Source organism: Rhineura floridana, chromosome 3 (assembly GCF_030035675.1).
Source record: "Rhineura floridana isolate rRhiFlo1 chromosome 3, rRhiFlo1.hap2, whole genome shotgun sequence".
Taxonomy (NCBI): domain Eukaryota; kingdom Metazoa; phylum Chordata; class Lepidosauria; order Squamata; family Rhineuridae; genus Rhineura; species Rhineura floridana.
Genome location: NC_084482.1, coordinates 94790243 through 95077105, shown reverse-complemented (window position 1 = coordinate 95077105; position 286863 = coordinate 94790243). Strand labels below are relative to the sequence as shown.

Genomic DNA, 286863 nt, shown 5'->3' with positions numbered 1-286863 from the left:
AAAAGTATAAAATGTATAAAAAATTATATATATGCCCCTATGTGGTGGCTCAGTTTTCAGACTCTTTTGCTTACTAAAAAAGAGAATGATAAAGTTTAAAGCCTTTTGGCTAGGGCCAGAGAAAAGATTGTTTGTGCAACTAAGAAGGGGCTGTTTGTACAAATACAAAATAAAGTTGTTTGCATGAAAGCTGTTTTTGGTATCAGGCTGTGATTTGATAAATGCTTAAAGGCAACGTATATTTGCCAACCACACTAAGGTGTGTAATCACCTCACAAATATAAGCCTCATAATTATAAGCACTAACTAATTAGTGAATTTGTTAAAGTCAGCCAAGTGCTACTTTAACCATTAATTTACAAGAGAAAGCCGTCGGTATGCCTATTATTCTATTCTATTATTATGTTATGAGATCAACTTGTTAGTGCCAGCTGTGTAACGCCTTAACCATTTTATTACAAGCGGACTCCAGCAACGTGTCGCTTTCACCCATATGTTATAACGCCAGCTACGAGCCACCTTGATTATTATGTTTAAGATACAATATGCTTGCTTAATCATCATAACACTAGCTATATGCCTGTAAGAATTGTATATCCTGGCTACGGCCAGCAATACATCTCTATTCAAAGTTAAGTTACTGGCTAAGGCCAAACTCATTCCATACTTATGTATACACAATTTCTGTAATGGCTGAGGCCATCTACCGGTATGTCTAGTACATCTAGACCTTAGTATAGAAATAAAGAAAATACTTGTATTTTCTGCTATGGAACTCTATTTTTATTTATCCTGATACATCCTTAGTCCCAAGAAGTGTCTTGGGCAGGATTTCTTTTTCTAAGTTTACCTAGCCAGCTGTCTGCTGTCAATAACAGGACTCACTTAGGTGAGAACGAAGTTTGACATATAAGTCTGTGGAGAGACATGAACTGGGAGAGAATGTGGAGAACCCTCATCTTTGTGCACCCATGGGAAAAGGGTCTAACCAATAACAGTATGCTCCAAGCAACTATGGTTGATGCTCAACGAGTCATGCTTAATGACATCACTAGGGCCTGCCCCTAAAATCTCAGGTTTTGGGATGCTTCTGACCTGGCAACCCTATTCTGGTGGTACCTTTGCTCCCAGGCCACTGGGGACATCAACCACCTGGAATGCACAACCTATGCTGTTTCTCCCGTAATCATCTATGTCTCATCCAATTCAAACAAGCAGAAAAAAGTGCACAACACAGTCCTTCCAAGCCTTTCCAGACCTGTGTTGCTTACTGTGGGCATCTGCAGAGCATCTTAATCCTGATGACTAGTCCCCCACCTCATTCACTTTTCAGAAGTGGGAGATGGAAAGGACACTCCCTTCCCAAGCCCACCTCTCTTAATATTTACAACCTAGTAGCTATTTTTTGAACTAACTGTGGTTCGTAAAGCTGTCTACAAAGGTAGCTTCACATACAATGCATCACAGCAGTCTGCCCTGGAGATGACCTAGTTAGATTCTTAGAGTGACATTAGAAAGGAAGAACAGGACAATACTAAGCATTTAAATGACATTCAAAACACTTCAAATACATTATTTCAGGAATTCTTGTAATTATCTAATATTATTATTCCCCTTTTACAGATGGGAACTGAGCCTGGGATGGTGCTGAGTTGCTGAAAACCAGCTAGTCAGCTTGTGGTTGAACTGAGACTTCTTGGCATATGGCTCAGAGCCACCAGCTTTGCATTAAAAAAACCTGTACCATGAAATATATAGGTTGACATGGAATGAAGGGGAAACTCTCCTCCATTCCTAGTCAAGTGCAAGCAATGAATCAAGTCAGCAATGTCAGGAATAGTTGGGGCTGGAGTAGTTTTGCTCTTTGGTCCCAGATGGCTACCTTATTTGCATGACAAGGCCGTGTAGTGGGGATAGTTTAACTGCATTCTTCAGGTGAAGGGCTATAACTCAATTACAAAGCATCTGTTTGGCATGCGGAAGGTCACAGTTTCACCCCCCCAACATCTCTAGGTAGGGCTGGGAGACACACTTGCCTGAAACCCTGAACAGCCACTGCCAGTCAGTGTAGACAATACTGAGCTAGATACTGATTCAGTATAAGGCAGCCTCCTATGTTCCTCAAAAGGAACAGAAAAGCAGTAGCTAGTGGCATTCTTTGGATTTGCATAGAGGAGTTAATCCAAAAGAAAGGGAGATTTTCAGTAGAGCGAATCATGCATCTGTGGTTGTGAAAAAAAGAGACAAAAGGGGGAAACTAAAAGGCCCAGAAATTACTTTTTGGGCTCCAGGACTATAGGGCTAGCTAGGCAGAGCAGTGGAGGCTGGTCCATTAGGGCAAATAGGGCACTGCCCCACCAACCTTAGTATGCCTTCAGCCAGTCCCCATCTGTTTGCCTTCTTACATCCAATCCAGGGGATGGACATTGCCCACTATTTTCTTCCTCCTTAGTCTCAGTTTTGCCCTAGTAGAACTTGGCAGACAGGCAGGCAGGCAGGCAGATGGGGACAAAAGTATAACTAGTTGGCTCCATCTGCCATTTGCTCTGGCTCATCTACTGTTGGCCCTCCCTGTCTTCCACCCTACCAGGCCCAATGGGCACCAACCACCACTAAAGCAGGGGTTGCCTGTGATTCTCTGCTATCTTGAAGACAGACGTGGATCTGAGCCACCCCGTGCTCTTTCTCAGCATTTTCAGCAGCAAACTGCAAGAGGGGGTGATAGGGAAGAAGGGTCTGTAAAAAATGAGCAGCCAGTATAATGCTGAGCTGCCTGCTGATCCTTAATTGTCGAGTACAATGCCAGTCATCTGAATGGAGGAGGCAGAGAGCTGAGCCTTTATGGAAATGGCTGGACCTCCATAAAAGCACATTTGTCAACAATCTCAAGTATCTGGCACAAATCAAGTGGATGGTAAGATATTCCAACTTCAATCATTTTCATTTGAAAGACCCATCTGTTGCCTCCCTCCCCTCTGTCAAGCCAATCCCCTCTGTTACTTGAGAGCTATTTTTGGAAGGAAGGAAGGAAGGGATGCCATGACTGAGTCAAAGGCAAATCATATGCTCTAACCCAAGCATGGGAACCTCCAGCCCATGGGCCAAATTAGGACCCAGGCATGAGTCCTAGCATGGCCCATGAAGACATTTTCCCCAAGCCACACCTACCTGCCCCACACCTGGCGTCATGTGGGGTTGGTAAAGGCATGGTGGCAGAGCAACAATTTGGAGCCTTAAAGGGCTCTCCTAATTTTTCCTTAGCAAAAGCAGGGCTTGCAATCAGCAAATATCAGCTGATGGGCATTGACTGCAAGCCTTGCTGTCATAGGCTGTACTCGAGAGTGCAGCCAATCCCTGCTGAAAGTCAGGCTTTCTAGGGATCAGAATTGCTCTGGGGCTCAGCTGTAGGCCTTCAGCTAAGGTGTAAGCTTTGGCAATTGCTTGATGAAGAGCTGGAGCTAGCCCTAACTGGAACTTCAGACTATTACTGTCAAAACTGTGTTATCACCCTTTTCCTCATGGAAAAACAAAGCAAGGTATGTGTGTGTGAGGAGACTTACTCTGAACCTTGAATGCATATTTGTTTATTTTAAAAAAAGTTTTGCCACTGTAGGAGAAAGAGAAAGCAGCACCATGACCCAGGCTCCTTTGAACATTTTTAAGTAAGGGCATCTCTGACTGGAGGAGGAGGGGGAGGAGATGGGTACATTTCATAGACCTGGAATACAGGTCTCCTCTTCATTTCTCGGGCCATTTGACAGACTGCAAAAGGCCAGCAGCAATGAACTGCCATCCAGTCTTCACATAGAGTTCCCTGGAGAGAGAGAAAAGAGAGGAAAAACACCTCCACATTAGGATAACACCTCCATGTCACTAAGCACTGATCTCATTAGACTCTGTACATCAGCTCTTCACCCAGACACTTTCTTTTTATTAAAAACAAGAGAAATCATGGGTTGCTTCCATACTAGCCAGTTAAATTCTGACCAGACATCTTCCATTCACTCTATTTACACATAAAATAAATATATTTATATATATTTATTTATATTATATAGCGGCCCGTACACTTCGTTCGACATCTAAGGCCCTCCTCCGAGTACCGTCTCACCGAGAGGCTTGGAGGGTAATGACAAGATCCAGGGCCTTTTCGGTGGTGGACCCCGAATTGTGGAACAGTCTCCCCGAGGAGGTACGCCTGGCGCCTACGCTGCTATCCTTTCGGCACCAGGCTAAAACCTTCCTATTCTCCCAGGCATTTTAATATATTTCTATGTATTTTACTGTTTTAATGTTTTAGCTATGCTAATATCATTTAGTGTTATTATGAATTTGTATTTTTATCTGTGATTTTGTTCATTTATTGTATTATTGTATGTTGTACACCGCCCAGGGAGCCATTGGCTATGGGCGGTTTATAAATGAAAATAAATAAATAAATAAAATCCAGAAGACAATGCTGCCAAACCATTGCATTCCTATGTTGTGTGGCAATTAAAGACAATAACACGAAAATTAAATAGCAGAGTCATCCTTTCAGTGTGGACAAGCAAAGTGCTGCTGAAGCTTCCCAGAGCTACGGGACTTTTCACGTCAACTAGTTGCTCCCTCACCACTTGAGAGGCAATGGGACATCTAAATCAGCCAGTAATTAGCCAGTTCCTGTTCCTGTAGGGCAGGACTTTCATTCCTTGTTTTCTGTTTGCAGCCAGAAGATTGTTCATTCATTTCCCCCCATTTTTTTTTGGTTGTGGTTGTGTGATCTTCCATTGCAATGATGCCTTGTTCCATTTTGTTCTTTATTTTCCTTTTCTTCTTTACTTAGGATCAAGGCTTTGCTCATATTTTCCAGCACTGAAATGATCACCACACCTGTCTTTTTTCAAAGGTAGTAAACAAACCATTTCCCTACTTCCAGGCACCCTGGCAGCACAGGTTTCCCAGCTGTAGGAGCCGGTGTCTTTAATTCAGTCTTTAATCCAAATCTTCAGTCTATAATTCAGAACTAATATCCCATTGTGGTCAGTGGGGTTGATTCTCAGCAACAGAACTGTAGCCCTAGTTTCCCAGTATTTGTTTATAAACATATTTGTATACCGCTATTCATTTTTTTAAAAAAAATCAACGCGTTTTACATCAATCACACACCTAAACAATAAAAACCATGTAAAAAAATTAAAATCAGAAATGACTAACTATTAGAGAAAGCTATTTGCTTAATTGACTGCATAAGTTGGCAGCATAGAAAAGTTTTCAGCAGATGTTTAAAAGTTAAAATAGAAGGTGCCTGCTGAATCACTAGAACTGGGCTGATGACACTAAAGGCTCAATTTCTTGTTGCTTTCAAATGAGCTTTGCCAACTTGGGAGATGACCAATGATGCTCCTGCAGATGACCTCAGTGATTGGGTTGGGATATAAGGGCAGAGACAATACCTATGGCGTTCCTCCTCCTCAGCGACACAGAAGTTGAACTAGTTCTCCCCACCCACCCTAACCCAGGACAGCTTGATAGGTGTGACTTTCAGCCTCTAGCTGCTGGAGGAAAAGGCATGAGAGAATGTATCTTCTAAACGCAGGGATCAAACAGCTGAGGTCAGTATGGTATACATACACCAAGGGTTGCCACAGCTTTTAGGGGCTGTGGACACACTTGGAAACTAGAGAAACTGTTATGGGCACCATAACACACACACACACACCACAACCAAGCACACCCCATAAGCTATACCACTGGCCACAACAGAATGCTTCTTTCAAACCTTCTTTCAAATTACCCCTTAGAGCACACACCCCCACACACAAGAATCCTGGGAATTATAGTTAATTAACAAATTGCAGGTATGGTGTGTACACAGTCCTAATTTCCAAGGGGGATGTGGACAATGGACAGGCTTTTGTGAACTCCTGACATATTGGATATATATATTATTGAGGATTCTTTATCAATATGAAATCATGACCAGATTTCTAGAAAAGCAAGGAGATGGGAATGTTTGCTCTCTTAGTTGCCATTTACTGATGGTAACAGTGGGGCTTTTTGTGTGTGACAGTACTCACCGGCACAGAGCACCGGCACCTCTGTTTCTGGTGCCCATGGCAGCCATGTCAGTTTCATCGAGATATGAGTACTGGCACCTCATTTTTACCAAAACACCAAAACAAACCCACTCCACTGGGTAATAGGCTAGAGGGAAAAAAAGGTTATGGAGGCAGTTCCACTCCCAAATTTCCCAAGGAGACACATTCTGTCCATGCTTCTTTTCTGTCTTTGCTCCCCAACCCCAATCTTCTGAAATGTGGATGGATATAGAATGGGAAAAGAATTATTTCAATAAAAAAATCCCTTGAAAATATTCACAGTGGCATTATCAAGCCCATGATATAATGCTGTAGTGAGTGTTGGTATTTGTACCTCATTCTCAGATGTGCAGCCTTCTGTTTGCCACATACTTGCTGTTTAGGAGGACTGAAGGTACAGATCCATGTGCATTTTGCTTTTAATGGAGATGTGCTGCTCATTCATATGGTGCATGTTATACCTACATTACACATGCGCTCAGTTCTGTCACTCCACCCTTTAGTTCAGCCTAAGATATGGTGCCAATGAAGTGCTCATACGTCTCTGAGAGGAAATAGTCTTCTGAACTCCCAGTTTACTTCATCAAAGAATAGTGAATTTCCCTTACAAACACAACCTAATTAAAGAATCCATTTTGACTGCATTCACTTCCAGAACTTCATTCGTTCCCAGAACTGCTATCTTTTCTGCCTTACAATGCATTCATTGGAGGCTGGTCTGTTAGGACGAAAAGGGCCTTGCTCCGCTAGCCTCAGGCTGCATACACACTAACCTGTTTGTAGCACAAAAATGTAGTTTTTCTTAATCCAGAATCATTTACGCTTGTCCTCAACATGCTGCTTTCAATTTTAGATCCTGCGGTCCACAAGGATCAATGTGGTTACTTGATATGCATTTGAAAACTCTCCCCTTGATTATGTTATTCATGCCTTTTCTGTCCTGCACATGCCCCATGTGGATGAAGAAGGGAGTGGAGATTGTGATCTTGGTATACCAATCCCCACACAACATCATTGGGCAGGTGTGGATACACCACCCATTGCTGGGGCCATCTGTTTTCAAATGGACACACTGTGGGGTAATGCAGACTCAATCTGCAATGAGCTTTTATTTTCAGAATGAAACCAGTTTCTCAAGAAGCACTTTTCAGGGGTTAGATCATGCAATAGATCTAGATTGTATGTGGACTACGTAGAAAAAACAAATACTCAGTCTTCATTGATTCTAGAATAAAAGGTCGTGTGTACATGTCTTCAGGCTGACCTCTGCCATTCCCCACCTGCCTGTCATCTTATTTATCACCAGTCAGGAGATGTCTGTCTGTCATTGGCTCTGGCTCCATCTACTGCTGATCTCCCTTCCTTCTACCCCACCAGTCCCAGTGGGCAACAGCCACCGCTGAACACACTCCTGCAATGTGTCAAAGCTAAAATGACTAAATTTGTCCTTGTGCTGCAATTCTGCTTACGAGGATTAATGCTATGTGAGAAAATACCTCATGTTCTGTTAATTTCTGCCAACATCTTAAGGAGACTCTGTAACTCTGAAGGTCATACATTTAAAGTACATTTCAACCCAGAATCTACCATTACTGTATCTTTTGTCCTCCATTTTCCTGGTTATGTGGCAAACATATATATTGCCCCCTCAAAATGATCTTCTAAATTAGACTATGCAATTTTGCAGCCACAGCAAAGAAAAACAGATCTGCTCTTTTCTATTACTTTTTAAAGGTGGACATTGGCTTAGGGTGTTGACATGCCATTGTCAAATAAGTGCCTTAAAATAGAGGCTGTTCCAAAGGTTTAATGCATTTGCTGTGGTTGAAGGAGACATCATGCTGACAGAATAAGATATCTTTGCCCCCTAAGGAACAGAGCTGTGGGGTTTTTTTTGAAAGGTGGAGAGAATGGTAGGAATGTGTACTGAGAAGCCCCAAGTTTTTATGCTGCGCTTCAACTGAACTTTTCACCCTTGAAAAGATTTCAAGGCATCACTGCTCATTAGCACTCTAAAGTGCATACTGCCAAGTCAACAGATTTTAAGCTACAGCAGGAACGAGTCAGGAACAGAGGGAGAAGATCCAATGCCTATATTTTATTTTTAGCACTTTGTCTATCTAGCTCAGTATTGTCAACACTGACTGGCAGCAATTCTCAAAGGTTTCAGACCGGAGACATTCCTATCCCTTACCTGGAGATACCAGGAACTGAACCAGGGACTTTTTGCATGCAAAGGAGATGCTCTACCATTGGTCCTTCCCCCTAAATGAGCAGTCACAATAAACCAGTCTAAAAGAAGCTAACTACAATCAAATACAGTTTAGGACACAACCAAACCCACAAAACAAAAACCCAGCAGCAGCAAATGTAGTTATACCTTTCAGTGAAAAGCCAGAGAAAACAGAGGTTTTCAGAATTGTCTTAAAAACCATGACTGTATATCTCTCAGGAGGGAATTCTACAGGGTAGGAACCACACCACTCCTATCCATTGCGTTATGGGAGCAGGATAGAACACTTACTTGGACTTACACGTATTTTGTGTCTCTCTCTGGTGCCGACTCTTAAGGCTAAGGTGGAACCCATCAACAGAGGGAAGCAAAAGCACTCCCCAAAGCGGCTTGCAAGACTGCATTCCAGACACGGGCTGCACAGTGAACCACACACACCTGTCATTAAGCACAACGACAGGAAGGCTGGGATCACATGATGAAAGCTGCATATGTTCATAGAACTATCAAGCTAGAAGGGATTAGGACAAGAAAAGCAGTACCAGGCACATCTCTAATCATGAGATGATGCTCATTATGGCTGCAATGAATTTATCAATGCTTTGGGGTAACTAACTACCACTCCCCCTTCTGCCTCTGGACAAGTTAGCTTTCTACATGCACAAAGATTTTTGCATGGAGAAAAGTTTAAACTTGTGACCGCAGTCTGCAATCTGAAGTGGTACAATCCAGCTGGTTTCATTAGGATTTATTCAGGCTGCATTCTCACATTGATTTTCTTCATTTGGTAAAGGCACTGGAATATATATTACACCCGACATTTCCATGTGGTAAACATGGGCTGTGTACATGCTCCCCACATGCATATGATCTGAGATTTCACATAAAGTGGGGCAGAAGGTAGACTGTAGTTTACATTTATTTTAATCTTCTCTCTCTTTCAAAATCAAAACATACATACACAGGCAAAAGTAAAGTGTTTGATCTAGCCTACTACAAAGGTAAAGGAAGAATGACAAAGCTGAAGATAACCAATAGTGTTTGTGGCATTATTTGATTTAGTAGGATTAAGGTTGCAATCCTATACCTACACTTACCAGGGAGTAAGCTCCATTGAACTCAACAGGACTTACCTCTGAGTAGACAGTATAGTGAAAATCATGTTTAATATTAATATAGCGGTCACTTGATAAAAGAGCAAGTAAACTGCTTTCTGAAGGGTATTTTATTATGAAGTGTAGTAGATGAGGACATAGATGGACCTGTGTCAAGGATTCAAGGCCAGCCCTCTACTCTTTTTTTCCCTACAGCATCTCAATTTCATTAGCTCAACAGCAACTTTTATGGGGTGAAGCTCTTCAATCACCAGTCTTGTAATAAGTTTATATAAAAACACACACACACTTCATTTCTCCCATACGCACCTGGGATGCAACTTTGAAAGAAGATTTAAAAGGAACAATTGAAAGTCTTACAAACTCTCATGTCGCTGCAGACATCAAACAGACCAGTGGACCAGTTGCCTCCAGTACGCATGATGGTTGTGATGCTGGTTGTAACACCCCTAGTGGGAGCTGGTTGAGTAGTCACAGGCTCTGTTGAGGTTTTGCTCCTAATTTTAAAAGTGAAAAATAAAATAGATATATACACACACACAAACAATAGGGAAGCTGGACATTAGGGGCAAGGGAGTTCATAAACCAAGCAATTGTTAGCCTGAAGGAGGTGGGAAGAAAGATTCATTATTTTAGCGCCACCCATTTTGCTTTGTTTTGTAGCAATCATCCCCTGTTACAAACTTATTTCTCCTTGCTTGTGTCACTGCTGTTTCCCAGCCTTCCACTTATTACAAAAGTCCCCCAAAATGCCTGATTGTCAGTGACCTTTAGTTTTCAATGAAGAAATAATCAGCAATCAAAGCACTTCAAGTAAAAATATATAAAATATGTATCGGTTCCCTCATCCACCTGTCTAATGGTAATTTTCCTCTTCCATTTTAAAAACCAGACAACCGTTCAGAGTATAGATCTTCTGTCACCACAATTAATGCTCTAAATGATGTTACAGTTTTAAAAGGCAGGTGAATCTGAATTGCCCATGTTGATTTTCGTTCAGAGTTGCATTTTTACCCTTCTTATCTTAATGGTATCATTCTCTAACTTTCAAGAAATGCATATTAATTAGGCTTGGGGACTTAATTGTGTTTTGGAGGACGTGTGCAAGCACACATTGATGTGGCTTGTCATATTGGCTTTTGTTGTGATGCTCGGGTTTTGCTCCTTAAAAGGGCCTGTGCATCAGAGAAGGGGTTTAGGATGCTGACCATATCCAAAGTGGAATACCCTTTTTTTTGGGGGGGGTCCTAAACAGTAGTCCATATCACACAATGAATCTATTTTGAAACGTAGGAGTGTATAAAAAGCCATTTGTGATATGTCATGTAGCTTTCCTGTTAAAATTGACTTGCTATTGTTGAGGTGTCCTGGGAATTTACTTGAATGGTGAGATAAAACATTTATATAAAATATGCATATATTCTATTCTTGAAAGATTGGGGAGTTGAACAGGAGAGGGTCCATGGGGCCAGAATGACTGCAAATGTTATTTAATCATTGCTCTGGAGATTATTAATAGCTGGAGATGATTCATCATTAATCTTCTCTCCAGCCAGAAAGAGGGGACTAGCTAGGTGTGAGTAGAAATGACAGAAGCAGAAAGAAACATTGAGAGAGAGTTGAATTGTAAGTTCTAGAACATTTTGAAGTGCTGGTTGCCTCTCTGGTAATCTGATGTGAGAGCAGTGGACTTTGGCTGTCTATTGGAGTGATTAAGCTGTGTGCCTCCACCTGTGCTCAACCTGTATAATTGTCAATAAATGTAAATACTACAAAACACCAATAAACCTCTAGTGACCTCCTTCCAAAGGAAATCAGACCTGGGTAAGTACTGTGCCCCTGGAATTTCTCATCCCTTTGAGAAGTAGGATGAGAGGCTGAGAGTTTTTATTATTTTGTTGTTGTTATGTGCCTTCAAGTCAATTACGACTTATGGCAACCCTATGAATCAGTGACCTCCAAGAGCATATGTCATGAACCACCCTGTTCAGATCTTGTAAGTTCAGGTCTGTGGCTTCCTTTACAGAATCAATCCATCTCTTGTTTGGCCTTCCTCTTTTTCTGCTTCCTTCTGTTTTTCCCAGCATTATTGTCTTTTCTAATGAATCATGTCTTCTCATTATGTGTCCAAAGTATGATAACCCCAGTTTCATCATTTTAGCTTCTGGTTTAATTTGTTCTAACACCCAATTATTGGTCTTTTTCACAGTCCATGGTATGTGCAAAGCTCTCCTCCAACACCACATTTCAAATGAATTGATTTTTCTCTTATCTGCTTTTTACACTGTCCAACTTTCACATCCATACACAGAGATTGGGAATACCATGGTCTGAATGATCCTGACTTTAGTGTTCAGTGATACATCTTTGCAGTTGAGGACCTTTTCTAATTCTCTCATAGCTGCCCTCCCCAGTCCTAGCCTTCTTCTGATTTCATAGAATAGTACAGTTGGAAGGGGACTATAAGGCCATCAAGTCCACCCCCCTGCTCAATGCAGGAATCCAAATCAAAGCATTCCCGACAGATGGCTGCCCAGCTGCCTCTTGAATGCTTCCAGTGTCGGCGAGCTCACTACCTCTCTAGGTAATTGGTTCCATTGCCGTATAGCTCTAACAGTTAGGAAGTTTTTCCTGATGTCCAGTCGAAATCTGGCTTCCTGCAACTTGAGGCCATAATTCCGTGTCCTGCACTCTGAGACAATCGAGAAGAGATACCGGCCCTTCTCTATATGACAACCTTTCATGTACTTGAAGAGTGTTATCATATCCCCCCTCAGTCTTCTCTTCTCCAGGCTAAACATGCCCAGTTCTTTCAGTCTCTTCTCACAGGGCTTTGTTTCCAGTCCCCTGATCATCCTTGTTGCCCGCCTCTGAACCTGTTCCAGTTTGTCTGCATCCTTCTTGAAGTGCGGAGACCAGAATCTTTCTTGATTGTCTCCATTTTGGTTAATGACTGTGCCAAGGTATTGATAATCCTTGACAAGTTCAATGTCCTCGTTGTCAACTTTAAAGTTACATAAATCTTCTGCTGTCATTACTTAGTCTTTTTGATGTTCAGCTGTAGCCCTGCTTTTCTGATTTCCTCTTTCACTTTCATCAGCATTCGTTTCAAATCATTACTGGTTTCTGCTAGTAGTATGGCATTGTCTGCATATCTTAAGTTATTGATATTTCTCCCTCCAGTTTTCACACCTCCTTCATCTTGGTCCAATCACACTTTCCATATGATATGTTCTGCGCATAGATAAAACGAATAGGGTGATAAATACCCCCCTGTCTCACACCCTTTCCGATGGGGAACCAATTGGTTTCTCCATATTCTGTCCTTACAGTAGCCTTTTGTCTAGAGTATAGGTTGCGCATCAGGACAATCAGATGCTGTAGCACCCCCATTTCTTTTAAAGCATTCCATAGTTTTTCATAATCTACGCAATCAAAGGCTTTTCTGTAATCTAGAAAGCACAGGGTGATTTCCTTCTGAAATTCCTTGGTCCATTCCATTATTCAACGTATGTTTGCAGTATGATCTCTGGTGCCTCTTCTGTTTTGAAATCCAGTTTGGACATCTGGCATTTCTTGCTCATATATGGTAAGAGCCTTTGTTGTAGAATCTTGAGCTTTACTTTACTTGCATGGGATATTAAGGCAATAGTTCGCTAATTACTGCATTCCCTGGGATCCCCTTTCTTTGGAATTGGAATATGTACTGAACAATTCCAGTCTGTGGGCCATTGTTTAGTTTTCCATATTTGTTGACAATTTTTTGTCAAAATTTGGACAGATTCAGTCTCAGTAGCTTGTAGCAACTCTATTGGTATGCCATCTATTCCTGGTGATTTGTTTCTTCCAAGTATTTTAAGAGCAGCTTTCACATCACATTCTAAAATTTCTGGTTCTTCATCATACGGTTCCTCCATGAATGAATCTGTCTTCCTTGCATCTCTTTTATAGAGTTCTTCAGTGTATTGCTTCCATCTACTTTTTATTTCATCTCGGTCAGTCAGTATGTTCCCCTGTTGATTGTTTAATATCCCTACTCGTGGTTTAAATTTTCCTTTCATTTCTCTAATCTTTTGGAATAGGGCTCTTGTTCTTCCCTTTTTGTTGTCCTCTTCTATTTCTGTATAGTAACTATTGTAATAGTTCTCTTTGTCCCTACGTACTAGTCGCTGTATTGTTGCATTTAGGGTTCTGACCGTGTTTCTATCTCCTCTTGCTTTTGCTTTCCTTCTCTCTTTAACTATTTTAAGAGTTTCTTCAGTCATCCATTGAGGTCTTTCTCTCTTTTTAACAAGAGGTATTGTCTGTTTGCATTCTTCCCTGATTATGTCTCTGACGTGACTCCATAGTTCTTCTGGTTCTCTGTCAACTAAGTTTAAAGCCTCAGATCTGTTCCTTATTTGATCTTTACATTCTTCTGGCATGTTATTTAATTGCTTTGTTCTTCTTTAGCTTTATTCTGATTTTCGATACGACCTGTTCATGATCTGTACCGCAGTCTGTTCCTGGTCTTGTTTTCACAGAAAGTATGGAACTTCTCCATCTTCTGCTACTAATTATATAATCAATTTGATTCCTGTATTGACCATTTAGTGATGTCCACATGGACAGTCGTCTTTTTGGCTGCTCAAAAAATGTGTTTGCAAGAAACAAATTATTGGCTTCACAGAATTCATTAAGTCTTTCTTCTGTTTCATTTCTTTCTCCTAGGCCCCATTTCTCCACAATTCCTAGTTCTTCTCTCTTCCCTACTATTACATTCCAGTCCCCCATGATTATCAGCACATCTTGTCTTGGTGTGATCAATTTCTTTCCATACTTCTGCGTAAAATCTCTCCCCTTCTTCATCTGTGTTTGTCGTTGCAGCATAGACTTGGATGATGGTTATGTTAATAGGTTTCCCGTTAAATCTCATTGATATCACTCGCTCAGACCTTGCGTTATAGCTCCTAATTGTTTTTGTTACATCACTTCTCACTCTTAAAGCAACCCATTTCTTCTTAATTTCTCATTTCCTGCATAAAGTATTTTGTCATTGCTTGATTGAAAAGGTCCCATTCCCGTCCATTTTAATTCACTCATGACACATATTGTAATGCTGATACATTCCACTTCTTGCTTGACAATTTCTAACTTTCCCTGGTTCATGCTTCTCACATTCCATGTTCCTATTGTGTGCGTCGTACAACTCTGGACTCTCAGCCTCTGGGCTTCCTTTCAGCTTTGACCCAGCTGCACTGTTAGTCACAGTGCTACTCGTACTTGTCCTTTGTTCTTCCCCAGTAGCTCAGTGAGTGCCTTCTGACCTGGGAGTCTTGTCTTCCAGCACTATCTCATGTTGCATTTTGGATACTCTATTCATTGGGTTTTCGTGGTAAGAAGTATTCAGAGGTACTTTACCATTGCCTTCCTCTGAGTTTGGATGCATCTTAGTCTGGTGTCCCAGCTTCGACCATTCCGCCTTGGGTGACACTGCTAGGAGTTTAGCCTCTTGCTCTAGACTCCTGACAGCATTGCTCTCAACTTATTCAACCCTCTCAAACCCCCTCACCATGTTAAGGTGCGCATCCTAGAGGGGGATTGGGACATAGTAAGAAGAAATATTTATATAAGCATGACTGTCAAAGATGTTTATTATTTATACAGCATGTCAAGATATTGTGCAATCCTATGCATGTTTACTCAGAAGCAAGTCCCAATGTATTAAAGGGGGCTTACTCAAACAGGGAAGCCAGCACAGGACTGCAGTCTCAAGTGATAAGGGAAGTCACTAACCCAACTCAAAATTAAGAATCATACCACTTTAAGCTGTTTTGCCACTGTTTTATGCTTGTTTTATGCTTATTGGATTTTAAATGGATTAATTTCTTGTTGTGAGCTGCTTTGGCTTCCAAGTGGCCACCCTACCTCACAGGGATGTTGGAAAGACTCCATATATACACACACTGGAGATGTAAAAATACATACACCCCATATAATAGTTTATTGTCAAAAACAATTGGTCATTACAGAACATTTTTTAAAAATAATTAAATATTAGTTTACCTAACAAAAGCAGTGACACCTACGTAAACCCTGCCTAATTGCTTTAAAAATAGGATTGGAGGGGAAGAGAAAGATTTACAACACAAAAACAATCCATTGCTATGTTCACTCAGAAGTCCCACTGATTTACAGCATGATCCTAACCATGTCTACTCAAAAGTAAGTCCTACTGAATTCAATGGGGTTTACTCCTAGTATGTGGGATTAGCATTACAGTTTTACTCCCAGAAAAGCAAGTACAGGATTAAAGGTTCATATTAGGAAGGTTTTCAAACAGGCTATGAATTAGACAAATAAACTGTCTCCAACCATCCAGGGAAATTTAAAATTGTTTGACTCCTCATAATTAGAAAAGTATAACACATTTTAATGGCATCATAAGATGCATGTAGACTTTTAAATTTCTGTTCAAAAATTATTTGAAAGATACAATGTATAATTTAAAAAACCCTGCATGTACACTTCTATTATAATCATAACTGAAATTGTTTACAGTAAATAATTGCCTACCATGATCCTGCTGTGATTTTTTTTGTTCTACATCTCCTGCACACACAGAGAAAGGAAGTTTTACTACTGCTGAAAGCTATAAAATTACTCAATTTTTGAGATTTTGAAACAAGCAGAAAAAGACAACAGTTTTCTGAACTTGCAATGGGTTCCAGCTATTGTCTGGAGGTCAACAAATCCCTTGTCAATCACAACCCTGACTTCACTTATTCACTACCAACCTGAAAGGGTGGGGTTACAGCAGCCAGCTATGAACTCATTTAACAAAAGTTGCAGGGGGTGGCTGATGTTTTGGTGTATATCTCTTGAACTTGACCACCTAGAAAAAAATTTTTTTAATGAAAGCTGAAATTCCAGAGATTGAGGTGACTCACCTGGAGAGGACCCTCAAAATCTGGTGTCTCTGGGCAAAAACCAGAAACCTGGCAACCCTATGGTTTTTATTTTTCTATACTGAAATTCTGACTGTAACTCTGAAATTCTTTTATATTATTGGTTGTAACAGCAATTCGTTCTCTGTGTACTTTTACATACCTTTGTATGTTTTTATATTTTTAATGACTTTTAATGTATTTGTTATGGCTTTTGGCTAGTACAATAAATTGAACTGCTGCTGCAGTAACAAATTGAAAAAATTGATGAAATGTATTTTATATGTATCAAACAGACAAATTTAATGGGGATGTCCAGATTTTCTAAACTTTTGGAGGTAGAAAACTGCAAGACCCTTGCATCTTCCACTAAACAATTTTATTGTACGCTTAAAAGTGTGTGCTGACACTACTTCTATTTATTTCTGCTTGTAGCAATAATTCTGATTGCTTCTTACTGAGGGGGAAAAATAGGAACTGCCCTCCATCATGATAATAGCAATTTTTATGGTGGTGGAGCGGAAGCAGGAAGGAGAGAGGCTCTTTCCTCCTTTTTGCTTCTTGCCCTCTTTGTCCTTTGCATGCCTCTGCAAGGCCATTTCACCCAGTGATTGCTACCATATCAGGTCAGAACACCCCCCCTCCAGCTGGTTGACAGTGCCAAAGATGCCTAACTGAGCAAACACACATAATCTGGGGACCTTGCAGTGTTCCATTTTTCAGGTTGCTGTTGCTTTGTCACACACTAGATGATCAGGAAATAAAGTCTAGGGATGCTATGCAGATGAAGAAGTAGGCCCAATTCTCCATGGTTCTGTGAAGTTCCGGTTTATTTATTTATTTGTATTTGTATACCACCCCATAGCCGAAGCTCTCTGGGCAGTTTACAACAATTAAAAACATTAAAAACAAATATACAAATTTAAAAACATTTTTTTTAAAAAGCAATTTAAAAACACATGCTAAAATGCCTGGGAGAAGAGGAAAGTCTTGCCCTGGCACTGAAAAGATAACAGTGTTGGCGCTAGGCGCACCTCCTCAGGGAGATCGTTCCATAATTTGGGGGCCACCACTGAGAAGGACCTCACCCTTGTTGCCAGACTCCCAGCTTCCCTTGGAGTAGGCACACAGAGGAGGGCCTTGGATGTTGAACGTAGTGTGCAGGTGGGTTTGTGTCAGGAGAGGCGTTCCATCAGGTATTGTGGTCCTAAGCCGTGTATTTTTTGGGCTTTTTCAGTGTATTCTTCACCATATCATTGACACAATAACAGTACATTAGTGGATTTATTCTAGACTGTCCACGCATCATGCCATTTCCCTAATTTTGTTGCATTACCACCATCTGGAAGAGCACTCTTGCACGATAGGGCAACAAAAGTGGGACAAAAAACTCTGGACATTTATGCTGTAAAAAGTTACAGGATTTCAGCAGAAAGCTTTCGGACATGCACTGAGTGGAAATGAAACAGTGAGACCAGACCACCCCAAAACATTCACAGGTACTAACAGTATTGAAAGCAGGATTGCATATAACCGCCTTATAATACCATAATGAGCACAAATCATCCATGAATGTACAATAAAAAGGACATCTGATGGGGCCCTAAGACAGATTTCCTGACACATTGGTTCACCAGCATCTGGAGCTAGAGAGGACAAAAGCTGCCCCTCTCCTCTATGTTCCTGTTTGGAAGCTGCTCTGTCCCATGTAATACAATGGCTGTCATTAATTTAACAAAATCAAGATTGCAGATGGTGAAACTGCTCTCTGCCCCAGATCAGTTGGGATCAGTTGATACTACCCTTGCAAATTTTGAGTTGCAAAATTTTCCTTGCCAGTACCATGGATGTGCTGAAACTGCAAGAAGCTTAATAATAATAATAAAAGATTGAACTCCTCTGACATTTCTGTAAAATGATCTCCCTCTCTCGCGTTTGCTCCTCCTGAATGGTCTTTTCTGGCCCTTTCGTACAACTGCAGGATCTCTGTAAATCACAATGGTTAAACTGACACAACAGTGCCCTACAGAGACGATTTCCCCCACCCTCCCATCGCAGTGGAAGAACATAGTCATCCCAAAGTAACCCTAAATCAAGGTAGCTGCCTTATATGCCAATACCAATAGGTTTGGGTCTTAAACTATAATACTCTGGAGGGAAGTCCTGTACACAGACCTTCGTGTTTCTGAGCATCAGCTTTGTGCGAAATGCTGCAGACTGATAATGGTTTGAATTATATTTTGGCCACCTGTGATGAAATGTGTATGTGCTAAGATAAGCAGAGGAGTCTACTGGAAAATGGACTTTAAAAGAAAAGATAGCTGGAAAAGTTACACAGAGGGCCACATGATGCCAGCACAGGTAGCAGTGTATATACGGGAAATGTTATATAGAATTTGTTAGAATTCCAGGATTACTCATTTTCATATTTTTAAGAAAATGTAGCCCTATTTCAGGCATCATCGTGAATAAGGAAAGTAAACATGAGTAGAATGCGCCTCCAATGACCCTGCCATGAACCAGCCACCCTGACATTGAGTGAGAGGTATGAACTAGGTTTATAAGCACATTCGACTTATCAGGGTTCCCAATCACACAAAAGCTTCTAAGCGCATTCAGTTGAATATGCTTAACATGGGAAGGTTTGGGGGTAGGGTGTGTGGGGACTGGGATGATGTGGCACTTCCACATGGATCTATGCCTTCCCTTATTAAATAAACCTATGTTTATTTAATTCCATTTTAAATTGCTTAAACTGAATATCATGTTTATTAATTATTGCTGTTTTAATGTTTTAATGTAAGCCGCCCTGAGTTCCTCGGAAAAAGGGCGGGGTATAAATATTTTAAATAAATTAAATAAATAATAAATTGTGTAAGACAATCTCTCTCCCCCAGGGAGGAGCCTATATCCTCAAAAATCTGTGGTAGGGGGCCCATAACACAACCTACCTTGAAACAACCGGATCCTTGCTGGGGGATGACATTTTCCCCACCCCAATCTTTCCTGGTCTTTTTTTCCATGCTCACTCACCATCCCAAAATGGTATGCCCTTGCAGGAGAATCATTATAGCTAACAACATTCTGAAATTTGGCAGGCTTAATCCTTTCAGAAGGGGTAACCATGCCTACAGATTGCATCCAGTTCTGGCAGAAAATGAAAAAATTAAAGATGTCCTACACAAAAATACCTGAATATATCTGCCTACTATTTGGCAGACTTATTCCGGGGCACAGGGGGAACAGTTGTGCCTCCAAATTTCATCCACGTCTGTGAAAAGGAAAGAAGTTACACCCATTTTCAGAGTCTCTAATTCAGTCCCAAATACTGAGTCACATTGGAAAGACACAGAGCGGCTCCAAAACAGATTGGGCTGCTTCCCGAAGTTACATATACAAGTTGAATCTTGTGGCCAGTGCACACTACTAACGGTTACTTATGTCCCACATGCGCCCACCTATGCATTCAGGTAATACATACGATTGTGCTCTGGGTTCTCCCCACCTTTAGAAGTGGGATGGGGGCATGAAAGATGAGGTCTTCTCATTTGTGAGACCATAATTGTGGAATTCATTCCTGAAGACAATGATACTCAGCTACCTGAAAATCTAAATACTGGGCACCACCAGACATAGCTGTAATGTGGGATTATTTATTTATTTATTTATTACTGATGGGGACACTGGTTCATTATGGTTTTGATACTGCTTTATATTATTTTTAAGCAGTCTTTTGTAAGCTGCCTTGGAATTTCTTTCTGGAACCAACAGTGCAGCATACAAAATATAAGTAAATAAATAAGTACATGGCCTGCCCTGTATTGTGCAGACCCAACCTTACTCCCCAAACAAAGAAATACCTAATTGATTTCTTACCTCATTGTAGACAAATATTCATTCCAGTCTTCATATGCTGGCAGAGAAAGGGCCAATGGGGGTGATATAATCTCAGACAATGGATTTCTCTCAGTTGTAGTAAAGCAGCAGCGTATAAGCTTGTCCATTGGGAATAAGGAAGTAGACAGAAGATCCAGCTTTAACTGAACAGTGAAATGAAGGTTTCTAGAATGTTGCTGACATCACAACATTCTCCATTTTAGTGTCACAATTTAAAAAACCCAACTTTTTAATAGACTAGTGCTGTGAACTGCCAACCCCCCAGTGGCACCCATCTTACTCTGTCCATTGTTCTGCTGATCTAAAGACAGAAAGACCATCTTTAGAACATTTTAGTAGAACATACTTGGGAAATGAACTGTTGGGTTAAGCCACTCTGTTTGGACACAATCTGCTACAGCAGATTATGAACTGGGGAGAAATGTAGTTTGGTTCACATCTGAATGTGAACCTATCTAATTCGCAGTTCTCAAATTGACAATATGCGAATAAAAATGCAGCTATCCTTCAAAATTCTCCAGATTTTGCAATGTACTTCCCCAAGCAAATTATGTCCACAAAAACATAACTAAGAGAAAGCTTGCATAAAAATAACATATAAAATGCATTACTGAAATTTGCTTTCAAATATGTGTACATTAGTAAAAATTTACACCAAGACGCTGATGAATTTTATGAGGACTTTTTAAAAAACAGATTCAAATACTGATGCAGAAACATGGAAAACTGAATTCAAGATAGAAAAAAATGAGACTACTACTGTGATGCATTAAAGTTCATGTAAAAACAGTCTGGAAACTTCAACTGCTTCAAAATAGTGCAGTGAGCTCTTTTGGATTGGCCAATATGATCATGTTATGCCAGTGCTTCAGCATTTACACTGACGACCAGTTCATTTTCAGGCCCAACTGAAAGAGCTGGAATTCACCTTTAGAGCTCTATGGCCTCCTCCTGCAGTGCATACTTACTTGTCTTGGGCTCTAAGATCATCTTCCAAAGCCCTTCTCTGGATCACCACCACCAAATGTAGTCTCTAGTAGCTAGAGGCTTAGGGTTACCAGGTGTCCAGTTTTCAGCCGGAGTTTCTGGTCTTTGGGGGTCCCCTCTGGGTCTCCGGCTAACTCACCTTAATCTCCGGACTCTCAGCTTCAATTAAAGTTTCTAGGTGGTCTGGTTTCCAAGATATACACCAAAATGTCAGCAGCCCCCCATGACTGTTAAATCTGTTTAACAGATCTGTATAGCAGCTCCCAGCTCTAACCCCGCCCTTTCAGGATTGTAGCCAATAAATGAAGCCAGGGTTGTGATTTGTTGACCCAGGCAGTGCCTAGACTTCATTGCAATGTCAGGAAATGGTGGCTTTGAGATCTTCAGTTTGAGTAAGTAAGAATATGGCTTAAAGTTTTTTTTCCTCTTGTGTGCAAGAGTCAGACCCTGGGCTGTTGGAGACAGCAGTGCTTTGAAAACCTTGGCAATTCGAAAGTATTTAATCCAATACTTGCTTTCCTGGGAGTAAAGCAATGCTAATCCCATGTACCTGGAGTAAACCCCACTGAATTCATTAGGACTTACATTTTAGTAGACATGGTTAGGATTGTGTTGTAAATTAATGGGACTTTTGAGTAAACATAGCAAAGAATTGTGTTTGTGTTGTAAATCTTTCCTTCTCTCTCCAATCCTATTTTTAAAGCAATTAGGCAGGGTTTACCTAGGTATCACATTTTTTATTATGTAGGAAACTAATACTGATTTTAAAAAAAATGTTCTGCAATGACCAACTGGTTTGACAATAAACTATTATATGGGGTGTATTTTTACAAGAGTGTGTGTGTGTGTGTATGGAGTCTTTCCAACAACCCTGTGAGGTAGGGTTGGTGATTGGAAACCAAGGCAGCTCACAATAAGAAATAAATCCCTTTAAAAACCAATAACCATAAAACAAGTATAAACAGTTGCAAAACAGCTTAAAGTGGCATGATTCTGAATTTTGGGTTGGGTGAATGAAGTTTATTTATTTACTTTGATTTATTTGATTTATATCCCACCCTTCCTCTCAGTAGGAGCCTAGGGCAGCAAACAAAAGCACTAAAAACACTTTAAAAATCATAAAAACAGAGTTTAAATATGTTAAAACAAAACATCTTTAAAAACATTTTTAAAAGCTGTGACTCCAAAATTTATTTATGTATTTTATTTACAACAGTTACGTACTGCTTTATTGTAAAAAATCTCAAAGTGGTTTACAGAAAGAATTAAAAGAATAAAATTATTGGCAAAAACAGTTAAAGACATGTATTGAAAAACATTCAAATTAATAAAACCAACAATGGGTTAAAAACAGATTTAAAAACAAAATAGCTTCTACATGCGTGGATAGGCTTGCCTAAAGAAAAATGATTTTAGCAGGTGCTGAAAAGAGGCATCTGCCTAATGTCAATAGGCAAGGAGTTCCAAAGCGTAGGTGCTGCCACTTCATTGTTGTTATGTGCCTTCAAGTGAATTTTGACTTATGGTGACCCTATGAATCAGTGACCTCCAATAGCATCTGTCATGAACCACCCTGCTCATATCTTGTAAGTTCAGGTCTGTGGCTTCGTTTATGGAATCAATCCATCTCTTGTCTGGTCGTCTTCTTTTTCTACTCCCTTCTGTTTTTCTGTATTGTCTTTTCTAATGAATCATGTCTTCTCATTATGCGTCCAAAGTATGATATGTGTCCAAAGTCAGAGGAAGGCAATGGTAAAATACCTCTGAATACCTGTTACCACGAGAACCCTATGAACAGAGTATCCAAAATGCTGCCACTTTACAGGACTGATTTCTTACAAGAGCAAAACAAATACTATGTGGCACCCATAACATGGAAAGCACAGCTTGAACTTGGCCTGGTAGCAAATCAGCAACCAATGCAGATTTCAGAGCAGAGGTATTATGTGCTGATAGGATCTCACTCATGTCAGCAATCATGCCGCAGCATTCTGCATTAACTGAGTGGCTGCTACGCCAGGATTTTTTTAGTTTTGGTTTTCGGTTATGAATCCTGACTGGTTGTGGGATGCTGAGTTGTCTGCCTTACTCATAGGAATCTTGTTGTGGTTGGTATGGTATTGCATTTAGGAAAGCATCAGTCTTTTGTTTTTCATTTTCTGTTTGCATTTCATTTACCTTTAACCTCACTCCCTTACATCCACAGAAGCAACAGCAGTGGTTACATGCGCTCAGCTCAACCCCCTAAAACCCACTGATGATGCACCTCGTTGGTTGCATGGCAGTTTGTTTCTTGCCTAATAGTGGTAAAAGAGAATTCACATATTTGAAAGTGTGGCTGCAGTTGTTGTTCCCAAGCTGCTGCCTGTGAAGGTAGATCAAACCATGTGTGTTTTCTCTGTCCATTATTGCTCACTGGAATTGGGTTGGCTGTCAAAGTGAGTTTATAGCAGCCCACAGAGTAGACAGAAAGGGTAGAGAATCTTCTTACTCTTACTCATTTCTCAGACCTCTTTCTGAAGTGAAGGGTCAAATCTGTAAAGAAGTTTGGAGCAGCCACATTAAAAGGGCAGGGCATTCCAGGTAGGGGGCTGCCAACCCTGCTTGGATATGGATGTCTTTGCAGAGGATCCCTAGTCAAGCTTTACCACCAGCACAATCCAAACTATATCTACTCAGAAGTAAGTCCTGTTGAGTTCTATGGGGCTTAGTCCTTTAGTAAGTGTGTTTAGAATTGAAGCCTTCAGGGGCATCCATCCCGAATGCTCCCATCTAACATCTCCACAACACTAGGCTGCTTTCTTCCTACAGTGACCTTCTGGTGACTGGCCTGGCCTGAAAGCACTTAAACCCTTCTTGCCGAAAGCAAGTAGGCTAGATTAAATGTTCCCTACCCAGGCTCCATCTTTTAGCTAAGATTTCTAGCTTAATTTCCAAACAGATTTTTTTTAATTGTATGTTCCAAGCAACTGTGATTGATGCTTAATGTATCATGCTTAATGACATAACTTGGGCCCGTCCCATGACATCTCAGGCCCGCCCCGTGACATCACTCGGGCCCGCCCCTAAAGTCTCAGGTTTTGGGATGCTTCTGACCTGGCAACCCTATAGTGGCTACTAGAGAGATTCTTTTCACTGTTGCCTCTTGACTATGGAATGCCCTTCCTAAACAGTCTAACCTACCTATGTTATAATCTTTTCAGAACCAGGAAAAGACCTTTTTATTTTTCCCAAGGTTTTCAAAACTTAAATACCTTTTAGTGCTTTTTAGACCTTTTGTACTGTAATTCCCTGCTGATGATTTTATTCTATTTTAGGTTCAGTTTTCATTTGTATTTTAGTATCTTATGGTTTCAATTTTTAACTTTTGTTACTGAGTAGCATATAAATATGGGAAAAATACATAAAGCAAAAATGTAAGTGTGGTTCATGTTTAAAGGTAAAGGTACCTAAGCACTGAACACATGAGCAGTATTCAGTGCCACAACCACAATTACAGGCTACTGCAAATGAATGTTAAGTTGTTTTCCCAATATCTAAAACCTGAGTTAAAGTAAAAATTCAAAAAAATAACATGCATCCAGCAAACTTCTAAATATAAAGGTGCAAAATGTTGAAAGCCACACTTAACATTAAAATAGTGAAACTGTGGAAACACAAATGCATGAAACTACAATGTCCGATTAAATTCAAACTGAAACTTTTGAATGTGTGTCGTTTTGACCCAATTTTAGGACTTGCAGTTTGTTACAGGCCTTTCACCAATCAGAGAACTTTAGAAAAGCAACATTAGAAAACCAAATTAACAAAGCCATGAAGATAAAGCTTTATATTCAGGGGGAAGGAATTTAAAATGCAGAAATTCAGTTACGTATGCGCTAAGGAGAAATGGCAAGCCAGCCTCAAAGCTAAACAGCTAGTTCAGGTATCCCAGGAATCACTTTGTTCAACATGCATTCTGGTTTGGAGAAATCTTTCAGGTCTGAAGCTTGTTTTACATTAGTAAGACCTATGCCCCAATTGAGATGCCTTACAAAAGTTTAAAGTTCCCATAACAACATGCCCTATCCTGGCATAATTGGGATCTCTGGGAGATTGCATGGACTACTGTGAGGCGTCCTTCCCCGGCTCTCCCTGTCAGGTTCCTACCTGCGCGTGGCTACTTCCTGTCACTAGGCACCACCAGGGACTCCACCAGTCCGGACCGCTCTCTCTTATGGTTTCTCTCCCCGCTCTAGCACAGATCTCAACAGATCCCCCTGCTAGGCAACCACCAGTAACGTCCCAATACTAGTATTCCCAGAGACTCTGAATACTGGTATTGTTATTCTCTTCACCGCTGCCACCATTTGTTACAGTTCCCCTTCAGCCTTGGTCATTACCTTACCCTCCCTTCTGGTCTGTGAAACCCCAGCCAAGGATCAAGCCTTTGGTAAACCAAATTAAGTATTTATTAAAGATAACAAAGCTAACAAGATTAACAAGATTTCTTCTTAAGGCACATAAGCATATGGTTTTACTCAATACTAATCCGAACTCCACCTCCCTCCTTCTCCACTCTCTCCTGTCAAACAACTCTCTCAAACCCCACCAAGCAATCCACTCTTTCTCTTCTCCCCCCCAGATTCCACAATTCACCACCTCACATTCACCCAGATTTACCTGTCATCCTTTCATTTATACTGTCAGCCATTTTAAACATTCAGCCAATCATCTCGCATTCTACTGCCCATTCACTCCCCCTCCTCTTTCACTACTTACCATATATCTTCTAAACAACCAACACTTACCATATATACATTAATATAGGAACATCACATTCCCCCCCCCCTTAAAACAACGGCAGAGTATTATTCCTGTTCCAGGATTTATACGTCACGTTAACAAATAAAAGTCTCTATGGAGAAAAAGTCTTTCTTTGTTCCTCCGTCTGGTCACGTCACTGCAGTCCCAGCCACTTGCCTGGAAAGTCCATCGGCCAGTACATTGTCCTTGCCTTTTATGAACTGGAAGTCCACTTGATAGTCCTGTAGGGCCCAGGACCACCTCTGCAGCATAGTGTTATGGTTTTTCATAGTCTGCAACCATAACAAGGCCCGATGATCCATAGTCACTGTGAATCTTCGTCCCCACACGTATGGGCGCAACTTGTTCAGTCCCCACACGACCGCTAGGCACTCCTTCTGGACCGACGAATAGTTTTTCTCCCTCGGCGTCAGCTTGCGACTCAGGTACGCCACTGGATGTCTGGTGCCTTCTCTCTCCTGCAGCAAGACGACTCCCAGCGCCAGGTCCGACGCATCTGTAGCCACGATGAATGGTTTCTCATAGTCTGGTGCTATTAATATGGGTCCTTGGCACAAGTCTTGCTTCAGTAGATCAAAAGCCTTCTGACATTCATCCGTCCATACCACACGCTCAGAACACTTCTTCTTTGTTAATTCATGCAAGGGGGTTGCTATTTCCCCAAAATTTCTCACAAACTTCCTATAAAATCCAGCCACACCCAGAAATGCCCTTACTTGTTTTTTTGGTTAAGGGGATCGGCCACGCTTGTATTGCCTCCACCTTGCTCCATAAGGGGGTGATTTTCCCACTCCCCACCCCATGTCCTACACAGATTACTTCACTCACAACTTTCCCATTCACACAGCACAGTACAGATCTGACTGCGGCATGCTCTCCAGTATCAATGGAATGTCTGGCTATACTGGTTCGGCCAGGTTTGTTGCTAAAGAGATTCCTATAGGTTTTCAAAACTCTCAGAATCTCTTCTTTTACTTCCTCCTTCACCTCCTCTGACCATTCCACTTGATCTACCCCTCCTTTGTCTTTGCTTTCCTGTACCAAATCTGGAAGTTCAGGCCCACTTCCCTCAGGGAATAAGGTAACTTGCAACACCTGTGCATCCCTGGTATGGTAAGCCTTCAACATATTTACATGAACCACTTTGCTTTTGTTTAATTGGTCTGTGGTGATTACATACGTCACTGTGTCAAGCCTTTCTCTGATGGTATATGGTCCTTCCCAGTTAGCCTGTAATTTGTCATGTTTCCTGGGTATGAACGCCATAACCATATCTCCCACATCATACACACGTTCCCTGGCTGTTCTGTCATACCAGTAACGTTGCTTCTCCTGTGCTTGACTCAAATTCTTTTTCACCATCTCCATCATTGATGCTAATTTATTGCGGAATTCCAATACAAAATCTACTACAGAAGTTTTGTACTCTCCCAGGGTTCCTTCCCATGAATTTTTTAATAGTTCCAAAGGTCCCCTCACTTTTCTAGTGAACATGAGTTCAAAGGGTGAAAAGCCTGTTGACTCCTGAGGGACTTCTCTGTATGCAAACAAGAAGCATTCCAACCGTTCATCCCAGTCTTGTGGGTGATCTTGAACATAGCTTCTGATCATGCCCTTCAAAACGCCATTGAATCTCTCTGTTAACCCATTAGTGGCGGGATGGTAAGTAGTGGTCTTTAGATGTTTTAGACCACAACATTTCCACATACATTGCATCACTTCTCCCATGAATACACTGCCTTGATCCGTCAGCACTTCATGAGGGAAACCCAGCCTCATAAAGATTTTTAATAAAGCCTCTGCCACTACAGGGGCTTCCACGGATCTTAGTGCTTCTGCGTCTGGGTACCTGGTGGCAAAATCCACCACCACCACTAGATATTTCTTGCCATGCCTTGTGGGTTTGGAAAAAGGGCCCACCAAATCTATCCCCACTCTATAAAAGGGTTGTCCAATTATAGGAAGGGGCTTTAAGGGTGCCTTAGTCTTTACTCCACTTTTTCCCACCTTTTGGCATATTCCACAAGACAGACAATGTTGTTTTACATCTTTGGAGATGTTTGGCCAATAATAGTGTGCAGCCAATCTCCTCTTGGTCTTTTTTATTCCCAGATGTCCTGCACATGGGACATCGTGGGCTACCTCTAGCAATCTGGTTCTGTATTTGCTAGGTACTATTAATTGCTTCACTGGTTCACATTCATCCTTTCTCTCAGCAGGCATCCACAGTCTATATAAAATCCCATTCTCACACACAACTTGATTCCTCAGTTTGTCAGTGAAAGGAATCTGTTGGGTCAGAGCTTGTTCCTTTATCTGCTTCAAACTTATATCTTTATGCAGCTCTTCCCTGAATTGCTCTGCTTCTTTCTTATCAGAGACCACTTGATACAGTTTGTCTCCTTCAGCAGGCCTGCTAGTGGTTGCTATGGTGACCTGAGGCTGGTTAACAGATTCCACCCTGTTTGTTTCAGCCCCCCTTAATATGGCTTCTTTTTCTCTGCCAATTTGCTGTCTGGTCACTACATAGATGTTTCCTTGGGCGCCCATTACATCTCTTCCCAGTATTACTGGTTCTTGTTGCTGGGCATTAATGCCTACTTTATATCGGCCCTCTCGGCCTCTCCAAGTCATTTCCACCAGGGCCACAGGCAAACTTTCTGGTTGACCCCTCACTCCTTGGATAGTCACAGTTTCCTGAGGTAATATTACCTCAGATTTTATTAAATCTGGCCTCAGTAATGTCTGAGCGGCACCAGTATCAAGCAATGCCCAATAATTTGCCCCATGTACACTCACTTCCTCTCTCAGACTTGAATCAAGGTCTGTTACTTCTGTCCAGTTTATCTGGCAGAACTGAACCTTTTTCGCTGTTTCTAAAGCCTTGGGCTCTGTTTTCACTGCCCTTGTCTGAGCAGGATTACTAATGGGGTTGGCAACCTCACATTGAAAACGTAGGTGCCCCGGTCTACCACATTTGTAGCATAATTTCTCCTCACTTTTAGGGTACACAGATCCACTCTGGGGTGTCCTGTGCCCTTCAGATTTTACTGGAGGATTCACTCTCTGTGGTACCACATCCCTTCTGCCAGCATTATATGGTCTGGGTTTAAAATCTCTTGATGTTTTCCCCACCCAGCCAGTTCTGTTGGAGGCGAAGTGATCCGCCATCTCTGCGGCCTCCTGCACCGATGTAGGGGAACGGTCTTTGAGCAGGAGCCTTATTTCTGGTGGTAACTGATGGTATAATTGATCCAATATCATGAGGTTTTTCACCTCCTCCACAGACTGAGCTTTTGCACTTGTCAGCCATTTCCCAAATATGTCCATCAGTTTTGCCCCCAGCTCCACAAAAGACCTCCCTGTCTGTATCTGGCAATTTCTGAAAAGCTTTCTAAAATAACCAGGCCCCAGCCTGAATCTTTTAAACACTGCTTCTTTGAATTCAGCATAGGTGATGGGCCTGTCTGAGGGGAAATATTGGTATACCTCAGCCAATTCCCCTTTAATCAGGTTTGATAAATACTGCATGTATTTATCTTCAGGTAGCCCCCACAACTGAGCTGCTTTTTCAAAGGTGCTGAGGTAAATTTGAGGATCTTGACCAGGCTCATAGACAGCAAAGTCCTTTGGAGTAATTTTTATTTTTGCTCCATCTCTGTCCTTTCTTGTTTCATCAGAATGAAACTTCTCTCTTTCAAATTTTAACTTTTCTACTTGTAATTCGGCATCCACTGCTCGTTGCTTCTCCCTCTCCTCAAACCCCATTCTCATCTTCTCAGTTTCCAACTCCCTCTGTTTGTCTTTTTCCTCAGCCTCAAAGACCCGCTGTTTGTCTTTTTCCTCAGCCTCCATCCTCATTCTCTCAGTTTCCATCCTCAACTTCTCTCTCAAGTACTCTCTATAAGCGGGATTGCTTAAATATCCTTCTGGGGTCTCTGACAGGTTGTTTTTGCTGGACAGTTGCAAATCCTATAAGTGCTACCCTCAATTCATCTACCCCTTTACCCTCGTGAGGTAAATTGAATGTTACGCACTTCTCCACCAGCTCCTCTTTTCATTTTTATATATTCAGCCATGGTGTTTGAGTTCACTCACTTTTTGCCACACACTCTTTGCCAGTCACTCTCACAAGTAATCTTGTTTTGTTATTTCTGTTTGCCACACCACTGGTAGGGATTCTCTAGTATTCGTATCTCACTGCTACAGCCAACACCTGTGACGTAGTCTCCTTTGTTCGGATCTGGATTCTCTGTTGTTCGTATCCCACCGCTACTGCCACGACGTGTGGGGCGTCCTTCCCCGGCTCTCCCTGTCAGGTTCCTACCTGCGCGTGGCTACTGCCTGTCACTAGGCACCACCAGGGACTCCACCAGTCCGGACCGCTCTCTCTTATGGTTTCTCTCCCCGCTCTAGTACAGATCTCAACAGATCCTCCTGCTAGGCAACCACCAGTAACGTCCCAATACTAGTATTCCCAGAGACTCTGAATACTGGTATTGTTATTCTCTTCACCGCTGCCACCATTTGTTACAGTTCCCCTTCAGCCTTGGTCATTACCTTACCCTCCCTTCTGGTCTGTGAAACCCCAGCCAAGGATCAGGCCTTTGGTAAACCAAATTAAGTATTTATTACAGATAACAAAGCTAACAAGATTAACAAGATTTCTTCTTAAGGCACATAAGCATATGGTTTTACTCAATACTAATCCGAACTCCACCTCCCTCCTTCTCCACTCTCTCCTGTCAAACAACTCTCTAAACCCCACCAAGCAACCCACTCAGTTCTCTTCTCCCCCCGATTCCACTCTCACTCTTCCTTTTATACGTTCAGCCATTTTAAACACTCAGCCAATCATCTCGCATTCTACTGCCCATTCACTCCCCCTCCTCTTTCACTACTTACCATATATCTTCTAAACAACCAACACTTACCATATATACATTAATATAGGAACATCACAACCACTTATACACATTCAGCTGAACGTACAGAGATGCCCCTTTTCAGACATCACACTGAATACGTACACAACAACGGTCCTCCCTCCTTTCTTCACATATACCTTGTTTACATGAGATCCCTTCAGGCATTATAATGGCACGTTAACTGAACAAGGGAGGCTGCAGGGGCAAGCATGCTAGCTCTGCTCCCCCCTCCTAATTATCATCACCTGCTATGAATGGGAAAATAGTGGTCTGAAGGGAGTCTTCTGTGGGTTCCCTGCGCACTGTAGAACCCAGGAAAATCCAGGTTCTGAAATACATGGGGAGCTCTCATGCATACAGGAGGCTCTTCACACAGTCACCCTCCAACTCATGGCAGATGATAACAATGAGGACAGAACTAGCATGTTTGTCCCCCTCACGTGCTTAGCTAACACATGACTGTAATGCCTGAAAAGGGCTATAATTTTGAGGGTTCTTTCAAACCAGCGATATAGTATATTTCTTTACCCTGCCATCAACTGCCCCTGTATTGGCAGCTGTTGCCTGGCAACTGCCAGCAAGGAAGACTTGCCTCTGTCATGGCCTGAGTGAGTTCTAGCTGCTCAGTCCCACTCCCTTGCCTCAGCAGACATCAGTGAGAGCTGTTGCCTAGTAGGAGGTGGCCAAAGGACAACCCCAGGGAAGAACAAGGATGAGGGCAGGAAATACCTCCTGATCTATCCTGGCACCAGAGGGACACCATGACATTACCAATCCTGATACCAGATTTGAATGTGAATTTCACTGTGAAATTTTTATTGGAAGCCTCTTTGGAAACCTCTAGAGGCCATAAAATAGGATGTAACTATTCTAGACCAGGGGCGCTATGGAATGCTTTAAAAGAAATGGGTGTGCCACAGCATCTGATTGTCCTGATGCGCAACCTATACTCTGGACAAGAGGCTACTGTAAGGACAGAATATGGAAAAACCGATTGGTTCCCCATTGGAAAGGGTGTGAGACAGGGGGGTATTTTATCACCCTATTCATTTAATTTATATGCAGAACATATCATACAGAAAGCAGGATTGGACCAAGATGGTGTGAAAATTGGAGGGAGAAATATCAGTAATTTAAGATATGCAGACAATACCATACTACTAGCAGAAACCAGTAATGATTTGAAACAAATGCTGATGAAAGTGAAAGAGGAAAGCAGAAAAGCAGGACTATAGCTGAACATCAAGAAGACTAAAGTAATGACAACAGAAGAGTTATGTAACTTTGAAGCTGACAACGAGGACATTGAACTTGTCAAGGATTATCAATACCTTGGCACAGTCATTAACCAAAATGGAGACAATAGTAAAGAAATCAGAAGTAGGCTAGGACTGGGGAGGGCAGCTACGACAGAACTAAAAAAGGTCCTCAAATGCAAAGATGTATCACTGAACACTAAAGTCAGGATCATTCAGACCATGGTATTCCCGATCTCTGTGTATGGATGTGAACGTTGGACAGTGAAAAAAGCAGATAAGAGAAAAATCAACTCATTTGAAATGTGGTGTTGGAGGAGAGCTTTGAGCATACCATGGACTGCGAAAAAGACAAATAATTGGGTGTTAGAACAAATTAAACCAGAAGGATCACTAGAAGCTAAAATGATGAAACTGAGGTCATCATACTTTGGACACATAATGAGAAGACATGATTCACTAGAAAAGACAATGATGCTGGGGAAAACAGCAGGGAGTAGAAAAACAGGAAGATCATTCAAGAGATTGATTCCATGAAGGAAGCCACAGACCTGAACTTACAAGATCTGAACAGGGTGGTTCATGACATATGCTCTTGGAGGTCACTGATTCATAGGGTCGCCATAAGTCAAAATTGACTTGAAGGCACATAACATTGTTTGTTGTTGTTTAGATTTATTGACCGCCCTTCACCCTATAGTCCCAGGGCAGGTCACAACAGTTTAAAAATACATAATTAAAAACTATTAAAATCAAACTAAAATCACATCACAAAAAATAAGGTGGGTCCTAAATACATACATCTCAGTTTTCAAAGGCCAGAGCAAAGCGAATTTGTGAAAATTGACCTACCCTGATTTCTTCACATAGGCCAATAAGGTAGAGCCAATGGTTTTGTACATTTCACATGGAGACTTTTATCCCTAAAAGATCCTCCCCCCTCCCCTTTATCACTTAGTCTCAAACAGCTAAGTTGCTGCCTTACAGTGCCACCTCTTGGAAATAAAATAAAATACACAGAACAATGCATTTGGCTTCTTAGTTGCTGTTTAAAACATTTCATGAAACTGGTCTCTCTCCCCCCACCCCACCCCACCGCAAAACTGCTTGCAGAGCACAACACAGATTTCTCTTGCCAGTTTGGCTTCATAATGAAAAACAGTAAGTATCTATCCTTGGAGCTTAAGCAAAAGCTACTAATACTGTTTCCCTCCCTAACATCAATATAAAATCATCATGCTTTATTTCTGGGTGTTAATCTAAACAGAAGCTCTTAAATGACAAAGATAAAGCAGCCACCTCAGCTACTGGATGTCATCCAGTTAGACCCTGCTTATTTTCTTCATTGTTTGCAGCACCTCAAGATTTCCCCCCCCTGCTGGTTTCCAATTTTCTACTGTAAGCAAGGCCAGCATCAAACAAGGGAAAGTGCTGTTTCGTTAAGAAAGAAAAAACTTTCTACCAACCTCAACTCATAAACACGATAGCTAGAATCCAAACTCATTTGCAGAATAGGAATGTATGTTACAAATGACTGTTTATTTGTAATGACCCCAAAGTAGGATGAAGCCTTAAACCAGAGATCTGATTCATCCTTTTTGAGCAGTCAGGTATTTTGCATTGCTGCTACTGAATCTAATCTTCTCTTCTCAGTGGAGAAAGGAAAATACATTTACTCCAATAAAAGGTTGTCATGAAACAAGATTGTACCCAAATCAAGGTATTTCATCCCATGCTAAATATCATGGATCCTGGCATAGTAACATGCTCTGTGTGGAAACCTATTCAAAGCACAGAGTGAGAAGAACCCACATTATGAGCAGACCTCTACTCTCACAAAGGGACTGACCTTCCTCTCCTCCCCCCTCCAGCCACCAATTTGCCCCCAAAATCTGCTTCACAGATTTTGTGAGTGCATAGGAGAGACGTGTGTTAGCATTGCAGCTGAATATTGGCAAAAGCTTAACTGTAACAGGAATCCTGTTGGATACACTCACACTGAGACTCTGGCTTTAAGAAAACAATAAACTGGCATTTATTAAAGGAAGTACATGTTTCACAGGAAATATCTCTAGCTCTCGCTAAGGTGGAGATGAAACAAGGAATGTTTGTTCCTGCATCTCAAGAGAAGAGAAACCCACAGAGTCTCCTCTCCAAGGCAGGGTTGCCAGATCGAAATTTTAATGTAAAGCCAAGCAATACTAGAAAACAGCCAACAACTAGCCAAACAAATTTTAATATATTTTTCATACTAGTCACATCACATGAAAAGCTCCAGATCCAGGTCATTACTATCCTCCCCACTGGAATGAGTGGAACATACGGCATAAACCTTGTCCGATGTGAAGTTTTTTAGCATTTCTGGAGATGCAGTGAAGTCTTTGCAACATTTGCTTGAAAGCAATAGTTCTGCCCTGATTCTCACAATTGCATCAAGAAGATTCAGCTGGTTCTGTTTCTTGCCTTCGTTTTAACGGAGGATACAAAGAAAATATCCTCTCAACTACAGCATTGCTGACAGGAGTTATTAGGCAAGTAAGGGCAAAGGTGGCGAGCTCTTTAAATGCCTGATGCTGAAATACACCAATCCAAAACTGTTCAGTGTCTACAGGGAGTCCATCTTTCTTAAATGGAGCTTCTTCTTTCCAATCGACAAAAGGCATTTGTCTGTATTGTTCTTCAATTTTGCTGACGTTGACGTTGTTTCCTGCATGGTGTACAAAGGGTAACTCGGAAAACATAGGCCTTGAAATTTGATTTAAAATTATCACAGGGCTCAATTTTGATAAACTTTCAAATGTATCTCTCGCCGACATAAGTCTACACGTAAGTTGCCTGAGAGCTTCTTCTAGCATAGACATACATCTTTCTTTGACATTTTTTATTTCTAGATGAGCCTCAGCACTGTTGTTCTGCTGTAGGAACTTATTACATGCTGTTAAGAATTTGACACCAAAATCAACTTGATGGATATTTTTTTCTGTCTTTTGGCATCATACAGTCTGTTCTGAAGACTCTTCTGATGTAAGAATATTTGTTGGTACAGTTCATGAGGATCAGCTTTGGTTTGCTGAAAAAGGCTGTTCAGTCTTTCAAATTCCTGCACAACAGGTGTTGCAAACTCAAAGAACAAGTAGTTTTTGTAATCTGACATTTCCTTTAGAAGTCTTGCTTTGAATTTTGTAGTAAACTGTGATTGGGCTAGTTCAGCAGAAGTGAAATAAGCCTTTAGCTCTTCCCAGTTCATCAAAATATTAAACATAACCTTTCCACGCACAAGCCACCGCGTAAATGAAAGTTTTTCAAAGGGAAGGGGGGCAGTTTGGGTTGGCTCAAATTCTGTAGCTGTGTTCATCACTCTAAACAATTCTTTGTATGCTTCTCATCTTAATTCACTATGGCGAAACCAATTGGGTATTTCTGACAGTAAAAATCCAATATTTGATGGTAGCTTGGATACTGCATATTGAATGCACAATGCCAGTGAATGACAGATACATTTGAGTTGCACACATAAAGGAGATACAGCTTTTAGTCTAGACCACACAGAGTTGTTGCACCCAACCATGTTTGCATCCGTTGCAAAACCAATGCAATTCGCAAGACTCTGGCTACATCTTTTTATTTCTTCGTCAATCAAATTGAATATCTTTTCTCCTGTAGCCTCTTGCACCAGAATTAAACCTATAAATCCAGTTACAATTTCCTTTCTCCTATCACTTAAAAATTGAACTAACATACACAAGTGTTTTTGTGTTGAAATGTCAGTAGATTCATCTATAATGATGGCATATTTCTTGTTCTGAAAGTCATCAATGAGATCAGTTTTCAGTGCAGGCGAAATGATGTTTTTGATTAAGCATGCACATTTACTTCTATGTAACTTTATGTGCTCCAGTGTACTCCCATGCCCATGTGCTATCATGATTTCAATCAGGTGGTAAACTGTACGTATCGCACAATGGCAGGTCATGCTTACAGCAATTTGCAGCTCTACTGCCTTAACTTTATCCTTATCTTGCCTAGGAGTATTTCTTACATTAAGTTGCGTCTGTCCTTGTAATGGAGTTCTCCGCTTGTGTTTCTCCGATTTTTCATGATTTGAGAGGTTGCTAAGTCTTGGTAAAATGTTGCAGTGGCACAACTTACAATAAGCTGCCTCCGATCCATCAGCAGCCTTTTGGACCCATACAAATGTTTCTTCCCCATTTGCTTTTGTACTTACGATTGCTATCGTAAGAAGGTTTCCATTTATTTGACAACATGGCCATGGCTGTTGATAATAAATGATTTATAAAAACAGCCGAAGGTGTCACAGTTTCACCACAAAACGTTATTACATATATAAAGTACACTTCACGGCGTCTCTTTCTCTTCCTCTCACTCACACAAGCGCGCAGCCGAGTGGAGACACACCGGGCGGGCGTCTCCCTGGCAACTGCAGGCCTATCGTGCGCACAGCCGCCGACTTAGAAAAAGGATGGTATGTAATTTTCGTGCAGATAATTTTAGCATGTAAAAAAGCCAGGAAAAAGCCAAAAAGCCAAATGAATTTTCTGACGCCAACCACATGAAAAAAACAAAGAGATTTCTGGAATTTGGCTTTAAAAAAGCCAATCTGGCAACCCTGCGGAGTCCAAGGTAGAAGAGAGAGAGGATGTAGGAAGTGAGGTCAGCAACCCTAAGAGTAGCACTGGAAGGAAGATCAACACAGGCTAGAAGGGAAAGGACAGTCTAGCATAGAGGTTCCTCTGTCTGTCTGCTCTTTCCTGTGTAGACACATCAGGTTTCAGCACAAACCTTGAGTGCAATACAGAAAAAGTCCTGTTCCACATGCAGATTTCTGTTGCACCAGCAGGTGACCATCACTGAATGTTGCCTGCTGGTTTTAGCCTTTAAAACTCTAAATGGTTTGAGCCTGGATACAAGAAGGAGCATCTCTGCCACACACTCCGTGCTTCAGAGAAGGTGCTGCTGCTTATTGTGCCTCCATCGGAGGTGCAGCTGGTGGGCACAAGGGACAGCTCTCTAGTGCTACCCAAAGTATACAACATGCCTTGTAGCTTCAATGTTATTGGTCATTGCTTTTGTTTTTATTTCTTACTGGATTTATTATTGTTTATAATTCGAAATTGCTTTCTCTAATTCTATTAGCTGACAGAGACTTTGCTAAAGTGTAGAAAGTTGGGGTCGAAACCAGCGGTAGGGAACCTTTTTCAGACCGAGGACCGCATTCCATTCTGGCCAATCTTCCTGGAGGGGTCACATGCCAGTGGTGGGCGGGGCCAGAAAAGACAGTGAGCAAAACAAGGAATGTAAATTTTACTTTTGTACAGCAGGCTAGTTTCTATACACACTCACATAGCCTCTCTCTGTTCTACATCCAGGCAACGAAGAGGCATTATCAAGAGTACAAGGACAGATTTGAGCTACTTAAGGAGGGCATGAAGTCATGTTGGTGAGGAGTGTGACCTGGAGAGATTCCCAAGGGCTAGACAGAGTGCCAGAGGATTGCATTTGGCTCCTGAGCCTGGGGTTCCCCACCCCAATACAGACATTCAAATTTTTAAGAAGTCGCCAAAGCCAATAATTATTATATTCTACATGCTATGGAAAACAAGAAAGCCATTGTTTGTGATAAATATATTGTTTAGATGACTATTCCCTCTGGCAACTATGCACTATGGCTCCACGACAGAAATGTAAACCTCCCAGAGAGCTTCAGCTATGGGGCGGTATAAAAATACAATCAATCAATCAATCAATCAGTCAATCAATCAATCAATCAATGCTGTTTGCCCTATGACCTGTTACTGACCGCAGAGCAGCTCTTGAACTGACCTGGTCTCAAGGAACTGGGAACAAGAGAACCATGAGTAACCCAGGTTGACAAGGAATACTAATGCAAACTGAGAGGGACTGACACAGTTCTAACAAGGCCAAATTTCAACGTATCAGAAGGTGAAGCTGGGCAGCGGGGAAAGGCGGGGGGGGGAGAGAGAGAGACTATCCAGTTATTGAATTAGAGGCTGCAATTCAATTTGCCAGTCTGAGACCAGCCACATTTAGAATCTGCTGATTGTGGGAACAGGCTGGTAGAGAGCAGAGGTGTACAGCACAGAATGCAGTTTAGTCAACAGCATAATCTAGATGTTCCAAAGGCAGAGCGCTGCATTCCACTCATGCAAAAGTCACAACCTCTCAATCCAGGCAAGAAGTAGTATCACAGCTCAAGGACACGTTTCAGCCAGTCAAGAAGAACCACCACCACCCTGGGGCAGGTGAGGACTGTGGCCTGGTGAACATTCCAAGGGCTGGATAGAGAGTCTTGGTCCAGGCCTGAAGTTTCCTACCCAATGAGAGTTGGAAGGGGCCTAGATCATCTAGTCAAACCTCCTGTTCAGTGAAGATTATGCAACGTAGGATGCAACTGCAAGAACAGATGGCTGTCCGCATTGGAGTTTGGAATGTATTGCAGCAGAGTGTAGAAACGTGTAGTCTGGTTAGACTGATGGTTGAAAGAACAAACAAACATAAGGTTTATTACTGCTGGGAAATAAAACCATTCTGTGTACAGGCATACATATGGCCATTATAGAATCATGAGGCTAGTACTCTCTCACTGTCTAACTATATGAAGGAGGAAGTAAATCCTGAAAAAAAAAACAATTATCAACAAGTGTTTTTTAAAGAAAGAATCAGCGAGAGGAAAATAAATGGCCTTTCTGTCTATTCATCCTCTCCCCCCCCCCCGGTTCAGGTTACTTGTTGCAGGTGTTGGTGTTTTCCAACCTCTACTTTAATGCCCATGTACAGGGCTGGTGCCAGATTTCATGCGGCCCTCGATATAGTACCACCAATAGCACCCCTTCCAATCAGAGTGGGGCTCCTGCCTCGCTCACAGCCATATGCGGCAGTGGCAACACCACCACTCCTACTCATTCCTGTGTCCTCACTCACTACTCTCACCATGGGACCCCTTCAGTGGTTTCAGCACTGGGCAGGCAGCGTTGTTGCTTTTGAATGGGAACCCAACTTGGCTCTCATCCACACTAGTGACCTGCCATGTTTAATTACACAAAATGTTCAAGAAGAGTGGTTTTAAGGCAGGTGGGGACCCTTCTGAATCCCTGTGGCCCTTGGCCGGTGCCCAGCCTGGCTGATGGCTGGTGTTGGGCCTGCATCTAAATCAATGATGAGGAACGTTTTTCAGCCCAAAGGCATCATTCCCTTCTGGACAACCTTACGGGGCCACATGCCAGTGGAGGCTGAGATCAGAAGCTACAGTAGCAGCAATTAATGTAAATTTTAGCTTTGTACAGTTGGCTAGTTTCCACACACACACCTACCTACCTACCTACCCTTCATCCAGGCAAGCAAGAGGCATTATCACAGTTCAAGAACATATTCTTGTTTTAAAGCAGGGCATACAGAGAAAAAAGAATGTGAGAGAGAAAACTAGGGATATACTTATTGTCAAACATAAGGTATGAGTGTGGGAAATTAAAAAAAAGTATAGAGAAGGGGAATATAGGAACACTATTGTATGTATAGTAAATACCTATGGATACAAGATAGTTAGCACATTTACATCCTTCCCTGCTCTTTTAAAGTATCCCCCCCACACACACACACCTTATAGAGAACATCATGCTGTTCCCTTAGCTGGGTTGGAAAGCTGCGCTGCCTTTCTCTAGGCTCCCTGTGCCAACAGGGGATCTGGGCTAAGGCTGCCTCAATTTCTGCCAGCTCTTCCAGCCATAATGCACAGTTAGCCTTCTGCCCTGGCTGTAATTTGTTCTTCCTACACAGTTTGGGTTCCTCTTGCCGCAGATAGCATAATTGCAGAGTTAGAACAGCTCATTTTCGTACTGGCATATTATATGGTGGAGAGATGCTAGGAGGCAGCCTGGCTGGCTGCAGAGACCATGATCAAAGTGTTGAAAAGAGGAGAAAAGGGAGAGAAGAGGGGATGTATCCTTTTACCCCATGTCTCCTTTTGCCATACTAGGGGGAAAAGAACCTGGTTAATAAGTAATTTAGATGCCAGCTACACTTTCGAGGATGGAAGATCAATGACTCAACATATCCACTGCAGAAAAGAGCGGGTTGCCTTACAACAAGAAAAAAATCCTTCAGACATGAAGCAAAGAATTCTACAACCACCTTTTCCCTTGTTACTGTACTATATTGACTCCCAAGTAGCTGACAGTAAAATCTTGCTTTGCCCTTTTCTGATACAGTATTAGAAAGTCTCTCTTTCTCATTCTCTCTCTTCTCCCTGCCCATCTTACTCAAAAAAACTACAGGAAGACCAAAACAGGAGGATGAGTTTCTGAATATCCACCTTAGTGAAAGCTACCGTTGAAGCAATTTTTGGAAGAACTTTCCCATTCCAAGATGTCTGTGAGCAGCATTTTAAAAGGACATAGGCATTTTGGTTTAGGATCTTCTCAGTTTGTTATGTGCCAGTATAGATCCTTGATGTTAACTGCCATGTTTCTTAAAGTCATTCTTTAGAATGACTTCTAAGCTGTAGGGAAAAAGTTCCAACTTTTGTTTTCAAAACACCACAGCTTCCGAAGCTGCAACAGGTCAGTGCACTGTGTTAAGAGTAAAAAACTACCACTTTTTTACTCCATCATAATATACTATGTCTGGTTGATGTGTTTATATACATGCCCCTGATGAAACAAACTCTTGCCTACAAAAGCACATGCCACAATACATAAAGGCAGAGGTGGGAAAACTACAGTCCAAAGGCAGCATCCGTTTAGTTTCATGCAGATGCCAAGGACAAGAAAAACAAATGGGGTGGGAGACAGAGGTGGCGGAAAGGGATGACCCACTTTTGGCAAAGGCCCCATCCACCACCAGCATGCATACCAAAGGAATGTAGACAGAAAAAGCTCCCCCCACTTCTTTAAGGTTCCACAGGACTCTGATGTCCTACAAGAGGCTATACAGTGGAATACTGTAGGGAAGGAGCATGGCTCAGTGGTAGAACATTTGCTATGCAGGTTCCATCTCCAGCACATACATGTCTGAAATCCTGAATAGGCACTGGCAGTCAGTGTAGACAATACTGAGCTAGATGGATCAATGGTTTGACTCAGGATAAGGCAACTTCCTATGTACCTAAAACAAACCTGCCCAGCCTGAGATCTTGGTACTCATGCCTTATAAGGTGATTCAGATGGTGCCTAGGGAGACCCTTTTCCAGTAATAGCAACCCAAAACAGATCTGGGAGGTGCTTTCATTAGCAGTATGTTAACTGCCAGTCTAAAAATTGTGCTCCTGTTTTAGTGTTTTAAAGTCTTACTTGCTTTCATCAGTTCTTGCTGTTGCTTTTACTATTTTACTTGTGCACCTTGATAAAATTTTGTTACATTTATACCCCACCTTTCCTCCAAGCTCAAGGTGGTAGTGCAAACATGGTTCTCCCCCTCCTGCTTTTACTCTCCCAACAACTCTGTGAGGTAGGTTAGGCTGAGAGACAAGTGACTTGGCCAATGTCAGCCAGTGAGCTTCACAGCTGAGTGCCGATTTGAACTCTGGTTTCCCAAGTCTCAGTCCGAAACTGTAACCCCTATACCAGCACCCTACATTTAACACACACACACTCTAAGTGTCCACTTAATGAAGCGGCAAACAGATCTCCCATCCTCTTCATTACTTCTCTTCCATAACACACCAGGATCACCCTGTCCCACCATAGCCTGGAACCGGATGATCAGTTGTACAGGGCTCAGGTCTGCACTTCAGACAACTGCAGGCAGAAAGTGATGGAGACCATGCCCTGCAAGATCCACCTGTCGACAGAGGGATACATCAGGCTAGTCAGACACAGCTTCCTATCCTCAGCTATGCAGTTGGGAAGAGTGGTAAGTAGGTAGGGTGAAGGGTTTTATGGTGCAGTGCAGTGATGGGGAACTGCCAGCACATGGAGCCAATCAGACCCATGGTGCCTTTCCATCTGGTCTGTGGCTTCTCTTTGGCCCCACCTCCTCCTTAGCTTGGCAAGTTTCCTCTTCTGGGACAACTGTGCAAGCCTCACTCAGTCACCAAGAATGGCACATTCTTGCATCTCTGGGACCCTACCCCTTCTTCCGCCTCCCACCCCCAAAAAGCCAAGTAAAAAAAGGCTCCCAAAAGAAATAGATCCTAATGCTACTGATGCAAGGACAGGGTGATGGCATCAAGGGGTAAAAAGGCAACAAAAAACAGTGAAATAGTTCCTCAAAAAGTGCTCTGGAGGGAGTGAAGGATAGTCCTCTGTTGCCTCTCCAGAAAATTCCATGATCTATCTCTTTTTTTAAAAATAGAGGACAGTTTGCCAAGATGCAGTTAGACATGTGAGAGAGGGAGAGGTGAGCAGGAAGGGAGCAGATGGAGAGGAGGGATGGGCAAGACACGTGGAGGGTGTGTGTATCAGAGAGGTGAGCATGGAGGGAGGGAAATGAAAAAAAGAGAACAGCTTCTCCCTCTTGGAATCACCACTCTCCATCTCCCTTCTTTGTTTGTCTCTCCGGATCACCAGCTTCAGCCCTCTAATGTGTTACATTAACGTAGGCAATGCCCACCTCATCACAGTGAAGTCTGCTGGAACATGGCTCTGCTTTCTGCCCTCCTCTGCCCATGATCTGCCTATAGCAGGAAACCTTTGCACCATGCATTGTGCAAATTGTGTAATACACTTAGGTGTTAGCAAGGGTTTCAGGCACTATTCCATGAAAACTGTCCTAACACTTCCTCTGACTCCTCAGTTTTTCATGCGAGTTACAGCTGCTGGGGCTAACTTTCCTGAGAGGGAAAAACAATCCTAAGTAGAGGGCACTATAGCTCCTCGGTCTCTCAGCTGTGAATATTTCATCAGAAGTCCAACATGAACAAAAGATGTTCGTGCTGCGCTCTCTCTTGTATGTGTTACCTTTAAAAAATATGCAGGAAATAAATTTTCTGATCTGTGTCTTGATTTGAGTCAGGGCGATTTTCAAGGAAAGTCACAGGGAATGGAAAATATATTTATTATACCACATTTAAAAATTAAGGAGCTTGATCTCCATGCAAGTTTAAGTCCCTCCCCCCCCCAAAAAAAACCCCAAGAAATTAAGTTTGCTGTGATCCACTAGATAGCTTGAAAGTCATTCATGTTATTTAAACATTTATCAATGATTAATCCAATTCTGTGCAAAAACTAATTAACTATATAGACTAGTGTATCCCCAATATCTGTTGTTTGCCCATTCTCAGTGAGACGAACCCGCTTTTCAGCAAGGTCGATGTGAAAGACAGCTTGGTCTACAATGGGAGACTTCTCCGCATCTTCTTTTCCGAGCACAGGAACACGGCGTGGGCCCAGGAGAGGGTCATCAAATCGCATTAATCTCACTTTGGAAATATCTGAAGGGGGGGAAACAGCATACCTGTAAGACATGTACATTTTCATACGAGTATGCAAATCACAGGAAGACTCATGCAAGCTATCTAGCAAAGAGAGATGGCTTCAACAGCACTGGCTAATGCTACCTGCCCAAATTGCTTCACTAGTTGCTATGCAGGCCAGTGGCCTGAAAGGCTACAGAAACCCTTAATAACGAAGGCTTAATTAAAAGGAAAGGAGGGGTCAAGAACATCCAGCAAAAATGCACTAAGGTGTGTCTCAGCACGAAAAGTGAGCTACCTAGAGATGCAAACCTCCACCTACAGAGAGATGCATAAAGACCTCTGGTTCTGTGAGTGTTTCTATTAGTCTTGCAACAATAGGACAGAGACATCTAAAGTAGTGCTCACGCACTGAGGGAGAAACATAACCCAGCCAGGCCACTGCCCCTCCCCTTAGGTGGACTGACGATCTAAAACTGACCTACTGGTAAGCCACATATTTGTACACTGTGCTGAGAAATATATGTTTACATGCACACATACATATTCACGTGTATGTATAATCTATGTTTTAATAGGATGTTGAATAAATTTGCTATGTAAAATTTGCATTTTAATTCAGTACAATGCAAAACAGCTTACAGAAATATAGAACGCACAAACAACTTTTACATATTTTTTCTTCATGCCAAGTAGGATGCATTAGAAACATTAATCACTTCCTTATCATTGTGTCCCCTCTCTGTTGATAATGCAGAGACTTGAGACTGTTCACTGAGGCAAGCAGGAAATAGATTGGCTCCAGAAAAAAGTAGGAAGTGCCTCCAAATTCAACCCTGACCAAGTGTTCCTTCTAGTAGAGAACCTCTCTCGTGGGGCACAGAGTGAAGAATACCCCCGTGTTCTGGAACACCAAATGGCGCCAAGTAGGCTGCATTGGTGGTTTTAGTGCATATTTTAATGGATATTTCTATGGATTGATTTTAGTAGCTATTGTAAGCCACTTTGGGAGTCAGGTTGGCTGAGCTGGGTAACAGTATTATAAGCCTATACACTATAAAATGTAGCCATGGATAGTCAAGAGTTTTGGTTATGTACTATATATTGAATGAGGGCCTGAACAAAGGACCTAGTGTAACAAGTACACAAGTAATTATTTCCAGGTTGTACTCATAGTTAAGAGGCTGGCAGCAGTTTGCAGAAATGTGTGCTCCCTTTCATCTCCCCATCCCCTGCCCCATGTGACTTTTCTCTGATTGCCACAGTCAATGCTAAAGGTTACAGTCTGTGCTAGCTTTAACTGTGGTTAACATTAATCATGTTCCCCCTTAACAACAGAGTGCAAACAGTTTCAAAATCTGATTATGATAGGCATCCTGATGAATATACCAAGAATATACAGTAGGGCCCCACTCATATGGCAGGTTACATTCCAGGCGCCCGCCGAAAAGTGAAAACCGCAGGAAAGTGGGGCCCTACTGTATTCCAGCTGCCGCGCTCCACCTGACAGCGATCAGCTGTAGCGTGCAATCAGCTGGAGTGCGGGGAGCTTCAGCTGCAGCGCTCCAGCTGACTGTGATCAGCTGGAGCGCACAATTAGCTGGAACGGAGGAGCTCGTGCGCTCCAGCTGATTGCTGTCAGCTGGAGTGCGGTGGCTGGAGCTCCCGTGCTCTAGCTGATCGCCCCCCTGGCGCCACCGTATTAGCGGAACACCGAAAAGCAGGGCCCTACTGTATGGTATGTTAAAGCACTTATTAACAAGCAAAGAAGTTGTATTCACGTATATGTAGAGTTGCCTCTGGATAAAAACAACTGGCAGTGAACACACATTAAGAGCAACTGGCAGCAGTTCTATTTCTCCACAACATTCGAACAAGAGATGCTATGAATGCCCTCGATCAGTGTCCGAATGCTGTAGTAATAAAACTTTATTGCAAACTTAGCCATAAGCCATGTGCAAAATACAAACAAACATTTTAAAAAGACATATCATGGGTCAGAACATCTTGTGTTGATTTTGTCCTGGCTGTCATCGCTGTAGTGGACAGGATGGTAGTGGACAGGATGAGGGCCAATAAACTGTGCTTGAATCTTGGGAAGGTGGAGGTTCTTTGGGAAGGTGGTTCCCGTGTCTGAGAGATAGGCAGGTTTATCTGTTTCGGATGGGGTCATGCTCCCTCTGAAGGAGCATGTTTTTAATAATGTTTTTTTTAACCTTTTTTAAAAGTTTTTAAAATGTTTTTAAAAGTTTTTAAAGTTTTTAAAATGTTTTTAATGCTGTTTTGTCTTAATGTATTTTAAGATTTGTTTTTATGATGTTTTTAGTGCCTTGTTTGCCGCCCTGGGCTCCTGCTGGGAGGAAGGGCAGGATACAAATTAAGTAAATAAATAAATAAATAAATAAGGAGCAGGTCCGTAGCTTAGGGGTACTCCAGGATTCACATTTGTCACTAGAGGCCCAAGTGTTCTCTGTGCCTAGGAGTGCCTGGTTTGTCAGCTATGGCCGTTCCTGGACAGGGATAGCCTGACCTCTGTAGTCCATGCAATGGTAACGTTGAAGCTGGATTACTGCAATGCACTCTATGTGGAGCTACCCTTGGCCCTGGTTTGGAAGCTTCAGCTGGTGCAAAACGCAGCACATGGCCGACAACATGCGACACCACTCTTATAACATCTGCACTGGCTGCCCATCCACAAGCAAGCCATGTTCAAGGTCCTTGTATTAATTTACAAAGCCCTGAACAGCTTAGGTCCAGAGTATCTTAGGGACCACCTGAACCCTTATATCCTAGCTCAATCACTGAGATCATCTGCAGGCGGTTTTGGTTGTCCCCCGTGCTGGCAAGGCTCATTTAACATCAACACAAAATTGAACCTTCAGCATCATTAGTCCAGTTCTCTGGAATGCTCTGCCAAAAGAAATTCAGCAGGTGCCTTTAGTTTTAAACACCTTCTGAAAACCTTTTTGTTCTGCCAAGCTTTTGTTCTGCAATTAAGAAGATGTCTTTTTGCAATAGCTGACCTCTGTTTTTCCTCTATTTTTAATTGTTTTCACTGTATTGTTTTTTTTCTAACTTGTAAACCACTTTCATGTTTGTAAATGAAATAGTAGTATACAAATATATTTATGAACAACAAAATAAATGACATAAAATCAGCTATGCAGCCCATCCTCAATATAATTTCTCTACTGGAATCAGTTCTGGTGCCAGGGGTTGAGCATGCTGGGCACTGCCCATAGGTCCCCAGGGCTCAGAAGGGCACCACACTAGCCCAACCGGCTACCCACTCATTCACCACTGGACTGCAGTAACAGTGTGGACCCTGTTTGGAAGCCAACTTCGGCTTCCATCTGGAGGATGCAGCAGTGGGGACATCAGTGGGCAGGGAGTCCTTCGGCTGGACAGGTAACAACCCTGACTGCATTCTTAGGTTATTTGCCATCACAAGTTGCTTCTTCTTCAAGCATTATTAACATGCAGGTGCCATAACCTTAGGGTGTGGAAGTATAAAAAGTCCTCCTGATAGCAGGGTGTGGCAAGAGGAATAACTTCAAAATGTATGGATGTTTCCCTGGAGGACTAAAGCTCTCAGTTTCAGTAAACGACTCTCCATCTCATATCTCACTTCCTCCCCACCATCCCTTCTCTCTCTCATCTCTCTTTTATGTCAGAAATATTTAATATAAAAGGAAGAGAGAGGAAGCAAGCAAGCGAAGAATGGATATACAAGCGACATCGCCTTCATAGTACTGTGAGAGAAAGGGGGGGTATGGGAGGTTGGTTTTGTTCTTTTCATAAAACTAACAAGTGTTTCAATACAAGCAGCAGAGTTGTCTCAGTTTTGTCATTATAAAAACAGTTGCATATAAAGTCCTTTTAAAAAGTTCAAATGATTTGTCAGGAAGAACTGCTAAGCAGAATTTTCTTCACGAGCCAACTATTTTAGCCTGTTTAAGTTGCTGCTCTTTCACCACTGGCTTTTATCAGACAGTCTTTTCAAGTGCCTGCCTAACAGTGACATCTTCTGGAAACAACAATTTAAAAGAATTACTTTTCATTCACAATTGCTTTTCAAACAATCAGGTTGTGGATCTCTAGTAATTGCCTGCTCAAGCCTGAAATGTGTTGTATTTAGTTTTTGCTTTGCAAGACAAGTTATATATGCCTTCCTCTGAGCTCCTGTCTGAAAACACAACTTTACACTGTAATATAAAAATAGTCTCTTTTCCTAGGATCACAACACACAAGTGTTAAAGTGATGAGGAAATAAACTATATTTTCCTATGTGAAAAGTTTGGACCAAGACTTAATTATCTCATTTCGCTCACAATTGCAGGAATCAGCAAAGCTACCAAACAGGAAATTATCTCAATTTTTTCAAAGGAATTCTGTATGTTCAGCATAGCAACCTGCAATTCAGCCTTGATGCCTTGCTTACTTTAAATGGGTTAACTAGAAGGGTGGAATGCTTGCAAAATAAAGCTGTTAGCAACTGATTAAAAGCAAAGAACTCAAAATATTCTAATTGGAGAATCGGCTTAAAAATGTAAATGGAAAAGGATGTCACCTCAAAAGAGCTTCTTAAAAAGCAGTTCACTCCTGGTTAGCAACTAGCTTTGCTAGAAGACCACTTAGAATAGGGGGTATGGCAGGGGTAGATGGGAATATACAAGGATTGCTCATCCACACCTCTTTTTCTTCTCTAGGGCTGGAAATCTGAAGGGGGGCAGATCTCATCTTTCAGGGGCTAACTTTGGCCCTGGGCCCCCAGTTGCCAATCCCTATAAAAAATAATCCCCACCCCATCCCACTGCAAACAAAGACAATCCATGGGCCACTGAATTCCTTTCCCCTTGGGGGTTTGCCAAAGCATGAACATATTTCAGAAAGAACACATAATAATTTTATTTGGATCAGTGGCATTTGATAGCCAAAGTGAAGCCAGCATGGCGGTTTTCTGTGAGCATATTTTTAGATCTGACACTTAACATTTTCAAATTGCATTTAAAAAATAGAGTCACCAAATCTAACATATAGAATTAGGGAAGGGCTGCAATGAAAATATGTAATGGTAATAAAGCAATCTCCAGACTCAAGAATCTTATGAAAAACTTTAGCGCAAACTATAGTTTAAAAAAAAAAAAAAAAGCTAGTTTTACTAGTCTAAAATAACAAATTTTATTTCAGCCTTTGCTGACAAAGAAATGATTTCTTAAAGCTAACAACTTCCATATTGTGAGATAGAAATGGATACTTTTTCACAGCAGCTGTGGATATCGAATCTGGCTCTTGAGTGAGAAAGTGCATTTGCTTTAATGCCTTTATGCTGCAAGTCATTACTGCCAGTGAACCCTAAGTGCTTTCAGAGAGATGGAGCTAATACTTACCACCTCTAACACTGTATAGTCTGAAATTTAAGACTTGAAAATAATGCGGTTCATGCATTAGGAAGTGTGAGTTGAGTGGGAGTAGGTGGCCCAGGGGACTTCAGATGGATTAATGCATCTTTTACATTTAAGTTGCAGGATCAAGTCTGGCATAAGCGAATATTAACTAGTGGTGGTCATGTATTTCAGAACCGGGGGGAGGGTGCACATGTTGGAAATCCCAAGATGAGCACTGCTGTCTTATGACGTTCAAATTCAGCTGAAAATGGGCTTGGCCCTTGCTCCAACCAGAGATTCTGGGGTACTGCTGCAGAGGCGTTCTAGAACACAATAGGGGCTCTGGTGCCAGACACATATACCTGCCCCAGCATGAAGCTCCTCGTGCTGCCATGGACATTTTAGGGGAGGTGATGCTTATGGTAGGACTATACTAGGGTCACACTGTGATCCAGATGAGGTCACTGACAGCATGACAGGGCCAGAGTCCTAGAACATACTAAAAAATCATACATGTTCCAATTTATTAGAAAATTGGTGAGCTCATTCTGAATCAAAATCTTCACTAGAAGTAATAGATAATTACTACAAACAAGCATCAGTTCAGCCAACTCTATGAGAAATGAATGATGGGCTCTGCTCTAGATTCTTAACAAAACAGTAGCATCATTTTTTAAATGAAAATATAAACAGCGACATCTAATGAGGCTTCTTCACTGAATCTCATTTTGTAATCCTCCCAGTTTTCAGGTCTTCTCCTGTAAGCTATTAAGCTCTTGAATGTTTTCCATTTTGATTTTTTATGTTTCTTGAGTACTTAGAGAAGAGTTGGGGAACCTATGGCCCTCTAGATGATGTTGGGACTGCCTTTTGCCTGAGCGAGCATGGTCAATGGTCACTACAGAAGCTGTGGTCCAATAACATCAGGACTACAACTCCTTTACAGACAAGAAAATACATATGAAAAAAGTCTACCTTGCCAAGATATTATAACTACCAAGATCTTAGCTGGACTTGAACCTACAGCCTATGAGGCTGCCTTGTTCCCTATATCCTGCTGCTGTCTCTAAGATTAGTTAATCATTCCTTCTAGACTCCAGAATTCACACATCTATTTAGTTACAATGAGGGCATGAGGACAGCTTGTACCACTAGATGTCATTACTTTCCCCAAGAAATGTGCCTAAGTTCACATATACAGTACGCATACAGAATATTTTTAAAAGACCCATGCTTTATATGCAATGCCAATGGAACCAAGGAGTTGCATATGCAAGTAGAAAATACGTCTGCCTAGATACTGGAGGGGTTGACAAGTTGTGTGGGTTTTCCTTTCCTTTCACTATTTTATCCCAATCTTCAGGAGAGGGCAAGGCAACTACAGCAGGAAGAGGTGTGCAGAAAAGGCATGGTGGATGCATGATGGATTATACTGTGCATAATTATTGGGATTGTAATCACTGTCATCTGGATTAAGACTCTGGAGCAGAGAGGAGAAAGACAATTCTAATCTCTATATACTAGATTAGTAAGAATATACTCTGCAGACAAAAGTCCTTTCTATGAAGACGAGCCAAGCATAAAGAGGTTTTTTTTGCAGTTGACATCGTATTGAGAAGAAAGGCAATGTGGTTTAACAAAAAGAGAATCTGGATCAGGGAAACACAGGTTCAAATCCCTGCTATATTATGAAGCTCAACTGGTGACCTTGGACCTACTACCTTGTTTGGTGCCCTGGGTCCTACTGGGAGGAATGACGGGATATAAACAAACAAACAAACATCTCTCTGCCTGATATACTTCTCATTAATTTTTTAAGGATAAAATGAGGAGGGAGCCACTTGCATGATCCTGGAATCCCTTGAGGAAGGACAAAAATAAAATGTAACGAATGAGTTCTCATCTGTTTTAATAGACAGCACCCATATAGCCTAATTTCATGTATTTAAGCAGTAAAGAGTGTGCTGAGTGCAGTGCAAGTGGAGCCAACATAGGACATTTCCCTGATGCAGCACTATGGGTCAGTGCAGATGGGGTTGGAAAGCACAGATATGATTGGAAAATGGTGTGACAAGAGTAAGATTGGGCAATCTCATTTATGCATTATAGTTAAGGCATTTGGCTATTATGGAATTCATGAAGGAGCCAGAAACCTACCCTCTGACTGCTGGACAACTCCTAGAAGAAGCAATGAGCCACAGATGATCCAAGTCAATTCCACAACCTTCCCCCTTTCCTATCCCATGATGATGCAGCTAATAAAATGGTCATTGCTCAAAATCTAAAGTCCCCTGGGCCCTTCCTGTATGTCCTTGTCACTTTGCCCACCCATCTCCGCCTTCATTCCTGCAAGGAAAGCCATTACAGTTTAGGGGCCCACTTTATTCCCATGCCCAGTTCAGTACTGGAAAATAAAAACAACCCCAGCTAAAACGAAAAGAAGACGAGGATGAAATTTTCAGGATACTAACCACCCTCGAATGGGTGAATCCTGCCAAATTACAGGCAAATTTCTTGTGCTGGACACCTTTAAAATTGATTTTGTGGGGTGGGAATAACTAAAATGTTTTGCTTTCTCGGTAAAAATGTCCCCTCCAATTACAAGATAAATCTGTCTGTCACAAGTAAGCTCTTTATGCCCTCTTACCACTCTTGGTGTTTGCTCTCTTTTCCCCTCAACTCACCCTGGTGAAATTATAAAAATGATTTTAATTCTGCTTTCAGTAGACTCTTGTCTGTAGCATTTTTTGACATCTGTATGACTGAGGCACCACAAAGCACTTCAGGAGTACCCACATCAACTTTGAGGTTTTGACAAATTCCTTTGAAGTACCCATCTTTGGCTCAAAATTCATCCAAATCCAATGCACAATCCTATGTAAAACCAGGCTGTTCTCTTACCTTTCCTAGATATAAATAAAATTATTGCAGTATTAACCATGCTGATATCACAATAACAAAATCCATCTCAAGAAAACCTCCTGTGGGAATCACTGTAACAAACATTTTTTGATAGCATCTGACCACTTAAATTGACGAAGATCGTAAGGTGTGTTGCGCACAAACAGCGTTATAGAAAACCAATACAAATAGTAAACACCAAACAGGGGCCTGCTTTTTTGTGTGTTGCCTAATAATTAGAATCACCTGAGGAGATACCAAGTAAGAAAATGAATTTTTGACAACCAGCACTTACTAGACAGCTGGCTGACATACAATACTGTATCTGACCCGAATTTTACCTTTGATTCCTCTGTCCATCTTCATCAAGCGTCTGATTATTGCATCTCGACTGTCTCCTTGTCTGACCTCAATTTTTGTAGAAAAGTGGCCATTTGCTGGTTGAGGATTTACCAGAAAGACAGACACACCAGGCTGTAAGAAAGTAAGGAGGTAGAAGAAAACTGAGCAAAAAGTAAAATATCCAACCTGATTGCAGAGACTCTGAATTTATTACCATATAACTTTTTCTCAACTTGACAGTAGGACTTACTTTCATCTGCACAAAATGATATAGCTGCAGTTGATACTCTCATACTTATATTTATTTCATTTTTATCCCACTTTTCCTCCAAGAAACTCATGGTGGCATTCAAGGATCTCCACCACTCATTTTATCCTCATGACAAGTTTGTGAAACAGGTTAGGCAAAGAGATACTGACTGGCCCCAAACTGCCTCAGTGAAGCTTTTTGGCTGAGTGGAGATTTAAACCTGCTACACCTGTTCCTAGTCCAATTGGGGAAGGCTGTAGCTCTGTGGTAGAGCATCTGCGTGGCATGCAGAAGGTCAATCCCTGGCATTTCCAGGTCAAGCTGATTTCCATCTGAAATCCTGGAAAGTTGCTGCCAGTTATTGTCAACAATACTGAACTTGACTGACTCAATATAACCCATCTTCCCAAACCACTATAGAGGGCCCTGATATTTTTCTTTTAGTCCATGGTGGACCAAACTGCAAATCCCAGCACTAACGTATGTTGCTTTTTTCCTGGTTTGAATCTCAGTAATTCCCTTTGCTCATCTGACTGAAGCAACTACTGTTCTTTATAAAAGGAACCAATTGCTGAATCCAAACTACAAGTAAGGTATGCCTAGCAATCTGACAGCAAGTATATAAAGCAGCATTTGGCCAAAGTTGTCACAAAACAATTAGAAATATACCCCAAAGCATATCCCTTCCAACCGTAGGACAAGATTATCCCATTTCTGAAATATGAGAGGCCCCACCTGGGCTCCTGCCAGGATATAAATAAAATAAATAAATAAATATTGGCACTCAGCCAGCTCTTGAACACACACCTATTTAGACAAGCACTCCCCTGGTCTTGAACTTCCTGATCCAACTGTTTTAATTGCTCTTTTAACTGTTTCAATTGTTATGCTTTTCAAGTGGCTTGTTTTATTGTATATATTAAATATACAAATACAAATGACTCTTGCAGGGCACAATGTAGCTTAGGGACTAAGTTTCAGAAAGCAATGAAAGCAGCAGACTTACAAACTTACTTCTACTCGAAATGTGCAGAATGGTTTTCCAGGACAGCAGTCTTCTTTAATTTTCTCGTCTCCTTCAGAAGCAAACTTCAGTTCTATATGTTCCAGCTTTGGAAGAAGAGGAGAAGGGAAAACCTCAAAACATTAGCGGTTCAGAGATAGAAGTACAACAGTTGATAAGGATATGCCAAGCAAACCTTTAATTCTTTTGAAGCAAATTTATGCCTCTCGTAGCTCTGAAGATTCTAATGAAAGATATGGCAGACAGTAGGCTGTGCTCAAGACAGGCCCAAAACTGGCACTTTTCCCATTACTGAAAAATATTTCCAAGCAACTAGCTGGTCTGGCTTACAACTCATTACTTTAATATACAATATATATCCTAAAAGGTGGGCTACAAATCCATTAAATGACAATGATGATGTTTGGAGGGCAAATCCTGAATAAACTTTCCACTAAAATGGTTGAGAATTTCCAAAAAATCTTGTTACCTTGGGAGACTAGCAAACTAAATGGGGACAATAATGTATTATGTACTTCAGAGTAGTAAGATAATAAAAGAGCAAAAGAAATCTGGCCACATTTGATAAATGATCTCTCTTCTGTGGAAAGTCAATGATACTGACTACAGAAATCCAAATTTGGCCCATCTTTTTTCTCTGAAACCTGGAGTCTCCTGGCACCTTAAAGATGAAAAAATGTATTATGGCATAAGTCTATGAAAGCTTACGCCATAATAAATTCATTATTTTTAAGATGCCACAAGATTTTAAGTTCTTTTTACTGACTATTTTCAACATTCAGAATACCAAGCAAGATTGGACTCGCATATGAAAAGTGATTACCAACTTATCTTTCTCTTAAGAATCTCCCTATTCCACACTACTTGTAGATAATCGACTGATCAATAGCATCTGGAAGCTTAACACTGCTTAAAGGTACATGAGCAACGTTCAGCCAGGAAAAGTATATACAGACATTCAGGCAACACTGCCTTCAAGCTCTTTTCAGTGAGTTGAGCCGTTAAGCGTTCCTTGACAAATGCTCACCTCTAAGGAATTTGTCAGGTAGACTATGTTCTCCATGAGTACAGCCCATTCGTCAAACTCCAGCTCCAGATCAAGAACACGTGGCCCTTTCTTCTCCAGATTTTCCTGTCATGACAAAAATATGGAAAGCATGTATTTTAAATTGGGTCATCACTGTGAAAACTGAATAGCATAGCTGAGCAAGCCAAAGCAGAACAGAACTCTTCCAACAAGAGTTCACTACTTGCAGCAAATGTGTCCCACGCTTCTAGAAGAGACATTACAGTTCACGGAATGATATCTCTGAATCGGAAAGAAACTAATGCTTTTTAAAAAGTGAGTGTCATTTAAATGTTAAAGTGCACTATACTTGGAAGCAACATACCATATTCCAGTCTTCTTGAGTAGCCAGACTGTGTCTATTTAGCAAGCTGCCACATAGTCCTTTACACAAATATGTCCAATGGGACTGAGCTTGAGGGTCAAACCACATACCATGGAATCTTTGTCTCCTGTGCAGACTCAGTGCATGCAATGTAAGCCATTTGTGTGATGTGGTTGCCACAAATAGTAAATATCACCAACATGTGGCTCATGAGATACATGAGAATGAGTAGCCAGTGACAATCATCAGCACAGTATCAATATCCAGAAAATGCTTGGACAATAATGGCATGTACCTTTATGATCGAACTGCTGTTGCTTTAAATGTATCAGCTAAGCCCTACTAACATTTATATTGTACTATGACTAACTGATATTGGAGAGATTTTAAATTTGGCCAATATCAAGACAGTCATACTTGAATAATTTCCTCCAGCTATTAAACATTTTGCTCCATCCCAGTAATCTCTCTGTGTCTCTCATATACATCACTATGTTTTGTCATGATCCCAAGCTATAGAGAGAATGGAACTCTTTGCTTTAACCATAAGGATAGGATGGCAAATTCCAAGCTTAACTGGTAATAGTTTTCAATTCTAGCAACCTAAATAAATAAAGTAAGTCGCATCCAACTATGTCCCTCTGCTCAGGGAATGATCTTTGTTCCAGGGGAGGCTTCCACGAATAGAGGGAGGGAGAGGGTTTTTTTTCTAACAAGTTCTTTCCTTTGCAGACTCTTGTAGTCCTCATGCTCAAAACCTGCTCCAGAGGGTTGGGGGACCATTGGATCAACGTGGGAGGTAGTGAGGCAGGGATGCAAGAGACGGGGGAATTTGCTAAAACTGCCTTCCTTTTCCATTCACTGAAGCTCCTGCTGGAACAAAGAGCCTTCTGTGAGTGGAGACGTACAATCAGATGCAACCCAATGCAATCACCAATTTCCTCTCCCTCTCTGGTTTAAATTCTCAAGGTTTGACTGTTAGGGTTTACATGACTGACTGAGTAGGAATTATTAACTGGGCCTAGTGCTTGTTTGAATTTAAAGCACATTCCTATTAAAAGTAACAGTTAGAAGGTTCAACTAGGACATGTGTTAAAAATTAAGCAATAATGAGGGTTTAATGGAGTAAACTGACCTATTACCAGAAACTGTCTTATGCTCATAAAAACAGAACTGCATGAATGCTCTTATGCGTGACTTGTTGTAGTCTTATTCCCCAGCGATGAAAGTGTTTTGATGAAGTTACCAGAGCTGGCAGAATGATCATAAAAGCTCCAAGTTGCAGTAACCCAGAGAACTTAACTTCAAAGGACCCCTGAATCCTGCATTTGCCACATTCCTAGATTTTCCTGGCACACAAAAAAAATAAATATCACCTTCCCTCCAATTCTTTTCATGTATTGATTTTTTCCCCACTTCTGTGCACCAATTTAAGAACATCTGTATAATCTCTAGGGGTTCTTTCATGCATTAGAAGCACACTTAAAAGTTCATAAGTTTTATATAGATTTTCTAACAAATCAGTAACAAGGTGTAAAAAGGCTGACCTTAATCATAGCAACAAAAGGCATAACCCTTTTCATGTATTTCTTCAGTTCTGGCAAGGAGTTGAGTTCACTGGCAATTATTTTATTGTCTGGTAGCTGTCCTCCATTGTTCTACAACAAAAACACATAAAAGATCCAATTAAATCATTGCACAACATTTCTAGTTTCAGCAGTGAGCACACGTATCCCTCAGTTTAGTTTCTCCCAAATGACATTCAATTTGGTTTTGTAATTCTCTGCCTAAAACTTTGCCTCCTTACACGCTCTTCATGCTGTTGTACATTTTTGTTGTTCTGTTTTTCGCTCCAGAATTCTTCTAAATTCCCTGTTAAAAGCTGTTTTTTAGAAAGCTATTCTAACCAACAGAGAAAACCACACAGCCTCAATTTTTTATTCTGCAAGTCCTTGTTATGTGAGGCTTTACCCTCAGTATCGTGCTTGGCCCTAAATCATCAGGTATCAGCTCAGTCCGTCACTAGTTATGATCCATCAAGCTGAACACAGCTCAGCAATCAAGGAGCTGTATAAGTTGCCTGTTTGTACTGGCTTCCTGCACCTATAAAAACAGAATGGAGAAAGAAGCAGGTTTATCATGCAACTGATAGCCCATAATACATAACAGTTGGACTGCTTTTGGCTTCGTGGGTCCGAAGGCATGCCAGGATCCACACTTGGAAACATCACAGCTTCCCCCTGCAGGGAAAAGAAATTCCCATTCCAGACATTTTTCTCTCACACTTTTCCTGCCACTACTTTAACACCACTGCATTCATCTGTCCTCCCTTTTCACCTGCCAGATGTGAAGAACTACAGCATTGTGTCATGGTTAAGAGTGTTGGATTAGGACCAGGGAAACCGTGAGCAAATCTCCACTCAACCAGGAAGCTGCTGGGTGGCCTTAGGCTGGTTTCTCTGAGCCTAACCTACTTCACAGGGTCGTTGAGAGAATAAAAAGGGGGTGTGGGGACAGAAACCATGCATACCACTCTGAGCAACTTGGAGAAAGGGTGGGATTATAAATGTAAACATAAATCAATAAAAAAAACTAAAGAGATGCCTTAGAAGTACTAGAGTCCAATCTTGGTTTCGGCTTTGGTAAACTCAAGATAGAAACTATCCTCCTGGTTAGAATCATGGATTTTATGCGTCATCAGCTTGTAGTGCCTCAACTTCCCCACAAAAAGTATGAAGGGAAGTTGAGGCACTACTGGGTGATAGCACGTAAATTTAACTTCCATTTAATGTGCTTCAACAAGAGCCCCAAAGTAAAGGGAAAACTACAGTTCATTCTTTCTTGTTAGTAAAATCTATGTACTTTCTGTCCAATATGGATTGATGGCAATGGGCACCAAGTTACAAAGACACACTTGTTTCTAATTAAATGGAAATTAATTCACTAATAGGCAAAAAACCCCTGTGGTTTAAGAACGTACCTATAGCCAACATATATTTCTATCAAACTTTAAAAAGCAGGGAAATTGGGCAGCTATAGTGAATGCACCAGGGGAACAGGAGACCTGACCTCTCTGAGATATTGTAGTGCCCTACAAATTTGTAGAGGCACATGTTACCAAATTCTTCCAAGCTACACAGGAAGTGGATTGGACTGTGAAAGACCAACCCAAATTGTGTTTGCATTTTTAAAAATTTGTATCTCTGACTGTTTTGTGTATCGCTATGAAAATGTAGAGGGTTGTTAAGCAAGCTTTTCTGAGTTCAGGACTGTTAAGTTTTGTAAGGTTTTGTTTTGAAATGAGCTTATGGGAAGCATCAGAATGGCATGGGGGGTATTTTCAATTTAACATTGCAGAATGTGAAAACTCCATGCTGACTATAGTATACAGCCACTCTTGTGACTGTATAATTTAACCACAATTCTGCAGTTAGAAAAGACACAGTGAGTCCACAAATCAACCTGGATACTTAGCTGTTCCACTTGTACAGTGCTATTTTTCTTGTGCCACGAGAGTTAAAGGATCAGTTCCAGCAGCTCAAGAATTCAGGGACTGCAGCTTTTCAAGCCAGATTTCTTTGCATTGTGTTAGTTATAAGACAGAAGAATTTATTGTGCTCCAGTATATTCCTTACAAAGTCAAAGAATTACCATACTCACCAAAGACTAGAGTGGAATTTAAAGCTCTATGCCTAAGAAGGAAGTTGCACTAGTCTGACAATAGCCAGTATTGCTTCAGCAGAACTGGGGCTGAAATAAACAGCTCACTAAAGCTTGGCATGTGCAAAAGAATAAGGACAATAAAAGCTGCACCCATTTCCAAATGAACTCCAGGAATGAGGTCTTACAGCAAATTTAGCCATGCACCCGAAAAGGACATGACTACCCAAACAGTGCAATGCCTGCACTGTTCCATTAAAGAATGGGAACACACATATTTCCCCTCTTGGATTCAAAAAACTTGATGCCAAGTTAGTTTAATTTTCAAGAGAGATAAGCAAGTGATCAGAGAAACAAATAAAGTAAAGTGGGGAGACAGGGACAGTTAGTGTTGCTGTGTAACTTGTATTATCCTGCTGGTTCTAAAATACTTTTTATTTGAATCTAAGCCACCTTGCAGGCCATTTTATGGAATGGTAGACTATGAAAATGTTGAACAAATAAGCAAACAAATAAACAAGCAAAGAGAGTATTTAATAAAATAGACCGGTTTGTTGTGATCTGCCCTGGGACCTGCTGTTAAAGGAGGGTAATGAATTTAATAATAAATAAATAAGTCACCTGATAATGCTTGCGCAAAACAGACAATGTAGTGTGCTGCCATGGGGGGTAGTTCTTGGCCACATAAATAGTACAGTGGGATGGCTTCTGGGATGCTGCTTTATTGCCTTTCTAGAAAACATAAAGGAAGATCTTTCGTATCAGAGTGCATGACTCTTTAAAACCATTCACTGTAGGAAAAAGGGGACAGACATTTACCTTTCCTTTAGCTGGTGCCATGTAGTTTTTCAGGCGCAGACGGAGATCATGGGCTACTTCTGTGAGGTACTGGGAAGAGCGAATCAGAACTTCATCCACAGGGCCAGGCACTGGCCAGGAAGCTTTCATGATGGAGTCAGTCTTTAAATTTGAGTTAACAATAGACACTGGGATTAGGAGACTAAGGATAGCTACTATCTTCCTTGTTCCAAGTTAATGGCAACGTATAATACGGCTGTGCAGAGGTTAGGGATGTGTTTGGTCTGTAGAACTGCTATATTTAGCTGAGATACAATCAAAGAGAAAGCATGAGGACTGCAAAGGGGTTGTGAAGGGAGAGGGAGGAGGAGACGGAGATTAAATTTGTGGAAAGAGACAGAAGCTCTACCAGCAGCCATAGCAAGGTTTACTATAGGATTCATTTGCTTCTTGCTCACATTAAGCCACAGCTTATTTTAGCTTTGGTTTAATATGATGTGTGAACCAGACCACAGAGTCTAGAAAACCAAACATAGGCTTTACAGAATAGAGACGTGGAATGCTCTGAGTCCCACTAATAACTATCCATTCTACACAGCATACATCTGTACTTTTGTTTATCTCATAATTGCAAAAACATGCTAATGCCAAATGATGTTCGTGTTTTCACAATTAGATAATAAAATTTACTGATCTGAAATCTACAACATGAGTTACCCTTCACACACATTGTCATTGGTGGCACACAAGAGAGAACAAGTTTTACATTCTTATCTGATTTACTTTTCAGTGTTAATCCAAAATGTATTATTGTGCAGTGCAATATAGACAAGTAAAAGTCTGCAGGGTTGTTCCACAAACCTTCCTTCCCACTTCCTAGAATCCCACTGTCAATGCATCCCTACTCTTGGAGACCCCAGCTCCACCAACAAGGACCACACACAAATAAACTCTCTCTGCGTGCAGAGTACATGCAATGCAAGATACACACACACCCTCCATAAACACAGACATTTCACGAGTGATAAATAGCAGTACCTTGCCCAGCAATGCCCAAATATGTTCGCATACATGAGGGCAGACTGGAGCTAACAGGAGAGTCTGCGATTCGATAAACTGCAGTAGCAAGTCCCTGTGCATTCCTTCTATAGCTAGTTCACGGTATTTGTCTTTTGCTGCCTGAAAGAGAGCCAGCACAAGCACCGTAAAAACAGCGCAACTGTCATGGAAAAGCATCACATAAAAACCAATTTTCTTGCTTTAATACGTCCTTAAAATATAACTACTTATAATCCTATAATGGTTTATTAAAAGGACTATATAGTTTATTTTTTTATAAAAAACTATTGGGATTAGAACCAAATGAAATTCTGCCAGTGGGACATTATATAGCTTTACATTATCATGGCTCTTAACAGAGACATCTATCGGCACAGACATAAAAGTCAAGGATAACTGTAACTGTATATTAGGCACTATCATTCTGAATGGCCCACATAAAAAGCTACCATTAAGTAGTTAGGAAAAAAAGAGACAATAAATATGATAGATTATTATGCACATAATTCAGCCAGCCAAACCATACTCCTGAAAGTCAGTTGCGTAAAAGAGTCAGAGCAATTCATTATTAAGCAAAGCAATATGCTACTGCAGATATTTTGAAGTCACTGACATCTTATGGACTATTACGAAAAACATTCCGCTTTTTAATAGCAGCATGAATACATTTTCTGATGCATCCATCCTTGATGAAAACTATGTTTGCTGGAAAAAAAAAAAAAAGGATAAAGGAAACATTTTTTTTCTTTAAATATTGGCCGTCTCTCCTTATTGCCTGCCAATGACTATAAATCTCTGGTTGTCACAATGGAAACAACATCCTGTGGAAGTATTATGCCCAACACAGACTACCGTCCACAGGGATATTAATTTATTTCTACCTTCCCATTTAATAATTAAATTAAATAATTAAATAATGCTAAATTTGTGTTCCATGATACAGCAAAAGCAGATAGGCCACTATGGGAGGGGGCCACAATTCAGTGAATTGTGTGTAAGGTCCAAGTTCAATCCCTGGCATCTCCTATTAAAGGACTGCAAGTAGCAGGGCCAAGTAAGACCATTCGTCTTCTCCTAGCAAGGGGCAAGGTTTAAAACCAGTGGATTTATTACCAGAGTAGAAAGTATTCAGCTAGATTTATGTGGATGGTTTGACCCAGCATAAGGCAGCTCCCAATCTGGATGTATATATGTGGATGTACCCACCCCTTTTATTTCCATCCAAGGCACAGGGATATAAAATTTGATGTAAAGACCTACATGGGCAAAAAAATAGTTTTGATCTACTTTTTTAATACTGGTTTGTTTCACTGCTCTCTTATTGCATAGTTTAAATGTATTGTAAGTTGCCTTGACAGTCTTTGAGCTAGAAGGCAAAACAGATTTGTTTTTTTAAATCTTGTTCTATGGAGCATAGACAACCTACCTGAAATTCAAAAAAGCCCGTTTTCAGAGCTTCCTTAAACATCGTCTTTTCATAGTTTTGATCTGTCTTCATTATGCCTGCGTTCATTTCACTGGGCAGGGTGGGGAGGAAGATGGGAAGAACACAGAAAGTTGAGATAGATCAAGATCAAGGAGAAGTACCAAAAAGCATGCATCTGTGTTTCAACATAGTTGTACAAAACTGTCCTGGGAGAATCTGAATTTCTTTCTTGCTTTCTTTTGAAAAGAAAAATAAATAAATATGTTTTTCTAAGCTAGAAAGTTGGTCTTCTTCATGGTACCTGGCAAAAACTCTGTCATTGAAGGTGGTGGCAGGCCCACTTCTTAAACTGTCCCAGTTAGCAAGCATTTCCTTCACCCACTCCACCCAGTTGTACAGACGGAGGATGCCAGCATCTGCCATGGCTTCCACAAAGTTTGCATCTTCAACAGTATCACCTGCATCAGCCAATGCCAGCCGCATGCCTAGAGGGAAATCAATATAGTTTTAGCAAATCAGCTGCCATGTATAAGGGACAGTAAAGCCTGACTCCCAGTTACTTTTCACACTAAGATCTGGAAACATCACTAAAAACATCATACAGAGCATCACTGAGCTCTAGAGGAAGCAATATGTGCATCAAAATACTTTTTCATAGAAATTACATTTCAGAAGGCAGGTAGTCAATTGGAAACATACATCAGCTTTTCCATATGGTGGAATTACTGGGTCACAACATATTAGAAGATTTTCAGTGGGCAACAACATGCTTAAACAACAGCAAAGACAAATCTTTTGAAGTCCTTCACATGACCTCCCAATATACAACCCTGAAAGGTTGATCAGTTGGAGCTCCTGTTTTCCATGGATAGCAGGGGTGGGGAAGTGCTCTGACCAGCAGCCCAGGTCTAAAGCTCCCTGACCCTCATGGGTCACTTTGACAGGTGGGTGGGAGTGACCATCAATCAATTACCTATGTCACATTTAATTTCAAAGGAAGAATCAAGCGCACCCTCCTGATTCTTCCTTTCTACTTTTGCAGTCCTGCTTGAATTCCATCTTCCTCCTGAATCACAACTCAAATCCAACTCTTAGTGCACTCCCAGTTCCTTTCCAGCTGTAATTGAGCCTCTTTTTGAATTTGGCACCTTTTTCTATAGCTGCAAGACAACAAAAAGAGGAGCCAAATTCCAAATCACTGAATGACACTAGCAGCTGGAAAGGAAGAACCAGTGCACTCCCCATTCACCCTTTTCAATTTGGCCCCCCAAGTTTACTTGTCCCACTCCTGGCATCTTATGATGTCAAGGCGTTGGGACAGGTGCGTGTGGTTTGGGCCAAATGGGGAAGCAAACCGTTTATTCTGACATATATTTATGTGCTCCATTTCAAAACATAAGACAGTTATTTTAAAAAAAATCCAAGCTAATGTGCAATTTTACCATCAGCAGAAAACTTCTCCACAGCTTCATGCAGAGTGAGAAAGTTGCCTGTAGATTTAGACATCTGTGGCAAAGATAAATCAAGGAGAGGCGCATTACAGGCAATCTATACACTGTCAAGTGAGCAAAGTTATGCGATGGCCTATTCATAACAACCATAACAATACTCAACTCCCCTAAAACAAACACACACACATACACACTTTGATAAGTATATCATTTAGTGGAAATAAAGACTTCTGCCTGATTTACAAAACTGGCAAAAACATTGTGGCTCGATTCTATATGGGAAACATCTAATATACCAAGTAGTGAAGAGGAGCAAACTTCTGTGTCTGCTGATGTTTATTTTCAAATAGACTTAAGTATATCATCTCTGGGTCCTTCCTAAACTACCAAGGCAAAATATTTTTATGGTTAAGTTCTAAAACTTAGGTCTAGTAGATCACGTAGAAACTTAGGGCCTTTCCTGTACAAAGTTCAGAAAAATGTCAGTTAATGAATTTTCTGTCCATCAATGTACCATCCAGATATTTCTATTAATCACACAAAGACAGACAAAACTGTTTCGAATAAACAAAGACTCTGAAATTCATTTTCCCACAATTTATTAAACACTGAGAATATTTAGAATTGATGGAGAAATAGGAAAGGTGGATATCTGAATAAATATTCTAAAAACAATGTGCACTAGGAAGTCTAACAGCAAGATTTTTGAAATAGGAACAGGACTTATGTCAGTCCTGATCACCACAAACTTATAAATAAAACAATGTACCTTCTCTGAATTTAGGAGGAGATGCCCATTTGCTCTCACAGACACTGGCCATTTTTCTCTGCATTATAAGACAAACACACAAAAAAGTTTCTTTATTAGTTTACCTTGAAAGGCTTGCCCACAAAAGGAGCCACAGAGATGGCTACATCCATGCACAGAACAAGTGCTTTGTCTTTGCAAAAATGCAAAGCATGTGTTAAGGCACAAAAACCAATTACAGCTTATGTCCATGTCAATGAAATACTATGCCAACAGAACCAATGGAACATAAGAACCAGATGCTCTCTACAAAGTCACAGGCTCTTGCCTATCCCAGCTGAATACAAGTGGGGCTGAAACCTGTGGTTGTCTGGAAACCTCCAGCACACCATCCAGAGAAGCTGCTCAAATTTAGAAGAAAATTTTGCTGTGGTTTGTACGATACTTGACCTTGGAACTTTTATCACAAATATGTGTTCAGTTCACAACAAACATATCCTGCATCACACTCACAGCATCATGGAGCCCTTCAAAAAGCTCCATTATTCCAACAGCACTTGAGTAAATGTTTCTAGTGGACGGTGTCTTCAGCTTCTAAAATCCTCTGAAATGTTCAGAATAACTGTTTGCAGGTTGGAGCGATCTTGCCTCCAGTCCTTTCAAAATAATAAAGCACGAGGCAGAGTGAATCAGACAATGGTACATTGTTAATCTAATCAATGGGGAAGGAGCAGTGATGTGCATATATAAATGGAAATGTCTAACTTTTTTTTAAAAAAAGTATTAAAGCAGTTCTCCCTCCCCTCCAATGCACTTTCCAACAACTATGGCATCCTGCTCTCACCCTAACACGCTTCAGTAGTGCAAGTTTAGACAGCTGCCAAATTGGGATTTATTTATTTTATTTCTTTGGCCAACACAGCGATTGACCAGGATGTTCCTTTTCCAAACTACTCCATACTCCTGGAGTTGCCGAGCTTTGGCCTGGCAAAGTAATTTGGCTAAATAGGCTCTATCACAACAAACAGACTCAGTAGAAGTTGAGAAATGAAAGAATAGGGTAAAATGGTGAGCATCCCAAGGCATCAGTGCAGTGAAGTGAGGCTTACCAAAATAAATTTTCCAAGACTCACTGGCTGGACAGCCCAAGGAGAACAAGATTTATTGCAGTCTGGCAGTCTCATGACCTCCAAGACATACAAGCCTGTGGACAGAACACTGTGACAGGGCCCTTCTCAGTATATGTTTAAGGCTGTGGGCAATGAACAGTTCAGTGCAGTACACACTACTGTTCTTGGGCTCTGAGCCAGAGTGACATCATATAAGTCAAGAAGGCAGTAGGAGACAGTAGCTTCCAAAGCCTTATTGAAGTGTCACTTGATCTGCATTGGGGGATTAGAAGGGAGAACAATCAAGGAGGGGTTCAGATGCATATCAGCTTTTTAATAAAGTTCTGGCCTTAGTTTAATCCCACACAGATCTCACATGTGTCTATTCCAGTGAACAGAAACAATTCATTTCCAGGCTTCTGCCAAACTTAAAATAAGATTGCAATAGAAGACTTGTGATTATTAAATTGCAGCTGAAGAGGCATATTTCTATAGACGCAACATGACTTGAAACCAACCTTTGATCTGGCCACATGGCGACGTGATTATAAAGGAAGTATGACAAATGATTAGGAACAAGATCCTTGCCGGAAGCACGTAGATCCACTGGATACCAAAATTCAAACTCCTGCTTCAGTTTATCCAAAGTTTCCTTTGGGATTTTTGTTGCAGGGAATGGTGCTGTCTTGAAGAAGATATAGTCCCACACTTCTTTGGACATCTGATCTGCCCTACGTAAATTAGAAAAAAAGTTACATGAAGGAGAAAATAGTTAGTTATCCTTAAGCATCTATTATGCTGCTACTTAAGTATATACAGGTCAGCCTCTGTTCATTTGATTAGGTTACTCAGCTACTCACAGTGTCCCATAAGCTTCTTATATACATGGACTACCACAAGGGTGGGGAAGCTGTGGCTATGCAAATGTTGCTGGACCCACCATCCTTGACCATTGGCCATGATGGTTGGAGCTGAGAGAAGTTAGAGTCTGCAACACCTGGAGGCCCACAGGTTCTGCATTCTTGCGCTACTATGACAATACATTTTCTCTGTCCTTGCTCCTTAAACCATAGGTGCTTTCATTCTTTAAAAAAATAGTGGGAGGCCGAAAGCAAGTTAAAGGTTGTAATCGATACACTGTCATGACGTCAGTGTGATGGTGGGGCGAGCCAGCAAGCAGTGGCCACGGCCTGGGCAGGAGGCCGAGCAGGCAGCGAGGAAAACTTTGGTGATCTGTGGGAGGCTAGTAGCAGTGGTGGTGATGGCAGCAGTGGGTAGGCCAGGCAGCAACTGTGGCAATCCGAAGCAAGCAGGGGAGGAGCCCCTAGTCTAAAAAAAAGGCCGTTCTAGCAATTCTCATGAGTTTCGAATGAACCAACTATAGCAATGATAACTGATGTGTTTAAAAGACAGCAATAAGACAGATGACGCAAAAGGACGCTTATTGGAGGGCAGACATTATCAAGGTAGAGTATGGACCAGAACTGTGACACAGGGAGATTATCCCCTCGACTCCTCAAGCTAGAAATGCTGGATGAACATTTCAACTAGTAATAAATCTCATTAATATGCCATCAACACAGTGCATATTGTGTTGAAGATAGAAAGTACAACCTGCAAACCAAGGCCGCCGTTTCATTTTGAATCTGATCTATAGCCACACTAGACCTGATGCTAATATCTGCCATTAGAGCAGAATTCTCACAAATGGGAATACTCAGTTATCACCCCAGGTTTGTACTTCATTATTTGCACAAGTTCTTGGTTTTATTTACTTTATTAAAGCCATATTTGAAAATGGCTTTTCAGTCTCTGATATGAAAACACCTACAAATTGCAGGTATTGTGTAAATGGGAAACAAGTACAACTATAAATTTCATTGCATCAAAAATTAAAATTCACATACTAATTGAGCGATGACTCATTACAATATCTTTCTTTACTTGAGCTGTACAAGCTGTCTCTGAAAATGTTACTTGAGAAGTTGCTTGGATTAACCTTAACTCAATTTTCTATTTCCATTTAGACAGTCTATACTGAATACAAACTACAATCCTTCATCTTCTAAGCCACAGAAAACTAACCTTAAGTTTGGGAGTGGCAATAGTGCTGGAAGGCCATATATGGCCACCTATTAATGTGAAAATAACTTGAAGATAGAGTTTTCATCCTAGAGCAAGGATGGGGAACCTGTGGCCCTCCAGATATTGTTGGACTCCAAATACCATCATCCCCAGCCAGTGTGACCAATAGTCAGGGATGATGGGAACTGTGGTCCAGCAGCACCTGGAAGACCGGGTTCCCCATCCCTGTTCTAGAGGTTATATAATAGCTTTTATATCTGAAGGTATATAAATAGCAACTGAAAGTATAGTGGAGACTACATAAGTGGTTAGGAGGACAGTTAATCTTGACTATTTATGATGGTACACAGATTGCTAGGAAGGAAAATATTAGCCACTTGGTTCTCTTTTCAATCATTTTTTTCATTTCCTGGAAAAACAAAGCTAACATTAAAAAAACAAGGGTGAGCTCTGATGACCAATTTTTCCAACCATGAGCCAGTTGACAGTAAATTCTGAAAAGGATCCAGCTCACACCAGGCTCCTTACCTGCTACAAGGTGAATCAATATAAAGAGGCTATATTATTGACTACGGGTTTCGCTTGGCAACCCCGCCTACCTTCCCCACTCACCAAACCCTTTCCACCCCTCACCAACCCACACTTCCTCCATGGTAACCCCTTGGACCTTCCTTTTTCACCTTCTGCATCTGCTAAGGTCTCCTAAACCATCCCATCCGGGCACTCTCAAACCATTCTCCCCCTTCCTCCCAGGCACTCTCAAGCAACCATTCCAAGCATCCTCTCCAGTTAGCCTGCTTATCTGTCTGCCGTCCAGGCCAGTGCTGCCGCTGCCACACAGTGCACTTAGGTCACATCCCCACTTAGCCCGCTTATCTGCCTTCCATTTAGGTCAGTGTTGGAGCTGCCATTTGTCTCCCGTTCGCTTGCCTACTTGCTCCACAGTTCTCCCCACCCGTTTGCTTTGCTCATCTGCCCTACAGCTGTGTCTCTTGCTTGTCCACCCAGCCGCTTCCCTTGCTTGTCTGCCCCTTACTCGTCCGCCCCACAGCCGCTTCCCTTGCTCGTCCACTTGACAGCTGCGTCCCTCACTCATCCACCCCTTACTCATCCACCCCATAGCCAATTCTCTCGCTTGTCCACCTCTCACTCATCTGCTCCTTGATAATCCACCCCACAGCCGTTCGTCTCACCTGTGCAACTCATAGCCACCCGGATGCCTCACTCCTATGCCAGCTATCTTTGTTTGCTTGACACCTCGCTTGCTGCCCTGCTCTGCCATGCCCACGTCATGCTGTGTCATGTCATTACGCTGCAACAGCTTTATGTCTTACATTTTTATTATATGGGAAGACGTGAATTTACCTTTAATTTCATCTTACAAGTCTGGCTACTTTCAAGAAAACATGCACACCACACCTTAACATCCTTTCCTTCTCACCTGATCCCTAATGGAGATTGTTCTTGTCCATGGAGATTACCCTGCTGTAGAAAATGAGCAACCGTATAGAAGGCCATGTAGATAGTGGAATCGGAGAGAGATTCAATCAGCCACTGTTCATCCCAAGGCAAACGTGTACCTATAACATAGCAAGATACATTAATTACAAAGTACAAAAGAGCAGTCCAAAAACTAATATATTTGGGGTTTAGCTGGCTAGCATGTTTCTTAGTTGTCAACAAAAAACATTCATGTATCTTTTTGTAAATGAAGCCCTGGGTTTGACCAAACTAAAGTGGCTCTGCCATGAGGAATTGTGGGAACCATTTTGTGTGGGAATGCTGGATAAAACCATTGCTGGGAAACAGACCACTCTCACTAGCAAGACAGGAGCTCATTAAGAACTGACTGGAAAACTACCTGCGTTATCTTGTCTCAGCTTGGCATTAAAGGTCACTAACCTGAGCTAACTTTGGGAGCACACATAGGCCGATGCGCCAAGAGCGTCCTGGAATATGCCATCATCAGGAAGCCCTCTGAATGGTCATCTAGCCTTTTGGCGGTTATAACTTTTTTCTATAAAAGTAGAATTTCTCCTTTTGTTAGTTGCCCCCTCCTGCCCCAATGTTATATTGTGGTGATGTGTTTTTCTGTGGAGTCGGGTATCCTGCTATCCTAACTATGTTCTATTGTTAGGAGTACCTAGCTTTGCAATTTTTCCCGTGACCTACATTCTCAACTATTCTGCATAGGTTAAGTATTTTACTTAACCCTTGTAAGCGTGTGGGTTTAAGGAATTGTTATGCTACTCTCTTTTATGCACTTATTTTTAATAAAGCTACCTCAGATTTAAATGTGTGTGTCCCCTCCACAAGAGCTTGGTACTGAATCCAGCATTCCGCCCCAAGGCTACTGAATAGTTCTTTTGACTTGAGGCTCCAGTAGCAGAGAGCATGGCTTCTGAGCTCTTGCTTCTTGGAACCTGTCCTGTTCTCATCAGGCTCCTTAAGGTGGTGAGAGACTCCCCATGTGAGGGCAGCCCAAGCGCATTATCCAGGGTCAGTCTGAAGTCAAGAGCCCAGAGTTTGCCTCAAAACCAAGGGGGTCAGGAAGAATCAGGGTCAGAGCAATCCGGGATCAGAAGCCAAGCAGTCTGTAAACAACGCAGGTAAGGGGCAAGGCAAGAGACAGGTCCAGGGACCACAGACAATCTTGAAATGGGTCAGGTACAGAGCTGGAGTATAGACATTGTTCCAGCAGTCCTTTCAGCCTAGCACTGGGTTTTTTATGCTGGAGTTGCTAAACCACACCCCAAATTCAGCTGACTCCCATTGATCACCTGCAGCCAGGCCTTTACTCCCAATGAGATCTTTACTCCCATGGACTTCAGGCCTGTACTCAGGCACTCCTCTGGATGCACTGGGTCTCCATCTGGCATCAGAGGCAACACGTCTCCCTTGGGCTCAGAAGCTGTTCAGCCTCGACGTCAAGAGACCGAACTTGCCCAGGTGTGGACAGCCCATCCTGGATCTCATCATAAGACCCTGGCCCCTCACCCTCAGGTGGAGCCTGAGCCAGGGCTGGGTCCAAGACCAGAGCCTCCTGGTTTTCATCCAATGAGAACTCCTCTGATGAGGACTCTCCTGGCAGGGACCTGACAGAATCCCAGGCAGGTCCTTTTACCTGGCAGCTTTGGTCTCCCCTTGGCCTAAGCTGTGGGACTGGGGATAAGCGTGAGGGTGGCAGCACGAACACCTTGCAGGGTTAGTGTTCTGCCCTTTTTGTCAGCCCTAGTAAGGATGGCACTGAGGGTGCTTTCCTGGAGCCTGGCTCTCATGTGATTTAGGATCCAGGCAGTCTTAACACTTTTTACATTTCATACTAAGATAACCTGATAAATGTCAAGTTACCTCCATTTGCAGCCATTAGCACAGTAAAGTATGAATCACCATCTTAGGAGCTACAGTGATCTGAAAGGAACATGCTTGAACTCTTCAGGAAGTTACACTTGGAAAACCAATCCTAAACTAATTGTGAACCAGTACTCCTCATTGAAATTATATGAATCTCTGGAACGTGTTTCTACTTAGAAAATTGAGCAGTGCCCCAATTTTATTTATTATTTATTTTATTTGTTAATTTTTTTATACCGCCCCACTAGCATAGCTCTCTGGGCGGTGTACAACAGAAAGTATATACAATAAAATCACATAAATCAGTACAAAAACATATATATAAAAATCCACAAATCTAAAACCAAATTGAACATATTAAACTAAAATGCCTGAGCAAAGAGAAAGGTTTTAACTTGGCTCCGAAAAGATAGCAATGTTGGCGCCAAGCGCACCTCAACGGGAAGACTATTCCACAATTCAGGGGCCACCACTGAGAAGGCCCTGGTTCTTGTAACCATCCTCCGAGCCTCTCTATGAGTCGGAACTCGGAGGAGGGCCTTCGATGTTGAACGTAGTGTACGGGCAGGTTCATATCGGGAGAGGCGTTCCAGGAGGTATTGTGGTCCCGCACTGTATAAGGCTTTATAGGTTAAAACCAGCACTTTGAATCTGGCCCGGAAACATATAGGTAGCCAGTGCAAGCGGGCCAGAACAGGTGTGATATGTTCGGACCGCCTGGTCCTCGTTATCAGCCTGGCCGCTGCGTTTTGCACAAGCTGTAGTTTCCGAACCGTCGTAAGCAATGTTAATTCTTCTGCATGCATTGCCCCATTATATGGGAATCAACTATTGCAGATATGTTTCTAAAACCTTTATAAGATTAAAAGACTCATATAACCAAGTGTTCTCAATTAAATAGAGATAAATATATACTTTTATCCTACCTAATCCATACGTTCTAGAACAGGCATGTGCCTGCAACCAATCCAGAGTAGCTTCAAAATTTCTTCTTGTTTCTTCACAAAATCTGGAAAGCACAGAACATTAATATTTGCTGTGACTTCTGGGTTTATCTGTCAGTCCACATCTTCCTTGCCCCTATTCTCCACAACTTACGTCTCAAGGTTTTTCAAACATTCGTATGTTTGCTGCTTCCAGTTTTCTTCACCATAGTCCAAGTACCTAAAAATGAGACAAAAACATTTATAACCGGGGTGGGGTGGGGGAAGTACAACTAACGTGGCTGTGTCTTCACTTCCAACTCACCACTGGTCACAAAGAGCCACCACACATTCATCTGCAGATCTAGAGATGACTTGTTTCTCTGGCTCCATATAAATAAGTGCTTCACCCTGAATAAAGAAAAGAGTGGAATTACAATGCTGGGACAAAAAATTGAAATATTTATAAAATAAGGAAGTTGTTTTAGCCATGCAACCATCCTGAATTCCATTTAGAATTCCTATTAGAGTCCAAACCAATGCTATAAAGTTCTGTTGGAACAGCAGATAGGGCCAGGATAATAGAACTCAAATTCAACACAAGAGTAAGGCCAATACCCACACTAATGAAGCATCTAATGAAGGCCTTGAAGTACCAACACCTGATGAAGGGCTGAAGGCCATGAAAAATTATGCCATAATGCATTGTTAGCCTTTAAGATGTCACAAGGCTCTTGGTGGTATTTACAACAGTCTGACAGTTATCCTCGGGAAACTGACACACTTGTCCTTGCTGCCTACCTTGCTGAATTGATGACGTGCTATACATGGAAACTGCAATACAATGACAGTCCCATAATGCAGCATCTTAATGGATCATATTAAAGTGTCCTATTAGGAACACAGGAAGCTGCCTTATACAGTGTCAGACCAATTGTCCATCTAGCTTAGTATTGTCTACACTGACTGGCAGCATCTTTGCAGAATTTCAGATAGGGGATATTCCCAGTCCTAACTGAAGATGCTGGAGATTGAACCTGGGACCTTCTGCATGCCCATCACATGCTCTACAGCCCTTCCCCTTATCATTAAAATCTCTTTTAATAAAGGAGTTCATCAAAGACAACCGAGATGAGCTATTGGCTCTGCCCCATTTCCCAAGCTTAGGTTGTTGATTTAACTGCTGTGGCACAAAAGTTGGACTCAGCAACACTTAAAGCAGTTAATAGGAGGCAGAACCTAACTACTGTAATCCAGCCCTCCCTTGTGCATGGCTTTCAACCCAGGCCTGAGTTTTCCTATTCTATGGATATATTATGGAGCTTATTTTCTACAACCCGGATTGTCTAGAGGCAATGTTTAACTGACACAATTAAAAAATTCCACAATGAGGAGAATCTTAAAAGATGTACAATATCAAGCAATCAAAATAGAAGTCATGATTCTCAGTACTTCAGCTGCCCTCTTGTGAAAGAACTGTGTAAATACACTAGATTAGCTATCATACAGAATGATAGGAAGAATTCCCCAACTTGGCAGCAATGGGGCATGACAGAGCAGTGGAGCCACCACAACGTGCATAGCCCCACTGCTTGCGTCAGATGGGGCAAAAGGTCAGCAAAAGCTTTTTCCAGGCTAGCTGGCATAGTGACTGGACCCAGATCAGGCCTGATGCAGTGGGGCTGGCTCAACCCTTCCCCACAACACCATTGTGGGGCTTTCTGCCTGTCTGCAATTTTGGTGGGCAGAATGAGCAACTCTGTGCTGGCACAATGATCCTAGTATCACTCTGTGGATGGATCTGTTCTGGGTCGGGCAGATGAAGACCTCCACAATCCCCACCCCACCCAAGCATAGTGCATTGGGGTCTGGATTGCGCCCTGACAATACAATGGAAGTAACAATGATTTTTCCTTTTCAAAACTTTATAGACTGAAATCTTACCATGCTCATCTCTTTTCCAATATGCCTAAACGGGTACTTTCAAGGCCACACATCTTGTCTTTAGAAAATAGATTATCATTTATTTACATAGAGTGATCAGTTGCACATGGCACTCTAAGGAAAACAGCACAAGCTGTGCAGTATTCAAAGCATCATCCAACGTACAATTCTAAAGAAAGGAATTATTTCTATTTGACAGGTCAAGTGTAATCACTTCTCTTTTACAACAAAACCAAAGCACTTGATGTAGTGCTGCTTAGTTTCACATGGCTATGATTCTACTCCAAACGGTGCTTTGTAGAAATAAGATAGCAAAAACTGTGTTATGGAAGTCAACATATAATCTCAAAACACAATAAAAACCACCACATACATTATCTACCATCTTCTTCTGAATCAGCTTCTTGACATCCTGGACCTTCTGCCCTTGGAATCCCTCTACAAGCATGATCTGAAAAGGAAAGGCATTGCAGAGATTACAGATTGTTTTATTTATTTATTTATTATCCCGCCCTTCCTCCCAGCAGGGGTCCAGGGTGGCAAACAAGGCACTAAAAACACTTTAAAACATCATAAAACAAATCTTAAAATACATTAAGACAAAACAGCGTTAAAAATTTTTAAAAAAACTTTTTAAAAAGGGTTAAAAACATTATTTAAAAACATATTAAGCAATTCTGACACAGACACAGACTGGGATAGCTCTCAACTTAAAAGGCTTGTTGAGAAAGAAAAGTCTTCAAAAGGTGCCAAAAAGAGAGCAGAGGTGGTGCCTGCCTAATATTCAAAGGGAGGGAATTCCACAGGGTAGCTGCCGCCACACTAAAGGTCCGTTTCCTATTTTAGAAGTTTAGTATATATATATTGTTATGAAGGGCCCTTGAACTTCCTCATGAGCAGAGCTCACTAGAAATCCAAGTTCCCCTATCAAGCGAGAGCAGCAGGGTCTTTTGCTGGAGTTACCCGCACGTCATCCCCAGAGCATGTATAAATTTACCCTTAACCCAATGACACACACTGAAAGTAAAAATAAAGAGTGGTTTTATTAAAAGAAACAAGGAAAAATATTGCAGTTTACAATTACAGTTAACAATGAGCAGCTTTCTAACTATTATTCATTCATTCCGCAACACTGGATAGACTAAAGCAAAGAGACTAACCCTATGAACACTTTCACATTAAGCTCACCCACACAGACAGAAAAAGGAAAGAAAAAGGCCCAGATAGTTGCATATACCTTTCCTGGAGAGTTGCTGCAAGCCTAAGGCTGAGAGAGAGACTTTCGTATCTAACCCAATGAGCAAAAAGCTCTGCCTTTGTGTAACCAGCGCTAGATTTTAAAGTTCTCACTCAAATCCTTAGCTCTGAAATTGTCCCAAAGATGCTAGCATGCGTTGGTCACAAAACCTGCTGTTGGAGCCCTCCAGAAGAAGAACTGAACTCCCCTTCTCACTCCTCATGTTTTATACCTTTTCCTAACTAAACTGACCCCAAAGTAAACCCAATGTAAAATGTCTTCAGGAGGATGTGGACGTGATAAATAAGAACAATTAAAAAATTTAGGATAATCCGTCAGGGAATGTGTTGTTTCTCCAGAAACCATTCTGAGGGATTCCCAGATAAAGACTGCAATCCTGTCTCCTCGAAAGGCTTAGAAATGCATACAGTAGGGCCCCGCTTCCTGGCGCTCCACTTCCCGGCGTTCCGCTAATGCGGCGACTTTCCTCCCCTCTTTAAAAGCCGATTTTGCGGCATTTTCGTGCAATACGCCCCATTAAAGTCAATGCGGCCTTACGGCGATTTCCGCTTTACGGCGGGAGTCCGGAACGGAACCCACCATATAAGCAGGGCCCTACTGTAACACCTCCCAGTTTGAAATGAGCTATTCTGTTTCCTCCTGAAGGCCTAGATTATCATAAACATTTCCTTTGTTTGAAAGGAGCGCCTATTCTTACTGGGTGACAAATCCCAAATTTCCATAGGAGTCAGGAAGTCTATACCTACAGGGTTGCAAGGTATGTACTCAGAGGTCACAGAGGGGCTGTCTCCCAGGAATCCTTGCTGTTGCCGGCTTTCCAAACTCTGGTTCACTGAGATGAATCAAAGATTAAAAATCCTCAATGTTTGATTCCTCATTACAATATATATGGCATTGCTACCTTTTCCTGCCTGCCTGTCTTCCGCCAGAAACCCACATAAATCCACTAATTGTAAATGGATCAGAGGTTTAAATTCTGGTAATTTTACCTCTTGATCTCAGAAGTTCTAGAATTCTTCATAAACAGCATACATCGGGAGAACAGGGCCTTCAGGGCAAAATGGTAACCAGATTTTATTTATTTATATAGCACCACTGATGTGCATGGTGCTTCATAAAGATCAGATACCAAGCACCAAGGGGCTTGCAATCTAAATCAGACACAGGGAAACAACAGAGGAGGGGGGAATGGAGGTGTGGGTAGGCAAGGGAAGAATATGTAATTTCAATTACATATACTTTGACTAAGTTACAATGCAGCATAGGGCCTGGGGGGAATGATCCATAGGCTTCCACGTAGAGGTGTGTTTTGAGGAAATAAGGGAGTTGGATGCATGGAGGTATTCTGGGAAATATCACCCGGCGGCAAATGTGTTGAACAATTTCAGAGAGCAAGAGACTTTCGGACAGCGAAGGTTGGTAGAGCTGGACTGAAGGTCACAGGAAGGAGCATGTCAAAAAATAAGTGCTGAGAGATAAAGAGGGGCCAGGCTAGGAAGGCTTTGAAGGTGAGGAAAACATGTAGAAGCCAAGTACAGACCCCCAAGGACCCCAACAGAGGGAGAGGAAAATACAGGTCTTGACTTCAGTACATTCTTGCCTTCGGATGCTAGATGGTGCTATAACCTACGTGATGGCATGCTACCTGGGGAAAAGCCAAGTACAGAGACCCCAAGACCCCAACAGAGGGAGGGAAAATAGAGGTGGCGTCCTCCCGTATGGAAATGCTGAAACAGAGATTAAACAGGTAGGAAGAGAACCAGCTAAGGAAAGGTTTCTGTCTTACAATAAAATAAAGAGTAACTACTGGCTCAGCAGAGAATGGCGAGAAACTGGGTAACAGGAAGTAGAAATATAAGGAGGATACTGTGACCTGATAATTTGAAAACTGGGAATATGTACAGTAACAGGGCAATAATGAAAAAAAAGCAGGCGAAGGGAAGAGGATCAGAGTACCTAGGTGAATAACTGGGAAATTTCAGTTTATTTTTAGTATATCTATGTGATTTTTTTAAAAGCACCACTACCACAAACTTTGAATAAATTATCCCATGAGTAAATCAAAGTGCAGCTATACATTCTTAAATGTGAATGAACTAAGCCATTCCAAGAACAGGCTCTGAGGTGTAAGGGAATGTCTAAACTAAGATGATATTGTTTGCATTATTGTGGCCAATGCTTTCTGTGGTCGATATGGGGGTGGTGGTTGTTTTATTATTTTGTTTTATACTAAGATGTATTTATTTTGGTTTTTAACAATGTTTTACGTCATTAAGAGACCTTTGGGTAAGAAGCTGCTATGATGATGATGATGTCTGGTGAAAGCAAGCTATTACTCTTTGAGAAGATACATCGGTTTTAGATTAAAACCACCTGAGAAAATCAAGACTAGAGATTAACTGGCAAGTCTCTTCTTTATTATGGAACGGTAGAAGGAGCTCAGCCATATTTCAGTGCAAGCACTTATGCCTTGCAAGTATAAGATGTTTGGGCTCCAGTGTTAGCATCCCTAACTAGAAAGTAACAGGTATCTTGTCTAGGAAAGATCTGTAACTGAAAGGTACAGTGCTAGATTCAAAGGCGGCCTTCCTCACGTGAAAGGAACCTTTCACTCACATAAGAGTGTTTGTTATTGCACGTAACTCAGAACATTGTGACTAATGTTAAACTAAATGCAAAGTTGTACTTACACTTCTTCAAGCATGAGAATTGTTATTAGAAATTCTGGACGTTAAGCGGTATTTAAACACCTGACGTAAATCAATCTTATCTGTATAGCACTCCATGAACCTTTTGCTAGCACTTGTGTTTTCATAACACCACCAGCTGTTGCTTACAGTTGTTGTAACACCACCAGTTGTTGCTTACAGTTTTCTGTTGAGTCCAACAGAAGGCAACTCCTTACTACATTTTTTTTAAAGTATGCCATCTGGATTTTATTTTTCTAGATACCTATTAGAGATTAGTTATATATCCACAGTAACACAGAGAGACCAGAATAGAACAAGAACGAGGCTTGCGTTGTGTAAAACAAGCCACATAGTAAGTGAGCTTTCCAGATGCTTTGGACAACAACTCCCATTACCCCTGACCATTGGCTGGCCTTTCTGAAACAAGTTGGGAAAGGCTGTAGTAAATAATGAGGATGCTAAGTTCAAACCCCTAGAGTCACCAAACAATCTGAGTTTGAAGGAATTCCTTTTCACCATTACATAAACAAGTAAAACAGGTCACAAACATACATCTCCTCAAGGGTGGGGGGGGAACTTCTTAGCTTCTGTAACATACACATGACACAAGCACATTGTGAAAATCTTAGCTTTTACTTACTCCTTCATAAAATCCTTTCAGGTATAATCTCTCCTTGGCTTCTGCAAGTTTTTCTCTGTCATTTTGACTCTGGATTTTCAGTTCATCACAGATCAATGGAGCAGATAGGTTGCCATAGCCAGGGATCTCAAGGATGGGCACCTGAGAATATAACATAGCATTGTGACGTAGTTGTTTTCAATCATGCAAGTAAATCAAAGAGTTTTGGAAGGAATCACTTCTGAATCCTAAAGCCTTCAAAGAAAAGGGATAGTTATTCTATGGTTTATCAACAAATGTGTCTCGCTTACTGTCGGATGGGAATGGAACGTAAAGTATGGGGGGGGGGAAATAAAGCCAAGCCTATTCAGTTCCATCCTTATTAAAGAATCTCAGACCTGCAGGACACAGGGACAGAATACGGACATTTGATGTTCCAAAGTTGGGGTTTGTTTTGGTTGCTTCTTAACCATATTTTTCTTCACTAAAGAAAGATTGATGGAACTTGTTGGGGCAATCAATATTGTGTACCCTGGCCACAAATACAGTTTCAAAAGTTACCCAACAGGCACCCAGTTTTCAACTATGCATCGAAAGTATCATTGCCTGGCCTGTGCCTGCAACATGCATGTAACAATGAAAGACAGAATGAAAGCAAAGCCCAAGATGAGGTAGACAGATCTGACTTTAAAATGGAGTTGCACAGCTGTACTTTAAATAATTAACAGGGCTGACTTGCTTCTCAGTTCTCTTGATGGTCTGACAGGTAAGACTATGGGATTCATAACGATTCTCAAAGGACTCCTGGCTGTGCTATACTCAGCTGGGCTAGAATTATTACTTGCTTAACAGAAAAAGCAAACCAAGACTTCAATGGGGCAAAAATCTCTATGAAAGCAACTTTCCCTTGCATATATGGTACAACTCTAAAGTTGCCCTCTCAGGAGCTCTGAAGAAAATATTCCACCCAATAATCAATGAACTTTACTTTTACAATACACTATGTTAAGCAGACCACACACCAGGTTGATGGGATATGATTTTAAAATTAATAAAGTATCAATGTCAAATTCAAGCCAGACTATTTCCTTCAGCTCTTGTTGCTCAGCCCTTAGGAACTGCTCAGGAAGTAAAACTTGAAACAGAGGGTGGAACTACACTTTATGTCAGCAAACACAGATTCTCATCCCCATGTTTGCTGAATACCACAGGAAGGGCGAGGTGGGAGGGAAGTGTCCCTTCCAATTTAGATCTGCAACAATAACTGCCAACACTTCCTGACATACAAGCTCACCACTAGCTGTCCTCCAATTCTTCTGAAAATGCCTACATAAAATAAGATTTAGCATTTTCAGGATTTGAGGATTTTGAACACCACATAGAAGGTATTTAACACCAATGCATAAATCGCCTAGAAATAACTTAAGTGACTACCATGGACACCCAATTAGGGGTAGGAGATTTTCACACTTCCCAAAACAATAAAACAAACCGAAATGCTATCCTTCCAAATTTGCACTTCTCCAAATTTTGTGATTCAGTTCTCTTACCAAATAATGTGTAACGTGTATTTTAGGGGGAAATATGGACAAAAATTCATATATTACTTAACATACACAAATGCATTATATTGTGGAAAATTGCTGCAATAATGTGTATATAAGAAGTGCACACTATAAGGCTTCTCATCAGGACTTTTAAAAAAAATATCACCAATTGATGCAGAAATGCGTACAACTGATCTTAAGGTTGGAAAAATAAGAAACTAAGAATCCAAACTCGACAGATTCATTGATTCATGCATCCAACACAATCCTCCTTTTCTGCACTTACTGGTTCAAATGGCAGAACCATTTCATCTTTGATGCCATACTTCCCTCGAAATGCCTATGAAAAAAGTAGAAACAAAATATGAAAATCAAATCTACAACCTGACAAAAATGTTTTTGCTCTTGATACAACATTTAATTAATTCACCAGTTGGATGCTTTAACCAATTAAACTTTTGATCAACTAAAAAGTTGTCCTGATGATCTGGAGAACACATAATGTTACTTTAAATATATGTACTTATAAAAAAAACTGCAGTTCATCAGCACCATCTTAGGCATTTCTCCTCTTCAGTATGATGCCTGCCCCAACACAGGCGTGCGTCATAAAGGGGACATATACTTTTGTGCCTCAGAACTTTTCTTTTTAATTCTCATGCAAATATATGCAAAGTTAGTAATTAATCTCTCAATAAACAAAACCTGTACAACGAATCAACTAAGATTTCTTTAAACAAGTAACAGCCCTTGTTTTTGCCCAGTTTCACTGCTTTCCAATACCCAAACTGACCTTCTCCAACCTGGTGCCCTCCAGAGATTATTAGACTCTAACTCCCATCGGATCCGGCATGCCAATGGTCAGGGATGATGCAAGTTGCAATCTAGCAACATCTGGAGGGCACCAATAAATCTCTCATGTTTGCATTTCAATACGCATATCAGATGAGACCCCCTCTAGGATGCACACCTTAACATGGTGAGGGGGTTTGAGAGTGTCGAAGAAGCTGACAGCAATGCCGTCAGGAGTCTAGACCAAGAAGCTAGACTCCTAGCAGAGTCACCCAAGGAGGAATGGTGAAAGTTGAGACACCAGACTAAGGGGAACAGCTGCAGCATTAGAGGGACAGAAGAAAAACTGCCCTGGGAGTGAATCTGAGCATGTGGACATGGTGCTTACTGCTTGCTCCTCTGGGTTGCTGTCTTTTGAGTCAGCTGACATCCCTGGTAAGCGCTGCAAGGACTGGGACCCCCTGCCTGACCCTGGCTCCAGAGAGAGGCTGCAGTTAATCTTGCAGCCTCTTGCATCAGCTCCTGGCTGGGTCAGGAAGCATAAAAGCTCAGCTGCCTTTGGGTGGCAAGTCTGCCGTCAGCAGGGTCGCCACCAAAGGGGTCACCCCTTGGGGACCCCCTTAAGGAGTCCCAAGGGCAAGGGCACTACCCTCTTCTATTTCTTTCTTTCTACATAACCAATCTGGGGAAGGTTGGTAGTGGGGAGGGTATGTGGCTCATGTGTAGTTCCTGTGCAGAGTGAGAGCCTGTGCAGTGAACTGAATGATAGGAGAAAGTTGCCTTCAGAGTGAGAGTCTGTTACTGGCAGAAGGCCGACCCTCCCTAGGTGTGAGACAGAAGGGGAGTAGATATGCCCTGTGTGATAAATACTGAGTGGGTCTGACTGTTCCAATTTCTCGCAGAGGCCTACTGGGATAATTGGCTCACATAGGTTTTTTGATTGGCTGTTTTTGGGTCCATATCAGGTGTTAAGGAGGAGTCTAAGTAAGGAGGAACATGGGTGATGCCACCCCAATTTCAGTGATCACAGGTAGAGGGAAATATAGAGGGGATGTAGAGGGGGAATGGTGAATTACCACAGAAGACGAGGGCAACGTTATCTACTCTTTGTCTCCCCCCTCCCACTCCTCTCATGGATGGGTTCTTCGTTGCGCATCTGCTGTGCCCACTGGCCTGTGTGTGCTGTTGTTCAATGTCAGATCGGTACACAACAAGACCATACTCATCCATGATTTGATCGTGGATGAAGGTGTTGACTTGGTGTGCATTACAGAGTCCTGGGTGGGTGAGCTTGGAGGAGTTGATCTGACCAAGCTTTTCCCATCTGGATACTTGGTGCAACACCAGCACAGGCTACAGGGACAGGGGGGAGGAGTTGCTGTAAACTACAGAACTTCCACCTCTGTCACCAAGAAACCACTCTGTCTTGAAGCTGGCTGTGAAGGCCTGCACCTGGTGTCAGGCACAGAAGACAGGAAACTAGGGTTGCTGCTAGTGTAGGTGTACAGTCTACTCTGCTGCCCGGCAGCTTCTCTGACTCAGCTGGCAGAGGCCATCTCGTCTGTGGTATTGGAGGAGCCCAGAACCGTAGTCCTGGATGATTTCAATGTCCATGCTGAGGCTGCCTCTAGTGTTCCAGCTCGGGACTTCATGGCCTCCATGACGGCCATGGGGTTGTCTCAAGTTGTCACCGGCCCAACGCATAGGGCAGGGCACACCCTCGACTTGGTCTTTGCTCCAGATGGAGGAAGGGGTGGTCTGGAGATGGGGGGATGTCTGTTGACCATTGAACCGCACTGTCACTGAGTTTGTTTTCCATCAAGTCTGAAAAACTGTAACTAGGGGGAGTTATGTCTTTGCCCAGTCTGGGAACGGACTGCCAAGGCCGTTGCTATGGTAGCCATCGCGATAAACTGGGAAAAGTTCTAGCAGCTATCTGTGTTAAGCTGTTCTTCTGTGTTTTGCCTCTGAACTGTGAGGCTTGTCTTCTGTGTAATGTCTTTGAACTGAGAACTTCTCTCCTGAGGGGGGGATCTTAAAGCCTTAAGCCATAATGTCTTAATAAAGACTCTTAATATGATCCAACGCTCTGAAGAAGTTTCTTGCTCAACTTAACTCCAACGTAATGTATGCTGTTTCACGCAACAATGCACACACGCCAACAGGGTTATGGGCCCAGATCCACAGCGCATTACACGGGAGTAAGTTGCTGGTCTGAACAGCAGACGGAGTTCCAGAGAGGGCAGCTTGATTGATTGTGCCAGACAGAGGTGAGCAGGATGGCTACCATAAAAATGTCTGGAGGCTTGCTGATGGAACGACTTAATGAAAAGAATTATGGCAGCTGGAAGCCAAGGATGCGGGCTTTGCTGATAACAGAGGATTTATGGGACATTGTTGATGGAAACCCCCCGGCGGTACCGACCGCGGCCTGGAAGCGTTGAGACCAGAGGGCGCAGGCGTTTATAATCTTGGCTCTATCGGATTCTCAACTGATGTGTGTGAGAGATGAGCCGTCGGCTAAACAGATGTGGGACGCGTTGCAGAATTTGTCCCAGGAATGGCAGCGGAGGCAGAAGGCACAAAGAGCCAAGCTGAAAGAAGAAAGCAGCAGCAGACAGGACAACAAGCAAGAGCATCAAAGGCTGAAGTCTTGTTATGCCTGTGGGGCTCGTGAACATCTCCAGCGGGATTGTCCAATCAAGCGAAACTCCAGGGACGGAGGCTTGAAGCAGGGAAGTGTGAACTTTGTTTGTAAACAGAAGTCTCAAGATTTAGGACCTATTAACTGGCTTCTTGACAGCGGTGCAAGCCATATATTAACTAAAGACAGAAGTTTGTTTTATGTTTCAGAAGAAGTGCAAGATTTTGTGCACCTGGCAGATGGATCGCGTAAGAACGTGGAAGCTTGTCAGACCCAGGATGTGACTCAGGAACCAGACCAACGGCTGTAGTTAATTCATGTTTTATTAGGGTAATGTCCAAACAAAGACTGCGTTTTCTCATGAAGCAATACAGGGATACAGGTCCTGCGGCATTGGGAGAAAGTTGACAGAGCAAGGGACTTCTTCCCGCCTGTTCTTTAAGAAGGGGCCAAACGGGCGCGCAATCTTTCGCTCCTCCTTAACTGCCCCTCAGGTACTGCCCGCCTTCCCCCCTTCTGTCTTTTCAGCTGTCTGCGTGTGCGCGGTGAGGGGGGAAGCATCACCCCCTCCTCTTCTGAAGTTTCCGATTCCAGGATGGGGGATAGGGGAGGGGCTGATGGTAAACTGCCTCCCCGCTTTTCGGCTGTGAGCAGCCCTCCCTCTTTCCCCTCTTGCTCTGAGCCTGAAAGAGGGGGAGGCGTGAGAATGTCCAGGGAGGGCTCAGGCTCCCCATTGCTAAGCGACCTTATCACTGGCAGTTCCTCTGTTTCGTCTTCGCTCCAAAGGGGGGAAGTTCCTCCCCCTTCCCTCTGCCATCCATCCGAATACTCTTCTCCCAACTCTCTGGGATCCAGCTCCCCGGGATTGGGACCCCAGCTCTGCCTTCCGACACCATCCCCCCTCCCAGGCTGTGCCCCCCTCCCCTTGTCTGGCTTGGGACAGTGGGGAAAACATTGATGGAAAAGTTTTACCAATTCTGGAGCATGCACATCAGCTGCATCTTCCCATGATCTGTCAGCCACCCCATAGCCTTTCCAGTGAATCAAGTACTGCAGCTTGTGGCGTCTGATCCTGGAATCTAAGATCTCCTCAACTTCAAACTCAAGCTGCTCATTTACCAGGAGTGGAGCTCCGGGAGGTTCCTCCGGCCATAACTCACTGGAAGGGGCGGCTTTCGTTAAGAGGGATCGATGGAACACAGGATGTATTTTAAACGTGTCAGGCAGCTTCAGTCGGTACGCCACGGGATTGATTTGAGTTTCTATTTCGAAAGGACCCACCCTCTTGTCTTGTAATTTTCTACATTTGCCCAGCATCTGGAGGAAGCGGGTGGACAGCCATACCTGGTCTCCCGGTTGAAGGGGGGGGCCCTCCTTCCTGTGCAGGTCAGCAACTCGCTTGTACTCCGTTTTGGCTTCGTTTAACTGCTGTTTCAGTGTCTGTTGCGCCGCTTGCAATTCCTTAAGGAAGTTCTCAGCTGCCGGTACCAGCATTCCTTCTGAGCTGCTTGGAAAGACTTTAGGATGGAATCCATAATTAGCGAAGAACGGGGTTTGTTGAGTGCTGGAGTGCAGAGAATTGTTGTAGGCGAACTCTGCAAAATGCAAATATGACACCCAGTCAGTCTGTTGATAGGACACATAACTTCGTAAATATCTTTCCAAAACGGCGTTCAAGCGTTCCGTCTGCCCATCTGTCTGGGGGTGATGGGCGGAGGAGAGTTTTAATTCCGTCTGCAACTGTTTCCACATTGCTCTCCAAAATTTGGCTGTGAACTGAGTTCCTCAGTCTGAGACTACGCTGTTTGGCAATCCATGCAGCCGGTAGACTTCTTTTATGAATAACTTGGCCGTTTCTTTAGCCTCTAAGGCCCCTGCACAAGGAAGAAAGTGTGCCATTTTGGTAAGTAGATCCACCACTACTAAGATGGCTGTCATTCCTTGGGACTTGGGTAGATCAGTTATAAAATCCATGGAGAGATCCTTCCAGGGTTCGTGTGGGACAGGCAACGGTTGTAACAGTCCTGCTGGTGTCCCTGTTTGTGTTTTTGTCCGCAGACAGACAGAGCAGGACTTTACATAACTCTCAATATCCCGACGCATTTTAGGCCACCAGAAGTCCTTGGCCACGTTCTGAATGGTCTTGTAAATCCCAAAGTGTCCCGCTGTGATGGAATCATGACACTGGCGTAGGATTCTGAGCCTTAATTCCCCTTCTGGCACATATCTGGCGGTTTTGAACCATAACAGTCCATTTCTCCAGTGAAAGGTTACTTCTGAGTCTTGACCTTGTCCCGTCTCCTGCTGATATTTTAGCATGTCTGCATCTTCTTGTTGTGCCTTTTTGAGTTCCTCTTCCCATGAAGGCTGGCATACTCCCAACGTTAATTTCTCTGGCGGGATTACGTACTGAGGCTGGTCCTCGGATTCACTTTCTTTGTATTGTGGCTGTCTGGATAAGGCATCCGCTCTCTGGTTTTTGGCTTGGGCACGGTAAGTAATCTGGAAGTTAAACCTAGTGAAGAACTGGGACCATCTTATCTGTCTCTGGTTCAGCTTTCTGGCGGTTTGGAGGCTTTCAAGATTCTTGTGGTCGGAGCGCACTTCAATTCGATGAGAGATCCCCTCTAGGTATTGTCTCCAGTTTTCAAAAGAGTCCTTGATGGCCAGCAGCTCCTTCTCCCAAACTGTGTAGTTCTTCTCTGCAGGCTTTAACTTCCGAGAGAAGTACGCACAGGGGTGCAGCTCCTTCCCTTCTTGGTCTAATTGTAGCAGGACCCCCCTGATGGCAAAATCTGAAGCATCTGCTTCCACTACGAAAGGGCGGTTCGGATCAGCAAAGCGCAGAATGGGCTCAGTAGCAAACCTTCTCTTCAGCTCCTCAAAGGCCTCGGTGGCGTTCTCTGTCCATTGAAACTTCTTCTTCCCCCTTAAACAGTCAGTCAGAGGAGCTGTTAATTTGGAAAACCCTGGAATGAACTTTCTGTAATAACTGGCAAACCCCAAAAACCGTTGTACATCCTTTTTGGTGACAGGTTGGCCCCAGTCCAATATGCAGCTTACTTTCCCTGGGTCCATCTCCACGCCTTCCGCTGAGATTCAATATCCAAGGAAGTCTAGAGACTTGAGGTCAAATCCACATTTCTCTAATTTAGCATACAGGTGATTTTCTCTCAGTCTCTGCAACACCGTCTTCACATGCTGGTCGTGGTCTTCCTGGTTCTTTGAGAACACCAGGATATCATCTAAGTAACAGATTACATACGTGTCCAACAAGTCTCTAAACACGTCGTTCATGAATTTTTGAAAAATTCCTGGACTTCCACAAAGCCCGAACGGCATGACCAGGTATTCATACTGTCCGTAAGCGGTCAAGAATCCTGTTTTCCATTCATCTCCCTCCTTCATTCTGATCAGATTGTATGCTCCTCTCAAATCCAACTTCGTGAAGATTTTTGCAGAGCGGTCGGTCCAGCAACTGTGAAATCAGGGGCAGCGGGTAGCTGTTGGGGATGGTGATCTGGTTCAATGCGCGACAGTTGTTACAGGGTCTGAGTTCCCCCCCTTCTTTTTCACAAACAATAGTGGCGCTCCAGCAGGGGATTGTGAGGGGCGTATGAATCCTCGCCTCAGGTTTTTATCCAGGAATTCCTTCAGGGCCTCCCTCTCATTCTCTGTGAGAGAGTAGATTCTCCCTGATGGGATGCTGGCTCCTGGCACTAGGTCAATTGCACAGTCGTAAGGGCGGTGGGGGGGTAAAGTCTCTGCCTCTTTTTCATCAAACACATCTTTGAATTCTTCATACTTTGGCGGCAGGGTCACTTCCTCGATCTCTTGCACTGCCCCCACTAAGGTGTTCTTGATTCCTTCAGGTTGACAGTTCTCCTGGCAATACTGTGAGGTGAACCACACCACCGCCTCCTTCCAACTTATTTTGGGTTCATGCTTTGCTAGCCAGGGCATTCCCAGAATCACCTCAAAGTTCGAGAGATCTGACACGTATAGCGAAATGAACTCTTCGTGCCCAGGGATTTGAAGTTTCACTTCCTCCGTGGCTTGTGTCACCCCTCCTGACTTCAGGGGTCTCCCATCGATAGTCTCCACAGCTAGGGGAGCGTCCAGTTTCCACCGGGAAATTCCATGACGCTTGACTAACTTTGCATCAATAAAATTTGTGGAGGCTCCACTGTCAATTAAGGCAGTGGAATTAAACACCACTCCTCTGGAAGTTGTAATCCGAATAGGCAAGACCAACACCCCCTTTGAGGGAGGTTGGATCGTTGGGGGGCCTTTATACACCGGCCTGCACGTGGACTGGGTGTTCTAGTTTCCCGACGGCTCGGCTTTCCCCCCTTTCAGTCCACAGTCTCTGGCCACATGGCCCGGCTTTGAACAATAAAAGCATAAACGTTCCCGACGTCGTCTTTCCTTTTCTTCTTCCGACAGTCTTGGCCTAGCCCCTCCCTGTCCCTCAGTTGCATTACCTGCCATCCCTGCAGTGGGAAGGGTCTTGTTGCGGGATGCCGAGGCTGAGTATCTCGGGACCTCCTGCTTCCTTTCCAGGCACCTTCCTTCCATCCGGTGATCTATCTGTAGGCATAGCCGGATGAGCCCTGGTAGGTCAGCGGGGGGGGGAGGTCCTGGCCAACTCATCCAGGATTTCAGCATTTAATCCACTCTGGTACATAAACATCAGGGCGGCGTCATTGTAACCAGTTTCCTGGGACAGAATTTTAAAAGCGTTAGTGTACTCGGAAACAGTCCCTTTAGCTTGCTTCAGAGCGCCTAGTTGCCGCGCTACTGTTTCAGCCCTTTGCGGGTCTTGAAACATCTCGGTCATCTCCTGTATAAATCCTCTGTACCTTCCTAAGACAGTATCCTTTCTCACGAGATACGGAGTCACCCATTTTGCAGCTTCTCCCTCCAGGAGGCTAATCACGAAAGCTACTTTAGCCCCATCGTCTGGAAATTCCGTGTGCCTGACATCCAGATATAACTCACATTGAGCCACGAAGGTTGCCAACTGATCACTTTGTCCCGCGTATTTTGGGGGCAATCCAATGGGAACCTTTACTACGGCAGTGGAGGGGCTGTTCGCATCTGGTCTATTGCGGCCTTCAAGGTCTGATTATCCGTCTTCAGCGCCTTGACTGCTGCTAGCAGGGCTTGAACATCCGTCTGCAAATTAGCTACCTTAGTCCTCAAGAGTTCCACTTCTTCCGTCTCAGAAGTGGGGTTCGTCCCCCCCGCTGCTCCCTTAGACATCTTGTCCCAGTCAAGTGAAGAGAGCGTTGAGGGTGATTTAGGTGGCTCTGTCAAGCTGTCAGGCCGTGACTCAGGAACCAGACCAACGGCTGTAGTTAATTCATGTTTTATTAGGGTAATGTCCAAACAAAGACTGCATTTTCTCATGAAGCAATACAGGGATACAGGTCCTGCGGTATTGGGAGAAAGTTGACAGAGCAAGGGACTTCTTCCCGCCTGTTCTTTAAGAAGGGGCCAAACGGGCGCGCAATCTTTCGCTCCTCCTTAACTGCCCCTCAGGTACTGCCCGCCTTCCCCCCTTCTCTCCTGTCTTTTCAGCTGTCTGCGTGTGCGCGGTGAGGGGGAAAGCATCACCCCCTCCTCTTCTGAAGTTTCCGATTCCAGGATGGGGGATAGGGGAGGGGCTGATGGTAAACTGCCTCCCCGCTTTTCGGCTGTGAGCAGCCCTCCCTCTTTCCCCTCTTGCTCTGAGCCTGAAAGAGGGGGAGGCGTGAGAATGTCCAGGGAGGGCTCAGGCTCCCCGTTGCTAAGCGACCTTATCACTGGCAGTTCCTCTGTTTCGTCTTCGCTCCAAAGGGGGGAAGTTCCTCCCCCTTCCCTCTGCCATCCATCCGAATACTCTTCTCCCAACTCTCCAGGATCCAGCTCCCCGGGATTGGGACCCCAGCTCTGCCTTCCAACAAAGCTCGAGGTCTGGTGAGATTTAATAAACTTGGGATAATGTCAGAATGTTTGTTTGTTCCAGGATTGGCTCATAATATATTGTCAGTGAGAAAACTGGTGAGTTGTGATTTTCAAGTCTTGTTTCACAAAGACCAATGTTATGTAATGAGGGGAGATCAAGTGTGTTTGCAGGGAAGCCTTAATGATTCAGTTTGTAATAAAGAGCAGTCAAGCAGGGTGTGCTGTGTTAAACGCTAAGACACAGGTACATCAGGGCTGCGTCCATGAATGGCATCAAAGGCTGGGGCATGCAAACCTTGACACGATAAAGAAAACCCCTATGCATAGTGAAGACAGGCGTTCAAGAGATTGTGGACAGTTAATGGATTGTGATTCTTGTCATAAAGCTAAAATGACTATTGCATCAATTAACCGGGAGGCTGAAAGAACCACAACAGCTCCCTACCAGCTAGTTCATGTTGATTTATCAGGGCCAATAAATGCTTCACGAGGAGGTACGAAATTCTTTATGGTACTGGTTGATGATTTTACGAAATACACTCATGTTTATTTGCTTAAGCAGAAAAGTGAAGCTGAGCAGAAGATGAAACTGTTCATTAAGAGAATCGAAACTCAACATGACATCACTGTGAAAGCGTTTCACTCAGATCAAGGGGGGGAATTCATGAGCAAAGCGTTAAGTGACTTCCTTGAGAGTAAGGGAATACGCCAGACTTTCACAGCTCCTTTTAGCCCGTTTTCCAATGGATCTGCTGAGAGAAAAAATAGGGTGCTTCAGGAAGCAATGAGAGCCATGCTGATGGATTGCAGTTTAGGGAATTCTTTCTGGGGAGAAGCAATTCTTTATGCGAATTACATTCACAACAGGGTGTTACACAGTGCACTTGGAATGTCTCCTTATGAGAAAATCACTGGCAGAAAACCGAAAATACAACACATTCAAAAATTCGGGGCAAGGTGCTGGATCCACATTCCACAGGGAAAAAGGAGGGGCAAGCTTGCGCCGAGGGCACAGCAAGGTTTTGTTTTGGGATTTCAGAATGCATGTTTCAGAGTTTGGTGTCCAGAAACACAGCAGTTAATTCTGAGCAGAAGCATTAAAGTCTCAGAAAAACCTTGGGATCAAAGGGAAACAGTTGTTCTTACAGGGTCAGATGACACACAGGAACAATCATTTAAGCCAGATCTTGACATTAAAGTGGAAGGCACACAAATACCTCTCAGAGATGCTTTGAATGAGCTCATTTGTGCAAAACGCAGATCAAAGAAACGCAAGGCTGAGGAAATGGAATCTCCTGCACAGGCTGTGCCAAACACAAGCACAGATGGGGGGGCTGAGAGAGCAGAAGCTCTGGTACCTTTAAGACGTTCTACAAGAGTAAACATAGGGAAACCACCTGAAAAATTCACAGTGGGGGTGGTATCCAGTCCTGGAATGCACAAACTGGTTGAAATGGATCCTGAAACGTTTTATGTTACTTGTGTTCAGCCAAAGTTTGGTTGAATAAAGTGTTAGCCAAAATGTACAGAGATGTTTTGAACTGTACTGAAATGTAAGCTGTATTGCAAGATGTATTGGAGAAATGTATTGTTGTTATTGTTGTAATGAGTTACAGACATGATGGGGAAAAAAAGGGGGGATTGTTGACCATTGAATCGCACTGTCACTGAGTTTGTTTTCCATCAAGTCTGAAAAACTGTAACCAGGGGGAGTTATGTCTTTGCCCAGTCTGGGAACGGACTGCCAAGGCTGTTGCTATGGTAGCCATCGCGATAAACTGGGAAAAGTTCTAGCAGCTATCTGTGTTAAGCTGTTCTTCTGTGTTTTGCCTCTGAACTGTGAGGCTTGTCTTCTGTGTAATGTCTTTGAACTGAGAACTTCTCTCCTGAGGGGGGGATCTTAAAGCCTTAAGCCATAATGTCTTAATAAAGACTCTTAATATGATCTAACGCTCTGAAGAAGTTTCTTGCTCAACTTAACTCCAACGTAATGTATGCTGTTTCACGCAACAACGCACACACGCCAACAATGTCACCCCACTGTCATGGTCAGATCACTTCCTGGTGAAGTTTAGACTTGTAGCTCCAGTCCTTCCCTGCAGGGGTGGTGGACACATTAAGATGGTCCGCCTCCAGAGACTAATGGAATCCACTGGATTTCTGAATACCCTGGGGGAGTTCCCAGTAGATAGAGCAGGTGACCCTGTTGGAGCCCTTGTCATAATGTGGAACAGTGAGGCACATCAGGCTCTTGACATGGTTGCCCCCAAGCGATCTCTCTGGCACTGTGGAGCCCAGTTTGCACCAACGGGCAATGAAACAGGCTGGATGACGGCTAGAGTGCAAGTGGCGAAAGATGTGCTGTGAGGCTGATCGGGCACGAGTAAAACATCATAACCGTGCCTACTGTGTGGCAGTGAGGGCGGTGAAGAAGGCCCACTTCTCTGCCTCCATCGCATCCTCAAGTAGCCGTCCAGTGGAGCTTTTCTGTATTGTCAGGGGTCTGCTGACATCAACTCCAAGAAATGGAGTCTTAGATGTTTCGGAGGCCCACTGTGAATTGTTTGCAGGGCACTTTGAGGGAAAAGTTGCTCGGCTCCGTAGCAGTCTTGATGCCCCATCCTCATCTACTGTAGTCCCCAATGAGGTGTCCAGTGCGATGTCTGCTGCATCTTCTTGGGAACGGTTTCAGTTGATGCAGCCTGATTATGTAGACAAGGTGCTTGCGATGATGCAGCCAGCAGCGTGTCCTCTAGACCCTTGCCCTTCTTGGATTATTAAAGCTTGCCGAGGGGGGTTGACTGAGTGGATTCAGGATGTGGTCAACGCACTATTGCAGGAGGGAGTGGTTCCAGCTGCCCTGAAAGAGGCGGTGATCGAACCACTCCTGAAAAAGCACACCCTTGACCCATTGGTCTGCGACAATTACCGACCGCTCGCAAATACCCCCTTTTTAGGGAAGGTGATTGAGAAGGTTGTGGTGCAGCAATTGCAAGTACTCTTGGATGAAACAGATTATCCTGACCCATTCCAGTCTGGGTTCAGGCCTAGTTATAGGACTGAATCAGCCTTGGTCGCCCTGATGGATGACCTTTATCGGGAGAAGAACAGGGGGAGTGTGACCCTGTTACTCTTACTTGATTTCTCAGCAGCTTTGATACCACTGACCACAGTATCCTTCTAGGCCGACTTGGTGAGATGGGTATCGGAGGCACTGTTTGGGGCGAGGTGTCAGCAGTACACTGATGATACCCAACTCTATTTCTCTGTAACATCTGAATTGGGAGAGGCTGTGCAAGCCCTGGACTGCTGCCTGGACTCGGTGGTGTGTTGGATAACAGCCAATAAACTGACTCTGAATCCTAGCGAGACGGAGGCGCTGTGGGTTGGTGGTTCCAAAGTTCAGATATTTATTTATTTATTTATTATTTAATTTATATCCCATCCTTCCTCCCACCAGGAGCCCAGGGCGGCAAACAAAAGTAGTAAAAACACTTTAAATCATCATAAAAACAGACCTTAAAATATATTAAAACAACTTTAAAAACATTCTTTAAAAAAGCTTTAAAAACATCTTGTATAAAAAGAGTTTAAAAACACATTTGTTTAGGGGGAAAAAGGTTTGAAAGAAACATATTAAAAGCAATTCCAACACAAACACAGACTAGTCAGTTGCCTGCTTTGGATGCGGTCATACTCCCTCTGAAAAAGCAGGTCCATAGCCTGGGGGTGCTCCTAAATCCATCTTGATTGCTAGAGACCCAGGTGACCTCAGTGGTTAGGAGTGCCTTTTACCAGCTTCGGCTGGTAAAACAGCTGCAGCCGTTTCTGGACTGGGATAGCCTGACCACTGTTGTCCATGCACTGGTAACCTCCAGTCTGGATTACTGTAATGCGCTCTTTGTGGGACTGCCCTTGAGGCTGGTCTGGAAGCTACAGCTGGTGCAAAATGTGGCGGTGAGACTGCTCACTTGGCCGGGTATCGCCAACATGTCACCCCACTGCTCAAAAAACTGCACTGGCTGCCCATTTGCTACTGGGCTAAGTTCAAGGTTCTAGTTTTGGTGTACAAAGCCCTATACAGCTTGGAACCAGGATACCTGAAAGACCATCTTATCTGTTATATATCCAGTCAATCACTGTGCTCTGCAGGTGAGGGCCTCCTGCAGATTCCATCTTATCAGGAGGTCCATTCTGTACAACATAGGAAACAGATCCGGATTAGATTCATCTAAGAGTTCATCCAGCCACATCATAGAGGCCCTTGAGAAAATGGAGGCTGCAGCTGAGGCCCGAATAGTATAAGTAGTAGCCTCGTGATTTTTATGTAGAGCTAAGTCTAGCTGTTGTTCGGAAGGATCCTTGAGCTACGAGTCCCCTTCTTTCGTGAGGAGAGACCTGGATACCAAGCTAGAAATCGGATTGTCTACCCCTGGAACGTTCAGGGGATTCATGAACTCCCGAGCCAAGGCGTAGTGTCTGTTGGCCAATGCTGAAAAACAACATGCATGCATCGGGTGAGCCCATTCCTCCTTGGCCAGCTTGTCGATGGGGTCTGGCACAGGAAGAAAGTGATTTGCTGATATGGGAGATCTCAGGACCCTGGCCCCCTTCACGGAGAGGTGGTAGGTTTGGTTTGAGAAGATTGGAGACCTAAAGTGTCCAGAACTCTACAAAAGAGTGGAAAATAGTTGGCAGAATCGAAAAGGCAACAGGACAAGTCCTCCTCCACTTCTGAATCACCACTCCACAAATCTCCTTCGGCCTGAAGAGAACACGAAGGATCCTCTAACCCCGTCACCTCACCTCCAATTCAGCCTCTGGAGACATCGAAGGGATTTGGTGAAGCTGGTGGAGCTTCATTGATATAGCAGTGTTGCCCAATGCAGATGTGTACCATTCGATCCCCGAGAGTCTGAGGCAGGCTGAGCCACTGGATTCACCAGCGGCAGTGACTATGCTTGAGAGACAGAACCCAACAAGGCATCCTCCAACTGGGAGACAAATTCCAGAGTCAACTGCAACCCCAGCAGAGGGGCAAGAGTGGCCATCTGAGGGTCCAAAGGAACTGGCTGCACTTGTTGAGGCAAAGGTGCAAGAGACTCATCAGACCGGCGAGATGTGTGGGCTCTAGCAGTTGACACAGATTGAGATGGACAGTCCAAAAGTGGTTGGTTAGGAAACCCTTCAAACTCCTCCTCTGATGACCCAGTGGGTGAATGAAAGAGGGCCGTCATCCCCTCTTGGCCAGCTTCCTCTAAAGCAGGAACTGACACAACTGTGGCTGGAGAAGTGTTTGGTTTTAGCCACAGCCTTGGAGTGGAGTCTGGATTGCTTGTGCTTTGAAGACTTGTGGTGTGTCAGGGTCTTGAACTGCTGTTTTGCCCCCTAGTGCATGGGCTGCATCTGGTGGCTGATCCACCATAATATACACACACAAGAGTGGGGGGGGTATCTGTCGTCAACACACACGCTAGAAGAGGGGTGCGGTGTGAATAGGGGCATTGGTACATGCCCACAGACGACGGGAGAGGTACAGCCCCAAGTGCACTGCCAACGTCAAGGTACAATGAAGTCAAAGCTCAGGTACACACACACAGTGAGAGGGGTGCGGTACGGCTTCTGTGCACTTATATATCCAGTAGCCTCTCCACCTCCTGAACTGTTTTTTTAAAAATAAAAATGTTAGTACAAATATACCCTATATATCCCCCTATCTAAATACTACGTTGACCACAGAATGCTGAAGGTTGCAATATGTGGAGGGGGGGGGACTAAAAGGCTGTAAACAACAAATGCCTTAGAAAAAAGGTGGGAAAACAGAGAGGCAAAGAAAATGGTGGTCGATTAAAAGGCAGGAAAAGTAAAAAACAAAATGGCGACCACCAAGTCTGCCACTACAAGGCCCCTCAAGGGAGCACAATGGCGGCTGTCATAGCAGTAGAGGCAGCTGTCGGGGGGGCAGTACGAAAGCAACCACTCCCAACAGTCAATGACAGGATCAGAGAGCTACTGACAAGTGCTGCTGCCTCCCCCTTCAACCAGAGCCGCAGCTGCAAGCTCCAAAAAGGGGGAAGAGGGAAGAAAAGCCACCTCGCAAGCTCCTGGCAGGCTGAGCTCCAAGCGGGCCGCAGTAGCGAGCACCGCCAATTAGAACCGCTGTGCGCTCCAGGCGGGCCTCAGTAGAGGAAGCTGCCAAACAGAAGAGCAAGGCATGGGTGGGGGGCAGCCGCCGCCACGAGGCCAAGCAGAGTGAAAATAAAAGACGACGACGCAGGATTCAGTTATGCCAGCAGGCAGAGAGGCACGCCCTCCAACCCGAGCCTGAAAGAAGCACAAGGTACGGGGTAGGGAAGCCGCTGCTGTGAGGCCAAGCGGGGTGAAAATAGAAGCCTCCAAGCAGCACCTGAAAGTGAGGGAGGGGGTGCTGCCATTGCGAGCTGCACCTGAGCAGCACTCGAGCTCTGGACGGGCTGCTGTCTCCAACGGAGAAGTCGCACGAGCAGCCTCCGCTGTCCCCCCAGAAAGAAAGAGGGACAGGCAGGGTAGGGATGAGGAGGTGAGGGGAGAAAACAACCAAAGCCGATTACCCCAACCCCAACCCCAAAACGAATGAAGGTGAAAAAGGAGGGGGGGAAAGCTGGGCAAAAACAACATCCCCCACCCCAAACACACTCTCTCACACGCAAAACTTTCACACAAAATCCTCACACTACACTCGGGCATAACTGCCTCAACCGAAAGCAAGAATGAACTGGAGTGGGAGGGGCATGGATGCCCCAGGTCTTGACTTCAGTATTCTTGCCTTCGGATGCTAGATGGCACTATAACCCACATGATGGCATGCTACCTGGAGAAAATTGCTTGACCATCCTTTGGAGTAAATGATGATTTTTGTCTTTTAAGACTATCAGGAAAGATTTTGGAGAGAATGCAGCACATCTTGGATGCTGTACAGAGTTTGCTACCCTCTGTACTTTACAGAAAGGGCATAAGAGCCACTTTTGCATGGATTCATCCCTCAGCACTCCCATAGTAATACTTAAAGGCTCAACTCAACATGGATGCAACTAATCACATAATCCTCAAGACTCTAAATTTGGATGATCAATCTCTTGGAAAAGCAGCTCCCACATCAGGGCTCCAGCACTGAGTAATTATTTCTGTGGACCATGTTAAGTATGTCAGCTCAACATTAGCCTTATATTGCATAACTGTCCAAGTAAAGAAATTCAACTGATACATGCAGACTAGAGCTGTACAGACGTCTTACTAAAAAAAAATAATTCATCTCCTTGCTTATAATATATTTCTAACAAACAGTTTGTGCTAATGTCTGTAAAAACTGTAAAAAAGACCTCACCTGTTTTTTCTTTAAGTCTCTCAGGGCTGCAATGTCATCTGGGGAATCCGACGGGACACTTGTGACCACTCCAGTGCCTTATAAGCAGGAAGGACAGATTATCCCATTTGTATTTTTATGGAAAAATTCACACTAAAAATGTGAAGTCAATTGCAAATGTTCAAAGAAGTTTCTATATATAGGTACCTTGAGTTAACAAGTGTATAAATCCAGAAGTAAATCAAAAATTATTCAGAACCTTTGACTAAAGCAGCAGGGACAGGAATATTCATATTTTTCATTCACACAGTCACATTAGTTTTTTGCAACCACAGCTCCTGCTTTTGCTTAACGCAGTTAACTTTTTCATCCAAACCAAGAAAGTGTGGCTAACATTAACTATGGTTTGTTTGAAACAAGCTAACTTAAAAATAAACAATAATTAAATATTAGCCTCATTATGTTGGTTTAGAAGAAACACTAAAGCACAGTTAAGCAAAATTGGATGCAGAAGGTTCTGAACTCTTCCAAGCAACATAGAAGGGGGGAGCATGTGAGCCCAAAGCTTGCCTAGCCTCATTCAGATCACGTTAAACTATGGTTTAGTATTGGGATGGAGATGGAGAATTTTCTTTCATCTGCATTTTAAAGCAAATTAACCCAATTTGCGCCTCTCAGATTAATATGAGAGCAATTATCCTTTCAATTTCACACTTCCCTGAATTCTGGGATACAGTTCTCAGCTTAAAACTCCCCACCAAAATGCATTATAAATAATATTTTAGGATAAAATACATTAAAATACATATATTGAAATAAAATATGTATTTAAATATGAATTCTTGTATTTATTTTGAAAAAAATAATCACCAACATGGAAATGGGACAGAATGGGCTTATGACCATAAATAGGCTGATCTGTCCATGCCTAATATAGTGTGGCATGCAAATGCAGACAATATATTTTAGTGACAGCCATAAAATACCCTCAAACAGTTTGTGCTTTCCCCAATTAAATCTGATTGCTTCTCTAGCGTTTCCCTGATGTTCCAACATAGGAACAGCAGACTTAGTTGATAAGTTGGGTGGAGTTCTGTAAGAACAACAAATAAAATAAAGGAGGGATGACATTTTGATACCTTCAAATGATTAAAAAGCAGGAAGAAGAAACATGGGTTGTATTCAAAGCAGCGCTAAGCTGAATGTTCTGTCAGTGCAAGGATTTCACCTTGAACAACAGAATGTTCTCCAACCATGTGCACCCTAAATCCGTTTTGGGGGCTCCCCCAATCATATGGAGCAGATATGGGAACAGTGCAGAGCCCACACAGGGGAGCAGAGGTGCTAGTGCTAATCCACTAACAGGCAAAAAACCTTGCGGTTTAAGAATGTACCTATAGCCCACAGATATTTCTACCAAACTTTAAAAAGCAGGGAAATTGGGCAGCTATAGTGAATGCACCAGGGGAGCAGGAGACCTGAACTCCTCTCTGAGATATTGGACTGCCCTACAAAGTTGTCAAAATGCAAACACCATTTGGGTTGGTCTTTCACAGTCCAATCCACTTGCCGTGTAGCTTGGAAGAATTTGGTAACGTGCCTCTGAGCATATGGTGAGTGGTGGCAACACCTGCCATCTCCAAAGATGGAGAATTATATTTTTGTATGTTTGTTGGTGGTGTTCTTACATTGCTTCTTTCCTGTGTTACTAATGTTTCTACAGAGAATCTAAACTAGAAAATTTTATTTCCCTCATTATTCATCCTAGAAATCTGTGTCAAATTTATTTTTATAAATTTCAAAGCCTTTTTATTGGTCAATGTCATATGATGGTGAAGATAGCCTTTTTTTGTTTCAAATTGGAGGTTATGGTCTATTTCTATTTTGGGTGCATTAACAGTTGGACCCGAAACTGCAGTTTAATGTAAAATCAGACGATTACAATATGCTGCTACTTTAGCAATGACTCTAGTTGTTGGAAAAAAGAGGATGCATGTTTTCAGCCGCTATGTTTAAACCAGGCAAGGTGTTCACAATCAATTAGAAACATAGAGCACACCTAGAATTTTGCTAGAATATATTTCACCTCCCACTGTTTTATCTTGTGCAAATTGAGACACTTCTGAGGTCCACTGCAGACTATTTTGCAGAAGTCAGTGCCATTATTCCACAATTATGTTTGGAGTTTTTTTAGTATAAATTTTGCAAAGTGTTGCTGTACTTCACATATTCATAGAAACAAAAGCAAAAGAAAATGATTTCCTATAGAAAACTTCACTAAAATTGCAAAGTAAATCAGACATATTTAAAGTGACCATCTCAACTAGATCAACTGTCTTAATAATGTTGCTTCCTCCCGGCTAAAACAAGATCAGCACAGCACATGTCTTCTTTCTATTATTTGGGCTGATTACAGGTGTTGCCACCACTCACCATATGCTCCGAGGCACGTTACCAAATTCTTCCAAGCTACACAGCAAGTGGATTGGACTGTGAAAGACCAACCCAAATGGTGTTTGCATTTTGACCAATTTGTAGGGCAGTACAATATCTCAGAGAGGAGTTCAGGTCCCCTGCTCCCCTGGTGCATTCACTATAGCTGCCCAATTTCCCTGCTTTTTAAAGTTTGGTAGAAATATCTGTGGGCTATAGGTACATTCTTAAACCGCAAGGTTTTTTGCCTATTAGTGAATTTCCCTGCTTTTTAATCCGGGAGGTAAGAAATGGGATCCTGTGCAAGTTCGCTGAGAATGGATTGATCATTTGCATGCTTATTGAGTTAAGTGGGATTTACACACACACACACAGGGCAATCATGCTTAGGATAGGTGAAACTGACCACAGGGGATGGGGAAGGGAGGAGGGAGGGGTGGAAAGGCAGAGGGGAGGACTGGGATGGGAGCAGGCAGGAGGGGGAGGGGAGAAGGAGGACAGATGTGGTCGTTTGCATGTTTATTGAGTTCAGTGGGATTTACTCCCATGCAATCATGCTTAGGATAGGTAAAACTGACTGGGGGTGGAGGGACGGAGGGCTGGAGTGGGCAGGGAAGGCGGAAGAAGGAAGAGGGGAGGAGAAAGGGCGAGGAAAGGAGAAGGAGGGAAAAGGCAGGTCTGATCATTTGTATGATTATTGAGTTGAATGGGATATACTCCTATGCAGTCATGATTAGGATAGGTAAAACTGACCAGGCTGGGCCTGGCAACCAAGACGTCTTCTGTATCTTTCACAGTTGGACAGGGGGAAGGGACAATTCTACCTTGTGGTTTTTTCCATTACAATGCTGCAAGAACACCGGCACTTGGCTGACTTTCTCTTCTCCTAAAGATACAGGATCAGTCTCAGGCCCTGAACCTGGCAACCCCACCTCCTGCCCAAATTCAAAACAAAGCTGTCCCTGGCCACATCCACACCAGGCCTCTATTACACTTTGGACAATCATTATTTATTTATCTATTTATTTAATGTATTTATATACCGCCCCATAGCCGAAGCTCTCTTACAATAACTAAAAACATTAAAAACAAATACACAAATTTAAAAACACATCTTTTAACAATTTAAAACAATTTATCATGGCTTCTCTCAAAGCCATGGCTCAAAGCCAATCATGGCTTCTCTCAAAGAATCCTGGGAAGTGTAGTTAGTGAAGGGTGCTGAGAGTTGCTAGGAGACGCCCTGTTTCTCTCACAGACCTTGAATCAGAGTGGCTGACTGTTAACCATTCTCTCAGGGGAATAGGAGTCTCCTCTCAGCACCCTTCACAAACTACACTTCCCAGGATTCTTTGAGGGAAGCCATGACTGTCTCAAGTGAAATCAAGTCTGGTGTGGGTGTGGCCCTCTGATTAGCCAAGCCCAGCAGCTGTGAGGCTTTTAGAACACTGACAGTTGGTCCTTACTGAGCATGCCCCGCATTATAATAGGCTTCCAGCCAAAATTCCTTAAATTAATTAAAAATCAACCAGGCATTTTTTAACTTTTAAACTGTAGTAGATGAAGGTCAGAGTATGGGGCAAGGTCAGTATTAGGATTACAGGTACTCTGTGAACACGGCTGATTTTTAATGAATTTCAACAGATTATGAGAACTCGCACAAAAAAGTCCAAAAGGGCTCTGAGTTTTTTTCTCTCTTTTTACACTTTGAACTCTCGATTCTCTCTGACTGTTTTGTGTATCGCCATGAAAATTGACAGGGTTGTTAAGCAAGCGTTTCTGAGTTCAGAACTGTAAGTTTTGTAAGGTTTTGTTTTGCAATGAGCTTATGGGAAGCCTCAGAATGGCATGTGGGGGTATTTTCCATTTAACATCTCAATGGCAATTTTATTAATGTTTTATAATTGTACTATATATATATATATTTTTTCCACACTTGCTCATATTTTAATTGTGATTTTATTTGTTGTACACCGCCCTGAGAGCTTTCTGCTATAGGGCGGTCTAGAAATGTAATTAAATAAATAAATAAAATAAAATAACATTGTGGAATGTGAAAAATCCCCGCTGACTATAGTATACAGCCACTCTCGTGGCTGTATAATCTTTGAATGCACACAATTATTTAGTTGAATACTGTCCCATACCTGTAAGGGGACCAGAACAGCAGCTAGTCCTGTATACACACCATACATTTAAAGCACATTATTTCCCCTGAAGAATCCTAGGAACTGTAGTTTGTTAAGCGTGCTAGCAATTGTAGCTCTGTAAGGCATAAACTACTGTTTCCAGGATTCTTTGGGGGAAATAATGCACTTTAAATGTATGGTGTGTATGCAACCCTAGAGTCTATATAATCTAGCCATCAGCCTTCTGTATCCCAGCCTATGAAATCCACAAACTACCACAAGAAAACAAGAGGCACATTGCAGAAAGATGTTGCAGAACGAATACCTTAAACATTCTTAAGAGGGGAAGTTGCTAGACCTGCAATCTGTAATGGATACAGGAGGAGGTGCAGCAGCCTTACCTTTATCTTCTTTAATAGTCAACATAGGGAGAGCATAGATGACTTTGTAGGATGTTAGAGGGGCAGAAAGTGCAGCCCCAAGGATCTCCTACACAAAAGAGAGAGATTATTAAAGATGAGGCGGCAGCAATATTGTGGTCAAAGGATCACTTACAACTGAAACACCATCATCAAACTGCCTTCTAGGATCCTGGAGTCCAAATTGCAGTATTTTACCTTTTGTGTTTAGAGAAAAGGGCAAATGCAACAGAAAAAATGCTAGGAATGGCAAACCACCCAGACCACAATGCAGTCACAACAACAAAGTAAGGTGTTAAGTGGCATATTTCTATTACACATGTTTGTATACAAAATATACATTTTGTGGTGTTATGTTTCTGTATAGAAATTTGCCCTTTAGCACAATACCATTTTAACAACATAAACACTGCTTCTGAGGGTGACTGCTAGGGTTGGGGTCCGAAGGCTGGTCCCAGGCTGCTAGCATTCTGTCCAACTGGAATGTAGCCCCAACCCATCTTTGGGTTTTTTCCACTTCAGCTTTGCCCAGTTCAAACTGATGCAGTGAAGCTGAAGTAAGAATTAGGAACAAGGTGGAAAGACAGTTAAAGGATTACTTCTATAGAGATTAACAGGGAAGCATAGATAGTGTCTCTGACTTCCAGGGGAACCTGGAGAGCCTCTCTGGACTTCCTCTTTAATCTTTTAACCCTTTAATTGCTGTGCCTGATCAATTGGGACCCTAGGACGGATGGACACACACACACACACACAGAGAGAGAGAGAGAGAGAGAGAGAGAGAGAGAGAGCGCGCACACCTGGCAGGTACATACTTCCTTTCACCAACTCAACGGACACTACAGCCTGTCGTTCTCCTGCACTCGCTCTCCCCCTCCACCCCCATTCGTGTTGTAAGTGTGTGTGATTATATTCATTGGTTGGGGGGGAGCAAAAGTTTCCATCCCCTTGAAAAAAAAAGTGTATGCAAGCAGAGTGGTGTGGTGTGTGTGTGTGAGAGAAAAAGAGTCTGCAGCCTGTTAGTTGCTTTTTTTGTTTTCTGAACTTTGTGAAAGGGAGCAGCGTGAAGAGTGGGGAGCAAATCCTGTACAGTGGGAAAGCTCCTGCGTTCGCAGCAAGGATGCTTGCTCCACAGTACAGAGCGGCTTGCGAACGATATAAAATCCGGTTATAAATCCACAGTGGGTGGAATTCTCCCCCATCTCTAGTGACTGCCCTGATTTTCCAAGATTATGTAGAGATTCCATGAGAAAAGAACTTCAGGCTTAGCACTAACAAAATACGCTAGTGAGGGGTTGGGTGGCTGAATAAACTATGGCCTTCCAGACATTTTTGGACTACAGATCCTATCATTCCTGACCACTGGTCATGCTGACTGCTGCTTATGGTAACTTGAGTCCAACAACATCTGAAGGGCTATAGGTTAGGCATCCCTGAACACTAGTGGAATAGATAAGTTCCAAGCTAAACATTCCTCAAAGTTTGCCTGCCCATATATGAGCCCAACCCCTGCTTCATGAATCGCATTAGCCACAGATCACACGATGCTCACCTCACCCATCAGCTCCTTCACAACAGGCACAACACCATTTGCTTTTGTGAAGCCTTGGTAGGACATATTCCTGGCAGCCCTCTGAGTGCAAATAAAAATATCCCCATTCAGGGTCTCAAAGCCAATGTATTTCATATCAGGGCGAATCCAACAATTAGTCTGCCCAAACATAGTCTCCGGTCTCAGAGTAGCAGCTACTAAGAAGATATTCTTTCCTTTAAGGCCACTGTAAAAAGAAAGATTGTCGAGAAAAATATCTTAGAACATGATTATCCCCAAGGGAGTCTCCTTATATTTATGCTGAAAACATTCTTCAAAGTTTTTTTAAACACATGTTTATATTAAGTAACCTTTAAAACTGTTTTTATACCCTGAATACTAATAATTAACCAGGTGACTTACCTTAATTTCATAGGAAAAGGTTCTAACACCTTCATTTTGATTAGCGTGTATTCTTGAGGTCCAACACCCTAAGAGCCAATACATGAACAATACATGAATACCACTTCCATGCCTGGCTCTTTATGAGCTATACAGAGTCTGAAATCTGTGAAATATAAAACGTTCAGTAAGCCAAAATAAATGAGTGGGGACTCGGGAGAAATCTCACAAAGAACGAAAGCGGGCAGTTACACAAACATAATGGTCAGGATCCAAAGAGCTTGCCCAAAAGCTTGTGTGCCCAGTGGAATTTTTGTTATTGTTTCTTTCTCTCTGAAAACTGATTCTACATGACACTACTTTTACAACTCCTTTCGTTTCAGTATTTGGATTCTGATACTGTATAGGTTTTGCCTAAACCCTTGAAGGGTCCCATTTGTTTAAGATAATTAAGTGAGCATTCAAATATATTGTATATCTTTTTTCCCCTCAGTTCAAATGATGTATATCTTTAGTAGTCAAATTATTAAAAAATAATTTGTTACCTCCCCTGTTTGCCTGTCATGATCCATGCATGGCTGTCCATCTTTTGGAGAATAAATAGTATATCTAAAAGACAAATGAAAGGTATTACTTAGCGGAGTGTACCATAGGTTGGGCAGGAAACAATGCCAACTTAAAACGAAACTCAGATATTCTAAATAGTTTCCACTTAATTGGTCTCTGGGCAAGATAATTCCAAGGAGGAAGCTGCTACTTGGAATGAACTACAGGGAGCATTGCTCCTGGCTTCCCATGTGGCTCTCACTTTCTGGTTAACATAGTCTTATTACTTTGTTAAATTAGAGTGCCATATATTTAAGCCAGTAAAGAAGCAAGGGTGTATCACAAGATCCATCAGTTTGCAGGAGCTATCAATTATGTGGATGCAAAAGAACAGCATCCATATCAGTATAATTATACATCTATTCGTTTACCAAATGTTCAAGAACAGCTTACATTTTTATTGTATACTTTGACCATTGCTTCTATTTATCTGATTATTTACTTTATTTCACTTGGTAAGGAAACCATTGTTTTAAGCAACTCAAGAATCTTTATTTCATAACTGGGATAATTCAGTCAAGGCTTAAAGGTGCGCTGGTATTCCCCAAAATTCCAAAGAATTATCGACAAACCCTCACACCAAGGAAGCCATTGGAAATTGTGTATGTGAGCTCAGAAAGTCTATAATCAAATAATTCTCCAAAACACATTTATGAAACATGGCAAATAGCTAAGCAAGAGAATACTTCATTCCACTATTCAGTTTTGTAAGATGGATACAAGATGGAAAAATCTTACCGTTTACCAAATTTAATTTTATTTCTTTCCCTCAGGGTTAGAAATTGCCACCGTACAAAAGAATCATAATAGGGATTGACATCAGTGGTGATGAAGGAACGTCTCCAGTCTACCTGGAAGTTCATAAAAATGAAGAGTCTCATAATGTCCCCAAAGCTTTATGATGTTCTCAGTCACCATCAAAAGTTCCCCCTTCATTCGCATGCCAAAATCCATACAGCTGTGAAACTAATTCGTGTACTCAAGAGGGAAACTAATTCTGTGTACACATGGCAAGCTATTTTGAAACCTGCTTCAAAAGCAGAAAGTGATATGCCATGGGCATTAGCAGTTCAAAGAGAAAAACTGCAAACATTTCCATTTAAATTCCAGCAATAGTAGTTGCTGTATGCAATTCCAACACTTAAAAGCTATTTATGCCCTAAATAAGGATAACCAAAATATTTGCCATAAATTGTAAGGTTGGCCACTTACTGTGAAGGGTCCTTTTCTGGCAGTTGACGCCCACACAGCCCACATTGGGGTTATCAGCCTCCTCTAGCCCAGGCAGGAAACATCTCCTGCTAATTTGAATGCTCCTCCTTCTATCCCTCTCAGCATCTCCTCGGTTTCCCTTCTGGCCCAGCCCTAAGACTCTGTGGTCCTCTGGAGTAAAACCTTAGAAAAACATTAACACAGAACTGGGCCCTGCCCGAAAAAACAGAACAGTGTTAACATGTAACTTAATAGGAAGAACCTCTGGGTTGACAGAGTGAGCGGATGAGTGCAGGGTGAGGCGCAGCTATGTGAGCTCTGCCTGCCAGAAAAAGACCCTTCACAGTAAATGACCAATGTTCCATTTTCCTGGCAGGTTCACCCACATAGCCCACATTGGGACCTACCAGAGCTTAAGTCTCTTTTGGGTGGGAACTTGCAGCTCCGCTCACTATGAAGGCAGTACTGATTGAAGGACACGGCATCCAAAGGCCACTTCAGCAGAAGCGTAAGTGTCCACTTAATAGTGTGTCTAGTGAATGTAGATGGCACTGCCCAGCTTTCTGCAGATTTCTGCAATGCTGATGTTGATGGCTAAAGCTGCAGAAGTTGCTGCTGCCTGGTGGAATGAACTGTAATGTGACCAGGAGCCCTAAGCAGTTGGGATTCATAAGCTAATGCAATACAGGCTCTGATCCATTTGGCAATGATTGCCAATTGGGCCTTTTTTCCCTGTGGTGGAGGCATGGAAACAAACAAACAGACTAGTGGTCAACTTAAATGTCTTGGTGTATTTAATGTAAATTTTAAGTGCTTGCCTCAGATCCAAATCTGTGCCATAAATTTTCAGATAAAAGTGATGGCTAGGAGAAAAGAAAGGGAGGATCAGTTCCTCAGAGCTCTGAAAGGTAGAATTGACTTTAGGGGTATAAAGACGGTATGTTCTGAATACTACTTTGTCTGTATGAAAAATGCAGAGATCACCCTGGATAGACAGAGCACTGAGTTCTGCCACTCTCCTGGCTGCAATAGCAGCCACCAAAACTGCTACTTTGAAAGGTAGTAATCGTAGTGACACAGAGGCCAGTGGTTCAAAAGGAGATTTAGTAAGGGCGTTGAGCACCTTGTTTAGGTTCCATGAAGGAAACCTGTGAATCATGGGCGGAGAAAAGTAGAGTTGCCCCTTGTAAAAAATGTTTAACATGTGGGTGGCCTGAGAGGGCCACTCATCCAGGCCTGGAACAAACTGATGACAGAGCCGTTACTTGACACTTCAAGGTATTGAGTATGTGCCTGAAGTGTCTGAGGGCAAGGGCCACTGCCCTGAGCTCCAACCAATTTATGTTGTGCCCTCTCTCTCCAGTGTTTTGTTTTGTTTTTAGTGAAGCGAAGAGAATAAAGTCTGAATAGAGGTAATAGAGAAATGCCTGAGGGTAAAAAACCAACTAAAGCCTAATAGCAAGTCAGAAACAAAAGACAGAGAAGGAGTAAAGACATCTGCATGGGCTGGCAAGAAATCGAAACTGAGGAGACGCTGAGAGGGCTAGGAGGAGGAGCATTCAAATTACCAAGAAAGATTTTCTGCCTGGGATAGAGGAGGCTGATAACCTCAATGTGGGCTATGTGGGTGAGTCTGTCAGGAAAAAGGCTGATTTCAAAGTTTGTGACTCAATATTTTATTTTTAAAAGGTCTACAGCATAATAACAAAGTCACAAGGGCATAAAGAGGGGGGGAAATCTGACCATCAACCTAAAAGAGACATTTATTTTCAATTATACTTTTTGAAGTGATAGGTACCTTCAGTCCCATGCGTTTTAAATCTTGAATGGCCAGAGGTGGGAAATAATCAAGCCAATGTTCAGCCTCTGAAAATTTCATTATTTCTTCATCAGAGAGGCCTAAAGATATCATGATTCCCCACTGATATTTTGAAGCACCAGTCTTGGCAGCAGCCTTACTCTGTAAAGAAAACAAGAAAGCAAATTAAATAGACTAAATAAGCAGATTAACTATAAGTCAGCTTTATTATGTTCATAAGTTTAGGATGAACAGGTCCATTAATTTTCTCAGGTTTCAAGATGATATATACAACTCTACACCTGTACCTCTGAGATGCAAATAATCCTACAATAGCATTATAAAGCATTTACACTTTAAATGATACCTTTTTGCCTTTAGCCTTGTCTTTGATGACCACTTCTTCCCCCTTTGGCACTTCCTCCTCCTCCTCCTCCTCTTCATCAGGGAATTCTGGTGGAGAGCCATACAGCTCCATTTCTCTTTTCAACTTATCTGCACATGCCTATGGGAAAATCCACAGTGACAGTTACTACAGATCAATTATTCATGTGCTCAAGATCTGTGATCAAATATTTGCTGCCAAAAAGAGAGACCATGTGTAAGCATGCAGATAAATATTTACTGGTATTCCAACATGTTTATATACTTATGCAGATGCTAAAGCCCCTGAAGGCAGTCTTTTGGCTGAAACACGCTGGGCTACCAATAAAGATTTATTTACCAATATTTATCAGTAGCCTGGTCTCTCTTTCTGGTGATGCATTTGATGGATGCTTCCTGTGTTTTCTGTGTGCAGTTCCAAATTTTGCACCACATTTTCTTTCAGCTGAAGCTGACAGTGTTGCAAGTGATATGTCTTATGCTATTTCCCCAATGGGCTGGTTGGTTTGTTCACCGAGAACACTCTTTAAAATGCACTCTTCATTTTGGCTTCCAAAAGAAACACTAAAAACAAATACTGAACATCAGCAACTTGAGCTAATTTAGTAGAAGCCACAGAAATAAACAAGCTGTTAATCTACCACATTGTCTCCATAATACAAGAAACATGGCACCATGAGATTCCTTTCAGAGACAACGCTAGATAAGTGTAACCTCTTCCCTCACCAGAACATTATGGTCAGGATCCAACAAACCACGTAGCTACTTCCAGGTATGCAATAAGACTTTGGGATTGTTTGTTGAACAGCTCCCCAAATTTGGGGTGGGGAGCTCTGCTGTTCATTTTTTTTTAAAAAAAAAATCCCACTAGGCATGCTCAAACCTTTCAGCACATCTATCCTAAGATCTATGGATCCCAAGAAAATTATTATCCTATATATGGAAACACCTGTCAAGCTATCCCATGAATACTGATTATTATGGCAAAGAACTAATCCACATTGCTACACTAAACCAGAAATTTTCAAATCTTTCACTACAACACACCAATTTGTACATCAGAGACCTGTTGACCCTCCCAATCTATGTCACACACACCACTTTCATTCTAAATGCAGAATGTGCTTACCATCCATAAAGAAATTATTGGCTGTTGAATAGAAAACAAAACCCTAATTTTACCTTAATGGGCATGCCAGTACAATGTAGTCCAAAAGGGAATAGGCAGCATTTTCCTTTTAGTTTCTGGTACCCAACTGAAAACTGTGGGAAACAATCACAATGGCAATAATATAGCATACACCGAATGAGTTTTGAGATTAAAAAAAAAGGGAGGGGGGCAGGAGTATGTAAAATAGGAAAAATGAGAGGGTTAAAACAGGAGTGGGTGGATTAGAAGTATTAAGAAGTGCTTGCATTTAGCGGTAAAGCTTTTAAGACACACTTTCCTTCTGCAGTTATCTGTGATGCTACAACTGTCACAACACAGAATTTGAAAGGAACAGAAAAAGCAGTCATTAATTTCAACGGACTGTATTCAGCAATGTTATCGCACTCACAGAACAACTTCTGTTCACACAAATCTCCCTTCCCTCTTCTCCTACCCTGGCACAATCCCGAATCTGCTCTGGAGGATTGGGGGAACCCCATAGCAGATTTGGTGGAAGTGTGGGGGAAGTGCATGGGAGGGAGAAGTTCCACCGTGTGAGGTAAATCACTGCAACCCAGTGTCTGCAATGCAGAGAGATTAGAAGCAGTCTAAATTCTATAATGTTTTAAATTTTGTCTGCCCCACCTCAAAGGCTCTGGACAGGAAGCGATACATTTTTAAAAGTTTCTGATTTAATGTGACTGATTAGGTTAAAACAGATAAAACTTGAACAAATGCTATAGCCTCCATTCATCACCCACTGATGATAATCCGATATAGAAACATCTCTCAGCTTTTATGAAAGCTGGGTAAGTGAATCTCTAAAGAACTTCAGCTGTGTTCCAACCATTAAGGATGCCACTCTACACGCCAAAGCTACTTGAACTGGTAATGCATAATACATAAGAGTGAATTTTTAGGTCACTCTACAGCAACCTTACAGCTGGTATAGCACAGTGGGGAGGAGAGCCTGGCTGGGAGTCCAGAGTCTGTGAGTTCAAATCCCGCTCGTGTCTCCTGGGTGTCAAGGGCCAGCTAAAGATCACCCCACAGTGAGTGGCTCAGGGGTTACGTGCCCTGCCACCTGTGCAGCCGTGGGCAAGCTGCAGAGTCCCAAGGAGCCCAGTTGCCCCCCAGCTGGCAGTTGCGGACAAGGAAAGGGCTGGTTTGTGCAGCTGTGGCAAGCTGAGCAGGCCCTAGCCAGCTGGGGAGGACTAGCCTCGGAGGGAGGCAATGGTAAACCCCCTCTGAATATAGCTTACCATGAACACCCTCTTCATAGGGTCGCCATAAGTCAGGATCAACTTGAAGGCAATCCATTTCCATTTTCACAGCAACTGTTCCCAACCTGGTGTCCTCCAGATGTTTTGGTCTCCAATTACCATCAGTCTTAGCTGGCATGGCCAATAGTTTGGGATTATGGGAGTTGCAGTCCAACAGTATCTGGGAGGAACCAGGTTGGGGAAGGCTGGTCTACATTTAATTGGCTCAAGGACTGAAGACTAAAACTTATTTTCTCTGGAGGCGCTTGTTTAAGTTACGAACAAGGGAAAATTCTTACCTCACATTTTGATAAAGAAAATGTGTGTCCTAGATGAAGCCGGCCATTCATGTATGGATATGGAAAGGTGACAAAGAACTTCCCACTGCTGAGCAGAGATTATAAAATGAAACACATATATCAAATAATCTGCAGACTCTCAACTAAAAAATTACTAAGGCCTATACTCCATTATTCAGGGTGGTGTGATATAGAAGTGTTTAAGCAAGACGTTGAATACAACCATATCAATACCTGCCAATGGGCATTTCATTTGAAACAAATGTATTGACTCCCATGTAGATATTAAAAACCTCACAAATTAGATCTGTCACCCAATTAAATCTTAAACAGCATTCCTAGATGCACTTACCTGGAGATACATTCTAATGAACTCAGTTGAACTTCTAAACAAACATGCCTAAGATTGCACTGTTGCATGAGTTTTAGTCAACTGACTGATTAAATTTGCATCCCAGCAAAAACTGTAATTCTGAAGCAAGATGACAGGTGCATATGGTAACAAGTATCATACCTAAAGAAGCTTTCTCTCCTATTTGACAGAAAAGTTCTCTGAAGAAAATATCTAGCTGCTACACCTATGACAAGTCACCACAGGAACTTCCATTAAATAAATTCCAATGGTCACCTAAAACCTTGACATTACATAGTATAAAATCAAATTCCTTTGGGATCCATAGTCAATTATCACAATATTAAAATAATACAAAAGATTAGAGAAATTAAAGGGAAATTTAAACCAAGGGTAGGGATGTTGAATAACCAACAGGGGAACACACTGACTGACAGAGATGAAATAAAAGGAAGATGGAAGCAATATACTGAAGAACTCTATAAAAGAGGTGCAAAGATGACACGATTAATTCACGGAGGAAGTGTATGATGAAGAACCAGAAATTTTAGAATGTGAGGTGAAAGCTGCTCTTAAAATACTTGGAGGAAACAAATCACCAGGAACAGATGACATACCAATAGAGTTGCTACAAGCTACTGAGACTGAATCTGTCCAAATTTTGACAAAAATTTGTCAACAAATATGGAAAACTAAACGATGGCCCACAGACTGGAAGCATTCAATATACCCCCCAATTCCAAAGAAAGCGGATCTCAGGGAATGCAGTAATTATTGAACTACTACTGCCTTAAAATCCCATGCAACTAAAGTAATGCTCAAGATTGTGCAACAAAGGTTCTTACCATATATGGAACAAGAAATGCCAGACGTCCAAGCTGGATTTAGAAAGGGAAGAGGTACCAGAGATCATATTGCAAACATACGTTGGATAATGGAACAGAGCAAGGAATTTCAGAAGAAAATCACCCTGTGCTTTATAGATTACAGCAAAGCCTTTGATTGTGTAGATCATGAAAAACTATGGAATGCTTTAAATGAAATGGGGGTGCCACAGCATCTGATTGTCCTGATGTACAAGCTATACTCTAGACAAGAGGCTACTGCAAGGACAGAATATGGAGAAACCGATTGGTTCCCCATTGGAAAGGGTGTGAGACAGGGGTGTATTTTATCACCCTACTTGTTTAATCTATATGCAGAACATATCATACAGCAAGCAGGTTTGGACCAAGATGAAGGAGGTGTGAAAATTGGAGGGAGAAATATCAGTAATTTAAGATATGCAGATGATACCGTACTCTTAACAGAAACCAGTAATGATTTGAAACTAATGGTGATTAAAGTGAAAGAGGAAAGCACAAAAGCAGGACTACAGCTGAATGTCAGTAAGTGTAAAGTAATGACAACAGAAGATTTATGTAACTTTAAAGTTGACAATGAGGACATGGAACTTGTCAAGAATTATCAAAGCTTGGCACAGTCATTAACCAAAATGGAGACATTAGTCAAGAAATCAGAAGAAGGCTAGGACTGGCGAGGGCAGTTATGAGAGAATAAGAAAAGGTGCTCAAATGCAAAGATGTATCACTGAACACTAAAGCCAGGATCATTCAGGCCATGGTATTCCCGATCTCTATGTATGGATGTGAGAGTTGGACAGTGAAAAAAGTGGTCAAGAGAAAAATCAACTCATTTGAAATATGGTGCTGGAGGAGAGCTTTGCATCCTATGGTGACTCTGCACTAGCAGAAAGCACTTCTGCTTGTGCAAAATGGGGAACAGATTTTCACAGGAACCACCCACCCATCCCCACTCCTATCATCTGTGATATATCACATGCTACTCTGGAGAGCATCCCAATCTACAGGAAAAGTTTTTAAGGTGCACAAGTCACTGAAGTAGGTATGGGGATTGGCAAAAAAATGATGCACTGTCTTATGCAAACCTCAAGCTCTTTCCACCACTGCATATAACTCAGAACATTTTTAAAAAGGAGAATCTGCCAACCAAGCATTCACTTCCAGTTTCCTTCATAAACACAAACCATCTACTTATGTCTTCTTTCAGTCACAGATTACATTTTAACCTTGTGTCATTAAAGCTGCGATCCTATGCACATTTATTTGAGCTATTGAACTCGGGCAAACTAGATGAGATGCCATTCACACAATTAACAATTGCATTAATTGGCTTTTTGGAATGTAAAGAGCAAGTGTGGAGGGCCAATCTGGATTGGGAGTGCAGCAAAGGGCTACAGCTTCCTACTACCACCACCAACACCACTACCACCGCCACACACTATGATCCCAATCGGGATCAAGGGCCCTGTGTTTGCTATTTATTTTTTAAAAGCCATTCACTTAACTGCTAATTGGACGACTGGCGTCTTACCTAGTTTGGCCTTGAGCAGCACTTCTGAATCCCACTGAAGTTGGAGCTACACAAATTCAACAAATCAGTTTTAACGCCTCCTTAAAAAATATCAAAACTGTTAACAACCTTTACTAATTTTATACAACCATACCGTATAAAGTTACAATACAATTCTCTGAAAAGACTATATGAATCTATGAGAACACAATGTCATTGTACGATATTTTCTATACTGGGAAAAAGTGACAGAATAGATATCGCTTGGAATCTCCTCAGTGGCTATATTCACATCTTATAATGGTGCCAACTGCCATGGCTATCCAAATGAGAATTCATAATAGCAAGCAAAGTCAAAGAAACAGGTATAACTGACACTCAAGACACCAGTCCCAATTCAGGCTTCTTAAAAACCAGAGAGAGTTCTGCACAGTCCCTCCAATTGCTCCCCCTGGTGCCTACAATTTGTATCTGCTACCCCTACACTTAATTTAACAAAGCCACTTTACACACAGAATGGGTTACAACAGTGACATGGAACCCCAAAGAAAATGGTAAAACTGCACAGCTATAATTTTCACTCAGATCTCATTATGAGTTCTTGATATTTATCTGTGCCCTTTTGAAAACTAAGAGGATTATACATGCTCCGTAACAGTATTTTTATGTTCCACTGCCTGAACATCATAAGAAAAATCTACGCAAGTGCCTGCAGCTTAACCCAACATTATTATTGTTCTAGCACAATGGGGCATCTATCATTTGATTCTAATGTACATTTCTGAAGAACATTCCTCTTCCAACGCGAAGAGGAAAAGGCTAGAGGGGCACAATCCACAGTACTGGTAGCTCAATATTTAGTACAATTTGCCACTATCATAGATACTTGTATGTCTGACTCTGGATTTGGCTTATCCATTGGGTTTTTTTCTGGTTAGATGTTTTCCTGAGCTGTTACGCTGGGCATGATCTTCATCTTTCCCAACCCAAGCCCCCAGTCTTTTGTGTTACCTAAATCTTATGTGGACTTGCTCCTTCTGGTGGGGTTTTGATCCTTCAAGGGAAGTTGAAGTCCTAGTGTCTAGCAAGGAAATCTACATTTTGTTTTCACAGTATACACAGTCTACTACCCTATACCCAATAAATACTGTGTGTCCCATAATACTATCTATTAGAATACTACTATGCAGATTACATCCAGAAGTTGTATTCCTAATCCAAAAGAAAGCCGACTTTCTACTGACATCAACAGTCTTTAAGTCACAGCCTTAAAATAATGGACTTACACAGTTAACACTATCCAAAATTTCAATATTCTGAACACTCAACGCCTCCACTTCTAGTTTTCTGCAAGCTCTGGAAAATGTATTCTCACCTTTTGTGGTTTGCAGCATCTGCTGCGTTAACCGCAAACGCTCCCTCATCATGCCACTTCTGTTGGATTTCTTTTTCAATTTTCTTCAAGAAGTCCACTTTAGCTGTCCCCTTCCGTTCCTTAAGAAGGAAGACAAATTATTAGAAAATGATTGGGTTAAATAATCCCCAAGCGTCAATACAGAATCGCACTAGAATATTGTAATCTACTGTGCACAAAACCTATCATATACCTTCCAAAGTATCCAACAAACATATGGTTTCAAGGTTACTGCAGGAAAAGAAAACCATAAGTATTTGCAGGAAAACACAATTTCTATCCACCTTTCCATACAAGTTTAAATTTAAGTTATTTTGTTGGGATTATTAACATTTCTTGCAGTAATTTTGGAATTACTGCAAGATGCAAGGCCTATTAGAACACGCATTTATTAATTGCTGCCACACATTAGAATCTTCCATGAACTATCAGCTTGACACATCTTGAGATCCCAATATTGGATGGATAGCCCCAAAACCAATTATCTGAACAGGAAACAAGTGAAATTGGGCATGTTTGCTCAAATGCAATAGGCTCCACTATTTGAATTTTTAGTGGGGAAAAGCGTTGAAAGAATCCACAATTTTGTAACAGGCTAAAACAAGCTTTTAAAAAAGTGAAACCCAAGTTTCATAATATTTGGATCAAGCTACTGAATTTCAGCTCAGATAGCATGTCCCATGCTACGTGATAATCAGATACATACAAATTTGTATAATCACTATCTGTAATACCTCATGTTAAGTTAGCAGTCAAATAGACGTATATGACCACGTACTTCAATGAAAGTTTGTGTATGGATGGCAAGAGCTGTCTGCAACATTCTGAATAGGAAAACTGCAAAACTTAGGCATTTATAGGAAGGATTAACTTGATTAACCATTGGCTTATATGTTGTCTCTCTCAAACAACCCCAGGAATGCACCTCAGGAATGTACAACTGAAACCATTAAGTTTGCCATTTCTTAAAAGAAAAAGAAAAAACTATTTTCAAAATCTGCATGCAATGAACAACAGAAAAGGCAACACAAAAGCTGATAACAAACATTCTGGAAGAACAGAAAATCCTTTAAAATTAGCAAAGTGTCTGACATCATGAATAGTGCGTAATATGGCAGGAGGGCCTGTTTATTAGGAGGATCTTATCAGAGTTTGAGGCATTTCTGCATACTCTTTGCACAAAGAAAGCACTGCACCCCATTATGGGACTAAGCCATCCTGTTTCAGTGCCCTCATCAGAACATGGTCTCTAGTGTAGCACTTTAATCCTACCTGTCCTCTGGAAGAATGCACTCACTTCAGCAGGAGAAAGTACAGAGGGTGCACTTATGGACACAATTACAAGGGCGGAGGAATAGGGTTAGAAGTGCAAGAAAGGTTTTAGAGCTTTCATTATCTGATTAATTAGCCTGTAATTATGTCCCTGTTTCAGATTTCATTAGGAGTTGCTTTTAAAATCAAAAAGTATAACTGAAAAGGTTCTCTTTTGAAAAAGATACCACTTAAAAATTAATGTAATGCCTAGGCACAGAAAGTGTAAAATCAAGAAACTTTTACAGTGAAGATGCTTTTGTTTGGAGTTCCGGGAGGGAGGGAGGGAGGGAGGGAGGGAGGGAGGGAGAGAGAGAGAGAGAGAGAGAGGGAGAGAGAGACAATAGGAACTGGTGACATCTAATTACAGAATGCTCATCAGTACAAAATCAGTCTGCAACATACTGACAGCACTGAGCCTAAATTAATTGTAATCTGCTGTACTCTAACTACATTTTACAGGTTGGATAATCTTAAGGCCTTTAAATAGGAGACTGGGGTGTTAACGCAAGCTCAAGTATAATCTGACAATTCTTCCCGATTAGTGAAGCAAGAACATTTTGAATTCAGCCTGTCATTTATTGGCTAGCAAAGCAAAGGGGACAGTCAGAAAAATGTCACCACCAACACATCCAATTGATCATACTTGAAGTGGGTAACAGCAGATTACATAAAAGATAAACCAGGCTCAGAAAGCATTCCAAAGTGGTCGCTGCCACTTCTGAAAAGCCTCCAAAATGCATCCTCACTCTCACTTGCTGGGGGGAAATGGAATAAGACCTCTCACTATGGACTATAATGTGCTGGCAAATTCACGCAGAAGGAGACGGTTTTGCAGATCCCAAACCATATGGGACTTTAAAAGCAATAACCAGCACTTTGAACTGGGGCCGTAAACATCCTGGAGGCCCATGCAGTTGATTAAGGGCCTGGACCCACTACATTAGCGGTTCCCATTTCCCCCCCCCCCCCACTGACCACCTGAAAACTGCTGAAGGTCTCGGCGGACCACTTAAAAGATTTTTTCTGCCTGTTGTAGCAACTGTAGCTACAACAGATATAGCTGTGCCAGATGCTGCATGATTTTTAACTGTATTTAATTGTAATTGTTTCTTTTATTTCTTCTATGGTATTTTACTGTATAATGATTTACACTCCATAAAATTCAAATTACAGCACAACAAAATACAATGTAAGTAATAAAAGAAGCAATTAAAATGCAATCAAAAATTACTGGGAATACTTAACATGGACATGCCATGGACATGCCATGGACCACCTGACTGAAGCTTGTGGACCACTGACGGTCCTTGGACCACAATTTGGGAACCCCTGCACTATATTTTATGCACTGTACAGGCCTCAAAAATATGTTCACTTTCTGTAGTGGAACAGCCACATCAACAGGGTGAAGAGGTTGTTCCACCACAAAAGGCTCAAGACCACTGGACTTTCTCAAGCAAAGGATTCTAAAGGTACTAATAAATAAAGGATCAGTAAAATAAGACAAGACTCCATAAGACCTCCATAAAAGACACCAGATTTGTTTAAACAAGCCTAACCAGATACGTAGATGTGTTTTAATGTGTTTCAGCTTATTGTTTATTTTGATTATCTTTTAAATGTTTTAAAAAGATGTGTGTTGGAAGGACTCTGTGTGGTGTTGCAGCTGTTGCCAGTTACTTATGTTGCCTTCTTTTTGTGTCTTCTGCTCCAGGTATATGAAGGGAAAGGGCTGCCTGAAGCAGCGCCTCAGCATCGCACTTGGAGTCATTTTGGGGTGTCTTGGAGAAAGAGGACAATGGAATAAATGTTTATAGTCCTACTGGTTATAGAAGATGGTGGTTAGGTGGGAAGAAGCGTAACGGAACAGTAGAGAACTTTGACACATATTTTATAACTGTTATTAGACATATTTTACAATTGTTATTCTTTTTTTGTTCTGCTTTTGATGAACTGTATATTGTCTGAGATTTATTGTTCGGTTTACAGGGCTGTGGAGTCGGTACGCCAGACCTTCGACTCCGACTCCAACTCCTCTATTTTTCTACCGTCCGACTCCAACTCCTTCATAAGTGGCAAATGTATATTAACTAGTAATAACAAGTTTACTGTAGTAAAATGGTAGCACAAGGCATTTCATCACCACCACGTGAATCCAGAGCTTGGAAAAGTTACTTTTTTGAATTACAACTCCCACAAGCCCAATCCCTGGGGCTGATGGGAGTTGTAGTTTAAAAAAGTAACTTTTCCAAGCTCTGGATTCACGTGGTGGTGATGAAATGCCTTGTGCTACCATTTTACTACAGTAAATTTGTTATTACTAGTTAATATACATTTGCCATTTATGAAGGAGTCAGAACATTTCTACCGACTCCAACTCCACCCAAAATTGCTCCTGACTCCGACTCCACAGCCCTGTCAGTTTACATTTTATAATGTGATGTATGGTTTTCTTTTATTTTTGTCTATTTTTATAATTGTTATATTTTGTTTTTGAAGATATGTATATTGCTTGCTATTTATTGTTCAGTTATGTTTATTTAAAATGTGATATATTTGTTTTCTTTTATTATCAATTGTACCAAATGTGATGGTATATTGCTTTTATGTTGTAAACTGCCCAGAGAGCTTCAGCTATGGGGCAGTATAAAAGTGTAATAAATAAATAAATAAAATTACTTGTTTTAACTGTTTTAATTAATAATTTTAATATTTTTGTAAACTGCTTAAAGACTTTATCACAAGCAAGAGGTACATATAATTTGTTAAATAAATAACTTAATACATGTCACTGATCAACCCAGCCTTTAGACAAAACTGTGGCAAAAAATTATATCTGAACACCCTAACACCACACCATCTTTTGACAAAGAGATGACACAATGGACACTTTCCCCAATCAGCTCAGGTACAGGGAAGGAAAGGGTTCTTAATCTTTAACAGTTGCAAAAAGCTGTATAATTTCAACAAGACACAGCTTATCACTGAATAAGCTGTATTTGTCATAACTCCCTCAGCTACATAACCATTAAAGGCACATGGGCAATACTCATTTGGTCACCATAGTTTTGTGGTTTCCAAAGTACTAACATTGTTTGTACATATGGTTTCCAACATACAGACTTAACTGTCTTCCATTGCACTACTGTATACTGATCAGTTTGCTTAGTTGTACAGACTATTACAAATTCTACCAGAAAAAGTTAATTCTGACCCGTAAAAGCTAATGCCACAGTAAGTGTGTGAGTCCGTTAAGGGAGAAAAAAGCTTGCTATTTGTGCATGGCTATGCCTCCGGAATACATTTCTAGGGAAATCATAGGCAAAGGTGGACAGGGCTTTCCCAGCTGTAAGAGTAGCATAGAAGATGTGCGAAACCTCTCTGTTTCACACAATTACTAAAGGTATAAGACAAAGGTACACCACAATTTCATGACTGAACAAGAACAGGAAAGGAAAGGTGCTATCATCTGCGCCTTAATGGTCCTTAGGCTGTTTAACTAGCTATAGCAAATTCTATTTCATTACCGTAGCTGGAAGCAAAGGACAACAGAGCTCCTGCTCCTTTAACAGTACAACAGGAAAAGGTAATTATAGCAGTTAAAGCTTGTCTTATACCTGCCATACAGGAACCCTTCCCTACTCCATCTCTAGTTGGCCTTAGCACCTTGTGTAGATTATTTTATTTTCTACAAAACTCATTCTTCAAATGAGATAGTGCCATGCAACAATCATATTTGTGAAGGGGGGGGGACCTGTTATGTGCCTTCAAGTCGATTATGGGTTATGGCGACCCTATGAATCAGCGACCTCCAACATCATCTGTTATAAACCATCCTGTTCAGATCTTGTAAATTCAGGTCTGTGGCTTCCTTTATGGAATCAATCCACCTTTTTCTTGGTCTTCCTCTCTTTCTACTCCCTTCTGTTTTCCCCAGCATTACTGTCTTTTCTAGTGAATCAGGTCTTCTCATGATGTGTCCAAAGTATGATAACCTCAGTTTCATTTTAGCTTCTAATGATAGTTCTGGTTTAATTTCTTCATATTTCAAATGAGTTGATTTTTCTCTTATCCGCTTTTTTCACTGGTGATGCCTGTGAAAATCTGTTCCTCATTTTGCACAAGCAGAAGTGCTTTCTGCTAGTGCAGAGTCACCATAGAATGCAAAGCTCTCCACCAGCACCATATTTCAAATGAGTTGATTTTTCTCTTAACCACTTTTTTCACTGTCCAACTTTCACATCCATACATAGAGATCGGGAATACCATGGCCTGAATGATCCTGACTTTAGTGTTCAGCGATATATCTTTGCATTTGAGCACCTTTTCTTATTCTCTCATAACTGCCCTCCCCAGTCCTAGCCTTCTTCTGATTTCTTGACTAATGTCTCCATTTTGGTTAATGACTGTGCCAAGCTTTGATAATCCTTGACAAGTTCCATGTCCTCATTGTCAACTTTAAAGTTACATAACTCTTCTGTTGTCATTATTTCAGTCTTCTTGATGTTCAGCTGTAGTCCTGCTTTTGTGCTTTCCTGTTTCACTTTCATCAGCATTCGTTTCAAATCATTACTGGTTTCTGCTAGTAGTATGGTATAGTCTGCATATCTTAAATTATTGATATTTCTCGCTCCAATTTTCACACCTCCTTCATCTTGGTCCAATTTCGCTTTCAGTATGATATGCGTATAGATTAAACAAGTAGGGTGACAAAATACACCCCTGGCTCACATACACGATGGGGAACCAATCGGTTTCTCCATATTCTGTCCTTACAATAGCCTCTTGTTCAGAGTATAGCTTGTACATCAGGACAATCAGATGCTGTGGCACCCCCATTTCCATCTTCCTTTTATTTCATCTGACAGTCAGTGTGTTCCCCTGTTGATTATTTAACATCCCTACTCTTAGTTTAAATTTCCCTTTCATTTCTCTAATCTTTTGGAATAGGGCTCTTGTTCTACCCTTTTTGTTGTCCTTTTCAATTTCTATAAAATAACCATTGTAATAGTTCTTTGTCCCTACATACTAGTCGCTGTATTGTTGAATTTAGGGTTCTGACCATGTTTCTATCACCTTTCGCTTTTGTTTCCCTTCTCTCTTTAACCATTTTAAGAGTTTCTTGAGTCATCCATTCAGGTCTTTCTTTTTAACTAGAGGGATTGTCTTTTTGCATTCTTCTCTGATAATGTCTCTGACTTCAGTCCATAGTTCTTCTGATTCTCTGTCAACTAAGTTTAAAGCCTCAAATCTGTGCCTTATTTGATCTTCACTTTGGCATTATGATTGGTTCTCCTTTAGCTTTACTCTGATTTTCGATATGACCAGTTCATAATCTGTTCCACAGTCTGCTCCTGGTTTTGTTTTCGCAGAAAGTATGGAACTTCCCCATCTTCTGTTATCAATTATATAATCAATTTGATTCCTATATTGACTGTTTGGTGATGTCCACGTGTGTTTGCAAGAAACCAATTATTGGTGTCACAGAATTCAATAAGTCTTTCTCCTGCTTCATTTTTGTCTCCTAACCCAATTTCCCCACAATTCCTAGTTCTTCTCTGTTCCCTGCTTTTGCATTCCAGTCCCCCATGATTATCAGAACATCTTGTTTTGGTGTGTGATCAATTTCTTCCTGCACTTCTGAGTAAAATCTCTCCAATTCCTCTTCTGTATTTGCTGCTGGAGCGTAGACTTGGATGATGGTTATGTTAATAGGTTTCCCGTTTACCTCTTACTATGAAAACCCTATGAACAGAGTGGGAGACCTAGCAGGAACAAACTGGAGAGCAAGGCAAGACTTGTCTCCATCATGGGCTAAGAATGTTTCAGCTGCTCAGCCCTGCTCCCTTGCCTCGGAGGACATCAATGGGAGCTGCTGCCTAGTAGGCGAGTGCCAAAGGCCAACATCATGGGAGACCAAGGATACGGCCAGGAAATGTCACCTGAATAATCCTGACATTACAAGGACACCATGTTATTTCTGTTCCTAGCATATGACTTCAGGATTTTTTTAATTGTGTGAATCTTGTGTAAGCTGCTTTAAGAGTGTCTTGAGGCTACAAACCAGGATATAAGTATCTTAAGTAAAAATAATTGGGCACCTTAGGGTAAGAGAGAAGCAAAACGTCATAGATTTTAACATTTTGTGAGCTTGGGTCAATTTAAAATGTAATATCATGTAGGGAATACTAGATCTAATTACAATTCCCACAAATAAACTATCTTATACTATGTATCTTAAATAAGTATGCATTTTGCTTGCTTAGGATGACACTTGTTTTGCAATTCAACATGGAAAGAGCAAACAAGTCCCATTGTACGCCCTGGGACCTGCCGGTGAAGGGTGGGTAATGTTTTTTTTAAGAACTCCCATTATAAATTTATTTATTTATTTATTTATTTATTTAATTACATTTCTAGACCGCCCTATAGCAGAAAGCTCTCAGGGCGGTGTACAACAAATAATGGAGGCCAAATAATGGAGGTGTCACAGTAGCAATGTATCTGGTTGTGTGTCAGAGGAATGGGGAAGTCTATTCTCTGGTCCAAACTGAACCTCAATTTCCCCCGTGCGTTTTCACCCAAAACCAACACCCCCGAAGAGATGCTCAACCCCGTTTGTATTCACCGTCATTGTTCCTTGTCACTCTTAAGTTTCTTCAGCCAACAGCTGCTCGCGCGGCTCTATCTCCTCTACTCCACGCCGCCGGTTCTCCCACAATGCCGCGAAAGTTCAGGTGGGATCCGGTTCCTTCGCAAAGCCTGTTGGGAGATAGAGTTCGCACAGCTCTAAGACACACATTGATAGACTGTTGAACTACAACTCCCGAAAGACACAGCACTGCCCGAGTAGTTCTTCATAGCTGTGCGTTCCTGGAATTGAATACTACGATTCCAGTAACACGCAGGGACTGAGACATACCAATATCCAAAAACAGGGGTGTCCAGACCTTTACTTTTCGTGGTTTGAACGCGCGGGGGGAGGGCACTAAAGCTGTCTTTGTTGTTGTCTCCTCGCCCCGCGTTCCTGTTACAACTTGGGAATACTCTTTGATTACTCTTTCACGCTAAAGAGGGCCTTTGTTTTTGTGAGTCTGTTTTGGCTGTGTAATAATATTGCAGATCTGCCCTAGCGCCCTATACGAGCTTTAGCAGGAGCACAGACAATCTATGTTCTGTGCATCTAGTTCGACGAATCTCTTCGATACTACTTTAATTTTTTTTAAGTATTTTTTCACAATACTGTAACTACAATGCGTGGTTGGTAAAGGCAGGTGTTGCCCTGCTAGTCCTAGAGAGTTGTTTGTGTGCTTAAAAGTGGATCGCCTCCCTTTGGTGAAAGCATATGCAAGCTTTGAAGGTTGCGCAGAACTTATAAGACAAAGCGTGTTATTACTGAGCAAGTAACGGGTTCCCCCAAACCCAACAAAAAACACAAAAGCAGAGATTAAGAAAGACTGGTATAAGAATAAAAATACAGATATTTCTAGAAGAATCAGGCAATTTGCTCATAATGCCACTATCCTGCATAGTTCCCCCACAAGCATTAAAAGGGGACAGTGTAAAAGCTAGAATGGAACGGAACAGGCCCTTTATGAAACAATTGATGCCAAAAATATTGGGATGTGTTTAGACCCTCGAGAACAATATTTAAGAACCAAACCCTTCTGATACTATATTTTATTTATCCTTTAACAACCAAAACGCCATACGAAATGGAATGGCTCAGAATGGCAACTTCTGAGCAAGCCAGGCCTACCAAATTTACCAGTCAGACACGACTTGATGGAAATCATGCACTAAGCAATAAAGCTTCCATGGTTCTGATAGCCATTCCAGGCTATAATACATTTTCTGAGGAACGGCAACTTCCCAGTGAGCCAGACCCACCAAATTCGCCAGTCACATATAACTATGGGATTGATGTAATAAGCCACAAAACTGCTGACACAAAATATAACTATAAAGAGTAGTTCTGAAATACTAATTTTTCATTCTCAAATATTTCATCCTTCTATATCGTTACCTATATTCCTTGGAAAAGCATGAATGCAGTAAAAACAAATACATGATAAGCACTATTGTAGTGACAAATTCTGAAGTGCATGGTCCCTTCATGATAGTTATGCCACTCGCTCTCACAGCCACACCCTCTCATATGCTTGCTCTCATCTCCAAACTCTTCCATCCTTCCCATATTAATATTCTCCCACAACAGACATCCTTAGGAGCCAATCAGCATGAAACAGGAGTGTGATAGCTACAGCCCTCTCAATGGCTGACTCACCTTCTTTGATTGGCCCCAATCAGCAGGAAAGGACAAGGAATCATGTTAGAAGAGTCTTCTCAGTGGCTAATACACTCCCCTTTCATGCTGTTTGGTTCTTCGGATGCTGGAGATATAGGGACCTGGCTGGGACCCTGCTCACAAAAAAGCAAGGGGTCTAACACTCCCCCAAGACCCTGTAGCACTACACCCGTTGGCAAGATCTAAAACAATGTATATACAAATATGTGTGTGTGTGTGTACTGTATACATTTGTGTATAAGTGTGACAATGACTATGAATAGCAGCAAGTAAGCTATTATTTTTGTAAACATTCTGCAGAATGAATAGAACACATTTTGTTTTGTGAGGTAGGTTTGCAAGACCACTTCAAGCATAGAACAGTACTTATAAGATCTTACAAGATCATGTTATAGAGGAAAACATTTCTGCCTGTGACATAGATTCTTCATTTGTCACAACGCTTGGACATTTGAATATGCCAAATGGAGCCTGATTTATCTCAAGGCAGGACAGATATTTATTTATTTGTGTCATCACAGACGTTTTATGGTTTATTGCATCAGTCTCTTGTTATATGTGACTGGTGAATTTGGTAAGTTTGGCTTGCTGGGAAGTTGCTGTTCTGGGCCATTTTCTGGGGAAATGGATTATAGCCTGGAATGGGAATTGGAACTCGGTTTTTGTGGAAGCTTTGTGGCTTACTGCATGTATCCCACCTAGTTGTGTGTGGCTAGCAGGGCCGCATTATGGCTTTCGTGGGCCCTAGGCCCTTTTGCCTTCATGGGCCCCTCCCACCATAATAATATCAATATTAAAATTTATTTTTGATATAACTTTAAATACTTCAACATTTTTTCTGTTTTAGGCAAAATTTAATAGATTTCCGTGGGCCCTAAAAATTTCATTTTTTTCTGATGTGAGAAAAAAATTAAAAGATTTTCTTCGACCCTAAACGTTCATTTTTCTTCTTCTGATTTTAAAAGACATTAAAACATTTTCATGGGCCCCTAAAAGTATTGTGGGCCCTAGGCATTGTGCCTACTGTGCCTAATGGATAAGTCGGCCCTGGTGGCTTGGGTGTTTGGTAGGCCTGGCTTGCTCGGACGTTGCCATTCCAGGCCATTCTATATGGCATTTGGTTGTTAAAGGGTTAATAAAATATAGCATTGGGAGGCTTTTGTCTTTTAATTTTGCTCTCAAGGGTTTCTAACACATCCCAGTGTTTTTGGCATCAATTTATTTTATAAAGGGCCCTTTCTGGCCCATTCCTTTCTGGCTTTTACACCATCTTTATTAAAAGCATCCTATGTTGCTATCTATCTGAACTAGGGTTGCCAGGTTCAGGGCCCGAGACTGTCCTGTATCTTTAGGAGAAGAGAAAGTCAGCCAAGTGCAGGTGTTCTTGCAACACTGTAATGGGAAAAACTACAAGGTGGAATTCTCCTTCCCCCTGCACAACTTTTAAAGATACAGAAGACCTCTTGGTTGCCAGGTCCGGCCTCCAAGAGGTCTTCTGTATCTTTAAAAGTTGTGCAGGGGGAAGGGAGAATTCCACCTTGTGGTTTTTCCCATTACAATGTTGCAAGAACATCGGCACTTGGCTGACTTTCTCTTATCCTAAAGATACAGGATCAGACCCAGGCCCTGCACCTGGCAACCCTAATCTGAACTTTGTAGAAAAACTGGAGAAACAAAAAAGGACTTCTGCAATCTGCACCATCAGTGTGGTTATAAGTACTTATCACACTAGGAAGAAAAACTGCATTTAATTCAGTAGGGTTTATTGGAGCATAAACATTATTTTAATGTTGTTATACCATGCATGAATTATACGATATACAGTGAACCAGAGTGGTAACACCACATATACTGCATTGGGAGGGACATGATCCAAGCATAAATAAGGACGTTGGTGCCATTATTTTAAACAGAGTGTTGAAGTTGCAAGTAAGGGTGAAGAGGATGGTAGACATGCAGAGCAATCTTACTCATGTCCCACTAAATTCTTTGAGGCTTATTCCTTAACAGTTGGGTTTAGTATACAAGTATTTACTTAGGAGTAAGTGTGACTGTGTTCTGAGTGGAAATGTATAATATGCAGTAAAATAAATATGCTAGAACCATGATGAGCCTTTGTCAAAATCTGCACTCAGTAATACAAAGATATGAAGATAACCTTTAACATGGTGAAGTGTTCTATGCCCCAAGATAATACATTATTTGTTTATAATTATTATTCCAGATCAATAGGAGAAAACTAGAGGTCACCAAAAAAACCCCTCAAAAATCATGCTAGAAATAAATCTTGTTTCAAATAAAAATGAAACATTTGCATTCTATACCTTTGTTCTTTAGTGAGGTAAGACAAATATACAGCAATTACAGAACATAAGCTTTAATACTTCAACTAGCAAGAGTGTTTATACTCTTGTTCTTTAGCCAGGTGAAGCTAATATACTGTACTTACAGAACACAAGCTTTACTGCTTCACATATTCAAATATTTCATTCAGTTCATTCATGAGAAGACTCATAACCATTAAGCTCACTTGGCAACCTTGGATCAGCCATGGTCTCTCAGGTTAACCTTCCTCACAGGATAGTTGTGAATATAAAACAGGGAGGGAAGAACCATGTACACCACTTTTTTCCTTGTAGGAAACATGGAATGTAAATGTAATAACAAATAAATAGTAAAAGTTCTTATTAGTTATCTGCATTAATAGAACCAATATTTTTGTTGAATCATGAAAAGTCCAAAAATATGTGATAATCAATATTCAAAACTGCAATACAGAGGAAGTAAAATATGATAAATGACATTACCGATATAATTTCCTGAAGTGTAGCCGTGTAAATCTATTCCATCAAAATCACTACGTTTTTGTGGACAACAGTCCAATTTATCAGCATCTTCACCTGATGAAGTGACATCTATGCCACAAAGTTTATGCCATAATAAAAAACGTAAGCTTTAAGGTGCCACGAGACTCTGTGTTGTTAGTACTGATATAGTAATTGTTCCTAGTGCATCATCTTATTACTAGATTGGGGGTCCCAAGCTGTGGATCACCAGTGGTCCGTGAGCTTTATTCAGGTGGTCCGCAGCATGTCTGTGGATTTGTGACGATGGGAGATGGCACATCCATCACCCTGAATATTCATTTTGATTTTTGTGTTTTCATTGCTTCTTTTATTTCTCATATTGTAGTTTATTGTATTACAATTTGAATTCTATGGAATTACAATTGCTATAACAGGAAGGAAAATCATAAAGTGGTCCACCAAGACTTCAGTAATTTTCAATTGGCCTGTGGGAAAATGTTTGGGAACCGCTGCACTAGGTAATTTCAAGATGGCTGTCATCTCTCATTAGCTGATTACATTTAACTTGGTCATTGGTCTTAAGATATATATGTATCATTGTCTATTTTTCCCCCCAAAAAAGTAAAATGATGTTTACAATCTAATGTCCTTGTGCATAATTACTTGGAATGGTACACAAATTGGGTCCATGCAGTGGTTTTCAAATGTTCTCATAATCATGGGGGACTGGAATGCAAAAGTAGGGAACAGAAAAGAACTAGGAATTGTGGGGAAATGGGGTTAGGAGACAAAAATGAAGCAGGAGAAAGACTTATTGAATTCTGTGACACAAATAATAGGTTTCTTGCAAACACATTCTTTGTGCAACCGAAAAGACGACTGTACACGTGGACATCACCAGATGGTCAATATAGGAATCAAATAGATTATATAATTGGTAACAGAAGATGGAGAAGTTCCATGAACTGGTTGCATCGAAAATCAGAGTAAAGGTAAAGAAGAACAAAGCAATCATAATGCCAAAATACAATTTAAATAATATCCCAGAAGAATATAAAGATCAAATAAGGAACAGATTTGAGGCTTTAAACTTAGTTGACAGAGAACCAGAAGAACTATGGAGTGAAGTCAGAGACATTATCAGGGAAGAATGCAAAAAGACAATCCCTCTAGTTAAAAAGAGAGAAAGACCTCAATGGATGACTCAAGAAACTCTTAAAATGGTTGAAGAGAGAAGGAAAGCAAAATCAAAAGGCGATAGAAACATGGTCAGAACCCTAAATTCAACAATACAGCGACTAGTATGTAGGGACAAAGAGAACTATTACAATAGTTACTGTATAGAAATAGAAGAGGACAACAAAAAGGGAAGAACAAGAGCCCTATTCCAAAAGATTAGAGAAATTAAAGGGAAATTAAACCACGACTAGGGATGTTGAATAATCACCAGGGAAACACACTGACTGACAGAGATGAAATAAAAGGAAGATGGAAGCAATATACTGAAGAACTCTATAAAAGAGATGCCAGGATGACAGATTCATTCACAGGGGAACCATATGAAGAACCAGACATTTTAGAATGTGAGGTAAAAGCTGCTCTTAAAATACTTGGAAGAAACAGATGGCATACCAAACAGAGTTGCTACCAGCTACTAAGACTGAATCTGTCCAAATTTTGACAAAAATTTGTCAAGAAATATGGAAAACTAAACAATGGTCCACAAACTGGAATTGTTCAGTACATATCCGAATTCCAAAGAAAGGGGATCCCAGAGAATGCAGTAATTATTGAACTATTGCCTTAATATCCCATGAAAGTAAAGTAATCATATTGCAAACATACGCTGGATAATGGAACGGAGCAAGGAATTTCAGAAGGAAATCACCCTGTACTTTATAGATTACAGCAAAGCCTTTGACTGTGTAGATCATGAAAAACTATGGAATGCTTTAAAAGAAATGGGGGTGCCACAGCATCCGATTGTCCTGATGTACAAGCTATATTCTGGACAAGAGGCTACTGTAAGGACAGAATATGGAGAAACTGATTGGTTCCCAATAGGAAAGGGTGTGAGACAGCGGGTATTTTATCACCCTATTTGTTTAATCTATACACACAACATATCACACGGAAAGTGGGACTGGACCAAGATGAAGGAGGTGTGAAAACTGGAGGGAGAAATATCAATAATTTAAGATATGCAAATGATACCATACTACTAGCAGAAACCAGTAATGATTTGAAACAAATGCTGATGAAAATTAAAGAGGAAAGCACAAAAGCAGGACTACAGCTGAACGTCAAGAAGAGAAAAGTAATGAAAACAGAAGAAATGTAACTTTAAAGTTGACAATGAGGATGTCGAACTTGTCAAGGATTATCAATACCTTGGCACAGTCATTAACCAAAATGTAGACAATAGTCAAGAAATCAGAAGAAGGCTACGACTGGGGAGGACAGCTATGACAGAACTGGAAAAGGTCCTCGAATGCAAAGATGTATCACTGAACACCAAAGCCAGGATCATTCAGACCATGGTATTTCCGATCTCTATGTATAGATGTGAAAGTTAGACAGTGAAAAAAGCGGGTAAGAGAAAAATAAACATTTGAAATGTGGTGCTGGTGGAGAGCTTTGCGCATACCATGGACTGCAAAAAAGACAAATAATTGGGTGTTAAAACAAATTAAACCAGAACTGTCACTAGAAGCTAAAATGATGAAACTGAGGTTATCATACTTTGGACACATCATGAGAAGACATGATTCACTAGAAAAGACAATAATGCTGGGGAAAACAGAAGGGAGTAGAAAAAGAGGAAAGCCAAACAAGAAATGGATTGATTCCATAAAGGAAGCCACAGACCTGAACTTACAAGATCTGAACAGGGTGGTTCATGACAGATGCTCTTGGAGGTCATTGGTTCATAGGGTCGCCATAAGTCGTCATCGACTTGAAGGCACATAACAACAACAAAGTGGTTCTCAAATGTTCTAGCCTCAGGGCCCATTTGGGAAGGGTGAACATTATTGAGGCCCACCAGTCACAAAATGGTGGCAGATAGAGACAGTTTGGCATGATCCGTTGACAATAACTGCCATCACTTTCTACTGATATCTAATCTATGTTTGGAAATTGTCAGTGTTTTCCTTGTAGCAAGGAGCTTTATAACTCAGCTTTCCACAAGCTGAGTACAGACATTTGCTCTCAAGATATCGTGACTCGGCCTCCTCATTTTAGGCAGAATTTGCTGAACTAAACATGGAAGAAGGCTTTTTCTTTTCAATTTTCCCCTTCCCATCTCCACATGCCTTTCCAACACAACTTGTACTTTATTGCCTCCCACCACCAGACTGCAGTTTCTTTCATTCCTCCTTTCCGGTCCTTTTAATTTCTTTCCTCTCTCACTGACTCCCTTTCTATTCCCAGTGTATTAATTATTATTATTATTCCCAATTTATTTCTTCTTCATCATCATAATTAGTCATAAATATTATGACTTATTATTCTTCTTCATCATCATAATTAGTCATAAATATTACCCCTTTATCTTAAATAGTCATAAATGTTACCCTTTTTTCTTTCTTTCTAATTTTTTCCATCAGCTCCTCTGGCCCTTTCCCCTCAGTCTCTCCGTCTTTACTCAGCATGCAAAGAGTTGCTGACACTGGTCTAACCAAAAGGTATGGCAGGCTAGAGTGCGGGATAGACAAGTGAGAAGGTACTGCAGTGCTGGGCAGGCTGTGGCACTGAGACCCACCTGAGAGTGGCTCAGTAGCCCAAGGCCCACTGTTTGAGAAAGACTAGATTCATATAAAATTTAAAGTTGCTGGTTCCGCCCTTCTTTTAATTATGTATTTTTGTATCTTTATTGCTGCGTGCCCAATTTTCACCATGTCTTGAGCTTTACAACAACTGTATAATGTAAGTGTAAGAAAGTCTTCCACATTTACTTTGTCATATGTCCCAGATTTCAAGGAAACTTTCATCACCTTTTCCTACCATTGACATCAATTCAACTTTATCCTGTTTGCTGCTTTTCTTTCACAGTATTTTAACAGCTCTCATTCTTCCCCCAAAAATTCCAGTAACACATTTTGTTACCATAACATATGTTATTTGTTTCAGATATCATCAGTCTTCTCAACTGGTTGTTCCTTGTTTTGTTGTGTGCCTTACAGCACAATCCTATAAATATCTACTTAGTCCCATTGAATTCAATAGGACTTCTTCCTCCCACGTATATGCTTATAAGAATGCAGCTTTGCTGAAATAGATAATGCATGCAATGTTGCACAATGCAGGTTCCCATGTTGCAAGCCTACCTCTACCAATATGCCACCGAAATACAGAATTAGACAATCTCCAACTGGGAGGAGTTCTGTGCAGCATAATCCAAACCATGTTTATTTAGAAGTCCAGATTGATAGCAGGGCTCAAATTACAATGGGGCCAAAGGGGCAGCCTCTTAGCTACATCTACGGGGGGGGGGGAGCTTGTATTTCATGTTTGCATTACTGTATATTTTACAGCTCAACTGAACGCATTCTTACTCAGAAATGTTCACGAAAATTTCACTACAGCCCAATCTTTTGTATTACTCATAAATTCAATTGGGTTCAGTAGCAATTACTTCCAAGTAAGTATATTTAGCCTTAATATCTTCCTTTCACAAGGTACCATCTTGCGGTTGCCATAACTAAAAGGAAAGTCTCATTCTATGCTTTGGGAATAAATGGCATGTAGTGCGTAGAAGACATATTCTTTATTTGGCTGTAGTTTAGTCCGTTATTAGAGTGTGATTTCTGGGGAGGGTGTGGACGCTGCACGCGCTCAGAGACAACCCTTTTCTTCATTACTACTGCACACATTCCTAAGCACCACGTTTACAATGCGCTGAGGCCTGGTTCAAAACCACAGACCGCTTATGAAAGTAAGTAACCCCTTTACTTTATTCTTCGCTTCCCCCTCACTTTACTGCGTCGACCACAAGGATTTCACGCCTGCTGTCTCGACCTAGCCTGCTCCGGCCTTTCATAAGTGACCCCCCACCCCTTACCTTCAGTACTCTCGGATTGGTTCGCTTTTCTCGGGGCCTTGTCATGCGATTGGCTCCGCCGAGAGACCGGGTCCCCGCCCCCTCTCCGGCACCCAGCATGTTCGGTTGCGTTCTCGGTTTACCTAGTTCCTGGTCTGACTCTAGGCCCTAACTCGGCGAGAGGGGACTGGGGGGAGTTGCTGCTGGCGAGTAACTGCTCACGGGGAGGGGGGGAAGGGAGCGGGACTGGCGCGGGGAGATGCTACCGGGAGTGTAGCTACTGCAGTACCGTCACCACCATGATCATAGAGAACGTGGACGCGCTCAAATCCTGGCTGGCCAAGTTATTGGAGCCAATGTGAGTGTGGGGGGAGTGTTTGGGGGGAGAGAAGAGAAAGAGGGTGAAGGGTGGGGAACGACAGCAACGACTTTCTCAAGCTGAGGAGGGAGAGGCCATTGAGTCGGGAAGAGGAGGGAAGGGGGGTGACCTGGCGGAGGAGAGTTAAGTATATATGTGGGGTCCTTGTTTAAGGTCAGTGGGATGCATAATTTGAGGAGTGGAGAGGATTTAGTGCTAATAAAATGCTTCAAGTAATGGGGTACAGGTGTGAGGGTGGGCGGGGAGAGCCACGGTGGGACTAGGGAATGTCCCTTAGTAAATAGAGTAAGGTTGTAACCCTTTGGGAAGGGGGAGGTCGCAGAGGGGCACGTGAGGAAAAGGGGGGAATGAATAGAGTCGGTGTTGAGGTTCTTGGGCTACATGGTTACAATTTCTTTATCGAGAGGGGTGTTGTTTTCTTTATTTTGCTCTCATAGTTTTTGAAAACTGTATAGTGACTAATTGTTTAATAACACGTAACTACCGTAGTATATCGTTTGATTAGGGACCTGCTCTTCAAACCTGCTGCTTGAAAATCACAGTGTTCAGTGTTAGGCCAAGTGCACCTCACTGCAGGAACTCTACATTGGAGACCAAACGTTGCACCAACCCCTTCTCTGTCCATCCCTTTGCCTTAATATCTGAAATGGTAGTGGGTGTTGAGTTGTGTACTTAGAATCATTTTAAATGTACTTTAGAGGAAAAGGGGCAATCTAGGCTTTTTTGTTTTCATTTCTAAGCTTCAGAGTTGTGACAGGAGTGATGCCAGTTTTGTGAGGTCCTCATACAGGAGCCTTGCCTGTAACCAGGATGAGCCTCTTGTACACTGGTAGAGTAATTCATAAAATCCCCTTGGACAGCACATGGGATTCTGATGCATTTTTTTTTCCGTTTTACTGGGCTCCTAAATCAGCGCGACTGGCAAGTTCCCAGTCTTGCTGTTCAACCGTTCTTACTGAATACAAGGTAGTACATTTTGCAATACAATCCTGAACATGTTTACTCAGAAGTAAGTCCCATTGAATTCAGTGGGCCTTACTCCCAGGTAAGTGTCCATAAGATTGTAGCCAAAAGCATTTTTGGATTATTTAAATTTTAAAAGGTGTCCTGTACCCTCTATCTTCATTTCCGTTTGAAAGTTTCAATGTACGGAAATAGTTTCTTGAATAACTGCGTAGTACGGTCAGGCATACATTGTGCTATGGCTGTATTATGTCACATCTTTACACTAGTATATATACCAGCGGTGAGGAACTCACCATAGGCCTACTTAGGCCCATCAGGCCTCCCCATTTGGTCTGTGGTGTGTGTAGCCCCAAGCCACCTACCCCTTACCTGGCATCATATGGCATCAGGCATGGGACCGATAAGTCCAGAAGGCCAAACTGAAAAGAAAGAATCAGGAGCACGTTCTTGCCTCTTTTTTTGTATATGTGAGTTGTTCATGCTGTGCCTGCAAAGGAAGTTTTTTTTCCCTTGAAGTCACACTTTAACAAGCTGCACCTGCAAAGGAAGAATCTGGAGTGCACTTAGAGTGTGCTTCCCATTTTTCCTTTGAGTTGGCATCATGTGATGTCTGGCAGCTGGCATACCCATCTGTCAAAGTGGCCCATTGATGTGGGAGAGTTTTGGATCTTGCCTACTGGCAGGATCCAGTTCCCCATCCCTGATACTGATAGCTGAAGATTGTTCCTTAATGATCTGATATTTTGTCAAGCTGACACTTAAGTTCTAAGTGTACATCAGAGTATCAGTGACAGGCAGGCAGAAATGCTAGACAGAAATGGTAAATTCTTGCAGTTAGTCTGTTAATTGTCTTTTTTGCCCAGGACCTTATATGTCAACTACATACACGGCTTGGGACCACAATACCTGATGGAACGCCTCTCCCAATATGAACACTACATTCAACATCTAAGGCCCTCCTCCGGGTGCCTACTCCGAGGGAAGCTCGGAGGGTGGCAACAAGGGAGAGGGCCTTCTCAGTGGTGGCCCCCAAGTTATGGAATGATTTTTCTGACGAGGTGTGCCTGGTGCCATCACTGTTATCTTTTCGGCGCCAGGTCAAGACTTTCCTCTTCTCCCAGGCATTTTAGCATGTCTTTTAAAAAATTTAAATTTTTTAAAGTGTGCTTTAAATTGTTTTTAAAAGATGTGTTTTAAACTTGTATATTTGTTTTTAATGTTTTTAGTTGCTGTAAACCTCCCAGAGAGCTTCGGTTATGGGACGGTATATAAATACAATAAATAAACTACTCTGCATTAAACTTTGCAAACAACTAGTAGCTTGAATTGATATCTCACCCTAAGAGTTTAGAATAACGAACAGTGAATTAGACTACATGCATACTTGAATATGTGAACATGAGGCAATTTCTGAGTTGAGAGTAATCTTAAACTACAGTATAATATAAATTGGCAGGCAGCTTTTCTGATTAGTTTGTGGACCCTTAACATGTATTGCTCTGCTGCGTAGAGTTGTGAAGTATTCCTTGAAGAAATTTTAAATGCTAATTATCCAGTCTTTGTGTCTTTGTTGGCTTCTGTATGCATTTCCTGTTTAACACTACAAAATTCAGATTTATTATTCAACAATATAGGAATCTATTTTGGCATTTAATCCACAATTACAGACTTGCATAACTATGACTACAAAAAAGTCCTAAGTTCTTTACAGTATATTTAGTTAAGTATAGTTGTTTCTGGACAAACCACTTTGGTTAGTCTCCTAAATGGCATATTGGGTTAATGCTGATAGTTTGGCTTTATGTTTGCAGTCACAGTTGTGCTTGGAGACAGCTGCTAAAACCTAGTTTTGATAATTATACATGTTAAGTAAGGTATCTCAACATGCAATTTTTAGATCTTGATTTCAGAACTAGAGTCACTGGTCCTTCTTACAGTGTTGTTGAGTCTGCTGTCTTGAGTGGGGTGCCATGTAGGGGTCTTATCCAGATCTGCTGCCTCAGGGTCTTTTAAATGGAGACACCAGGGATTAAACAGAGACTCTTTGCATGCCAATCATATGCTCTACCATTGAACTATGACCCAGTTTCTCATGGATCTAAACAATTTGTGGTTCAGCATCCAGGAGGAAAAAAAGTTGTTGGTTTGGCTGGGTGGGTTTAAAACCTCACAGGGAGCAGTCTGAGTCTGGAAACATGCCCCAGGAGAGGTATGGAAGATAACAGATTGAAATCCCAGTGACAAAAGAGATAATGGACTGAGAAAGAAGAACCTGAACAAAGCATAGGTGAAAAATAGGACTAGAGGAAATGGACAGAGATGGAGAATTGAGGCAAGAAGAAACTAATTAGGAAAGAAGCTTTAAAGAAGCCTCATAGCACTTAAGATGAAATGATGGGAGAAAATAGAGTACTAGTGAAGGCTGATCAAGAGACAGGGTGACTAAAAAAAAGAGGGGGGAAAGGTTCAAAACAGTGACCTGAAAAGCAAGGATGGTGGATATAGATTCAGGTGTGGGGAACTTTTGCCCCTCTAGATGTTGCTGAACTACAATTCCCATCAGGCCCAGCAAACATGGTCAGGGTGATGTGAGTTGTAGTTCAGCCACATCTGGCAAGCTGAAGTTTTCCCACACCTGATATAAATAAATGTAAATAAAGAAGAAACTCAGGAGAATTAAGAGTGGGGCAAACTTTACATGGACCCTACAGATGGGAGGAGCCTGTCTACTATGACCTGGAAGGAAGTGGGCAGACAAGGGAACCAAGAGGGATAGGATTGCTAGGTCAAGAGTCTAGAAAGTGTTACTGGATGTGGCTTCTAGTGTTACCTGCAGTAGTGTGACATGGCAACTGTGAAGGTGCAACAGTAGTCAAGAGGTTGGGGTGTCGGGCTGAATTTCACTTCTTGAGTTGAATTAACTAGCCAGTTATTTGACTGCAATTTGTTTTTAATAGAGAATTTCTAGTTGTCGTAATTTTATGTTAGACTCTCTGGAGGTCCTGATGCAAGGATGATTATTTGCTGTACAGTGAGGAAAGCACTGTTGCACTCATGTCCTGCTTGCACATTTCCCATAGGCATCTGGTTGGCCACTGTGAAAAAAGGACGCTGGACTAGATGGGCCATTGGCCTGATCCAGTTGGCCTTTTTATGTTCTCAGTTATCTCTCCCAAGAAGGTGTCAAAAGTTATACCAGGTATACTAGGTATCAGGTTTACTTGCTTGTTTATATAGCATATGATTTCTATTTTTGTATTTATTCTCCATTGATCAGTAATTACATGAAATGGAAATGGGGACATGAGCAGAAATTTAAATCACAGGACTTCATTAGATTGCAAACCTAAGTATATATCCTTGGAAGCATGTCCCACTGAAATCTGTGCAGCATGGAGCATGCCACTGAAAAGTGTAAAAAAAACATAGTGTTTAGGAATGGGGATATTAATGTTTAATTTTATATCTTCTCTGAAGATTAAGCTGTTACCACTCTTCACTGTGTGTTAGACTTGTAAAGCTGTAAACTACAGAATGATAAAAGTAATCTTTTCCTTAGATGTGATGCTGATCCATCAGCCTTGGCTAACTATGTTGTGGCATTGGTCAAAAAAGATAAACCAGAGAAAGAGCTGAAGGCTTTCTGTGCTGATCAGCTAGATGTCTTTCTGCAAAAAGGTACTTTTGTGTTTATTTTGTTAATGCCAGTGTTTGTGAATATGGTGGGAAGGATAGAAATGGAGCTGAATTGTATGATGGCAAATGAATAAATGCTTGGCCCTCTGTATAAAACAATTAAACTATACTCATAAAGGAACTCGGCTACATGTAAACTGCTTGAGAGATTTTACTTACAATTAAGCAGCATACACATATTGTCAAATAAATAGATGTATAAGAGTGTGAAAGATCAGTGTTCTGTTCAACACAAAAAGTTGACTTCTAAGCACAATTATTGGCCAATTGTCCAAAGAGTATCCATGTTAACTATTGGAAGCAATAAATAAAAATTTTCTGAAATAACTAGAGCACAACTGCTTTTATTGTGGCATAAACCAGTTAATCTCTAAGACAGCATAGCACATTTTGTTAGCTATACAATACAAATATTAATCATGAAGTGCTGCAATATAAGTTACACATCACTGGCTGCTTTTAGATACAACGCTAAACCATGGAAGAAAGTAAAACCATATGTTCTCAAAAATGGATGAACAATCTATTGGTTAATAAGTTTACGTGCAAAAAAAGATGGTATATGTGGTATAAGAACAATAGTTTAGTACTCACTGGGTGACCTTGGGCCAGTCACTGCCTCTCAGCCTCATGAAAACCCTATTCATAGGGTCGCCATAAGTCGGAATCGACTTGAAGGAAGTACATTATGAACATCATGGGAACAGCCATAAGGAGGAGATTGGAAGCTTCTGCTTTCACCTTAGATTGATTACAGTTTAGCGAGTTGTCTGAATCCTAGACTGGTTAATCTTAACTATGGTGAAAACAGACCAACTTCACAAACTATGGTTTGAAGTTTCCAGGAAGGATGCAAAGGCTAATGGACTCTGGGACTGGAGAGGAAGTAGGGTTCATCTTCACCACTCCTCTGGAACTCCAGGATTGGAAGGAAGCCTCAGGCTTCTCTTGCTTACTAGAGTTTGGTCACCCCTTGGTATGGCGAGAGGGGCAGATAAGATTGTTAAACTGTGCTTGACCTGACCAAATGGGATTACTATGTTATCTGCAGTTTATAAATATAATATATAAATAAAATAATGAATAATATTTTCTGCCCAAGATGCAATCATGCAGTGTAACTCAGGTATTTATAAAGGTAAAATATTGTTCCTTTATGTTCAAAGTAAATATGTATCCTTGATACTATATCAGATCATATATGATTTAAATTAAGGGGACTAAAATGCCATCATTTCAGTTGGACTAGTCAAATATCAAGTGAATGTTTGTAAATATTTAGAGAATGTTATCATTCAGAGCAGGGCTGTGGAATCGGTACGCCAAACCTTCGACTCCTACTCCTCTATTTTTCTACTGTCCGACTCCAACTCCTTCATAAATGGCAAGTGTATATTAACTAGTAATAACAAATTTAATGTAGTAAAATGGTAGTACAAAGCATTTCATCACCACCATGTGAATCATCAGGCTAGATTGATAGAACATAAAATATATTTATTTGATTAAAATTTCTGAACAAGAAAACTTTCCTAAATTCCTATGATTTTATTTTGAAGTCGGAGTCGGTACATTTCTTCCGACTCCACCCAAAATTGCTTCCAACTCCACGACTCCAACTCCACGACTCCAACTCCACAGCTCTGATTCAGAGAGGAAAAGAATCTAAAATTTTATTATGGCACCCATGAATTTGAAATCCTGTGCAAGGCTAGTGCTTGCTTCAAAACAGCACTTATACCGTCTCTGCACACAAAATTAATAACTAATAGATTGTTAATGCATTTTTAGTACATACGGCTTGGATCCAAAAAGCTACGTTAGGCATGCCAAAGGGCAACACAGTACAAGAGTGTAGTCCGTGTGGAATATTTTACTATTTTTCTTCGAATGGTGGCCTTCCATGTCACATGGGAAATTACTTTTGAAGCACTCCACAATTTTAAAAGAGGTTTGCAGTGTCGCATGGGAGACCTCTTGTAAATGAAAAAATGCACCCAGAGCAATTTGAGTCACAAGGGTCTACCTGTCCTGGATCAAAAGAATGTTTAATATAAAACTAAGGAGTAGGGTCTCTTATGGACTGATTTTTTTTCTTTATGTCTCTGCAAGAAACATCAGGTTTTGTTGATAAACTCTTTGAGAGCCTGTACACCAAGGATTACTTAGCTCCCAATGAACCAGCAAAGCCAGAGTCAAAGCCTACAGGTCAGAGCAAAGAAGAAATCAAAGAAGAGGTAATACTAATTTCTCTGTCTCTTGCTTGAATTCTTGGAGCAGTCCTGTACATGTTTGTTCCTGTGTGTACAGGACTGCAATTATGCAGTGAGCCTTGTATTTCTACTCAGAAGTAAGCCCCATTGAGTTCAATGTGATTTATTGACAGGTGAGTACAGGATTGCAGCTTTTATTAGAAACAAGGTGTAGTTTTTCTTTAATATCCAAAGGAAGCAAGTAAACTGGTTAGTCGTGTGTATGTGTGATATATACAAACACACATATATGCAGATATGCAGTTTTCAGTGTATTTTATAATGGAGGTCCATTGTTAATTGTTGTGCATATAATTGTAAAGAACTATGTATGGCAGTTAAGGTGAAAACTTCCTTTGTTTTCACTGCCATAGTGAAGCTATTCTTGGTGATGAATGGCTTGATAAACTTGAGCTGTCTGCAATATATTCTTAAAATTTATTTACAGCATTTATAGACACCCTGTAACAAAGTTCTTCAGGCAGCTCGCAACATAAAATAAAACAAGTTAAAATTAATTGAAAGTAAAAATAATGCAGCTTAAAACACAAGAATAGGAGAATAAATAGATTTGGAAAGTACTGGAAAAATAAAAAAGGTCTTCACGTGTTGCCAAAAATATAATATGCTCTCTGTAGTCACCTGGCAGAGACACCCAGTGCTGGTCTTCCAAACAAGATTTCAGGTTACATATTGGAAAATGCAATCCTCCAGGTCCCCTGGCCATGAAGGACCTTGAAGGTCAAGACCAGCACTTTCAATTGGGCCTGAAAATGGACTGGAAGATAGCAAAGATGATGACACTCTAGTGTAATGTTTTTATCTCTCCCAGTTAGTCAGAATATGGTTGCAAGTTTACTAATTGAAGTTTTTGGACCATTTTGAAAGACAACCCTACATATGGTACATTGCATAATCCAAACATGGTTACCATGGTGTGGATAACTGAGGCAAGCCTATCTATCCAGGAAGGGTTGCAGTTACTGTACCAATCTAAGCTAGTCAAAGATTCTCCGTGCCACAGAAGCCAAGGTTGTGTAATGGTGAAGATAAATCAATGAGCATTCCCAGTGTCCAAATCTAGTCGTTTAAGGGAGTGCAGCCAGACTTTAAAGTTGATTCTGAAGCCAGTTATCCAAACCTCTGCAACCTTTTTAATTTGAACAGATAGTTGCTCTACAAGAGTCAACAACTTCATGTACAACTGCATTCTATTACCTATCTTAACTTCTGCCAGTCTGACTTCCAACATAGTTTGCTACAACTGCAGAACCAGAGGTTGCTGTTCTAAGATTGTACATTGTATTGCACAGTCTTGTTAGAGTATACAGTGTGCAGTGGGAGAAATAAACCAGTTTTCCTTAAAGTGTAATGTGTTCGTAGCTCAGACAGGCTGACCTGATTTAAGTGGTGAACATATTACAGTAAAGAATTTTACTATACTTAGATAAGGTCAAATGAGACATGATATCCTCATACCACACAGTCACACTCCACCCCGATCTTGAATTCATGTATATCATGTAATGGTAGAAGTGTTTTTTTTTTCAAATTCTGAATTCTCTTTGCTATCAGATGAGTAGACAATTCTTTAAACATAGGCTTTTGTCCTTTCTGTAGACAGTATATTCTGTCACACTCTTGCTGTCCATCCACAGAAATTTTGAGGAAGTATAAATTGTGATGTAATGAAAACAAATGACTTTGAGACTACAAAGCTAGACTATTGCACATCTTATGTAGAATTCTTTTCATTGATTGAAGCTTTTCTGCGTATGAAAACCAAAAAACCTCAGAGGAACGCTTGGATGAGACTGGCTTTCTTTCGAGATCCATTTAAATTGGGTTTCAGGTCCAGCTTTGGCACTGAGACTGTCTTGGTTGGCCTGTATGTCAGGAGAGGGACAGGGAGAGTGCACCCATATTGATTCTCCTTAGCCTCTCTGCATGTTTTAATACCATCAACCATGGTATCCTTCTAGAGAATCTGAGTTGGTAGTAGGGTACATTGTTTTGCATTGGCTTCGCTCCTACTTGAATGGTTGTCTCCAGAAGATAGTGCTCAGAGGATGTTGTTTAGCCCCATGGAGCCGCCACCGTGCAGGGTTTGATTTTATCCCACATGCTGTTTAACAAATGCATGAAACCGCAGAGTGGAGTCATCTGGAGTTTTGGGAGTGTGTTGTCATCAGTATGCTGATGACATGCAACTCTCCCTCTCTTTTACAGCTCAAGCAGATGTGGTGGATATGCTGAGCCAATACCTGGACTCAGTAATGGGCTGGATGAGAGCCAACAAACTGAAGCTCAATCCAAATAAGACTAACATGCTGCTGCTTGGTGGTTCCGCTGTCTGGATGAGTGGAATGTATTGTGTTTTGGATAGAGTTGCACTCTCCTTGAAGGAGCAGGTATGCAGTTTGGGGGTATTCCTGGACCCAAGACTGTGACTGAAGGCACAGGTGGCATAAATGGCATGGAGTGCCTTCCACCAGCTTCAGCTGTGACCCTATCTAGATGGGGATAGCCTGGCTTCAGTTGTCTCTGATCTAGTAACCTCGACATTGGACTACTGTAATGTATTGTACATGGGGCCACCATTGAAGATGGTTCAGAAACTACAGCTCATGAAGAACGTGGCAGCTAGATTAACTGGAATAATTAGGTGTGAACATATAAGTTGGATCAGAACTGGTGTGTTTTATATATATATATATATAAAACACACACATACACACATGGGAAGGCCTGGTGGGCCAAATGGACTAGACCGGGGTGGCCACTCCGTGGTTCTCCAGATGCTGCTGAACTACAGCTCCCATCAGTCTCAGCCAACATAGCTCGTGGTCAGGGATGATGGGAACTGTAGTCCAGCAGCATCTGGAGAGCCACAGAGTGGCCACCCCGGACTAGATTCTCATCCCTGCTTTAAAGATGTAATTAGCTCAAGCACCGCTATACATTAAGGCTGAGGTGCGGAACATTTGGCCCTCCAGATGTTGCAAAACTGCAACTCCCTTCATCCCTGGCCATTGGCCATGCTTGCTTGGGCTGACGGGAGTCATAGTTCAGCAACACCTGGATGGCCAAAAGTTCCTCACCCCAGCCTTAAATCTGTCTTTCCCCATATGAACCTGAGATCATCATCTAGAGTCCTTTTCTGCATGTCTGCTCTGAAGGTCTGGTGGGCAGTGAAGAGAGAAAAGGCCTTCTCTGTAGTAGGCCCGTGTTTATGGAATGTTCTCCCCAGGGAGGCCTGCCTAGTGCCAAACTAGTTATCGTTTAAGCATCAGGTAAATGTTTTCGTTTTCCTAGGTATTCTGTTTGCATCATTGATATGTTGTACTGTTCAATCTGGTTTTAATAACTTTTTTTCTGGGTTTTATTATTGTATTTTTTATTTTGGTTGTACTTGTAAACCATTTTTCTACTTTTTTGGTGGGAAGCAATGTATAAATTTTAATAAGCCTGAAATATAAACCTAAACTTAATAGCGGAAGCACTGTATCGGTTACAGTTTTTTGTTTGTTTGGTTGTGCACGGTTGCTAGATTAGAATTAGAGTGCTAGCCTTGATTTTAAAAAAAAGGTTTACCAACAGGGGAGTAGCCTTCATCCCAGAGAAACATTGGTCTGTTACATCTGCACCAGTCCTATCTCTTAACATTTACCCACCATGCCACACCTGGACTTGTTTTAAAATGGGGAGGGGGAATTAAAGGGTAAGAAATAAAGATGTGATGTCTGTGTTTCAAGATTTTTCCAGGGCTAACTTAAGTCTTTCATAACTGAGGGCAACAACTTTCAGAAAATAACATTATGAAATAAATGCAACATGCCCACTATCTGTAGTTTTTTATTTTTGCATGAAAATAGGTATACTGTGATGATTTGAAGAATTATCTGAAGGTACCTGATATCTGAAATCAATCAGATCTGGGACTGGCCAATGCCTTCATGGTCTTGTCCCCAGAGCCCCAATTAAGGAAATAAAAAGGCAACAAATTAAATATTTAGATTAGTTGTGACCCACCCACTCATGCTGCATTTGTCTAGTAAGTCTTGAAAATTAAAGTAGTACCCCATCCGGGTTACCATCAGTGCCTCACACTTATTTAGGTTTTCAATGGCTTCCACAATTAGAGGAAAGTAGGAAGTTGCTTTATACAGAGTCAGGCCATTGTTCCATCTAGCACAGTATTGTCTACACTGACTGGCAGCAGCTCTCCAGGGTTTCAGATAGGGAGTAATTAATGTAATCCCTGCTAAACCTAACATGTAGTAGTTTCAACATATTTTTTAAAAAATGCATTAAATTTAACAGTTTTTAAATTATGGTTGCCATTTTGTAGTGGTCCCCTTCATTACATTTCACACCATGGGCAAATTTATATGTGTACACAGTGACTTGTCTCAAGCCTTGCTGTCTTTTTGGTTAATTGGGTGTTTAGCTTCTTTTGTTTGGTTCTCTCTCTCCCCTCCCCCCACACAGATGGGCTTAGAGTGAGGTAATTATTTGCTGTTTTTCTTTAGACATTTCAGGAATCTTTTGAAGAACGAGAGGGCAAAAAGAAGAAATATACTAGCCCGCAGAAAAATCGTTCAGATTCTAATGAACAAAGGTTAGCATTCTTCTTTAACACTTGCTGACCCCCTAATCAACAAAAGTCATTTGGGTGGTTCAGACATGGTAATAAATTTAGTGATAAGTTTAGTAATGTATGTGTTCTTTCCTTTTGTATTATTATTAAGGATGTCTTACAGATTCTTACCAAATCCATTAGGAGCAATATACTTGTAGAGAACTATATTGGATCTTTTGTGCCCAGGGGTACAAATAGTTGCTGTGTGGGGATTTCCCCCCCCCCCAACGATGCTAATATAAATGATTTGTTGATTTTTATGTAATGTTAGCATCCTTTAGTAATACAAAGAATTTGGAATGCATTTGCTTTAGGGCTATTACACCTGCCTGATATGCATCTATGCAATTCTAGATCTTTTTACAGTTCTGATGTTAGCCTCACTTGTACTGATTACCTTGTTTAGTTCTTCACACAAACTTTCCTCTGTCAAAGCTTTTGTTCCATTTTGATGCTATAAGCATTTCAAGCTTTTGAAAATCAAAGCCCACTCTTCATTCATATATGTTTGTGTGTGTGACTTTTTTATATAGAACTAGAGAGAGAAAAAGAGATGATGGCAAATGGAGAGACTATGATAGATATTACGACCGGAATGATATATATAGAGACAAATATGACTGGCGAAGGGGAAGAAGTAAGAGTCGCAGTAAAAGTAGAGGACTAAGCCGGAGTCGTAGCCGCAGCAGGGGTAGAAGCAAAGACCAGGATGCAAACAAAGAATGGGATGCAAACAGAAATGTTGGTGAGTCATCAAACTGCTATAGCCAAGTAATATCTAATGTTATTTTCATGGCAACTAATGAAAACTCACACTTCTTAATGAACATTTTCACCTAGATTTCTGGCAAATTTCGCAAACAAATAGAATTGTGTTACAAAATAAATGGTTGCTGACATCATTAAAGCAGACTAAAAGCTATGCTCTGAGAGTAACCTAATCAAGGGAATTTTTTTTTAATTTGTTCTCAAGTGTATTCTAGTAGAGCAGTACCTTCTGTTGTACTTTCCCTGTTGGTAGAAGCTGCTGCTTTATACTGCTAGTTTCTTTTGGAAGGGAAAAAGTGTTGGGTTCTCTTTATTTTAAAACAAATCCTTGCCCCTTTAAAAAAAATTATGTCTTCGTTGAGGTAGCCTTTTAGGAAAAAACTGATAATTGAAATTACTTGTAAAACAACAGTGTACTTTTAATTTATAAAGGAAATCAGTTTAGTTAGTATGAACATTGCAGTAGGAGCGTTCACTTAGTCTTGCAAGAACCAGCCTGAGTATGCTGTTCGGACATTGCTGCAAAGTTAAGCAGGTAGTGCTTAGACTTTCTTTTAATTGAGCAAGCATGAATTTGTTGTGGTGTTAGATTTTGTGTGTGCTGTCAGAGAATCTCAGTACTGAGGAAGAACATAGAAAGTTACCTAATTATTGTGATTTTTTTACAGATCACAGAGAGCGAGCCAAATTCAAATGTGAAAGGAGTGACATGGAGAGCTCATATAACCCAGTGTCTTTGTCTTCCGTTAACTCTACTGAACAGTATTCCTCGGGAGCACAATGTATTCCCAGTGCCGTTACTGTGATTGCACCTGCTCACCATCCTGAAAACACAACAGAAAGCTGGTCAAATTACTACAACAATCATTCTGCTCCTAATTCTTTTGGCAGAAATGCTCCACCAAAAAGGCGCTGTCGAGATTATGACGGTAAGTGCTACTCCTAGTTGCTCTATTAGATGTTACACTTTTGAATTATGTTTAGAACCATTTTGTTCTTGTTGCCAGACACACAATATAAATGAGACTTTGTAGATGACATTTGGATTTGAAGCCAAACAAATAAGGATAAACTACCATTAATAACAGTTGATTATATCTTTGTTTTACAGAGCGAGGATTTTGTGTACTTGGTGATCTCTGTCAATTTGATCATGGAAATGACCCACTGGTCGTAGATGAAGTATCTTTGCCAAGCATGATTCCTTTTCCTCCACCACCTCCAGGACTTCCTCCTCCTGGAATGCTAATGCCTCCCACGCAAGGCCCAGCTCACAGCATGAGAATGCCAGGCCCACACGTACATCCTCGGCCACCACCACCTGTTAGAATTCCTATACCAAGTAAGATTTCTGATTTAAAATGGCACTTTTAAAATAGTGCAGTTGACCCAATAACTGAGAACATTGCATAAGTGATGCTTAATTTTTCTGCAATGCAATATTACTGGAATCTAGGAGTTGGTGGACCCTCCAGAGCAAATTGGGGGTGGAGGTTGAGGTGCGGGAACTGCAGTGGGAATGCAGTGAAAAAATTTTCCCTCCCCATGGAAGCCATCCCATCAGCTGAGCAATACCATTGGAAACAAACTTAGGTATATACAGTAGAGTTGCATTTGACACGTGGGGGGGTTCTTTCTAAAGTCAGTACGCAAGACAAAAATCACGTATAGTCAAAACTACTCTTGAAAATCCCTTAAATCGGCCATAAAGTACAGTATAAAAAATACTTATCTTTAACACTAGAATCACACTCAGCGCAGCAAGATGCTCACACTATGAGAGGCACGTGGGAACTGAGACTGACTGAGGGCAGAGCAGATTCACATCTATCTCATGCTCACTCAATGGCATATGCTCATTGAATAGAATGGTGGGCAGAATCACCTGCACTATTTAATTTTTTTTCTGAGCACATATAGTTGAATTCGCTTAAGTTAAATGCGCCTATGATGTGACTTCACCATACAGAGGCTGATGGAGAACAAGCCGTGGAGGAAGTGGGAAATAGGATCTGGAGGAAGGATGACTTAGTACTTGGGAGTTCACAACACTGTAATCCCAGATCTAAACTGTTGTTCTGGAGATTAGTGGCTCTCCAATTATACAAGTTTAAGGCAGGCATGGAGAGCCAGTGTGGTGTAGCGGTTAAGGTGCTGGACTACAACCTGAGAGACCAGGGTTCAAATCCCCACACAGCCACAAAGCTCACTGAGTGACCTTGGACCAGTCACTGCCTCTCAGCCTTAGAGGAAGGCAATGGTAAACCACCTCTGAATAACGCTTACCATGAAAACCCTATTCATAGAGTCGCCATAAGTCGGAATCGTCTTGAAGGCAGTCCATTTCAAGGCAGGCATGAGGATACAAAATGTGTTATAGTATTTGAAGGTATGCCAGCTGGGCTTGAATGGCAATTCTAGAGCCATCTTAGGTAGCTGGCTTAAAAGGTGGAGATGGCTGCTTGGCACATATTCAATATAGTGTTACCAAGTTTACATGTGTCTGATCGCATGTTGCATGCAAACTCGCATTTAAACACATGCCATCATGGAAACAAGGTATTTTTAAGGGCTTGGAACCATAGTCACACAACACACCCACAGGGATTTTGCACTGCACTTCGGTTATCAAAGGCAATTGTTCATAGATCTCTTGAATCCCAGTTTGGTTAAAACAGTAATGGTTTATTGTTACAAAGCATCAAAATGGTATGGAGAGTAAAATGGCGATTTGGATAAAACTGGCAAAACCAGAAAGCAAAAAAAAGATTATTAAGAGCAAAATGTAGGCATAGACGTCATGAACACCACCCTGCTTGGACCAACTGCAAACACTTGCTTGTTTCTTTGATGGAGGGTGATGGGGAATCTTTCTGTTGCTGTATAAGGAATTGTGAAGGGTTGCGTAAGGATCCAGCAGGCTACAGTGTGGAGGCCTAGATGCAATGGGATAAACTCAAATGCAAATAGCAGGGATTTGAACCACATGAAGGCAGAAAGTACTGCACGATCTGGTACATTGAGGAGATGGAGAGAAGGGATGAAATGCTAATGGTTATCTGTTCCAAAGCGAGGAGGAGATGGATTTCAGTAAGGTTATGACACAGGTGGGGGGATAGATGGAAGGTATAATTGGCCCTTGAAACTCACATGGGACCACTTAACACTCAAGCACATGTCCTGGGTTCCTAGAATCCTCCCCAAATGGTAAAAGGTAGGGAAATGCTGTTAATTGAAAAAGGCAACTTCATGTCCCCTTAAGTTTTTGGCTGATCAGGGGGAAAAAAACCCAGCAATACAGGCAGGAAAGGGAATAAGGTTGAAGAGAGAAAGTTAGCTGGGGGTTAAGCAGCCTGCCCTGAAGTGGCTGGAGCAGACTGAACGGGCTCACTGATATGGTCTCTTAGGGATAAACACTTTCAAAACTTCTTGAGGGGAGAGGTTACATCAGACAAAAGATGAGCCTTGGCTGGCAGAGGGAGGAGTTTCCAAAACATTAGGTGGTTACCCAAAGCAACCAGAAGTCAGATAGTTCAGGTTTTCTACCACATAGTTGTTAGGGGTGGACTTAGGGAGCAAATGAGAGGCCTGTGTGAAAAATTAAATGGATATTCTCTAATAGGCAAAAAAACCTTGCAGTTTAAGGATGTACCTATAGCCCACAGCTATTTCTATCAAACTTTAAAAAGCAGGGAAATTGGGCAGCTATAGTGAATGCACCAGGGGAGCAGGAGACCTGAACTCCTCTCTGAGATATTGGACTGCCCTACAAATTGGTCAAAATGCAAACATCATTTGGGTTGGTCTTTCACAGTCCAATCCACTTGCTGTGTAGCTTGGAAGAATTTGGTAACGTGCCTCTGAGCATATGGTGAGTGGTGGCAACACCTGCCATCTCCAAAGATAGAGAATTATATTTTTATTTATTTATTTATTTATTTATTTAGTTGCATTTCTAAACCGCCCTATAGCTAGCAGCTCCCAGGGCGGTGTACAACATGATAAAACCACAATATTTAAAATACAGCAAGTGTGTATTGCGCAGACAATATAAACATTATATAAACAAAGTGAAAGAAAACTAAAAAAATAAGATTAAAAGCTTAAATACTTTAAAATGCCTGGGTGAAGAGGTGGGTTTTTACCTGGCGCCAAAAAGATGACAGAGAAGGCGCCAGGCGTATCTCATCTGGGAGGGCATTCCATTTATTTATTTATTTTTATTTATTTTATTACATTTTTAGACCGCCCTATAGCAATAAGCTCCCAGGGCGGTGTACAGCATGATAAAACAGGTTAAAATACAAAAACACAATAAAACATAATTAAAAATTTTCAATTTAAATTTAAAATTTTTAAAATGCCTGGGCGAAGAGGAAAAGGCCCTAGATCTTGTTACTGTTCTCCAGGCCTCTGTATGGGTTGGGACCCGGAGAAGGGCCTTAGACGTCAAGCGGAGTGAACGGGTAGGAACATAGCAGGAGAAGCGTTCCATCAGATATTGCGGTCCAGTGCCGTTAAGGGCTTTATAGGTAAGGACCAACACTTTGAATCTGGCCCGGAAACATATTGGAAGCCAGTGCAGTTGGGCCAGAATAGGTGTTATGTGGTCGAATTTCTTCGTCCCAGTAAGAACTCTGGCCGCAGCATTCTGCACTAGCTGAAATTTCCGAATCGTTTTCAAAGGTAACCCTACGTAGAGAGCATTACAGTAATCCAATCTAGAGGTTTTTGTATGTTTGTTAGTGTTCTTCTTACTTTGCTTTCCTGTGTTACTAATGTTTCTACAGAGAATCTAAACTAGACATTTTTATTTCCCTCATTATTCATCCTAGAAATCTGTGTCAAATCTATTTTTATTAATTTCAAAGCCTTTTTATTGGTCAGTGTCATTTGATGGTGAATACAGCAATTTTTTTGTGTTTCAAATTGGAGGTTATGTTCTGTTTCTATTTTGGGTGCATTAACAGTTGAATCTGAAACTGCAGTTTGATGTAAAATCAGACTGATTCTAATATGTTGCTACTTCAGCAATGACTCTAGCTGTTGGAAAAAAGAGGATGTATGTTTTCAGCCTGCTATGTTTAAACCACTTCATTTAAGGCAAGGTGGGCATGGTCAATTAAAAACATAGAGCACACCTAGCATTTTGCTAGAATATATTTCACCTCCCACTGTTTTGTCTTGTGCAAATTGAGACATTCCTGAGGTCCACTGGAGACTGTTCTGCAGAAGTCAGTGCCATTACTCCACAATTATGTTTGGAATTTTTTTTAGTATAAATTTTGCAAAGTGTTGCTTTTGCTTCACATATTCACAGAAATAGAAAAATAGAAAATAATTTCCTATAGGAAACTTCACTAAAATTGCAAAGGAAATCAGACATATTCAAAGTGACATCTGAACTATATCAACTGTCTTAATAATGTTGCTTCCTCCCGACTAAAACAAGATCAGCACAGCACATGTCTTCTTTCTATTATTTGGGCTGAGCGCAGGTGTTGCCACCACTCACCATATGCTCAGAGGCACATGTTACCAAATTCTTCCAAGCTACACAGGAAGTGGATTGGACTGTGAAAGACCAACCCAAATGGTGTTTGCATTTTGACCAATTTGTAGGGCAGTCCAATATCACAGAGAGGAGTTCAGGTCTCCTGCTCCCCTGGTGCATTCACTATAGCTGCCCAATTTCCCTGCTTTTTAAAGTTTGGTAGAAATATCTGTGGGCTATAGGTACGTTATTAAACCGCAAGGTTTTTTTGCTTATTAGTGAATTTCCCTGCTTTTTAATCCGGGAGGTAAGAAATGGGATCCTGTGCAAGTTTGCTGAGAATGGATGGATCATTTGCATGCTTATTGAGTTCAGTGGGATATACTCCCCTGCAATCATGCTTAGGATAGGTGAAACTGACCACAGGATGGGGAGGGGAGGAGGAGGAGGAAGGGGAGGAAAGGCAGAGGGGAGGACTGGGAGCGGAGCAGGCAGGAGGGGAAGGGGTAGAGGACAGATTTGATCGTTTGCATGTTTATTGAATTCAGTGCGATTTACTCCCGTGCAATCATGCTTAGGATAGGTAACACTGACCGGGGGGGGGGGAGAGGGAGGGAGGGAGGGCTGGAGTGGGCAGTGGAGGAGGAAGAAGGAAGAGGGGAGGGGAGGAGGAAGGAAGAGGAGAGGGGAAGGAGGGGAAAAGCAGGTCTGATCATTTGCATGCTTATTCAGGTCAATGGGATTTACTCCTATGCAATCTTGGTTAGGATAGGAAAAACTGACCATGGGGGGGGAGTGGGAAGGGGAAGGAGCGCATTGGAGGGGAGCAAAGGAAGGGGGAGGGGAGGGCAGGTTTGATCATTTGCATGCTTACAGAGTTCAATGGTATTTACTTCCGTGCAATCATGCTTAAGATAGGTAAAAGTGACCATGGGGAGGAGGAAGAGGAGGGGAAGGGGAAGGAGGGGATTGGAAGGGGATGGGGATGGGGAGGGAGGGGGAAGGGATAGAAGGGAGGAGAAGGGAGGCAGGGTTTGATCATTTGCATTCTTTTTGAGTTCAATGGGATTTATTTCTATGCAATCATATTTGAAAATGGAAATGGACTGCCTTCAAGTCGATCCCAACTTATGGCGACCCTTTGAAAACGTTTTTCATGGTAAACGGTATTCAGAGATTGTTTCACCATTGCCTTCCTCTGAGGCTGAGAGGCAGTGACTGGTCCAAGGTCACCCAGTGAGCTTCATGGCTGTGTGGGGATTCGAACCCTGGTCTCCCAGGTCATAGTCCAACACTGACCCAGGAAAGGGGCAGGGAGGGGAGGGGGAGGAGATTGGGTGGGTGAGCACTGGGCAGAAGGGAAGCCCCTTTCCTTTCCAAAAGAAAAACATTGTGAACAGTATTATTCTTTTTCAGGCTTTCCCCCACGTTTTTATTCTACATCAGGCACATGTAGCCTTCCACACAAATTTAAACCAGAGCTTTCCCTGGCCACATCCACACCAGGCCTTTATTTCACTTTGGATAGTCATGGCTTCTCTCAAAGAATCCTGGGAAATGTAGTTAGTGAAGGGTGCTGAGAGTTGCTAGGAGATGCCCTGTTCCCCTCACAGACTTTCAGTCAGAGTGGCTGACTGTTAAACCAGTCTGGCCGCTGGAGCTCACTCAGTGGGACAGGAGTCTCCTCTCAGCACCCTTCACAAACTACACTTCCCAGGATTCTCTGAGGGAAGCCATGACTGTCTCAAGTGAAATGAAAGTCTGGTGTGGGTGTGACCCCTTGATTAGGCAAGCCCAGCAGCTGCGAGTCTGACTTTTAGAATTCTGACAGTTGGATCTTACTGAGCATGTCCCTCATTAACATAGGGGTCCAGCCAGAAGTTATTAAATTAATTAAAAATCAGCCAGGCATTTTTTAAACTTTTAAACTGTAGAAGATGAAGGTCAGAGTATGGGGCAAGGTCAGTATTAGGATTACAGGTACTCTGTGAATATGGCTGATTTGTAATGAATTTCAACAGCTTATTAAAACTCTCAGAGAAAAAGTCCAGAAAGGCTCTGGTTTTTTTTCTCTCTTTTTAGACTTTGAACTCTCAATTGCACTCTTTAAGTACCTGAAGGGCTGTCACATAGAGGAGGGTACAGATTTGTTCTCTGCTGCCCCAGAGGGTAGGACTAGGTCTAATGGTTTTAAGTTGCAGGAGCGTAGATTCAGATTGGACATTAGAAGGAACTTCTTGACAGTAAGGGCAGTTCGGCAATGGAACCGACTGCCTAGGGAGGTGGTGGGATCCCCTTAGCTGGATGTCTTCAAGCAGAGGCTGGACAGCTATCTGCAGGAGATGCTGTAGCTGTGGATTTCCTGCTGTGAGCAGGGGGTTGGACTCAATGGCCTACAAGGCCCCTTCCAACTCTTTGATTCTATGATTCTCTCTGACTGTTTTGTGTATTGCCATGAAAATTGAGAGGGTTGTTAAGCAAGCATTTCTGAGTTCAGAACTATAAGTTTTGTAATGTTTTGTTTTGAAATAAGCTTATGGGAAGCATCAGAATGGCATGGGGGTATTTTCCATTTAACATTGCGGAATGTGAAAAATCCACGCTGGCTATAGTATACAGCCACTCTCGTGGCTGTATAATCCTAAGTCTAGAGAGTACTGGACCTCGAATGATTCATACAGTGGCAGGGTGCCAGTAGAGTTCAGTGTGCAAAACAGATAGAGGATTCTAACTTTAAGAGCTGCAAACAATTGTTGATTAGTTTACCGGTGAAGACAGTAAATGTTGAAGAAGTGTTTTTTCTAGCCAGGACTCATTGATGGGCAAATAGAAGTGTGTTTTTGGGTTGGCATCTGGCAGACAGGTCAGGTGCCAAGTTACACATTTGCATCATTTTAGAACTCTTGCTCCTGCCGAACCGTAAGGCCACATTTGTCTCTTAAGAATAAGAGTTAGTGGTGGACTTCCGGGAAGGGTGACTTAGCCTGTGCCTGCTTTTGAGACGGGCTCCTGCCTCAAAAGAAGCTTATTCAGATATATCAGTCAGTTTTTTCTTTTTTTTTTGACTGATTAAACTTCTCCCGGGTAGGGAGAAACGAAGAGATTAACCTCAAAGCCTATTTTTGTTGGGACGACCAGATCTCATTAATTTATGGGACGAGGTCCAGCCGACGAAGGTGGGACGGATTTTCAACAGCAAGCTCTATCTGTTAAAGCGAACGTTCATCTTATCTTCTAAGAGAGAACGCACTAACAGGCAAGCACCCTTCTTTCTATATTTTTCTTTTACTTGACTTAAATTGTTGCTGTTTAAAAGAGATTTGCCAGATTGATCAGTTTTTGACATCTCACTGGGGAGCCATAACTTCTCTCTGCTACGCACTAATTAATAGCTTATCTCTGTTTTTGTTGCAAAAAGCTGTCCTGGATTTGCATTCTAAAGATATACACAGAAGAGGGATTTCTATTCCAGATTTTTATTTTGAAAAATATTATACTGTTTTGAGACTACTCTCTTTTTGGTCTATTTTATTTTGACGAATCTGTTTCTTGACGATTGCCATTAATTGTTTCGATCCTGGGAACTGCATTTTGTTTACTTAACTATTGGAGAGATAAGGCTGTCTGCTCTGTTTATACTGTGATGTCACCAAGTTTGGAGAATTAACCCAATTGTTGCTGAAATAAGAAGTGGTTTTCCTATATTTTTCTTTTAAAATGGCAATTAAGAAAGTGGCTGAAAATCTGGAAATAACTATGTTTCAGAAAATAATGGATGAGATTGAGATAATGAAAATTGAATTGAGTAAAATGAAGCAGGAGATTAAAGATATAAGGGTCCCTGTGAGAGAGGTGACCCTGGAAGGGGTCCCTGTGAGAGAGGAGACCCCGGAGATTGGAACAGGGGTCCCTGTGAGAGAGGAGACCCTGGAGACTGGAATAGGGGTCCCTGTGAGAGAGGAGATCCCGGAGATTGGAACCAACGTGGAACAGGAACAAGATTTGGAATCTATGGACTTTAGAAATAAAATCTATTGTTTGGAACTCAATGTTATCTCTGAAGAAATGAATGAAGATTCTAGAGATAAAGTTATCAATGGCATGGATAATCTTCTGGACTGGAATGATGTGATGGAGCCCAATATAGAGAAAATCTATGGAATTAACTGCAGCCATGTGACAATGGAAAAACTTTTAAGAGATGACCCAGTGTATTTTGAAAAAAAGAACAGAGATATGATTTTACAGCAGTATTTCAGCAACCTATTCAGAATGGATGGCAAGAAAATATTTGGGATAGAGGTAATTCCCATCAGACTCTTACTATATGACTATGGCTTTGACAGCAAGATTATTATGGAATACTGATAATGGAAGATTGGATATTGAAATTACTGGACTTAACAAGACTACTGAAGATGGAAGATGGAAAATGGAACTAATAGAGATAATAGAACAATGGCTACTGAAATTATTGAACCTAACAGATTCTGATGTGATGGATTAATTGAAATGTTTATTTTGACTATGGTTATGACAATAAGATTATCATAATTAGTAATGAGATGGATTAATCGATATGCTTATCTGGAAAAAAAAATTGATAGATATATTTCTTAAAGAATTGAAACCTCTCTTTGACTTTTTGTGGAAAGAATAAAGTAATGTTTATGAGATTTGATGATTAAGTAAGATAACTACTGGAGGAAAGTGATTTTATAATATGACTTAAGAGACAGGATTGTTATATATTATAGACTTATAACTGATTTGATCTTTGACAAATGGGAAGTCAATATTTTACTCTTTATTTTTTATTTTTGTTTTTTTTTCTTTTTTTCTTTTTGTTTAACTATTTTTGATTTTGTTTTTTGTCTTTGAATGTTTTATGATTTTGTCTTGTATGTTTTATGAAAATCTGAATAAAAATTATTGAAAAAAAAAAAAGAATAAGAGTTAGTGGTATATGCCAAGGTGTGTTTCCTTTGTTGTGTTTGTTAAAATTCCCTGCCTTGCTCAGCCACACCTAGAGCAACGCTAAAGGAGGCAAGGAATTAAGGGTCATTATTTACTTCATTGTGAAATGGCAGTTAGTTTTGGGCTTGCCTCAACTAGCAGCCTTCATGAGTTTGAACTTTTTTCAGGCTTTTGGCTAATAAAACACCTTTTCTCATTTTCTCTTCAAATCGGCCAGAGATAGTAGAAAAAACTAGAATAAATTTAATTTCGGATCAAAAATAAGAGAAGATGCAACTTGCTTTTTTAAAAGGGGGCAATCCACTAATGCTATAGTTTAGTTCTTAAAAAATTATTAGAACCAGGTGGTACCTTAGTACTAATCCTCAAATAGAAAAGTTTTTAAAAAAAACTAAATTCAGGTCTTTGATTTACTGGATTGGAGTTTTTGGACAGAGGTGAAGTACAAACTCAGCATAACTGGGCAGCTAGATAAACAAAGTGTAATACTAGGAAAACGTGTGTGTGTGTGTATACCCTGATGCTTACTTTTGAGTAAAGGTGCACAGGATCAAGCTTCTAAGGCTGCAGTCCTATGCGCATCTATCATTGATCTTGGTGGGGCTTACTTCTGGGTAAATGTGCATGAGATCGTCAGCATTATGAGGTTGGGGGAGAAAAAACACAAAACTGTGATTAAGGGAAGGAAAAGGCAGAGAAATAGTTAAGTTGTCCACAAGACCCTCAGTCGTTTTCAAGTGGTTCATGGAAAAAAATTTGGGGACCACTAGTGTAAATACTAAGCTAGAGAGACCAGTGGTATGAACCAGTGTAAGGCAGCTTCCCATGTTTATTATATTATATATTAAGAGGCATAATACAATATGGAAGTTCCACTTTATCTATTATTAGAAAAATTGAGTGAGAGAAATTTGGTTGGAATTTGAAGTGTACTTGGTTTGACTCTTTCTCCCCCTGGCATTGAGAAGAATGGGATGGTTTTATGTGTGTGCTCTCACTGAAACTGTGACCAGTTAGGTATTTGTTTGGCAGCTGTGGATCCTCTGTGGACAAAAGGGTGAGAGCATTTGGAGACAGAAGAAAGGATTGCTCTTAGACTATTTATAATGGCAAAACACAGGCACACACAAACAAAATGCCACAGCAGTTTGCGATTATTTAAAAGAACAGAAAGTAACAAGTGATCATTACAAGAAAAGTATACCACAGGAACAAATTGGAGATTTATATATGGCTCATTCAAAGCCTTTGCTTAGATAGCAAAGGGTCAGCCCTCTTTTGTGGATCAGTCTGCAGGGATAATATGTTTTCTTCCCTCAGTCCTACCCTGTTTTTACAGTATTTTTATTCTTCTATTGGGGTTGATGAAATAGTAAGCAAAGATGTTGAATTGTTTTTAATGGACAGGTAAAAAAGCTTTATGAACTGGAATAGTGGAATGAGTAGATATGATTTGGTGTCAGGATGCCAAAATGACCAGTTTATGATTATGTTAGTTTTTTTATCATGCCACTTACTCTTCCTATTTCTAGTTCGCACAGAAAGTTAGTTATAATAAAAAAACTTCTCCAGCTTATTAAAAGTTAAGATTGCCCCACTTTTGCAGTTAATGGACATGCCTAACTTAGCTTCATTAATTTCAGTGAATCTACTATGAGTAGGACTTAGTTGAATACAACCCATGTTGCTAAACTTTGTCTGTAATCAAGCCTCTAGCTCTGTATGACACAGCGGTTAATGTTTCAGTTGACCTGGTCTCTTTTCTTCTTCTTTTTGAAAAACAACAAACATTTTCAATATTTTAATTTCTCTGAAACTTGGTGATTTTTTTAAAAAAATACTAGCACTTATGTGGTTCGAGCTTTTGTCAAAGTAGCAATACAGTATACAGTATTTTAAGAACTCTTCATTGTTTCATTTTAAGAGCATTTCTGTTCATCTGTAAAGTTGCTATTTTTAAAAGTTTAGCCATTTAAAAATGGTTTTAATGAAAGCTTGATGTATCATGGAATTTCAGTATATTGGAATACTGAATGAACATTACAACTATCTGAAATGTATTGATGGGGGAATGGGCAGCATTCTCTCATCACCAGCCCTCCTAGGGCTTCATGCCAGCAGGAGGTAGTACCAAAACAAAAGTAGACTAATCCAGAAGTGGCAGCAGGTAGTGCCATCCTACATGCTCTCACACACATGCATACAGACAATGTGGCTTGTGATTTGAAGGAAGAGAGGCAAATTCACACAGACGATTTGAGAGACAGTTCCATTCATAAGAGGCAAAGAGAGAAAAGAGGGTGAGGTGACATAAGAGAGAAGAACTTAGGCCAGCTAAAGCTGGCAGAGCTGAATACATGGAGGTTGTGGGCAAGGATGTATTGGGATATAACAGAGATGGGAGGCAGGGTCCTAGAGAGCTTTGAGGCTAAGGATGAGGAGCTTATGCTGCATATAGGAGCAGATAGAAAGCCAGTTGTAGGGATTTAAGGAGGGGCATCACATAGTGAGACCAACAAGGAGTGAATGAATTTGACAGCAGAGTGCTGGATAAAGATAAGGAGATCAAGGTCAGACAACATAAAGCCAGAGAGATGACCAGGTCATGAATTAGTATTAAGCGTTGGGCTCCCAAAACAAAGGGCCATATTTTGTAATGTTGTAAAGGGAGAAACAACACAACTAGGCTTATAGACTGTTTGTTTCATTCCAGGGCCGTCTCTATCACAGTCAGGTTTGATCAACAACCGTGACCAGCCAAGGACAACTACAGTGCCCAGCCTTGCACCAGTGGGAGCAAGACTTCCTCCTCCGCTACCCCAAAATCTACTATATACAGTATCAGAACGTAAGGAAATGTAGTCTTACTACTCTTGAGTTGTACCAGCACTTGTGATGTTGTTTACACTACACAACTGCAATAGTGGTGTCTTGTTTCTTTAATAAGGGTTATCTATCACTCAATAAATTGTGTTACCACATGTAACAAGTATACATGCTTTTCACTGCATGCGTTTTGCAGAATTCCTGCCACATGTACACAGCCCAGATTGGACACATTTATTTGTCAGCTGCTGTATATGTGGATTATGTGCAATAATAACATTCTCGGTCAGCAGAGGAGTGGAGCAGACAGGAATGGAATAACTGTCCTGGAGGCAGAGTCAGCACTATAACACAAAAAGTTTAGCGGTGGCCAGCCAGAAGGGGAGCAACCTTCTTCCATTCTCCAGTTTTTTAATCTGCCTTCAGCGAGCAATGGAGTCAGCCTATTCCTCCTGGGTCCCCATAAGGGATTCAGGAACAGTTTAACTATTTTCTCTGCTCTTCTCAGAGAGTTTATCATCATCAACTGCAGTCGAAGCGCACAGACTTCTGCCTCTCTTCTTTCACTTCCCACCCTCACCGAATAGCCAGATTGGAGGGAGGAAGAGAGGGATTGTTCTTTCTGAAAAGGTGGCTGGCAGTGGCGGAGGCCAGGATCTGTCTCGCACCTCCCCTTGCTGTCCCTTATCGAACACTCTTCCACAGTCCCAAGGAGAGGGAAGCTTTCAGGAGCGTTTTAAGACCTTGGAGGAGCAGGGATTGTTCCTTTGCTATCCCAGGCTTTTTGTTGATTCAGAAAACCCCTGGGGCAACGGGCCTCCACTGAGCGTGGTTGGCCTCCTTGCCGCATTGTTCTCAGGTAAAGCTGCTAAGCTTTCTTTTTCTAATGGGGGGGAGGGGGCAGCTCCAGCTCCTGCCTTTTTCCCTCTTCAGCTGGGATTTTAACTATGCCTGGGGGAAGAGACAGCCCTTCTATCGCCTCTGCAGAGGAAGATGAGTCCCTGAGTGGGGGGGAATTTACATCTCAAGTAATCCATTAGTCACCCTCACCTCAGTGGCGGGAAGCATGCTAGACTCCCTGTCTGAATAGTTTCGTTTTCTCAGCTCCCTTCTACTCAGCCAGAGGGAGGGGAAGATGCACACATGGCTCCTGCAGGAAAAAAGTGCACCAAATCTCACCATCTAGATAAGCCCTCTACCTCTTTGGCCATGCTAGCCTGGCTTAACAAGGCCATGATGAAGGAGGTAGGGGCTTCCTTAGCCAAGCGTTGGGCCCGTGCACATAGGAAAAAAGGCTCCAAGCACTCCAGGGCATGCTGCCATGATTTCTTCTCACTTTCCTCCTCTTTCTCCTCCTCCTAGGAGGCCAGCCCAGTTAGAGAAAGGGGGAAGAGTAAAAGAAGGGGCTCCTTACAGAAGCCTAAACTGCACAAAGATAAACACAAAAGATGCTCCAGCTCTACGTTCCCACCTGACCACCTTTTCCTCAGCCCAGGCTCCTGGGGGGAGGGCGCTTCCCCGTCATCTGCTGCATCAGACTCAGAAAAGGAAGAAGGGGAACTCTCAGGAGGATTTCCCTATGCCATCCCCGGTGCATAAGAGGCTGTAGATTTCTAAGGCTATGGCTTGCCTTCAGTTAGACCCTCCTAAGGAAACTCCTCAGGAGGGTGAACTACAGGAAGGGGAACAGGGATCTTCAGACGTCTTTGTGACGCCCTTCCCTGGCTCTCCCTGTCAGGTTCCTACCTGCTCGTGGTTACTGCCTGTCTCTAGGCACCACCAGGGACTCCACCAGTCCGGACTGACCTTTTTTATGGTTTCTCTCCCCACTCTAGCAGAGATCTGAACAGATCCCCCTGCTAGGCAGCACCACCAGTCACGTCCTATAGCCAGTAGTCCCAGAGACTCGGCCTGAGTCTCCCTCAATTAGGTTACCTCTGTGACTGCGTGCTTAAGCTGTCCCAATCCCTTTGATTTACTCAGACTGCTTGTGGTGTTATTCTTCCCTTCCCCGCTGCCACCATTTGTTATCCTTCAGCCTTGGTATTTACCTTACCCTCCTTTCTGGTCTGTGAAACCCCAGCCAAGGATCAGGCCTTTGGTAAACCAAAAGTATTTATTGAATAACAAAGATAACAAGATTTCTTTAAAAGGCACTTAAGCATATGGTTTCATCTATTCCTGAGGTACTGGTCTTAGTATTAATCCGAACTCCACCCTCTCCTCACATCCACCAACTCTCCACACAATCTCCTCTCAAAACCCACCAAAACAACCCACTAACATTCACCACCACCCAGATTTACCTGTCATTCTTCCTTTTATACTGTCAGCCATTTTAAACATTCAGCCAATCATCCAACATTCTACTGCCCATTCACTCCCCCTTCCTCTTTCATTCTACTTACCATGTATCTCCTATACAAACAGCACTTACCCTATTTACACTAATACAGGAACATCACAGTCTTCCCCAGGTCAGGGGATCAGAAGGTGGTCATTCCCTTTCCAAAGTTCTTCAAGGACATTGTTAAGGAATAATGGGATCATCCAGCCAAATCCAGAGCTCCACATGCTCTATCCAAGAAGCTATATGCTCTTTCTGCCATGACCATGACAACCCCTCAAGTCCCGGCCATTGACGAGCCTGTGTCTGCCCTCGGGGCCAAGGCAGCTATTCCGAAAGAAGGAACAGATACTCTTTCAGACCAAAGTGACAAGGCACGGTGAGGCTATCTTAAAATGCGCACACGAAGCATCTGCATTGGCCATGAGAGCTTCGGCAGCCAACTCCTTCCTGGCATGGGCTGCAGTAAAGTGGACTAAAGCGCTACTATCAGAAGTGCCTCCCGATGCCAGACATGTCAGGAAGGGGATGCAGAAATTGGCTAAAACAGCTGAATTCCTAGCAGATTCCTCCTTAGACAGCCTACAGTACTCAGCAAGAGCTCTTGGATATGGAGTGGTAGTAAGACGCAATATATGGCTGAAACAATGGGAAGTGGACCATCACTCCAAAGCCAGTCTTGCAGCTCTGCCCTACTCAGATGGGCAGCTTTTTGGCAAGTCTCTAGAGCGCCACCTGGTGGAGACCAAGGATAAAAAGAAGGCTCTTCCTTCCACTCCCAGGAAGGATAACAAATCCCATAAGAAGGCTTCACATTCCTTTCATCCCAAGGGCTATCCAACTACCTATAGGATTACACATCAGTTCCGGGAGTCCTGGAACTCTTCCTAGAATTTCTCCCGCCAGTGCACCCGTTCCACACCCTCCAGTGGCGGGGAAGGCAACAAACATTGTCAAAACCCCAAGCCCAGTGTCAAGCAAAGCCATGCATGATGCCAGGACAGCCCAGGTGAGGGGCAGACATTTTGCACATGCCTGGGCGGCCTCCACCTCAGACAAATGGATACTGAGTACCATCCAGTCTGGCTACTCCCTAGAGTTTGCCACCATCCCGCAGAACAGATGGAGGACAGCTCCTCCATCTCGTCAGCCAGAGAAGCTGCAGAGAACTCTGGATGCCATTTCTCACCTCCTCAAGATATGCGCCATAGAACCCGTGCCAGAGTATCAGTGGTCCTTGGGAATCCTCTCTGTCTTCTTTACAGTCCCTAAACGCAATGGCAGTTACCACTCCATCCTGAACCTCTTCCTGCGGACAAAGAAGTTCAAGATGGAGATGCTCAGGCTTATTGCGGAAGTCATTCAACCTGGGGACTTCCTGGGATCTATAGATCTCAGAGGTGTACCTGCATGTCCCATTCTCCAGCAGGACAGACGCTTCCTCCGCTTTGCGCATGGCCACCACCAGTTCAATACAGGGCCATGCCGTTCAGCCTCACCTCAGCCCCACGGGTGTTTACCAAATAATGGTAGCAGTAGTGGCACACCTTCACACTCGGGGAGTCCACATATAGCCTTACCTGGGCAACCTTCTGGTGAGGGCCTCTTCAGCGACAGTGGCGCAATGGGATCTCCAGACTACCATCCACTGTCTGGAGAACCACAGCTTCATCATCAACAGGGACAAGAGCCATTGATACCCACCCAGCGCCTTCAACATCTGGGAGTGGTCATGGACACAGCTCAAAGCAAGCTCTTCCTGTCCACCGATCGCATGGACATTCTCCTGCACCAGCTGCACACGTGCCTGCAAGGCAGCCAGGCTCCTCTGATGGAACTAGCTCGGCTTCAGGGCTCCATGATAGCAGCCATAGACTCAGTACTGTGGGCACGCTTCCACTCAAGAGCCCTGCAGTGGCTGCTGCTTCCATATCAGGACCAGATCACCTTGCACCAGAACTGGCTCATCACCCTCCCAAAGCATGTGCGGGAGTCCCTCCAGTGGTGGGGACGTTTACCTCATCTAGAGAAATGCCATCCCTCAAAGCTCCAACAGTCTCAACAGTCACCACAGACGCGAGCCTATGTGGGTGGGGAGCAACCTGTTGCTCCAGCATCGCACAGGGAAGTGGTCAATGCAGGAGCGGTGCCAGTCAATGAACTGGTTGGAGCTTAGAGCAATCCGACTAGCACTCCAGGAGTTCCTACCTCTTATTTACCAGACTCATGTGCTGGATTGCACCGACAACGTCACAGCCAAATCGCATGTCTGCAAACAAGGAGGCACAAAATCAGGCCCTCTTCAGAGGGAGACCAACCTGCTGTTCCAGTGGGCAGAAAGGCACCTGGCTTCCATTTTGGCCATACATGTACAGGGGATCCTGAACACACAAGCCGACTGGCTGAGCCAAGAACAAGTCCACCAGGGAGAGTGGGCCCTTCAGTCACTCGGAAGTGGGGGCTCCCATGCATGGACCTGTTTGCCTCATCTGTGAATGCCCAGTTCATGGCACAAGGCTGGGATCCACACGCCCAGGACATAGATGCCCTGTCAGCCCCCTTGCCTTGGGGACTCCTCTATGCCTTCCTGCCTCTGCCTCTTTTGTCCAGGCTGCTGCGCAGAATCAGAGTTCTCCAGGCCCAGGTGATAGTGGTGGTTCCACACTGGCCACGGAAACTGTGGTTTTCCGACCTAGTGGACCTCAGCTCCAGTCCTCTCACAAGGACCCATCCTTCACCCAGACCCAGAGTGGCTCCAGCTTCACTCTTGGAGGCTGAGCGGCAGTGGCTAAATGAAGAGGGGCTGTCTAAAAGGGTTGCTTCCACCATTCTGGCATCTCGCAAACAATCCACCCAGAGAATTTGACCTCGCATGGAAGGCGTTCAACAGGTAGTGTAGACCCAAACAGTTACCTGTCACGGAATGCCACATTCACATCATTCTTGACTTTCTGCAAGACGGTCTGGACTAGGGGCTAGCCCCCAACACACTCAAGAGACAGGCGGCGGCCCTAGGCAGTGTGTTTCCGACGGTGGGGAGCCATTCCATTTCCTCTCACCCTCGAGTCAAACACTTTCTCCAAGGGGCAACTCTGCTGTCATTTCCAGTGCAACACAGGTTTCCCTCCTGGGATCTTTCGTTAGTCCTTAGAGCTCTCTCACAACATCCATTTCAACCAGCACGTTCAATACCAATTAAGGACCTCACCCTCAAGACAGTTTTTCTTGTGGCAATCACCTCAGCCAGGAGGGTGGGGGAACTGGGGACCCTCTCCATCCGGGAGGAGCTGTGCATATTTCACCCAGACAAGGTGGTTCTTTGCCCTGATCCCAGTTTTCTACCCAAGGTCAATTCCTCGTTCCATAGGGGACAGGACATTTCTCTACCCAATTTCTGCCCCAACCCAGTCCATCGCAGGGAGAAGAAGTGGCACAAACTCGATGTCAGGCGGGCACTTCGGATCTACCTGGACCATACAGAACTGTTCAGGAGGTCTGAGGCCCTCTTCGAGTCTTTTAAACAAGGAGCGCAGGGATTAAAGGTGTCCAGGTCCACCATCAGCCGCTTGGTGAGGGATTGTGTAGTTGAGGCCTATCAGGCAAAAGGGAGAGCTTCCCCTCCAGGGATCACTGCACACTCAGTTAGAGGGGCTGCCACCATGGCGGTGCTCCACAAGGATGCCCCGCTGGAGGAAATCTGCAAAGCCGCCACCTGGGCTCACTCATCCACCTTCATCAAACACTACAAGGTGGATAAATTTGCTTCTGCCAAAGCTGCCTTTAGCAGTAGGGTTCTTCAGAGGGTGATGGCCTAGGTTTGCTCCCACCCAAAGATGTAAGACTGCTCAGGTACATCCCATTCCTGTCTGCTCCACTCCTCTGCTGACCGAGAACGGAAAGTTGGACTTAACGTGAAGTGTCCTTCTGGTCAGTGGAGAGTGGAGCAGACAGCCCCACCCTGCAGCAAAACCTAGGCTGTGGGATAGGGAGGGCACCTCTCTGGAAACCCTCTGGCGACCGCTGGTCACTCACCCTCTGGATAGAGTAGTAAGGGCTCCCTTCATCCCTTCCTGGCACTGTGGGCTGATTTGTTAACGCTTGTTCTTATTCTATCCTCTGTTCAAGTTTCAAGTTCATGTAGGTGGAGTGGCCGGCTGCTCAGTACTCAGCTTTTTACAGCTGTGTCACAAACTGGAGAATGGGAGAAGGTTCCTCCCCTTCCGGCTGGCCACCAGCTGAACTTTTTGTGTTATAGTGCTGACTCTGCCTCCAGGAGAGTTAACCCATTCCTGTCTGCTCCACTCTCCTCTGACCAGAACGACACTTCACAGTAAGTCCAACTTTCCGTTCCCTACACAAAAATGATACCAAAAATTTACCTTAGCTTGAACTAGAATATCAAATACAAGACTGGAAGTAAGCAGGAGAGGGACTAGATTTAGTGTGCAGAATTATGTCAATAAAGATTTAGTGTTAACTTTACGAGAATATGTAAAATGTAGTTTTTTTAAGATTGAAAGCTGACCCATCGCCACCATCCCATGTTGATGCCTGAGTTATTATACTGTTGGAGAACAAGAGTAAGACAACGTCATTCCAGTGTCTAGATAATTTTATTGGTGCAAAATAAGTTATTGGTTATAATCTGATAGAATCATAGAGTTGGAAGGGGCCTTGTAGGCCATCGAGTCGAACCCCCTGCTCACAGCAGGAAATCCACAGCTAGAGCATCTCCCGCAGATAGCTGTCCAGCCTCTGCTTGAAGACATCCAGCGAAGGGGATCCCACCACCTCCCTAGGCAGCCGGTTCCATTGCCGAACTGCCCTTACATACATCTGAGCATCCATTTAGATATGACATAGGTACTGAGAGGGGAGGCAATAGCAGCACTCAGTTTATTTGCACTAACATGCACTTTTAGAAGAAGGGAATGGGAGGAAAAGGGAAGAATGACTGAAATACTGTATTGGAGGAGGAAATAAGCAGATGGATGGTGCTGTGAAGGAAGAGCTAAGCTATCCTTTAGAAGATAGTGTGGACTGTTGACCTCCAGAACTGACTCCCTAAATTCTGTGGTGCTTGCAAATAGGTATGGCAGTGCTTCTCAAATGTTGAATCATGACATGTTCTTAAGTGGTCACATGATGGAGGGCTTTTTTTTCACTCTTTCACTTACCCGATAGCACACTATTGTGCAGCCCCTTTAAGAAGCAGCCTCCCTCCTTCTTTATGTCATGCTTAAATTCTGTTCAAATGCATACTGCTTGAATATACCTATATAAACATTGAGAATGGAAAATAAAAGACAACTTGTTAAGTGTTGTCTACTGAGAAGATATTCTGGTGTCGGACTCAAAAGGATGAGATCGTTTACAGTTTGGTCCCATTACAAAATGTCTGAAAAGCACCTTCCTGTCACTTTAAAATTGCTTTTCAATAGAGAATAAGAGGTCTGCTTTTGCATGGGGGGGAAACCTTTAATATTGACCAAGTTTGAATGTAACGCTTAATCACAATTTAGTGCTGCAAGCAGAAAAAAATCACAGCAGTCCTTGGGCTTGCACATTCTCTTCCTCCTCCCAGGCCAGGTGAAGCACTTCCACAGAATTTAGATTGACTCTCTGCAACATCTGCTTGTCATGATGTGCAAACCAGAAAGTATGGTTTTTTAAAAGGTCTATTTAGATTCTAAAGAAGCCAGTTTCAAACAATGGTTTATAAAACTAGCCTTTTTTAACCAGAGCTTGTTTAAAACCATGAGTGAGGAACCTGTTGTCCTCCGAATGATGTTGGACTCCAGTCCCATCAGCCCTAGCCAGCATGACCCATAGTCAAGAATGATGGGGACTATAATCCAAAAACATCTGGAAGGTCACAGGTTTCCCACCCCTGCTTTAAGCTACAGACTCTGGTTCATACATAATGACACGTCAAATTTTGTAGTGGGGGAAAGAAGCAGGAAAGCCCCTTGCGCAAGCAGAGTTTTGCTCAGTCTTCTTTGGATCCACCCTAACATTTTCTAGGGATGTTGTCAGGTATAACCAATAGAAACTGGCTTGTCTTTCCAAGTTATTGACTTCATCGAGTAGTAAGTTATTGGATCTCAGTTTGGGATAATCCATGAAGACCATTATGTTGCAGAACAGGAGATGAAACTATTTAAATAATATTTAAATATTTAGTATATCGTGCCCATAATCCTGGCCTAAATGCATATAACTGTTCACATAAGGATCTTTTAACTAATGAGAAATCCTTTCTGTCTTTTTTTTCCTCTCTCACAATAGATACCTATGAACCAGATGGCTACAATCCAGAGGCTCCTAGTATTACCAGTACTGGTAGATCTCAGTATCGACAGTTCTTTTCAAGGACACCAATGCAGCGTCCAAACCTTATTGGCCTAACATCTGGTGAGATGGATACAAATCCAAGAGGTGAGATTTTGTTTCCTGAAGCCAAACACTGAAGGATTTGAATTCTTGCTTAACAAGGAAACATTTCAGGTTTTGACGTTCTTAGCAAATGGACCCAGTGCTAATGATGGTGCTGGCTTTTTTTTCCTGTGTACAATGCTTTGGTTGGCAAGGGAGAAAGGCTAGTATATTTACAACCAGTGCTGTTCAGTCCACTCTACTTTGGAATTGGATCTAGATTGGCCTATAAGAGTTGTTAGATATTTGCAGTTCATACCTAATATTAATATTAAGAGACCCAGTGCCTGCAGGAGGAAGGGGAACATCACCATCCAGGGAAAGAGAGTCATTTGCTGCTGCCTGCCTGCCTGCTTGCTTGCTGCTGCTGCTCAGCTACCACCACCAGCACCCTTTCCTGGTTGGACTTCTGCTTTGCGGGGGTCACACCTTGCAGGACCAAGCCCCAGGCGCTCAGCCAGCTGTGGCTGATTTTTTTTCCCACCTGTCCCTTCTCTGGAAGGAATACATAAGCCGGCTGGCTGAGGTGGCTTGGGAGACCCAGTGCCTGCAGGAGGAAGGGGAACACCGCCATCCAGGGAAAGAGAGCCGTTTGCTGCTGCCTGCCTGCTTGCTGCTGCTCCTGCTTGGCTATCATCACCACCACCCTTTCCCGGTTAGACTTCTGATCTGTGGGGGTCGTGCCTTGCAGGACCAGGCCCCAGGTACTCAGCCAGCTGTGGCTAATTTTTTCCACCTGTCCCTTCTCTGGAGGGGATATATAAGCCGGCTGGCTGAGGTGGCTCCTGCTTTGTCTGCCTTTTCTGGGTCTTCGGTTATGTGCCTGGGAGAGAGGACTCAGAGCCAAGTGGGGAGATTTGAGGGGGGCCCAATTAGTGTAGTGACAGGTAGAGGGAGATATGGCATTGTGAGGAGGACTTGCCAGGAAAGGGGAATGCGGCCCAGGCAGTTAATGGCTGTGCCTTCTTCCGGTCCTCCCCACACCCGCTGGTTCGTTGGTTGCCCTATCAGCCAGTACTCAGGCCTCCGGATGCTGCTGCTAAATGCCAGATGGGTGCATAATAAGATCTCCCTCATTCACAATTTAATTGTGGATGAGGCAGCCGATCTAGCATGTATAACCGAGACGGTGGGTGAGCAGGAGGGAGTCAGTATCTCCCAGCTATGTCCACCAGGGTACCTGGTACAGCATCAGGGTACACCTGAGGGTTGGGTGTGTGTGTTGTGGTCTATAGGAGCTCCATCTTCCTCTGCAAGCACCCTGTCCATGTGACTACTAGTCTGGAGTGTTTGCACCTTGTGTTGGGTCAGCGGGACAGACTAGGGATTCTGTTGGTGTACTGCCCACCCCGCTGCCCAACAGACTCCCTAGCTGAGCTGACGGAGGTGGTCTCAGGTGTACTATTGAGATCCCCTAGACTGTTGGTTCTGGGGGATGTCAACATCCATGCCGACGCCACCTTATCTGGGGCGGCTCAGGATTTCATGGTCTCCACGACAACCATGAGACTGTCCCAATACGACATTGGCCCAACACATGTAGCAGGGCATACTCTAGATCTGGTTTTTGCAACTGGACATGGAGTTGGTGATCTGAATGTGGGGGACCTGACATCAGTCCCTCTGTCATGGACAGATCACTGCTTGCTGAAGTTTAGACTTACAGTGGCTTTTCCCCTCTGCAAGGGTGGGGGACCTACTAAGCTGGTCCGCCCCCAGAGACTAATGGGTCCGGATGGTTTCCAAAGGGCTCTGGGGAGTTTTCCGGCTGATAGGGCTGGCGCTGCTGTCGAAACCCTGGTTGAACTGTGGAATACAGAAATGACCGGGGCGGTTGACATGATTGTTCCTGAGCGCCCTCTCCTGTGTAGAGCTCGTACGGCTCCATGGTATACCCCAGAGCTGAGAGTGATGAAACAATATAGGAGATGGCTTGAGTGCAGATAGAGGCGAACTCCTAGTGAATGCAATTATACACTGGTAAGTGCCTATGGTAAGCTGTATTTAGGGGTAGTAAGGGCAGCAAAAAAAAATTTTTTTTGTTGCCACTATCAAATCATCAATCTGCAGCCCAGCGGAGCTCTTCAGAATTGTCCGGGGGCTATTACACTCTGGCCCCAGGGACATGGTAGAACCATCTGAGGCCCACTGTAATGAATTTGCTAGGCACTTCCAGGATAAAACCTTTAGCATCTACCAGGACTTAGACTCCAGTGTTATAGCAGGTGAATCAAGCGAGGTCTCCAGAGCACAGCCTTGTCCTGATTTCTTGGATGAGTTTCAGTTGGTGCAGCTTGAGGACGTTGACAAGGTACCTGGACAGGTTCATGCAACCACTTCTGTGCCAGATCCTTGCTCTTCTTGGCTAATTAAAGCTAGCAGGGATAGAACAGCCGGCTGGGCCAGGGAAGTGATTAATGCTTCTCTGCGAGAGGGGGTGGTCCCTGGCTGTCTGAAAGAGGCAGTAGTGAGACCACTTCTGAAGAGGCCCTCCCTGGACCCAGAAAATCTTAACTATAGGCCGGTAGCAAATGTTCCATTCTTGGTCAACGTCCTGGAACGAGTGGTTGCAGGCCAGCTCCAGACACTCTTGGATGAGACCGATTATCTAGATCCATTTCAGTCAGGTTTCAGACCTGGTTTTGGCACGGAAACAGCCTTGGTCGCCCTGTATGATGACCTTTGTCGGGAGGGAAACGGGGAGTGTGACTCTGTTGATTCTCTTTGATCTCTCAGCGGCTTTCAATAACATCGACCATGGTATCCTTCTGAGAAGACTGGCTGAGTTGGGAGTGGGAGGTACTGCATTGCAGTGGTTCCGCTCCTACTTGGCAGGTCGCCTCCAGAAGGTGGTGCTTGGGGAACATTACTCGGCACCCTGGACTCTCCAGTATGGGGTTCCGCAGGGGTCAGTTCTGTCCCCCATGCTGTTCAACATCTACATGAAACGGTTGGGTGTGGTCATCCAGAGCTTTGGAGTGTGTTGCCATCAGTATGCTGATGACACGCAGCTCTATTTCTCCTTTTCATGTTCTTCAGGTGAGGCTGTCAATGTGCTGAACAGGTGCCTGGCTGCGACAATGGACTAGATGAGGGCTAATAAACCAAGGCTCAATCCAGACAAGACTGAGATGCTGCTCGTGGGTGGTTCTTCTGACCGGATGGTGGATGTCCAACCTGTCCTGGATGGGGTTGCACTCCCCCTGAAGGAGCAGGTTTGTAGCTTGGGGGTTCTCCTAGAACCATCTCTGTCACTTGAGGCTCAGGTAGCCTCGGTGGCACGGAATGCCTTCTACCAACTTTGGTTGGTGGCCCAGCTACGTCCCTATCTGGACAGGGATAACCTGGCTTCAGTTGTGCATGCTCTGGTAACCTCCAAATTAGATTACTGCAATGCACTCTACGTGGGGCTGCCTTTGAAGACGGTTGGGAAACTGCAGCTTGTGCAAAATGCAGTGGCCAGATTGGTAACAGGGACCAGACGGTCCGAACATATAAAACCAATTCTGGCTGACTTGCATTGGCTGCCTGTATGTTTCCGAGCTTGATTCAAGGTGCTGGTTTTGACCTGTAAAGCCTTACATGGCTTGGGACCACAATACCTGATGGAACGCCTCTCCTGATACGAACCCACCCGTACACTACGTTCAAGATCAAAGGCCCTCCTCTGGGTGCCTACTCCAAGGGAAGCTCGGAGGGTGGCAACAAGGGAGAGGGCCTTCTCAGTGGTGGCCCCCAAATCATGGAATGATCTTTTTGACGAGGTGCGCCTGGCGCCAACACTGTTATCTTTTTGGCACCAGGTCAAGACTTTCCTCCCAGGCATTTTAGCATGTGTTTTAAATTGTTTTTATATTGTTTTAAATTTTTAAATTGTGTTTTAAATTGTTTTTAAAATATGTGTTTTAAATTGTATATTTGTTTTAACGTTTTTAAAACATTTAATTGTATATTTGTTTTAATGCTGTAAACCGCCCAGAGAGCTTCGGCTATGGGGCGGTATACAAATTAAATAAATAAATAAATAGATCTATCCCAAGATCTCTTGATAGGAATGTGCTGTAACTGTGTTTGTAAAATAAGCCCTAGAAACTCCTATCTCCGGCTGGTTTCATGGACAACTGATTTGCTTACTAAATAGTGTCCCACAGACTGGAAGTGTTCAATATACATCCCAATTCCAAAGAAAGGGGATCCCAGGGAATGCAGTAATTATCAAACTATTGCCTTAATATCCCATGCAAGTAAAGTAATGCTCAAGATTCTACAACAAAGGCTCTTACCATATATGGAACAAGAAATGCCAGATGTCCAAGCTGGGTTTAGAAAGGGAAGAGGTACAAGAGATCATATCGCAAACGTATGTTGGATAATGGAATGGACCAAGGAATTTCAGAAGAAAATTTCAGAAGAATTTGCTTTAGAGATTACAGCAAAACCTTTGACTGTGTAGATCATGAAATCTATGGAATGCTTTAAAAGAAATGAGGGTGCCACAGCATCTGATTGTCCTGATGCACAACCTATACTCTGGACAAGAGGCTACTGTAAGGACAGAATATGGAGAAACCGATTGGTTTCCAGTTGGAAAGGGTGTGAGAGAGGGGTGTATTTTATCACCCTATTTATTTAACCTATACGCAGAACATATCACATGGAAAGCAGGATTGGACCAAGATGAAGGAGGTGTGAAAATTGGAGGGAGAAATATCAATAATTTAAGATACGCAGACAATACCATACTACTAGCAGGAACCAGTAACAATTTGAAATGAATGCTGATGAAAGTTAAAGAGGAAAGCACAAAAGCAGGGCTACAGCTGAATGTCGAGTAAAGTAATGACAACAGAGGACTTATGTAACTTTAAAGTTGACAATGAGGACATTGAACTTGTCAAGTATTATCAATACCTTGGCACAGTCATTAACCAAAGTGGAGACAATAGTCAAGAAATCAGAAGAAGGCTAGGACCGAGGAGGGCAGCTATGAGAGAATTAGAAAAGGTCTTCAAATGCAAAGATGCATCACTGAACACTAAATTCAGGATCATTCAGACCATGGTATTCCCGATCTCTGTATGGATATGAAAGTTGGACAGTCAAGAAAGCAGATAAGAGAAAAATTAACTCATTTGAAATGTGGTGTTGGAGAAGAGCCTTGCAGATACCATGGACTGCGAAAAAGACAAATAATTGGGTGTTAGAACAAATTAAACCAGAACTATCACTAGAAGCTAAAATGATGAAACTGAGGTTATCATACTTTGGACACATCATGAGAAGACATGATTCACTAGAAAAACAATAATGCTGGGAAAAACAGAAGGGAGTAGAAAAAGAGGAAAGCCAAACATTAGATGGATTGATTCCATAAAGGAAGCCACAGACCTGAACTTACAAGATCTGAACAGGGTAGTTCACAACAGATGCTGTTGGAGGTCGCTGATTCATAGGGTCGCCATAAGTCTTAGTCGACTTGAAGGCACATAACAGCAATACTCTGTGTAGATTCATAATTAGGGGGAGGGCTGTAGCTCAGTGGTAACTACCTGCTTTGCATGCCCAGGTTCATTCCCCAAACCTGGAGAGCCACCTCCAGTCACTATAGACAATACTGAGCTAGATGGACCAATGGTCTGACTTAGTGTAAGGCAGTTTCCAACATTCCTTATTTTTGACCTATATCTACCTTTATAATGTGCAAGTGATATAGTTTGTGGGGATGTCTGTATATAGATATATTCCAACAGCTGATGATGCAAGGGCTGCTGTATTGCTTATTTCCAAGATAACTGGATTTTGTATGCTCGATGTAATGACTAGCTACCTTACCAGACTTCATGCTGTTCTGGAGATTGCAGAAACTATTAAGCCCGTGGACAAAACAGCACGGCCAGGAGGACTTACAGTGTAACTAAGTATTTACTCTTGGTAAAATTCCAGTGAGTATGTGACCTGTATTTGCAGACATAGTCAGTGTGTCACATGCTGTCATCACTGCTGTGCAATGGTTTTGGTTTTTCAAGTGATCAGAATTCTTAGGCATTAGATTTTCGGCTTTCACCAAAACTGTCAGTTCTGAATACCACTTGGTGGCAGGTTCCTTGAGCCTGAGCATCTCTAATTTTGCCCAACCTATTTTTGGTGTTTTCTGTTGTCAAAAATATTGAATTTGCAACATTTTATAACTTCAGCACTGCATACATTTTTAAGGGAAGCTAATAGAGAAAGATTTATTCTTGCAAATTCGCACTTTGCTATTTTATGAATATAATCCGCTTCCAGTCCACTACAACTATACAAGCCTTTGCTTTCTTTCCAGGAGCTAACATTATCATCCAGACCGAACCTCCAATTGGCATTGCAAGTAACAGCAGTAATGTATCTAGAGTGGTGCTTGAGCCAGACAACAGGAAGCGAGTTTCAAACACTTTAGAAGGGCCGTCTCCAAAGAAACCCTGGATTGTGAAGTAAGAGCTTTCAAGAAATGGCAGAATAAAATCACTCCAGTTTGTTTGAGAGTTAGTGGATCTATGGGAATCTATGAGAAATATTGAAAAATTCCTCTTGTGTGTTTAATAATGCTATAAAGATTATATTGGAATTTTATACCCTGTGGTTTCATGAATGCCAGCTTTCTCCAAACTGGTATCTTCCAGATGTTTTGGACTGCAACCCTCATCATGCCTGCCTGTTAGCCTTGCTGGCTGAGGTGGATGAGAATTGAAGTCTAAAACATCTGAAGGGCACCATGTTGGGGAATGCTGACATATGCTGTATATCTGCCCACTTCCAGTGGTAAGCTCTTTGGCTTTCATGTCAAGATTCTGGGTTGTATCCAATGTAGCACGAAGTCACTGTCCCATCAGTACAAGGATTACCGCTAGCGCAGTGGGACTCTGCCCCCCCCCCGCACTCCCAAAATCTTTTCTAGGGGTTCTCCCAACTGTCTGAAGCAGATTTGGGGAGGGCACAGGGCATGCACAGGGGAAGTCCTGTTGTACTAGTGATAATCCTTGCGTTGACAGGACATGTTACTTGGATACCAGCCATTGGCAACATAGCTGAGGAGTGATTTTCTCTCTGTTTTCCAGGTTTGGGACAGATAACTGCAAATCCTTATCATTTTGTCTCAAAACAATTTTGTAAAATAGGTTAGATAAAGGGCCACATCATCTTCCCAAGCTGCATTAACAGCTTATCTATCGTGTCCGCACAGTTGAACACCATAGCATTTGAAGCCCAAATGCATGTCTGCTCACCCATATATAGTGAGCAGTGGCCAATTACTGCTCCCTGGCCTGTATCCTCATGCGATTAGAAACCCTCCTTGGTGGTTAAACACATCTCTTTGTATGTAATGGTGTTTGCTTCAAAACCTGCATACTTAGTCTGACACACAAAGTGTAATGAAGCCCTACAGTGGTGACTTGTCCAGTATTACCTAGTGAGCATATCTGGTTAAAGATTTACGCCTATTTAGCACATCCTGATTTAACCTTTTATAGCTCAGACTGGTTCTGTGTTCTGTGAAATGGCTGGTACTTGGAAATATGTTAATCAAAGAGGAAGTAAATCATAGTATATAAGATTCAAAGTTAAATGAAGTTGTGAATTGTAATTGCTCTAAAATAGATAAGGCAAATTTACAGAGGATAGCTGCCAGTGGCTGTTAGCTCTGATAGCTAGAGAACTACTTAATGGTGGGAACACAGTGATGGATTATTCCACTTCTCCATTTCCTGGGGTATCTGACTGGTCATTTTTAGAGACAGTGTTTAGCTAAATGGGTTTAAGTTTGGCCCAGCAACTTAGTTCTTATGGCTATAAACAATAAAAATGAATGATTATTTTTGCATTAAATTATATTTTTTACATTGAGATGCAAGCCATCTTTTTTTCTTCAGACCAGCTAATAACCAGAATAAGCCAGGATTCCTGAAGAAGAATCAGTATACAAACACCAAATTGGAAGTTCGTAAAATCCCACCAGAACTAAACAATATTACTCAACTCAATGAACATTTCAGCAAATTTGGAACAATTGTCAACATTCAGGTAAAACCAGTAACGTGCCACTTGTGTTTAGTAATGCTACAATGTGAAGGGGAGCTGAACTGGAAGTTTCTGGGACCAATCTACATATGCTACATTGGTCTGTGCTACATTGTCTGGCAGAGTAATTAAATCTAAGTTTTGCTTGAAAAACTACTCCATGTTGATTTATTCAAGTATTGCAAGGAGTGAGTATATTGTACCAGTGGCCAAATTTATATTTTGTTGAGTAGGTTGCTGGTTCTTATATTAATAGCACTGTAGTGCTATCCCTTGGGGAAAACAAGGGATGGTATTCAACTAAATAGCTGCACACATTCAAAGATTACCACTAGTGCAACAAGACCGACCTCACCTCCACCCCATGTTCTGGGCACTATATGTGAATAGCATCATTTCCCCCATAGCATGCCATCAGGTGGGCTGTAGCGCCATCTATCATCCAAAGACAGAAATGCTCAGGAAGCATCAATTTAACCATTTGTAAACTTCAGAGATCATTGTGGGCACCAGGAAGGCTTCCCTTATATATTTTTTAAATTATTACATACACGTAATATTTTAGCAAACATCCACCACCACCCCCATGACTTTAATTTCTGGAAAATTTACTTTTCTGATTTGATTCTGCTACTGCGATTTCATTTAAGGAATTATATGATTAGCAACTTACAGAAAAGAGGCTCAGATGCCCATTGCATATGGGCCTAGGGATTATGGACTAAAACCTTTTTACATGCAGTATTATATCTTGAATACTTTGGGGTTTTCCCCCCATGCAGTATTATTTATTTAGTTGATTTATTCGTTGTTTGCTACCTGAAAGTCTGCAAGCAACTTAACAACATAATTAAAAGCCAAAATCATGTATCATATATTAAACAAAACAAAAATAACGTAAAATAACCACCCTCCATACAGCCACAGAATGCTTTGGCAGCACACTAATCTAGCTGCCAAAGCAGTAACACAATTCCTCACCCGCCCTCCAGCAGATATAAAAATAAAATGCAAACATAAACATCCCCCCAGCCTTGGGGCCAGGTGTGTTGCTCTGGGAATTTCCCACCCAGGAGTCTGGGCCACAAAACCAGCTGCTGCAAATCACTGGGGGAGTAGGTCTTCTTCCAGGAATGGGCTGACGCCTCTCTCCTCCTTTCAGAGAGGACAGTAGCAAAATGCAGAGCAGTAGTAAGTGGCAAGAAGTTTGCTCTGCAGGTGTTCCAGCTACTGCACCTCTCCTGTTGCTGCTCCTGTTACTATGTCATGTCTTTCCTAAATGTATATTCCTTAGGTTGCCTTCAAGAATGATCCTGAAGCTGCTCTAATTCAGTACTTAACAAATGATGAAGCCAGAAAAGCAATTTCTAGCACAGAGGCAGTGTTGAACAATCGGTTTATACGAGTTCTGTGGCACCGGGAAAACAATGAGCAGCAGCCATCCCAGCAGCAGCAGACTTCACCAGCTCTTCATCACCAACTTCACCTGCAGCAACAAATGCTGACACAGCCTCCAGCTGTAACAGTGCACAGCAGTATGCCAAAGGTGTAGTACCCTCGTACAATCCTGGGTGCTTTATATTTCCCATGCCCTTTAGAGAACAGTGTGGGTCTGTGGTGCTTCAAAGTAGAAAAACTCACATTTTTCTGTTTAATACGCACTCATGCAGGTGACTAAACCACTCCCATCAGGTGCCTATGTCATCAACAAGGCTCCAGTTAAACATCGTCTTGGAGCAACTGGTGGAAATCAGCCAGACTCTCAACAATTATTACTTAACCAGTCCAGTGCTTCTGCAGAGGATGCTCAGGTAGGGTGTGTGTGTGTGTGTAATGATTCATGTTCCATCTGTGAATCCTAAATTTTTAAATCATTGTCTTTACATGGTTTAGGGTGTTTGTGTGCCTGGTTCTGTCGGGCATTTGCCTTACTATATTAAACTGAATCCTGGCTCAGCATCCAACAGGACAATGGCTAAGCTGTTTACTTCACCCCCTCATACCACCACCACTGTAGACCCATCAGCCTGCTAATGATTAACGTGACTTGGTGAAACCTGCCTGGTAGGTTTCAAGTCCACCAACCCTCTCTCCCCGAACCAAGAACAATGCAGTTGGAAGGGACCTTCAGGAGATCATGTTAACCAACCATCCAACTCACCACTCTTTATGAGTGCCAAATATATAGTGGCACTATTTCTCCTAAAGATTTCAGTGTGGGTGTCAACTGTTACTCAATTTAGCTATGGGGGAAAAGACGGCCACTGTGCTATTATAGTTTTCATTGAAAAGCACTGCAATCCCAGAGAGAGATTAGAAACACACACATCCATTGACTGATACGATTATAATTTCGTTCCATCGGCTACTGCTGATGTGTCTAGAGCTATTGTTCAGTCCAGCTCAAATGTTTTGCTACCTACAACAGAGCCTAAATTGTACCATTCCAGTGCTGGGGCCAACAATTTAAAAAGTCTTGCTGCAGCATTCAACACCAATTTCTGATACTGCCTGAAATGGGTTGCTTCACTCTGCTATATGACTAGCCCTGGGTTTTTTTCATCTCTCCTGCCTTTCTTGATGGCTTTTGTCTCACCTGGCAAGCTGCCAAATGCACCAGTCCACCCTTCCCTAAAGCCCCTAGGGATAGAGAAGAGAAAAGAGTTCCTTGGTTGTCCCCCACCATCTCCCATGCAAATAAGACCTAGAACAGGGGTTCCAAAACTGATCCATAAGCTTCATTCAGGTGGTCTGCCGCACTTCTGCATTAAATAATCATATTGATTTCTAATTGTATTTTTACTGCTTATTTTATTTCTTACATTGTATTTTCCTGTATGGAATTCACATTGTAATACTGTACAATAAAATGCAAAATAATAAATAAAAGAAGCAACAAAAACACAACTAAAAATAATAGAGATCTAGCGCAACACACTACAGTTGCTACAACAGGCAGAAAAATTATTCCAGTGGTCTGCCAAGACTCTCAGCAATTTTCTTGGGGTCCGTGGGGAGAAAAGGTTGGGAACCACTGGCCTAGAATCTTCTCATCCTTAAAAGTCTGCTGTGTCAAGGCCTGCAGAGTGATAGCAGTCCGATCAAGAAAAACAGGAGATGCTCAGAGAGAGGATGATCAATACCTTGGCACAGTCATTAACCAAAATGGGGACAATAGTCAAGAAATCAGAAGAAGGCTAGGACTGGGGAGGGCAGCTGTGAGAGAACTAGAAAAGGTGCTCAAATACAATGATGTATCACTGAACACCAAAGTCAGGATCATTCAGACCATGATATTCCCGATCTCTATGTATGGATATGAAAGTTGGACAGTGAAAAAAGCGGATAAGAGAAAAATCAACTCATTTGAAATGTGGTGTTGGAGGAGAGCTTTGCACATACCATGGACTGCGAAAAAGACAAATAATTGGGTGTTAGAACAAATTAAACCAGAACTACCATTAGAAGCTAAAATTATGAAACTGAAGTTATCATACTTTGGACACATCATGAGAAGACATGATTCACTAGAAAAGACAATCATGCTGGGAAAAACAGGAGTAGAAAAAGAGGAAGGCCAAACAAGAGATGGATTGATTCCATAAAGGAAGCCACAGACCTGAACAGTGTGGTTCACAACAGATGCTCTTGGAGGTCGCTGATTCATAGGGTCACTTCTCGTAGTCAGCTTGAAGGCACATAATAACAGCAACAACTGGAAAAACAGACCTCACATTTTTTCACCCACCTAAAGGCTGCAGTTTTCTCACCTTAAAGGCATGACAGGGTTGGAGAGCCTGCCAGGTAATAGAGCTATCAAAAAAGGCAGGAAAAGAGAGGAGAGATCTCAACAGCTGATGAGCAGATTGATCAGCAGCAGTTAAAAGAACAGATAGTGAGGTCATAATCCTTTTAGAAAATGGAGTGAGTTCTCCACTATTGCCAGGCAAACTTTATAGTACACGTTCTTTAAACTATGATAGCGACAGCAAATTCTTGTTAACTCTACCTATTGAGTACATAATTGATGCAGTTATGGGAAAGCTATTGAAAAGAAGGGAACTAGGAGAAATTCCCAGTCAAAAGATCTTACACATCCCATTTCTTTAGAGTGATTTCATGTGGAGTCTTCCCCTTCATAATCCTGCTGTTAGTTTTGAAAATGATTTTGTATCTGCCATGTTAATTCTAGTTCTTTGAAAGCCTAAGGACACATTTCTCCTAATGTCAAGTCCATGTGTTGTTGGTAAGAGTCTTAATTTCCACGCAACCAGTAAAATATCTCAGCGAATTATTTTGTAGTTTGGTTTCATCTTTAAGAACCTTGTTTCTAACCATAATATGCAAGTTGCTCGCACAAAGCTTAATCTTGATGCATGATACATGTGTCATTACAAATTATATTGCTGCTTTCAGATGTTTCCCACTTCAATTAGCCATACAAAGATGGTTTACAGTTCCTCCAGTTTGAAGACATCCATAAAACCTGGTACAGGAAATAAATCTCATGATGTTCAAGAAGTTTTTAAAAAGAAACAGGTAACTGTTGGCATATTATTCTGTAATATTTAATAGCCATGACCTTTTAAAATGCAATTCAGTGTGTAACACATTTTCCTGTTAGTCCTGCCTTAGTTCTGAATGGAATGTACCAATATTTGAAGTTTAGCTGGATTCTTGTTTGATGGCTGTGCGAACAACCTACGTTCAGCAGATGGGGAAAACCTCTACTTTAATAGTAGTGTTTCTTTCAAGCTTGGTCTTGAGAATTTAGGCCTACATACGATGAGCCTTGGCTTTTTAAAATGTCATTCAGTCTCATCATGTTAAATGATATTCTTCCTTGAGCAGTTAGCTGAGCTTTGGGGGAGGGGGTTCAGCAACCCTTGAATTGTTACATGCTGTTTATGAACTCTACACCTGCTATCCAGCATTTGATACATGTGGAAAGATTGGTTCATGACCAGCAAGGTTCTCATTGTGTTCTAGCTCCCCTGATTCCATGTAATAGAATAGGATTTCAATCTTTCACAAGTTCAAAAAGCACCATGTAATTCAGCATAGAATGGCTGCTGTTGGAATAGAGTGAAAGGTAATAAAAACTCTAGGCATAATGAGCTACCTGTCTGGAGTTGATGTCCAAAGGCATTTATTTTATATTGCTTAAACCAGCATGCAAAGGACAGGGAGGGAACAGCTTTCCTGGAGCCATGAATACAGTCAGGCTGTGTCTCTTCTGCTTGACACAAATTCTATCAGTGATGGAAGATAATTCTGTTGTCCAGGAAACTATTGTGCTACAGTTGGTGGAAAATTATGTTAAATTTATACTGTTTATGATACTGCTTAAAATTGTGACTTAAATCTGTTTTTTCTAGCCATAGTAATCAGGATGTGCCATTTAGCTTTCTAAAAGCATTTTCTTTTTGATTAGGAAGCAATGAAGTTGCAACAAGACATGAGAAAGAAAAAGCAAGAAATGCTGGAGAAACAAATAGAGTGTCAAAAGGTATACTTTTTCCCCATTTATTCATTTTTATTTATTTCTTAGATTTATATGCCGCCCTTCCTCCCAGTAAGAGCCCAGGGTGGCAACGTGTAAGTGTATTTAATTTTAGTTTTTAGTAGAAGAGTATAACTTAGTAAGCATTTTAAGGGTGCTAACTTTTCAATCTAGTATAAAGGATGAAAACTTTTCAATCTAGTATGGTCTCAATTTTAACTTTTGTAGATGTTAATATCAAAACTGGAAAAGAATAAAGCTATGAAACCAGAGGAAAGAGCAGATATCATGAAGACCCTGAAAGAGCTAACAGGAAAAATCTCACAGTTGAAGGATGAATTAAAAACTTCATCTGCCGCTTCTACAGCATCAAAGCAGAAGTCAAAAACAGAGGTAGGTCTTCTTCACACACAGCTGTTTTGATATGTTATTGTTTAAGAAGCTACTACTGGTTTGCTACCTGTAGACAACTATCTCCTTATATTTAAGCCACCATGGGGGTCTGTTCTGCATTGATCATACATTAAAAACCCTACATTCATAAATTTCCTAAACAGAGTTCCATGTGTTGAACAAGCAGGTAGCCCCATCCCTGACATCATTCAGTTCCCTGGTCCTGCTCCCCTTATGCCTGTGCATTGAGGAGACCTTTGCACATGAACTTCCGCACAACCGAGAGCCATGCATGACCTGCAGCTCCTTCAAATTGTGGAATTCCTTTCATGCTGATAACATGTAAAGGCATTCATCATAGTCATCTGTTTTCATCTTATAGGCATCAGTGAATGAACAGCTAGTTCAGATTCAGGTAGTTAAAATCTTAATATTTGTCAGATTTCTTGAATTCTAACTTACAAAATATGATACCCAGCTGCTTTTTCAAACTCTCAGGTGGTATTTCCAGTCTCAGCTTTTTGAAGTAAAGAAATCTGTCACAATACTTAACTAAACTTGGCTAACTTGTAGCAATGCATTGCTTCCATCCTGTATTTTGGGCTTGGATATTATAAGAGAATTACAAAAAAAACAAAACAGTGGTGTCATAATTACAGTAGTTATGTGAAATGATATCACTTAGCTGAACTCTTCATTTTTCATTAAACTCTTCTTTTTATTGTATTTTTTTTTAAGTCAATAAAAACTACATATAATTAGCTGCCTTCACACTGAATATTTTTCTGCAATGTGGACAAGAGTCAGACAATGGTAGATAGAATTATGCAGCTAGGAGAGTGGCTGTATACTATAGCCAGCATGGATTTTTCGCATTCCGCAATGTTAAATTGAAAATACCCCCCATGCCATTCTGCTGCTTCCCATAAGCACATTGCAAAACAAAACCTTACAAAATTTACAGTCCTGAACTCAGAAACGCTTGCTTAACAACCCTTTAAGTTTTCATGGCGATACACAAAACACTCAGAGAAAACCGAGAGTTCAAAGTGTAAAACAACGGGGGGGGATCCAGACTCTTGTTGGACTCATAATTTGTTAAAATTAATTAAAACAAATCCACGTTCACAGAGTACCTGTAATCCTATTACTGACTTTGCCCCATAATCTGACCTTCATCTTCTGCACTTTAAAAGTTAAAAAAAATGCACGGTTGATTTTTAATTAATTTAAGAAATTTAACATTGAAGTCTTTCATAACATTAGGCATGCTCAGTAAGATCCAACGGTCAGTGTTGTAAAGTCAGACTTACAGTTGTTTGGCTTGGCTAATCAGGGCCACACCCATGCCAGACCTTTATTTCACTTTAGACAGTAATGGCTAACCCTTAAGAATTCTCGGAAGTGTAGTTTGTGAAAGGTGCTGAGAGTTGTTAGGAGACTCCTATTCCCCTGACAGAGCTCCAGTTGCCAGAGTGGTTTAACAGTCAGTTGCTCTTCTAGGGATTGTAGCTTGGGGGGGGGATAGGGCATCTTCTAGTAACTCTCAGCATCCTTTACAAATGACACTTCCCAGGATTCTTTGGGAGAAGCCATAACTGTCTAAAGCGAAATAAAGGTCTGGTGTGGATGTGGTCAGTGACAGCTTTGGTTTAAATTAGGGTGGGAGGCTAAATGTGTCTGGTTTAGAATAAAAAGGTGGGGAAACCCTGAAAAAGAATGATATTGTTCACAATGTTTTCCTTTTGGAAAGGAAAGAGGCTTTCCCTCTGCCCACCCACCCAATCTCCTCCCTTCCTCCCCTTCCCCCCCTGCTCCTCCCCAAGTCAATTTCACCTATCCTAAGCATGATTCCACAGATGTAAATCCCACTGAACTCAATAAGCATGCAAATGATCAGACCTGCCTTTCCCCTCCCCCTCTCTTCTTCCACTTCTCTCTCCCTTCCTCCTTCCTCCCCTCCCTTCTTCCTCCTCCCTGCCCAATCCAGCCCTCCCTCCTCCTCCCTCCGGTCAGTTTCACCTATCCTGAGCATGATTACACAGGAGTAAATCCCACTGAACTCAGTAAGCATGCAATCATCAAACCTCCCCTCCCGCCTGCTCCCATTCCACTCTTCCACTCCCCCTGCTCTTTCTCCTTCTCCCCATCCCATTCCCCGTGATCAGTTTCACCTATCCTAAGCATGATTGCAGGGGAGTAAACCACGTTGAACTCAATAAGCATGCAAATGATCGAGCAAACTTCCACAGGATCCCATTTCTTACCTCCTGGATTAAAATGCAGAGAAATTCACTAAGTGGCAAACAAAAACCCTTGCAGTTTAAGAATGTATCTATAGCAAAAAGATATTTCTATCAAAGTTTTAAAAGCAGTGAAATTGGGAAGCTATAATGAATGCACCAGGGGAGCAGGAGACCTGATATCCTCTCTGAGGTATTGTACTGCCTTATACATTTGTAAAAATGCAAACACAATTTAAAGTGTTTTAGTGCTTTGTTTGCCACCCTGGGCTCCTGCTGGAAGGAAGGGCGGGATACAAATTAATTAATTAAATAAATAAATAAATTTGGGTTGGTCTTTCACAGTCCAATCCACTTCCTGTGTAGCTTGGAAGAATTTGGTAACGTCCCTCTGAGCATATGGTGAGTGATGGCAACGCCTGCAATCAGCCCAAATAACAGAAGGCATGCACTGTGCTAATCTTGTTTTAGCAGGGATGAAGCAACATTATTAAGACAGTTGATACAGTTCAGATAGCCACTTTAAATATGTATGATTTGCTTTGCAATTGTAGTGAAGTTTCCTATAGTAAATCATTTTCTCTTGCTTCTCTTTCTGTGAATATGTGAAGTACAGTAACACTTTGCAAAGTTTACACTAAAAAAACTCCAAAAACAATTGTGGAATAATGGCACTGACTATTCTGCAGAATAGTCTCCAATGGACGTGAGGAGTGTCTCAGTTTGCACAAGATAAAACAGTGGGATGTGAAATGTATTCTAGCAAATTTCTAGGTGTGCTGTATGTTTTTAATTGACCATGCTCACCTTTGCTTAAGTGAAGTGGTTTAAGCATACAGGCTGAACACATGTATCTTCGGCAGGCCAAGTTTGTTTTTTCCAACAGCTAGAGTCATTCCTGAAGTAGCAACATATTGTAATCAGTCTGATTTTACATTAAACTGCAGTTTCAGATTCAACTGTTAATGCACCCAAAATAGAAATAGAATATAACCTCCACTTTGAAACACAAATGGCTATCTTCACCATCATGACATTGACCAATAAAAGGCTTTGAAATTAATAAATACAAAATTAACACAGATTTCTAGGATGAATAATGAGAGAAATATAATTTTCTAGGTTAGATTCTCTGTAGAAACAGCAGAAACACAGGAAAGAAGCAAAGTAAGAAGAACCTCAGCAAACATACAAAAATGTAATTCTCCATCTTTGGAGATGGCAGGTGTTGCCACCACTCGCCATATGCTCAGAGGCACATGTTGCCAAATTTATTATTTATTATTTATTTATTATTAATTGCATTTTTAAACCGCCCTATAGCAACAAGCTCTCAGGGCGGTGTACACAAGATAAATTCTTCCAAGCTGCACAGGAAGTGGACTGGACTATGAAAGGCCAACCCAAATTGTGTTTGCGTTTTTACAAATTGGTTTTTGTTTGCTGTTGTTATATGTCTTCAAGTCAATTAGGGCAGAACAATGTCTCAGAGAGGAGGTCAGGTCTCCTGCTCCTCTGGTACATTAACTATAGCTTCCCAATTTTGCTGCTTTTTAAAGTTTGATAGAAATATGTTGGCTATAGGTATGTTCTTAAACTGCAAGGTTTTTTGGCCTATTAGTAAATAACCAGCCATGAAAGCAAACTGCTTCTCACCAAGAATCCCAAAAGCCCTAATTCAGTTTTGCATTTTATTACTAAGGTAACTAGCATACATTTTTCCAATAACGGACAGTTATTTGGGTTAAAACTATCCCGCCTTTTAAAAAAAGGAACAATAATAGCTGTGTTCAGGAAGTCAAAATTTTGCCAGAGCTACTAATGGTGGTGGGGGGGGGGAGAGATTGGCTAATAAAGGGGCCCACCGGGCCACATTCGCCTTCAGTAATTCTACAGCACTCATTTGAATTGCTTCTGGGAATAAATGTATCGGGGGGGGCTGCCTGTTTGTATCAAATGGCATGTAAGGCATCTCATTGCCTAAAAGCAAGATAACAGGCAAGTGACAAGCTAAAGAATGTGTAGATGATTGTGCCAGAACAAAATTCAAAACTTTACTTCAATTCAGTTCTGAAAAGGCAATGAAATTACAATTTACTGCTATATTTTCAAACCCAAATACCCAGTGTGGAGGTAGTCATGGGATAAATTAACACATGAGACAAATTACACACAATAAAAGAAACTGTCTCTTGCATTGTAGTGAATAGATGTGTGTGTTGAAATTTATTCACCCTGTGCAGTACTACTTTGATAATGAAAACCCAGCAGCCCAGTGCTAATTGGTGTAACTGCAATACATGTTTGAGAAGCATCCCCTCAAATATTGTTCTGCATAAGAATATCATGTTCATCATTGATATTCTTGGCTGGTGAAAGCCAGCAGGGCTGTAACCACCGGCTGGGCCAAAGAGGTGATAAACGCCTCCTTGAGAGAGGGAGTAGTCCCTGGTAGTCTCAAGGAGGCAGTAGTGAGACCTCTTCTAAAGAAACCTTCTTTGGACCCAGATATTTTGAACAACTATAGACCGGTGGCGAATGTCCCTTTTTTGGGCAAGGTCCTGGAGCGGGTGGTCGCCGGCCAGCTCCAGGCGCTCTTGGATGAAACCGATTATCTGGATCCGTTTCAATCTGGTTTTAGGCCTGGTTTTGGCACTGAAACAGCCTTGGTCGCCCTGTATGATGACCTTTGTCGGGAGAGGGACAGGGGGAGTGTGACCCTGTTGATTCTCCTTGATCTCTCAGCGGCGTTTGATACCATCGACCATGGTATCCTTCTGGGGAGGCTCGCGGAGTTGGGAGTTGGGGGCACTGCTTGGCAGTGGCTCTGCTCCTACTTAGCGGATCGTCGCCAGAAGGTAGTGCTTGGGGAACATTGCTCGACACCCTGGACTCTCCATTGTGGAGTCCCTCAGGGGTCGGTCTTGTCCCCCATGCTCTTTAACATCTACATGCAGCCTCTGGGTGCGGTCATCAGGAGTTTTGGAGTGCGTTGCCATCAGTACGCTGATGACACGCAACTCTACTTCTCCTTTTCACCTTCTTCAGGTGAGGCTGTTGATGTGCTGAACCGTTGCCTGACCGCGATAATGGACTGGATGAGAGCTAATAAACTGAAACTTAATCCAGACAAGACTGAGACACTGTTGGTGAGCTCTTTACCTGCCCAGATGGTGGATGTTCATCCTGTTCTAGATGGGGTTACACTCCCCTTGAAGGAACAGGTTCGTAGCTTGGGGGTCCTTTTTGACCCTTCCTTGTCGCTCGAGGCTCAAGTGGCCTCGGTGGCACGGAATGCGTTTTACCATCTTCGCTTAGTAGCCCAACTACGCCCCTATCTGGACAGTGACGATCTCGCCTCAGTTGTTCACGCTCTGGTAACCTCTAGACTGCACTACTGTAATGCGCTCTACGTAGGGCTGCCCTTGAAGACCGTTCGGAAACTTCAGCTAGTGCAAAATGCGGCAGCCAGGTTGTTAACGAGGACCCGCTGGTCTGCGCATATAACACCTGTCCTGGCCCGCCTGCACTGGCTGCCTATTTGTTTCCGAGCCAGATTCAAGGTGCTGGTTTTGACCTATAAAGCCTTACACAGTGTGGGACCACAATACCTTGTGGAACGCCTCTCCCGCTATGAACCTACCCGTTCACTTCGTTCAATATCCAAGGCCCTCCTCCGGGTACCAACTCATCAGGATGCCCGGAGGATTGTTATTAGATCTAGGGCCTTTTCTGTGGTGGCCCCCGAACTGTGGAACAGCCTACCTGTGGAGATACGCCTGGCGCCTTCGGTACTTTCTTTTAGGCGCCAGGTTAAGACCTGGCTATACTCCCAGGCATTTTAATGTTCAATGTGTTTCATTTAATTTTTTTTTTCATTTAACTTGTTGCTGATTTTATTGTAATTTTATTGTAATATTGTATTTTAATCTTGTTTTGTTCACCGCCTAGAGAGCTATTCGCTATGGGCGGTTTAAAAATGAAATAAATAAATAAATAAAATAAATGAATGCTGGAAGTATCTCATGACCAAGAAAGTGTGTTTTGGGTGCATGCAATGTGCATCTCCTTTCTGTTTTCATAGCAAGTGGCAAGCTGCATTGTTCATCTTCTTGAGCATACTAATTCCTTAGCTGTTACCCATAAGAATAAAAGGCATGTCTCAGTCAGTCCTTAGGGAAATCTTGACATATATATTCTTAAATATCAGGAAAGATGTAGACAGAGTAAAATTGAGGTTTTTTAAAACTTTGTAGTTTTTTTTCTAAAACCTTGCTTTATTTTTTTGAATTGCTCTATCAACTTCTCAAATCTGTTTCTGCAGCCACAAGCGTTCTAAACTTTTCATCTAAAATCTGAGATTTTCTGAGAGCCTGCAGTTTGCCCAAGATACCTCCAGGGGTCACATGCCATCTGAAACATTGTTGCCCACCACTTATTTCAGTTCTGTGAAATAAGTATTTTATCGCCATCACTGCCTACCTTAATATATTTATTAATTTAATTAATTGTATTAGATTTTTATCCTGCATTTCCTCCCAAAGAAGCTGAGGACAGTATGACATTTTATATCCCTCGCTTTTAGATTTAAAAAAATGCCCAAGGGAGTTTGCAGATAATTTTTCCAGATAAGACTCTGAGCCCTGGCATGATGGGTATAGCAAATTAAAACCCAAGACAGAGCATCTTAGCATGGAGCAAAACAGAATAAAATGCAAACAAATTTGCTTTATACTCCTTTTCCCCCTCCCCCCGGTTTCCCTTTCAAGGCACAAAAGGAACTTTTAGACGCAGAGCTGGACTTTCATAAAAGACTGTCTTCAGGGGAAGATACAACCGAATTAAAGAAAAAGCTCACCCAGTTACAGGTTGAGGTGAGCTTGCAAAGTTATATAACATCTTGATTGTGATATGTTTACTGTATAATATGCAGCACAATGTTCATGAAAGATGAAGTATATTCCTTTTGTCTGTAGGCTGCCCGCTTAGGTATCTTGCCTGCAGGTCGTGGAAAAGTCATGTCTGCCCAAAGCAGAGGAAGAGGTCGAGGTCGTGGAGGGAGAGGGAGAGGTTCAGTGAATCATATGGTGGTAGACCACCGTCCCAAAGCACTAACCATTGGTGGCTTTGTAGAAGAGGAAAAAGATGAGTTGCTGCAGCACTTTTCAGTAAGTTAGTAGCTTGTAACTAAAATTTAATTGACTTGTTCTGGTTTCTATTGTGTATTCTAGAATAATATTAAGGGATGGTTGTCCTAAAACTTGACTTCCTTCATTTCGAGTGTAGTATTGGTTTGTTTTGTCGTTAATCTTGTCTGCTTCCTAATTGAAATTAGAAATGGAATTGCGTTGTGTCATCCAGCATGTGGTTTACATTTGAAGGAAATAAACTCTCCCAAGGAATATCTATCTGTAGCTTCCACTTCATTGTTCTTCTGGAAACTGCTTATCCAGACATGTCTTATGGTCCAAGACATGTTTTTAGTATTTCTTAGTGGAACTGTCATGGTTTTAAAGCTGCTCTGAATGACCTTATATATTTGTCAACTTTTTAATCAGGCTGACTTATTTTTTTCCCCAAATGAAACTGGTCTAGCCAGTTTCCATGCGAGAGCCTAGCACCAAGCTGCTGCCATAATTTGAGCCCTTTCTTTACAGATAGGTAGGTAAGAGTTTCAAAGGGTCTACAAACAATTAGCAGTTGAGTTGACATAGGTTTGCACATTTTTTTCCTATTTGATCCTGGGTATTCCTTTCCACCATTTTCTTCTTGTCTGTTATATAACTATAATGTGACTTGAGCATAAGTCTTTTTAGTGGCAAGAACATGGTTGATATCCATTTAGCACTGTTGTACCAGCAGCGGACATAACACTCCTGCAAGAGAAGGCAAGATCCAGTTTCTGGGAGTCTCCCTCCCCCAAATCTGCAGAAATCACCTTCCTTCTTATTCCAGGAGTGGATGCCTGTTGTTGGTGCAACAGTGCTATTTGGATGTCATCCTGTGAACAAAAGTAAAATTTTATTATGGAAATAAACATAAGTGTACTCACTTTTTTAAAAAAAAAAAGTCATAAAGTAGACGCCAACCAATACTCTTACTTTAGCAATAGATGTTAAAATGCCACAGGTAAAGCTACCAGATCTGGAGTAATGACAGACTAAATGTTTTGTAACTCTCTGGCTAGGGCTTAACGTCAAGAAAACATGCATAGGGTTAGGCTGTATATATAGTAGCCTGAATGTGACCACTTTTAAGAAGCATGGTCAAATCTCTGTCAGCTTTCAGTAGTGTGTGGCCGTGGAAGCCCTTCACTTATAGCTGTGATGATTACAGTAAGATGAAAAACTCTCATTATGAAGGGAAAACACTTTGAAGTGGATGATGTGGCAATCCTACAACAGATAAGAGATGTTGATTTCTGTCTACTTTAAAAGAAATTTCCTCTACCCAAAGAAAACTTCCACAAAAAAACCCCTGCCACCAGCTAGTAAGTAGTCTGATGCCAGGCCCACACACTATGCATGCTGACAAGTGCAAACTACACCCGCAGTTGGAGGCTAGGTATAGTTCTGAAAGAGGAGGGTCACAAGACTGCTTGGGATTCTGGTTACTATGCCACAAATAGCTTCTTTTGTAATGACAGACTAGGCAGCTTCCTTGGGGCAGACCTAATAGAAATCACTCTTAGCAAATTGTCATACTCTTCAGCAAAAAAACACAACTACAACAATCCTATGGTGCAAAGACTTATGATCCTGTTATGGATCCAAATCCTTAACCATAGTAGTTGAAGTTGGCTATTGAAAGAATATGGAACGCTTGCTGCTAACATTTAGCCATGTATATTTCAATATAGCATCTGTATAAGAGGTGGGGAACCTGTGATCCTCCAGATGTTGGGACTCCAGCTCCCATCAACTCTAACCATTGTCCATGCTGGCTGGGACTGATGGGAGTTAGAATCCAACAACATTTGGAAGGCTACATACGATGATGATGATGATGATGATTCATTACATTTATATCCTGCCCTTCCTCTCAAAGGGAACCCAGGATGTCAAACACAGAAGTGATAAAAGCAAATCCCCCACCCCTGATCTATAGTAGGCATGATTTTAATAAGTGATGTTCCTGAAATAGATGTCAGGCTTGCTACTGTGTAGTACATAAAGTAAAAAATGTTTCAACCTCATGAACACTTTCCCTCTTTCTGGCTTGCTGCTCACTTTGTATTCCATAGACACCTTCCAGAGCAAACCTGGGGAGGGGTAAGGCTGCTGGAGAGAAGAGAAACCAGAAGTCCCATTATCCAAGTGGATTTCCACTGAATAATTAAATAGGCATTGGATGTTGCTTTTTGAATTGACTTATTCCAATAAGGAATAAAAGATGCCCAATTTCTAATGAAATTAGACGTGGCATTCATTTTCCTATCTACAATGCAGAATTATGATTACCTTTCTTATAATTATTGTACCCCATGTTTTATGGAGCCAAAGAGGGTGTTTCATATGCCTCCAGTTTTTTTTTCTATAAATGGATGTTGCTAACATACAGATGTTTTTTCTCCATGTGACCTCTCATGCCCCATAGTTATGCCACCACCTTTGTAGATACAGAAAAGTCATTTCCCAGAATCTCTCAAAAATCTCATTCAACTGCTTACCAAAGTGTTTTAATTCTATAACTGTTCCACTAAATATGCATGAAATCAAAAGTCTACCTATGGCATCTCCAACATTTCATGGTATAATGCCACTAATAACAGGTTTTGAATATATTTTCTTGGATAGCAATATTCAAAGAAACATAGGAACCCAGGTTCCATACTTCCATATTAGCTAGTTACTTCCCCAGCTTTTTAAGATCTTACTAATACTATTTGTCTTACAGAAATTTGGAGATATTGAAGGACTTCAAGAGCAGGATTCTCCTTTAAGTGTTGTCCTGACATTTAAATCCCGTTCTGAAGCTGAAAATGTAAGTAAATAGCTTAGAAATATAAACAAACATTGATCTCTTTTCTCAAAGATATACTTACTTTAAGCAAAACTTCCAGCTGAATGAAAGCTATCAGTTAATATATGTTGATGGATACTGCATAGATAACATGGCTGAAAGTCAAATATTTTCCAAGCATTGAATATTTGACCCCTGTTGCTATCTCTAGACTAATCATTGATTTATAATTCAGCCAATGTATAACCTTTTAAAATTATAATTCAGAAAAAAAGCTTGGAGTAGAGAGTATAAATACTGATTATTATGTAGTGAAAAAACTTCTGAAGTACAAATAGATTCAGTGGAAATCCCTCTGCTGTGCCAACAGATGGCATACAACCACTGATTCTTAGTAATTAGTATTGCTGTCTTTCCCTCTCAAATATCATACTTTAGGCTGCGAACCAAGGATTAAAGTTCAAAGACCGTCGACTTCAGATATCATGGCATAAACCTAAGGTACCCTCTGTGTCCACAGAAACTGAGGAGGAGGAACCCAAGGAGGAGGTAATGGAATAATGTTTGAAAGTAGCTTGTCTTTCAAAACCTCTCTGAAACACTTTTTTTGTTACGCAAAACATTTCTGTGGAAACTTGCTGGTCTTATTGCTGTTTTGAATTCATTATAAGAACTGTTCTGATGACAAATTTAGCTAATATTAAAAACTATTTCCAGAGCCACATCAATAAAACAACTGCATGACCAGTAAAACTCATCAATTAAAGTCTATTTGAAACAGGCAGGTTTTTATAGCCTTTTCAAATACTGCAACTGAAGGGACCAAAGCATCCCTTACGGAGTTCCATAAGGTAGGGGCCACTATTGAGAAGTCCCTGTTCCTAATGCCCTCCAATTGCTTCAGCGCATTCAGAATCAGTAGCCACACTTTGCCACCTAACTCTATTTTTGATATGTTTTCTCTGCATGGTTTGACCCTAGGGTATAACATATTTAGAGGATCATCAGGAACGATTTTAGCCACATAAAAGTCCAAAAGAATCACAGATACGAGCCATCCTGTTGCTGCAGGCTATCATCTATTGTAGTATGATTTTTTTAATAGCAAAAAAACAGATGAGAGAGCCCCAAATCATTGATGAACAATTCTCCAATTTGATTCCAAAGAAGCATGAACTGAGATACAGTCCTGGAGAACTCATCAGTTTATCATCTGTAGTGCATGGAGAACTTCCTTGTATTGTATATAGTGGCTATAGCTTGGAGAATCTGTATTTGTATCTTATAATGTTGTATTTTATGTACACATACCCGCACCTGCTTACATGTTGTTCATGTTTAAATAATAATTTTTGATAGCTCTTCATTGTCACTTGGGTTCCTATGGCTTTGTCTTGTGTAATATTTTTTGTATAACCATATTATATTTTGCCATTATTCAGGAGACCGAAGCTTCAGACTTATTTTTGCCTGAAGACGATGATGATGAAGATGAAGATGAAGATGAATCTCGTTCCTGGAGAAGATGAAACTTGAAATGGAATCATATAGTTTTTGAATTGTTGAACTAAAACTTTTAAAAAATATTTAAAGGAAGTCAATGAGCCAAAAATTCATTTTGTTTTTTGTTTTTCTTTTCATATACACAAGACAGCAAGTGTGAGTTTGATATATAAACTTAGCAAAAAAAGTAGCCATGATCAGACAAAGGCCAAGAGCTGCAAAGATGGTTGTAGTCCTCTAAAGATGAAATGTATCAGTCTTTCAAACCCAACTCGTGTCTATTTTGTTTTTAAAATATGGATAGTTTTTTAAGCTATCAATTACTTTTCGGGCTTTATTTACTAATGCGGAGTCTGAGATGAGAGCTGTCCATGAAATTCTTTAGTACATCAACATTGCCTGGAATTTGCTCATTCAAAGGTCCCTTAGGTGGCAAATAAGTTTCACTTCTGTCAAGAATTACCTGGCGATTCTGCTAGGTAGCAGATCTTAGATAGCTGAATATAGGAAAACTGACCTCATTCACAATCATATTAGCTAAGAACTTCTACCTAGCAGAATTGCAGGATAAGACTACCCAGCTAACACATTCAAACTAGTCAGCACTGATGACAGCTACTTCTGTCTAATATTTTGATTCTTCTCAATCTAATCTTCAGACATAGCCCAGTCTTACTACTTTTTGGATGCAGTTGACCAACCACTGCTCCTGTATATTTCACATTTACTTCAGTCAAACGTGGGCTTCCTGTACAAATCCTATTAAAATGAACAGAGCAGTTGTGCATGGTGAAAAGCTGGTGTTGGTAAATACGTTTAGTGCTTTTTAAAGTGCCCCACCATTTAAACCATTTAGCTGTCTGTGGCTGAATAAGCTCTTTTTAACGTTTTAGGTCAAACCTCTGCAGTATTGAAAGCAGCTTATTCTCTCTTTAGCCCATAAAGCCCCAAATCTAACATAATCCAATTTTAAAATATTAAATACAAGACCAGCACTTGGAATAATATTGTGCTTAATTCCTAAGCAAAGCAACTTTTATAAAACAAAATGCTAAAGAGAGGAAAGTAAGACAAAAATTAACTTAGAGGCTTTTTACCTGCATGCTGTTTGGTCATGCCTTCCCTCCCTACCCCTGCATCATTTTTAAAGCACCTATAGTAACTGGTGTAGATTTATATATTTTGACTTGTGAGGACAACAGAACTTCATACATGACTCATGTCAATTGCTGCTGTTAAACCTAAGCGCATTATCCTCTACTGTAGACGTAAGACAGTAGTGCCATTTTATATAAAGAAGTATGTTATGCCACAGCATTTTGAATGTTAAGATCAAAGGAGGAGAGCAAACACTATTGTATCAACTCTTGTGGTACTAGAACACTAGTGTAAGCAAACAGGAGCAAACACATCCTTTTTAGAAGTCCTATATTCAAATGTATTACTGCAACTGGTACTTGATTCACTCTAAGTATCAGAAGCACTAAATTTTATCTTGACTAGCTCCATGAAGTCAAGCACTCTGTTTCTCCTTTTGGGTACTGTTGTGTGTGTTGTATATGTGAAATCGAAGCTAGTATCAATTTAAATTCCAGTCACACTCAGAGGAGTGTAATCAACATTTTTTTTGCCCTTTACGTGAAGGCCTTTGTTTTCTAGATTATTGCTACATTCCGACTGATGTTGAATCTTGCTGAATTAGGTTAGAAGAAAAAGCACGAATATTGCACACCTTAACAGGCAATCCTTGCCCTTCTCCCATTGCCTGTAATATCTTCGGAATGCCTGTGACTCAGTATGTGGCCATTGCATATACTGGCCCATTGCAGCAAAATGCTTGAATCTGAACAGTTTAATCAAATGATAGAGGGAACAAAGGATTTATATATGTGTGTGTGTGTACATATATATATATATATATATATATATATATTGTACAGGGTTTTCTTAAAAGTGTATAATTTTGTAAATATTTTGCTTTTTTTTTCTGTACTAAAACTACCAGCATCTAGATTTCCATAAGAATTCTTGTATTTTTGTATTTGGAAGATTACAGTGAGTGAATGAAGCTGTAAGAGAAATTTCAACAGCCTTTGGCACAGTTAGACTGGATGGGATTCCTTTTCATATGGTTTTAAAATAACATTTTGTTAGCACATTGTTCAGCATGGATGTCCTTGCTCAAAGTGTTGGCTTTTTTTGTGGGAAGGGGGGGCAAGGGGAAAATATTTATTTAGTGAGTTTTTGCTTCTTTTTTTTGTATTTGTTGGCTTACATAAATCCTCTAGTGACATCTTAAATGTGATTTCTCAGCCCAGAAGCACAAAAATGAGTTGTGCCCCTAAACTCATGTATTGAAAGCATACTATTACGTTACTGAGAATGTAAGTGATGGGCAGCATAGTGGTAATTCACTTAATACAAAGGAGAAAGAAAAACTACTTCAAAGTGACCTTCATTTGGACATAGCTGTGGAGCTCCCTGTGTTGTGTTTTAGAAGTTAGGATGCCATTTCTGTTTCTAAGTAGGTTACTTCTGGTAAATAATATTTTTAATTGCTGTGAATTGTCACTTCTGCATTTATAAGCTATGATGGATAGCATAATATAATACCTGCTAAGAAGCCATTCTAAAATAAATTGCTACTACACCAGGAGTAAACTTCACTGACCACTTTTTGTGTAATCCCATTGCAATCCAGAAGAATGCCACAATGTAAATGGTCTGTGAATCACCCCCTAAAGCTTTACAGATATTGATGTTATTACTATATAAGCTGACAATTTAACTGTGGTATAAAATCCTGTTTTGTTTTTTTAATCCTTGAGCATAAAAAAGCCTAGCATCTGAAAACTGATTTGAAAAATATATGCCCGCAGTCAGTGGAGATGCTTCAACAGTTTTTAATAAAATCATGTGAAAAGGAATAGTAAATTCCTCTCAATGTATAGTAAACTTGTATTATAGTTTTTACAAGATTGTGAACTTGTGTAATAGTATATTAGAAGATATTGTTGGATTTCTAACTGTTTATACATTTAAATTCATACATGTAATGTTTGTTTTATTGATTACACTCTGAATTTCTAAGATGCATGTTGACTTTTTTGCAATAAAGAGATAACATGGAATGGTTTGAAATTACAAACAAAAAAGGCATAAAACGAATTGCAATTTGGAAAAAACCATTCCAAAAAAATTATAATCACAAAAAGAGCTGTATTGCTTCATTTCTTCTGAGATGTACTTGTGTGCATGCTTGAAGGCGAGGGGGTATTTTTTAACATATATAGAGGCAGCTGGAGAGGAGTTATAGTTCATTTGTGATCACTACATACGCAAATGTTAGGTATCTGTATTGAAAATAGAGGGAGTTAGTTAAGCCTGTGATATAGATTGGAATACTTGCCTTGGAATTTTGCATCTTAAAAAAGGCATGTCCTTAATATACATGCCAACTTAATATATTTTTCAGCTCACAATAGTATTATACCCCATCCTTCCAATGTATTTGTATTGCTCAGGGTAGCTTATAACAATTAAAAACAAAACAATCACATAAAATTAAATTGGCAAAAAGCCCAGTTTTTAGTATGTGGATAAAACCAATAATGTGCTGTCAACCTATGTTCATATTCAACTTACTGTATCTGAAACTAGTTGTGGTGTCCTCTTGATGAAGATGGTGTAGAGGGGAACACAGTAAGAAATCAGATACTAAGACAATAGTAATTGAAGAATATTGTTCGTAGTTCTGAAATTCAACACTTAAAGAGACTAATTCATGAAAACAGATCTATTATGAACTCAAAGGAGGGTACATGGGGTATCAGGGCTGGATCTGCTTAGCTGAGTAATGTTGCTTCATCTGTTTTTAGCTGTATCCTTTAAAACCCAGCACAGTATAACAGCCAATTCCTAAACTATAGGCAGGGGGTGTGATAGTGTGCTATCAAAGAATCACAATTATGGAGAAATTAAAGGCTCCTCTGAGTACCCACTAACAAAGTTGTTCACTATGCCTGTATATGATTCCCTGGTCTGGTCTTGCATCTAGTCAAGGGCAGCTAATGAGTTCTTGTGATGGCAATTCTTTGCTTTACTCTAAAAGTAGACCTTTTAAAGTGTAAATGACCTTTTTTCTAATTTTAATTCAGAAGAAATACCCTGGCAATCAGAAATTTGGGGAGCTTAGAAGTTTGATGCAGCCTTGACCTTTCTCTACATAGATTAATGAGAAATCTGTACATGTTAAAATGGCTGTCATTTGCAGCCCCAAATGGCTTCTATGTCATTGCCATTCTTCAGTTTACATACCTACTTAAACAAAAATAATGACAGTTCATTTATGAAAAGTATCTTAATTTTTTATTACCAAGAACATACTTGAGTTAGGTCATGGATTCTGTAAAACCATTAGCATGGTATGCCTTCATATGCTTTTTAAAAACTTAGAAGAAAATGGTGAAAGGCTTTTCCAATTCCATGCTAGGGATCATTAGGAAAGGTATTAAAAATAAAACTGATTATCATAATGCCTTTATATAATTCTATGGTGTGGCCACATTTGGAATACTGTGTACAGTTCTGGTCACCTCACCTCAAAATAGAATATTGTAGAGCTGGAAAGTTTCAGAAAAGGGCAACTAAAATGATCACGGGATGGAGCAACTTCCCTATGAGGAAAGGTTTCAGTATTTGGGTCTTCATGGTTTAGAGTAAGGTGACATGACAGAAGTGTATAAAATTATGTGTGGCATGAAGTAAGTGGATAGAAGGTTTTTTCCCTTATAATGTTAGAACTCATGGACACTCAGTGAAACTGAATGTTGGAAGATTCAGTACAAAAAGTATTTCACACAGCGCATAATTAAGCTATGGAATTCACTCCTAGAAGAGGCAGTGATGGCCATCAACTTGGATGGCTTTAAAAGAGGATTAGACAAATTCATGGGGAATGATGGCTATACTCTACCTCCATAGACAGAGGCAGGATGCTTCCAAATACCAGTTACTGGAGACCCTGGAGGAGAGTGCTCTTTGCGTTCAGGTCCTGCTTATGGACTTCCCACAGGCATCTGGTTGGCCACTGTGTGAACAGGATGCTGGACTAGATGGGCTCCTGCCCTGATCCAGCAGGCCCTAAGGTTTTTATCCCAAAAATGACAAATCTGAAATCGGGGCCAGTCTATAGCACTCTTCAAACTTTATGGAAATGGAGAAGCTGCCACAGGGCAGCAGGAAGAGAGCAATAACCCACCCTGCCATCCCCATTCTCATTGCTTTCACCAAGTTGGAAGGCAACTGCAGCAGGGAGTGCTTTGTATCAGCACAGTCCCCTGTGCATTTTGAAACCTAGTATGCTTATCCCTGCTGTCCATCCTCCTCAATGTGGTAACAACCATTTCCATAACAGCTTTCATTTTAGCAGAATGAAATGGTAAAGCTATTCCTTCATACTGTCACTTGGGCTACTGGTGGAAGATTGCATTTTTAATGTTCTTCCAGGGGGTGGGGGAGATATGAGGAAAACCTACATATAGAAAAATAGCATGTCTGAAGACTTGCCTTGAGCCCTTCTGACTGCTGTGCTCATTTTCTATGTGGAGGGATTTTCCTCCCTACAGGAGCATAATTGTTTTTGGAAAGCCAATCCAGGGAAACTTCATTTGATTCACATGAAATATATAGCTTGGCCTTTAGAACTCAGCTCTTGTGTTCCAGTGCTGCTGTAATGTTACCATGGGGAAGGTGAAGGAATGCCTGGTTGGGCATCCATCCTTCCGGATTTGTATGTCCCATGTCAGTGAGACAGTCTGTCACCAATACCCTTGTGGAGTGAGGGAGGACAGTGAACTGAATCAATGTTAAACAGGAATATATTCACTGGGTCTCAGTGACAGAATATACGTAAATTTCAAAGTGCTTTCCCTTTACCCCACATATTCAGTATGGCTGGATTAGCACACTGAAAGAACATCAGGGGGGGGGGCTTTTCCTCTACCCTCTCATCCAATGGCTGTAACCTAGAAAAATACAGTAGTTTGTGAAGAACAAGCAAGCTAGAATGGTGGTCCATACATACAGCAACTGTTGAGAAATTGGGATCTGCTGTGATCTCTTTGAATGTTTGCACTTCTTAGATTGAATGTCTGTTAGCACAGACATGCTAATAGAGGAGGAGACATGCTCTCAAATACTCCACAGGGTGTTAGAGCTAAGCAACAGCAGAACCTACATAATGCACCTGGGCTTTGCCTGTAGTATTTCAATCTGCAGGTGGGAGACTGCTTTCCTACACATTCCCATGTGGAAGCCAGTCCGCACTGCACTATTTTCAATGGGATGTGCATCCAAAGGCACATTCTGCCACAGCTAGTTGCACATAACTAGGGCAAGGGCAAGTAGCACTGGAGTGGCAGCAATAAAACTACCACAGTGTGGCAAGGCAGACAGGCAGGATCCACTTGGTTGGGCAATGGAGACACCTGTCTCCCACAAGAACTGCTTATACAGCTGCCGTGCTTGGGGGAGATCCACAGAACGGGACCAGTTTGGCAGGGGAGTGGGTGATGGAAAGTAGATTCAGAGGACTGTGTGTACTGTGAAGATATTTTGATTGAGGGCTGGACAAGATGATCTTCCCATGTCTTTCTGACTCTGTGTTGGAGGGCTAACCCTACATTGCAGTAGAGTTTAACAACCTGCTTCAGGTGGCACAATGTGGAGGGTGGCAGGAGACAGATGAAGGCAGGAACAGTGGCACTGCCAAGTTTGAGTGGACCCTGGGCAAGAAGCTTGGGGGGGAACTCCCTCTCCCCCCCAAAAAAAAATCCTGCCCTGGTTGCGCTTTTTCCCACTTACCAGGCAGAGGGAAGGGAACAAGTGAGTCCCTTATTCTTTCCTTTGGGGTTTTTTTTTGGGGGGGGTGGAGACCAAGGGAACGTTTCCTTCCTGCCACCTGGACTGGGGGTGGGTGGAGTGCTTTCCCCCCCTTTTCCCTCCAAAATGAAAGACAAAGGGGCCAGACGTCCCTCTACTCCCTTTTTCAAATCTTTTCCCCAAACTAGAGGTTGTCAGCATGCAGTCTCAAGCACACCCAAGAATCTCTCTAAATGATGAGGAAAAGGGACCCATTCTTCCTTTACCTGCCTACGGGATGTGGCTGGGAGGTGGATAACCAACCTCAGTCTCCCCCAGCCCTTTTCTTCTCTGCCTCAAGAACGCTGGCCTGTTGGAGGAGCCAGAAGGCTTGGCCAGCTAGCCCTACCTGTGAAGGAGAAGAACTTTGCTACCAGTGCAGCTGGTTTCCTGGTAGGAAGCCTATTGATCTGGAGGCTGCCCTTGGGCTGCTTATTTGGGGTGTGACAAGGGCTCAGGGTGATTGGCTGAGGCTTACTTCTAGGTGAGAGTGTAGGTCAGCAGGATGGGGATATGAGTTAACCTGGCTTCCAAGTTAGAGGTGGAATTCTGGTGAGCTGCTTCTCAAATGCATATCCAATGTGATTGGTGGGTATTTTGTCATTTGGCTCTTTTATAGTGGATTGATTGGTGAATTGTGTTATTTGTACTTTTATTGTTATCTTTCTTTTGTATAAATTGGTGTTCACTGCTTTGGTGGCCTTTGGGGCAAAAACTGGTGTATACATTTTTTGAAAAGAAAAGAAACTTTTCACAGAGTAGGCATGCCATTGCAGTTGGAGCAAAGCTCCAGAGAGTCTCACCCGCTACCTTCATTTCTCAGGGTGCCCCTGAGGCCACTCCACTCTGAGGAATTGAAGATGGTAGGAATGGCGTGTCTAGAGTTTTGCTCCTGCTGCAGGGTCACGCCTATTCTGAAAAAAGGGGTGTGGACTGCTCCTCTAGCAGTATTATGCAAGGGAGCGGGGGAGGCAGGCACTACCAAGCCCTCGACTGACACCCTGTGGTTGAGCCCTAGTGGTTCAGGAATTGTCTGAAAGATGCAGCAAGACTTTTCAAAATGCTGGCCCTAGCAGGGAGTGGGGACAGGCTGCTATCTGAGCCGTGCATCAAGCAGCAAAGCATCTTGGGCCAGGCCTGTGTGGTTGTTGACCTTCAGGCCTTGCTTTTGCAAGAGCTTCCCATCCTCATGTGCAAGACCGAAAGTGTTAGAAGGCCTACCTGAGATAAGAAGGTACAAAGATGGTGAATGGTTTTATGTGCTGGCAACATTCTTTTATCCCATGTGCCACCAGTGCTTAACCCTGTACTTTGGGGGTAATATTACTGGCCTACCATGCAGGGTTGTTATATAAATAACTAAGACGGTTATCTGGACCTCTCTGAGCATTTAGGAAAAGCACAGAAGCATCACCATCATCATCATTCATCCAACCATACATTCCCACTTGTATCACCTTTCCTCAAAGGAAGAGTGCCCAGCTATGCTAGAGTGTGACTTTCAGCAGGCTGCTTTACTTATGTCTGTCAGGCTTAATTTCATCCATCTTCATCTGCAAGCTGAATCTGAGCAGAGGTCCCCTGGGAGGAAGGTGAAGCGCAAAACAAATCCCTTTTATTGGAAATAGTACAGAACAGTCTTTATGTTAATCCATAGATAAACATATTTAAAAGCAATATCTGTTGTGACCCTAGCAATCCTCACCCAAGAAATGTGATGCACTTGATAATATTTTGGGCATTTTATTTTATTTTCAATATAAAACTAAATGCGCCTTTGCAGCAGCAAGACAGATTATGATGATCTTTCAGTTTTTTAGACATTGCCTGTATTGGTTTACATTATTTTTTCAGCTAGTCTTTTCTTTTAACCATACTGTAAAATGAAGATTCATACATTTATTTAAGTTATTGTGGATTTCTCTTTTTGGGGGGGAGTGTTGCTGCATGGATAGAAAAAGCTGATGTGGCATGTTTCGCTGGGCTGCCTTGACACAGCATGCTTAACACAGCAGCATCCTTCCACCAATGCAATTTCCAGTACACAGGTGCCTCAACTAGTGCATATTGTTATTTGTAGTTTTTTGTAACCGCCAGTGTGTAACCCCACTGCTGAAAGAATTGCACTGGCTGTCCATTAGCTGCCGGATCAAGTTCAAGGTGCTGGTTTTGGTATACAAAGCCCTATGCTGCTTGGGACCAGGATACCTGAAAGATCATCTTACCACTTATATACCCAAGTTGATTACTGCACTCTGCAGGTGAGGGCCTCCTGCAGATAACATCTTATCAGGAGATTCATTCCACACAACATAGGAAGTGGACCTTTAGCACTTTGGAATTGCCATCTCTGATATCTTTTTTTTTTTTTTACAATAATTTTTATTCAAATTTTCATAAAACATAGAAAACAAAATCATAAAACATTCAAAGACAAAAAACAAAACAAAACAAAAATGATTAAACAATAAAATAAAATAAAATAAAATGTTGACTTCCCATTTGTCACATATCAAATCAGTTATAGGTCTACAATATATAACAATCCTGTCTCTTAAATCATATTATAAAATCACTTTCCTCCAGTAGTTATCTTAATTAATCATCAAATCTCATAAACATTACTTTATTCTTTCCACAAAAAGTCAAAGAGAGGTTTCAATTCTTTAAGAAATATATCTATCAATTTTTCTCCAAATAAACATGTCAATTAATCCATCTCGTTAATAATTATAATAATCTTATTGTCATAACCATAGTCCAAATAAACATTTCGATTAATCCATCTCATCAGAATCTGTTAGGTCCAATAATTTCAATAGCCATTATTCCATTATCCCTATTAGTTCCATCTTCCATCTTCAATAGTCCTGTTAAGTCCAGTAATTTCAGTGTCCAATCTTCCATTATCAGTATTCCATAATAATCTTGCTGTTGTAGCCATAGTCATATAATAAGAGTCTGATGGGAATTTCCTCTATCCCAAATATTTTCTTGCCATCCATTCTGAATAAGTTGCTGAAATACTGTTGTAAAGTCATATCTGTGTTCTTCTTTTTTACAAAATGCACTGGCTCATCTCTTAAGAGTTTTTCCATTGTCACATGGCTGCAGTTAATTCCATAGATTTTCTCTATATCAAGCTCCATCACATCATTCCAGTCCAGAAGATTATCCAAGCCATTGATAACTTTATCTCTAATATCTTCATTAATTTCTTCAGAGATAACGTTAAATTCCAAACAGTAGATTTTATTTCTAAAATCCATAAACTCCAGATCTTTTTCCAATTCCACATTTGTTCCAATCGCCAGGGCTTGTATCTTCCCTTTATTTTTTCTTTTCTCATCTCTGATCTCATTCTCCTCTCTCACAGGGTCCCCTATTTCTTTAAGCTCCTGCGTCATTTTGCTCAGTTCAATTTTCAGCTCCTTACTACCCTGTCGCAGGGTTTGTTTCGTTATCTCAATCTCATCCATTATTTTCTGAAACATAATTACTTCCAGATTCTCAGCCACTTTCTTGATTGCCATTTTTAAAACCACGAAAACAAAGCAAAACAAAAATAAAGAAGAACCACTTCTTATTTCAGCAACAATTGGGTTAATATTCCAGGCTTGATGACATCACAGTATAAACAGAGCAACCTGCCTTATCTCTCTTGTGCAAGAATGCAAAACAAATTTAGTTCCCAGCAACCATCTCTGATATCTTTTTGATGCTTATTGAACCTTCCTCTTTCAACAAGCCTTTTAAGCAGAGATCTTATCCCAGTCTGCATCTGTTTTGGAATTGCTTTTTAAGGTGTTTTTTAATATTTTTTAAAAAAACATGTTTTTAAGACATCTTGTTTTTAAGATGTTTGGGGATTTTGTCCCTTGTTTGCCACCCTGGGCTCCTTCTAGGACAAAGGGCAGAATAGAAATTTAATTAATGAATAATTTGGGCACTGCTAGGTTAATGTGTCATAGCCAGGCTATATAGGAAGCACTTCATATATATGTGGGCAATCATGGTATGCCAGCATCTATTCTCGGCCGTACTGGAATCCCAAAACATAGTGATATAGGAGTTAAAAGGGTTAGAATGTTACGTAAAGAAATTAAATAGTAAAATAAGTCACAACTGTGTAAGATCCCAGCAATACAGCACTTCTCAAGACACAAAGCATAATCTATGAGTGCATCAGCTTTCTGTGTACCCCAAATAACCAGGTAAATTGTGGTAATTTGGGGCAGACTCACTCATTCTCAAATTGGATTGAGCTGTTAGCAAGGTGCATGAAGGTGGATCAGGGAGTCCCCAAACTTCTGAGCAGCTCTGTTGCCTCAGTTTTTTCAAACAGTCAAACACACATCCTCCCCACTCACCCACCCGGTGTGTTTTCCTGGTGGGACAACTTGGGATGCTGTCCCATTACTTTTTCTGCAGGTGGCCCCCTCCAGGCCCCTCCGATCTGCCGCCACCACCTAGAAGGAAGAGGCAAGAGATCCCTGCCCGCACCCACCCCTGGCCAGCTGAACATTACAGTGGAGGTTTTTGCAACAGCCTCTCCGAGCAGGGTGAGATCACTGAGGAGGAACAGGAAGAGGAAATGCCACACCATGAGGCAAGAGAGAGGCTGCAGGCTGGGGCAGGCAAAAAATCTGCTTAATTCTGACCACGGAGGATTGGAATTAAGCAGATATTCACCCACCCCAGCCTACAGCCTGTCTCTTGCTCTGTGGTAGGGCACCTCCTCTTCCTGTTCCTCTTTTTCCTCTGCAAACTGGTGCTGCTGGGGAGGTTGTTGCTGCAGCCTCCACTCTATCGTTTAACTGGGGGGGGGTTCTCTCCTGACTCCTCCGTGGTAGCGGGGTGGCGGATTGGTGGCACCAGTGAACCCGCAGTGTATGTGAGAGGCATAGTTGCCTGAGGGGGGCATTACATGAAGGGACCCTACACTTCTAAATTTGCCACTACCCCACTGTTTCCCCCACTCCTTTTCTTTTCTGAGAAATGAATCCAACCTCACTAAGGAAATGCTCAGAGCTCAAAGGGGGATATAATATAGAAATAAGTAGTGCTGCCCATTGGGAACCAACTTGGATGACTTTAAAAGAGACATTCATGGAGGATCAGGCTATCAGTGGCTACTGATAGTCATAAACATAATTATGTTTAACCTCCACTGTACAGCTGGTATAGCACAGTGGGGAGGAGAGCCTGACTGGGAGTCCAGAGTCTGTGAGTTCAAATCCCCACTCGTGTCTCCTGGGTGTCAAGGGCCAGCTAAAGATCACTCCCACAGTGAGTGGCTCAGGGGTTACGTGCCCTGCCACCTGGGCAAGCTGCATAGTCCCAAGGAGCCCAGTTGCACCCCAGCTGGCAGTTGCGGACAGAAAGGGGCTGGCTTGTGCAGCTGTGGCAAGCTGAGCAGGCCCTAGCCAGCTGGGGAGGACTAGCCTCAGAGGGAGGCAATGGTAAACCCCCTCTGAATACCGCTTACCATGAAAACCCTGTTCATAGGGTAGCCATAAGTCAGGATCGACTTAAAGGCAGTTCCATTTTTCATCGGAGACAGTATGCCTCCGAATGCGAGTTGATGGGACCACAATTAGAGAGAGTGCCGTTGCTCTCAGGTCCTGCTTGTGGGCTTCCCAGGGGCATTTGGTTGGCCACTGTGAGAACAGGATGCTGTGCTATGTGGGCCATTGGCCTGCTCCAACAGGGTCTTCTTATGTTCTTAAAGGGAGGGAGGATCTTTCAAGGTCTAGCTTTATCCACAGTGACTTATTTTCCCAGGGCATTCATAAGAACATAAGAACATAAGAAGAGCCTGCTGGATCAGGCCAGTGGCCCATCTAGTCCAGCATCCTGTTCTCACAGTGGCCAACCAGGTGCCTGGGGGAAGCCCGCAAGCAGGACCCGAGTGCAAGAACACTCTCCCCTCCTGAGGCTTCCGGCAACTGGTTTTCAGAAGCATGCTGCCTCTGACTAGGGTGGCACAGCACAGCCATCACGGCTAGTAGCCATTGATAGCCCTGTCCTCCATGAATTTGTCTAATCTTCTTTTAAAGCCGTCCAAGCTGGTGGCCATTACTGCATCTTGTGGGAGCAAATTCCATAGTTTAACTATGCGCTGAGTAAAGAAGTACTTCCTTTTGTCTGTCCTGAATCTTCCAACATTCAGCTTCTTTGAATGTCCACGAGTTCTAGTATTATGAGAGAGGGAGAAGAACTTTTCTGTATCCACTTTCTCAATGCCATGCATAATTTTATACACTTCTATCATGTCTCTTCTGACCCGCCTTTTCTCTAAACTAAAAAGCCCCAAATCCAATTCCAATCACAGTGATTTGGAGGAGGGATGCTGAAGTAAATAAACTTCAGTATAAGTTGTTCTCTGAGTTTTGGCTGTGAGAGCAGGGCATAAACACTAGACTATTGAAGTGGCCTATTTCCCAGTCATTGTTTTTCCTAACAAAGTAAGATGATAGCGCACACTTGCTCTCTGTTTTCTTCAAAGTTGAGGATGATGGGGGGGTGGCAAGAAAAAATGGCGACTTTCCCAAGTTTTTATAACAAAGGTAAAATAACCTTCCACAATAGCTAGGGTTGCCAGGTCAGAAGCATCCCATACCCTGAGATTTCAGGGGCAGGCCCTAATGATGTCACAGGGGTGGGCCCTAGTGATGTCATGGGGAAGGCCTAATGATGTCCCAGTGATGTCATTAAGCATAATGCATTAAGCATCAACCACAGTTGCTTGGAGCATACCACTCAAACAAAAAAACACCTCTGATTGGAAATTAAGATAGAAATCTTAGCTAAATTAGTTCCCAGGTCCACTGAAGGGATGGGATCATTCCTTCTTGCCTGCTTAGGGAGCCTGGGTAGAGAATATTTAATCTAGCCTGCTTGCTTCTGCCAAGAAGTTTTTAGTGCCCTTAGGCCAGGCCAGTCACCAGAAAGCCACTGTAGGAAGAAGGGAGCCTAATATTGTGATGTTAGATGGGAGCACTCAGGAGGAAAAATGGATGCCCCTGAAGGCTGCAATTTTAAACACACTGACTAAGGGACTAAGCCCCAAAGAACTCAACAGAATTTACTTCTGAGTAGATATGGTTAGGATTGTGCTGTTGGTGAGGCTTGACTACGGATCCTCTGCAAAGATATTGATATCAAAGCAGGGTTGGCAACCCCCTGCCTGGAATGGCCTACCTACCTTTTAACATGGCTGCTCCATACTTCTTTACAGACTTAACCCTTCACTGCAGAGAGTGGTTTGATAAATGAGTAATCTTGATTCTCTACACTTTCCTGTCTACCTTGTTGGCTGCTATAAACTCACTTTGACAGCCAACACAATTCCAGTGAGTAATAACTAACAGAGAGAAAATACACATAGTTTAATCTATCTCCACAGACAGTAGCTGGGGAACAGCAGCAATTGAAGCCACACTTCCCAGTATGTGAATTCTTTTTTACCACAATTAGGCAAGAAACAAACCATCAGGCAAACAACAAGGTATATCATCAGTGGGTGTAAGGGGATTGAGGTCAGAGGTAAATGAAATACAAATAGAAAAAGAAAAAATAGTGATGGTTTACTAAATGCAATACCATACAAACCACAAGATTGCTATGAGTAAGGCAGAAAACTGAGCAACCCACAACTAATCAGGGTTCCTAACCAAAAACCAAAATTAAAAAAACCTGGCAGCCAGTCAGCCATGGTCACAGAAATCCCCACGCAGCACAACCTGCCCCGGGGGCTGCGGTTATAATAATAATAATAATAAAATTTTATTTATAAGTTGCCTATCTGGCCGAGTTAACGGCCACTCTAGGCGACATACAGTACATAGTAAAATACAATATCAAATACCATAATAACAAATTAAGCTAAAAACCACCCGTCCAGTTAATAACAGCATAAAAGTTAGTCCACCCCAGAGATCTTATAGGCCTGCCTGAATAGCCAGGTCTTCAAGGCTTGATGGAACCCCATCAGGGAGGGGGCATGGTGAAGGTCGGAAGGAAGGGAATTCCAGAGGGCAGGTGCCACAATCGAAAATGCCCTCTCTCTGGTCCGCACCAGTCTAGCAATTTTGACTGGTGGGACCGAGAGAAGGCCTTGTGTGGCTGATCTTGTCAGGCGGCACAATTGATGATGCTGGAGGCGCTCCTTCAGATAAACTAGGCCGAAACCGTGTAGGGCTTTAAAGGTCAACACCAACACCTTGAATTGGGCCCAGTAGGCAACTGGTAACCAGTTAGATCTACTAACACCGGAGTGATATGATCACAGTGATGGCTGTTCTTATTCAAGCGTGCCGCCGCATTCTGTATCAGCTGCAATTTCCAGACCGTTTTCAAGGGTAACCCCACGTAGAGCGCATTGCAGTAGTCTAAGCGAGAGGAGACCAGGGCATGTATCACCCGTGGGAGTAGATGGATAGGAAGGTAGGGTTGCAGCCTCCGAATCAGATGTAATAGATACCAAGCTGCCCGGCTCACTGCCGAGATCTGAGCCTCCATGGACAGCCGGGAGTCAAGAATGACCCCAAGGCTGCAGACCTGTTCCTTCAGGGGTAATCTCACCCCATTGAGCACCAGGTCTATATCTCCCAACCTCCTCTTATCTCCCACGAGCAACACCTCGGTCTTATCGGGATTTAGTTTCAGCCTATTCTCCTTCATCCATCCACTTACGGATTCCAAGCACTTGGACATGGTATCCACAGCCAACTCAGGTGAGGACTTAAACGAGAGATAGAGCTGAGTGTCATCTGCATATTGGTGACACTGCAGCCCAAATCTCCTGATGATGGCCCCCAGCAGCTTTACATAGATATTGAATAGCATGGGGGAGAGGATAGAACCCTGTGGCACTCCACAATTGAGAGGCCAAGGGTCTGATACCTCATCCCCCAATGCCACCCGTTGATGCCTGTCTGAAAGATAGGAATGGAACCGCCGTAAAACAGTGCCCCCTAATCCCAGTTTCTCCAGGCGATCTAAAAGGATACCGTGGTCAACAGTATCAAAAGCCGCTGAGAGATCCAGGAGGACGAGGAGGGTACATTCTCCCCTATCCAACGCCCTCCTCATATCATCCACCAGGGCGACCAAGGCTGTTTCAGTTCCATGTCCAGTCCTGAAGCCCGATTGGAATGGATCTAGATAATCTGCTTCCTCCAAGTGTGTCTGTAACTGTTTGGCCACCACTCGCTCAATCACCTTGCCCAAGAATGGTAAATTAGAGACTGGGTGAAAGTTATTTAACTCTTGGGGATCCAAGGAGGGCTTTTTCAAGATGGGCTTTATTACTGCCTCCTTGAGGGCTGATGGCATTACACCCTCTTCCAAGGAGGCATTTACCACTGCCTTGATCCCTTCACTCAGCCTCTCTTTGCAGCTCATAATGAGCCACGAGGGGCAAGGGTCAGATAGACAGGTGGCTGGCTTCACAGTAGAGAGCACCTTGTCTACTTCCTCAAAGGGGAGGGGCTGAAACCAATCCCATTGGACCAGACTGCAACTGGCCAACTCTGGCCCACTTCCTGTATCCATGGCGTACGGAATCATGGCCTTCAGGCGCTCGATTTTATCGGCAAAGTGTTTAGCAAATGTGTCACAGGAGGCTTTAGAGTGCTCCATGGGTTCCTGGGCAACTGGATCGACCAGGCTTCGGACCACTTGGAACGGCCTCCTGGGGCAACACTCTGCGGACGCAATAGAGGCAGCAAATAATTCCTTCTTTGTTGCCTTTGTTGCCACCTGGTAGGCAGCTATTGCCGCTCTAACCAGTGTCCGATCGTCTTCAGAGAGAGATTTCCACCACCGGCGCTCTAGTCGTCTCACCTCCCGTCTCAGACCTCGCAACCGTGGTGTATACCAGGGTGCTGTCTGAGTTCTGTTCAGGGGAAGAGGACGTTTCGGAGCCACCCGGTCAACTGCCCTAGAGATCTCTCTATTCCACTCCATCACCAGGGCTTCGACCGGGCGTCCTTCAGTCAGCTCCAACTCTCCCAGCGCATTCAGGAATCCTTTAGGATCCATCAGGCGTCTGGGGCGGACCATCCTAATAGGTCCTTGTCCCCTGCGGAGGGTGTGTGGCATCGAGAGGTCTATATTCACCAGATAGTGATCTGACCATGACATGGGGTTAGAAGAAACAACTCCCATTTCCAGAGCACTTCCCTCCCCTCCCGAGATAAACACAAGGTCAAGAGCATGACCGGCTACATGGGTTGGCCCTGTATTACCAAGGTGCAGTTCCCACGAAGTCATGGTTTCTATGAAATCCCGAGGGGCTCCAGTAAGGGTGGCCTTGGCATGCACGTTGAAGTCCCCCAAAACCAGCATATGTCCGAGACCACCCCGAGCACCTCAGTCAGGGAGTCTGCTGTGCAGCGGGGTGGGCGGTACACAAGCAGGATCCCTAAACTGCCCTTTGGGCCCAACCTCCAGTACATGCAGTCAACAAACTTGGTCTCGTGGAAAGGAGGCCTGGCGAAAACCAAAGACTCTTGATAGATGACTGCCACTCCCCCTCCCCGCCTACCAACCCTCGGCTGCTGCATGTGTCAGAAGCTGGCTGGATACATGGCCTCCAGCGTAGGACCTGAGGCCTCATCCACCCAGGTCTCCGTAATACACATCAGGTCTGCGTACTCATCCAGGATCATATCGTGGATGAGCGTTGTTTTTTGCGTCACAGACCTGGCGTTACACAACAGCAGTCGAAGGTCAGATGGAGTCTTGCTTCCCCCAGTTATCTTCTGGTCGTGGATAGGCCCGGAACAGGGGATGGATAGTAAACATCTATCCTCTGTTCCCCTAAACTGGCGTGGCCTACCACGCACATTTCTCCAGGATCTGCCACCTAGCCATTTAATATCATGGCTCTCCACCCTCTCCACCGTACCCCCCTCCGGTCTGCACATGTCTCGCTCCCTTTCCGCCAATCAGGCCGGCCCCCCTAAATCCGTGCCTCTCTTACTCCACGAGGCAGGGTCGGTTCGCTTGTAGCTGATGAGCCTCTCGTCTCCTGCTGCTCCTGGGCATCCACCACGGCTCTCTCCTGATCCAGGCAGCGCCGCTATCCCCACTCCTTGCTGCTTTCCCGGTGCACCCGATTGATCCTCGTCCTCACCGAGGTCGAAGCGTCCCATCGTCTTTCTCCCTCCTCGAATCCTACTCCTCTGAAGCGGCCGGCGTCGATGGTACCGCGGCCTCTCCCTCCTCCTCCACCACAAACGAGGCTCCGAGGAGGTCCCAGGGGCCGCCGGCGGCAGCAGCCGAGGCCGCAAGAAGATGAAAGCGCATTTTTCAGAGTTCCTTCTGTTGTGCAAATTTCAAGCTACATAATACTTCCAATTGCTGTTTTCTGTTCATACAGAAGGGAAAGAGTCAGTCACCTGACGTGCAGAATGCTGTGGCACAATTGCTTACATGAGTGAGACCCTATCAGAACATAATACCTCTGCTCTGAAATCTGCACTGGTTGCTGATTTGCTACCTGGTCAAGTTCAAGGTGTGCTTTCCATGTTACGGGTGCCACATAGTACTTGTTCTCCTCTTGTAAGAAATTGATCCTGTAGTGTGGCAGCACCTACACTTTGGAACTCCCTGCCTATTGATGTTAGGCAGAGGCCTTCATTGGATTCTTTTCGGCACCGGCTAAAAAATGTCTTGTTTAGGCAAGGGTACTCAGGCATATAGAAGCTGCTATTCTTTTTATCTGGTTTAAACTCATCGTTGGTTTTATTATTTTGAATGTTTTTAAATACTTGTTTTTAACTGCTTTTGCCCATAATTTCATTGTTTTAATTCCTTCTATAAACTGCTCTGAGGTTTTTTACAGTAAAGTGGTATATAAATGCTGTAAGTAAAATACATAAATACATTTTGGAGTCACTGTGGCCCTTGGGTCTCTTTCTTTTTTTAGGAACAAAGGAATCTGCCTTATACCGACTCAGGCCATTTGGTACTATCTAGCTCAGTACTGATGACATGGACTTTCATTAGCTCTCCAGGATTCCAGGAAATAGTCTTTTCCAGACACTGAATTTTGGACCTTTGTATGCAAAGCATGGGCCCTACCACAGAGCTACAGTCCTTTCCCTGTTTAAAAAGGTATCTTTTAAAATTGTTCTTTTCAATTCACTAATGAATGCACAGCATACCTAGGGCAGATCCACACCATGCATTTAAACACATTCAACATACATTTGAAGCACATGAATCCCACTACAGAATCATGGGAATCATGGGAATCATAGTTTGTTAAAGGTGGTGGGAACTTTAACTGTGAGAGGAAAACTACACTTCCCAGCATTCTTTGGGGAAGTCATGTGCTTTAAATGCAAGTTGGATGTGCTTTAAATGTATTATGTGGATCTGCATTACTTCATAATCTTTGCCTGCATATAAATCATTTTAATTGATATTAATTGATATTAATTGATATTTAATTGAAAATGGAAATCAGCTACAAAGTTTACTTGATGACCATGGGCTACTCACCACCTCTCAGCTTAATCTGCCCCTCAGCGTGAAAACAATAGAGGGGGACCATGACTACCCAAGGAAGAAGGGCACAGCTAAAATGTAGAGGAAATAATAATATACAACCATAGTGTGAAGTCAGATACATATCAAGACATAATATGAAGAAATATTTATATAAGCATACATGTCAAAGATATTTATTATTTGCACAACCTGTGAAGATATTTATAGTGCAGTCCTATGCATATTTACTCAGAAGTAAGTCCCAATGTATTCAATGGGCTTATTCAAACAGGGAAGTGTGCACAGGACTGCAACCTCAAATGATAAGGAATGTCACTCACCCAACCCAAAATTCAGAATCATGTCACTTTAAGCTGTTTTGCAAGCAATGTGATTTCTAATTCCCAATCTCAAAAAGGTAAGATCTGCCCTTGTGGTAGAACTGCTCCACCTATCTCTCTGAAATTTGGAAGCTCCCTCTCCTCAGAAAGTGGTATCATATTCCTGAATTCTTTCAGGTCCAAATACAAGCCTCTCACCAAGTCAAATCCATCTACCAGCCATATTATGAGGCCTATCAGCTACTCCAACAATCCCTCTGGTTTTGCAGTCCCTGGTAGAGAGCTAAGCAGCCAGTTTATGGAGACCCTGGGAGGCCTTCATAAATAGCTGATGGCGCACACCTGGCTTGGTGAATCATGGGTCCTGCAGGTCTGCTCTATCTTGACCAAGAAATGGAAATCAGGATAGACACAGGGGCTGGCTAACTTCTCATTAGCCCCTATTAAGTTATGTGGGGGAAGGTAAAGGAGTTGTGCAAAGTGGGGGAACAGCCTAGAGGAAGGAAAACTCCCTCAGACTAGGATCATTTTTTGCCACCTTCCCTCCCTTTATGGCAATAGTCTTGCTCAGACTCAGTGTGGTAAGCTTGTATCTGAATTCATGTATCACAAATGTTTTTGAACATTAAGCATTAAAACAATTACACTTCTACATCTTAAAAAAACCCCAAAACCTACATTTTCTAGTGCACATTTATTTAGTAGTGATCTTTCCAAAGATGTTTGTGTTAGTATTTTATTTGCAATACTTTACCAGTCTCAGCTCTGCTTATGCAGGACCAGCTTAACAGATTTGGAAGTGAAGTAACACATGCTACCATCTACAGAGGATGCCCCCTCCAGTCGCCCCCCCCCCAATAAGATCATTAGGTTGTATCCAACAAAGTTGTCCCATTGACACAAGGATTTCTGCCTGCACAAAGGCACTTTCTCTCCCTCTCTCTTCTCTCTATACGCGCGTGTGCATGCGTGCACACGCACGCACACACACACACACAATCTGTTCTGTGGGTTCCTCCAAACCTATGGAGCAGATTGGAGTAGGCACATGGGGTATGCAGGGAGAGGAAAGGGAAATGAAGTCCTGTTGCATAGGCAGAAGCCCTTGTGCTAACGGGACAACTTCACTGGATACAACCCATTCAGTCTAGAGTCTAACACAGGAGTAGGGACTCCCATCACCCCTTTGGTAACTCTAACTGGGATGGGTGGAAAGTGGAGTCCAACAAAATCTGGAAGGCTACAGGTTCTCCCCATTCCCCCAGTCAGAAATTTCCTGGCAGGGTGTGGTGGGCTTTCAGAGACATTTGACTGCCATTACCTTGTCTGTTCATGGAAGATCCGCTGATAAATATTCTCAAGGGATGCCCACAGCACAGTTTGAAAATAGCTATTTATCATCTTGATGCTTAAATCTGTTAATCTTGTTTTAATCATACAGTATAGTAAACATGAAGCTATCATATGGGAGATCCTTTTTTAGGTAATTATAATTTTGTATTCTGTGCATCTTTATGCTGATCACTTTAAAACATCCCTAGTCTCTCTGATTTATTTAATTACTAATAAATTATACATTTATGGCACTTTAGCAACTCATGTGAAAATTATGTGGGAGTCAAGTCACTACAGTGTACTCCCGGTGTGGTCTCCTGTGGCCCAAAATATGTCAAACAACAGTTCCATCCACTTTCTGGATTCACATTTTAGAGCAACTTTGGGTTATGCACAGGTCAGAGAAAGATAAGGAACACTTTTTAACGGAGTAGGCCTTGAACATTTGAAATCCATTTCATAAGTACTGACGGTTATCATTCCCTCTATGCATATGCTATTCCTCTTGTATTCAAAGTTCACCTTTTGTTTGAAAGGCTTTCCTAGCTTCTTTTATTCATTACTTAATTGAAGGGTGTGTGTTTTTGTCTGTCTGTCACACTTGAACCCTATCCTTCCAATGAAATCACTATGGCTTATATGGCTTTGTTGTTTTTTTTAAAAAAAGACCAAGTGTCTATTGCAAAGGTCTGCAGACTGTTCAGCTCTATATGAGGTAGGTTTATGCAGACAGAGTAACTTGCTTCAAGGTGGTTCAGGAAGCCTCATGGTTGAAATGTAACTGGAATCCAGCTTAAGTAGCCATGTGTTCTACTTTACAGAGACAGTCCTCTGTTTAAAGGAGCCCTCTGCTTGGCTGTAGTCTGCCCAGTTTAAAGATGTAGCTGCACACACCCGATCCATTTAAAGCACATTTTCCTAATAAGAATCCTGGGAACTGTAGTTTCCCCTCACAGAGCTACAATCCCCAGCATCCTTAACAAACAGCAGTTCCCAGGATTCATTGGAGGGTGCTTTAAACATATGCTGTGGGGTGCACAGCAGAATTGAAGATCTGGACAGCAGACAGCACTTTCCCTGGCTGTTTCTCCTGAGACCCAAAGCCATTTCCCACTGCCTGCCTTGTGGCCCCTAAACTAGCCTGGTCTCCTAAGGTGCAGTGGAGGTCACTTTCCCATTTCTTTTGTTGAAATAAGATTCAACTGCCAGTCTACTCTGCTTTTGTACATGGAACGGAGGGGGGGGGTCTTCTTCTTTGCCTCAGACAGCAAAATGTTTTGGACCAGCCCGGCTGACCATTCCATAGGCTCTGAGGAGTTTCATTTCCCCTTGTTTTCAAATTTGAGATGCAAGACCACAACTGATAGCAAACTTGTTACTGTGGCTTGAAGTGTTGCATTTCTTGGGCATTTGTGAGAAGCAACCCCTCCCCCAGGTATTCTCAATCATAGCATGTAACTTGCAAACATCTTGTTGCTTTACATTTCAGCCAGTGGAGACTGGTGGCTCCGATGTCAGTGAGACAGTGAATCCACTCCAGTTTTTAGTCTAAACTTTCAAGGAGCTGTCCAAGCTTTCAGCACCTTGAAAAGCTCCTTGAAAAATTGGACTAAACCTGGAGTGGATTCACTGCCCCACTGATATCAGAGCCACCAGTCTCCACCCATTTCAGCTGCTCCTTTTAACAATGCAGCATGATCTAAGACCTCCCTGCATCCTTCCCCAAGTGCTGAAATTCACACAAAACATCAAGATATATCTTTGATGGGTGAAAAACAGTAAAAAAAATCCTGGGAGACATTTGATAGAAAATGGCATGCAGGGCTTCTAAAAATAAAGTGCAATGCATCCAGCCAAACAGTGTCTGAGGCAGCAGTGGGAATTCAACTGGTGTGTAAGAAGGCAGCAGAGCCAGCAGGCCCCGGTCCTTAATAAAACATAGTTAAAATGGCATAGGAAGCTCTAGCTTATTGACACTGACACCATACAGAGGATTTCAACAAGCGTGTGGCGAACAATGCATGTCTCTTTGACCAGCGAGCAACTGCTTATTCTTCCTCTGAGTCAAGTACACAACTGCACAGTATTATGTTTGGCTTTTAAAATTAATTAAAAACCTAAGAATGCAAATTTTAATTTCATGTGACATGGGGTTTTATTGTCCTCCTCCCACTTTGGTTGTTACATTTTAATTTGAAAGTTTAATCAAGGTCTCTAGGAGCATTAATGTAAAAAGCATGCAGATCCACACACACACTAAGGCTAGTCATGTTTATGCAGGGCCAACATGTGGATGTTTCATTTCGGCATTTAGTAAATGTGGGTCAGGAAGGGCTAGGGGCAGCACGGGGAGGCTTCACACAGTCATTTTGCTTGTGGGGTGCTACTTTTATTTAATGCCCAGATTTGCCGTGGTTCGGGGAGGGGGAGAGAATATCTAAATATGCCACAATCATATGCTGTAATTTTGCCTATCACCAGTGGAATCCTTCTTTGGAATATTTGTTAGTAGGATGCAAAAATTCAAATGTAGTGCTCACAAAAACATTCCAGAGAATCTATTAATCACAAGCATGGTTGAATAGAGACACTAAAACAAGGAAAGGGAAGCTGTGGCCCTCCAGATGTTGTTGTACTCCAACTGTTGTATTGCAGTTCCAGTCCTCCTTGCATCAACAGAAAAGCAACTTAGGATCTAAGCCATAGAGCAGGAAATATTTGTGGTGTTATATTTTACACTTCTTTTTTTAATTTGGAAAAATCTCTGCCTTTCTTTGTTCCTGATAGTTCTCAGCAGTTCACTCTCTTCTATAAATTATGTTTGGATGAAAGATTCATTAAAAAAAGATTAAAAGGAACCATCTTATGCTTATAATTGTTTCTTGGACATACATTATTATCATTGTATCCTAATTTTTTTGGGGGGGGAGGGAATAACAGAGAACATATACGAAAAGACTTTCAATAGGATAGAAATTAATTTTAAAAAAATGATATGCCAATTTAAAATTTTGTGATCTGCATTTTGTAATTGAAGTCTGACCCCAAAATATTGAACTTTGTTAGCAAAATGAGAAATGTGATCCTTTTATGATTTAGGGGTCAACCCTTGGCCAGCACCAGCAGGACTTGTTGGAGCAGCACAGCCCCAAGTCCTGACCACTTCCACAGCCTCATTGCTTGTGCCCATTAGGGCTGAAGATGAGGAGGCAAGGAAGAATACCTGTACATTGTTCCAGCCTCCAGGCTGGTGCAGCAAAGAGGCCCAGACTGAGTCTGTTGCCATCACATGATAGCAGGGTCAACCCAGCATCCTGTGCCAGTCCAGTCTTCCCTCCTTCAGGATGCCTTGTTTTGGGGGTTTCTGCAGGATACTGCAGGTGGGAAGCCACCAGTGGTATTATCCTCCCACCTGTTTTTGGGGCGGGCACATTGGGATGCTTCTCACCAGTGGGGCTTCCCTACCAGCAGCAGAGGCACATCTCCATCCAAAACCTGTCCAGCATGGTGCATCATGGGGTGACAAACCTATTTAGAGGCAGATCAAGCCCCTGGAAATCTTCTTTCTCAAAGGTTTTCCTGATATTCTCAGTTGACATCTCCAAGGGTCACTTAGCCATGGGATATCTTGCTTCACCATTGGACTACCTTACTTCTGGTGTATCTTCCAGATCATGTTAGGGTGGAGCCTGAAAAAGCATCTGCAAAGGTGTTACATAATTAATGGCCATCCCTTTAGTATCCCTTTAGTGTCTGTTTCATGCTCTAAATAACACTTCAATATGCCTACTAATTGCATTTTTGCTTTTCCCTGATTTTCCCTGCCCCAATTTCTCAGGAAAGATACTCAGGTTGGAGTATAATTTGACTGTTTGCTGATGGATGTGGCCCTTCATAAATGTCCCCAGAGTGTCATACATAGGACTCTGCAGTTTGCTGAACTTTTCCCTCTCTAGATCTAGGAAGTTTTATAATGTGTGGACATCTTGGTCAGATAGCCCCTGTAGCTTAGCAACTTTCCTTTTGCTTTGTTAAATTAGACTGTTCAATCTCCTTAATGAATAAGAGAAGCAAGGCAGGTAATTGATGCTTGCCTATTTAGCTGATGAATAATTGACAGTCTGGGTAACACTAGACATTTCCTTGATCAGATTGTACAATGGAATAGACATGTCATCTCCTGTGTGGTGTTTCTCTCTGTTTCTTAATGTCAAGAAAACTGCTTTTCAAATCCAGTGGTAAAAGGCATGTTACAATGACTAAGAAAACATGAGCTAGTTCTTGGAGAAAAAAATGTGTCTTAGGCTGCAATTCCATGCACACTTATTTTGGAGTAAGCCTCACTGAAATCTGTTGGAATGACTTCTGAGCAAACCTGTATGAGACTGCACCGCACAAGTAAATAAGTTTATCTAAAGCTCATGATGAAATTTCATATTCTTTTAATTGCTAGAAAATTCTACTCTTGCAGAGAAACTGCACGGAAATAATCCACCTGACAAGGTGAACTGTATAATGTTTGCTGTAGCAAGTGAATTCTTTAGGTTAGGAAAGATGTCACAGTATTATGTTCAGATCCACTAAACTGGCTGCTATTTACTCAGCTAAATATGTGTACTATTTATTTGTGGTTTCATTTCATGCAGCCATTTTGCACTTTGAAGCATCTTACTGTCTCCTTTTCAAAAGGAGACATGCAGCAATGTAGAAAAATTAGGGGGGATCTGTTAGATATATATTTAACTTGTGAAAAAGAATAGTTTGTCAATTGTATATGGAATAGTAATTTAATTACTGGAACTAGACAGAATATAACATCATTGTGAATATGATTTCACAATGTACTACTTATGTTTGCTAGGTAATGTCAGCAATAAAACATTATCAATACAATATCGATAATGATACATATATGAAATCAAACTCTATGCATAAGAGTAATTCTTGGTCCTGCTTTTCTACTTTGTACCTGAAATGGCTTATACAAGCAAGACAAAAATCACAATTAAAATACCAATTGAAAATAATACCACCAAAATAAAATAAGGAACACAAGTGATTCCATCCTCTAAGAAGATAATGTAATGCAAAACAAGGACAAACATCTAGCTTTCTGCAAAATATCTTAATTCCCACCCTAAATCTTGGCATCCATTATAGAATGCAAATGGTTCATTACTAACATATATGCCACATGGGGTTAAACTATCCCAAAGTTACACCCTGTACATTAGTAACCTTTGTCTGCAATCCAGATTGTGAAAACTTGTTGTGTATCCTCACTAGTAAAAAAAGAAAAAGAAAACAGAACATGCTCAGAGGGGTAAATCTTTATCATTACTTTTCTTTTTCTAGAACTGGCCCCTAATATTGGGAAAATACGTGATTTCACTACTTCAGGCCAGGGCTTAGTACTACAAACCTAATTGGAAAGGGAGGTTGCCACTGAGTAGGGGGGATAGGATAGAATTCAATGTGTGTTTACTAATGAGTACTACCCACTACTTACCTGCAACAGTACTATAGTATCCAGTTTGGGAACCAACAGCCCCTTAAGCATATCAAAAGCAATAGGATATCAAATTAGACAAAAATAAGGGCTTTTGATGCACTGGATCACTTTAACAGAATGTATAATGTGAATTTGAGACATGGAAAGAACAGTATTTCCCCAAAGTTTCATGTCAGTGCTGTACACTTTGAACTGAGAGGCAAAACACTCTGGGTCCCTTATTCTATTCTTTCCTTAGCTGGAAGGCATAAAGGGAGTCTTCCATTACATAGCTGTCTGTTTCCTCCTAGTCTCTGCATTGGGTCAGACAATAAAATAATCAAAGTGGAAAGATCAGTACACTTTTCATATCATTTTATGTTCAGACTGAGTTGCCACTGGAGCTTCATCAGTGTATTGTTGCTTTTTTCGTCCTCCACCATCCCTCCCTCCAGAAATACCATCAATAATTTAATGGGAGGTGAAAGATCTCTCAACTCTCTTGCAGTGTCCCCTTTATTCATGTGAACATAGTTCATTGTGAGCAAACCATCTGGGTCTTTAACTTGTTCCCGTTTCTACTTTTGGACTCCCCTGTTTGTGACATGTAGATAGGCAGAACAGACAGGGCCAGAAACATTTGGGTTTTTGCATGCTCAGTGAAGAGTCTGCTCAGTTAGGCAGAGCAATTTGTTTCTAAAAAGAAAATCAATCAAGCCAAAATTCATTCATTCATTCAGAGAGGAAAGAAGCACTTGGGTGGAATTTGTAATGTAACGGAAAACAAAGAGTGTCTGACAGGACATTCATTTCAATTGAATACTAGATAATACCTGAGCATGCAGTGTTTATCTGGAAGGTGTCCTTAAAACAATGCTTGGCTTTTCCGCTGCCTAGAAAATATGGTCTATTAAAGTGAGGTCTCATCTTATACCCAACCCCCAGTAATCTTGGGACATTTACAGGGACATTTTAAGTTCTGGCATAGGCAACTCTGAATGTGTCAGTTTCATTATTTGAGTGGTTAGCAGCAGCTGGCTAAGCATGAGAAACCCATTGCAAAGGGCTCTTGTGTGCAATTCTATGTTTTCCCTTTTATTTATTTCCTTTAACTCGCAAGTTCCAAATAGCAAGAGGGTTTTTGAAAAAGACAAAGGCCTGCAATTTATCCATCTATTAATTACCTCTAGCATGGTGGGGCCATCTGTAAATACAGTGCCACTTTAGATAAAACTTTCATGCAGCTCTTTAAGCCCTTTGAAATATAAATGATTTCCTTTAAATTTTTTATCATAAATCAAGGCATGGAGCTATGTGACAACACACCGATTTTTCCCCCAGATGGGAGAAAGCTGCTTCACTCGGTCTCTCTGCCTTTTGCTTTTCAAAGCTCTGTTCATGTTCCACTTCCATTTGCTCAGCTCTTGGGCTTGATGGGAAGTGATGATGTGCTGCAATCTTGTCATCAGGCCCTCTGCTCCTTTAGCTGACTTGTCATATTGCCAGAAGATCTCAGGAATTTAAAGGGAAAGGGACATAAGGCTGGGGAGGTAGCAAAGAACAGAGAGCTGCTGTTGGACACAAGGTGGAAAGGTGACCCCTGCCATCCCTTAACGCTTTGATTCTGTCTCAGGATATAGATGGAATACTTTCTGGTGTAACAACAGAACCACCTTGTTGCCTTCTTTAGAGCTGAACACTAGGATATTGATATTTTAATATTTGTATATTATATATTAACATATGTCTGGAATAATTTCCATAGGGGTAGCTGCATTAGTAGATTCCAGCAAAAACAACAGAGAATCCTGTGGCACCTTAACTGTTTATTATCATTCTTTAACTGTATCTGCTCATTTTAACCATTGAATTTTCTCTGTCAGAGTAGGAGTTTTCTAAACACAGGGATCTACGGAGCTAGATTCAACGTTTTACTGCTGGTATAGAAAGCCCTATGTGGTTCTGGACCAGGGTATCTGAGAAGCCTTTTCCCCTGCATCTCGCCAAGGGATGTGGGGGGAGTTCTATTCAGTTCACATTTAAAGCCGAATTTATCAAATTTGCACTTTCTGGAGCACTACGAGAGCCATCCTTCAAAATTCATACTTATCTGAATTTTGCTGTGCTGTTCTCCAACCAATGTTTACAAAATATTAGAGGAAAATATGTATAAAAATGAATATATTGGTGGAAATAACATACAAAAATGCATTGTATTAGGAGTAATTGCTTGCAAAAATGTTTTCCTTATTTACAACTGCAGACAAAATGTGTTTCTTATGAAAAATTCACACTAAGATGCTGAAGCCTTCCCAAATTAGTTTATTTTTATCTTTTCAGTTTTTCATTCTTGCTGACTTTTATGTTTTTAATACTATGTTATGATCAGTTTTATGTTTTGTATTTTATTTCTACACACTGCTTGGATATACCCTGAATGTAGAGCAGCTGATACATTCTGAAATAAAAATCAATAAAATCCAGTGGCATCACTAGCCGGGTGTGGGGAGTGCAGACCGCACCAGGGTGACACCATGAGAGGGGGATGTCACCCAGAGTAGGGTTGCCATATTGCCCGGTTAGCCAGGTTTTACCCAGATTCTTTGCATGCCACCCAGCGCCCGTTTAGCCCCTTAGCTTGCCTGGATTCTCAGCTTTAATTAAAAAAAAAAGTTTCTAGGTGGTCCGGTTCTCGAGATATACATAAAAATGTCAGACCCCCGTTAAATCTTTTTTTAAACTACTGTATAGCACTTTGTAGCTTTAACCCCGCCCGTTCAGGATTGCAGCCAATCAGTGAAGTGTTTGGTTGACTTGTGGCAGTGTCTAGTAAACCTCATTGCAAGGCCAGAAAATGGTGGTTTCCCCCCCTGTTTATCTGAAAATCTCATAAATTTGGTAAGTATATACATTTCAGTTTTTTCCCCTCTTGTGTTTAGGAGTCAAATCCTGGGCAGTGTTTTGAAAACCTTCCCAATACTTGCTTTTGTGGGGGTAAAAGCATTGCTAATCCCATATGTCCAGAGTAAATCCCATTGAATTCAATAGGATTTACTTTTGAGTAGACATGGTTATGAATGTGCTGAAAATCAATGGGACTTTGGAGTGAATGTAAAAAAGAATTGTGTTTGTGTTCTCTTTCTGCCCCCCCCTCCAGTCCTATTTTAAAGCAAGTAGGCAGGGCTTACTTAGGTATTACAGTTTTTATTCTGTAGGAAACTAATATTGATTTTTTTTAAACTAATACTGATTTTTCTGCAATGACCAACTGGTTTGACAATAAACTATTATATGGGCTGTATGTATTTATACATCCGCAGTGTGTGTGTGTAGTCTTTCCAACAACCCTGTGAGGTAGGGTTGGAAACCAAGGCAGCTCACAACAAGAAATAAAGCCATTTAAAATCCAATAACCATAAAAACAAGTATAAACAGTTGCAAAACAGTGTAAAGTGGCATGATTCAGAATTTTGGGTTGTGTGAATGAAGTTGCTTATCACTTGAGGTTGCATTTCTGTCCCTGTTTGAGTAAGTTCCACTGAATACACTGGGACTTGCTTCTGAATAAATAAACCTAGGATCACACTATAAATATCTTTACAGTTTGTGTAAATAATAAATATATTTGATAGTCATGCTTATATAAAAATTACTTCATTTATCATATTTTTGGTTTTTGGTTAGGAATCCTGACTGGTTGTGAGATGCTTAGTTTTCTGCCTTACTCATAGGAATCTTGTTGTGGTTGGTATGGTATTACATTTAGGAAAGTGTTACTGCCTTTTGTGTTGTTTTTTTCCTATTTGCATTTCACTGATCTTTAACCTCACTCCATTACAGCCATAGAAGCAACAGCAGTATATGCAAGATAATTAACTCCCATTAGTGATAAGAGCAAGAACTTATAATTGTTATTTTAATTAAAACAAGAGGCTTATCAGTACTTTGAAGAGGACCAGATATTTATTTTCTTTCTGAGCCCAGGACTGGGTCTTTCATGATGCCCGGTGGGGGGGAAGGGTGAGCAGGAGAGTAGTCGATAAGACAAGACATCCTGACATTGGTAATCTAATTAGCAAGGTATGTGTGGGGTTGTTGCACACTTCCAGGCCCAGTTTCATTTTGAGTATGGAGGTGGAACCTGTGTAGATGTGGTTGATCAAAGAGAGAAGAAATTTTGAGTTAAGCAAAGCTCTGCTTTTATAAAACCTAAGAAACATACAGATACTTTGAATGTCTGAGTGCCTGCACCAGTGGAATACTGGAGGAACTTGTAAAACTTGCTGCAACAGTATTTAGAACTGAGCATGTGGCGTGAAAGACTCCTTTTCCTAACATTTTGGCTTGTTTTTCTCCACCCACCACATCTCTGAAATATATCATATATGTAATGGTTAACCGTACTGCTGCCCTGACTTACTTTATGTTTGTTGCTATTTTGTGTTTTTATTATGTTTTTATATTGATTGTGCATTTTTATTGTTTTTATTATATTTGTAAGCTGTCCTGAGCTCTGTTTCTAACAGCAGAAGAGCAGGATATAAATCCTCTTAATCAATCAATCAACATTCCATAATGTTGGAAACTAGAGTCTAGGCATTTAAGGCTGAAAATGTTAAGTTTTTTTTAAAAAAAAGATTTCTCACATCTTTCCCCAGTTTTGGTGGTAATTCCTAGGCACAAAAACAAAACAACTGGACAATCCAAATATTAATATGCAAATATTTGCATAATATGCAAATTAGCCTGCTGGATTTGTGGAACTGGAATATGGCAACCCTAGCCCAGAGCGCCCCACCCCTAGGCACCCTAGGTCTGGTATGGGAGGAGGTCCATGAGGGTGACACCATGAGTGACACCAACCCTAGTGACGCCACTGTTGTCTCCCACACAAACCTCCTCAGACATTAAGATCATCATCTGAAGTTCTTTTTGAAGTCCCATTGTCATCAGAGGTAACTGACTGAAAATATAACCTTCCTAGTCATGGCATGCTGTCTCTGGAAACCCCACCCAGGGAAGTTTGCTTGGTGCCATCCCTGTTCTCCTATCATAGGGGTGAGGAACCTCAGGCCCCGGGGACATGATTTGGCCCTCCAGGCCTCTCTTGCCTCACCCTTGAAAACTTCCCCAGGCCTTACCTCTCACTGGCCCTGCTTTGCACCCTGAGATGTCTTCCCTTGGCTGGAGTATGCCATTGAACTCTGCTAATGACTCTTCATTCCGGGGTGGGTGGGGACAGAGAGTGATACATGCATGTGAAGAAACTAGCCTACTGTGCAAAGGTAAATTTTACATCAATTGCTCTACCCATTTTTGTCTCTGGCCCCACCCAGCACAGTTATGTGGCCCCCAGAAGATTGCCCAGAAGGGAATGTGGCCCTTGGGTTGAAAAAAGTTCCCCATCAGCACCAGGTGAAAAGTTGTGTGTTTGTTTTTCAGTTTGCCCAGGCCTTGACTCTTAAGTTAGTTACATAAATTTTTATGCTAGAATTTTATTGTTGCTCGGTTTCCTGTTTCAGTACATTTTCCTGTAAGCTTCTCTGAGAGCTTTGGCTAAAGAGTGGCTAGTATGTTTCTGGAAGGCAGGCAGGCAATTATACCCAGCTCCTGCCTGGATTTTGCTGGAGAGAGACTATGCTACCTGTGATCCACATCCTGTCTCTGCTGAGGCCCGAACAGGCCACGGAGGGGGAGATGGTACAGAGTGTTATGTAAATTTGTATAGATATTAGCAGAGATTGTCAACAGTTTGAGAAGCATGTGTGCCAGTGTGTGCGTTTACCTAAGTAGCAGGCTTTTACCCTGCATTTAGATCACTGAGACTGAAGACTTCTTAAAATAAGAAAAGCTACTTTATTTATAGAAATACATAGTAGATAGGAAGGCATACCTAATTCTAACTAACTAAGTTGGAGGTGCAACGCCCAGGTTTTGGTGTTGCCCTCATGGCTCAGGAGAGAGAGAGCAGAGACAAAGGTGTCTCTCTCGGACAGTCGAAGAAGAAGAGAAGAGGGGAAAGGGCGGAAGGAGAATGGGCAGATAAGCTTCCCTAAGCATATCACTCTGCGACGGAAGGAAGTCAGTCAGAGCATCACAGGTAAAGGTAATCAAGCCTATCCATCTGGAGGACCCTAACTCTATCTCCCTTCTGGAACATAAACAAAAGAACAAAACAGGAGTTGCTCTTGCCCCCACTTCCAACAGAGAACTAATTGCAGGTGTCCTTTCACACAAACATCTCTCCAGTTTGCACAACACAGAAACTCTGTTGCAGGGAAGGGGAACCTGTTGTTGGACTTCAGTTCCCATCAGCCCCAGCCACCATGGCCAATTATCAGAGATGATGGGAGTTTAGACCAGCAACATCTAGAGGTCCATTCGTGGTGTATGGCTGCAGATGGCAATCAAAGCTTCTGCCAATCCAACCACAAGACCATTAAAAAACCTCACTCTGGGGTCAGCCAGTATAAATGGATTTATTTTATTTATTTTTATACATTTATATGGAGCCCAAGGTGGCATATTATGGCTCCCAGACAGCCACCCCTCCAGGCACTGACCAGACCCAGACTCGGTTGGCTTCAGCAAGGCCACAGCTTCAAGTGCTTTCAAGTGTGCGAACCTTTGGCCCTCCAAACCAGCTCCAGCTAGCATGGCCAGTAGTCCAGGGATGATTGGAGTTGTAATCCAGCAACATCTGGAGAGCCAAAGGCATCAGAATTTCTCTATTGAGATGTGTAGCAGAGTTGCGTAGTGCTGCGGAATGGAGAGTATTGAGCGAGTTTAGTGTGTGTGTTTGAATCTTTGCTAAGATTCTACCTTCCCTGCAAATTAGTCAGACAGAGACTAATAATTCTTAAAATAAGAAAGAACTACTTTATTCTGGAAGTACATGCTTGATAGGAAAGAGCTCTATATCTAGCTAACTAGCTATGCTAGAGCAACGAGCACTGGTCCCAGTACTCGCCCTCATCCTGGTTGAGAGGAGAGACAAAGAGAAGATGTCTGCTGCCCTCTCGAGAGAAAGAGAACAACAGAGAAAGACGGGAAGGAACTGGGATCAACATTCCTTTGCTTATCAGCCTAGCAGGAAGGAAAGAGACGGCAGGATCAAAGGGTTAGGTATAGCCTCAACCAGCAAGAGGTCCAGCTCTCTAGCTACTCTTATTAACCCCATGCAGCCTCAACCCACCAAGTTGGAGTTGAACCTCATACATTCCAACAAAAGGTTTCCTGCTTCAGATCATAGCTTGAGTTAATCTATCTCAGATGGGTTTCTGTTTTAGCTATCACCTGCACCCTCCTTCTTTCTCCTTGCCTTGGTAGCCTCCAAAGCCTCTGTGTTCACCTACTAAGCAACTTTGACTGGAGGTAACAAATTACTCTGCTCGGATAGACAGGTAATAGTGGTTTTTAACGCCCACCAAGGATGGGGAGGGAGGGGGAGAGATTTAGAATGATCAAAAGAGGACAAAACGGCAAGACGTCCCAGCGTCACAACAAAGCCCTATCCTTCCTGAAGCATTTAGCGGTAGAGTGACGCCTAGTTAGAGGGCCCGGAATACCTGCAGCGTTTGGCAAACACAAACGGCATCGGCGAAACTTCCACAGGCAGGCGCTACGGTCTCCGGGGCATCTTAATTGGACGCACTCACGCGAGAGCCTCTTACGGACAAGCTGCGTCTAGCCTATTACACTACCTGAGCTCAAAGCCAGAGAAGTGATGTCCTGGCTGTTTATTGTTATATCGGCTGGAAAGAGGCAACTTCCTCCAGTCGCGCAAATATTCCAAGGGGCCTTGTCAAAATCCAGGGTGTTTAAAACGCAGCCCCCTCTCAGCCCTCACGCAGGCCTTAGCTGACGAAGCGTCAGGGTTGCCTTCTTGACGCGCCTCCCGGTTCCTCGAGTTTAAAACGAACGGAAGACCTTGCCGTCCATGGATTGTGCAATGCCAGCCACTGCAAGACCTCTCGTCCGGTTTCCTGTCCAAATCAGGCACAATCCCCTCCACTTCCACATGCGGGGCTTCAAACACTCCAAATAGTTACGTGAAGGTACACATTTTACGTTCTTGGTTTATGTCAGGCGTGGGGAACCTTTGGCCCGCCTGAAGTTGCTGAACTACAACTCCCATGGGCCTCAGTAAGGAAGGCTAATGGCCAGGGATGATGGAAATTGTAGTTCAAAGGTTTCCCCACCCCAGCGTTATAGAGCAGGAACATTTTGAAGGAAAGTAAGTCCCTTTACTGATGAAGATGAACAGGAAAGAGATGTGGAGGCGTCTGCAGGTGTATGGGCCTTGGCCAAGTATTTCAAGTAGCAGATCCTCTGAGCATGTCCAGAGAGTATTCCTAGTGAGTAATTGCACAATAATGCGCACGCGCGCACACCCATACACGGACTCTTCTGGGGTTACGTCTTCCGAGGAAGCCCTCCCATCTCTATTTGGGGAGCGCTGGGTGAGAGAGCTGTATTGTTGGCAGAGCAGGCAGGCTGGTTGACCTAAAAGCGAGTGATGTCCGCTAACTGCCTGTGCTGGAATTCCGCAGCCATGGGTGATGGCGGGACGCTGCGTTCTCCCATACTGCTTCCAATGTTGGATGGAAGAAGGGGACCTCGCTGCGGGAGGGTCCACGATTGGGTGGTAGGACACATGCTTCGCACGCAGAAGGTGCCAAGTTCAGCCCCTATTGAAAGGATCTCAGGGGACAGCGCTTGGACAAGTCTTTGCCAGCGAGACCTCGGCAAAGGGGAAGCCGGTAGGATGGGTGATCGCTAGTGGTGGCGCACATGCTCTGCACACAGAAGGCCCCCAGTTCAGTCCCTAGCATGCCTTTTTTAATAATAATAATATGAGTCAGGTACCACACGATGTGAAACACCTCCCTGGAGCATCTCCCCCAGTCAGGAGTAGATAACACTAAGCTAGAAAGCCAAATAGTCCGACCTGGCATAAGCCCCTTCCCTGGTTTCCACTGCGGAAACACTGATCTCTACGACTTTTGCTCCAGTGCGAATTATGTTCTGGAAAACAGCGCCGACCAGCTTCCTCAGACCAATTGCTGCCGCTGTTCAGCAGTGTAGCGGAGGCTGGTCCATTGCGGCGAATGGGGCATTGTCCCACCGCCCTCACCCGTCTGCCTTCTTACTTGGGGGGGGGCACTGCCTGCCACCTTCCTCCTCCTCGGCCTCACTGATGTCCTTGTACAACAAGGAGGAGGAGGATTGGGACAAAATTCCAGTTCGCTGGCTCTGCCTGCCATCGGCTGTCGCTCCACCTAGGCTCTGGCTCCTTGCCTTCCGCCCTACCGGTCCCAGTAGGCACCAGCCACCACTGGGAAAGGGCCAGTTTGGAGAAGGGATCCAATAGGGGGTGGCTGGCGAGAGTGCCATCCATGGACCCCCACAGTAGAGTGACAGCATCCTGTTGCCACCATCACTGCTCCCCTCCACGCACTTCTCTAGCCTCGACGATGGCAACTGAGGAGTAGCTGGTACTCTTAGGAAGGTGTGGCGCGGGGGGTGGATTTGGCTTTGGCGCTTCCAGTTGCTGATCGTGGAGGGCACAACGGAGAGGGTAAGCCTCTCTACGAGCAACACCAATCCCTCCTGCCCACCCGCTTTGCGGTTCCCTTCTCCTCGCGGTGCCCTGGGCTGACTCCAAGCCGTTCCGCTCCCCCTTGCCCCGGCGGTAGCTTTGGACGTGCGGCACCTCTAACCCGGCCTTCGCATCCATTATTGATGGCGTCTCTCCAGTTTCCCTGCTGTGCTCGCTTCCTCTTCCAGGACTAAGGACGAGAAGGGGAAAGGTTGGACAGCGCTCGCTTTAGTTGGCCGGAAGGGAGAGTTTGGGGCCTCTTAGACGGGCAGGGAGTTCGCAGGAAGGCGACCCGGCCCGAAAAGAAGTACAAACTGATGGGCCAGAGCCTAGAGGCTTCCCCAAATTGGTTGGACCGTTTTAAAAAAGCATCAGACAAGCTCGTGGAGGAGAAGGCTATCCACGGATACTAACCACAAAGGCTATGTGCTACCGCAACTATCAGAAGCCATGTGCCTCTGAACACCAGTTGCTAGGAATCACATGTGGAGAGCCGGTTGCTGCGCCGCGGTCCTGCTTGCGGGTTTCCCATGGGCATCTGGTTGACCGCTATGAGAACAGGATGCTGGATTAGATCGGCCACTGGCCTGATCCAGCAGGCTCTTCTTAGGCTGACAGTCGATTATGTCCGTTGCCACAAGCAATAGCATCCAGCGTGACTCATTTGCCTTTCTGCCTTCACGGATCTTTAAGGAAGGTTAGCCTCTTCTGAGCTTTTACGTTCAAAGAAATTCCTCTCGTTTAGAACAATGGAATTTGGAGTAATTCTGCTGTGGTAACTAACTTACTTTGCACCTGTCCAGCTCCAAACATTTGGAATATTTACGTATACAGATTCTTGCAGAAGCGGGTGTATGGGGGGGGGATGCCGCAAATGAATTTAACGCATCCCTCCCTTCTGTGCTAGCTGGAGCGCTTTCCCAAGTCAACTTAGTATCCCCCGCGCTGCTGCATACACATGCTCTTAATTCCCCCTCGATCGGCCAACAGGACTTATTAATCAGCCACTAATACTGTCTCTCGCGTAATTCCGTTTTCAAGAGACTCCTCCGATTCGGGTAACTAGGAGCAAAAGTGTGACGGAAGTCGGGGCTGTAACTGGGTTGTCTTCAGGAGTTTCTGCACTGTTTACGTTTTTCAAAGCTGCGCCAAAGAGAAGTTCTGAACACACTTTATCCTTCATGAAAAGAGTAAGATATTTATACAGCTGGCCAAAAATTACAAAAACATTTTGTCGGAATTTCTCTATTGAGATGCGTAGCAGAGTTGCGTAACCGAGAGTATTGAGCGAGTTTAGTGTGTGTGAATCTTTGCTAAGATTCTACCTTCCCTGCAAATTAGTCAGACAGAGACTTTAAGCTTTAAAATAAGAAACAACTACTTTATTCTGGAAGTACATGCTTGATAGGAAAGAGCTCTATAACTAGCTATGCTGGAGCAAGGAGCACTGGTCCCAGTACTCGCCCTCATCCTGGTTGAGAGGAGAGACAAAGAGAAGATGTTTGCTCCCCTCTGGAGAGAAAGAGAACACTGAGAAAGGCGGGAAGGAACTGGGGTCAAACATCCTGTTGCTTATCAGTCTAGCAGGAAGGGGAGAGATGGCAGGATCAAAGGGTTAGGTATAGCCTCAACCAGCAAGAGGTCTAGCTCTCTAGCTACCCGTATTAACCCCATGCAGCCTCAACCCACCAAATTGGAGTAACCTCATACATTCCAACACATTTAACATCAACTTTCAGCACGCTTTTAATATATTCACTGGATGAAACCTAGGAAATAGAAAAAAATCTGGAACCCATAGCCATTTTAGGGGGGGGAGGGGAAGAGAATCGGACAGTATTCCCCAGACTAGATTAGAGGAGGTTTGCTTCCATCTAAATCAGATTTTGTGGAAGCAAATCCCATCCTCCTGGAAGGAACCTTAAGTATTCAGAGACTGCGGAGCAAGTGAAAGTTTATTAATATGGGCTTGGAAGGGAGCGTAAAAGCGCACATAAACGAGTGGTGGGTGTGTTTTAACAACTGGGAGGCAGTTATTCGGGGTCAATTGGTGTAGTGGTATCAGACAAGGCTTACGGAGGCCCAGCTTCAAATTCCCGCTGGGCCATGACACTCTCTGGGTGATACTGGGCCAGTCACACACTCTCTCTTAGTCTAACCCTACTTCACATTGCTGTTGTAGCTGTGAGGATAAAATAGCGGGGAAGTCCATGTATGCCACCTTAAGCTCCTTGGAGGAAAGACAGGTTGCAAATAAATTAAAAAACAGCAAGGGGAGTAGTAGTAGTAGTTTATCCCACAGGTCGATCCGCAATGTGCAGTATAGCGAGATAGAGTGCGTCTTTTCGGTGCCATCAAATTCTCTTTGCTGCTGTAAAACAGGCATGCCTGCAGGAGTGAACCCGTGGAGCTGGAACGTTCGTAACAATTCCACACCACTGGAGAGACCAAGACAAGACGCGTCAACTCCCCTCTTGTCAGTTACACCGTGCAGCTGATGGGAAGCTGAAAGGGCCGCCAGGAAGGGTTCGTCGCCTTGGGACTGTTAGCGTGGGCTAATTTATTCCTGCTGTTGAGTCGTTTGGACTCTTTTGACACGCGACCAGAAAGCTTCCCATCCGGGCCGCCAGGGCGGCCTTTCGACGCACGCTCCTCTTGCTGGGTTTGCCAGGATCCTGCCCCCGTCTTAGCTGGGCCTGCTGAGCTAATCCTCCCCACTCCTGCGTGGCTCCCCATCCCTTGGGCTCACTTTCCCGTTCCTCTTGCCAGTACAAGCACGCCTGCGCACAGGGTGCTGGTCCCATCACAGACAGGCTGCTTGTAAGATGAGTGAAGAAGCCGAGGAGGAAGCCGGCGCGCGGGGAGGGGGGGAGGCGAAGAGAGAGAAGGGAAGCTTTGTCATTGAAAATCGCTCACTTTGACAGTCGCCAACCAGAGAGCCAACCCTGACTCGATGTCAGGGGCTGCCTACCTGCAAGGTGCGCCAAGATGATGGGCATGAACGCCAAGCAGCCGTTCGGCATGCACCCTGCCCTGCAGGAAGCCAAGTATTCCAGCCTGCACTCCAGCTCCGAGGCGATGCGCCGCGTGTGCCTCCCAGCCCCGCAGGTATGTAGATGAAGTATAATTACTGCTTTAAGGCACATTTTTGACAGGCCCTGGCGTAATGTTTTTTTCATGTCGCCGGAACAATCGCTCCCGCTTCTCCCTCCGCCAGTCTCTGATCCACATGTCTATCCAAGCAGAGCATCTTCTGCCTTCATATTAATTTTTATGACCTGAGCTTTGAGGAGGAATCTCTGTGCTTGGGAGAGACAGAATGTTTTTGAATCCTGACTTGACAGTATTCCCCACTGACTCCGCTCTGCGCTTTCTTGCTTGCAGCTCCAGAGCAATATATTTGGAAGCTTTGATGAGAGTCTGCTGGCCCGGGCTGAAGCTCTGGCGGCTGTGGATCTGGTCTCCCACGGCAAGAGCCATCCTTTCAAGCCAGACGCCACCTACCATACCATGAGCAGCGTCCCATGCACGTCTACCTCGTCGCCCACCGTGCCCATCTCGCCCCCCGCTCACCACCCCCATCACCACCACCACCACCACCACGCCGTGGCGCACCAAGGCCTGGACGGCGACCTGCTGGACCACCTCTCGTCCACGCTGATGGGGGGCCCCGAGCACGGCGCGGTCATGGCCGCTCAGATCCACCCGCACGCCCACCCCCACCTGGGCGCCGCCATGGGCCACCTGCACCAAGCCATGGCTAGCATGGGCCACCCGCCGCCGCCTCCTTCCGCTGCCTCCCAGGTGCCGGCGTCTCACAACGGCCTAGCTTGCATCGGCGACGTCGAGTCGGATCCGCGGGAGCTGGAGGCGTTCGCAGAGCGGTTCAAGCAGAGGCGGATCAAGCTCGGCGTCACCCAGGCGGACGTGGGCGCGGCCCTGGCCAACCTCAAGATCCCCGGCGTGGGCTCGCTGAGCCAGAGCACCATCTGCAGGTTCGAGTCGCTGACGCTGTCGCACAACAACATGATCGCGCTGAAGCCGGTCCTGCAAGCGTGGCTGGAGGAGGCGGAAGCCGCCTACCGGGAGAAGAACGCCAAGCCGGAGCTCTTCAACGGCGCCGAGAGGAAGCGCAAGAGGACCTCTATCGCGGCGCCGGAGAAGCGCTCCTTGGAAGCCTATTTCGCCATCCAGCCGCGACCCTCTTCGGAGAAGATCGCCGCCATCGCTGAGAAACTGGACCTCAAAAAAAATGTGGTCAGGGTCTGGTTCTGTAACCAGAGACAGAAACAGAAACGCATGAAGTACTCGGCAGTGCACTGACTGAGCCAGCCGCTTGGCCCGCCTGCTTGGACAACGAGACCTACCTACATGTACCAACGGACTATACATAGAGAGAGAGAGATACATTGCTCAACTTAAAAATAAAACAAAATAAACAGCAGGGATCCCTGACAGGACAGCCCTACCAAGCAACAAAAGCCACTGACCTTAAAAAAAACACCCCAAAGTCTTCGTCTTGCCATCGGCCGTGTAATATTGTATTTTATTTTGGGGCCTGCCTTCTGCTTCCCTGCGAGAGCGGCTGCGGAACAAAACTACCAAGCGGCCTAGATAAAACTAAAAAAAGGTTTATTTATTCCCGCCCTAGCCCCCACTTTAATCATTCTGCGTTATTCTTCACCTGATTGTGTGTCTTCTTGTGCGCCAGAGTGTATGACTATGACGCTTGTCACTTTTGTTGGAAGAGTTGAAACTTGACAGGTACTGTTTTCTTTAAAAAAAAAATAAAAAAAAATAACGCAATAAGAAATATAATGGTAGGTGAGTTTGTAGGGTAAAAAATACCACCTCTGGATTCATACAGTGCGGGGGAAGGAGCCCATAAAGGAATGAAGATTTATTCAGGTTTGTGAATTATTGGGGGGGGGATATTTTCTGAAAGTCATTTTGTTTTCCTAATTTGGGTCCAGGTTTGGGGTAGTTTTCGTTGCTCTGCCACCTTTTACTTGCTCGGTCAATTGCATGCTGCCTGAGAGCTATGAATATCTTTTTTTTTTTAATTGCTCCCAATTCTTTCTTAAAAGTGGGGAAAACCGACCTCTAGTTTTAACTCAGCGAATCGTCTGGGTTACTCATCAGGGTGTTCTCATATTAGCGCACATACGCCTGTCTCCAGATAATCCTTCTTTGTTTCTTGAGGGGCGGGAGAGGAAGATAAAGGGGTATATTTGTAATAAATCCATTCTGAATAAAGTCTTTGTTGCGGGGAGGGGAGGGGGAGATTAACACCGCGATCCCAGACACCTCCACAAGGGAAGGAGTCCCTGATACGTTTACAAGCTGACCACTCTTTTATTTTAAGGGGGCTTATTCCAAACATGTGTTTGATGATAATCCCGAGCCATTAAAACGAATGGATTTTTGCCACTGACCTCCATGAGGTATTCGATGGCGTGCACTGGTTGTAACGTGCCTCACCTTCCCCCGCAAAAGAAGGACACCGCATCCCGGTCAAAAGATAAAACTTCCATGAGTTTTAGTAAGTAGGGTTTTCACCCAGACTGGTCGACCAACAAGGTTCATGACTCCAAGTGTTCCGAACTGAAGTGCATTGGCGTTGGTGGGTCTAGCCGGCTTGAAATCCGAGCCTTTCCCCTTAACTGGGAAGCGATGAGACAGTTTTCACTGCATCTCCGAGCAGAATGTAACTTCTGTCCGCTGTGAACTTGTACAGTATTGAATCTATTTTTATTTGAAGAGTCTCGCAGGAGATTAGACATTTAAAAACACAGCTGTCAGACCTCGTCCGTTTTTTGACTGAAAAGTGTTTCTACACTAAGTTGAGTTCTTCTTGTAAAATGTCTTGATTGTATTTGTCCCTCACCTCCTTGAATATTTATATTTTGTTCCTATAATTGGGGCATTTTGTCCACCTCTATCATCTCTACACTTCTCTTTCTCACTCACTTTCTCTCCTCCCCCCATTCTGAAACTTCTGAAATAAAAAGCTTTATTTTTCAACCCGAATGAAAGTTTTCTTCTGTCCTTCCCCCCCCCCCCAGCTTTTTGTTGCTGATCTTTATTTTGTTGAGAGGGATACTTTTGGACATGGCTAAAAGTGAAGCAAGCTATATAGAAAGATTTGTGCCAGGGAAGAGAATGCAAGAACTTGCCTGCTGAAGAGTTCTGGAGAACTCGAAAGCTTGCCACACTTTTGTGACATTTTGGATGGTGCAAATAAAAGTATTCCTCAACTGTAGATTTTGGAATATTTTCATATGGAGCAATAACGGCTACCTTTGCTTTTTAGAAAATAGTCTCTCCCCCACACCTTTAATATGTGTGCGGGGGGGGGGGAGAGAGTCCGCTTCCTTGGCAGATTTGCAATGCAAACTTACGCATGTCTATTCACAAGCAAGTTTCATTGAGGAAAAGTGCTTAAGGGTTGCAGGAATGGGGGTCAAGCCATTCCTTAAGTTTTACATATTCCATAATATATGTATGCTATACCTAATTTCGGGCCATATCTTCCTAGAAAATCAGGTCTCTTTCTTCATTTGATATCATATTTTGGCTGTTAATGGTAACACTTAATTCTTATCCTTAGATTTGTCCTGTTTTTGTATGGATGTATTGCATGCCACTATTCTCATGTGCGCGCTTTTTATTGGACGCTTAAAGTTTTGTCTATCCAGAAAGTGAGAGAAATCCACGAATACAACACCCCTTGCCAGATTCTTAAAACCTTCTTGTGCTAAAGCTTAGGAATGCTGAAACTCATTTCACTGTTCATAAAAAAGCAAATCACACCTCTGTTGGTTAAAAAAAATACCAGACTTTTTAAAAAAAAGTTTATAAAGCTCTTTGCAGCAGGGCAGGGATGGAACTTCATTTCTGAAGTTTCATTTAGAAAGGAAGAAGCCACTCAGAACGACAGTATCAAAGGTTCATTTGGAATTCTGTTTAAAAGAAAAAGAGGGCTTTTGTTTATGAATCCCAAAAGCACCTTAAATGATTAAAAATTAATGATCGAACCCCAGCGATCCTCGGAATACCTCTCCTTCGCATTTCAATGAAGATCCAGCTACAAAACTCCGAAAAGATTCTACTTACTTTGAAAAAATAACCAGAAAAGCACCTTACCAAATGATTATATTTTAGTTCATGAAGGAAGCCATAAGAATGAGCACTAAATGTACTTTAAACGTCCTGGTTTCACTTTGTTTTCTCAGCGAGCCCCAATGATCTCCCCCAATCAAATGTCCTTTAATAATAAATGCCCTTGTGTCATTACATTATATTGTGGGTTCTGAAATTTTAAAATAAGGTTGATGCAATATTAATTGGACAACGTGGTATAAAAGGGGCAGAAAGCAATTCTGCCGCCATCCTTTCACTGCTATCCGCTTGGATTTCAAGATATACTCTTTTCAGGGTTGGCGGTGGTTGTTGTTGCAAAAAAAATCCAGGTAAGATACATTTAATGATTTTCACAGCCCTATTCCTGGATTTTAACTTAACTTCTATTATTGTGGATTTGTTTGGGTTTGTTTTTTTTAATCCTTCAGTATATTCGCCCTTCTTGTCAAGTCCCAAAGTAGCTTTGCTGGTACCTAGGTGCTTTCTCCCTCCAAGTTACAAATGGAGAATTTGCTTTTTTTTTCAACATGCGATTAGGAAGGTAATTACATTTCTCTTATTAGAGAGCATTCCCATTATAAGGATTTCTTTAAAAAGTCAGAAAAATAGGGAACAAAAACGGAAGCGCATTCCATTTTAAGAGACGTCTAATTTTTATAGAGTTCTCTCTCGCTCTTTCTTCGGATACGACCCCGGGATTTTCTTTTCCCCTGATGCTTTCCAAAGTTGAAGTTCTTGATTTCAGCACCTGGACAGCTCCCGGTAGTTTTGAAACAAATCTCCGAACATTCCGCTTCAAGAATTTAACTTGCTTTTCTGCTGAATTTCTCCATTTTATCTCGAGACTGTCCTTTTGGAAGAGATTTCTTGATATACGTCACTTTAAAAAAGCGCTCATCTTTTATTTATAAACAGCTGTTGTATGTTATGAGCTTATTCGTTTCTTGTGTGGATTGCCACCAACCGCCACGCATTTAGCCTGTCTCTCAAGGGCAAGGCATTCCTTCTTTCGGGTTAGAGGAGAAGGGGTGATATTTTCTCATTGACTTTTGCCGGATATAGCTTGCAGTTTGGCGAGTTATATATTGCTCTTCTGGGAAGAGAGTTTTGGGAAGCCAGTCCAGTTCTCTTCAGGAGAAAGATAAGGGAGTGCCGCCTATCTACGTGAAAAGACTTGTATTGAACAAAAGATGTCTTATGTGTGGATTCTGGTTAATCTGAACTCTTGAAGGGCTCCTATCTGCTCATTCTTCTGCAATAGGGTTCTATACACTTTTAATCGGATGTAAACCCGCCTGTTTACACCTAGGAAAGCCTGACTTTCAGTGTCTCTTTTATACAAAGCCCCAATGTGCAGAAAGATGATTTGGGGTTTGACTTCCCTTTCCAGCATTTTTTTCATGCTGTGATGAAATAAATGTTAGCAGCTAGTGGGTTCTGTGCACTTTTTAGTGTCCAGCATCTCAGTCCTAAGCAAGCCTACTTAAAAGTAAGGCCCGCTGAGTTCAAGAGGGCTTACTCCTAGGTATGCATAAGGATTGCAGCTCAAATTACCAGAATCCGTCTAGCAACTCCGAGACCAGAAAGTTTCTATGTATGAAAATGTGGGGAAAGTAAAAGAATTCAAAACTTTCTGTTCTTTTAATGTTTTTTAAAATTACAATCCCTTTCTTGTGATCGGCTTCTAAAAACTAGGAGAGAGTCGATATTTCTGATTCCCCGCTGTTGTTTTTACAAAGTAGAGGAAATAGCAGAAAATCCTCTCTATCTCCCGCCCCTCTCTCTCAGAAGAGAATAAGGTGGTAGAAGTGTATGTGAAGATGCTTACTAAATTCTTCCATCACGTCTTGATACACTTTCCCTTCTCCCCTTTTCTTTCATTTCCAGCACGCTGTGGGTTGCCCCCCCCACTTTATGGCTAAGCGATCTTCCACCCGTTCTACCCAGCCCACTTTAACCTGGCCTCCCCATTCTCTCCATTTTGTGTCGCCTCCTGCACCTTTGCGCGGGAAGGGCCCCCGAGCTCGGTGCCTGAGCATTTGCCTCGCATGCAAAAAGTGCCCAGGTTCAGTGCCAGGTGGGGCTGGGAGAAAGCCCTTTCTGACACTTTGGACAGCCGCTGCCGGTCCGTGCAGACATAGAAAAATAGGAAGCTGCCAGATCCCGAGTCAAACCATTCGTCCATCTAGCTCACTATTGTCTACACTGACTGGCAGCAACTCGCCAGGATTTCAGACGGGGGTCTCTCCAAGCCCTGCCCTGCCCTGCGATGCCGGGGATTGACCCTGGGGCCTTCTGAGGACAAGAGACTCTACCACTGAGCGCCTCCTAGAGGAACCAATGGCCTGACTCAGTATAAGACAGCTTCCTATGAGTCTGCTTGCCGCCTCCTCCTCCTCCTCCTGTTCTAGGCATCTCGTAAATCAAGGGGTAAGGGCTCCCCCCCCCAGCCACCTCGCCGCCCAGCGCACTGATCAGCCACTCCCAAACAACCTAACCTCGTAATTGCATCTATTCCTCTGGGCCAGTCTGGGCTGGGGGATCGAATCAATTAGTCATTAAGCGGCTCCATTAGCTGCCCGATATAAACGCCCCGTGTCGGTTTCCTTGTTTGGGAAGGCAGAAAAACAAGGCAATCATCTCCGCAAAGGAGAGGCAGAGGATGGTCAGAGCGGCGGAAACCTGGTGCGGCTGCAGGCTCGATCCCATCCGGAAGGAAAGAGCGTCTGGGCACAAAAGCTGCTTTTACACGAGCAACTTCTGTTCTTCCAGCTAGCTCGAAGAAAAGCTGGGCGTCAGCTCTATTGAACTCACTGGGACTTCCTTCCGAGTAAACATGCACGAGAGAGCCGGCCGCCGGGGCCCTAAGAAGCAAAGGATGGTGGTGGGGTGTGTGTGTGTGTGTGGGGGGGTTAAGTTAGGATGTTTGGAAAGCCGGCGGCACAATTATTTAGTTCTTGATTAAAAGTCCATTAGTCAATCGCCTTTTTTTCTCCCAAAGTCTTTCCAAGCCAGTTGCTTTGCCTTGCGCGCTTACAGTAACGCCAAGGGTCAGCGTGCGAAGGGCTTTAACGAGCTGTAAACGAATATAAGTAAAACATACATTTTCTGCAAACTTAAACATTGCCTCCAGGGATAAAACCTATATGATGCAAAAATAATAAATTATGCAACTAAAAGAAGCTGTACTGATTTTCTATCTCTCCCCCCACCACCCCTTTTTCTGTTCCCCCTGATGGGGGCGCAACATAAGGGCAGGGCGTAACTGAGGAACACACGCCTGCCAGTTTGGGGAGATCTGAACAGAAGAAAAACTGCAGTACTTGATCCATCAGTTCTACAAGAACCTCATTGTTGTTATACGCTTTCAAGTCAAGTACAAGTTATGGCGACCCTTTGAATCTTATTTGGGATATATTTGTTGGACGTGGGGCAACAGCAATTCCTGTTTTGTTCTTTTCTTTATGCTCCAGAAGGGAGATAGAGCTAGGGTCCTCCAGATGGATAGGCTTGTTTACCTTTACCTGTAATGCTCTGACTGACTTCCTTCCGTCGCAGAGTGATATGCTTAGGGAAGCTTATCTGCCCATTCTCCTTCCGCCCTTTCCACTCCTTTCTTCTCTGACTGTTCAGGAGAGAGGAGACATTCCTTTGTCTCTGCTCTCTCCAAGCCATGAGGCTAACCCCCACACCTGGGCATTACGCCTCCAACTTAGTTAGTTACAAGTAGGTATGCCTTTTCTATCTATTATGTATTTCTATAAATAAAGTAGCTTTTCTTATTTTACTAAGTCTCAAGTCTCAATGATGCTGATGCAGGGTAAAAGCCTGTTTTCTTAGGTAAACACACACACATGCTGGCACACTCGCATTTCAACATCTGCTGTTACTCTCTGCTTGCTGTGGTGATGATTTAAACGAAATTAAACAACACAATTACACACAGTGCAACAAGGGTTACGGGCCCAGCAAACTAAGTTGAATGCAAGTTGTAGCTGAAGCTAAAAGTGCTTCTGTGTAATTTACAAGGGAGACTTTTAGTTAGAAAGAAAAGCAGAACAAAGATAGACAGGATGGCTGAAGTTTCAACACTCGAGAGACACGTTCCAATGCTTGAAAAAGATAACTACGAATTATGAGATATAAGGTTCACAGCCCTCCTCGAAGGAGAATACTTGAAAGGAATTCTGACTGATCCTGAACCATCAGCTGAGGATGCGAATGCAACGGCTTCATGGAGACGTAAGCATGTGAGAGTAAAATCCCTGCTTATTTCTGCTCTATCAGATGAAGCATTAAATTTCTGTGCAGGATGTAACAGTGTAAAGGAAATGTATCACAAACTTGGAGAAGTCTATAACAAGAAAACAAAGAGCCACATTATGTTTCTTTACAAAGTCTGAAGGAGACTGCTGAAAGGGGCAGTCTGAATAAATACATAGAAACGTTTTCAGAACTTTTTGCAAAATTGGAAAGGTGTGGCAGATTTCTGGATGAAGAATTAAAGAAAGGATTACTTTTAAGCTCTCTTAATCAGGATCATAAATTAATTTCCTGTGTGCTAGAAAATTCTGATCAAAGTCTGAGTCAGCTTATATTGTATTTAAAAGACCAGGACTTTTGGGAAAGGCAGGAAGTGGAAGCTGTGCCTGAGCAAGCAAACTTTGCTATGGGGAGAAACAAACAAACAAACAAAAGGTAGCCACGTGAGTCATCGCCCCAATCCACAAAAGGGCAAAGACAGATGGAATTTGTATTTTAAATGTGACTCTCCAAACCATTTTCAAAGAGATTGTGATAGAGGGCAGACGAGGGGCCAATGAGAGTGCCCTCCCAAGGTGGAATTTATACATGCTGACTTTTATAGATGACTACTCCAGGTATACTACCATATATCTAATAAAGGAGAAAAGCAAGTACTTCAAAAACTGAAGGACTATGTTAGGATTGTGTCCAACAAATTTGGCAGAAAGCCACAGATCATAAGATCTGACAATGGAGGGGAGTATGTGTCTAGAGCTATGCAAGACTTTCTCCATGAGGAAGGCATAGAGTACCAGACTACAGTTGCATACAACCCAGAGCAGAATGGGGTCTTGCAGAGAATGAACAGGACCCTTGAACAAATGATTCATTCCCTGCTGGAAGATGCACATTTACCAAAGCAGTACTGGGGAGAAGCTGCAGTTACTGCCACTTACCTGCAGAATCGACTTCCCGCATCTGCAACCAACAAAACACCATTTGAACTGTGGCATGATAGGATACCAAGTATGTCTCACCTTTGTGTATTTGGGTGCAAGGCCTTTGTGCACATCCCAAAGGAAAAGAGATCCAAACTTGATAACACTGCCAGGGAAGTAATATTTATTTATTTATTCAGCTTATATCCCACCCGACTAGCAAACAGCTCTCTGGGCGGCAAACATAGCAACATATACAATAATAAAATTACAAAGTCAGTATAACAAATATAAAAATACACCATCTAAAATAGAAATTACAGCATTTACATAAATAACTTAAATTAAAATGCCTCAGAGAAGAGAAAGGTTTTAACCTGGCGCCGAAAGGATAATAGTGTCGGCGCCAGGTGTACCTCCTCGGGGAGACTATTCCACAATTTGGGGGCCACCACTGAGAAGGCCCTAGATCTTGTTACTACCCTCCGGGCCTCCCTATGGGTCGGGACCCGGAGGAGGGACTTCGTAGTAGACCGTAGTGTATGAGCCGGTTCGTAACGGGAGAGGCGTTCCTGCAGGTATCGTGGTCCCGCGCCGTATAAGGCTTTATAGGTTAAAACCAACACTTTGAATCTGGCCCGGTAGCATATTGGAAACCAGTGCAAGTGAGCCAGAACAGGTGTTATATGCTCAGACCGCTTAGTTCTTGTTAGCAGTCTGGCCGCCGTATTTTGCACTAGCTGTAGCTTCCGAACCATCTTCAAAGTTAGCCCTACATAGAGCGCATTGCAGTAGTCCAAACGTGAGGTTACCAGAGCATGAACCACTGATGTAAGGTCCTCCTTACTCAGATAGGGACGTAGCTGGGCTACCAACCGAAGTTAGTAGAACGCATTCCGTGCCACCGAGGCTACATGGGCCTCAAGTGACAGGGAAGAGTCTAAAACGACTCCCAAACTACAAACCTGATCCTTTAGGGGGAGTGTAACCCCGTCCAGGACAGGGTATGTATCCACCATCTGACCAGAGAAACCATCCACCAGCAGCATCTCAGTCTTATCAGGATTGAGTTTCAGTTTGTTAGTTCTCATCCAGTCCATTGTCGCATCCAGACAATGGTTCAGCACATCGACCGCCTCACCTGAAGAAGATGAAAAGGAGAAGTAGAGCTGCGTGTCATCAGCGTACTGATGACAACGCACTCCAAAACTCCGGATGACCGCACCTAACGGCTTCATATAGATGTTAAAAAGCATGGGAGACAAGACCGAACCCTGCGGGACCCCATATTGGAGAACCCACGGGGTCGAGCAATGTTCCCCAAGTATTATCTTCTGGAGACGGCCCGCCAAGTAGGAGCGGAACCACTGCCAAGCAGTGCCTCCAACACCCAACTCCACAAGCCTCTCCAGAAGGATACCATGGTCGATGGTATCAAAAGCCGCTGAGAGATCAAGGAGAATCAACAGAGTTACACTCCCTCTGTCTCTCTCCCGACATAGGTCATCACACAGGGCGACCAAGGCCGTCTCAGTGCCGAAACCGGGTCTGAAACCCGACTGAAATGGATCTAGATAATCGGTTTCATCCAATAGCGCCTGGAGCTGGTCAGCAACCACTCGTTCCATTGGATATTCATTGGATATTCTCCAATGCAAAAGGGATACAGAGTAATAGATCCCAAAACTGGCAAAGTTGAAGTGTTTTGAGCCCGTGGTTCTGAAACCCACTTTGCCAGACAGTCAACTCAATCTCTCTCTTTTAATCAGAACTATTTTATTAAACCAGAAAACACAAAGGTATACAGAAACTTAAAAGAAAGCATACAGTCTCTGAGGATGATGAACTGAGGAGGGTGATGATGATGAAGAAGGTTGATAGCAGGTAATTATATTGTAGGATTGTTGATGAGGTAGATTAAATGGAGGAGTGTTACCTTCTGAGGAAGAAGCTTCTGCAAGAGGCAATTCTGGTAGAGAAGTATCTTCTGCGAGAGAGATAGCTTCTGCGACAGAGATAGCTTCTGAGAGAGATATAGTTTCTGAGAGAGAGATAGGTAAAAAAGGAGTGTTGTCCTCTGGTGCTACTAGGCCTGCTGCTAGCTTCACTGATGACTGAAACAAACTGAGGCAGGTTTTTGGAGGGAAAAAATAACTAACCAATTAAAGAGAGGGGTGATGTCACCTGACAGGAAGTTACTATGAGGCTAAGGGAGCATAGAGACAGCCCTCTAGAATTCCATAACTCTTAACCAAATAAATGCCTTATTTAACACAACAGGAGTATCTCTATATACAATTCTAACCCTGCGGAGGCAGCACATGAAGTATGCAGAGCTGTCCATTTTGATGAAAGAAAGTGCGCACACCGACCAGAAGGGGCGCCACACCAAACAGATGACAGCGAAAAGGAAGAAGCTGAGTTATTCTTCCACCACAGAAGGTATAACAATATAACTGCAGAGGAAGGTGAGGAATCTGAGCCAGAAGAGGCAACTGAGCCAGAAGAGGCAACTGAGCCAGAACAGGCATCACAGCCAGAAGGGGCAGCCGAAACGCCACCACCCAGATGCTCTGAACGCACCAACAGAGGTGTACCACCAGAGAGACTTGCTTACCTCGTGAGAGATGAACTTCCAGAATCAGAGACCTGGAAAGAGATTGAAGCCTTACCCAAAGCTGAAGCTGAGAGGTGGAGGCAGCCAGCCAAGGAAGAGCTGGAATCTCTACACCAAACTGAAACATGGACACCAACCAAGCTTCCTCAAGTGAAGAAAGCAGCAGGCTACAAGAGGAAATTCAAGAAAAAGCCAAATGCTAAAGAAAAGTCTGTATATCAGTACTGTTATCAAGCCAGATGTGGTGGTAGTGGTGGGATACCTGTGCTGAAAAACCAGCTCGCCAACCAAAAGGGACTGGGAAGCAAGCAAGGATGCAACAGACTCTTGGAGTCAGAAGGGGTGAGTTCACGCACCAAGTACATAGATGTGAAGCACCCACCTACCGCAGAGGACTGCTCAAGATGGAGTATTGTCCAACAGAAGACATGACTGCAGACGCTCTCATGAAGGCGTTGGACAAAGTCAGACATTGCAAGCTGCAAGACAAGATGAATCTCATGGACTGAACCGGGTGTGCAGCAGGGCTGGCCTGAGAGTGCTCCTCTCTAGGTGGCAGGCGCGGTGGCAGCTGCTGCTCCGGGAACCAAGGAACGGGAGCGGGAGCACGAGCCAGCGAGCGGGAGCGCTGGAGGAGGGGAGGGCCAGGGAACTAGAAGGAGAAGGAGGGGGAGGAGCCATGATCTGGACAGGAGCCGCTGTAGTCCCAGCCCAGCGCAAGGCTCCGCGCCTTTTCTAACGCCCCTCTGACATCATGTCGGGCGCAGCACCCATTGGCTGCTCAGCTCCAGGCTGGGCCCGGCCACCATGTGCTTGCATGGCCCAGGAAGGCAGGACGGAGGCCCACCAGTGGCTCACCCCCGGCAAGCACCCGGAGACCTCAAGGGCTCTTCCCGGCCGCCCTGTCGAGGCCAGGCCCAGTCTGGTTGCCTCCTGCAAGGGAAGGCCTGGATTGAGAGGGTGCAGCCCCCTCCCCACAGACCGAGGTCTTCGAGGAAGGAGCCTGGTTCGGGGGCCACCCCAAGCCCTCCCCGCCAGGGTGGGAGAGGACGGCTTCCCTCTTGCCCCCCCCCAGAAAAGCAAGGCGGCCAGAGGCCCGCAAGACTGACAGACGCAGGGGGTGACACCATGAGTTACCACACTGGGTGACACCAACCCTAGTGATGCCACTGGGTCCTCCAGATGGATAGGCTTGTTTACCTTTACCTGTGATGCTCTGACTGACTTCCTTCTGTTGCTAGACTGTGACTCTTTAGGGAAGCTTACCTGCCCCTCCTCCTTCCGCCCTTTCCACTCCTTTCTTCTCTGACTGTTCAGGAGGGAGGAGACTTTCCTTTGTCTCTGCTCTCTCCAAGCCATGAGGCTAACCCCGCACCTAGGCATTAGGCCTCCAACTTAGTTAGTTAGTTACAAGTAGGTATGCCTTTTCTATCTACTATGTATTTCTATAAATAAAGTAGCTTTTCTTATTTTACTAAGTCTCCAGTCTCAGTGATGCTGATGCAGGGTAAAAGCCTGCTTTCTTAGGTAAATGCACGCACACGCTGGCACACTCGTATTTCAACATATGCTGTTACTCTCTGCTGGCTGTGGTGCTACTTTAAACGAAATTAAACAACACAATTACACACAGTGCAACAATATTCATAGGGTTTTCATGGTAAGAGGTATTCAGAGGTGGTTTACCATTGCCTTCCTCTAAGCCTATGGCACCCAATATTCCCAGGCGGTCTCCCATCCAAGTACAAACCGGGCCTGACCCTGCTTAGCTTCCAAGATCATGGGTGTTCAGGATAGTATGGCCGTAGGCACAAGAATTTAGTCCAAGTAAATATTACTGTTCTGGGGAACAGGTAGACTGAGTGTAAGCTGTCTACTCAAAAGCAAGTCCCACTGAATTCAACGGGGCTTATTTTCAGGAAATAGGAATAGCATTGCAGTCTTAGTGGTTTTGTGCAGTTTCTGACAGATGGAGAATCTTCATTGAAAACTATATTTTAAAGTGGCTAATAGAAGCATTACAAACTGCAAGTCGTGAAAGCACATAGACACAGGACTGTCCATGCAATTACATATTCAAGCATTGTATACTTAAAAAAAAAAAATCCAGATAAAGCGCACCTTGCCTATTCCTATTATCCTCAGCAGACACTAACAAATATTCTAACCTATTTTCAAAAGAGAGCTGAACTTCCTTCTTGAAAATACTCAGGCTCAGCTTCACTTCATCAGGTGCTGGAATGTGTCCTTGCGCTCCTCATGCCTCTTGCTTGTCTGAATGGAGGGTAGAGCAGGATGTGTGAGTGAGTGAGTGAGTGTGCATGTACAGAAAAGAGCCTCTTGGACATTCTTTACTCTGATAGCTTTTGTCTCTGGCCCTTCCCACCACTGGCATGTGGCCCTAGGAAGGTTGCCCAGAAGGGAATGTGGCCCATAGGATATAAAAGATTCCTCAACCACATTTTCCTCTACCAAGCAGGTTTGTATTCTAGATCACAGAACTTACAAGGCCTGCTTATTTTGTTCAAGGGCATTCCAAATGCCGAGACAGAAAATCACCATGGCACCCTATGGCCCACTAATGAATGGAACACAGCAACCCCTCCATGGAAATTCTCATGAATAAGCCCACTGGATTTAATGGGAGCGGTGCAAGAGCACTCCTCAATAGATCGTGCCCTCTTGGTCAGAGAGATCTGTCTGTCCCTGTGCCAGCTTTTAGTGGCACCCAAAATCTGCCATCTAAATCAGTCACCTTGCTTTGCCTCATGGTAGCAGCTGCCTCTGGATTTGGTGCTGTTTCTGCAGAACTGAGAGACAGTGTGATATAGTGGTTATGGTATTAGACTAAGGCCTAGGAGTGTAAGAGTCATATCCCCACTCAGCCATGAAACTCACTTGCTGACCTTGGACAAGTAATCATATCTCAGCCTGGTCTGCCGTTTCTTGAGTAAAAGTATAAAAGATGTGAAATATAAAACATTCATTCTGTGTGAGGCCTGAAAAGAAACATGGATCTGTATGCATTCCAATCCAGGAGTTCGTCCAGCTGGACATTTTGCAGTTATGTAAACAGTCTTTCTCGATGCAGACTACAACATGACAACAGTTAGGAACATTGTGTATGTTTTTTTAACGACCTAACAAGGAGAGGAGAAAAGGGCTCCTTATACCTTGTGATAGCTGTGTAGGAATTTTGACAGGTAAACCTTGTCATGCAGAGGTGAGCAAAGCTACTTGTGCTGAACTAGAAGTGCCCTAGAGGCTCAAGCTCTGTCACAAATGCTCGCCTTTTCTTATCCCATCTTCTCGGACCAGTTTGCTTGCAAGATCACCAGGTCTGGATCCTGGAAAGAGAGAACTTTACCAGTTCTGATTCATCACAGCTAAATTCAGTTCTCAACATTTTCACATCAGTTTGCAATTTTTTTTAAGGTCCTTATGAAAATTCATCAGCATTTTCATGCAAATTTATCCTAATATATACAAGTTTGCAAAGTGATTTCCCCTAATATGTATGTTATTTCTCCTAATATATGCATGCTTATGCACACTTTACCCTAATATTCACATCTTTGTACACATTGCATATTGGTTCCAAAATTCAAAGAACTTGCAAATTTCAAAGGACAGCTGTTTTTCAGTTTGTGTCTTGTTTTGGAAAGTGCACATTTGGTAGATTTGCCTTTAGATGTGAACTGAATCAAATTTTCCCCCATCATCTTTCTGAGTTTTAAAATTAATTCACATGCATGCACCTTAAAAGAAAATAAAATGTAGCACCCTTAGGTTTTTAAACTTTTATATGCATCACCAGCCTCTTTGTTTTTTTACGGACGGTGCTTCTGTGCTTTTAACAGTAGACTTTTAGCAGCAGCAGAAACTTTCCTTGACATGGGGATGACGTGATGGGGAAAAGCGCCATCTGCTAAATGTCAGACTGCAGTTAAAATGCCAGGAGCATGGCCAGTGAAAATGTTTGCAACTGTATCAAAACAGAATGCCTCACTTTAATAGTAGAAAAGAATTGCAGTTGCTTCTAATAACTTTGTGGATTTCATCTCCATGCCCTCCTCCTTCACAGAGTATTCCTATAAGGACACCAAGTGGCTAATAAGAAGCATGAGAATAAAGTAGTAGTTAAACATCAGCTCAGATATTAGACTGCAATTCTGGAGAGAGCACATAATTAAAACATAGAGCAACCTGATTCGCTGAAATAAACTCACCTTGTCCAGTCAAATAGATAGTCAGTGTATACAGTGACCTCAGGTTATGTTTAACCTGGAAGAGCCCATTTTTTTCCGGATAGGGTTCCCATGACTTTAATAGCTACATGACAAGCAGAAATTCAGCATGTGAGCCTTCTTGTAGGTAGATAGATGCAATGATGGGGAAAAGCTTCCCCTGCTGGATTTTTGCCTCATGAAGCTATTTGATTTGTCATGTTTATAGCTCTTGCTTCCTTCAAGACTTGCAAGAGTTGTCTCATTTTATACTCACTGTGAGGTAAGTTAGGCTGAGATGCAGCGAGGCAACTCAGTTTCATGATTGAGAGGGAATTTGCTGCTACGTTTCTTTGGCCCAGGGCCAGCTCTAGGTTAGGGGTGGGATTGGCTGGCAAGGTACTCATCTGTAGGTTCTCTGTTGGTCCCCACAATAGGCAGGGGTTTACTTGGCAGGAGCAGCTGGGTCTGGAAAGATGCCACCCCAGAGCAATGTCTGGGGCACTGCAGGGAACTTAAAATGGCGAGTGGTGTCCTAGATCCAGTCGGTGCTGCCAGATAAGTATGCAGCAACTGAAACAGGTGGTCAGGAGTACCAAGACAGGCATCAATGCTGATAGGCCCTACTAGGATGCTTGGGCATGGGCAGCTGTCCAAGAGCATTAGGTGCTGATGGTAGCCCTCCTATGACCCAGTGCAAAACTATGTCCACTGGATCTCAAATGCACAAGTGTCAACAACCATTTCCCCTCCTCCACTTCCTGTCTGCTTCACGTAAACTTCACTGTGCCTCATTCCAGACAACATCTGAACCCACACAGTGAAGATGTCTTTTTGGTTACAGAAGCATTAAGAGGGCAGCATTCCCAAATCTTTGCTGTATCTCCTTAAACAGGAAAGGGGAGAGAGAGAGAGAAAGGGGGGCCCCTTAAACCTTTGCCATTTATTGCAAGTTATTCCTAGCTCTCATCCAGGTAAGCAACTGTGAGTGGGAAGTATATGCACAGTATTTGTGGAGTAGCATCAGTTTTCACAGGGCTCTGCATAATTTGTAAGGCAAAAATGCTTCCTTGTGCATGGCAGAAGTTTTTGGTGCATAACTGGATAATTCAGCTTGGCTTGCCAACAATCTGGGCCAGGTCCCTGTGAAAACTTCAACAAAACTAAATAAGTTGTAAGTTTCTTCAGCTGCCTGTTCCATCAATGTTGACAGCTCTACTTTCCAGTGCCGACATCTCTACTTTCAAATGGTTACCCTAAACTTTCAAATCAAATATTACTTCAGTAAATTCTGACATGCAATGAAAGAGGATAGCACTTTCTTAGAAGCACAGAGACCAAGTGAGAATTATTGAAGCCTGGCACACTGGTGAATTTTTCAGGTCTTGGACAGATGTGGAAGAGAAAGTAAGAGCCAAGCTGCAATCTGATATCATTAGATAAATTGCAAGATGGAAGTGAAGGATGTTCTTAGGCCTGGAGACATCCGTAATTTTATTTATTTATTTATTTATTGCATTTGTATACTGCCCCATAGCCGAAGCTCTCTGGGCGGTTTACAACAATTAAAAACATATATACAAATTTAAAAACACATTTTTAAAAAGCACTTTAAAAACACATGCTAAAATGCCTGGGAAAAGAGGAAAGTCTTGACCTGGTGCCTAAAAGACAAAAGTGTTGGCACCAGGCGCACCTCATCAAAAAGATCATTCCATAATTCAGGGGCCACCACTGAGAAGGCTCTCTCCCTTGTTGCCAGACTCCCAGCTTCCCTTGGAGTAGGCACCCGGAGGAAGGCCTTGGATGTTGAGCATAGTGGACAGGTGGGTTCATGTTGGGAGAGGAGTTCCATCAGGTATTGTGGTCCCAAGCCATGTAAGGCTTTACAGGTTAAAACTGGCACCTTGAATTGAGCTTGGAAACATACAGGCAGCCAATGCAAGTGAGCCAGAATCAGTTTTATATGTTCGGACCGTCTGGTCCCTGTTACCAATCTGGCTGATGCATTTTGCACAAGCTGGAGTTTTCAAACCGTCTTCAAAGGCAGCCCCACATAGAGTGCATTGCAGTAATCTAACTTGGAGGTTACCAGAGCATGGACAACTGAAGCCAGGTTATCCCTGTCCAGATAGGGGTATAGCTGGGCCACCAACCGAAGTTGGTAGAAGGCACTCCGTGCCACCGAGGCTACCTGAGCCTCAAGTGACAGAGATGGTTCTAGGTTCCCAGGCTATGAACCTGCTTCTTCAGGGGGAGTGCAACCCCATCCAGGACAGGTTGGACATCCACCATCCAGTCAGAAGAATCACCCACTAGCAGCATCTCAGTCTTGTCTGGATTGAGCCTCAGTTTATTAGCCCTCATCCAGTCCATTGTTGCAGCCAGGCACCGGTTCAGCACATTGACAGCCTCACCTGAAGAAGATGAAAAGGAGAAATAGAGCTGTGTGTCATCAGCATACTGATGGCAACGCACTCCAAAGCTCCAGATGACTGCACCCAATGGTTTCATGTAAGTGTTGAACAGCATGGGGGACAGAACTGACCCCTGTGGAATCCCATACTGGAGAGTCCAGGGTGCCGAGCAATGTTACCCAAGCACCACCTTCTGGAGCCGATCCGCCAAGTAGGAGCAGAAACACCGCCCTGAAGTACCTCCCACTCCCAACTCAGCCAGTCTCCCCAGAAGGATACCATGGTCGATGGGATTGAAAGGTAATGAGCCAGAAGTGCTGAAAAGGAACAATGCTGATGTGATGCTAATATAATGGTGGATATTTGTATAACATAAGGCACTTGCCTTATACTGGGTCATACCATTGGCCTATCTGTATTGTCTACATTGACTGGCAGTGGCTCTCAGTGGATTTCAGGCAATAATCTCTCCCAGACCTACCCAGAAATGATGGGAACTGAATCTGGGACCTTCTGCATGCAAAGCAGAAGCTCTAACGCTGAGCTACAATCCTTCCCTTTAGAATCTGAATGCTGCACCAAGAAAAGCTGGTGACCTGTATCAGTAATGCAAGTTCAGAAAATTTACACACGCTTGCTTACTTTCCTTCACTTGCTCAGCATCTAGTACTCAGGGAGAGGAACTATATAGCACCTACAGCCTCTTAACTCAGTGGTGCAGTTAGGCCATTTTAATTAGACTCAGGGGACTTTCTGGTCTTATGTGGGGTGAGGAGTTGGGCTCTTTAGACAATATTTCACTTACTTCAAAATGTGATAAGCCAACCTGGATGTGTTGCTGGGGGGTGGGGTTCTTGCTCACTCAGCTGAGTAGGGCCCTGAACTTCTGGCACAAGGTCCAGTCTAAGTGGCACCACAGTCTTAACTTTTGGGAAAGAATTCCAAGGTTACACACACACACTTTCAGGGGGGACCTTGATATTATGAAAGGAGCAGGTCTGATGCCCCAAACATCAGCCTCTCTCCCTCTATATTATCAAATTATACAGTCTATAACATCAAGTGCAACACACCCATTCCCTGATGTCATTACATGGTGATTTTAATTTCCTTATTTCTGCCTTATTGTCTATTACTACCAGTGTAATGATGTCAGGACATGGGTAAATTGTACTCCACATTACAGAGGAGATATAACTAGATCTGAAACAATCGTGCACCCCAAAACTGTCCTCACCATTCTTTTTAAAATTATTATTATTAATTTTGCTGTCCCATATTGTCCAAGTGTTTTGCTGGATGATTCTCTTACTCTTTCGTATCTGTGTTTTCCACCAAGTGATATTTGATTTCAATATCTGATACCTGAAAGTTGATTGTTTGCAGGATGCAGTGGTATGCAGTATTTGGCAATATGGAAAGTTGATGCATTATGGTATATTGACTGAAACGAGGACTGAAATGGCTTTGGTCACCTTGTTGTACAACCTGCAACAGGAGATGGATGAGAAAATGTGACCCTGTTGGTTCTCCTGAACCTCTCACAATAATAATCACATTAGAAAACAAATGTTTCTCCAGCTGTGATCAATATAGAAAAGCTGGGCTGGGTGTGTGTTTCTCAAGGCCACGGAATACATACATGTGAAGCAGAGAGCAAACGAGTGTGCAGTTGAACAGAGGGAGCTCCTTTATATGAGCCACTAACCATTGATTTTTCCTCCCTCTGTTATGTGCTTGTTTCCTAATATCCTGTACCATGTCTCCTGAGGATAGCACATGGGAGATGAAAGCAAAGAAAACCAAACATGCCATCGGCGGCATTCACTCAATTGATTTTTACACAAAATTTGCCTTCATGCTCCAGAAAAGGATGGGAAAATGATCCCATTAATAATAAATCATGAAAACAAACATGGGGATGAAATCAATAGAGGCACATTTGGTGTCACAGGGAGATGAGAAATTGGTAAAAGAAATCTCACGACAGACATCAAATTAGCAACATTGAGGTGTTGTACTTGTTACATAATGCAGAGACTTTTCATGCTAAGGGGGTCTCTGCCTCTTTCTATTATATGTATCTCAGGGATATACCCAGGAGAAGCTGCTGTAGCACAAGTAGAAAGAGACACAGAGTTCTCTCCACAGTATGACCTTTAGGAGGCATGCCTGCTGATTCCACCATGGGAAGATTAATTGATTTGAGAATGAGAAGTGACTTGACTCTACATCTAGGGTATGAGCTTTGGCGAGTCATGAACACACATATACTCAAAACATTTTCAGAGCAAAGAGCCCAGTTTGAGAGTTCCCTTACCATAGTTCACAGAAATATTCCTTTCCTCTCCAGGAGTAGAACTCTTGTGGTGTGTGTGTGAAGGAAGAGAGACAGAGAGACCCTAGTTCTTGTTGTGCCCAGTGCTGATTTGCTGATATCCTCTGATGTCATCAAGAGCCTTCCTCCTCCCCTCTCTTGGAGCAATTGTGCACCAAAAATATTGTTGTTGTTGGAACAGATGGATGGATAAACAAATATATGATGTTTTAAAGAGAGGAACTAGTCATCTGAAGCAATAATAGGGAGTTGATAGCTGAACCCACCTTTTGTTCACTGCTATGTTCACCTGTTGAGCAAATTCCAGAGATGAGAGCAAACTGACAGATGCCTTGTGAGTTCTTTCATTTTATTTAAAGTATGTATTTTTATTTAACTACACGTATACCGGTAAACCAACAAAAACCTCTACATAAGAAAATACGGAAAAAATCCAACTTTAAAAACAAATAGACATAAAATTAATCAAACTATAGACAAAATCAACAATTTAAAAAGAAATGCATATGCTAAAAATACATGTCTGGATAGGCTTGCCTGAACAAAAAAGTTTTTACAGGCAGTGAAACCAATCCAATGAAGGTGCCCACCTAATATCAATAGGCAGAGAGTTCCAGAGTGTAAGTGCTGCCACACTAAAGGATCAACTCTTTGCAAGTGCAAAACGAACATTACATGGCACTTGTAAAACTGACAATTTTCCAAGTGGCTGAAAGGGCACATACAGGGTAAGGCAATCCTTCAGATAAGCTGTGTTGCCATAGGAATGAGGGTAGCCCTACTCTCTCACCTGGTTGGGGCAGAAGGTAGATTTTGTGTTTTAGCCTGGTGAGGAGCTAGGGGCTGGAATGAAACAGAGAGGCTTGCTCTCTGTGCTGAATCCAAGGCCATGGCTTTGGGGCGCCTCCCTGGAAGCCTCACGGGGAAGCAAGATCTGCTGGAGTGTTAATGTTGAAAACCCTTCCATCTTCTGCTCAGGTTGTATATATGTGTAAATAAAACCACATGTCTAAAAGACACCACAATCTCTGCTGACCTTCATTCCAAGGAAACTGGACCCTGGTTAAGCACAGGAACCCTTGTCTCGCTGCTCAGAGATTGGGGTGTGTACCACATTATTTAACCTAGAAGTAGTCAGGGTTTGGAAAGCAAAGGACATTCTGGAATGTTTATGAAAATATTGTGGAATATTAATAAAAATTCCCTCTAGCATTTGTAAAGTAATCTTGTGATCTTTATCATTTTTTCTTTCCCCTTCAATGGCTTTCTTTTATTTCTGGTGTCCAGTATGTTTCTGTCCAAGAGGGGAGGCTTGCTTTAAATGTGTAAGGGTATTTCTTGTCATCTCCATTCTCCAGGGAGATTCCTCTCTGGATTTCTTGACACAGAAGCTGTTAAGTGATTATTACTCTCCAAGTCTGGGTCCTTCAGTATGAATGCTTGGTCTGGTCAATTGCCAGCTTCATCAACCACAGGCAAAGGCATAGGGTTGCACTGAACAGAGTTCTACTCAGAATGGATTCGTTGAAATTAATGAACTTAAGGTAGTCATGTCCAATAATTTCAATGGGTCTGCTCTGAGTAGGACTAATAGTGGATGCAACCCATTATAATTTCTCCTTCTTGACCATAAAGCTACTGTCTGTTTGAAACCTGTCTCATATCTCTTTGCTTATTTGCTAAGGGAGGTTCTTGCACAGAATGTTCTTTTACTTCTTCTAGTCTTCCATTGTTGTAGACTGGCCTCTTCACCTCTTTGCAAAACCTTCTGGCCCAAGTCTTTCAAGCTCTACCTCTGCTGGTTTTCTGGCTCCTCTGGGATCCAGCACTAAACTCTCCTCGACTTGGTTCTTAACTTTTTGCAGCAGCGTCACTAGCGGGAGTGTGGGGGGGGGGGTGCGGACCTCCGGCGCGTGCTGTGATGTTCCTGTATTAATGTAAATATGGTAAGTGCTGTTTGTATAGAAGATATATGGTAAGTGGAGTGAAAGAGGAGGAGGGAGTAGATGAGCAGTAGAATGCTGGATGATTGGCTGAGCGTTTGAATGGCTGGGAGTATAAATGGAAGAATGACAGTTGAATCTGGGTGGTGGGTGTTAGTTGGTGGATGTGAGAGGAAGAAGGTGTTTGGTGGTGGATGTTAGGAGAGTGTGGAGAAAGAGGAGATTGGAGTTCTAGTTAATAATAAGACAAGTATCACAGGAATAGATGAAACCATATGCTTATGTACCATTATAAAAGTAATCTTGTTATTTCTGATATTTAATAAATACTATTTTGGTTTACCGAAGGCCTGATCCTTGGCTGGGGTTTTCACAGACCAGAAGGGAGGGCAAGGTAATTACCAAGGCTGAAGGGAAACAGTAACGAATGGTGGCAGCGGTGAAGAGAAGAAGAATAACATTACAAGTATCCAGCACAACCCAGAGTTATATGAGTTATCTATGTAGATACAAAGGGGTTGGGAACAGCATAAGCACGGAGTCACAAAAGTAACCAGATAGAGAGGTGCTGCCTAGCAGAGGGATCTAGTGAGATCTGTGCTAGAGCGGAGAGAGAAACCATAAAAAGGACAGTCCGGACTGGTGGAGTCCCTGGTGGTGCCTAGTGAAAGGTAGTAGCCACAATCAGGTAGGAACCTGACAGGGAGAGCCAGGGTAGGGCGTCACACGCACCCTCCCAGGGGCATGGACAGGGGTGGCTGGTGTCGCACGCGCACACTCAGCACACGCACGCTCCAGGCTGACGATCTCTCCCAGTGATTAAATCCTGGAGTCTGGACTCTGAGGCCCCACCCCATGGGAGATCATCCAGGCTGCTGGCGCCCTTCCCTCATGCAGTGCCTCCAATGACACATAAGCGCATGTGCTGTGCCGCACAGGCCGGGCAGGCAGCTCAGCTCTCCGCCGGCCCTCAGCGGCATCTGCCTGTCCCACTTCTTCCTGGACCTGGTGCCGTCCGCAGCCTAGGGGTGGGGCCGGGCGGCTCTGGTATCACCCCCTCCATGGTGTCACCCGGGTGCGGCCCACACCTGCCGCACCCGGCTGGTGACGCCCCTGACTTTTTGCTCAGTGAATGGAAGGAACTTCCATTTATGGAAGGAGAGAAGCTCACAGAAGGGGCCTTTTGCTCAGGGAAGGGCCCATTCCATGAGTGCAACACCCTTTTCATAAGCGGAAACTCTTTCTCACCTTTCAAAGCCCTCTTCAAAACCTTCTTTTTCATTAAAGCTTTGGCACGCCTAAGCATAGGTATATGTACCTGAACAGAACACATATTCTTCCCCTATTTATCTTCACCCCATTCTTCCTCCCCTCCTTCTGTTGCAGGTAGGGTTACCAACCGTACTCTTTTAAGAGTACATGTACTCTTTTTGAGATGGTGCAGCAGCATACTCTTACTTTTCACTTATCGGAGCCAAATGTACTCTTTTTGAAATGACAAAATGATGGTAACCCTAATAGCAGGGATTCTTAGCATGTGGTCCATGGGTCTGCATTTTCTGTTGCATCTGCTATTCCTTCCATAAAGAATTCTCACCAGGAGGTCATCTCCTAAACTCAGGGCAATTGATCCCAGCCAGGCACAACTTGTGCCTCCCTTACTAGGGGTGAGTTAAACCAACACCAACCCTGCAAGGTAGGCAGACTGCCACCACCCCTTAAAAATGGTCACCAACTCTTGGCCAAGAGGAAACACAAAGTGCCAGAAATAGACCTGCCCAGGATTCCAAAAGACAAGAGCCAAAGATTCACTCCTTGTCTTGGAGCCTTAAGGCCAAATACTCAACTATACCGTAGACTGTGGCTAATTGGCCACGGTGATGGATTCAGAGCCAAATTTCCCCTGGAATGAACTCACACTGTTAATAAGCGGTAGCTTTATCAGAACAAAATATAAGTGCAAAAATATGGTCAGCAAAATAATTCCTTAAACCAAACAACCCAAGGGTTACATAAAACACAAAATGCAGAGAGTTCAAGTCACAGACAAAAATGACAAATCTGTCTAGCCTATTCTATTCTCACACACAATAGGAAGACAGGCAGAGTAACTTCATGGTTCCTCATCTCCCCAGAGATGTAGAGCCTGGATAGCAGATGGAAGAATGAAGCCCAACATCAGGTAGCACCAATGAACATTGGAGAATAAAGACCCAGCATCTTAGTTCTACTTTTATGGGGAAAAGCCCAGCAACAGCCAGGAATTAATTAGCCAATCAGGGGGCTTTCTGATGATTAAATCTTTCAGAGCTTTCATGCCTAACGGTCGCATGCTTCTTCAACTTTCCCAGGCCTGTGGCGTTGAGGTACCAGTCTCAGGCTGATAAGCTGGTGTTCTTGCTCACTGCCTAATTAACTGAGTTCAGCTGTGAGAATCAACAGATTCATGGCCTTCTAGAGACCCTAATTCAGGCAAGATGTCTCCCCCCCACAATTCCTTGCCACAGAACCATTTTAGTTTAGTTAACAACCTTAACAAACCAGGTGTTCTTGACACCTACTACCCTAAATATCTCTTGGACCGGAGGCCCCCTATTTGTCAATTCATATCTGTCTCCACATTTGAGTCTTCTCCCTCTTAGAGGATATTAACTTTCCCAGGAGTTTTCTCATTTATGGCAAGAATATTTAATTCTATCAGAGAACAAATGATGCTGCACTGAGCACTAACATTTGCCAATGTTTATTTATTTGTTTATTTGTTTATTTGTTTATTTATTTATTTATTTATTTATTTATTTATTTATTTATTTATTTATTGCACTTGTATATCGCCCCATAGCCGAAGCTGTCTGGGTGGTTTACAGCAATCAAAAACATTAAAACAAATATACAATTTAAAACACATATTTTAAAAACAATTTAAAACACAATTTTAAACTTTAAAACAATATAAAAACAATTTAAAAACACATGCTAAAATGCCTGGGAGAAGAGGAAAGTCTTGACCTGGCGCCGAAAAGATAACAGTGTTGGTGCCAGGCGCACCTCATCAGGGAGATCATTCCATAATTTGGGGGCCACCACTGAGAAGGCCCTCTCCCGTGTTGCCACCCTCCAAGCTTCCCTTGGAGTAGGCACCCGGAGGAGGGCCTTTGATTTTGAAAGTAGTGTATGGGTGGGTTCGTATCGGGAGAGGTGTTCCATCAGGTATTGTGGTCCCAAGCCGTGTAAGGCTTTATAGGTCAAAACCAGCACCTTGAATTGAGCTCGGAAACATACAGGCAGCCAATGCAAGCGGGCCAGAATCGGTTTTATATGTTCGGACCGTCTGGTCCCTGTTACCAATCTGGCCGCTGCATTTTGCACAAGCTGCAGTTCCGAACTGTCTTCAAAGGCAGCCCCACATAGAGTGCATTGCAGTAATCTAATTTGGAGGTTACCAGAGCATGGACAACTGAAGCCAGGTTATCCCTGTCCAGATAGGGATGTAGTTGGGCCACCAACCAAAGTTGGTAGAAGGCACTCCGTGCCACCGAGGCTACCTGAGCCTCAAGTGACAGAGATGATTCTAGGAGAACCCCCAAGCTACGAACCTGCTCCTTCAGGGGGAGTGCAACCCCATCCAGAACAGGTTGGACATTCACCATCTGGTCAGAAGAACCACCCACGAGCAGCATTTCAGTCTTGTCTGGATTGAGCCTCAGTTTATTAGCCCTCATCCAGTCCATTGTCGCAGCCAGGCACCGGTTCAGCACATTGACAGCCTCACCTGAAGAAGATGAAAAGGAGAAATAGAGCTGCGTGTCATCAGCATACTGAAGGCAACGCACTCCAAAGCTCCAGATGACCGCACCCAACGGTTTCATGTAGATGTTGAACAGCATGGGGGACAGAACTGACCCCTGTGGACAGGGCTGGTTCTAAGGGGTGGCCAGGTGGGGCACTGGCCCAAGAGCCCCTGGAGCTATGGGGGGCCCTCCACTCTCCTTCCGCGATCAGCGGAAGCATCTGCGGACCGCCATCCCCCCGCTTTACCTACTTTTCTGTTGTCTTTTGCGGTGTGCAGATTTCCCATCAATCAAGATGGCAGCCAAGGTTTCCTTAAGGGGCTGAAGCCTCTGCCACCATCTTGGCTGATGGCACGCATGCGTGCTACATGCGTGCGTTGCTGCCATCAACAAAGATGGCGGCAGAGGCTTCAGCCCCTTAGGGAAACCTCGGCCACCATCTTGATTGATGGCAAACATGCGCGCGCTGCAAAAAAACCCAGAAAGGTAGGTGAAGCATGGGGATAGCAGGGGATGGTGGTGGGCGCGGAAGCTCCTGTCTTGCGGTCCGCGGATGCTTAAGTTTCACGAACCGCGGAGAGGGAGTGGAGGGGCCCAGGGCAGGCTGGTACCCAAGGGCCCCGGCATGTCTGGGGCCAGCCCTGCCTGCGGAACCCCATACTGGAGAGTTCAGGGTGCCAAGCAATGTTCCCCAAGCACCACCTTCTGAAGGCGACCTGCCAGGTAGGAGTGGAACCACTGCCATGCAGTACCTCCCACTCCCAACTCAGCCAGTCTCCTCAGAAGGATACTATGGTCGATGGTATCAAAAGCTGCTGAGAGATCAAGGAGAATCAACAGTCACACTCCTCATCTCTCTCCTGACAAAGGTCATCATACAGGGCGAACAAGGCTGTTTCCATGCCAAAACCAGGCCTGAAACCCGACTGAAATGGATCCAGATAATTGGTCTCATCCAAGAGTGTCTGGAGCTGGCCTGCAACCAGTTGTTCCAGGACCATAGTTATTAAGATTTTCTGGGTCCAAGGAGGGCCTCTTCAGGAGTGGTCTCACTACTGCCTCTTTCAGGCAGCCAGGGACCACCCCCTCTCACAGAGAAGCATTAATCACTTCCCTGGCCCAGCTGGCTGTTCCATCCCTGCTAGCTTTTATTAGCCAAGAAGGGCAAGGATCCAGCACAGAAGTGGTTGCACGAACCTGTCCAAGCACCTTGTCAACCTCCTCAAGCTGCACCAACTGAAACTCATCCAAGAAATCAGGACAAGGCTGTGCTCTGGAGACCTCGCTTGATTCACCTGCTATAACACTGGAGTCTAAGTCCTGGTGGATGCTAAAGATTTTATTCTGGAAGTGCCTAGCAAATTCATTACAGCGGGCCTCAGATGGTTCTACCATGTCCCTGGAACCAGAGTGTAATAGCCCCTGGACAATTCTGAAGACCTCCACTGGGCGGCAGATTGATGATTTGATAGTGGCAGCAAAATATTGTTTTTTTGCTGCCCTTACTGCCCCTAAATACAGCTTACCATAGGCACTTACCAGTGTATAATTGCATCCACTAGGAGTTTGCCTCCATCTGCACTCAAGCCGTCTCCTATATTGTTTCATCGCTCTCAGCTCTCCAGTATACCATCGAGCCATACAAGCTCTACACAGGAGAGGGCGCTCAGGAGCAATCATGTCAACCGCCCGGGTCATTTCTGTATTCCACAGTTCAACCAGGGTTTCGACAGGAGCACCAGCCCTATCAGCCGGAAAACTCCCCAGAGCCCTTTGGAAACCATCCGGACCCATTAGTCTCTGGGGGCGAACCAACTTAATGACTCTTACATCACAACAGTAAGAACTTCCCAGCTGGTCAAGATATAAGGAAGGAGTCTGCTGAGTGCTTAAGTGTGAACTGGCAAATATTTCTCATTTCAAAAGGCACTGGGAAGGGGTTTGGTGACAAATCTTAACATTATTTTGTTGCATGCCCAACAACAAATAAGGCAGTTCTGGTTTTATTGACCCATTTCCTTTTGAATTTAGAGTGGGAGACTAATTCCTCCTCAGTTATAGGGGTGGATGCATGTGATGATTTAATGAAATTTAAGATAGTTGTCTCTTTAAAAGTAGGGGCAGACTCTCCTCCTTGAAAACCACGTTCCAAGTTTAAATCATATTAATTAATACATGTTGTTAATTTAGGAGAAGCCAGTATATTTTTACACCCTAACAAACAATAATGATAATCTACCTAAAAGCAAACGTAAGACACAATTAGGCCAGCTTAACTACAAGTTCAAGCTCAGAATGCAGCATTTTCTCTCTCTGAACAGTTTAATAGAGAATCATCAACCAGATTAAACAGAAGCGTCTTACTCCAATTTGATTCAAAAATGTGATGAGTACGTGTACATTTTTAGCACCACACTGCAGCACATGCAGGTGCTGGCTGGCACAACTGGACACAAGGAGCGATGCGAGAAGCTGGGTTCATTGCAAAACCTGGAGTATCTTACATTTGAAGACAGCCCAATGGCAAAGGGCTGTAGCTGGATTGGCAGACAGTCCCTACAGCAGTCTCTATCTAGCAAGCCAAAGATGGCAAGTTCCTTCAGTTTTTCCTCACACATGATGTTTTCCAAACAAGCCAACATAGAGTTAAGGCTGCAATCCTATGCAGACTTACCTAGGAGTAAGTACCACTGAACTCAGCTATGCTCACTATTGAGTTAGACTTGTATAGGATTGCACTGTAAGTGCACTTAAGCCAATAAATTTCAGTGGGTTTAATTGTGTCATAGTAACACTCCTCTGATTCCCCCCCTCAGCTTTAAAAACGCTGATGAGAAAACAAGACTACAGTTAAAGAGTAACCAAGGAACACTGATGGGCTGAGCTCCTTTGTATTGCATGAAATATATATTTTTAAAAGCTTTGTTTCATATGCATATTACAATAAACATATTTATTTATTTTTAATATTTAAAATATTATATTTAACATATATTAAAATAACATATACATTGAGTACCAAAATCCTATAGCAGAATCTATAAATATATAATGAGGTGAGGCTGTTATCCATCATTTTTCATTTAAACCTTGCATGAAATATTTTTGGTAAGACAAGCTAAATTAGTGTTTATATTTATATTCCTGTGCAGTTCTACTGCTAACAGGGCCTTTGGGAATACCGAAGGTTAGCTGTTCTCTCCTTGCTATTTCCCCCCCCCCATATATATATATGTCTTTTTCCTTTTTTACCTTATTAGAAAAACAATGCTATGCATGCACTATAATATACACCACATAATGCATGCCTAATCAATACAGTCAGTGCAATTTCCTCTAACCCTCAAACTATCCAAAACGTTGTTCAGTGCTTGATCTGAGATGGATGCTTATGAAATAGGAGTATTACATCCTTTAATTTTTTTATCATTATAGAATATGGTGACTAACAAAACTGTTAAAGTTTTAATACTTCCTCAGCTGTGCCTGCTATGATGTGAATTGAAGGTTGCTATGTGGACACAGTGGTGTTGTAGAACACTGAAATGCGTTTCATTGCTGAAAGCTCAGTGGTTTTCTGAGATTCTTGAAATATTGATTGATTGGGTGGTTGATTTTAGACATTTTTATACTGCTTTTTAGGGAAGCCTCACAGAGCAATTTAGAGAAAATCTTTAAAACCACAGACTTCTCCAAACGTAACAGCCACTTCTTATTGGGTATTCTACTCCACTCCCATTGACCACTTTACCCCACCCCAGAAATGGCTGCCAGGAAACCCTGGCACTAAATGACAGTTGTAGAGAGGAAACATCCTCATTAGCAGTCTCAAGGCATGTCTGGATTGCATATTTAGCAGATGAATTTTAAGAACACAAAAGAGACCTGTGTTATATCTTACCAAAGGCCGCTCTTTGTTCCCTAAGTGACCAGCCAGATGCATATGGGAGGCCCAAAGCAGGAGACAAGGGCAAGAGCACTTTTGCTCATGGATACTGAGGCATACGGTTGTAGACAACTAAGGGCTGGTTCACATGGCGATTTAATGTGAGATAGGTGCTACTTACATCCCCATTTAATCTGCAGGGTTTACATGATGTTGCAGGCAAAGGGAAGGTGTGCTGCTGTTTCCCCCTTTAAATTTGAATCAAACCAACTCACTGGAAATGCGAAAAGTGAAGGAAAAACTGTCACCGCTTCGCTGTGCTCCTCCCATGTAGGTGCTTTGCTCTGAGATATTTTGCTGGGGGGTGGATCATCACTTTCAGATACTCCCTTTTCTCAGCCCACTAAACTCTCCATGAATTCCATTTATTTCTGGAGGCTCAAAAAGCAACTTCCGAGTGACTACTTCTGAACTGGTGCAGCTCTCCTTTCTTTTGCCCATTTCTCACCCAGTAAACTGCCTTCCTTCACTCCTGTTCTTTCTTTCTTAAACTTCAGCATGATTAGAACTCTTTTCACCCAAACTCCCTAGGGCTTTGCAAAAGCGAAGCTGAACTACCCCACGTCTTTCCCACACAGCGCCTGAAGGAAGGAAGGGAATATTGGGCTGAGAAGTGTGTGGGGGTGGTAGCGGCTACTCTTCATTGCAGCATCATTTCTCTCTCTCTCACACACACACACACACACGCACACACACAAAACCTGTCTCCAACTACCTAATTTTAAAAAAGAAAAAGGAAGAAAGGGTTTTACTAGGAATAGGTGGGGGGGTCTAGTTAGTGTCATGTCAATTTCATGCCGAGGCACTCAGCTTCAGCCTTGAAGCCTGAACAGTCATAGAGATTGCACTCCCTTCTCCATTCTGAGTTCCATAGTCTCTTCTTCCGACTGCATCATGAATGTGTGTGTGTTATTTAACAGTCCCCTGAATGATGGTCAATGGAACCCTCTCATATCGTTGTATCGCCCAATTACCAATGTGACAGAAGGCGAGTGCACACACACATGTGCGAGCGCGCAAACACACACACACACACACACACTTTCACTAAAAATAAAAAAGGGGGTTTGCTATAAATATGTCAGGAGGAAATGAAACTGACAGAAAGTTTGTGTCAATTGCACCACACACACACTCTCCCCTGCACAGTGCAATTGACAAGAAACAATGAAACAACTCCCCTCCCCTTCTCCATTAGCAATACTCTGGAGAGTGTCAACATGTAAATTTGGGGGTGGGGCCCCAAGGAAACAGTGATACTAAATGTGAATGGAAAATAGCGGATTGGAAGGTGGTAGAAAACAGCAGATTGGAAGGCAGTGTGAACCTTGCATATCTATTTTGAAGGGAAAAGCTGTGTCTTTAATCCGAATTTACCTCCCGTGTGAATCAGCCCTAAGTTCTACTCAGAGTAGACTCACTGAAATTAACTAACATAAGTAAGTCATTTCTATTAACTTCAATGGGATGTAACCCATAATCTCTTTGATATGAGAGGTAATATATTGCCATCATTGCCTTTCTTTCATAAATTTGTTTAATCTTCTTTTAAATCCATCCAAGTTAGTGACTATCATCGCATCTTGTGGTAGTTTAACTATGCACTGTGTGAAGAAATACTTCCTTTTGCCTGTCTGGAATCTTTCCATGTTCTGCTTCATTGGATGGTGCCAGGTTCTCAAATTATGAGAGCAGGAGAACATTTCTCTCTATCCACTTTCTCTATGCATAATTTTATACTCCTCAATCAAGTCCCCGCTTGCCTGTTTCCTAAGCTAAAAAAGCCCCATATATTGTAATCATAGGAGAGATTGATACATACTAATATAACATAATATTGTGAGATCTATGATGATGATGATTGACCCATCCTTCACCCAGGGTGGATTGCAACAATTTAAAAATACATAATTAAAAACAGTTAAAAACAGTCTAAAATCACAAAGTGACCAAAAATAGGATGGGTCTTAAAAATACAAGTCTCCATAACAAAGGCCAGGGTAAGGAGGTGGGTCTTCAATATTCACCAAAAATGGTACAGTGAAGGTGCGAGATGCACCTCGGTGAGAAGGGAGTTCCACAGCTTAGGGGCTACCACAAAGAATGCCCTCTCCCAGGTCAAATTTCTGAGGGTGGTGGAACTACCAAAAGAACCCCTTCTGCTCCCTCTATGTTAAAATGAGTTTCACACTGATTTTGTGGAAAACAGGACTTTCTTTTCTTCCCACCTGTTGTTTCAGCTTAATCAGTCTTAATCAGACACTTAAGCTCATTTTGCCATAGGCATAACTGAGAATCCAAAGCAAATATTTGGATATATAGAAAAGCTCAGAGAGCTGAAGAGAAAGCCATACACTACATTGCTATTAAAAGGCAGTGTATCCCCATCATATTACCTCACTACTGGTTATCTTGTCACTATTCTAGGAATCAACCAACCTAAGCAGTCTTTTCAGCTTTGCTGGAACTTGGAATACGAAAATTCCAACATACATACAAACTATTTTTCTAGGCATTTCCATTTTCCATTTGAGGTTTGAGGACACAGAAAGAAATTAAACCAGAGAGTTTATTTCTCATTATTTTCTGGGCAAAGAAATACCCCTATAAAATATTCTCGAAGGTTAGTTTTGTTGAAGGAGACCAGGTCAGATCCCCAGGGACAATTGCAAAATGAACTTCACATTGTCACAACATGGGCTGTACAGTGAAGTGTGACACTGTATGGTGAGATTTCATGCTTAGGGGATGAAAAAAAAAGGTACCTTTCACCACTTTCTCCATTCTTGATTTTATACTAAAGCGGCATTTCTCAAACTTTTGGATTTGGCTCCTCCCTGCAAAACTTACCCAAAGTTACATTGTCCTCTCCACTCACACACATACATGCACACACATCAATAAACACTCCTTCATTCAGTGGTAATCACATGGTGATTTGCACTTTTAGCCATGTGTATGCAGAATTTGCCGAGAGAAGGCTGAAAGTGACATCTGTTTGATGGAGAAAGGAGTGGGGAGATATGATCAAATGTAGCAGGAAACATGAAATCTGTATTACACTCCCTGATCAAAGTCAGTATGAATATATAGTTTTGCACACCTCAGTCTCTGGGCAGTGAGAAGTTGTAGGAATCCCAGTGCATATTTGATTTCCTTAGAATGATGGTCACTGGTGGTGTTTTCTGTTATATCAGGTTTATTTACATATATATGCAGACTGAGCATGAGAGGGAAGGGCTCACAGTATTAACACTCCAACAGAATCTGCTGCCCCATTCGGTTTTTTGGGGGGAGGGGCATCAAAGTCGTCTTGGGTTTCAGGAAAAGAAAGGCGGGGTATAAATGTAATAAATAAATAAATAAATATAAATAAATAAATAAATAAATAAAATAAGGTCATAGCTTTGGATTCTTCCAGAGAGCAAGTCAGTCCTCTGTGCCCTTTTCTAGTTCCAGTTCCAAAAACTATCTGGCTACTGTTGTCTCTCAAGCACCCGGAGACCTTGATGGCATCACCTCCAGCCAGGGGAAGGGGAGAAGAAAGACATGCCCCCTTCCAGAAGGGTCTCCAACAATTTCGTTTCTGTGACACATCATTGCCCTAGCTTACATTACAAAGCAGATACTTCGACTGAGGTAGGCTAGTTACTGAACAAAGAAACTAGATTGACCATTTTTAGCAGTCCCCTTTTTATGCAGAATTCCATCTTACAGCTTTAAAATCATAGGATTGAAGGGGACCCCCAATAACACATTTACTCTGACCCCAAACTCATTACATTATTTTAAAACCTGAGCCTGTCAGGAGCCTGTCAGCAGTTGATTACAGGAACCATTTTTGTTCAGGATCATCCCATTTTAGTCATTCTTGTTTCCAGTGTCTTCAAAGTAGCATATCTCAATGGCCATGCTACACACGGATCAAGTTATTATTTGCATTATCTAATATGCCCATTCAGCTGACTGGTGGAGCAAGTAATCAGCAAATGAATCTAAGTCTCTGGACCACACACAAGATAGAGAAATATACAGGACAATGTTTCTAGAATTAAGCAAAAGTCCTCTTTTATAATTCTCACAGCATCATTGCTCCAATCCTACCCTGTCTTTTGAGTATGTTAAGTATGTTCCTTGATGTGAATTATTTTTTATAAATTATTAAAGAGTGCCATATCCCCATTACTGACAACCACAACATAAGAGCTGGAAAAGAAACCCAGCCATCATCTACCAAAAGAGCATAGCATTTGGACAGTGCAAAGTTAATGAATTATTCAGCGATGGTTTAAAGTAGAATAGTGTTTTGTTCTGTATAATTCTGTCTTGGACTTCTTTGAGAGGATTGTTTCTTCCAATGTTTCTATGCACAGCACTCAAAATGCACATATGTCACAATTCCAGGCCCTGAAGCCAATAACAATTAATGGGTAAAATCTAAGTCATACTTAAAGCACACCCATTGAAATAAATTGACTTAAGTTACTTATATTCATTGATTTCAATAGGGTTATCTCAAGTACGACTAACATTGGATATCAACCAATAAGATCTTGAAAACTGACCTGGCAGTTTTCTGAGCATGTCTGATTTATTATGTTTCATGTTCCCAACTGGCAGGCAGGTAGTATGTCCAGGTAGCACAGAATTAGCATCTCACCATAAAGGAGCACTGAGAGCACCTCCTTGCTCAACATGCCTTACTAGCTGATGGGATAGCTACCTGTTATACAGAAATTGGCTGGATAGAACAAACACATTCTTAGGATGGGTTACAAAATCACAAAAGAGTATCTTTTAGAAATATAAAACAGTAATATAAGATGGCAAGCGATAAAAACAGCAGCAACAACAAAAAAATTCACCAGATTAAAACCACCTAGATAACATATTGGATGGTCCGGGAACACTAACAAAAGTATTTGGATGACACCAAAAAGATATCAAATTTGGTGACAGGACAGCCTCTCTGGGAAGAACATTCCACACACTGGGTGCCACTACTGAAAAGGCTCTCCCTTCTGATCACTATCTGCCTAACTTTAGAAGGCAGGAGGACTCAGAGAAGGTCCTCTGTTGATGAATATGACAATCAAGCAGGACTGAAAAAATATTCTGATAGTAATTGAATTTGTTATTGCAGACTATCCTGTATTGTTTCATTTCCATGGTACATTATTTCTGGAACAGAAAATAAGTAACAAGTTCACAGGAGCAAGTTCAAGCAATTCTGCATTTTCTTTAAATGCTCCAATGAATAGGCCTTGAACAAAAGGTAGAACATTTCCTGATGCGTTGGAAAACAGCATTCCGAGCAAGTGCACAAAAAATTGAAGTTTCCCTCTTGTAGGCCGGTAAAAGCATTTGTGAAATCAGCCATTCACAACTATTTGCATAAGCAAAACCACCAGTTTTGCAGACTTTGAACAGATGGTGCTCTTTTTCTCTCTATGAAAAATATCTGAGAAGTCCATATTGAATCACGGTCACAACTCACAAAGAAGCTCCAACAACTACGGACTGCAAAGTACACTATATCGCTACGGAGAGCAGCCATTTCAGCCTTGTTCTTTAGAATAAGGTTTGCGTAGCTTATCACCCTTCTGTGTAGCTGACATCTAGCTGGCCTCATAGATATTTCTGAAAAGCATCAGTACATCAAATCTTGCCACTGAAGGAAGATGGGAGAATAAGGCTAGCAACAACACAACTGTGAGTTCCATGTCGAGTGTTAATAAAACATTTGTTCCCTGGGACTCACATGGAGCCTGGATGCCCAGGAAAACATGAAAAGATAGCACATCCTGATCAGACATTAACATATTTGGGCTTCCTCAGTTTAAAAAGGAAGATAAGAAAGGAGATTGTAGGTAGTGCTTTCGTATGCACAAACAGCAACGCCAAAAGTAGAGATTGCAGTATTTATGGGAGACAGGCAAATCTCTTTCATCTTCAGTGTTTGAAATTTCTTTCAGTGTTACCTATGGGAAAATAACGCACAGAGCTCTCCTGAATATGCTGTATAATTCACATAAATGAAACTACATTAAAAACAAAACTTGGAAGATAAATCCAGTAGAAGAGCAACAATGATTTAGAAAGGAAATATTACACATTTTCAGATACAAGCTAGATGCGCATCATTCTGTGCCTTAAGTAAGAATATTCTTCAATGTACTGGATTCGAATAACAAGGTGATTGTCAGTGGCATAGGTTGTGCTAACAGCAAGACAATGCCTAGGTGACCCCCTAGGGCACCACTTAGTAGGAGATGGCTCTTTTACTGCTGCAACACAGGGAAGATCATTTCATTGTGTACCTGAAGTGCATGCGCTTTTGCTGCCTAGGAAGAACAGAGTGTGACAAAAAAAAGTGGGGGGCTTAGTTCTACAAAGATTTAAACTTTAAATTTAAACCCTTTAAATGTTTAAAGGAAGGTTATTTAGGGCCAATTCATGCATTATGTTGTGTTGACACAAGCATTATAAAGCAGAAATAAGAGTTCATACGGAAGATATTTCTGTGATCAAGGATAACTGCATTATCTGCAACAACCCTGCTCTTGGCAATTTGTGCTATGCCTTTTATGAGTACTGCACACACATTACACTGGTCATCCCAATGGATCATACACTGGAGCATGCACACAGTTATTTGCACCAACATGGACTATTTTATTATATAGGGAATGGCCCACAAGCATATGATTTCATGCAGCAGTCTAAGAAGCTGGGAGGAGGGGAGAGAAAAACTCCATGGCACTGGAGCCAGTACTAAAGCATGGACTGATGATCAAGAGTATATCATTTTTCAAGGGCTAGGGTGATCCAAGGATCACAGTGAAGACAGACTGGCTGAGGAAGCTCTGGAGATGACACAACTGGCAGGGGATTAATGATCAATTGAATAATTTATTTATTTATTTATTTATTTTCATTTCTAGACCGCCCATAGCTAATAGCTCTGTGGGCGGTGTACAAAACGAGATTAAGATACAATATAGAATAAAATCAGTAACACATAATGCAGTGATTCCCAGACTTCCCACCCCCCACGGACCACTTGAAGATTGTTGATGGTCTGGATGGACCACTTAATGGTTTTTCTGCCTGTTGTAGTAATTGTAATAGTCAGTAGTCAATTTATTTATATACTGCATTTTCCACAAATAGTCTGTATTCAAAGCTGTTCACATAAACAAACAGCCCAAATACTGTAGTACTGTAACAACTATCCTTAATAAAAAGAACAATCACTACAACACTAAAAAAATCCACATAATACACAACAAAATGGAAATGAGCATAAAGCTCAACAATAGAGCTCAAGCTAAAATATCCAAAAGGAACCCCCCAAGCTGATATAACAATCTCTTCTAGGCCCCCGCACCTTCGCCTTCTGCTTCAACCCAAAGGCAAGAAAGACTTCTGGAAGCAGCTCCCTTATGAAGGCTCCTAGGGCTGGAGGGTGGGGCAAAGCAGGTGGAAACAGCCATCCCCTAATGGCAAACACAGAGTCTCTCTCCCCTCACACTGTACTAGACGATGTAAGATTTTTAATTGTATTTTATTGCTTCTTTTATTTCTTACATTGCAAGTGATTGTATTACAATTTTTAAAAACATTATTACATTTATATCCCGCTCCTCCTCCCGCATGAGCCCAGGGTGGCAAACATAGCAAAACAATTTAACAGCAGCAAAAACATTTTAAAAACATTCTAAAACACAGTTGAAAAACATTCTTCCATCCAGTGATCTTGTCCCATCCAGAGCCGCAAGGACGAGGCTGAGACGAGGGTGCAAGTAAATCTCGTTTCATTAGAGTAATGGATACATCAAAGGCATGGGGCTTCATAGAAAACCCTGTGCTAACTCACTAGAATCCCTAACTACACTCTAGGCATGCTCTGCAGCGTATGAAGAAAGTTGACTCAGCAACCCTTCCCCCCTTGCGCTGCCAGCTTAAGTAGGGAATGTTTTCGAGCGTAGTCTCTGACTCCTTCGCAAGTCCTGTCTCTGCCCTGTTCGCTTTTCACGGCAGCGGGCACAAGGCGACGGGGGGGGGTCTCCAACGGTTCATCGGAAGACACCTGCTCCGGAGTAGGCTTGAGGTCAGTAGGCTGCGTCACGCTGTTGGCATCCTGAGAACTGCTTGGCTGGGGAGCAGTTGGCAGAGTCTCCTGAACTTCCCCCAACAGCTCCTCTGCGACCACTGGGTGCGGCGCGCTCTCCCCTTCTGAGAGCGCGCTATCAGTGGGAATTGGCCCAAGTTCAGGCTCGCTTCCCCTTCCAAGGTCCTGCTCAGACTCAATAATTGCTGGTTCTTCCGCGCCCTCAGACAGCTGAGGCACCTGCAACTCATGCCTCCCCCCTTCCTGCCCCTGAAGGGAGAGCCGAGGCATAACTGGGAGCTCTCAAAAGGTTGCCAGGAACAGTCCCCTTCAGCCATCAAATGTCTGGGTAAACAGGAATGTTTTCAACTGCCTCCTTAAAATCAATAGTGATGGAGACAGATTCACCTCATTGAGGAGGGCATTCCACAAATGGGGAAACACCACTGAAAAGGCCCTGTCACAGGGCAGCACCAACTGGTCAGCCCCAGGTAGTGGCACCACCAACAAGGCCTTGCCTGCTGATCGTAGGGTCCAAGATGGTTGATACTGGGGAAGGCACTCTTTTCGATATTTGGGTTCCAAATAGGGTTGCCAGGTTCCTGGCCTGATCCTGATCCTGATCCTGTACCTTTAAGAGAAGAGAAAATTCAGCCAAGTGCAGGTGTTCTTGCAACCCTGTAATGGGAAAAACCACAAGGTGGAATTCTCCCTCCCCCCTGCACAACTTTTAAAGATACAGAAGACCTCGTGAAGGCCTAGCCTGACAACCAAGAGGTCTTCTGTATCTTTAAAAGTTGGGCAGGGGGAAGGGAGAATTCCACCTTGTGGTTTTTCCCATTACAGGGTTGCAAGAACACCTGCACTTGGCTGAATTTTCTCCTCTCTTAAAGGTACAGGATCAGGATCAGGCCAGGAACCTGGCAACCCTAGTCCCAAACCATTTAGTGCTTTATATATGTTAGTAATTAACACATTTAATTGAGCCCAGTAGCTCACTGGCAGCCGGTGCAGCACTTTCAGGACCAGTGACACATGATTCCGTTGGACTGTCCCACTTACCAGCCTATCAGCCGCATTCTGCACTAGCTGCAACCTCTGGATTGTCTTCAAGTGCAGCCCCACGTACAGCACATTGCAGTAGCCTAGATGGGAAGTACTCACAGCATGGACAACTTAGGCCAGGCTATCCTGGTCCAGGAACAGCCATAGCTGGCAAATCAGCTTCAACTGGGCATAAGTACTCCACATTTGCATTCTATAGAATTCAAACTGTAATACAATAAAAGAAGCAATTAAAATATGATTAAAACCCATATTAATATTTAATGTGGACATGCCATGGACCACTGGTGGCCTAAAGATCAGTTTGGGAGCCTCTGGAATAATGGATAGGACAGAGATCTGATCAGAACCTTATTCAAGACTTGATCCAGTCCACTATGGGCACAGTACCCAAATGTGCAGAGTTCCCCATAAGACCGAAGAGAGCCTGAGAGGGTTTCCCCATCAGTAAATGGGAACTCAGCATGTCATTAGGCTATTATGAGTCTAAGCACACCTCCCATGTCCTTGGCCATCTCTTCTCACTCCAAGTTTTTATACTCCTTGACTGAGTGGAGAAAGCAGGCTGCATGAGGATATGGGGTCATGCACAAGCCTGGTGTGGTGCTTGTGCATGTGCGTACATGCTTCAGGAATGAGGGGGGGACAAGGCTCTCTTTTACACTATGTGAATCTCTCTGCATCAACAGTGGACTGAGTGGAGTCCTTAGGTCATTTCTTGCCCATCTTTTGCTAAAACATAGGTAAAAAGTAGATTAAAAATGTTGTAAAGCACCAATGGTTGTAACCTGAATGGGGAGGGGGGGTTGTTGATATGCAGATTGCTTTTCTCAGGTTTTACTTCCTTCTGATCTAGTGTTAGTGTGTGAGTGTTAATCTCACAACTCCATAATGGCTGCATGTATGTCTGTACTGTACTCAGAATAGCTTTATTTCCCAGGAGTAATAAACCTTCTTTATTCTTTCAACCATCAGTTTTACCAGACTATTCATTTCTGCACTCTGCTGCTATACATACATACATTATATATATATATATATAATATATAATATATATTATATATAAATTTATTTAAAATAGCATCACAATTCCAAGCACCTTAAAAAAAAAACACCTTTACTTTGATTTGGAATGCAATCAAGGATATTAGTCAGGTGAGCCTCTCAAGTATGGATGAGGGGAGGAATGTGTAAGAAAGACCCTTATATACATCTGTGGGGTTCAGTATGGCAAGGGAAGGATGCAGAAGGGGAACATACTTTAAATGTTTTTTGCTTTTGTTTTTACTATCCAGACAAAATGCCTGAGGCAGCCTGCTAAATGTCAAACTTCTCAAATACTTTTGGAATCCTGCCTGGTTCATATCTCTTTTGTCAGTACCATTGCAATGGTTATATTTCATGAGAAAATGTTGACCCTGAATTTCATATTAACACAGGGAAAGTATTGGTTCTTCTTGAAATGCAGGGTCCAAAACAGTTCACCCAAAGGATGCTGCTGCTTGTTTATCCCAAGCCTCTCTCCCGCCCCGCCTCACACACACACTTTTAGACCTTTGCGCCATATTAAGGGAGCAACATAACCCTCACCGGTGGTAAGCCATCTGAGGGCCTGCAGGAAGTGGTGAAAGTGCCACTTTGCTGAAGGAGTTGGAAGTGCATCAGTGTGACGACACTGATGCCATTGGAAGTCCCTGGGCCCAAGGCAGTAAACTCTGCTATCAAAGGTGTTCCATGGGTGATGTTCTGCAGCAGAGTGAGGCAATGTGGCCCAACATGTTCCCACCCTTTGGATGGGAACCAAAAGGTCCTGAGGGAACCAAGTGCTCCATCCTCAGCAACCTTTGGAAGAAGTTCTGGCACAATGGTACACTAACATCTTGTCCATAATCAAAGATTTGCCTCTATTAGCTGTAGCCCTGGTAGGGGAACCAACAGGATTTCCTGGACCTGGTACACTGTATGGAGATTGGGCCTCCTAAATTGCCACCCACCCCCACTTCCCAACAATCTATTGGTTTGGCAAGAGCTGCTGCTTATGTACATATATTACCAATATGGACAGTTGTTTTGAATCCACAGTCTTGATTTGAGATGCATTTATTTAAAAGAATTTTAACCTACCTTTCAGAGTTCCTGCCCGAACAAGACATTTTACAACAGTTATAAATAGTTCAAAAACCATAATCATATAACACATAATTATTAAATAATATTTAAACATTAAATTAACATAAAAAATAGCAGCAGCTAAAAAAAAGAAATAAATATTTCAAGCATCATAATCACTAAATGACACTTAAAGCATTAAAATAATATTGAAAGATAGCAGCATCTTAAAACACTTTTCAAACAGATTTCCAACAGGGAAATAAACAGTCTAAGTTATTTATGAATAAGAACAGGATTCAGCAATATCCATGTATTTCTGAAAAGGAACAGTATCAAAGAGACAAAAGCAGCTTTTGATTCTCTGGTGCCCAACCATCAGTCATAGCTCTGACTTCACTCATTGGCTAAAAATCTGAAGGGGTGGTGGCTTGGAACTGTAGGCTAGCTCAGTTCACACAAATTGTGGCAGGAGGGACTGCTCACATTTTGGTGTCTAGTTTTCTTTCTAGAGCAGTTAGAAAGCTGCTTTTTTAAAAATGAAAGCTAAGAGTTTGGGCTCCATGCTGGCCCTGGGCCTCCTAGAAATCTACCCACCTGTCGGCAGCCCTGAGACCTGGCATCATACTTAAGAGGATGCCAATGAAGGCACATCCCCACCACCAGACTATTCGTTGAGATGCACAACTGGGAGCCCTCAAAAGGTCCTGACTGCTGGAGCAGTAAGGAAAACCAAAGACTTTAATCCTTTCTTCCTCTCCCCTGGAGCAACAGACTGCATTGGGGATCTTTCCCTTAAGCATCTGGAGATGATTCCAAAGGATTCTGGGCAGTGGACACTTGCAACGGTAGAATAAATAACTGGCGTGCAGTAATCAATAGTTTTTTTCCTGGATTCAGGTGCTCTGGGCATGGAGGGCATGGGGTTTAAGATGGCAATACCACCAGAAGGGACAATAGAAACATTTACTTATTTAGGACAAATTTAGGACTTGGGTCCAGTTTACCTTAAAAACTACCTGCGCCTTTATATACCAGCTTGATCACTGAGATCATCCAGAGGAAGGCTGTTAGTTGTTCCTTGTGTCTCAGAAGCGCAACTACAAGTTGGGCATTTACAATTTGTTTATCTACCAGGGGTGGGGAACCCTAGCTGGGGGTTAAATGCAGTTCTTCAGGCCTCTTTATGTAGCCCTTGGAACTCTTTCCAGATCATACCTCTTCTCCCCGGGCCACACCCCTCATCTGCCCTGTTTATCACTGTGTTTTGGCCAGGCTGGAATGTGCCCTTGAACTCTAATAACACTTCTTGTTTGTCTAGATGGAGGATAGCGAGCAATGTGTGTGAGATCAGCAAAACAGCTGTTGCTGAGCTGTGTGTGTGAATCTTACCTGAAGAAGCACACCTTTTTTCTTGAATATAATCACATTGAGATTTTAGGCTTAGGAAAATAAGAAAGGTTAGTTTACTACTGGAAAGACATACTTGATAGGTAAGAGTTCCTAGTTCTAGCTAACTAAGTTGGAGATGCAAAGAACTATGCTTGCTCTTTGATCCCTGCTGGAGAGAGACAAAGGAAAGATGTCTCCTCCCCCAGGATGGGAAGAAGATGAATGGGGAATAAGGACGTGAGTTCCGCAACCTTAAGAGGGCCTCTCCAGCATCTGAAGGGAGGTTAGCATGGGTTGGGTCAAAAAGACCGTCTAGGAAGCTTGGAAGTTCCCCTCTCTATTTCCCCTCCCAAGGAGATATTTACTTTATCCCCATGCAAACCACCAAGTTGAGTTGCATCCCAACACTGACAATGGTGTGTGTGTGTAAACTATCCTATGGTACAAAGGTAAATCTTACATCAGTTGCTCTGTCCAATTTTGCTTGTGGCTCTACCCACCACGGGCAAGTTGCCAATAATGGAATGTGACCGTCATGGTCCTTACCTCTGGCTTCTTTTTTTGGTTTAGTAAAAATACCTACACAGTATGCCAAGCTCCTTTTTAAATAATCAAATCAAATCATACTACTGTATAAAGAAAGCTTATTTGTTTCTTTGTAATTTTATTTTCACATTTTCCATAAAAGAGTTACATAATCCATAAATGAACCCGATTCCCTATGCGCCCTCCCCTTTCCTTCCCCTCCCCGAATTGTAACTTTGTTCTTTTATTTTCTATTACAGGTTGCTGCATACTGAAGCCACAGTATTTTAAAGGGCAAGAGTAGCTGTCCAATGCTGTTATCTGATGATGATGCCAAAATAAAAGGCCACCATTCTGCCTCAAAAGAGTCCTTGTTTTTCTTTTTCCCTTCAGCCAGCTTTAATTTATGTGACAGTTTTTCTAACAAAGCAAATTCCCAGAGTTTCCTTCACCATTTATGCAGAGTCAGACCATCCAGCAATTTCCAATGTCTGGCTATCACTGCCCTGGCTACCACCAGTATGGATCCAGTTAATTTCTTGTACTGTAAGTCTGAGTTGTGGTCTGTAAAGATATTCAGTGCCAATTCCGGTGTGAAATGAAGAGGCTGTTTTGTCAGTCTTTGTACTTCCTCCTTTATCACTTTCCAAAAGCCAGATATCTTACCACATTCCCACCACATATACAAGTAGAAGCCTTGCATCCCACATTCTTGCCAGCATGCAGATGAGCTTGGTGCAAGATACAGAGGAGTTAAGTAACACTTTTGTGTGATTTTCAGTGCCATTTCCCTATGCCTTGTTGATATAGATTTGTATGGAATTTCCCCCCACATTCCTTTCCATTCCTCATCCTCTATTTGACAAAACAGAACTTTGTCCCATAAATACTTTAGCGCTAAATCGGAGCCCATATCCCTCTCTATTAAGAATTGGTATAATCTGGAGACCATTCCCTTTTCCAAATTCTCAATGTTTAAAAATAGTTTTTCCCCAGCTGTAAGAGGTCTTGTTCCCTGAGTCTTTATATAATGTTTTTGAATAAATGAGCACAACTGATACCAGGACAACTAGGATAAGCCAGATTCTTTAAGACTTGTCCTCCAAAGATCCTGCAAAAGTGGTGCACCATCTATTTAATAATAGTCTTTTACTCTAAATAGGTTGTTGTCAATGAGAATTTTGTCATTGCTCCTTATCCCTTTTATAGAATTCTGGATGGTTATAAATAGGAATAATTGGTGAGATACCTGGTAAGAAGAGCTCCTTTCTGTACTGCCACACATTAAAAATGGGGGTCATTGTCATATTTTCATTTCTACCTCCTTTCCTAACCTCCTGTTTGATGTATGGGATACCCTTGGGATTATGTTGTCTCAATCAATCTCTTTCCATATGAACCCAATGCTAATCTGATTTAGGATTCATAAATGAGAGGAGGTGGCGTATAGGGAAAGCCTCGTAGTATAAAAATAAATTAGGGACCCCCAAACCTCCCTCCTTAGACCCCCTATATCTATGATGTTTTGCCATTTGCTGTCTCTTTGTTTGAAAAATAAAGTACTCAAACTTCATTTGCTAATATGATATGCTTTTTTTCTGGACCAGCATTGGGAGAACATATAAAACGGTAAGTGAATTTTGGAATCACCATTATTTTGATCACAGGTATTCTACTGGAAAGTGACATATTCTTTTTTGACAATTTTTTCAAGTCCTCCTGAACGCGCTTCCATGAAAAATGGAAATGGACTGCCTTCAAGTTGATCCCGATTTATGGCGTTTCCATACGGGAATATAATTTACATGAAAAGCCCTTTTAGGGATTTTAGAGATATTCACTCCTAAATAAGTGTGATTGTACTAGTGGTATCCCCATCTCCTGGGAGACCCAGATTTGATCCATATGTTGCAGCATAGGAGATCTGATTTTCTGAAGTTCATCTTCAAACCTGAAACCTCCCCAAAACTGTTCGATTCCTCCTGAAGCAGTGGAGCTGCTTCCAGTGAGTCAGACAGCAAGAGTTTCATATCATCTATGTAAAGACTTATTAACTGTTCCTCCTTGGCCACTTTAATTCCTGAAATCCCAGGCTATGGTCTGAAGGCACATGAGGCCAGCACCCTGCTGAAGCTAAGCAGGGTCAGGTCTGGTCAGTACCTGGATGGGAGACCGCCTGGGAACCATATGTAAGCTGCCTTGGGTTTCAATCATGAAAAGAAAGGCGGGGTATAAATGTAATTAATAAATAATAAATCCTATCGTTCCTCCTGAGTCTGCTGGCTAGGAGTTCTATTACTAGGAGAGAAAGTGGACAGCCTAGATTCTGTCCCATTAGAGAGTGTAGACAGCTTGCATTGCAATTATGAATTTGGGCCCAAACAGATAAACTTTCCAGGAATTTAACAAAAATGTCCAATTCATACTATCAAATACTTTGTATATATCTAGCGCCAAAATGGCCAGAAGAGATTTAGTAAATTTCCTGAATTTTATTATGCTGAAAAGGTGACATACTGGGTCAGCCATATACCTGCCTGGTACAAGCCCATACTGATCTGTGTGAATCAGTCTGCAATACCTTGTTGAGTCTGTTGCCAGAACTAATGTGAAAATTTTATAATCTGAGTTTAATAATGAGATTGGATGGCGTGAGTCTGGGAGTATTGGACTTGCACCGGTTTCAGCAATAATACTGTGTCAGAAGACCAGGTAGGAGATAGTCAAGCCACTGATAGAACAGTATTAAATAACCTAGTCATGTGGGGAGTAAGGGTGGTTCTGTATAGCTTATAAAAGTTGTTTGTAAACCCATCAGGTCCTGGGGTTTTGTTAGATTGAAGAGACTTGATCGTTCTCCCCACCTCTTCCTCTGTATTCCTCCAGAGCATCTCTATCAGTTTCTGACAGTGACTGCATTATACATTGTGCTTGGTAATCTTGTACCCTCTGTTCTGCTACTCCCTGTTGACAGAATAGGTTGTTGGAAGTGGGGCAAGAGCAACTCCTGTTTTGTTCTTTTATTTGTGCTCCAGAAGGAAGATAGAGCTAGGGTCCTCCAGATGGATAGGCTTGTTTACCTTTTACCTGTGATGCTCTGACTGACTTCCTTCTGTCGCTAGACTGTGACATCTTTAGGGAAGCTTACCTGTCCCTCCTCCTTCTGCCCTTTCCATTCCATTGTCCTCTGACTATCCGGGAGAGAGGAGACATCCCTTTGTCTCTGCTCTCTCCAAGCATGGGGCTAACTCCCGCACCTGGGCGTTACGCCTCTAACTTAGCTAGTTAGTTAGAACTAGGTATGCCTTTTCTATCTACCATGTATTTCTCTAAATAAAGTAGCTTTTCTTCTTTTACTAAGTCTCCAGTCTCAGTGATGCTGATGCAGGGTAAAAGCCTGCTTTCTTAGGTAAACGCACGCACACCCTGGCACACTCGCATTTCAACATCTGCTGTTACTCTCTGCTGGCTGTGGTGCTGCTTTAAACAAAATTAAGCAACACAATTACACACAGCACAACATAGGTCGTCATAAAAGTTTGCCAACTCTTCACCCATTTATTTAATATCATTTGTGACTGCATTTTATCTCCCAATTTCAGTGACTGGATATAGTTTTTTCTCCTTCTCTCTTTAACCCTACTGGCTAGATGTTTTGACCCCTTGCCTTTGAATTCATAATGCCTTTGTTTTGCATAAAGAAGGTTTATCATTGTCTTATCTAGATCTACTAAATTTAGTTCTGTCCTTTTCCCTCTCCCACCTAATTCTTTGAGAGCCTGTTATTTATTTTATAACGTTTTGTCTTTTTCTTTCTTTCCTTTTGGCTGTTTGTGTGTATGTAGGAGGAAGCCCCATTCACTTATATATATATATATATATATATATATATATATACACCCCTCATTACCTTTCATAGCCTTCCAACTGCTGCTCTCCTCCCCAATTCCCTCCACCGTGTTTTCTTTAAAATAATTCTCCAGTTCCGTCTGGATTTTATCCCTACATTGTGGGGAAGAGAGCAGAGCAGGATTTAGCTTCCACATTGGATGGGAGAGTTTGGGGGAGGGCACTCGTCAGTTCTATATTTGCCGGAGCATGATCTGAGACTTGTACTGTGCCAATCTCTACCTTTTGTACTAAAGAAAATAGCTCCATTGAGACCATAACTGAGACTAGTCTTGAAAATTTCCCATTAGATCTGAAGGAGTGACTGTAATCACCTGGATGATGTTCCAACCATACTTCCTGCAGCCCCATTCCATGAAACCTCTCATACAATTTACCACTTGCTCCTGTTTTGCAAAACTAATTATGACACAATTTGAAAATGTCAGTGACAAGCTTATCCTCAGGAATTGGCCTCTTTATCAGTGCCATCACCTCTGGTGAGCTAGACAACCAAATGGATGGTCTCAAGATGAAAACAACCAAGATCATTTTACATGAATATACAAAAACAGCTGCTGGATAAAGAATATATTTTGGGTATGAACAATCATATAATTCAGCATTACAGTCTAGTGAGTGATGAAAGATGCTATGACCTGTCCATTATCCAAGCCATCCATCTCCCTGTATTATGTTACAGTATAATGATTTCAATATACGTTAAAGAACAATTCTGCATCAGGTGAACAGCTGGGGAATGAGGAGGGGGGTCAATTTGTGAAGCTTGCCTGCTAAAGTCAATGGACCCATTGATAGCATTGAGCTTTAAATCTAGCCTTAGTTGACCTGAATCATAATTATTCTGAGTCATATCTTTGCAAAACTCGGTAGAAGCATGTTGTGAAATTATGGTCAGCTAACTACAAGAATAAGAACAATGTTGAGCTTGCAGTACTTTAAATTTTAAAGTTTGATAGCTTCACTGTTTCAAAAGAGTTGTTGGGTTTGTTTGTTTATCTAAACACCAGCATAGCTTGGTTCACAGCCTTTATCACAAACCAATTTAAACAAATTTCTCTCAATTTCATCCCCTTCTAAAAATAAAAACTTCCAAAACAAATTTTTGATCTTTGCTTTAGTCTGCAACATAGTTGTTCTAGTTATAGTCTGGGACAATGAAGCCAGTAGAGTGGCTGTATACTACAGCCAGCATGAATATTTCACTTTCTGCAATGTTAATTGAAAATACACCCCATGACATTCTGATCCTTCCCATAAGCTGATTTCAAAACAAAACCTTAAAAAAAATAATAGTCCTGAACTCAGAAATGCTTGCTTAACAGGCCTCTAAGTTTTCATGGCAATACACAAAACACTCAGAGACAATCCAGAGTTCAAAGTGTAAAAAGAGACAGAGAAAAAACAGACCCCTCTTGGACTTTTTTCTCTCAGAGTTCTCATAATCTGTTGAAATTAATTAAAAATCAGCCATGTTTACAGAGTACCTGTAATCTTATTACTAAATTTGCCCCATATTTAGACCTTCATCTTCTGCAGTTTAAAGGTTAAAAAATGTGTGGACGATTTTTAATTAATTTAAGAAATTTAGCATTGAAGTCAATAATAAGCCTAGGCATGCTCAGTAAGAACGAACTGTCAATGTTCTAAAAGCCAGACTCGCAGCTGTTTGGCTTGGCTGATCAGGGGGCCACACCCATGCCAGACCTTGATTTCACTTTAGACAGTCATGGCTTCCCCCAATGAATCCTGGGAAGTGGAGGTTGTGAAGGGGGCTTAGAGGAGACTTCTATGCCCCTGACAGAGCTTCAGTGGCCAGAGTGGTTTAACAGCCACTCTGATTGAAGGTCTGTGAGGGGAACAGGGCATCTCCTAGCAACTCTCAGCACCCTTCACTAACTACACTTCCCAGGATTCTTTGGGAGAAGCTATGACTGTTTAAAGTGGAATAAAGGTCTGGTGTGGATGTAGCCAGTGACAGCTTTGGTTTAAATTTGGTGAGAGACTACATGTGCCAGCTATACAATAAAAAGGTGGGGGAAACACTGAAAAATGATGCTGTTCACAATGTTTTCCTTTTGGAAAGGAAAGGGGCTTCCCATCTGCTCAGTGCCCACCACCCACCCAATCTCTTCTCCTCCCCTTCCCCTTCCTGCCCCCCTCCTTCCCTCTCTGCACCCCTTCCCCACATCAGTTTCATCAATGCTAAGCATGATTGCACAGGATTAAATCCCACTGAACTCAAAAAGCATGCAAATGATCAAACCTGCCCTCCCCTCCTCCCCCTCCCTTCACCTCCCTTTTGCCCCTTCCCAACTCCTTCTTTTGCCCCTTCCCATCCCCTTCCTTTGCCCCTCCTCCCACCCCCTTCCTATCTCCTCCTTCCGCTCCCCTCTCCCCTCCCTTCCTCCTTCCCTCTCCTCTCCCCTCTCCCTCCTCCTCCTCCATGGTCAGTTTTACCTATCCTAACTATGATTGCACAGGAGTAAATTCCATTGAACTCTATAAACATGCAAATGATCAAACCTGCTCTCCCCTTTCCTTTGCCCTGCCCTGATCTGCTCCTCCCCCTTCCCCCTCCTTCTCCTCCATGGTCAGTTTTACCTATCCTAACCATGACTGCATAGGAGTAAATCCCATTGAACTTAATAAGCATGCAAATAATCAGACCTGCCTTTCCCCTCCTTCCTCTCTCCTCTCCCTTCCTCCTCCCTTCTTCCTCCCCTTCCCTCTTCCTTCTTCCTCCTCCCCTGCCCACTCCAGCCCTCCCTCCCTCCTTCCCTTGCCATGGTCAGTTTTATCATAAGAACATAAGAACATAAGAAGAGCATGCTGGATCAGGCCAGTGGCCCATCTAGTCCAGCATCCTGTTCTCACAGTGGCCTACCAGGTGCCTGGGGGAAGCCCACAAGCAGGACCCGAGTGCAAGAACACTCTCCCCTCCTGAGGCTTCCGGCAACTGGTTTTCAGAAGCATGCTGCCTCTGACTAGGGTGGCAGAGCACAGCCATCATGGCTAGTAGCCATTGATAGCCCTGTCCTCCATGAATTTGTCTAATCTTCTTTTAAAGCCATCCAAGCTGGTGGCCATTACTGCATCAATCCTAAGCATGATTGCACGGGGGTAAATCCCACTGAATTTGATAAACATGCAAATGATCAAACCTGCCCTCCTCCTCTCCTCCCACTCCTGCCTGTTCCCATCCTCCTCCTTCCCTCTGCCCTTCCTCCCCTACCCCTACCCTTCTCCTCCTCACCTGCCTACTCCAGCCCTCCCTCCCTCCCTCTTCTCCTCCTCCCACCCCGGCCAGTTTTATCTATCCTAAGCATAATTGCACGAGAGTAAATTCCACTGAACTCAATCAAACCGGCCCTCCTCCTCTCCTCCCCCTCCTGCCTGCTCCCGTCCCCCTCCTCCCCTCTGCCCTTCCTCCCCTACCCCTTACCCTGAGCATATCAGTTTACAATGGAAGCAAGTTAGGTAGAGAACAGCACAGGTAAAGGTAGGCATGTCTAGCCAGCTGGAGGACCCTAACTCTATCTTCCTTCTGGAATACAAGCAAAAGAACCCAAACAGGAGTTGCTCTTACCCCACTTCCAACACACATGGTGAGTGGTGGCAACACCTGCAATCAGTCCAAATAACAGAAACAAGACATGTGCTGTGCTGATCTTGTTTTAGCAGGGAAGAAGCAACAATATTAAGACAGTTGATATAGTTCAGATAGTCACTTTAAATATGTCTGATTTCCTTTGCAATTTTAGTGAAGTTTCCTATAGGAAATCATTTTCTTTTGCTTCTGTTTCTGTGAATATGTGAAATATAGCAACACTTTGCAACACTAAAAAACCTCCAAAAATAATTGTCTCAGTTTGCACAAGATAAAACAGTGGGATGTAAAATATATTCTAGGAAATGTCTAGGTGTGCACTATGTTTTTAATTGACCATGCCCACCTTTCCTTAAGTGGAGTGGTGTAAGCATAGCAGGCTGAAAACATGCATCTTGGGCAGGCCAAGTTTGTTTTTTCCAACAGCTAGATTCATTGCTTAAGTAGCAACATATTGTAATCTGTCTGATTTTACATCAAACTGGAGTTTCAGATTCAACTGTTAATGCACCCAAAATAGAAATAGAGGATAACCTCCAGTTTGAAACAAACAAGGCTATCTTCACCATCATATGACATCAACCAGGATGCTGGTGAAATGCTACAACAGGAGGCTTGTTGATGGCTCTAGCAAGATGTTCAGAGTTTGCTAACAATGGGTAGCTCTCCCTGATTGCTCGGTGATAGTTAGGAGACGTTGGATGGAAATCTACCACAAATGGAATCCGTTGTTCTTTGTTCTTTGACACCTCATTATGATGAAGGAGGTTTCTCTGGACAGAATGGAGGCTCAGTGGATGATGCAATCAATAATATGTGGAGCCTATATAAAGGTAATCCCTCATGCAGTCACACCTTCATGGCATCACAGTGTGACAGCAGGGGCAGGGTGAGCTGGTGAGCTACACAGTGGCCACAGCGGGAGACTCGTGACAACAGCAGGAGGCCAAGCAATGGGCTGGAGGGGGAGGCCAGTGGTGGCAGCAGCAGCAGCAGCAGAGGCAGCAGCTCAGAAGCCAGGCAGGAAGCCAGGTGACAGCTTTGGAGACCCATGAGAGAGGAAGGGGGGAGCTTCAGTGACCCATGGGGGAAGGAGGAGCTTTGACAACTTGGGGGGGAGGGAGCTTCAGTGACCTGGGGGGAAGGAGGCAGCTTTGGAGACCCATGAGAGAGGAAGGGGGGAGCTTCAGTGACCCATGGGGGAAGGGGGAGCTTTGGCAACTTGGGGGGGAGGGAGCTTCAGTGACCTGGGGGGAAGGAGGCAGCTTTGGAGACCCATGAGAGAGGAAGGGGGGAGCTTCAGTGACCCATGGGGGAAGGGAAAACCTTTGGCAAAGGTAAGTGGGGTTGGTAAGCGAAGTGAGCAGTGATGGAGCTACATATGCCGGGAATCGGTTCTTAGAGTTGATTTTACTAAAAGCACTCTACCATCCACACAGTGTCAGCATCCTTTTCTTTTACAGCACATTTCTTTACTGGAATAGTTTGGAAGCAGATGAGAAAGCCCCATACAATTAGTGACAATAACCTTTAGAGGAAAATACAGGAAAATGAATTTTTTTGACACACACACAACTCCTTGATAGGTGGAACAAGCAACCGTCTCCCTTGTCAATAAGTAGTCTTACTGAAGGGCCACTCTGAGGCTGGCCTGCACAAATTGCGTCCCACCAGGATGAATGCTTCCAACCAGCCACGTGCAGTGTCCCACCAGGGGATCAATACTTTTCTTACTTCTGCTGCAGTCAGGGCAGCAAAAACAAGGGGATGGTCCAGCAGTGGGCAGGGTTTATTGTTGCGCTGTGTGTAGTTGTGTTGCTTAATTTCGTTTAAAAGCAGCACCACAGCAGCAGAGAGTAACAGCAGATGTTGAAATGCGAGTGTGCCAGCGTGTGCGTGCGTTTACCTAAGAAAGCAGGCTTTTACCCTGCATCAGCATCACTGAGACTGGAGACTTAGTAAAAGAAGAAAAGCTACTTTATTTAGAGAAATACATGGTAGATAGAAAAGGCATACCTAGTTCTAACTAACTAGCTAAGTTGGAGGCATAACTCCCAGGTGTAGGAGTCAGCCCCATGCTCGGAGAGAGAGAGGCAAAGGGAGTCTCCTCTCTCCTGGACAGACGGAGGACAAAGGAATGGAAAGGGCAGAAGGAGGAGGGGCAGGTAAGCTTCCCTAAAGACGTCACAGTCTAGCACAGAAGGAAGTCAGTCAGAGCATCACAAGTAAAAGGTAAACAAAGCCTATCCATCTGGAGGACCCTAGCCCTCTCTTCCTTATGGAGCTTAAACAAAAGAACAAAACACGAGTTGCTCTTGCCCCACTTCCAACATTTATTACATGGCTGGTGGGCTGCAAGCTGCTTGATATCAAGTCAGACCATTGGTCCAAGCCCAGTATTGTCTAAATTGACTAGCAGTGGGCCTCCAGTGTTTCAAACAAGGGGCATTCCCAGTCCTACCTGGGGATGCCAGGGATTGAATCTGGGATGTTCTGCATGCAGAGCAGATGCTCTACCACTGGGCCCAGCCCTTCTCCGTCCAGTTTAATGGGTTATGTGTTGTGAAGCATGCTTCAAGGAGAGGATGGAGGATTGCAGGCCAAGGACTTATCATTACTTCAGGCATATAACACAAGAGGTGCCTCTTCCTTCCTGTGTTTGCAACAGGTAACTAGGGGTTCCTTCAGTGGCCTGCATTTGGGAAGCCCCTTTCAAGATGGTGCTTTGAAAGGTACTTAACAAGATTCAACAATCAGCTGATTTCTGGGTCTTGCTAAGCTTCTTTCAAAGCACTCTGCATATGTCTTTGCAGGCACCACTGATCAGCTGTGCTTGAAACCCTTTCAGCTTAGCCTGGTTTTTACCTGCCCCATATGCAGTGACATCACCAGATGGGCGTGGCTTAGCCAAAATGGCCTCATGGGCCAAATGGGGAGGCCTGATGGACCTAATTAGGCCCATGGGCTGGAAGTTCCCCACCATAAGGATTCCCAGATGCTGCTTTCTAACTGACTTCCTCATGTGCACCATGAAGGCTGTTGCCTCTGAAAAATCATATCCGTTTGTGTTAAAAGGAATAGCAGCACTTTTTGCCGTCTTGCAGCCACAGACACTGCTGCTCTTCTAAATATTGCTTTCCCAGAAGCCTAGCAAGTCTGCTTTTCTGTACATTAGTTTTAAATGGCTTCTCATGCTACTCTTTTTTCCAAGTACAAATAACAGTACAAAACACACATGTATCTTCCAGATCCATTGTGTTAAAAACACACACAGAATGAATGAATGAACAAACAAATGAAAGGAAGATTCACACAAATGTGAGGGACAGAGTAACATCCTGGCTGGAATTCCCCCAGTGTCAGGCATTTGTCACTGTTTGGCAAGCTTCAGAAGTGAGAGTGATGGCTAATGACAGCAAATAGAGTCCCCAGTGGTCTAGACAGTTTGCTTCTCCTCCCTTACACTGAGAGAGGCTGGCAGTCAGCATCCAGAGACCGGCACAAGTTGAAGAGCCATCCTATGGAACTTTCTTCCTGCCTTTTCATCTCTTTGTTTGGAAAAAGAATGAAGTAAAGAGAGACAAATTGTGGAAACAAAACAGGCAGGGCCTTGTGAAGCAGTAGCCACAAACCTGTTAAAAGTTAACAGTGCAAACAAGGAGAGTCCTATGGCAGGAAACACTTGGGGGGGGGCTGGGGAAATGCCCTTCTTGATATGTCCTAGTCCCAATTTCTCCGTGTGGCACTGTGAAGGAATAGGACTTTCAGCCATTTTGTGATTTATTTTTATTTATTTTGCAAATTGCTATATCACCTAATCAAAACAGAAATAAAGAAGCAGTTTACGTAAAAGGAGATAAAATCATCATTAAAATAAGAATAAAAACAGTAAACCCAATATTTTAAAAACATAGATAAAATTGACAGATTTTTAAAAAGCAAATGTACATTATAAAATTATATGTCTGGATAGGCTTGTCTAAACAAAGTTTTAACAGGCATGGAAAACAATACAATGAAGGAACTAATATCAATAGTTTGAGAGTTCCAGAGAATAGATGCTGCTGCTAAAAGACTGGTTTCTTGTAATTTCGGCATAAACATTGTGTGGCACATGTAAAAGTGCCAGCTCTGCAGATTGAAGCAGCTGAGTGGGCACATGTAGGGTGAGGTAATTCTTTGAGTAAACTGGTCCAAGCTGTTGAGGATTTTATATACTTTATTATACAGCAACAAGAGTGGCTGTATACTATAGTCAGCATGGATTTTTCACATTCCGCAATGCTAAATTGAAAATACCCCCCATGCCATTCTGATCCTTCTCATAAGTTCATTTTAAAACAAAAGCATACAAAACCTAT

The 286863-nt window shown here is 42.6% G+C and overlaps 4 protein-coding genes and 1 pseudogene across 5 annotated transcripts; 2 read left to right on the top strand and 3 right to left on the bottom strand.

Moving 5' to 3' along the window:
- Positions 1-3568: 3568 nt before the first annotated feature.
- Positions 3569-20383, bottom strand: PLAC8L1 (PLAC8 like 1). Its single transcript, XM_061621908.1, has 4 exons — positions 20231-20383; positions 9789-9925; positions 8615-8751; positions 3569-3814 (listed from the first exon to the last, which is right to left on the bottom strand). Exons 1-4 carry the CDS (start codon positions 20356-20358, stop codon positions 3659-3661), a joined length of 558 nt encoding a protein of 185 aa, XP_061477892.1. The 5' UTR covers positions 20359-20383; the 3' UTR covers positions 3569-3658.
- Positions 20384-43300: 22917 nt separating this feature from the next.
- Positions 43301-131578, bottom strand: LARS1 (leucyl-tRNA synthetase 1). 2 transcript variants are annotated; one of them, XM_061616952.1, is made up of 33 exons: positions 131563-131578; positions 122014-122147; positions 114033-114151; positions 109933-110020; positions 108404-108484; positions 107205-107342; positions 106838-106999; positions 104566-104678; positions 103767-103830; positions 103243-103310; positions 102841-103066; positions 101271-101358; positions 96329-96405; positions 79867-79920; positions 78055-78195; positions 73840-73917; positions 71848-71933; positions 71698-71763; positions 71526-71608; positions 68687-68825; positions 65679-65891; positions 64073-64130; positions 63295-63358; positions 62154-62337; positions 61853-61943; positions 60406-60546; positions 59389-59529; positions 59191-59301; positions 56457-56567; positions 54546-54650; positions 53509-53604; positions 52244-52376; positions 43301-43632 (listed from the first exon to the last, which is right to left on the bottom strand). In XM_061616952.1, the coding sequence occupies exons 2-33, from the start codon at positions 122017-122019 to the stop codon at positions 43427-43429; spliced, it is 3531 nt and encodes a 1176-aa protein (XP_061472936.1). In that variant the 5' UTR covers positions 122020-122147; positions 131563-131578; the 3' UTR covers positions 43301-43426. The 2 variants fall into 2 exon arrangements, with proteins under 2 accessions (XP_061472936.1, XP_061472937.1); XM_061616953.1 differs by having other exon boundaries at positions 109933-110017.
- Positions 131579-131662: 84 nt separating this feature from the next.
- On the top strand, positions 131663-195196 carry RBM27 (RNA binding motif protein 27). Its single transcript, XM_061616955.1, has 21 exons — positions 131663-131899; positions 136446-136564; positions 138695-138819; positions 143367-143455; positions 144010-144221; positions 144913-145173; positions 145356-145586; positions 157429-157563; positions 166177-166326; positions 172646-172793; positions 174231-174381; positions 175673-175924; positions 176049-176189; positions 178795-178917; positions 179813-179887; positions 180110-180274; positions 187287-187391; positions 187494-187685; positions 190414-190500; positions 190918-191028; positions 191922-195196. The coding sequence occupies exons 1-21, from the start codon at positions 131841-131843 to the stop codon at positions 192006-192008; spliced, it is 3018 nt and encodes a 1005-aa protein (XP_061472939.1). The 5' UTR covers positions 131663-131840; the 3' UTR covers positions 192009-195196.
- A 35967-nt stretch (positions 195197-231163) lies between these two features.
- On the top strand, positions 231164-232498 carry POU4F3 (POU class 4 homeobox 3). Its single transcript, XM_061616956.1, has 2 exons — positions 231164-231283; positions 231560-232498. The coding sequence occupies exons 1-2, from the start codon at positions 231164-231166 to the stop codon at positions 232496-232498; spliced, it is 1059 nt and encodes a 352-aa protein (XP_061472940.1).
- A 12321-nt stretch (positions 232499-244819) lies between these two features.
- On the bottom strand, positions 244820-244928 carry LOC133382592 (5S ribosomal RNA; annotated as a pseudogene).
- Between the last annotated feature and the right edge of the window lie 41935 nt (positions 244929-286863).

Excerpts from the sequence above, each read along its gene's own strand:
- PLAC8L1 (XM_061621908.1), bottom strand. The coding sequence starts at position 20,358 with ATGGACAAGCTTATACGCTGCTGCTTTACTACAACTGAGAGAAATCCA. Across the intron at positions 9,926-20,230 it reads GAATATTTGTCTACAATGAG|GAGCAAAACCTCAACAGAGC; the intron begins GTAAGAAATCAA and ends TTTTAAAATTAG. Across the intron at positions 3,815-8,614 it reads GAGAGAGACACAAAATACGT|GGAACTCTATGTGAAGACTG; the intron begins GTAAGTCCAAGT and ends CTCTCTCTCCAG.
- LARS1 (XM_061616952.1), bottom strand. Across the intron at positions 64,131-65,678 it reads GCCATGTGGCCAGATCAAAG|AGAAAAATGGCCAGTGTCTG; the intron begins GTTGGTTTCAAG and ends CTTATAATGCAG. Across the intron at positions 63,359-64,072 it reads TCCTCCTAAATTCAGAGAAG|ATGTCTAAATCTACAGGCAA; the intron begins GTACATTGTTTT and ends TCTTTGCCACAG.
- RBM27 (XM_061616955.1), top strand. The coding sequence starts at position 131,841 with ATGATCATAGAGAACGTGGACGCGCTCAAATCCTGGCTGGCCAAGTTA. Across the intron at positions 178,918-179,812 it reads AAGTTTTTAAAAAGAAACAG|GAAGCAATGAAGTTGCAACA; the intron begins GTAACTGTTGGC and ends CTTTTTGATTAG. Across the intron at positions 191,029-191,921 it reads AGGAGGAACCCAAGGAGGAG|GAGACCGAAGCTTCAGACTT; the intron begins GTAATGGAATAA and ends GCCATTATTCAG.
- POU4F3 (XM_061616956.1), top strand. The coding sequence starts at position 231,164 with ATGATGGGCATGAACGCCAAGCAGCCGTTCGGCATGCACCCTGCCCTG. Across the intron at positions 231,284-231,559 it reads TGTGCCTCCCAGCCCCGCAG|CTCCAGAGCAATATATTTGG; the intron begins GTATGTAGATGA and ends TCTTGCTTGCAG.